Genomic DNA, 260,786 nt, shown 5'->3' with positions numbered 1-260,786 from the left:
ATTTGACTCACTGTTCTTGAGTACGCAGATGTAGCTGTACTGGACTCGGTGAATTTGCTGCTGCTGCTTCCGGTGGCAATATGGTGCTGCTGCTACGCCCTTGGCTGTGAGGCTGGCATATTTTTTCTTGGTTTTGAGTTCCACTCTGAGTCCCTGCAGCGTGTACTGAGCTCAGCCACTGGGAGCTTTAGATGCTCCCTGCACCGAAAGATCCCACCTGGCTGTTCCGCAGCGGCTCACCTTGGCTTGCTGTAGCTGGCCGGTGAATTCGTCTCTGCCGCCAGCAGTATGGCACTGCTGCCGCGTCCTCGGGCGTGAGGCCGGTGTATCTCCTCTGTGGCTCTGAGCTCTGTTCTCAGTCCGCTTTCTCTCTGGAGCCTGGTGATTTTTTTGTTTCTCTAGTGATGGTGTTTTCTTGCTTTGAAAGGCGCTGATTTTGTGGTAATGGAGATTGGTTGTTAGCGGGGCTCTTAAGCCCCGCTTTTCTCGGTCACCATCTTCCCGGAAGTTCGCCCTATTTTATATTTTTGAAACAGGATCCCTTACGCCAGCGTGGCTGGCTTAGAACCTGTGCGATCTTCCTATCTCTGCCTCTCAAGCGTGGGGATTACAAGCGTGCGCCACCATGCCCGGCCAATAGTTTTTTATTTTATTGTTTTTCTTCCCTCATTAATTTTTGCACTTACTGTGCACACACACACACGTGTGTATATGCATGTGTGTGTATGCGTGTATGTGTGTGTGTGAGAGAGAGAGACAGAGAGACAGAGAGACAGAGAGAGAGAGAGAGAGAGAGAGAGAGAGAGAGAGAAAGGGCTGACTGGGGATTGAACACACAGGCATTCTATCTTCAAGCTACATCCCCAGCCCTTTTCATTTTTTGTTTTGAAACAGGGTCTCACCAGATTGCTGAAGACTATCAATCGTTTCTAGGACTGGTCTTGAACCTGCAAATTCTCCTGTCTCAGCATCTTGAGTACTGGGATAGCAGGTGTATGCCACCATGCATACTCCTGTACTTTCTTTCTTTCTTTCTTTCTTTCTTTCTTTCTTTCTTTCTTTCTTTCTATTCTGGGGATGGAACCCAGGGCATTCTACCTCTGAGCTACACCCCCCAGTCTGATTTTATTTTTTTTTTAATTTAAAATAGGGTCTCACTAGGTTGATGAGAGTCTCACTACTTCCTGAGGCTGTCCTTGAACCTTCAATTGTCCTATCTCAGACTCTCAAGTGCTGAGATGATGCCTGCACCACCACACCCCTCCCCCGCACCTGGCTTTGGCTTTACACTTATCTTTATTATCAATTTTCCTTCTGCTTGCTTTGGGTTTAAATTTCTGTTTTTTTCTTAGCTTGCTTTCTTGCTTTCTTCTTTCTTTCTTTCTTTCTTTCCTTCTTTCTTTCTTTTTGTAGTACTTAAGGTAGAAACATGAACCATGGGTTTGAGAACTTATTTTTTTGTTGTTTAATATAAGCATTTGATATAATTCATTTCCCTGCTTTAGGTCCATTGCCAAAATGTTGTGTTTTAATGTTTATTGAATTCAAAATATGTTCTAACTTATTTCCTCACTTCTAATTTATCCTATAAGTTAATCAGGTGTATACTATTTACTGCTTAATTTCTAGGACCTGGGAAAATTTTCAGGACCTTTTTGTTATTGATTTCTAATTTAATTTTCTTATAATCTACAAGATTGTGTGTGTGTGTATGTGTGTGTGTGTGTGTGTGTGTGTTACCAAGGATGGAACTCAGGGGCCTTCTCCCTCTGGGCATCCCCCACCAGACATATTTTACTTTTTATTTGGAAACAGAGTCTCACAAAGTTAATGAACCTCAGCTATTTAGTTGTCAGTAAACCTGTGATCCTCCTGTGTCTGCCTCCTATCTACTGGAATTGTACGTATGCACCACCATGTGTGGTTTAGATTTATTATTTCAATTATTTAAATCTGTTAAGATTTGATTGATGGCCAAGGTTCTTTTGGTGAATATTCCATGTGAACTCAAAAAGAATGTGTGTCACACACCTGTAATCCAAGTACTTTGAAGACTGAGACAGGAGGAACACAGGTTCAAGACCAGCCTCAACAATTTAGCAAGACATAAAAATAAAGTAGAAATGGGGTTTAGGTCAGAAGTAGAATGTTCCAGCTTTGATCCAAGAAAGGGAAGAAGGGAGGGAGGAAGGCAGGTAAGAAGGAAGAAAAAAAGGAAGGAAGGAAGGAAGGAGTGTCCTACTGCTGTTGGGTAGTTTGGATTGTTCTCCAAGCGGTTAAGTGGTTGATAATCTTGTTTGGGTCTTCCATGTTCTGACTGATTTCCTCTCATTTGTTCTGTTGATTTCTGAGAGGAGAGTTGAAAGTTTTCAACTATAGTTATGTATTTGTTTTATGCAGTTTTATCAATTTCACTTCATGTTTTGAAACTCTTTTTTTTTACTGCACATATATTTAGAATGATTATGGTCTCCCTGGTGAATTTCGCCTCCTTGTTATCATACAGTTTTTCTTTTATCCTTTGCCTTTGCCTGATATTAATATAGCTATATTAACTTTCATTAGATCAGTGTTTGCATACTGTGTCTTCCATCCATTTACTTTTTACTAACATATATTGATTGTACATATTCACGGTGTTCAGTGCCACATTTTAATACACACAGCATGCAATGATCACAACCTTCCCCAACCTCAAGTAATCACTATTCTATATTCAGCTTAGGTGTGTGTGTGTGTGTGTGTGTGTGTGTGTGTGTGTGTGTGTGTGTGAGAGACTGGGGATTGAAACCAGAGGCATTCTACCTCTAAGTTATACCCCCAGTCCGGATGAACATGATTGTATTATAAAGGTTGCCCAGGAGTGGGCTGACTAGGCTCATTTAACCAACCCAGCAGTCCCTACAGGAGCAGCTACAGTTCCTGCTGAGGATCCCCACTGGAATTATCATCCAACCCCTAATGGTAAGGGTGAAGGAAGAAAAATGAGAGACCATATGATACTATGCCTTCTTGATGGCATGCAGGCTGCTTCCCATACATAAAGCGGTTCATTATGATAAACTTAAAGAAATCACCCAAGGTCCAGATGAAAACTCAGCTGTTTTTCTTAATCAGCCGCAGGAGGCTTTTACCCTCTATACCTGCTTAGATACATCTACTGTGGCAGGATCTGTGGTGTTGGCAAACCATTTCATTTGGACAGTCAGCCCCTAATATTCAGAAAATATTAAAAAAGGCTGAGGACAGTTCTCAAACCCCTATCTGAGATGTGGTGAACATGGCATTTAAAGTTTTAATTCCAGAGAGGAACCGGCAGAGGTGGAACATACACTCCAACTTCACCAAAAGGCAGATTTGCAAGCTCGAGCCCTGGTAGCTGCCCTGTGGCCTGCAGTGGAGGCTCAGCCCTCAAGATGACAAGCAACACCTAGGGGTGGAGGACAGCAGTGATAAGTACCTCTTCCGGGAGCCCATTTTAAATGCGGGCACTAAAGTCACTGGGCCAAGAATTGCCCTCAGCCACATCCATCAACCAGACTGTGCCTGGCGTGTGGCCAGGGGGGACACTGGAAAAGTGAGTGCCCTTGGAAAATTGGTGAGCCTCAGGTGTCTCAACACAGGGGACCACCCTTCCAGAACAGGCCCCACCGCTGGCCCTGCTTGGCCTGACCGAAGACTGACGGCTCCTGGAATCCTCGATTTCGATCCTCCTTGTTGAGCCCAGGGTAACTCTCAAGGTAGTGGGTCAACCAGTCTCCTTTTTGGTTATCTACTTGGTCCTTCCATCCTTTTCACGCCCAAGTTTTCTTCTGGTTTCTTCAGGTTTCAGGCCAGTCTCAGCAACTTACAGAGAATGGTGTGAGCTGCTCTGCTCACTCGCAGAACTGTGGTTCTGTTGTTGGTACAACCAACTCAGAGGTTAACCAGGTTTGGTGGCACACATCTGAAATCCCAGTACTTGGGAAGCTGAGACATCAGAATTGATGGTTCATAGCCAGACTCAGCAACTCAGTGAAGATCTCATCAACTTACTGAGACCCTTAGATTTCTACTGGAATTTTTGTAGTCATCTTTAATGTTCTGCTCTTCCTGGTCTTGGCCTATGCAGGCCAAGTTCCTGAAGGTTTCCTGTATCACAACTCAGTAGAGCTCTTTTTCAGTTGGATCCAGCAAAGCCCATTCCTCCAGAGTGAAGGTCACAGCTACATCCTCAAAAGCCATCAAGTCCACATTTCTGATGTGAGGCTGTAACTGTTTGGTAGTTTTACATCAGTACAGTAATATCCACAGTGTTTCTATGTTAACCCCACTTTTCTATGAGCCCCTTTGAATTGCTGTATGGTTGCCCTTTTTTTTTGCTTAATCATTCTCTCCCTGTGGACCCCCCCTCCCTTGTCTTCCTATCTCCCTTATTTGTCTTTTCTCAGGCACTGGGGAACATGCTGACCAATATCTTCCCCAACCTGGGACTGAAGAAGCAGCTTCATGCCCTGCAGTCAAGGCCCTTAAGCCAGGGGATCAAGTCCTCCTCATGTTGCTCCAACCAAAACATCTCCAACCACAGTGGACAGGGCCTTTCACAGTGATACTCACCACACCTACTGCAGCCAAACTGCTGAGGGACCCCAACTAACATCATCTTACTCAGTTAAAAAGCGCTCCATTACAGCAACCTCATGACAAATTCTCCTGTACAGGGTTGGAGACCACTAAGCTCTGTTTTTCTTGGCACAATTCTCCTTAATGCTTTTATTTCAGCAGGTCCACTTGTTTACATAGTACAGTGATCTCCCTCTCTGGATGCCAGACAGTTGTAAGTATTAAACTCTCTAAAATCCGTTACTGATGCTCTTGACCCAATAGCGTGTTTTCCATCTGACCAGACTGACTCATACTCACTGCTGAAAAGGGTGATGTGTGTCTTTCTCAGGGAAAATGCTGCTATGACATTAATGAATCTGGTCTAATGGAGAAAAATGCTGCTATTGATAAACCTAGTCTAATGAAGAAAAATATCTAAACTCTGACCAGGTTAAATGAGAATCTAAAAACACCACATTGACAATCTACCTCTTACCTGGAAGGGCTCCAAGGGCCAGTAGCTGCTGGGCTCCTTCTCCTTCTGGTAAGGCCAATAGCTGATGAGCTCCTTCCTTTCCCAGGACCCATTCTCACGATTTAACAGCTCTTCATCTGTTAAAGTTTATTCTGACACACGTTACTGAGATGTCCAGGGTAACCTCCAATCAACTGCTGCTTCAGCCATACTCCCTCCTGCCCACTTCCAAAGAACCCGACCTCTCTTAGCCAAGGGGTCCCCTATGACAGCTCCTGTCAGCAGGAAGTCTTTATGGACTCAGTCGTTGCCCAATATCACCAAAAGGCCAAGATGATAGGTCGGGTCACTCCCTTCACCCACGGGACCCTACAGCGAGAACAGGAGGCACAACCCCAGAAGCCAGAGCGGAGATGTCATGAGACTCCCGACATCATGAGACAGACCCCAGATTCTACGACACTCCAGATGTCGAGAGAATCGACATTTCCGTGCTCCTACCCCCACCCAAGACCCCGCTATAAATATATACATACTTTCTCTCTGCCCTGTGACTCTGCTGACCACGTGGCTCTGCTGCTAGGTCATCGGTCCCTTCCCCCACGATCAGCAGACCTTGCCTGAAGGTGCCAGTTTTGATTAAAGAGGCCATTAATAACTGATTTGGTGTTTGCCTCCTCTGCGACCCCCCCAACTCAGTTTCAACGTTACATGCACCATATGTGATCCATTTTAATTTGATTTAGCAGATATTTCCTTTTTTTTTTTGGTAGATATCCAATTGTCCCCAGGTCATTTTTGAAGACTATTCTTTCTCCACTTAATAGTCTGGGCACTCCCTGAAAATCATTAACCTTAAGGGTTATTTTTCATATAATGGACTCACATTACATCCCATTCACCTGTATGTCTATCCCTATGCCAATACCATACTGTCTTAATTAATATAGCTATGTAGTAAGTTTGAAATCAGGAAGTATGTAGCTCATTTACTTTTTTTTTTTTTTTTTTGTCAGTATTGGGGATGGAACCCAGGGGCATTGTACCTCCAGGCTGCACCACCAGTCCTAATTTTTAGTCTTTTTATTTTTGAAACAGGGTCTCATGGAGTTGCGAAGGACCTCGCTAAGTAGCTGAGGCTGTCTGTGAACTTCCAGTCTCATCCTCCCAAATGCTGGGATTACAGGTGTGCACTACCATGCCTGGCATTTACTTTCAATGTAATAATTGGTATGAAAGGGCAGAAATCTTCTGTTATGGTGGAACAGCAAAACTGTAGCAGTGTGAGATATAGCCACGCGTTCTTGTTCTTAGCTATCTGTAAAAAGAATAGCCAGAACCCTTCTGCTGTAACCTAAGCAATTTTTATTATTATAAAGGCAGAAAGAAAGGGAAACAGGAAGCACTGTTTCTGAGGTCCAGTGGATTGACTTGAAAATAAGTCACTGAAGTTTTGAATATTAGAACAGTTTTTATAGGGATTCATAATCTCCTTTCTCCCATCCTGCTTGGCCAATAGTCTTTTTACCTCCCCTGACCTAATGCAGAGACAGGCCCACCAATTATCTCCATGGTGTTAGCCTTTCTTGTTAGATTTATGATCAAGATGTGTTACTTGGTTAACAAGGTCAGGGGTTACATGGTTGGTGCCCACTTCAGAGGAAGCCTGTACCACCCCCCCACCCCCCCCCCACCCCCGTGATGGGAAGTTTTCAGCCTTTTTCTATATCTATCTGCTAGAAATTATTTATTATGTTAAAAACATGTCTTTAATGAGTGGACGCTTTGGGCTATATATAGCTCTTTTGTATACTTTGTAATTAGTATAGGTTCTCTTAACCTTAATTTAAACTACTGTGAGAATTTAGTGTTCGTTTTCACACTCCATGTTTAAGTGGACTAACAGCTAACTTTTAGCTGACCGAGGTCAGTATTGGCTGCAGCTCTTGGCTGACAGCTTAAAGGCAGAGAAAAGGATTTTATTGTTTTGCTTAAGTATGAAAGCTTATTCTCATTAGCAATTAATACAGCTCTTATTAACAATCAATATAGGCTCAGTCCCCATCATCTTCCATACAGTTATGTGTGTAGTAAATATAGCTTCTTAAATTATTGAGTACCTTGAACTAATATTGCATCAATTCATGTATAATATGAGAGTCTTACAACTTTCTTTTTTGTCATACATTTTACTTCTACAATTTAAATACAGAAAACATTATTAATGCCTTTCCTTTAAATGAGAAATTATCTTTTAGAGTTATGAAATGAGAAGACATGTTTTTATTTATCTGTGTATTCACCATTTTCCCCATTCTTTGTCCCTTCATGTAGATCTAAATTTCCATCTGGTATTATTTCCTTCAGTCTGCAGAACTTCCTTTAGCATTTATTTTAGAACACATCTGCTCATGACAAATTCTCCTAACTTTTTTAAACTCTGAAAATATCTTTATCTCACTTTCATTTATAAAAATTGTTTTTACTAGATACAGAATTCTAGGTTACAGATTTTTTTTCAGTCTGCGCTTTAATGACATGTCATTGAATTCTGGTTTGTGCTGTTTTTGACTAGAAGTCATGTGTAATCCTTATTGTTGCCCAGTCGTTAATTTGCCTTTTGTCCTCTTTTGTGATTATTTAAAAAATTTTCTCACCGGGCACGGTATTGCGCACCTGTGATCCCACTACTTAAGAGGCTGAGACAGAAGGACTGCATGGTGGAGGCCAGCCCTAGAAACTTAGCAACACTCTCAGCAACTTATCCAGAATCTGTTTCAAAATAAAAAGGGCTAGGGGTATAGCTTGGAGGTAGAATGTCCCTGTTACATCCCCAGTTACACACACACACACACACACACACACACACACACACACACACACACACACAATTTTTTCTATATCTTTGATATTTAACAATTTTATTATTATATGTCAGGGATTGGTTCTGTGTGGTTCGTTCAGCTTTTTGGATCCGCATATGGGTGGCTTATATTAGCATATTTGTCATCAAATTTGAAACATTTCAGCCATTATTAGAGCAAATACTTTTTCTGCTTCAATATTGCCGTTTGTTTTTTTTTCTGGAACCCCAATTATACACACTTCGGATTGCTTGATTATTTTTAATATGGGACACTGAGGTTTTACATTTCTTTTTTATCGGTTTTTTTCTTCTCTATGGTTTATATGATCTCTCTTCAAATCCACAGGTCCTTTATTTCTTAGTGTTTATTCTATTATCATCTAGTGAATTTCTTATTAATATCAGAAACATCAAGCTTTCCGATATTGTCTTTTTCCTTTCTAAAAATTTCACTTGGCTTTACTTTTTAATTTTACATTTTATTTTTTGATGGTGGTCCTGGAAGCCCTTCTACCTCCGGGCTATACTCCCAGACCTATTTTTACATTTTCATTTGGAAACAGCATGCGGCTGGCTTCGGACCTGCACGATCCTCCTGTCTCTGCCTCCCAAGTGCGGGGATTACAAGCATGCGCCACCATGCCCAGCTATATTTTTGTTTTGAAACAGGGTCTCTTAAGCCAGTGCGGCTGACTTCGAACCTGCGTGATCCTCCTGTCTCAGCCTCCCAAGTGCGGGGATTACAAGTGTGCGCCACCACGCCTGGCTTTTTTTTTTTAATTTTATGTCTGTGTGTGTCACATTGGAGATTAAACCCAAAGGCATTCTACCTCTGAACTAAATTCCCCCCCTTCCTATTTTATTTTTATTTTGAAACAGGGTATCACTAAGTTGTGGAGGGCCTCACTAAGTAGGTAAGGGCTGGTAGAAAAACTGCGATCCTCCTGTCTCAGCCTCCCAAGTAGTGGGATACAGGAGTATGCCACCACACCTGGCTTGACGTTTTTCTGTAATAGAATATGTCTCTTGTGAGAGGTCCTGTCCGTTCACACAATATTTCTTTTAAATCTTTGAATACATTTATGAAATTTTGCTGATTCCAATGTCTGTGTTCTCTTTGGACCTTTTTTTATTGACTGTTTTTCTCATGAGGATGAGAATTATCTAATAAAAGTTTTATTTTATTATGATATGCATAATGGTATACCACTTAGTATGCAGGACTCATTATTATTATTAATATTATTATTATTAATTTTGTGTGTGATACTGGGGATGAAACTCAAGGGTGTTCTCCCAGAGAGAAGGAGCCCTATGCAGGACATTATGAATGCTATGTTTGAGAGATAAAGTTTTATTGATTTTCTTTTCAATAAATTTAGTTTTCCCACATCTATTAGTTAATTAATTGGCAACCTAATTTGATCCCATTGAGGCATTGTTTTTGTTTTGTACTGAGGATTGAATCCAGAGGCATCTACCTCCCATCCTTATTTGGAAACAGGGTCTCATTAGATTGCTGAGAACCTCCCTAATTGCTGAGGCTGGTGTGTGTGTGTGTGTGTGTGTGTGTGTGTGTGTGTGTGTGTGTGTGGTACTGGGGGTGGAACCCAGAGGCTTTCTACCTCCGGGCTATACTCCCAGACCTTTTTCATATTTTATTTGGAAACAGGGTCTCACTAAGTTGCCGAAAGCCTCACTAAGTAGCTGAGGCTGGCTTCGAACCCATGCAATCCTCCTGTCTCAGCCTCCCAAGCGCGGGGGTTACAAGCATGCGCCACCACGCCCGGCTTGAGGATGGTTTTGAACCTGCTAGCCTCCTGTCTCAGCCTCCCGAGTACTGGGATTACAAGCACGTGCCACCATGCCCAGCTGGCATTGTTTAGATCCATCTACAGTAGCCTGCATTCTAGGGCTAATGGATCCTTTTTCCTAAGCCATGTCTCTTTTGGGATCTCAGTGCAACCCTTTTAACTATGGTGTTTAATTTGGGACTATCTTAATGCTTAGAGTGTTTACCAAAATTTCTCTGATTTCAGCTGGGCATGGTGGCCCACGCTTGTAATCCCCCCAGCATTCTGGAGGCTGAGACAGGAGGATCGCGGTTTGGTTCACAGACAGCCTCAGCTACTTAGGCCCTCTGCAACTTAGTGAGACCCTATTTCAAAATATAGAAAAAAATTGGGCTTGGCGGGGGTAGCTTAGAGGTAGAATGTCCCTGGGATCCATCTCCAGTGACACACACACACACACACACACACAAATCTCTGTTTTCTGGTTGGAGCCCTACTGTGTCTAGCAATGTGTAACCTCTGGGTTCTTCATCCAGTTCACGGCCCTTGTAGAGCTGTTTTCTGCCAGACTTCTGCAGAGCCTCACCTAATGCTTACTCACTCAGCTCAGTAAGCAAGAGGATCCCTGTGCAGGTTTCTGGAGTTCCTACTCTGACCAGCTCCCTCGTCATTGCTGTTCACCTCATTATCTCTGAACTTCAGGCAGTCTTTCTTGCATCCAGGGAGACCGCTGTTCTGCCTGAGTTCCACAACTTTGTGTTGTATTTTGAAAAGGATCTCGGGCAGAAATCCAGAGACAGTGTGAAACTCATTTTGTTTCTTTTATCTCAAGGTCACGGTGCCACACTGTCCACACCTAAAAACAGTTGCTTTATATATTTATCTAGATTAACAGTTGTGTACTGTGGGAAGGTAGGTGTAATTCTCACTTCTCTATCTTGGACTATTTATTTATTTATTTATTTATTTATTTATTTATTTATTTATCTGGGCAGATCATGCACACTTGTAATCCCAGGACTTAAGGGGCTGAGACAAAAGTATGGCAGGTTCACAGCCAGCCTCAGCTACTTCAAGAGGCCCACGACAACTTAGTGAGACCCTGTTTCAAAATAAAGAATAAAAGAGAAGGTTGTGGGTGTCGCTTGGAGGTAGAATGCCCTTGGGTTCAGTCCCTAGTATGCAAAAGAAAATTAAAAATAAATAAATAAATTCTTAAATTTTTTTGTGGTACTGGGGATTGAACCCAAGGGCATTTTACCCCTGAGCTACACTCCAGCCCAATTTAATTTTTTTATTATTTTGCAGTACTGGGGATGGAACCCAGAGACATTCTACATCTGAGCTATACCCCCAGCCCTATTTTTTATTCTTTAATTTGAAACAGGGCCTCAGAAAGTTGCAAAGGGCCTCACTAAGAAGTAGCTGAGGCTCTCTGGGAACCGCAATCCTCCTGTCTCAGCCTCCCAAAAGCTGGGATTAAAAGTGTGTGACACCATGCCTACCTTTATTCTTTATTTTGAAACAGAGTCTCGCTGAGTTGCAAAAAGCCTCACTAAGTATCTGAGGCTGTCCATGAACCGCGATCCTCCTGTCTCCTGTCTTAGCCTCTCAAATGCTGGGATTACAAGCATGTGTCACCACACTTGGCTCCAATTATATTTTTTTTTACTTTGAAATAGGGTCTCATTAAGTTGCTGAGGTTGGCTTCAAATATGAGATCCTCCTGTCTAAGCCTCTCAAATACTAGGACTACGGACCTATACCACCATACCTGGCTGAATTATAAAATCATTCTTCACTTAAAAAATCATTTATTATCTAATAGCACTTTTTATTCTATTTCCAACCATCAATATCTGAAGTCTTTGGGACACCATCCTATCAGTTTTTATGTCTGATGATTCTTATTCATTGAGACTTTTTGCTACGAGTTTGCTAATCTTTGAATATGAGTTTCTATTTATTTGTTGTATCTTCAGAGATGAAGATCTTAGGGGTTGAAAGAGTACACACCATGCTTTTATCCAGAAAGGATTTGTACTTGCTACTGAAGGAAGCCAGGGGGCGCTACCAAACGGTCCACTTCGGTGGACTGAGCATTTTGAGTTCACATTGTGGTAATAGTTTGTAGTCTTCTCATCTTAGGTGTGCCAAATAGCGCCACGCTTCCAGTTTCTATTTGCTCACTATTCCTCACTCCGATTTCTGTGTCCTGGTGTTTCTTCCAGTCCTGGAGACTGAACCCAGGGCTTTTGGCTTGCTAAGCAAGTGCTCTACCATTGAGCTATCTCCACACTCCTATCCTGTTCTTTTGAGTTTCTGGTGAAGTGTGGGAGAGTTTGTCACCCCTCCCCCCAAATTAAACTATTGATTATTTAATTTATACAGATTAAGACTGGAACTGTAATTTGGACAATAGGTTAGACTGGCATGTTGTCTTGGGGGAAGATTGTGCGTTCAGCTCAGAAGAGTTCCCAATACTCTGACAGAAATTCTTTCCACTTTGGCATGTGGTTATATACTTTGTCCAGTTAAGTGTATTTAAGGGGTGTATTATAAACTATCCCTCACAAAAGTGAGGCTTGTGGCTTAAAAAGAATCTTACAAAGAAACTGTGTACATAACACAGATAATGAAAGTGTAAACACAGGTTTTAAAATATGACAGCTGTGATGCTTGTTCTTTTGATTTTAGCACTCTTTCATTACAAGAAAAAAAGCAATGAGAATGTATTCAGATGCCATGTCAACCACATTTTTTAAAAATTGAAATTACTAGCATTATGTGAAATATGAATTTATGCACACTATCTTTCAGTACTACTTAGCTCTAAGTATGCGTTGTTCCTTTGGGTGTTAGCTAATGATAGTATAAAGGCTATCAGATTAGCAAAATACTGTAAAAATAATTTTCTGTACATTTTTTAGTGATGTCAGAAATAATGCAATGCCGAAGTCATTACTTTAACAAAAGGTGAGATTTCTTTTTAGTAATTATCAGAAAGGCACATTTCAGTGGGGAAAAGAATGGTATTTTCTGCTATGGTAAAAAAATTGGCAAAAATAATATAAAAGCACAAAGCTAAAAATGCAGACCTATTGGTAAACTAAGGTAGAAAAAGAAAGGAAAGAAAAGAAAAGCTGAAGATGTAAATAAGAAAGTATTTGTACACATAAACTTGTGGACGTTTTTTGCATTGTAGTTGGAGGCAAGCAAAGACGTTTCCCAATTTCTCTAGCTTATGGTGCTTGCTAAATTCTGTTCAGTACTGAAATGCACCCAGTATTTTTCCCAACTAAAATAGTACCAAAGAACATTATTCTTATTAGTTAACAACTTCTTTAATAATAGCAATGCTTTATGAAAATCAATGAAAGTTTGTATAAATTAAACTTAAAAAGGAATTCATTCAGAAGTAATTATTGTACATGTGCTAATTTTATATAAACAAGACGTTTAAAATACAGTTTAATTTTCACACACTTTAAAATAAGGGGAGTGATTACAAAAATTATTTTTAACTATGCATATGTTTGATATTTATTCAGTGACACACTTTTCCTCCCAGTAGCTTGTTACTTATCAGATTTAAAAAATAAACTAGTATTTTCTTTCATATATGATAACAGTAACTAAAACATTATTATTTACAAAATAAACTTTTGTTAGGAAAAGTGCCTTTCAAAAACAAACAGTTCGGAGTGTTTCTCAGTTTTATGATTATTTATCTAAAACAATTAAAAATATAAATATTTAATATATACAGATTTTAACAGTTGCACACTTAAAGTCATTAAAAGAGTTTCTAACCTGCTTAAATATCTTTCATATGAATGGTTTTGAAACTAACTCTGCTAAAATTATCTAATTGTTATGCCTTCTAGATTGCTGGTTGGCATTAAGGAAGATGGACATTTGTTAGCTAAATTACATTTTAAACAACCTTTGTATAAGTGCTGTATAGATTTGAAAAAATGAGTGTGATAGTTTTAACACTGCAGCCAATAGAATAAGCCTCTGCTTTTAGCTGTAAGTTTTGTGAAATTTAAGCTCTTAAATCCCAATACCCATATAAACTTTTTTAAAACTAGACTTTTGAAATTCCATATTACGAAGTGTTTAGCAAGAAATATAATAAAGTGTATTCATCCCCACTGTTTTCATTTGTGGCACTAGAATAGTAATACCTTTTAATGATTTTTATTCTATTTTTATGTTTTTTGTTAATTAAAAATAAATATATTTGTATTGGAGCCCACGTGAGTATGTTCTTTTTTTAATGAAATGATGCCCAAACAATTTGGATAGGTCCACTGCTAGCAAGTTGTTATAACCAAATGTTTATAATTGAGGTTTAAACTACCAAAACATTTCTCCATATTTTTCTTAAAAGAATTATACAAGTAAAAAAAAAATTAGCACAAGTAAAATGAGAAAAAGACAAATTTCTATTACCCAGGTATGATAATTGTTGAAATTTTAGTGCATGCCCTTTTAGATTTTATGGCTGTTTGTCTTTCTTTCTCATATTATACATATATTCTTTTTTCCATTCTTTACTTAAAACTTTTTTATAGAGGGTCTTTTTATTACTGAATTATTTAAAATGAAATTTAAATGAGATTCGAGGACAGATTAAAATTGAAAGAAATGATACCAAGAGACTATGATCTGCTGCTGAGCAAGGATGGAGTTTCATAATGAAATCTGGGTTAACTAACATTTATTTCATTTAGACCATTGCTTGCCATTTTAATGGCCTTTGTCTAGATAGCGAGTGTGTGGTTTAACTATAAAGCGAAGTCAACAAGAAATAGTCTGATCAAATATTGTGTTTTTCAGCTTGTTTTATCTTTATATGGTCCATGTCACAAAAGAGATGAAAGGAAACTAAGATTCTGGCTAGGCTCTTGTTTCTGCTCAGCACTACAACTGGGTCCATAACTGATAAAAATATTGTTTATAAACTAGAATTGTTAACTGCATGCAGCTTACAGTAACTATCAGTGGAGCTGTTGTTTCTTCAAAATCAAGCAGTTATCATTATCATTTAGAGGTGTGGTCTTGGACTTAACTTCATACAACTTTTTTTAAAATCAATGACTAGTACTATCAGAAAGGACATTCATTGACACAACAATTGAAGCCTAGCTGGGAAATGAAAACTAAGAAGAGGAAGTCACTTTCTCAATGACCAGATCAGAATAAAAATAAAATTAGAGAAGTAAGAAGTAAACAAAATGAGTATGTCATTTGGGTGGGCAAATAAGCCAGGGGGAGGGGGGACAATGAGTTTCAAAAGGACAAGTGGTTAGCTATTAGCAAGTTATCAAAGAAGATAACTTAGGAATTTTAACAAGCAAAGAGCTGACCAACATCAATAATGTGCTGCTATTGTTTGAAAAGCAAACACAACATTGTGAAATGTATTCCTTGTTATAACTTAACCTAAACTTCTGCTTCCTAGTTGACTGTCATTTGTAAACATCAAGAACTTGTTCTTTTTACCAGAAATGCCATTCACTTTCAGAGCAAATATGAGGAACCTAGCCACTCAAAATACCAAAATAGTTATAGAGGGAAAACTAGTTTCATTGCAAGATTGAAGGATGATGTGTTTTTCCTTCTGGAAGAGATGGGAGTAACTGGATAATAGTCATTAAATATGAGTGTACATAATGGAGATAACAAAGACTACTGAATTCAGGTTCTTAAGTGCCTGAAGTAAAAGTGGATCATTTATACTTAACCTTCAGAAAAAGAGTGAACTAAATATGAACTAAACCGTATTAGGAAGTAGTTAATTCAGAATAGGTGAAAAATAAAAAGTTAGGATAAAAAGGATTAGTGGAAAAATTAGAAAAACTGTCAGAATCTGGAAGAGTTTCCATGGAGAGATTTCTACTTTTCCACAATGAAATATGGATACCTGGAGGGATGAAATAGAACATTTTTAATGTCCTGGCCAGACCTCAAGTTTTGTGGGTTTTGTCTTAGGCAGAAACTACATTAAATAATTTGCACCAAGACAAAGAGGAAGCAACTTTGTTGTTATTAAACCAGTACTGATAACATTAGGAGACATATCTTTAAAATACTGTAATTGTGTTATAACCTTAACTCTAAGCGCAATATCAGCATCAGTTATCTGAATGCACATTTGGTAAGAGAAGGACCTAGAATATATAGACAGTGAGTAGTAGCCTAAAGAAGCAGTGATTCTGCTTTTTCTTATGATGTTCGTCTTAAAACTTTTATTTCACAAGTGACACGTATTAACTACAGGTACAGAGGAGCAAACAAGAACAAAAAATGCTTAATGTAATCTCAAGTGAGGGGGGAAAGATCAGTTAATATTTTGATATATCTTAGATTTCTACCTATGTATACATATATTTTGTAATGTATATTTTAAATTTTATATGGATTTTAAATTTTATATAAACAGGGAACAATCTCTTGCTTGACTTAATATCATGAACTTAGTAGTAACTAGATCCACATCATATTCAATGGCTGCCATAATTTGCATTAATTCCTACCTTTGGTCATTTAAGTGTTTTCAATTATTTAATACGTGTCCTCAATATTACTTTTCTTTCTGCCTTTAGCACGAGGAGCATTACAACAGAGAAGATAATTCAGGGCTTTTACTCTCCAACTGATATTTATTGAATACTTATTTGGGCCAGACATCGCTTTAACCGGGAGCTGGGGAGAAGTGGCTAACTCAAGATCTCTTCTTTCACTTAACTTTCAGTTTCCTGGGAACAGAAAGACTTGGAGAATAGGAGGCGACGAATCTAGTTTAAGTGAAAGTTGCTGGATTAGGGGCTAGATGTACCTCGATTAAAGAGGCTCTCGGCTTTAGGTCTCTACAGTTAATAACTGTTAGGTTTGCGCATAAAAATATTCATCCGCACCATCTGCATCAGCTACTGTTGCGGGAGCTACAGACCGCAGCCCGTTCGCAGCCGGGGCAGCCGCCCTGTGGCAGCCCGGAGCGAACCTCGGCGGGGCCTCGGGCTGCAGGGAGCCTCCGGGCGGGCCCGCGCTTCGCCCCCCGCCCCCTCCGCGCCTCCCGCGCCCGGCGGTCGGAAACAAAACCTCCTCCCGACCACTTCCACTTGGAGGAGCTTCCTGGCCGAGGGTGGCCGGGCAGAGCTGGTGCCGCGCTGCAGAGCACAATGGCCAGAGCGTGGGTGGAAAGCAAAACTTTGTTCCGTGTTCTCTGGGTCGGAGCAAAGCGATCCGGGAAGGGAATTTAAGCGAGACTAAAACTGTGCGCAGTTTTGTTCAGTTGTTGTTGTCTTTTCCTCCCAACAAACATCGTTCCCACTGATGAGCGAGGGCGCGGGGCCGCTGGGAAGCGAGGCAGGCGGGTCTCAGCAGGTGGCTGCAGGCGGCACCCCAGCATCCCCAGGGCTCCCTCGCGGGGATGCCCGCTTCCGCGGCGCCCCGCCCACCCCGCCGCGCCCCGCCCACTCCCCCGCCGCGCCCCGCCCACTCTCCCGTCGCGCGGCGCCGCCGAGGGGCGGGGGAGCGGCGGGGAGGGGAAGGGGTTCTCGCGCGATTGGGCGAGGTTTCCGGTGTTGTGACTGAGACCCGTCAATATGGCGGCGATCGGCCGCGGCCGCTCGCTCAAGAACCTCCGAATACGAGGTAAGCGCGCCGCGGTCCTCCCTCCCCACCGCCCGCGGCCCGCCGCCCTGGGCACTCGCCTTCCCCGGGCCCGGGGCGGGGGAGGCGAGCCGGGGCGCTGGCCGGAGCCAGGGCAGCCGCCGCCGGCCTGCGAGCGAATCCTAACTCGGGCTGTGTGTCTGTTTCGCGCAGGGCGGAATGACAGCGGCGAGGAGAACGTCCCGCTGGATCTGACCCGAGGTAACGCGGGGCGCGTGGCCGGGGAGGGGCCGGGGCCGCGCCGCGCCGCCGCGGGATGGGGGGCAGAGCCCGAGCCCCGCCTGCCGGCCCACCCCCTGCCCGGCGCCCACTCCCCTCGCCCCTGCCCGGGCTCGGCCGCGGCCGCGTGGGAGCGCCGCGCGACTCCGCCAGCCGCGACCCACCCATCCCGACTCCCGCACCCGAATCCTGGGGGCGGCCCGGGGGGGGGGGACGTTGTTATTTAGGTTGCTGGAGGATGTTTGAGGGAAGGGCGACCACATCCTGCCCTCCCCGTCCCCCGGAGCAGATGCCGGACTCGCTGGGTTCTTGTTGACTGCGTGACTTCTTTTCTCTTTGCCCACCGTCCCGAGGGGACCCGCAGCTTTGGCAGCTCGGTAGTGAAAACTGGAGCCGCTGGGTACTGCCAAGTGTCTGGTTTCTGCTGGATTTCCCTGCTACTTCCCCTTCCCGGGCCTTTGGGTCTGTAGTTGGCAAGACCGCCCCCTTCACCCTTGTCGCAGGTTCATTGTTTACCTTCTGCAGTGGTGGCGGGTTTGTTTACACCTTCCGAGTAGGGTAAACCCGGATTATATTTTTAACGACTAAATCCGACTACTGACCAGAGTTTCTTCTGTCAGTCGAGTAAACTCTATTCGACAGTATTTTGCTGAAGAATTAGGAAGGAGCTATATACAAGATTGTTCTCTCTCCCACGATAAGCAGGATTTGGTCTACTGATTGGAATGGTCGGTCGTATTTCACACCGGCTGCAGCTGGGAGTGTAACCTAGTTCAGCTGTACAGAATGCAGAATTTCTTTTTGAGATCTGTAAAACGCCTTGAGAAGTTAAAAGTCGCAAACATTCTATATGAGGTCAAATTTTACCCTAACAGTGTAGGACTATTATCTACAGTATTTGTTAGATGTGGGCTCATTGTGGATGCTTATATTTATATTGAAAGCATAGTACATCCTCTTATTTTTAATTTTGCCCGTAAGAACATTTGTCTATAAATTGAAAGGCCAGTTTTCATTTAGCTACAGGAGTAAGTTTTTGTAATAGTATTTTATTCTTAAAGTTCAGGAACTTAGTTTTGGGTGAACTAGCTCATTTTACAGGCAAAAGGGTTTTTAAGATACAATATAGTAGCGCATAAGAACTGAAAATGACAAATAAGGAGATCATCAGTGCACTAATTTGGAACTTTTTTTTTTTTTTTTTCGGGTCTGGGGATGGAACCCAGGGGCATTCAACCTCTGAGCTATACCCCCTGGCCTATTTTTTTATTCTTTATTTTGAAACCGGTTCTTACTGAGTTGCAGAGGGCCTCAATAGGTAGCCGAGGCTGTCTGCGAACCGCGATCCTCTGGTCTCAGCCTCCCAAATTCTGGGATTACAAGCGTGTGCCACCACGCCTGGCTTGGAACATTTTTTTGGCAGATGGCTTTTGAGAGTTGTAGAAAGATGTAAAACTTCAATTGTGTGTGTGTGTGTGTGTGTGTGTGTGTGTGTGTGTGTGTGTGTGTAACAGTTCGGAACTTTATATGACACGTAAATGGAAAGTTCACATAAAATGAATTTTGTAGTAAACTTCCTTATAAAATAGGATAATTCTTACAAACCTGAAATTAATTATTTCATTTTTCTAACAGATAATAAGCTTATTAGTGGTTTAATTTACATACAAGCACATGTGTTTTAGATGGAAGTAAGAAGAACACTTATTAGGTAAACTTAAGGCTAGTTTCTACATTAAAAACCTGGTTTTGGGTTTTGCTGCTGGAAATAAACTACAGTTATATTCTAAGTTGAGTTCGCAGAATTTCAATATGTAGTGGTTTCCCTGGTTAGTGTAAAAATTTGGGATTTTAGAAGAGCTTTGGTTTGCTTCCGTTTTACTCAGGAACACAAAACTATGTGTTAGCCATTTAAAATGCTACATCTCTTGAGAATTTATTAAACACCTATGTCCATAGGTGTTTTCAGCTTTATATAAAAAGTACATAAAATGCAGTTACTGCATACCCTGACAAATTGTACTTCTTTTGTAATAAAATATATGCAGCCAATTGAAACTGATTGCAAAAGCAGTGTAAAATTGAGAGATTATATGAGAACTGTATTCTTAGATAATAAAGAAGTTTAGAATAAAAGTAATTTGAGTTACATTTATTATATAGTGTCACTATTGTTTGGAGAAACTATTATTCGGATAGCATTTTATTGTTCAAAGAATCTCGTGGATCTAACAAGAAAGTTTATGAGAATTAAACTTTAGTAATAATATGAGAACTCTGAGGCAGTCTGGGTTGCAGCTGAAGGGCAGCTGCCTGTGGATCGGATTACAATATGTAAAAAGATAAAAGTTTGGGTGACTGAAATGTTTGTTGAATGCTAAGGTAGTGCTTGTTCTCATTCTAACTGTTTTTCTGTAATTTTTGAGAAATTATCTAGATATAGAATAAAGTTAATTATAAATAGATTATGGTTATTGTAATCCCTAAAGGAGCCATGAATATGTAGTTAAAAGAGAGCTGACTATAAAGTTGAATAATTCTGGGTTGTAATCTCAGCTGTGATATGTAATAGTTGGGTGATCTGGGGCAAGTTATTTGACCTTGCCTAACCTCTGGTTTCTTCCTTTCAAAAATCGAAGAGATAACTTCAAAGAGGAAGAATGTTAGAGATAATTGAGATAGTTGTTATCATAGGTCTTTATACTTTGTGAGTGATATTCAGTGGTTCACTGTGTTTACACTGTGAAATAAGAGTTCTTTAAATCGCATTAAAATATTTCAAATGATTGATTTGAATATTATAGATTTGTTAACAAGGAATTCAAGCTTTTTTTGGACACAGTTAATTGTATTAATTTGGTATATCTGAAATAGTTATTGAATACCACAGAAAACAAAATATTTTACTATAAAAAGATGACTAGTAAATTAAGTGTAAGAGAAATACACCTTATCATATGTATGTAAGATAAATTATGACATTTTATTTTACAGAACTTCAGAATTTTTCTTTTAGTAATAATGACTTAACTAGTCTTGGAAACTTCTTGAGCAAGAGAGTTCTCAGGTTCTTTGGTTTTGGTACTGGTGGTATTGCTGTGGTTGGTCCAGAGTTCCTCATTGAAAAATGGATTAATTTTGACCAAATACAGGAACTCATTGTAGTAGCTCATTGTAGTAGATTTTATAGTTAAGTAACTGGTAATTGTTGCTTTCAGTTTTGTTTAGACACTTCACTAATTTGTTAAAGTCCCTAATATTTGCTGTTGATTTCATTAAATACTCTAATATTTTATGCCAAAATGTATTTTGAAACTCAAATGTTTCCCTTAGACGCTTCAACCACAAGAATTTTCTTTCTTTCCTTTTTTGTTTTATTTCTCCCTTGGGTGGGACTGGGGATTGAACCCAAGGGCATTCTACCTTTGAGTGACATCCCCAGCCTGATTTTACTTATTATTTGGAAGTAGGGTCTCACTAAGTTGCGGAGGACCTCACTGAGTTGCCTAGGCTGGCTTCCAACCTGTGATCCTTTAGTTTCAGCCTCCCAAGTACTGGTATTACAAGTGTAGGCCGCCACACTGGGTTTAGAATTTTCTTTTTCAAAATGGGTTTCTGGTACTGAACCTAACTTGAAAAGGTAGCATTAATACTGAGTAAACCCCTCCCATTATAGTGTTCAAAGGAATTCCCAGAACCGGGAGAACTCTGTATTCAAATATATTTATTAGAATAAAACTTATTAAAAGTATAGCTGAGTTTTACAGTTTTTGGTTGTTGAACCCTTTTGCCTTTTCATTAGTAAGAATAAAAATGCTTACTGTCTTGCCTGTTTAATACCTAGAAAAGAAGAAGGATTATCTGAAATGATGTAAATTTGAACACTACTTGTTTTCTGATTTCCTCTAGTTGGGAGGTTACTCCTTTGTTTAATTGCTCACTTCAGTTAGACAGAATAAACATTGACTGAAATGCCTGTTATATACCAGATGCCGAATTTAGTGCCGGAGGAATAAAAATGAGGAAGGTTTTACCCCCTTTTAAAGAGTATACAGGAGCAGACAAAGAAGTGATTGGGACATGGAACAACTAATTAAGTAATCAAACTATACAAAGAAGAAGCCCAGTAGTAGCCAGAAAGAATGATTGAGAGTCTGGTGTGTTTAGTGTTATAGAAGTCTCATGGGAAGGGTTGACTTCCCATAAGAATCCTGTGGAGGGAAAGCTGGGCTCTCCAGGGAATTTACCACACCTTTGGAAAGGGAAGGTCAGTACATTAGAGGAGCTGCCTAGAAGGTTACTCATATACTCTGAGAGATGATGGAGTGCTGGACCAGGGTGTTGGCTGCAGAAGAGAAGTGGAATATATGATGGGGTGGAGGAACAACCATTTGCTTTCTTTAGATTCCAAACTGATTTTGTAATCCCTCTATTGTGTACAGAAAACCCACCCTTCCTTCCTTGTACTGGGGATTCAATCCAGGGGCACTCCACCACTCAGCTACTCCCCAGCCCTTTTTATTTTTCACTGTGAGAGAAGGCCTGGAGTAAATAGTAAGTTTCCCAGGCTGGCCATGAACTTGCCATATTCTTGTTTCACTCATCCTTCCTAGGAGCTGGGATTCCAGGCATGTGCTGCTACACCCAGCTATTTTTGATTAAGAAGGTAAAGGCTGTCCAGTGTAAATTCCCTAATGATCACCCATGCCTGCCTTTTCTTCCTCTGAGTCAAGGAAGTGTTCCTTTCCAGGGTAATTTTATGCTCCTGATACTCTTAAGATTCTTTGTAGAACTAAGATTTTCTTTTACTTTATTTCTTGATTCTTCTTCATTCATTTTATCAAGCATTTGTTTTATCTTTCATATGAATGGAGTACTGTGGTAGGCCTGGGCTGAAGGTGGGAGATACAAAGTAATAAAGACAAAGATTGAAAAATAGTTATTTTTTTTCTGGACTCTAGATAGTTTATCTTCACTCTACAATTATATTTCTTAATTACAAATGGATTTATCAGCACAGCTCTCTTCCTATTTTGAAAATACTTTTTATTTAATAAGTATGTTTATTTTTGTTTTGCTGGTGATTGAACCTAGGGGCATTCTACGTCTGAGCTATACCCCCCAGCCCTTTTATTCATTTATTTTTATTTTGATAAGGGTCCCACTAAGTTGCTGACAGTCTCACTACTTTGCTGAGGCTATCCTCAAATCTGTGATGCTTCGTGCAGACTCCCAAGTACTGAATAGGCATGTGCTGCCATGCCCAGCTTGAAAATACTTTCTAAGGGATGCTGTTTTGACCTCTTGTAAAATCCATCGGCATTTTAAGTTTCATATTCTAATAGGAGTACTATTATCGTATTAATCGTTTTGTGACAGGCCCTAGAATGTATTATCTCAATATTAAACACTGAGATTCTCTTATCCCTATTTTACAGTTGAGAATATAACCGTTGACATTTTAAAGTGTTGAACATAGGTGAAATTCAGCCAGGGTCCCAGAGGTAGTGAGAGGCTGTTATGTGTCTGGTAAGCATTTCAAAATCATGATGTGTAATACTTTACGCCCCAAAGTGACCCACTTTTCATTTCCTAGGTACCATCAACATCTAGTTTCAAGCTGAAGACTGTTTCATCCTGTTAGTTCTGTTGCTAAATGTCTCCAGTTTGCCTTTGCAATATTCATTGAATTAATGTCTTCTTTTATTCCCATTGTCATTGGTCTAGTTTACATCTTCATTTGGGTGACAGTAAAATCTTCTGTTTTCACCTTTTTCACCCCTTCTGCTAATTATCCAGATTTGATCTTGTTATTTATTTCTGTAAATTAAAAGCAAAACAACAAAACTGCCCTCTCACACATAGTACAGGCTCATTTTATGCTCACTGAATAAAGTCCAAATTCCCCAGCATGGCACTTAAGGCCATTTATGACTTGTTCTACTTTAACCATACCAATCACAATATATTTGCCACTCTGCGTTGTTCCTGTGTATAACATCCTCCCTCCCTTCTTTATACATAGTGCTTCGCAAAGGGGATTGGGAAGATTTTTCTAGTCTAAAGCACCAGTCCTTCATTCCTTTCTTTTCCCTTGGAAACTCTGCCCCTAGAGAATAATTGATTTAGTCAAAGACTGCTACTTCTTAAACTTAACATGTAGTTTCATATTTGCTTAACTTTGCATAGCTGTTTTCTTTTCCTAGAAATTCATTTCCAGTACTCTTTATAGAAATTACAGTTCTTTAAGGTCAAGGTCATTGCCACTTCTTGGAATCCCAGGGGGATTTATTGTATGCACAATTCATGTTCTCTCTCCCTCCCTCCCTCCCTACCTCTCTCTCTCTCCCTCCCTCTCTCCCTCTCTCTCCACTTTTCCACGTCCCTTTGTTCCTTTCTAAGTAGCACTTAAGAATTACCTCTTTTTAGTTTTTCTGTCCAATTATTTTTCCATCACTAGGTTTTAAGCTTCTTGAGGGCAGGAGTCTTCTTTACTTATTTGTAAGATTACTTCCCCCTCCTTTTGTCTAATATTTATAGTAATTGAAGTGTTTTTCCCCCCTAGTGCTGGAGATCAAACTCAGGGTCATGTACATGTTAGGCACATGCTCTATCACTGAGTAACATCCCCAGTCCCTGAAATATTTTTTTGGATTAAAAACTGGAGAAAAATGAGAAAAGAAATAATACAGTATTAAAGAGAATAGAGTATTCTCTTTAATTGGTGGTACTATAAAATGGAAAGTCATTTTGGGAGGACTAATAGTTCAATTTTGCACTTTAAATTTTAGTTGATCGATACTGCCAAAGGTGTAGCAAGTAGTGGAATGGAGATTGAGTAATAGTTTTTTGAATTTGTGATCTCAGTATAGTCTGCATATAGGGTGTTGGGAGAAGAAAGAATGTAAATAGAGACCTTTTTTTTTTTTTGGTGGTACTGGGGTGGAACCCAGAGGCTTTCTACCTCCGGGCTATACTCCCAGACCTTTTTTATATTTTATTTGGAAACAGGGTCTCACTAAGTTGCTAAGAGCTTCACTAAGTGGCTGAGGCTGGCTTCGAACCTGTGCGATCCTCCTGTCTCCGCCTCCCAAGTGCAGGGATTACAAGCGTGCGCCACCACGCCCGGCAAATAGAGACCTTTTGGTGCTGGGCATTGGATACAGGCTCTCCACATGCCAACCGAGTGCTCTACAAATGAGCTGCATCCTCCTGCATGGAGAAAGAGGTAAAGATTTGAGTGTTCTAGGATAAGATGACCAGGCTGTATGTCATAGGTGGGAATAAATAAGGAGGAGGCTAACAGAAGAAAATAATGAAGATTATAATCTCTGAAGATAGGTTGAAGAGGCTAAGAATGTAGCATTGAAGTTGGGGTCTAGAGAACTCAGTTCCAGTCTTCCTTAATCTGAGGGTGATTTGGGTATGCTATTTAATTTCTCCGGGCTTGTTTCTTCAGTTCTAAACTGCATAATACTTTATACTTACAGCACATTTATTTTCATCTTTGTGATCCTCAGGTCAGCATGGGATAATGAAAGGTTAGAAAGCATTTATAGTATTAGCCATGGTTGGTGGCTCATGCTTGTAATCCCAGTACTTGGGAGGCTGAGACAGAAGGATTACGCAGGTTCGAAGCCAACCTCAGCTACTTAGGCTCTCAGCAACTTAGTGAGACCCTGTTTCCAAATAAAATATAAAAAATAGATCTGGGAGTGTAGCCCAGAGGTAGAAAACCCCTGGGTTCCATCCCCAGTACCACACGCACACACAAAGAAAGAAAAAAAAAGCATTTATAGTGTTAAGTCACTGTCAGCAGTATTCCCATAAACAATAATGAGTACATGTAGGAGTGGTGATATTTCTTAGTACTTTAAGTGTAAATTACACTCAACTCTCAATTTCCTTTTAAGTGAGCCTTCTGCTGTGACTTGCTGCCTCTTCCCCCTCATAGGTCTCAGGCTACTGAAAATAAGCACAGTGGGGGTGAGTGAAAGGTTTGCTTGCCTGCCTATCTATACCTCTTGCTATCACTCATCCAACTGCAATCCACTCTCAGTTGCCTGCCCTTAAAAAAGGTGACAATGGTATAAGAGTGCTAAATGTATAATCGTAGTATTTTTTATATGTTACTTTGGAAAGATTTTATGTTTTTTTACTACTGTAGATTGTTATATCTTTTATATTTTTTTCAAACTATTAGCATCATTTTTAAATTTTCTATGTACATATTATTAAAGTAGTAGAAGAAAGTAAACAGATTAAAATATTTATTAGAGCTGGGCATGGTGAGTCTCACTTGTAATCCCAGTATTTGGGAGCTGAGATAAGAGGATTGCAGGTTCATGGCTAGCCTCAGCTACTTAGTGAGAACCTCTGCAACTTAGTGAGACCGTGTTTCAATAAAATAAAGAGTAAAAATAGGGCCAGTGCTATAGAATGCCCCTGGGTTCAGTCTTTAGTGTTGGAAAAATATACATACATACATACATACATACATACACACACACATGTATATATTGTAATCCACCTATGAATAATTGAGAGTTGGCTGTTTATGCTTTTTAGATCATCCATTGTTTTGGATTGTGCTTTTTTGTTAGTATGGCCAGGTTAAAGTTGAATGGCTCTTAAAAATTATATCTCAGCCAGGCATGCTGATGCACACTTGTAATCCCAGTACTTGGGAGGCTGAAACGGGAGGATTGCAGGTTCAGGCCAGCCTCAGTGACTTAGTGAGACTCTATTTCAAAATAAAGAATAAAATGGTGGGGGGTATGTAACTCAAAGGTAGAATGCCACTGAGTTCAATCCCCAGTAAACACACACACACACACACACACACACACACACACACACACACTATATCTCTACATGTAATGTAATTTTAAAATATGCAGATGCCAAAGTAAATTGAAAATAACTATATAAACTAGCTAAATACAGCATTAATATATCCAAAATGAAAAAGAATTCAAATATAAGTATGTTCATCATATTTCCTCTTACAAAGTCTTCTATCCATACACATTGCTGGAATTGAACAATGTGCTTGATAATAATTTTATATAAAATATGCTTTCTTAAACACATCTCCTTAACGTAGTCAATTGAATTTAATAAAGAATTTAAAAAGAAATTTTTATTCTAAATTTACCTAGATTTTAAAGAACTTGGTTCCTTTGATTACATTTCCATTTTTTAACCTCTGTATGTTGAAGCATTTGGATTTATAGTGATTTTCCTGAGGTCAGCCATTCACACAATGGTGTGTGTGTGTGTGTGTGTGTGTGTGTGTGTGTGTGTGTGTGTGAACTTTATACATGCTAGAGGTGCTCTGCCACTGAGCTATACCACCAGCCCAGAGGTAGAAAACCTCTGGGTAGAAAAATTTAAAAAGAAAATTTTTAAATTTTCTTTTGAGATAGGATCTCCATAAATTGCCCAGGCTGGACTGTAACTTGCAATCTTCCTTCCTCAGTTTCCCAAGTAGCTGAGGCACATGTATACTTCTGTGTTAACTAACCAGTACTTTTAGCCCAGGGGCATCCTACCTTTGCGCTCTATCCCTAGTCTTATTTTGTCTTTTTAATTTTGAAAGTGTCTCACTAAGTTGTAGAGGGCATTGCTAAGTTGTTGAGGTTGGTTGCAACCTGCACTCCTCTTGTCACAGCCTCCCAAGTGTTGGGATTACAGGTGTGCATTTGCACGCCCAGTACATTTTTGATGAGTATGTTCTCATACTGGTTAGTGTTGTTGTGACTGGGGAAGGCATACATTTTTTATTAAGGGTTTATATTATAGTTGGGGTATAGCTGTATTAATGTGTAGTGTAAGTATTCATTTGAAATATCTGTTGATAACCTGTATAAAGAAGTTGAAGAGATAGAGGAATTCAGGGGTTAAAAATAGGAGCAAGGTAAGGAATGGACCCTGGATGGAAGACCTCATAGAAATGAAGAAGTGGTGACACCTTTAGACTTTTTAGCAAAAGGGTAGCATTTAACTAGGCAGAGCTCTGTACCAGGGTTTCATAAATTGCAATTTTGAAAACAAACATATCCCTGACACAGTTTTCAATATTTGAAGGTAATATTGAGAAAAAGTTGGTAGTAAGCTTTTTCCCTTTATATAAATCTTTTAACCTTTGAAGACTGATGATATTTTAAACTTGGGTTCTTCTGATCTTTGAAGATAGTCCTGGACTACATTGAGAGGTTTGAGGCATATAATGAAATAATTGCCTACTTGTGACTATGAGTATGTAATTGCTTACATTCCAAACCAAAGCATAGATGATTTTTCCTAACATTATTTTGTGCGTGTCTTTCCTCTTCATTAACATGAAATTTTGTGGGGGGTGTCTGGGGATGGAATCCAGGGGCATCCGACTTCTGAGCTACACTCCTGCCCTATTTTTTATTCTTTATTTTGAAACAGGGTCTCACTAAGCTGCGGAGGGCCTCACTTAGTTGAGACTGTCCACGAAATATGATCCTCCAGTCTCAGCCTCCTGAATGCTGAGATTACAAGCATGCACCACCGTGCCCAGCTCATGAAATTGTTAATGGAGGATTTGTCTATGTTTTTGAGGCTCTGTTAATTTTATCACACTTCTAAATGTATGCAGTTTTTAAGTAAAGACTGTGATGGAATGGATAGTGTTTTCTTATTTTCTACACTAAAATGACTCTATTTTCTGATTGCAAAATTTAAACATATTGCCAGATGAGATAGATAATTCTTGAAAAAATGAACAATTTTTCATTACTAAACTCAGACACACTAGCATTCTAGTGATTTGGGTAAATGATGAATAATATTTGGCGGAGATTATTGTTCTATTTGGGCAGCAAAATAAAATTTGAATTGCCCCTTGCAGAAATTTTAGTACTTTTGCTTTGAATCCAACGTAATTTCATGAGTTTCTCATAATGAACAAAATGTGAGGAGACATTGGAACTGTAAACAACGAAGATTGCCAAGTAATTTAGTTACTAAGAAGGAACAGCTTGCCAGATAAAAGTGTATTTAACTGTTTTAGATGTGTGTACATACATTTTTATCAGTAGTTTTATACTTTTAGAAATCACATCTTAAAATATTATTTCCATGTTTGGTTTATCCTTCATATACTAAAACTTTTAATTGACTTTTCACTCATAATTCTATAATGTACTCTCCAAAATTCTCCACACTACCATCACCACCACCTCCCTTCCTCCAGGCAGGGTGTGAGTGGAGGGGACTATGAGGATAGAGTTGTAGGCAGAGAGACTCCTACAGTGGTTGGAAACATATTTTTAGGTGTGAGTACTCTTAACTTGGGATATATGGTAATTTCTGTGTGTGAGAGACCAAGTGACAAGTAGAGTATTGTGGAACTTTTTATTCAGTATATGTATGAAAGATAAGAAATTTTAATCATATCCATTTTATCATATTGATTATTGGTACAGATATAAAATAATGGGCTGGGATGTTTGAATACTAATAGTTATTTTCTACCTTGTTTATTGAGAAGACTTGGTTTTATTAGGCTAAACTTTTGGTTATTTTTTAATAACTTGCTACAAAGCAAGTCATGTTAATTTTTATGTCATACAAAGTTTCATATGTCACATTAGAATAATTATATAAAAATCTTAATGGATTAAACTTTAAAGTTAGAATAGCTTTAAAGTGTTTAAATCATTATATATATTAATAAAAACCTTATAGTTATGTTTCTCATGGAAGAATTCAGTGTTCTAGGTGCATGTGTAAATGCTGTGTTGAATACACAAATTCTGCTGTTTTCACTAGGAAAGTAGAAAAAGTTATTTGAAAAATTGCTGGTAATTTTTCAAAAGAAAATTAAAGGAGATGATTACGTGATTGGGGTCTTATTTTTAAAAAATAGACATGATTTTTAGTCCTAGAAGGAATTTCTCACACATATTAATAATTGTTTCTATATTATAAAAGTACAATAGAGAAAAAAGAGTGATTATTATTATTATTTATTTTTGTGGTACTGGGGATGGAACCCAGGAGCATTGTATCTCCAGGCTACACCCTCAGCCATATTTTTTTAGTTTTTTTATTTTTGAAACAGGGTGTCACTGAGTTGCAGAGGGCCTCGCTAAGTAGCTGAGGCTGTCTGTGAACCACAATCCTCTGGTCTCAGCCTTCCAAATGCTGGGATTACAAGTGTGTGCCACCACTTCTGGCCTAAGAGTGATTTTTTCTAAACAAATAAATGCATTGCTGTTAAATGGCACAGGGGAGGTGCTGGGATATGCATGGATTTAGGAATGTAATTATACATACAAATGTAATGTTTATTTTAAGCATATTTGGAAGTTATTTATTTTTTGCAGTACTGGGGATGGAACCCAGGGTCATTCTACCTCCGAGCTATACCCCCATCCCTATTTTTTATTCTTTATTTTTCTTTGAAGATTTAAAGAAGTTTATTAAAAGATAGAAATACAGAAGATAGAAATACAGAAAATAGTTACAACCCCATGCCAAAATGGCATGAGGGGGGAGGGTGGCCCAGGCCAACTCACCACTCCCCCTTATTCTTTATTTTGAAACAGGGTCTCACTGAGTTGCAAAGGGCCTCACTAAGTAGCTGAGGCTGTCTGCAAACCTTGATTCTCTTGTCTTAGTCTCCCAAATACTGGGATTACAAGCCTGTCTTTATTTAAAAAAAAAAAAAAAAATTTTTTTTTTTTTTTTTTTTTTGCAGTACTAGGGATTGAACCCAGGGGCATTCTACCTTTAAGCTACACCCCCAGTCATGTTTTTTATTCTTTATTTTTGAAACAAGTTCTCACTAAGTTGCAGAGGGCTTCACTAAGTAGCTGAGGCTGGCCATGAACCTGCGATCCTCTTGTCTCAGCTTCCCAAGTACTGGGATCACAAGTGTGTGCTACCAAGTTTATTAGCCCTCACACTCAAAGTAGCTATCATCATCATTCAAACCTTCCATTGATAAGTAGGCTATTCTTAGGGGTTTTGTTTCTTTATTGAGTATCTAGTTGTTAATGAAACTTTTACATCAAATTAGCCAAAAATTTAATAAAAGTAACTGGGTTCTAGTTTTTTTTCTATAAAACACTCTTTTTATTCTCTTATAAGTATTTACAAATAAAAATGGTAGGTAAAATCAGTTTGGACATTGCTACATGCAGTTACAGAGAGATTCTTATTCTTTTGCTCTTGTCAAATAATCCAGTCACTGAATGTTTCAGAATACTGGTAATATGCCTAGCTTTGTTCTAGTTCTTCAGTGTTTAAGATAGGGCTTTTGATTATTATAAAAAGCAGCAGCAACCATGTTATATGGTGGGGGACTCTGTTAAGAAATTAATTACCTGATTTAGTCTTGGTGCAAACCTAGAAAATATACATTAGCATATCTAAGTAACTGATGAGGAAAATGGAACAATGCCTAACTTCCCCAAATAGCCATATAGGTATTAAGCTAGAAGTGAGATTCAGACCCCTTTAATTGTTGGTAAAAACCATGCACTTAACCCTTACAATCTTTACAAAAACAACTTTAAGTGTAATAGAGGATAAATCACACCACTGGTTGAATACTAATTTGGAATTCTCAGGAAACAAGGTATTTACTGAGCTCAGAAATGTGCATTTTAACTATTTTGGGTAAAATTTCTACAATGTAACCTTTTTTCTTGCTAGGGTCATTATGACTGAATTTTTGTATTGGGTTAGGGGAGGCAATTCATTACTATCTTGTGTAATATCCAACTACTCCTCTGATGCTTATGTCTGTTTCATTGTTCTCATAGGTCACTCTACATTGCAGTTATTGTTCCTGTATTTAGACAAATTAACAGGAGAAAAAGCATACTTTTTTTTTAGTACTGGGGATTGAACCTGGAGCATTCTACCTCTGCTCTATACCCCCAGTCATATTTGTTTTTTTGTTTGAAACAAGGTATCACTAGGTTGATGAGAGAGTCTTACTACCTGCCGAGGCTGTCCTTGAACTTGCAACCCTACTGTCTCAGCCTCTCAAGAACAGGGATTACAGGTGCACACTGTTATGCCCCGTTTGATTCTGTTGTAAGCACTTTACTGAATACTGGAATGTTGTGTGCAAGACAATTTTATTTTAAACACACTACCACTATATGTTATAACTACCTTTATAATCTAGCCCCTAGCTATCTTTACAGCCATTTTAATTTCCTATTTTTTTTTACTTATTCATTATTACTTCTTTCCTGGTCATTCCTAAGCATATTTTCTTTGCTGAGCCTTTGTACTTATATTCTCTCTGGTTTGTTCTTCCTCCAATATCTGTATGATTTTCTTTCTCATTTCATTTCATTTTGTTCATATGTCACCTTATCAGTGAAGCTTTCTCTGGTCACTCTCTCCAGTGGAGCCTCCATCTCCCATCACTTTCCATTCTTTTTCTTTTTGCAGTGCTGAGGATTGAACCGAGGTCCTTGCACATGTAGGCAAGGCCTCTACCACTGGGCAATTATATCCCCAGCCCTTATTTGCACTCTATAGCTCTTGCCATTACTAGTTTACAGTATGTATTTTCTGTATCCCTCCTGCAATATAAGTTTTCTGAGCCTAAGTACTTTTTTTTGTTTATCATTGTATTGTTGCTTAGAGTAACCCTGACACACTATGCATACTGATTAAGTGTCTGTTGATTTAAAAAATGACCATCAAATTTGTGTTTAGCTTCAATCGAGTTCTTTACTGCTTATTCAACATTTTAACCATGTAGGCAAGTATATCATACTTAATGTTTTCAACTTTCTAATTATCTTATTCCAGTTTTTTCCCTTTATTTCCCAACTGGGTTAAGAACAGTACTTTAATTGGGCCAAATCAAACACCCAGGAGATGTCTTGACCTTATTCTTTGTCTTTCCTTATTCTCCACACCAGATTTGCACCTAGATGGTAGTGATTTATCTCTGAAATACTTGTAAACTCTGTTTTATTTGTTGTTTCTCTTTCCGTATCTTTATTCATTAGGAGAGGCCTTCCCCTAATGATTGCATGGGCTTTACAACTACTTTCCCTATTCTGGTTCTGTTCTTTCACAATTTACTCTGTCATCTGTAGACAACAAGTTTCCTCAAAAGTCAATCTTACCTTGACCAGCAGGGCTGGGCATCTTTTTCCTTTGGAATTTTGTAGTATATTATGTTACTTTTTTTCCTCTTTCTTTTTGTTGGGATCAGAGGCAGCCCTATTTTTTATTCTTTATTTTGAAACGGGGTCTTACTAAGTTGTGGAGGGTCTCACTAAGTAGCTGAGGCTGGTGGTGAACCTGCGATCCTCCTGTCTCAGCCTCCCAAGTACTGTGATTATAAGCGTGCACCACCCCTCCCGTTTATTATATAACTTTGTATAAATATGCTCTAGTTTGTTCACAAGTCTGCCTCTCTTAATTATAGTTGGCAAATATTTGTTGACCTTTGCTTTGGACTGGGTGTTGATCTTTTACTGGTGATTCACTGGTGAAAAAGATTGAGCCCCTGCCCTTCAGAAGCTTCTGTTCTAGTAGATAGAACATAGACTGAAAACCAATGAACATAGAATTTTAGGTATGGATAAGTGTTCTTAATATTAAATTGGGTATATGAAAAAGAGTTGACTGATGGTTGAGGGGATTTTTCAGAGAAAACTTCTTCTGAGGCTGTAATATTTAGTTGATCAACTAGATGAATGAGGAGGTGTCATGTGAAGATAAGTAGGAAAAAGTCTTCCAAGAAGGAACAGCTAGTACAAATGCCTGAAGATAGGAAAGAGCCAGTATGGCTGGTACATGATAAATGAGAGGGAGAGTGGAGTATGAGATTAGAACAAAGAGGTAGACAAGTAATAAATTGGAAGAAAAATGGTATAGTTGCAGAGAGAAGTCATAGATCTGATTTAGAAAAATCTTTGTGGAGAATACACTGTAGCCCTGGGAGCAAGCCCTATATGGCACAGATCACTAAATCAATATTAATTGACTGGATAAGTGAATGAGTTAATCTTTTCATTTTGCTCATGAAACAGGCAAGATTATTCAGTTTACATCTTTCAAGACTTAAGTATTGCCTTTCAAGAGGAGAAAGTGACAAAAATCAACATTGTAGAAATGATAATTGTACTAATATATCATTTCTTATAAGCTATTTATATTTAACTCTTACTACTTTTAATGTTTTTTGAATTACAAAGTAATGCCTGGACTATCATTAATGTGTGTGTGTGTGTGTGTGTGTGTGTGTGTGTATGCGCGCATGTGCGCAGTTTTGGGGATTGAACTCAGAGGTTTTCTTCCTCTGAACTATAGTCCCAGCCCCTTGTATTTCTTATTTTCAAACAGAGTCTCACTAAGTTACAGCAGGCTGGCCTGGAACTAGTTAACGCTGCTTTCTTGGTCTCCCAAATACTGGTATTACAGACAGGTACCACTACACCTGGCTGAACTTTCATTAATTTTAGTGAAAATTCTTCTTCACTATGAATGGGAATGCTATGTTCATTTGTTCATTCATTCAGTTAGTTGAGTGTGTGCCATACACAGAGTATTCTTCCAGGTCTTCTGAAATTTCAAGGTTAGAGTTACAAAATAAATCAGACTTTGCTCTTAAAGAAGCTCCAGTTAGTAACATGTCGTTTAAAAATGTATTATAAATGGTTAAGCTAGACTGACATTTAAAAATGCATTATAAATGGTTAAGAGGCTCAGAGAGAATTGTTCACTTTGTATAATCTATGTTAAAAGTTATCTGTTCCATTTGTTCTGCTTTGCTGCTGCTGCTAGGTGTTTTCATGTAGATGTTGGAACTATCCTTGGGAGTATGGTGAAATAGGGAAAATAGAAGAACGGGTAGAGTTAGTACTGTTACCTTTATCCTTATTTTTAAATTAAAAAAAAATTATTCTGAATAAAAACCTAGGATAAAATTTTCCCTTCCTCTTAATTAGAATCTTCTCATTCAACTGTAATCTCTCACTGTCCTCCTACCTATACAGCACCAAGATATGTGCACTGTGAGTAATTTGAACACAGTCTTTTTTTCTTGGAACTTAAGCACAATGGCTTTGAGGCAGATTTTGGGGAAAGTCTTATCTTTCATTTTACAACTTGAATTTGCATACTTTTTGTACTTCTTCATTTCCTCCCCAGTGGTACGAGGGATGGAACCCAGAGCCCCAGCACATACCCTGCAAGTGTCCTACCAATGAACTACTATGCCCCAAGCCCCTTAACTTCATTTTCTTAGTGATTGATATTTTTTCTCAGTTTTTAAAGCTTGAGATCTTTTTATTTTTTACTTATTCTTGCTTTCTAATTCTGTGGAAATATTCATTTAATAAGTATTTATTTTATGTGTCAGGTAATGTGCTAGATCACAAAGTAAAACCAAGGGTTCGAGCTGCCTGATGTGGCAGAAATTTTTCAGCAGTCAGTATACTCTTTCCTCTTAGTGACATTTAAGGTTCATAATTCTTAGTTTACTGTTCCCAGCAGCACCAAGACTGACACTTAGAATTGAAACTCGTTTTTCTGTAACAAGTATAAATGAATAATATCTACACTTGGCTTCTTGATTGAGGGGAGGACTTAAGTACTCCTTAAATTGTACTGCTGTTTATTATTAGCATTTCTCTGTGTGTGTGTGTGTATGAGTGTGTGTTGTGTATTATGTATTACAGGAATTGAGCCCAGGGGCATTATATGTATTAGTTACAACACTAGCTCTTTTTTTTATTTTGAAACCAAGTCCTGCTAAATTACCTTGCTTGCTGGCCTGAAATCTGTGATTCTCCTGTTTCAGCCTCCAAAATACTGAAATTATAGGCATGTGTGCTTCACACTTATTCTTAGCATTTCTAAAAGAAAGTGTTATTGGTTAAGCCCATCATGGTGGCTCACAACTGTAATGCCAGTACTTGGGGAGGCTGAAGATAAACAGTTGCAGGTCCAGGAATAGCCAGCCTCATCAAGTAGTAAGGCTCTCATCAACCTAGTGAGAGCCCATTTCAAAATAAAAATCAAGCCAGGCATGATGGCGCATGCTTGTAATCCCTGCTCTTGGGAGGTGGAGACAGGAAGATCGCGCAGGTTCGATCGAAGCCAGCCTTGCTGGCTTAAGAGACCCTGTTTCCATATAAAATACAAAAAATAGGTCTGGGAGTGTAACCCGGAGCTAGAAGGGTTCCATCCCCAGTACCACCAAAAATAAATAAATAAATAAATAAAATAAAAATAAATATATATATAAAATAAAAATAAATATATATAAAATAAAAATAAAAAATATAAATATATAAAAATGTATAATAAAATATATAAAATTAAATATAAATAAAATAAAAATAAATAAAAGTAAATAAATAAAAAATAAAATAAAAAGACTAAAAAATAGGGCTGGGGGCTGTAAAAATATATATATTTTATATATATATATTTTTTTTGGTGGTACTGGGGTTCCTGGAAACCCTTCTACCTCTGGGCTACACTCCCAGACCTATTTTTATATTTTTATGTGGGAACAGGGTCTCTTAAGCCAGTGTGACTGGCTTCGAACCTGCGCGATCCTCCTGTCTCTGCCTCCCAAGCACGGGGATTACAAGCGTGCGCTATCATGCCCGGCCCTCATGGATTTAAAGGAAGTCTCAGGTATTTATTATTTCATTGCAAATATATCAGTATCTATCTCTAGTGGGTAAGGACTTTAAAAATACATAATAATACCATTAACACAGCTAAGTAAATTAACAGTAAATTATTTGTTATTTAATATTCAGTTAGTTTTCAAATTTTCTGATTTTCTTACAGATATTTTGAATCATGATTCGTACAAGGTCAGCACGCTTAATTTTTTTAATATTTAAAAAAGTTATCCATTCATTTGCTTTTCAGTCTAAATTAACAATTTTTTTTTCTCTAGTTTTAATCATTTTGGATAAAATGTGTTTAGGTAGTTGTATTGCTTTAGGATTCATTGGGCATCTTGATTTTAAATATTTCAGATCTTTTAATAATTCCAGAAAAGTCTCAAGGCTTCTCTTTTTGAGTATTTCATCTCTTTCATTTTCTCTTTTTATCTCCTTTAGGAATTTCTGTTAAATACATATTAGAAATTCTCATAATCTTTCTTGCTTTTTAAACTGTTTCATGTGTTTATCCCCCCCCCCCAGGCTAAGTTCTGCATGATGTCCTTAGTTTTATCTGTCAGTCTATCAGTTCTTCCTTTAGCTTTGTTTATTTTGTCTACCCCTCCCATTGAATTATTTTAGTTATTGGATTTTTATTTTGAGAAGTTATCCTTGGGTCTTTTAAAAGTCTTTTTTTTTTAATGCTCTCACTTTTTTTTTTTTCCTTCAGTACTGAAGATGGAACCCAGGGGCATTCTACCTTCGAGCAACACCCCCAACCCTATATTTATTCTTTATTTTGAAACAGGGTCTCACTGGGTTGCAAAGAGCCTCACTAAGTAGCTGAGGCTGGCTGCGAACCTGGATCCTCCTGTCTCAGCCTCCCGAATGCTGCACTACAAGCGTGCGCCACCATACTCGGTTTAAGTGCTCTCTTGAACCTTTTTTCTTTCTTTTGAAACAGAGGTTTGCAAGTTACTGGTTGCAAATCCACGTTGTTGCTGTGTTTGTAAATAATGTACTGAGATGTGGTTATGCTTATTTGTGTAAGTATTGTCTATGGTTGCTTTAGTGCTACTGCACTTGTGGAGTTAGATAATTGAAACAGATTGTTTGGCTTCCAGAACTTAAACACTTACTTTATGGTCTTTTTTTTTTTTTTTTTTTTTTTTTTTTTGCGGTACTGGGGATAGAACCCAGGAGCATTCTACTTCTGTACCCTAGAGCTATGCCCCTAGCCCTATTTTTTATTTGTAAACTGGGTCTCACTAAGTTGCAGAGGGCCTCACTAAGTAGCTGAGGCTGGCCACAAAACTGCAGTCCTCTTGTCTTGGCCTCCCAAATGTTGGGATTACAAGTGTGGGTCACCATACCTGACTTCAGGGCTCTTTAACAGAGCAAATTTGTCAACTCTCTTGCTTCATGTATATAAAATCTAATTATTCCTTCACTGGTTGTATTATGATGATCCTAATATTTAAAGTCTTTAGATCTTTTTGTTATTGTTTCTGTTTACAATGGTTTATTTTACTGTTTCCTTGTGGGGTGTGTGTGTGTGTGTGTGTGTGTGTGTGTGTGTGTGTTGGTACTGGAGGTGGAACCCAGCATATTTGTACCCCTGGGCTATACTCTCAGACCTATTTTATATTTTATTTGGAAACAGGGTCTCACTCAGCTGAGGCTGGCTTCAAACCTGTGCGATTCTCCTGTCTCAGCCTCCCAAGCTCTGGGATTACAAGTGTGCGCCACAATTCCCAGCTTGTGTGTTTTTAAGGTTACTAGAACTAAAGGTGTGTTACTTGGTTGTATTGGGTAAAAGGGATAGTTGTTGGTTGAAAATTCTTGCTTTGGTTTTTTTTTTTTTTATTTTACTACAAAATAGTACATTTGTGTTTCAAAAGTAAATGCCCTGACTTTAAAGTTTCAAGATAGGTTCTTTTTTGTGTTTTGTATTGCTTACAAGTTACTTTACTGTCTTCTAATTCATCCTTTTTCTTAGGATGTCGTCTTTCCTAAGATCTTGACTCTATATATACTGGATTCCTTGTTTATGATGTTCCAAATTAACTTAGTTCAGTGCTTCTGTCCTGTTCTTAAACTCAGAAAATGGGATTCTGTGGCTTTATAGAACGAAGCTTCTGAAACTAATATTGTATTGGAGGTCCTCAAGACCACCCCAGGTTATTCACTAGGAGGACTCATTATAGCAAAAAGATACAGAGCAAAGTCAGCTAACACAGGACATGTTTGTTAATTCCTCCATCAACGCGAGTTGTAACAATAGGTGAAATGTTTTCCACCAGAGAATCTGAGAGAATTTAAATGTCAGGGTTTTTATTAAGGACTTGCCAAGTAGGTAGCTTCTGTCTGGTAAGTAGGAAAATTCTAAACTCACAGAAGGAAAGCAACTGTTCAATAAAGCATATTGTTCCTATAAAACAGTTTAGACCTGGGGAGCCACTCCTAGGAAATTGTCCCCTAACTTGAGTTCCCTAAGGCAGCAAAGGGACTGTGTCTGTCTGTGTGTGTGTGTGTGTCTGTCTGTCTGTCTGTCTGTCTCTCTCTCTCTCTCTCTCTCTCTCTCTCTCTCTCTCACTCACTCACTCACTCACTGGGGATTGAACCCATCGAGGGCATTCTGTCTCTAACTTACACCCTCAGCCCTATTTCATTATTTTGAAACAGGACCTCACTAAGTTGCTGTGGCTGGCTGCAAATCTGCAATCCTCCTGTCTCAGCCTCCCAAGTACTGGGATTACAGAAGTGTGCCACCATACCCCAGCTCTAGGCAGGTGTTTTTAAGGATAAGCAGTTGGGCCTCTTGATCAATTTTTTCTGTGTGAATGTTTAAAAGAACCACATGAATCTTGTTATAATAAAGAGTATCAAGTTTAATGGTGTTTCGGAAGGACCCAAGATTCAGCATTTCTAGAATGATTCTAGGTGGTATATGTGTTCATTTTCTACAGGCATTCTTTTGTAGCCAGGAAGGGCCAAAGCCCTTCTTCCCATTAGAATTTTAATTCTAAACTGACGAATCTTTAGATTTTGAGTTGGTAGAGAAAAACTTTACTAAGGTTTAGTTCTTTGTGCTGACAGACAGTAGTTATTTCTGGAATGATATATTTTTTTTGGTCAGATTTTCCCACCTTAAATAAGGAGATCTAACTTTTATTTACTTCAATATTGCTATATATTTTGTACTTTTGAGAGAATGGAAAAAATAACAGTTTAAATGATGGTGCTATAGGAAAAAATGAAAGATCTGCCGTTTGGTAATTTTAATTGTATAAGTCCATAATCTATTTACAACTTTAGAAACCCCAAAACTCTGAAAATGAAGCATTTTTCTATAAATAACTTGAGCTAATAAAATCTGACCTAACATTCTCAGTTGGCTTACTTAGGTTTTGTGTACTCAGGATTGAACTCGGGGGCAGTCTATTCTCCAAGATACAGCCCTAGCTCTATTTTTTTTTTTAATTTTTATTTTGAAACAGTCTCACTATGTTGGTGAGAGTCTCACCACTTGCTGAGGCTGTTCTCAAACCAGCGATCCTTCTGCCTCAGCCTCCCCAATACTGGGATTACAGGTGTGCACCTCCATCCCAGGCGAGGAGTTTGTATTATTATTGCTCTCCCTTAATGTCTCTAGTCATGTGTTTTACCTAAAACAAATTATAGTTTGTGAATAGGCAATGCTGCTTCTAATCTTGGTTGAGGATGCTAAATCTATGGCATATTACATTTATTTTTATTTATTTATTATTATTATTTGGTGGTACTGAGGGTGGAACCCAAAGGCTTTCTACCTCTGGGCTATACTCCCAGACTTTTTTATATTTTATTTGAAAGCAGGGTCTCACCAGGTTGCTGAGAGCCTCACTAAGCAGCTGAGGCTGGCTTCGAACCCATGCGATCCTCCTGTCTCAGCCTCCCAAGCGCGGATTACAAGTGTGTGCCACCACGCCCAGCTCCAGGCATATTACATTTGAAGAAAAAACTCCTAAGCCTATTTAGCACCAAATTTTCTGATGGACTATAAATGGTCCTGTAATGGAAGTATGGAGAACAAATGTGTCTCAGAAGCACTATATGATAATGTATACATAAACATACAATTTGGATATCTATTCTAACCTCATGTTTTTGCAAGATTTACTTAAAGAAATGTGTTATATTGAATTTATTTATTTATTATTTATTTATTTTGCAGTACTGGAGGTGGAACTCAGAGGCATTCTACCTCCAAGCTACACCCCTAGCCCTATTTTTTATTCTTTATTTTGAAACTGGGTCTCAGTGAGTTGCAAAGGGCCTAAGTAGCTGAGGCTTTCGGCGAACTGAGATCTTCCTGTCTCAGCTTCCCAAATGCTGGGATTACAAGTATGCGCTACCACGCCTGGCTTGATTTTATTTATAATAATTGAAAACTTTTAAGGTTAAATTTGAAGAGCATTTAGAAATTTTAAATTTTGAGTATTAGTGGTATGCAATTATTATAAATGTTCAAGTGAAATGTAAGGAAGATAAACAAGTAGTAAATTTGTAATTAGCCTGTTTACACTCATACCACACAATTTAAGTTTGTATTATGGTATTTTTGCTTGACTAACATCACTATTGATCAAGGTTCATGAAAAGTGTTTCTGTAACATCCTTCCTTTCATGCATGGATTTGAGGCAAACATGTTTTTGTTCTGATAGTTTTGGTGTGCTATATCTTCTTTGATGTACATTAATGGCTGTACTTGCCATAAAAACATAAGTGGGTATAAAATATTGTAATACCTATGAAGCATTGATTAAAAAAAATAGTAATATATAGCTGTGCGTGGTGGCACACGCTTTTTATCCCAGCATTTTGGAGGCTGAGACAGGAGGATTGCGATTCAGAGACAGGCTCCGCTACTTAGTGAGGCCCTTTGCAACTCAGTGAGACCCTGTTTCAAAATAAAGAATAAAAAATAGGGCTGGGGGTATAGCTCGGAGGTAGAATGCCCCTGGGTTCCATCCCTAGTAACACACACACACACACACACACACACACACACACACACACACACAAATTAGTAATATGTAAAACAGGATATTGTTGTGATGATATAGTTAAGAAGTTATTAAGATTCTTAGTGATACCTGGTGACTACTTGAAACTGTGTAGATTCTATAGAGCCATAATTTCCTTTACTGATTGTCCACAGAGGAATTTTGGAAAGTTTGTGTGTTTGTTTTAGGATGAAGTAATTTGATGTTATATCAAATGTTATATTTGAGATAGGCCACGTTTTTAGACTGAGCTGTGTTGGCCAGGCACATTGTTGTGTACATACACCTGTAATCAGTATTTGAAAGGCTGAGACCAGGAGGATTGCAAGTTTGGGCTATCCTGGACAATTTAGTGAGACTTTTTTTTTTTACATAAATAAATAACTAGTGTTGGGGAGTATAGCTCAGTGGTAGAGAGTCCCTGGGTTCAATCCCCAGAATCACACATAGAATCAGATATGTTGCTTTAATTAAGGATACAGTTTAAAATTGAAGCTGTAAGGCATTGTTCATCTAAAGATTAGACCAGATTTGTTAGAGTTGATGGGACTAGAAACCTGAGAGCAAAGGACAGAACTTGAGGTAGTGTTTAAGGATATGGAACAGGAGGAGGGAATACAGACCTATAAAAGAGAACCGATGGAGTAGTGGGAGATAGCGTGGAAAGGGCTGAGACTTTGTTGTAGATGCTAGAGGAGAGAAGGTGATTTGACTAGTGCTGGCCCATACTAGAAGTTTTAAAAAATGAGGTGGGAAAAATCCTTTAAATTGGGTAAACGGTCAACTTGAGGAGGACAGGTTCAGTGAACTGATACCTAGACACTTAAGTTGATGGGGTTTAGGACATGATGAGGTAAGAATAATTATAATTGAGTCTCAGAGAAATTTGGTGAAAGCAAAAATGATGCTTCAAAAATAGGAAACTGAGGGGTTTTTTTTAAAAGGTAGATTAAGAAAGAGAGTAAAGGATGGAAGATATAGGAGAAATAGTGAAAAATTAATGAGGGAAGTATTGGAATGAGATCACAAGATGTGGAGTCAAGAATACAAATGGAAACCAAGCACATGCTTGTTAACCTCAGTAGCTGATACAGGAGGATTGCAGGTTCAAGGCCAGCCTCAGCAACTTAGTAAGGCCTTATAAGAAATAAGGGTGTAGCTCAGATGTAGAATGCCCAGGGGTTCAGTCCCCAGTAAACACACACACAAACAGAAATTGAGTGTGGTGGAGCATACTTGTAACTTAACCTAATTGGGAGACCGAGGCAGAAGGATCATGAGTTTGAGGCCAGCCTGGGCAATTTGGCAAGACCCTGTCAGTAAGCAAATAATAAACGATGACTATGGCTGGGATGTAGCTCCATGGTAGAGCACTCCTGGGTTCTGTCTTTTGCATCCGAGTGCTGGGGTGAGGTGTGGGTACAAATGAAAACATTAGAAAAGAGCATGGCAGGAGCGCTGAGCGCATTGTTTGGTTTTGAGCCCATTGCCCTGTATACTACTGCCAGGTTTATTTGTTTGTGCTTTTGCTCCCGTCTAAGTGGGAAGCTCTTAGCTACGTTATTGGAAACCACTTCTTGGACGAGTGGTTTGGATTGTGGTTGTGTTTCAGAGAGAACAATGAAAATATGAAAGTAGGTGTACATGCACAGTGTACAACTAACTTGCAAGTAATTTTAATAGACTGGGTGCATATAACAATGAATTGTCTCAGCTTTTGGGCACAGCTGTTCTGTTCTTTCACAAGGTTTATTTAAGTAGTGAATTGTTTCAAAGACAATTTTTTTCTTTTCTAATGAAGGATACTAATTAGGGGACTGTAGAAGCCTAATGATTTTACAAGTATCTTTGTAAAATAGAATAGATCAACATAGCAATTGTAGCAGAACATGCAGTAATTGTAATCTTTAAGTAAAAATTGCTTTTATAGTTTTATTCTCAGAAAAGTTTGTTTTAATTGCAGATTGCATTTTTCATATTTTTTCCTGATAAAAAATTACATAAAACAAGTGGGTTACAGACATTTCTTGGAGTGACAACCATCTCTACAGCCTGGAGAATGGCCTTTGTGAATACTTTGCCCATTTTTGTTTACAGAGTAAAAATGCTTGGTGGTTTGGTTCAGTTTTCTACTACAGTTTGTCTTTTAACAGGCATTGGAAACTCAAGTGCTATACTTAATACTAGTTTTATTTTGAAGAAAGGAAAGAACTTAGAAGAAAGCACTTGAATTTTTTTTTTCCATCCAGCAACTCTTATCCATTTTCTTGGATAATGGATCTGTATCTGTGCCAAAGTGTCTTTATAAATTCCCTAGTTACTATCTAAAAGTAGACGAGGTTGAGATAATTAGAGGATTACTTTAACCAATTTGTGCAACCTAGGAACGTAATTTACATAATTTTGGCCAGAGTTTAGAAAAAAGCAAGATGGTCTTTTTATTTGCTTCTCTTTGTTTGTCTGTTAGTACAGCTATCATTTTGTATGTAGTTATAAGAATATTATTTCCATTGTAAATTCTTAATATTCAATTTTGACCTGGCGACTTCTTTTGTTTTAGATGCCAGATTGTAAAAAGTGAATTTAAAGAAGCACATTCCTGTTTACTATAATATTTGACAGTATTACATAAAATGTTTTTTTCTTGTTAACTATCAACTTATACCTGGAGAGAGGCAATTAATTAACTAGTGTATTTATTTATTTTTGTGGTGCTGGGTATTGAACCCATGACCTTGTACAAGCCCTCTATCAAATAGCTACATCCCCAACCCTTGAGAGAGGTCATTTTACCATAAATATTTCTGCTCAGTGACTCTTCATGCATTAACACACTTGTGAAACAGATGAGATCAATAAATAGAGCTTGATGTATTTTATAATTTTTATGTATTTATGAATAGTAAATTCATTTATTCAACAAATATTTTTGAGCTGGGCGTGGTGGCGCACACTTGTAATCCCAGCATTCAGGAGGCTGAGACCGTAGGATCCCGGTTCACGGACAGCCTCAGCTACTTAGTGAGGCCCTTTGCAACTCAGTGAGACCTGTTTAAAAATAAAGAATAAAAAAATAGTGCAGGGGGTGCAGCTTGGAGGTCGAATGCCCCTGGGTTCCATCCCCAGACCTTGGGGTGGGGGGGGAACCAAATAGTTTTTGAGTAGTATGTGCCAACTATCTTTTTAGGCATTTGTTTTTGAGATGAGGTCTTACATGTTACCAGGTTTTTCTTCAACTCTTGGTTTCAAGTGATTCTTATGTCTTAGCCTCAGTATTAGCTGGATTGATATAAAGACCTGAGCCATACCCTGCTGTTTTAAGTGTTAGGATGACGTCACAATGGTGAACTAAAGCAGGAGATAATGTCAAACAGTCAAGTAAATAAATGTGTAATTATAGACTGTATGACCACTGAAGGTATATTCTCCTGTGAAAGGCAGTATAGAAGTAGTCTGTAGTAACCTATAAATTGAGGAATAAAAGGTAGATTTTGAGTCATGCTGCTCAGGTTTAAATCTCATTGCCACATCTGGAATTTATGTGATTTCAGGCAGTAAACTAATATCTCTAAACCTTATTTATTAACATGGGGACAGTAATAATTTGGTCCTACATTGACAGTTGGTGTAGAGTTTAAAAGAGGTTATTTATATTAAACAATTAGCACAATATTTTAGGCTGTCTGTATATTAATAATTATAGTTTTTGTGTCAGTGTGTTTTGTTTCACATCGTTAACATATTAAAGATTATACCAAAAATACTGCATAGAATAGGTTTTCATCAGCTGGGCGTTATGACACATGCTTGTAGTCCTAGTACTTGGGAGGCTGAGACAGTAGGATCGCATTGTGGCCATCCTCAGAAACTTGTGAGGCCCTCCACAACTTAGACCATGTTTCAAAATAAAAAAATAAGATAGCGCTGAGGGTGTACTTTGGAAATAGAATGCCCCTGGGTTCAATTCCCAGTATCCCCCCACCCCCACACACAGAATAGGTTTTCATCTCCTTGAGTTTAGAATATATAAATATAGTGGTGCTGGGAATTGAACCCAGGGGCAGTCATTCTACTTCTGAGTTATACCCCAAGACCGGTTTTTATTTTTTATTTGGAAACAGATAAGATATTTCTCTAAGTCACTGAGAGCCTATGTTGCTAAAGCTGGCTTTGAACCTGAGATCCTCCTTTTTCAGCCTCCCAAGTACTAGGCTTATGGGCTTGTGCTACCATACCCAGCAGGTGTTTTAAGTATACATTTAAGTATGCGTTAGATGGTTACAGTACACCATGTAACCACTACCCTACATGAGATAAAGGATATTTTAATTCCCTTTGAAAATTTTCTACCTGTCTCTAATTAGCTACTTCATTTCCCAGCAACCCACTATCTGATTTTTATCATCATAGGTTAATTTTGCCTATATTTGAATTACATGTAAGTTGATTTTTTCCTGGCTACTTCATAAAACATATTTGAGATTGAACTGTTTTATGAGTATTATTACTGGTTAGTATTTCCATGTGTATGTACTACAATTTGTTTATCCAATACTTCTTTTGATGGATATTTGAGTTGTTTCCTTTTGGGATCGTTATTAACAATGCTGCTATTTGTGGGTTTATATTTCTATTGATAGAATTTTTGAATCATAATTTTGATAGCTGTACTTTGTCAACAATTCTCTAAAGTGATTGTAACATCTTATACTCCTTCAAGAGTGTGTGAATTTCACTTGCTTTATATCCTCTGGAACATTTGGTGTTAGCATTTTTTGGTGATAACTATTCTTATAGGTATGTAATGGTACCTCTGTGTTTTTAATTTTACAATTCCCTGTTGATTAATGATGTTAGACATCTTTCTCTTCACACTTACTGTCCACACACCTGTCTTCTTTTGTATTTAAATACGTTCTATTCAAATCTTTACCCCTTCCCTACTTTGTGGTACTGGGGATGGAACCAAGGACCTTCTTTCTCCAGGCTACACTCCCAGATCTATTTTATGTTTTATTTGGAAACAGGGTCTAAGTTGCTGAGAGCTTCACTAAGTTGCTGAGGCTGGCTTCAAACCCGATTGATCTTCCTGTCTCAGCCACCCAAGTACTGGGATTACAAGTGTGCACCACCACGCCTGACTCTTTACCCATTTTTAACTGGGTATCATTGTATTGTTGGTTCACAGATGATTTTTACATACAAAAATGTTAATTCTAGGTGGTTGAAGTATTAAGATTTTTTAGAGAAACAGAACCAATAGGATATATGTGAAAAGGGGATTTATTAGGGGAACTGGCTTACATTATTATGAAGTCTCAGAAGTACCATGACAAGCTCTTTGCAAGCTGGAGATGCAGCTCTAGATGGAGGTAGGGATGAGATGGGTGTTGGCACCCGTATAAGTTTCTGGAGTTCAAGCGTGAAGAGTCTGATGTTCTAATTCCTAGAGAAGAAGAGTGTGTCCAAACATGGGGGGAGAGATCTATCAGTTCACCCGTTCTCTCTGTTTTTTGTACTACCCCTGTGCCCAGATATTGCATGGTGCTAATCACACTGAAGGGCAGATCTCCCCACTTACTCTGCTCAGACTCATGCCAATCCCCTGTGGAAACATTCTCACATCTGTACCCCAAAATAATTATTTTCCAGTCTCTAGGTTATTCCTTAATCCAGTCATGTTGACACCTAAAGTTAACTATCACAGCAATTTTAATACTTTATTCAGCTTTTCTTTTCCAGGTTTTTTTCTATCAAAAGTTACTTTTGTATTCATAAGTATTCTAGAAAGTAAAATTTCAAAATATGTGTAATTTATGGTGGTATTAATACCTGATACTCTGGAAAAACTTTATATATGGCATGCAGAATATAATTCATGTGTAACACATATCATTTATACATGTATAATGTATGTATATATATGTATATACATATATTTGTTATGTTTAATTATTTTAAGCTTCTTCTCCCTCCCCCCTTGCGGTACTGGGGATTGAACTCAGAGACATTCTACCTTGTAGCTATACCCCCAGCCTGATCTTATTTCTTATTTGGAAACAGAGTCTTGCTAGATTGAGGAGAGTCTACTTGTTGAGGCTGTCCTTGAACCTGTGATATTCCTGTCTCAGCCTCTTAAGTACTGAGATTATAGATGTGTACCACCATGCCCAGCTCCTTTTTACTTATGATGGCAGTATGGATATGCAATCGTTACAATCTAGTTGTGGTATGAATTATTTTTCAAAGTCATTAATTTGGAAAATTTTTCTTAGAGAAGTTGGAAAATAAAGTCCATCTAGTGAGTGGAAGTAAATCAATTTTTTACCACCTAGAGTTAACTTCTTTGAAACTATTTTTGTTTATTTTCTTTTTTCCCCAAGAATTTGTGAATTGCCATATGTTATCTACACAGAGGATTAACTCTATCACTATTCAGCATTGATTATGGTTTGAACTGTACTTACTTCTAAAAGCAGATGACAACATAATGACAAGAAAATAAGGGACCATCTAGGTCAACAGACGAATGGATTACAATGGGATTTTACTTATGCATAAAGAAGAATAAAATTATATAGTTTGCAGGAAAATGAATGGAACTAAAGAATATTATGCTAAATGAGATTAGCCAGTCACCAGAAGTGAAGGGTCATATGTTTTCTCTTAGGTGCAAGCTAGAGAGAAATTGAGAAACAAAAGAAACTTTAGTTAAAGGAGAGTTAACAGTAGAATAATGGAAGGGGATTCGAGGAGAAAAAGGAGATTTGATGAAGGAAACAGTTCAAATAATGCTATGTTTCTATATTAAGTCATCAGTAACAATCTTAATGTGTATGGGAAGGGGAGGGAGCAAGGTGGGATCCAGAGGGAAGTAGCCGAGTGCTGTGGGCATGTGCTTCTGTCACTCTGAACCTCATGTATATTACAATGTACCAATAAAAGTATGTTTAAAAGATAAAGTGGTAGCTGGTGTGGTGGCGCATGCTTGTAATCCCAGCATTTGGTAGGCTGAGACTGGAGGATCACAGTTCGTGGACAGCCTCAGCTACTTAGGCCCTCCGTAACTTAGTGAGACCCTGTTTCAAAATAAAGAATAAAAAATAGAGCAGGGGTTGCAGCTCGGAAGTTGTATGCCCCTGGGTTCTATCCCCAGACCCACAAAGAAAAAAACAAAGTGTTTACTGCAAGGAAAAAAAAAAACTCTTTTTTTTTCTTTTTTGAGGTGCAGGCTGGGAATGGAACCCAGTGGCTTTCTACCTTTGGGTTACGCTCCCAGACCTATTTTCTATTTTATTTGGAAACAGGGTCTCACTTAGTCGGTGAGAGCCTCACTAAGGAGCTGAGGCTGGCTTTGAACCTGTACAGTTCTCCTGTTTCAACCTCCTAACTACTGGGGTTACAAGTGTGCGCCACCACGCCTGGCTATAAAAATAAATTCTTGACATTTTTATTTCTCTTCAAAACCTGTATTGTGTTTTCCTAAATCATATTTAGTAATTAGTATGTGAGAATAATAATAATTTTTTTTTTTTTTTTGGTTGTACTGGGTTTGGAACCCACGGGCATTCTACCTCCTAGCGACACCCCAGCCCTATTTTTTATTCTTTGTTTTGAAACAGGGTCTCACTGAGTTGCAAAGGGCATCACTAAATAGTAGCTGTGTCTTTGAACTGCTATCCTCCTGTCTCAGCCTCCCAAAATGCTGGGATTACAAGCATGTGCCACCACACCCAACTCTTGACATTGTATTTTTAACTGCTTTATTAAAACAAATGTACAGTGTCATAATCAGAGAGGGCAGCATCTGGATGGAAAAGCTGGAATGACATCAAAGAGGGTTCAAATCAGTTATATTCAGCTCCATCTGATAAATTGTCCATGGAGATTCAGAGTTGACTGCAGTTAACTTCAGGGAGATTCATCAGGAACACCTGCAGGATTTATAAGCTACACCTTAGGAGGGAAAGAACCACAATAATTCTCTTAGTTCTTTTGTACTTTGCTTGCTTGCATTTAGTAGTTGACCATCTTAAGCAAGCAATCCACAAAAACCACAAAAATCTCCCATTTTTCTTTCATATAGTCATGTAACTCAAAACCTTCAAAGAATGTCATACTAGTAGGTCATTTTACATGCTTTGCACACAGCACAGTTTGCAGTAGATATTTTTTATAGAAGCTAATTTTAAAGCATAAATGCAAGTAGGGAGAAATAAAGACTGGTAAATCTCTTTAATTTCTTTGTGCTACTCTCCTATCTATTCTCCCTATTTTTCATAAAATATTTGCTAATCTTAAATTGCTCGCCACTTACTGATATTAAACTACAGCCATTGAGCTAAGTCTTGTAGACACAATGCAATGGACAATATGTTTGTGCTCCACAAAATTCATATGTTGGAAACCTAACCGCATGTGTTGATATTAGGAGGTTGAGCCTTTGGGAGGTAATCAGGTCATGAGAGTAGTACCCTTGTGGATGGAAGTAGTGTCTCTAAAAAGGGACTCTACAGAGTTCTTTACCTTGTGAGGTCAAAGTGAGCAGTTGAAAAATTGACAGTCTGCAATCTGGAAGAGGTCTCTTACCAGAACTTGACCAGGCTGATTCCATAATTTTAGATCTGCAGCTTCCAGAACTATAAGAAATAAGTTTTGGTTATTTATAAGACAGCCATTCTATATAGTACTTTTTTTTATAGCAGCCCAAACTAATAGCTATATTCATTCATTTGTGTTTTCTACACTGGCTTTCTTGGTAGATGTTAGGATCCACGGAGACTAAAATGCTTTTTATCTTGCCCTTTACTGAAAACACTTGTTGTTTCTTGATCTAGCAAATAAAGAATAAACTTGGCATTTCTCATTTCATTGCCAAATTAAAGTTCCCCTTAGCAATGCTGTAGAACCTGAGTTTAGATAGTATTTCAATGTCTTTAAGTGTCCCTAATGCCATTTTAAATTGGTCTGGGAAGTAACATAATGTGTAGAAGAAACATGTTATATCTTATAGCAACTACATTATGAATAAACCTTGAAATCCTTTCGTAAGTTGGGGTTCTTGGTAATTAATTATATGTAGGAAAAGGGGGAGTGAGGAGAGGAAGGAAAAAGAAAGGGTGGGTCTTTGGGATTTCTGTTAAGAAGATAATATCTTCAGTAGGCAAACATTTACCCGATGTTGGATTATTAACACCTGTCAGTTTTAAATTGTGTACATAGGTTCTTTGTTGTCAGTTTTTTCCTTTTTATGTGAAGTACATTAAAAAGGGATCTGTCTTACTAATTGCTTTATTCCCAGCACCTAAAATAGTACCTGATCACAAAAGGCATTCAACTAATAATCAGTGAATATGAATGAACTCATATATAAAATTTTATTTTTGTAACAAAATTATAATTTTTATAAACAAATTCCGCAGTTAAGTTTGTGTCTAGAAAATAGGTAGTAATTAGAAGTGTGCAAACCTCAGTGAGAAACATAACTTAGTTCTGTGAAAGCATTAGGCAGTAGTAATCATATTGTCACTGTAGTAAAACTTTGGTGCCTGACAATCTTATGGTAAATTGATATAAAGATGTATAGGTTATTTATTTTTACTAGATGAGTTGCACACTGTCTTTAATCATCTTTAGGCTCACCTGTGCAAACTGCCATAGGTCTTAAATTATCTTAAAGGTTGTTATAAAATTTTCATAAACTTCTGTCAAATATAGTTAAATCATTTAACTTAATTGGCTTACTTATAATTTTTCTCCCACAATCTCCAAATTCAATTTCTTTAATAATAAAAGGGATTGCAAAATACTAACAGTGACCTATTTATGGCTCTTTATGATTCTTTTTAGTGGGATCGGATCTCACTCAGTAATAGGCTTTCATTCTACTTCCTGATTATTAACATACCTAGTAATTTTCAGTTGGATACTGAACATTGTAAATTTTGCTTTGTTAGATGCTTCATATTTTTTTTTTCTGTTCTTAAAGATCTTCTTGAGCTTTGTACTGAAACAGTTTAGTTTTTTTGGAAACAATTTGATTCTTTGAAGTCTTTTAAGATTTGTTAGGTGGGATAAAAAAATATTTAGTCTATATCCAGTTCTTCCCCACTACTGAGTCAAGACTTTTGGGGGTGGTTATTTAATGCCCCGTGAAGTTTTGAAATTTGGTTTTAAGGAATAGTTACTAGGTCTTTTCTTTTTTCCTTTTTCTTTTTGTTGACAATGAGGGTTGAACCAAAGGGTGTTCTGTTACTAGGCTGCACAATTACCACTCTTTATTTTGAAACACGTTCTCTACAGGGTTACTGTACACTGACCTTGAACTTGGAATTCTCCTGTCTCAGCCTCCCAAGTACTGAGATTACATACATGTACCACCTGCCAGGCTCAGAGTTACTATTTCTTGGCCTGTGTGATTGTACAATATTCTTTCCTCTAATTCTTTTGAATTATTCTTTTCTTGGCCTTGAGTAATTTCCTCACACACATGCAATGATCGTTACTCTACTGAATATCTGAGGGACCTCTTGCCAGGTCTTCAGTACTCTTCTCTAGTAATTCTTGGTCCTAGTTTCTTCCCTCTGTCTCTTCAACTCAGAGAGTTTGACTAGGGTTTTCATCTTAGCCTCAGGGCCTAGAAACTCTTAACGAGTTAGCCAATGCAATCATAGGGCATACATGTATTTCTTATTTTTCAGCAATATTCTTTAACATGATGCCAGTGTCTTGAAGGCTATATTTTAATATTTTATCTAGTTTTTTTGGTAGATTCAAACAGAACAGTATATTTGGTCTCTGTTACTACATATTAGCACTTTTACATAGTAGCAAGAAGTACTCTGTTGAGATTTATGATTTTGTAGCTATATAATTTCAGGTGATATATGAGTAGAAATGTAAAGGTAATTGATGTCATTCATATGGTCTTTGATATCAACCAAATGAATGAAATTATAGGCAACATTGTAAAGTTTTAATACTCTATGTTTTGTATATTTCTTAGGGAAATATTCTATTTCTTAGGGAAATATTCTTAAAATTAAGTTAAATTGTCTTATCTTTTCTTCTAGAACCTTCTGATAACTTAAGAGAGATTCTTCAAAATGTGGCCAAATTACAAGGAGTCTCAAATATGAGAAAGTTAGGCCATCTGAATAATTTTACTAAGGTAGGTAACTTGAATCTTTATTACTATCTAATATTCTATGTTCCTTACCATACTTACTAGAAGTTCTCAATCATTGTTGAAAAGTTCTTACGTACTCACTCAGTATTAGTGCTTTCTCTTTTTCTTCTCCGTGTGCTTTTTTGGTTTTTGGTTTTGATTTTGCTTTTTTGAAACCGGGTCTTGCTGTGTTGCCCAGGCTGGTCTCGAGCTCCTGGACTTAAGTACCTCAGGCTTCTGAGTAGCTGGGACTATAGGTGCACCTCACCATGCCTGGGGTCATGTACTTTTAAATTTGAAGTTATAATTGGATAATAAAAATATATGCTTGTTGTAGAAAGTAGGGTCGGTTCAGAAAAGAATAAAGTAAACTACTAAGTCCACAGTGTATTCTTTTTTTCCCTCTTGGTACTGAGGATTGAGGTTCAAAGGGTATTTTACTACCTAGCTACATTCTCGTTTAATTTTTCTTTTGATACATGATCTTGCTAAATTGTTTAGGCAGGCCTATCCTCCTGAATAGCTAGGATTACACCTGGCCTCTTTTTTGTGTCCTCTCTCCTGCTTTCTCCTCCCTTCCCCTGCACTTCCTCTTTCCTCTTTTCTCTTTTGATACCGAAAATTGAATTCAGGGGTGTTCTACCTCTTATCTAGACCCCCAGGCATTTTTATTTTTACTTTGAAACAAGGTCTCCCTAAATTCCTGAGATTGGCTTCAAACCTGCAATTCTCCTGTCTTTGCCTGGGATTATAGGCTTATGTCATCATGGCCCTTCCTCTTTCCCCTTTATTAACCCTTCCCCTTGCTCTGTTCTCTGATTCTTTCTTCCTTTCTCAGTTTCCTCTCTCTTTCCGTTCTTTTTTGTACTACTCTGCTTATGGCTCTGGAGATTGAACCCGGGACCTTGCACATGCTAGGCAAGCACTCTACCATGCTACATCTCCAACCCCTGTACCACTGTAAAGTGTGTAGTTATTTTTACAGTGAAGGACCTAGAGTTTTGTGCATGTTATATGATTTATTTTTTTACTATATATTTTTTGTGTGTGTTTGGTACTGGGGATGGAACTCAGGGACATTCTACCTTCAAGCTATGCTCCCAGCCCTATTTTGAAACATAGTCTCACTAAGTTGAAGAGAGCCTCACAAATTGCTGAGGCTGGCCACAAACTTGATATCCTCCTGTGTCAGCTTCTCAAAAATGCTGGGATTACAAGCATGTACCACCACATCTGGCTCTTACTATATCTTTTAAAAAACATTTTTGTATTTTCCTTTGTTCTTGATGAACAGCCTTATTTGATATCTTAAATCACCAGTGGGTTTAAAAACCAGATGGCCAAACTTATTAGAACTTATCTGCCCTAAGAGAGACTAAACCTTGATTTGAGGTCAGAGGGGGCTATCACATTAATAAAATCCATGAACTTAGACTTGATTAAATTTGTCCACTTGATGGTGTAATGGGAAAGTATGAGCATTAAATCAAATAATTTGAGACTTACAGCTCAACTCTGAGTGACTAGTAAGGCAAACCTTGGGAAGATTTATTTACTTGGAGGTAATATTATAGCCTTTAGAATCAAGTCCTCTTTAGTGCCTGGCACATAAGAGCTACCCCACAATAGATAGTGCATTTCAACCTCCTTTGTTTTGTACTTTTTGCAACTTTCTTGGGTTTTTTTTTTTTTTTTTAAGCTGACTAAAAAGATAAATCTGCTTAATAGTTTCAGTTGCAGATTGATAAATTATTAGTCACTAAACAACCACTACTGTAAATAAATGTCTATAGATTTTTGTTATAAAATTGATTCACATACCTAGCACAAAATAAACACTGAATTTAATTTTAATATAATATAGCTCTTAGTATTTGTTGTAGGTTGCCATTTCTTTAAACTTGGTTCTCAAACACAGAAAATATGTCATACTTTTCTATTCTCCAATTCTTTTCTATTCCAGAGCCTAATATAATTGTATTATATTAGATAGAGAAGATTTTGCATTTTAAATATGAGCTTCTGTTTTCACTAGCCTTTGTTTTGTTATTAAGTATAAGCCTAGCTGTTTGAATTGTTACCTCAGTAAACCAATGGTGTTAAAATGTCATGTAGAGGGAACTTCATCTCCTAAACCTCCTTTTAAGGTATGAAGAGAGGGGGCCAGTGATGTGAATCTTTAACCATGTGAATGTCACACACCATGCTTGCCTTCTGACATCATCGCACTAGATAAGGGGGTGTGTACAGCAGACTGCTGATGAATACAATCTTAGTATTCTATTTTTAAAACTGACAGCACGCTCATAATCCATAACGACTGAATTATTTCATTTCTTTATGTTATAAACAGTTCTCTTTTTATGTATTTATAGGAAAAGCTCTGAAGGAGTCTTTAATTTGCTCAGATTTTAAATTTTAAGTAGGAAGTATAAGCTAAATGTAAAAAAGTGGTACAAAAGATTTATAGTCAATAGTAAAATCCTTCCTCACACCCCTTCCCACTCTCCTCCCCACTCCCCAAATACTGTTTTCTAGAGGTAACTACTAGAAAGTATTAACCTTTTTCTAATAAATAATATAAATAGGGATATGTGTGTATATTTCATTGAACTGTCAAAACTGAATGAACTAAACAAAATGAAGTGTTTGATGTAGTGCTCAATTTATTTACTGTTTTACTATTATGTATACACCAAGGGATTTTTTAAAGATGAGAGCATGCTATATATGTATATAAATGTGTATGTGTATGTATATGTATATTGATTTGTACTTTGCGTTTTTCTACATTCCAATATACTGTTTAGAATGCTTTCCTCTTCTCTGTACTTGTCAGTCTACTTTTTATAGCTGCTTTTGTGTGTGTGTCTAAATTGCCTTCTAAAAAACATGCCTTGGAATTCTAATATGAGTGTGACATCTTTGGGTTAATCTCTGTTGTTTGTGTAGGGAAACTTTATTTCACTTTCAAAGCATTGTGAATAAAATGGGAATACCATTAGCTACTACCCAGTTCTAACTTATTATGCTTTTTTTTTTTTTTTTTTGTGGTACTGGGGATGGAACCCAGGGGCATTCTACCTCTGAGCTATACCCCAAACCCTATTTTTCATTCTTTATTTTGAAACAAGGTCTCACCAAGTTGCAGAAGGTCTCACTGAGTTGCAGAAGGCCTCACTAGTAGCTGAGGCTAGCTAGCCACAAACCTTGATCCTCCTGTCTCAGCCTCCCAAGTATTGGGATTACAAGTGTGTGCCACCACGCCCGGTTCTTATTATGCTTTTTAAAAGTTGGTCATTTTCCACCCTCCTCCTAGACAAGGGAGGCCGTGCCGCGATGTCCAGAGGCCACCAGACGGGCTGAGTGATGCGGGCTGGGGCACCCGTGCTGTGGACAGTCCGACGCCAGGTCACGCCCGGCTCTGCGCATGTGGCGTTCTGCACTTAGTCAGCAGGATGTATATTCAGGCTTCCGTGTCCCTGGCAGCGACACCCCGAGGTCGTCCTCTTGCCGTGACTGACCTCCACGGTTCTCGTGTCTTTGTACTGTGCCTGCCTTGATCTCCCTGTACTCCTTCAGATGCCTCAGTGCTAGCGCGGAGCAGGTCTGGTCCCAGGGCAGGACTGTCATTGAGACCCAGTGGCTTGAAATCTCCTACCAGTTGTTGCAAATACAACGCTCCCCCCAGATGTGCGATGTAACTTGTTTCGGTCAAACAAAAACAGGTTTATGTTTCTGCCTTTATCAGGGTCATTCCAGCATCCAAAAGAATGGTCAAGGGCGCTGGCGCGGCACTGGCCCTGGCGCGGCACTGGCACTGGCTTGGCCCTGCTCGGCGCGGCGCTGGGTGCGCCTCCTGCCCTGCCCTGCTTTGCTCCCGTTCGCTGTCTCTGCCGCCTTTCGAGCAGACTTCTTTACTACACTGCACTGGATTGCTATATGTTTAACCAGAAATAAACTAAAGATTAGAAAAAAATAAAATAAAGTTGGTCATTTTAATAGGCATCACAGAACAAATGTTTATTATCTAAAAATGATTTATAATTGTGTTTTAACTTTTTCAGACTATAATATTGATAGCTTGTTTGTAATCTTTTATTATGTGTGTAAGATCATCATGTAGATTAATTATAACAAATATTCACCGATGTTGATTCACTGATGATGAGCATGGCTTTTTATAGGCTAAATGAACTAGTGACATGTTAATAAGACTCATTTCATTTTTTTTCTTATTATTGTTTGTAGTGCTGGAGATCAAACCTAGAGCCTTGCACATGTAGGCAGGACAGAATCCTACCATGGAATACTGGCTCCCTGGCAGTACTTGACTCACTGGAGTCTTTGGCTTTTTACCCCATTTTAAAATGAGCTTTGCACAGTTTTTCTTAACTTTTTCTTTCTGATGTATATAAATTTGTTTACCCTTACAAAATTTAGTTTCTGCTTGGGATAGTTCTAATTTAAAGAGTTTTTAAGACCTTTTTTTGTATAATCTTGGGAATAACTTGAAGGCATTTAATTGCCTTTGAAAGCGTGGCCCTGCTATCTTTTACAATCCTTGGAAAAGAGTTAGATTCTGACAAATGTACTATGTTTCTGCCGTAAGTTATCTTTTTGGTTGTTACTTAATGATTTTTCAGTTCTTATCTAGTTGAATATTTTTCTCTAAAACTTTTCTCACAATTGAAGTACATTAACATTAGATTAAAAATGATATCCTTCTGAAATTTTCCAAATTGTGTATGTTCATTAGGGATCACAATAACTTTGAACAATATTTTAACCCTTTCATCACAACTGCTAACTCTAGTAAATATTAACTGGTGAGCAGTCATGTTTTTGTAGTCTGAGAAGGCGGATAGTTTGAAAATCACATTTTTCTGAAGGTATAGTGTTCTACAAGAGAGCAAGTATAAAAAAGATAATGTAAGAAATGAGAGCTGGGATGTAGCTGAGTGTTGCAAAGTGCCTGCTTTGCAAGTGTGGCACTTAGGTTCCAAAAAGACAAAAAAAGTAACCCTTTTAAAGAAATGAGAACCAAATACCTGCATAGAGAAGAAACCAGCCTTGGATACGATAAGACTTTGGATTCTTTATTTCTAGAATTTCAAAGCATTTTATTAATACCTGATATTAACTGCAGCAGAAGAACAGATATATTGATTTTTTTGGAAATTGATTTGATAAACATAAATTATAGTTTGTTTGGTTGCTTATTTATTTATTTGTTTGTTTATTTATTTTGGTGGTACTGGGGTTTCTGGAAGCCCTTCTACCTCCGGGCTACACTCCCAGACCTATTTTTACATTTTTATTTGGAAACAGGGTCTCCTAAGCCAGCGCGCGGCTGGCTTCGAACCTGCACGATCCTCCTCTTTCTGCCTCTCAAGCACGGGGGATTACAAGTGTGCGCCACCATGCCCAGCTAAATTATAGTTTTAGAAATGTGGTTTTTTTTTTTTTTTTTTTTTTTTGCGATACTGGGGTAGAACCCAGGGGCATTCTATCTCCAAGCTACACCCCCATCTCTATTTTTAATTCTTTATTTTGAAACAGGGTCTCACTGAGTTGCAAAGGATCTCACTCAGTAACTGAGGCTATTTGTGAACTGTGATCCTCCTGTCTCAGCCTGCTAAATGCTGGATTACAAGCATGCACCACCATGCTTGGCTAAATGGGATGTTTTTGTTTTTTTCATTGCAAAAGTACAAGATTTTATTTTGATATAACCAAATATTAAGTAACTTTTTAAATTAAGATTATGTGTTACATTGAGAAACTGAGACAGGATCACATGTTTGCAGCTAATCTCAGAATTTAGCAAGGCCCTGTTTCAAAATAAAGAATAAGTAGGGGTGGGGATGTAGCTCAGAGGTAGAAAGCCCTTGGGCTCAATCCCTAGTACCACACACACATACACAAAAGGATATGTGTTCGGATATGTACAGATGAGGTGATACAGATGAGCTATTTGGGAGTCTGAAGTAGGAGGATAGGCACTTTTGAGGCTAGCCCCAGCAACTTAGCAAGACACTATCTCCAGACAAAATAAACAGGGTTGAGGATGTAGTTCAGTAGTAGAGCACCTCTGTGTTCAATCCCTAGTACTGAAATGAAAGGAATATATATAAGGTCTAAGTAATTATTACACTATGATAGAGATCTTATTTTTAATTAATTAATTTATTATTTATTGCAGTACTGGGGATGGAACCCAGGGGCATTCTACCTCTAAGCTACACACCCAGCCCTATTTTTTATTCTTTATTTTGAAACAAGATCTCACTGAGATGCAGAGGGCCTCACTAAGTAGCTGAGGCTGCCTGCAAATCAGGATCCTCCTGTCTCCGCCTCCTGGATGCTGGATTACAAGCATGCGCCACCATGCCTGGCTGAGATCTTGGTTTTTAAAAGATTCTTTTTTTTTTTTTTTTTTTTTTGGTGGTACTGGAGTTTGAATCCCGGGGCATTCTGTTTCCAAACTACACTCCCTGCCCTATTTTTTTATTCTTTATTTTAAAACAGGGTCTCACTAATTGTGAGGGCATTACTAAATAGCTGAGGCTGGTGACGAACCTGCAATCTTCCTGTCTCAGTCTCCGAAGTACTGGGATTACAAGCATGTACCACCACATCTGGCTTTAAAATATTCTTATTTGGTACTGTACAGTGATAATAGAATACCAATAATCTGAAATGCCTGGAGAACCGCAAATAAATACTGATTTTTTTTTTTAGTACTTAAATACAGTTCTTTTGGCATGTTTTAATTCTTCGAAGTGGTAATTTTTATGTGATTTTAAATTAGTTATACTGAAGAAAATAATGGCTTAATTTCACTTGTTTTATTTATGTATAACCAGAGAGCATTTTTCTAGACTCTTGATTCATTCCACTTTGGAAATAAAATAGTAATGTTCAATTATTTTTGTTTACTTATGCTTTCCCCGTTCCCTGTACAAAGAATTTTAATACAAAATTATAGTAATATTTTTCACGGTGGATTCTGGGCTCAGACTGGTTTGGTTTAATTCCTGATGATACCTGATTCTACTACCTAATTAGCTTTATGGCATTGGGAAGTTATATTAATGTCTCCAAGCCTCATTGTCTTCATTACAAAAAGACTACCTTCTTTCTATGGTTGAGAAGATTAATGATCAATCAGTGCTACTTCTCTTTTTATTATATATACTATTTATATATAGTTTTCCCCTAGATTATATAGTAAAACATGCCCATTGTGAACATTCAAGAAAGTTACAGAGAGGAAATAAACTGCCAGTTGTTGTTAGTCAGCTTTACCTCACCATAACAAAATGCCTGAGATAATTTATTTCCTTCCTTCCTTCCTTCCTTCCTTCCTTCCTTCCTTCCTTCCTTCCTTCCTTCCTTCCATGGTACTGGGGATTGGAACCCAGGAGCTTTCTACCTCCAGTCTATACTCCCAGACCTATTTTTATATTTTATTTGGAAACAGGGTCTCGCTAAGTTGCCGAGAGCCTCACTAAGTAGCTGAGGCAGGCTTCGAACCTGTGTGATCCTCCTGTTCCAGCCTCCCAAGTGCTGGGATTAAAAGCGTGTGCCACCATGCCCTGCCCCTGAGATAATTTCTTATGAAGAGGAAAGGTTTATCTTGGCTTACAGTTTTGGAGCTATAGGTCAGGTTAATTGGCCCCATTTTGACCAGTGGCAAGTCTACATATCATGGTAGGAGCATGTGATAGACAGATTACTCAAATTATGAGCCAGGAAGCCAAAGAGAATGAGGAAGAAATAAAGGATCCCACGGTGTCTTTGGAGGACACAACTTTGAGGACCTTTCAGTAGGTCCTACCTTGTAAAGGTTCCACTACCTCCCAGTAGGGCCATGCTGGGGACCAAACCTTTTCGGCCTTTGGGCAACATTCAGGGTCCAAGTTAATAGCATCTATGGTTTCACTTTGCTTTTCATTATTAAATTTTTTGATAAAATTTTGATGGGTAGACTTTTTTTTTTTTTTTTTTGCAGTGCTGGAGGTCAAACCCAAGGGCATTCTGCCTCTAAACTATACTCCCAGCCCTATTTTTTATTCTTTATTTTGAAATAGGGTTTCACTGAGTTGCAAAGGGCCTCACTAAGTAGCCGAGGCTGTCTGTTAACCTGCGATCCTCCTATCTCAGCCTCTCAAATGCAGGGATAACAAGCATGTAGCACCACACCTGGCTTATAGGTAGACTTTTTTTTAAAGCCTTCAAAATGTATTTTTTAAAAAACATTTTTTCCACTCAGCAGTGCATTATACATGTTTGTCCTTATGAGTATAAATTATACAATATTAATAGCTGTTTATACTTCTTTATGAACATTAATTTCCAGTTATTTATTTCTAAATAAAGGTATAAGCATATTGTACTTGAACTATTTCTGCATTTTAGATTATTTCTGTAATCCAAATATATATTCTGATACTGATGCAGTTTTCCAATTTATTTCACAACGTACTTTTTGGTTTATAGACTCATCGGCAATTTATCTTGTTCAATCTTTTAGCCAATAACAGTGGCATGTGCCTGTAATCCCAGTACTTGGCAGGCTGAGACAGGAGGATTGTAAGTTCAAGTCCAGTCTCATCAGTTTAGTGAAACCCTTTTTCAAAATAAGAAATAAATAGGGCTGGGAGCATGGCTCAGTTGTAGGGTGCCCTGAGTTCAATCCCCAAAAACCCACACAAAGGGGCATTGGTGGCACACACATGTAATTCCATACTTGGAAGGGTGAAACAGAAGGATTTGCAGGTTTATGGATTAGCAAGGCACTCAGCAAATTAGTGAAACCCTGTTTCAAAATAAAAATTGAATTGTGGTGGAGTGGCGCACACTTGTAATCCCAGCATTTGGGACGCTGAGACATGTATCACGGTTCTCAGCCTCAACTCCTAGTGAGGCCCTTCGCAACTCAGCAAGACCCTGTTTCAAAATAAAGGATCAAAATAGAGCTGGGGGGTAGAATGCCCCTGGGTTCCATCCTCAGTATCACAAAAAATTTGGAAAAGAGTTGGGGGTACACTCACAGTAGAAGGCCCCTGGGTTGAATCCTTAATATACTTCGCCCCAATTTTTTGCTATTGTATTAAGTTTTGTTCTAAGTTCCTTTTGGTTCAGGTTTTAGGAAAGATAAATGTATGATATATTTATTTGTTCATTTTATTTCTTCAGTAAATTTCTTGTATCTTTACCTATTTTGGGGGGTATTCAGAAGTCTTTCCCCAATCTCTCTCAACCTTTTCCATTATAAGCATCTATGTTAATTTGCCAAGTGAGAATGGAGTACTGTCGATTGAATTGTGTCTTTCTAAAATACTTGAAGTCCTAACTCCTGTTACTTCAGAATATGCAACTATATTTGGAGATTGGGTCCTTAAAAAATAATTAAGGAAAGATGAGGAAATAAGGGTGGGCCTAATATGTCCAGATGACTGGTTTGTTCTTAAAAGAAGATTATACCAGGAGATTAGAACACTAACACAGAGGAAATAACCATGTAAAGAACAAAAAGTAGCCATCTGCAAACCAGAGAGAGAATCCTTCAAAAGAAAATATCCTGACAATAGCTGGAACTTCTGACTTCTGGCCCTCAGAGTCATGGGAAAGTAAATTTCTGTTGATTAAGCTACCCAGTCTGTAGTATTTATTATGGAGTCCGTAGCAAACTACATGTAGGACCTATTTGACTATTGGGTTTGTTGCATGATTATCAGATTAACTTCTGAGGCTTAGAGGTATAGAACTTTTTCTTCTGTCTTAAAATTAAGAAAATCTTAGTAAGTCTATACATATGCATAAATTAAAAATTCTCATCTTTTTCAGATTTTAAGTATTTGTAATATTACACATTAAAACAGCAGAAATAAGAGAAAAAATTTCATACCCTCTTGAAAGTCTGAGGTTATTTTGTTCATCATATTTTTCACTTGCACTATCTGCAATATAGCCGTACCTGAAAGCAGTTACCCTGTTTCTATCCTCTCCCTATTCTATTCGGAACATCTTTTATTCCCCCTTTTGGTTTTCTGTTTTTTCTTTTTTTTGGGGGGGGCCTTTTGTCTCTAATGAAGTTGGTAAATGTTCCAATTTTTTCTCAATAACATAGTGAACCATATACATAGGTAGATAGATACATATATACATATTTGTGCGTGTTGAGGGGTACTGGGGACTGAGCCTTGGGGCATTTACCCCCAAGCTACACCCCTAGCCCCATTTTTATTCTTTATTTTGAAACAGGGTCTCAGTATATTGTAGAGGCCTCACTAAGTTGCTGAGGCTAGCTTCGAACCTGAAATCCTCTGTCTCAGCCTCCCAAGTATTGGGAACATAATCCTGTGCCACCACACATGTATTATTATAATTTGTATTATTACATCGGTATCCTTGACTCATTTTTCTGTATGGTTATGATACAACTTCATACTGAGGAAAAAATAATAATAGCATGTTGGAGATCCTTCCATATCTACAATATTAACTAAATGATTTGCCTACACTTTAATGCATTCATTTGGCTCCACTATATAACCTTAGGTAGTTTGATGTAGCTTTTAAGGTCACATTTTTTTCCCCCAATCCCCAGGCACTGGACATGGAACCCAGGGGCATTCTACCTCCAAGCTATACCCCCAGCCCTATTTTTTATTCTTTATTTTGAAACGGTCTCACTGAGTTGCAAAGGGTCTCACTAAGTAGCTGAGGCCGTCCAGGAGCCCAGATCCTCCTGTCTCAGCCGCTTGAATTACAAGCATATGCCACCACACCCGGCCTAAAGTCAGTTTTGAAAACAAATCTTACCTGCCTGTAGTTCCCATGCAATAAATACGTTCAAATTAATAGCTTATGAATTGATTTACCCAGTGATAAAGTTAGAGCCCTGACTTATTTCACCTCTGAACATTTCTGGGGAATATTTCATGTCCAAACCACAAGAGGGGGCAAGGAAAAACTGGAAGTAAACTAAAAGAGAAGGTTGGCTCCTGGCTACTGAAAGATAACATTGTCAGAAATTTCATTTCTCAACAAAAATAGTAGCTTAAAACTGTTGGAAGAAAACAGCAAATAATCTAAAGTTCTGTATATCCAGCAAAATATCCTTCAGTTAAAAACAAATCATTTCTAGACAAACAAAAACCAAAAGAATTGTAACTAGCAACCTGGGCTAAAATGAAAACATTTGCAAAATATGTCAGTTGAAATAGCAAACAGTTTTTGTTTTGTTTTGTTTTGTTTTGGTTTGTTTTGTTTTGGTTTGGTTAGAAGGTAGCCTGTCACAGTAAGGAAGCTCCAAAATAAAGAAAGGAATAAGGAATATGAAAGGATAAATATGTGAATAAATATAATTGATACTAATACTGACTAAAATATAACTATTTAATGGAAGTTATGGAGAAAAAAATTAACAAGTAGAATGTGAGAAGAGTAAAAGAAATTAAAATACTGTAAGATTTATTTCTGTTAAACTATTAACAGTGGTTCCCTTAGATTTCATGATGACCACTAAAACTAGTTTTTAAAATAGTAAAATTATCGAGGGGAAAATGAAGTAGTAGAAAGTTATTAATAAAAAGTAGGAAAAGAGGGTAAAATAAAGGAAAAGATGATAAAATAAAGCTGTATACTTTAGTAAAATCATACATTTTTACTAGTTTTATTAAGGAAAAATGCTTTTTCAGCCTAAAAACTACAACACATAAATATATAAGTATACTACTCATGTCTATTTTTTTAACAGCTTCTTTGTGATATTGGCCACAGTGAAGAAAAATTGGGCTTTAACTATGAAGATATCATAATTTGGTAAGTGCAATATTTTTCCTCCCCTTATCATTTCCAGATTTCTTTAATTTCAATCTTAGTAAATTAACATTAGAAATAGGATAGTATATCTCATATTTGACTTTGTAGAAAGTTGCTTGAACATTTGAAAACTTTAGATCTTTAGTAATTTGTTATCTTATAAGTCTTATTTCGTATATTGTAATTACCAGATACGAAGAACCAAAGCTAATGGTCAAAAGTACTTGGACTTCTATCCTTTAAACTTCTAAGTTAAATATGAAATTTCCACACTGAATTTTTCTCACTCCTCAGGAATAAAATGAACCTTGTAACTCCAGGTCTTAAAAGAACATATACTTTGGCAAACTTGACTCATCCGAGGACCCTAATAGAAGCTCTCATAGCTGTCTTTTTGGGATCCTTAGGAATTAAATTGATACGAATGATTTCTGCTTGCCGTTGTTATAAAATATTTTTATTATTGATTTGAACAAACGATCGTTTAGGAGGGTTGGATTCAGGCAGGTGAAGGGGGAATAGATTGTAGTGGTATATTTGATATCACTTGAAAAAGATGTTAATTTCTCATTGTTTATATAGACTACAGAAGATAGAATAAAAGTTAGTAATGTTTGCTTGATTGATAAGAATGTACTAAGGAAACAGATTTAAAACAATATAACCACTAAGTGAAATTCCATGATTTGTAGTGAATGGTTCTTACATATTTAAAATGCGATTAGATAGAATTAATCATGCAGCTGAGTAAGAATTTGATATAGATTGGTCATTCCCAGTCCAAAAATCTGAAATTTGATATGCTCCTAAATTTAAAACTTTCTTAGTGTTGTGACTCACAAAGCTTTGGACTTGGGATTTCCAGATTAAGGATGTTCACTGGAATTGTCTCTGCAAATATTCCAAAATCTGGAAAACTGTGAAATTTGAAATACTCTTCATCAGAAACATTTTGGATAAGGGATACTTCTTAGCCTGTAATACAATTTTATGTGTATTTGAAACTCATGCAACAAAACTTATTTGTTTCCTACAGTTTGCGCTTAGCTTTATTAAATGAAGCAAAAGAAGTGCGAGCAGCAGGACTACGGGCACTTCGGTATCTTATCCAAGACTCCAGTATTCTGCAGAAGGTGCTAAAATTGAAAGTGGACTATTTAATAGCTAGGTAATTTCTCTTGAGTTGCTTATATTTTGTATGTTTTTAAAAATTTACTATAAACTGGCCGGGCCTGGTGGCGCACGCTTGTAATCCCCGCGCTTGGGAGGCTGGAACAGGAGGATCACACAGGTTCAAAGCCAGCCTCAGCTACTTAGTGAGGCTCTCAGCAACTTAGTGAGACCCTGTTTCCAGATAAAGTATACAAACTAGGTCTGGGAGTGTAGCCCGGAGGTAGAAAGCCTCTGGGTTCCACCTCCAGTACCACCAAAAAAAAAAAGAATTACTATAAACTGTACAATTTTTAGTATAAAGCTTGATAGTTTTTATGTACATACTCAAGAAGTAAGAAGACAGAACATTTTCAGCACACCAGTAAATTCCATTATATCTCAATAGTAATAAACTGACTTTTGTAATTTTTAAAATTATTTATTTATTTTTACTGGGGGTTGAACTTTGGGGCATTCCCCCTCCAAGCTACACTCCTATCCTACTTTTAAATTTTTATTTTGAAACAGGGTCTCAATATGTACCTGAGAGTCTCATGACTTGCTGAAACTGTCCTTGAACCTGCAATCCTCCTGTCTCAGCCTCCCAAGTACTAGGATTGCAGGTGTGCACCAACACGGTTGGTTACTTTTCTCATTATAGTCTAGTTTTCCCATTTTGTGACTGCCATTTTAGGAGTGTACAGTAATTGCTCTTTTTTATTATCATTTATGAGATCCATCCATATTGACTTTTTTTGTTTTTCTTTTTTATTACTGGGTAGTATTTCATCTTATGGTCAGATCACACTTTATTTTGATTTCATGGATTATTCTGAGTTTGGGGCTATTTGAATGAAGTTGCCTTGAACATTTTTGTACACATCTATGGTGGACATTACGTATTCATTTCTCATAGATATAAATAGAACTGAAATTTCTGAGGCAGGCTTGTTTAGCCTTCATAGATATTGCTGAATAGTTTTCCAAGTACTCGGATCTACACTACTTCCAGTAATATCTGAGTGTATCTCTCCATTTATTGTTTTCAGTCTTAAATTATGGCTTTTCTGGTATGGTTGTAAGATATTGTGGATTCTTATTTTGGTTTTAATTTACTTTTTCTTTGCTTGTTTTCAATTTGATTGTCCTGTCTTTTCATTTGAATATTGGGTTGTCTGTCCTTCTTATTATGTACTAATTCTTGATGTCTTCTGCATGAGTTTTTTCAAGAACATGTATTAAGAATACTTCGTTTGCCTCACTCTTTTAATAGGTCTTTGATGGAGAAAAGTTCATATTTAATGGAATCCAAAGTGCTTTTGGTCCCTTTGGAAGAGATTTGTGTTGTCTTCTAAAGGTTTTAGTTTGTTTTGATTTGAAATACCTGATTTGATTTTATCATATTTGATTGTTATGTAGGGTATGAGGTGGGCATCAAGTCAATTCATTTTTCTTTAGGGATATCCATTTGTTGAAAAGATTTTTATTTTGTGTCTAGATTAGTATTGCCTTTGCTGTAAAGCAGCTAAGTATGGATCTATTTTTTCTGTTTTTTGTTCTCTTTAGTTGGTCTGTTTGTTTATTCACACTATTTTTTACTCTTCTAATTACTGTAACTTTATAATATGTCTTGAAATCTGTTAATGTGAGTCCTCAAACTTTTCTTCTTGGAGATTATCTTGACTATCCTGGGTTCTGCATTTGCATATAAATTTTAGAATAATTTATTTTCACATACTTGCTGAGATTTTTAGTAAAGATTGCATTGAAGCTCTAATTTAATTTGGGGTAAGTTGACATTTTGATTGACTATCCCAAACATTAATTTATTGGGAACTTTTATCCCCAGCAAAATTTGTAAGGTTTTTTTTTTTTTTTTGCCGAGATCTTGAACTAGTTATAAAGATTTACATATGTTTGTTAGGCTTTTAAAAGTAACAGTGTTAATATAATCTATAATTTTGGCTTTAGTGTTTTTAGCTACAAATATATAGAAAAAATGGGGTAAGGTGTTAGCCTTTTATCTAGCAACCTTGTTAAATTCAGTTTATAATTATATTTGTTCATAGATTATTTGGATTTTCTATTTACACGGCATTAATTACAAATAATGACTGCTTTCTTTGCAGTCTTTTTATCTTGTTTTTCTTGATTTCTACACTTAGTAGACCATGCCACTGAGTAGAAATAATGAGTATTTTGCTCATGAACTCAGGTGGAAAGTATTCAGTATTTCACCATGATTTATACTTTCTGTAGGTGTTCAGTAAATTTTTTATATTTCTAGTGTGTGTTCTTGAAATAAATAATACTTGTTTGTAATGTATTATCCTTTTTTATAACTGAATTTAGTTTGCTAGTATTTTGCATTTATGTTCATGAGAGGTATTGACTTTTATTTTTTCATTTCATTAATAATATTACCTGAGCCGGGCGTGGTGGCGCACGCTTGTAATCCCAGCGCTCGGGAAGCTGAGACAGGAGGATCGCACAGGTTTAAAGCCAGCCTCAGCTACTTAGTGAGGCTCTCAGCAACTTAGTGAGACACTGTTTCCAAATAAAGTATAAAATAGGTCTGGGAGTATAGCCCAGAGGTTGAAAAACCCCTGGGTTCCACCCTTATTACCACACACACACACACACACACACACACACTAATATCACCTGGTTTTGGTACCAGGAGTATGCCTTATAAAACTCTTTTCATTTTTTTTTGTAGAATTTATGCAATATGTGTATTGATTTTATTTATCCCTAATGATTAGTAGAATTCATCAGTGATTATCATTAGGCTGAGTATTTTGTTTTGTTGTAGAAAGTCTTAAAATTATGAATTCTTTAATAAATGTACTATTCAGACTTTTTTGTTAGTTTTTTACTTATGTACTTTAGAACTTGTTATATTCAGCCAGGCATGGTGGTGCATGCTTTTAATCCCAGCACTTGGGAGGCTGAGACAGGAGGATTGCGCAGGATTGAAGCCAGCCTCAGCTACTTAGTGAGGCTTTCATCAACTTAGTGAGATCCTGTTTCCAAATAAAATAGAAAATAGGTCTGGGAGTGTAGATCGAAGATAGAAAGTCCCAGGGTTCCACCCCCAGTACCATCCCCCCACCAAAAAAAAAAACTTGTTATATTTATATGTAGAATTAAAACATTATATTGGGCTAATCATTTCTAATTATGAAATGTCCCCCTATTTCTAATACTTCTTACATGACTATTCATAGTTTCTAATAAAAAGTAATCACTGCCTTTCTTTTGCTTAGTGTTTGCTTGATACCTCTTTTTCTAACATTTTACTTCCTTTTTGGTTCTTATATTTAAGTTTCTCCCATGTAAACATCAAGTTTTTCTTTTTTAATATCTAATTTGATCACCTCTATCTCCTAAATGAAGAATTTAGATTATTATATGCATGATGTATGGACTATGTCTAATGTAGTTACTTATATGTATTTATGAGTTTGTCATCTGTTTTTTAATATACTTGTTTGTTAGTTTGTTGTTAGTGCTTATTTGTGATGTCTGTTCTTATATTTTGTGTTTTTGTTGTTTTTGAATAATTAAGAATTTTCTTCATTTTCATTAGTATCTTGCTTACAGTCTTTGTCTTCTAGTAATAGAGATTATGTCTTGAATCCTTGATATATTTTCTACCAATTTTATTACTAGCAGAACAATGCAAGAAACCTCTTAGAACTTATGTCTTCTTTTTTTTCTGCTTTTCATCTATTGTTATGATTTACCTCTTTCATTTATTTTAACCCCATTTATCACTTATTGTTTTAAATCGCAACTCTATGTGTATTACATACCCATTCTAATATTCCTTTCTTGCATTTTCATGGTTTTATTGTGGATTGCTTTCCATTTTTTAATTTTAATTTTTAAAATTTATTTTGTTGGTGCACTATAATCTCACATCATAAGTGGATCATGATGACAATGGCATATATTCACACAGTACTTGGTCTCCCCCCCACTTCCCCTTTTCCTTCCCTCAATACTGAGTGTCCATGTTAACACTGTTATATTCACGTGTATTCATACACAAAAGCTATATTCGAATGTTGCTTTTTTATTGACTAAACTTAGCCTTCTTCCTCCCCTACCCTTCTTTTCTGGCTTTGCTGAGGTTTCCCCCCATTATATGGAGTCCCTCTGGTATCCCTAATACTTCCTAGCTTGAGCATATTAGAGAAAACAAATGTCTCTTCTCTTTCTGTGCTTGGCTAATCTCACCATAATGTTTTCCAGGTCTTTCCATTTTCTTGTGAATGACATGATTTTGTTCTTCTTTATAGCTGAGTAGAATTCCATTGTGTGTATTTTCCATAATTTAGCAATCCATTCATCTATTGATGGAGACCTAGGTTGGTTCCATATTATTGCCAATTGTGCTGCTATGAACATGGGTATGCATTTGTTACTGTAGTTTTCTGATTTCAACCTCTTTGGAAAAGCTGGATCATAATGGTGGATCCATTCCCAATTTTCTGAGGAATCTCCACACTGATCTACATAGTGGCTGAACTAGTTTGGACTCCTACCAACAACAGCGTGAAAGAGTTCCTTTTTCCCTACATCCTCACCAGCATGTGTTGTTATCGATTTCTTTATGCTTGCCATTCTGATTGGGGTTAGTGGAATCTCAGTATAGTTTTGATTTGCATCTCCCTAATGGCTAATGATATTGAACGTTTTTTAATATGTCTGTTGGCCATTTGTATCTCTTCTTTTGTGAAGTGTCTGTTTAATTCAGTTGCCCATTTCTTAGTTGGGGGCTTTCTTTCTATTTGATGTTTTTCTTTTAGCATTTTTTGTAATGAGGATCTACCAGAGGTGAGGTTTCTTATCTTTTGTCTATAGATATCTTTTTTATTTTTTGTACTGGGGATTGAACCTAGGGGCATTCTATCTCCAAGTCACTCCCCCATCCCTTTCTTAAAATTATTTTGAGAGTGGATGTGGTAAATTTGCTAGTATATCCCTTAGTTGTTTGAGGCTGGCTTCAAACCTGGATCTTCCTGTCTCAGCCTTCTAAGTACTAGGATTATGGGTATATGACCCATGTCTGATTGAATAACTCTATTTTATCTTAATATTTAAAGCTAGTTTGCCACCAGTTATTATTATTTGGGGGAGGGGCTGGGGATGGAACCCAGGGGTATTCAAACTCCAAGCTACACCCCCTGCCCTATTTTGTATTCTTTATTTTGAAGCAGGGTCTCACTAAGTTGCAGAGGGCCTCACTAAGTAGCTGAGGCTGGCCATGAACCCGGGTCCTCCTGTCTCAGCCTCCCAAATGCTGGGATTACAAGTGTACGCCACCATACCCGGCTCAGTTACTATTTTTGAATGTTTTTAAGTTATCTTCTGGCTTTTTCTTTACTTTTTCCCTATTGGACAATAAATGGTTTCTCTTCTTGTTAATGCTATTTCGTTTTCCCTTGGACTCTTTAAATGCTTTATTTATTACAGTCTATCTTCTGGTACTATCTATACACATGTTGGATTTTTTTCCCCCCAATACCCCATGTCTGTGATTCTCTTACTATGATGCTCTTACTTTTGTGGTGCTTTTTAATCTTTTTTACTTGAAAGTGTTTATTTTCTCTTTGCCTATTATATTACAGCCTAGGTGGTTAGTAAATCAGTCTCTTGATTTCTTAATTTTTAATTATTGTCTTAAGATTTTATTCTTTAAATTGTTCAGTGTCCATTTCTCCATCTTGCCTTTTATTTTCTTGAGCTGAGGTTCCTTTAGGTGTGAATCACCTGTGGGTTTTTTTTTTTTTTTTTTTTTTTTTTTGTGTGTGTGTGTGTGTGTGTGTGGTAGTAGAGATAGAACCCAGAGGCATTCTACTTCCAGGCTACATCTCAGTCCTATTTTAGTTTTTGGCTGGAAACAGGGTTGATGAAAGTCTCATACTTGCAGGAGCTGTCTTTGAACCTGTGGTCCTCTTGTCTCAGCCTCCCAAGTACTGGGATTACAGGCGTGTGTGCAACCATGCCCAGTTTACCTGTGGTCTACTTCTGGTGTATTTTTTTTTTTTTTTTTTTGGCTTTTGGTTCTCTGTCCCTTTATTTTTCTACTTACCATGCCTCTTGCCAATTAAATGAATGTGAACCTTTGTATTTAAAAATTTTGACCCTGGATCATGGTATTATTGTTCCTTTAGTAAAGTGAAGTTTTATTCTGGAATATTAGCAGACTTTGCTTTTACTCCTAGAAGTGACAGTTTAGGATTTTTTTTTTTTTTTTTTTTCAGTATTGGGTATAGAATCCAGGGGCATTTTACCTCCGAGTGACACCCCCAGCCCTATTTTTTATTTTATTTTATGTTGTTGTTTTTGGTGGTACTGGGGTTCCTGGAAGCCCCTCTACCTCAGGGCTACTCTCCCAGACCTATTTTATATATTTCATTTGGAAACAGGGTCTTTTAAGCCAAGGCGGCTGACTTTGAACCTGCACGATCCTCCTGTCTCCGCCTCCCAAGCGTGGGGATTACAAGCGTGCGCCACCACGCTTGGCTTTATTCTTTATTTATTTATTTATTTTTTTTTGGTGGTACTGGGGTTCCTGGAAGCCCTTCTACCTCCGGGCTACACTCCCAGACCTATTTTTGCATTTTTATTTGGAAACAGGGTCTCCTAAGCCAGCGCGCGGGGCTAGCTTCGAACCTGCGCGATCCTCCTGTCTCTGCCTCCCAAGCGCGGGGATTACAAGCGTGCGCCACCATGCCCGGCTTTATTCTTTATTTTGAAACAGGGTCTCACTGAGTTGCAAAAGGCCTCAATAATTAGCTGAGGCTGGCTTTGAACCTGAGCAATCCTCCTGTCTCATCCTCCAAAATGCTGGGATTACAAGCATGCAACACCACGCCCAGCAGCTTTTGGGATATTAAATTGAAATGTCAATGCTTAGCAGAACTTCTTCACTTTGACCAGCCTTGAATCCGAACTTTTAAAATATTATGTATCTGCTGTCCTCCCTGTTTCTTTGCTTTCAATATAACTTTTGGCCTGGTTTCTTGGATTGTAATCCTGATTTTGCACAACATAGAAACTGGCAAGTGTCTTGAGAGAACATTACATACAGATTTTAGTTCACTTTTCTATGCTTTCTTCTCTTTGGGATTTTGCTCCTCAACTCCCACACACTTCAGCTGATCTGAAGTTAAACCTCTGTCTTTCCAGTCCTGCCACACGTTGCTTCTGGCTCTGACTTGGTATCCCTAAATCTAGGGATTGGCCGATGACCCCAAGGGAAAAAGAGTTTTATGTTTAGTTCCCATATGCTTCTCTTTTCAGGAACTCTTATCCATTGCCCTTTAACAATTGTTATACAAAGTGGTTTTTTTCAACCTTTATAGTTGTTTTTGGCAGGAAGTCTGGTCTGATATAAGTCTCTCTTGTGATGGCCTGAAATGGGATTTTGTGTGTTTTATTGTTTTTGTTTTGGGGATTCTGGGTTCTTACGTACTTTGTATTAGAATTGCCTCAGATGAATTTGAACAGAAAAAAAATGATATTGAATAATAAGATACCTACATATAAAGTATTAGAATATCAAACTGTTTAAACTTAAAAAATTAATGATGCTACCACATGAAAAAGACTACTAGTTAATTTAATAAATTCTACAAGGAAAATTCAGTGATATTAGATCAAATACCAGCTTTTGAGGAGAAATTAGAATTCAGTGTTATATTTTGCTAAAATCAAATTTTTATAGATAATGCATAAAACAATCACAGTATATAAAATTTAAGCCTTGGTTAAAATCACAATTGAACTAAAGATTAAAATATTTTTTCTTTATAATTTTTATAAAATGTCTGAAGACTTTAATCAGACAGGTGAATATTTTTTGGTAGATGTCTGATGATTTGCTCTATGTGTATGTTTATGAGTCTTTATAGATAGACATGGTCCTCTAAGTTACTTACTCTTGTTTTTTCCTGAAGTTTGAAATAGTTGGGTTTTTAAATAAAAAATATATTTAAAAAAGTATTTCCTGGTACTGGAAAACCATGTTTTAAGGCTTTATTATTAATATAAAGATAATCCGATCAAATGATATTATAACACAAAGTTTTTAAAAGGTTTTTACCACTGATTAATCTTTTGTATGTTATTTAGGTGCATTGACATACAGCAGAGCAACGAGGTAGAGAGGACACAAGCACTTCGATTAGTCAGAAAGGTATGCTCAATGTGTGAGAGTAAGGCAAGTTCATGGTTTTCATGTTAACTCTTTGTATTTTTAGATTAGATTGTTGTAAAATTAAAATGTAAAGGCTAAAATTGTATTAAGCGATTTTATTTTGTTAAGTAGTATGAATTAAATAGAGCTATTAGTCTTTGAGGTAAGCATTAATATTTTGTGTAATTCTTATATGTGATTGATGACAGGATAATCTTATAAACTGCTCATTGTGAAGAGAATTTCTTCCTTCATTTAATGTGTAAACATAATTACTACTTTGATAAGCTGTTAAAAAAGAGGATTACTTGCTTTGGATCCTGATTTTCTCTAAAATATGTGCTAGTAGTTAATACTATTAAGTAGCTGTCACAAATTGTTATAAGCTTGTTTAAAAGATGAATTTAGATACAATCCATGGGTAGTTTCAATAAACAATTCAGGCCATTTTATATAGAATAAAAAGGTCACAATTTAAGCTCCTTGTGCAAGGGTATTAAATCTTAAATGCTTCACGAGAGGCCTTCAAAGGATTCTTCTTAGTTATTGTTTAATGGGATGCCCTAACAGCCAACTGTATAGTGAACTGAAGGTAAAGTCACTATAGGCACAGCCGAAGACACTTATGGCTTTTCCTCCTAAAAGTTGATGAGATTCAGGTAGTGTATGTTTGTTGATGTAAAAATGTCTAAAATTATTTAACAGTTGCAAATTTTAGCTATATTTGGTTTTCCCTGCCTTTGAATTTCAAGCGTGCTCCAGACTGTTGAGTTAAAATGTACACTGGGTCCTCATGTTTTCTTTTTTCTGCTAGTTGTCTACCTTGTGGTTAGTAATAGTACCCACAGTTGGCAGGAAATGGACAAGTATGTCTTAAAAGATTGAAATTCAAGTATAAATGATATTGGAATAGATTTGGAAACATTTGTATAGGTAAACATTGTATCAGGACCGTATTTTGGCTTTTCCTATTTAAATCTAAAATGATTTATAACTTTTGTTTATTCATATAATTTTTCTTTGATATTATGATATTCAAAACAATAAAACAAATTTTTGTTTTTTGTGTGTGATACTAGGAATTGAACCCAGGGATGTTCTACCTCCAAGCTATACATCCATCTTTATTTTATTATTTTTGAAATAGGGTATAAGTTGCTGAGGCTGGTCTTAAACCTGTGATTCTCCTCAGACTCCCAAGTTACTGGGATTACAGGCATGCACCACCATAACTGGTTATTAACACAAAAGTTCTGAAGAACACACCACAATGTTTTGGAGTTATATATTTTAATATTTATCATATTAGAACTAAAACATAAATATATTAAAGTAACAATAAACTCATTACATATAAATACAAGTAACATATTTTATGAAAATAACTATATTTTCCAAAAAAGGAAAATTGGTGGGAAGAGTTCCATTGTTTTAGATTTTTACAAATCTTTTTAATGTGTCCAGATAAAAGACAGCTAGCTAGGTTGTTATATTTGCTTCTGAAGGCTATTGTGCTAACACATATAGTGGAATATCTATAAAACATCAGTGGATATTTATGAAGGAATAAATAAAAAGACAAATAATTAGTTTTTGTGTTGCTGTGGAAATAGATTTAATTTTACAGCATCTCTAAAAATGTCCTAGGTGTCCACAGAATTTTCTGGCCCAGACTTTTGAGAATTGCTGCTTCAGAAATTGCTTTCCAATGAAAAGACAACTTTGAATTGATCCAAACAATTAAATTCAGCTTCTTTGGGTTATTTATTATTTTATTTCAGTTTTGTGAACTATTTTGTACAAGTTAAAATTGATTGATAAAATAGCTCAATAAAAGTAAACAAATTTTTAAAGACAATAGCACCATGACAAGAACATCAGTTTATTTTGATATGTATTTTGAGTCAGCTTCATTTGTGAATCCGACAGCTAGAAAATTGCTTTTACTTGGTGGGATATAGGCTCAGAGGAAGAGTGGTGGCAAGGGGTTTCTCCTTGGTTTAGCTAAAAGAGTTAAAGGTAAAGCACAGTTGATGATGGCTTTATTAGTAAAAGAAATTACAATTTAATTAGTACCTTTAGCATCTGAAATACACTTTTCTTGTGTCAAATAGTACCTTGGCAACTGAAGTAGTAGAAATCACCTTTTAATATTATAACTGTAGGTCATTCTGAGGTATTTTATATGCATTCAAAAATATTTAAATTTTTCTTATAACTATTAATGTATTTTAAAATGAAAGCTAAAACTTTTTTTTTACTTTAGGATATTTATTCTATGAATAAGTAATACTTATGTTACTTTTTCTTCTCTTTCACTTATACCATTCATTTGGAGGGTTATGTATTTTTTTTAGTGTGTCTCTGATTTTTTTCTAATCCCTTACTACTACTCCATCCAGGCAGGTTTTTGTGATTTTCGTCTCACTCATTTGCAATATAATTTCTCTGTGGTGAAATTTCTCTGTGGTGAACTGTTGCTACCCTTTTCTTTTACCTATTTTTTTTACTGTACAACTACTATAAGCCATCATTTTCTTTATAATTTTTATTTATGCCATATCTATTTAGTGTATTATTATGTTTAATATCTTAATTTGTTTATAGTTGTAAGGATTTGGTTTTGAAGAATCACAGGCCCTTGATACACAGCAAAATAGTGGCAAAGCAAGAACAAGAGCCCAGTATTCAAATTTGCAAATATATATTGGCTAATGAGTTAAGTTCAGCATGCCTCTGTTGGCATTCAGAGCTCACTCTGGCTCAACCATTTCTCTCACCTTTCTTGTTATGCCACCAGGTTTGTAGACACTGCTATTCCTTTCATTCTCACCTCTTTCTACAGTCTATTCATCTTCTAGACTCATCTCAAATTTCAGATCATCCCGTTAGAGAACTACTGTTTCTGACTTCCTTTGTATTCCACAAATTTATTACCTAGTCCTGATCTTTATCACATATATGTCTGTCCTGTTATGCCAAAAAACTTATTAAAATTAATAGTGACCACATTCTTATTTTTTCTTTATTGAATATTCATTGATTTATGAACAAAACATTCTCTGATTTACACAAAATGTAATAGTTTTTTTTAACATATATTTCCCTGGCAAATAAGTAGAAAGATTTCACTTGTAAAATTTTAAGTGTTATGTATTTCTTCATAGAAAAACCTATTGAATTAAGTATATGTCTAGTAGACACATGTGATTCATAGAATAGAATTTTATGCTGTACTTGAGATTATGGAAACTTAACTCATCATACATATCTTTCATTTTTCAAATGAGGAAATTGAGGTCCAAAGAAGGTAATTGATTTGGCGAAGGTTAACATAGTTCATTTACAGTATATCTAGCTCTTAAAGCCAAATTGTCTGGGTTTTTAGCCAGCTTTCTGGAGACTATAATACATGCATTTTGCTCTTTGGGCAGATTGTCTTGGAAGCTCCTTGTGAGCATAATAATAGACTGGTAAGCATTAAAATATAATATGAGGGATTAGTTTTTTTCACCCAAGGTGATCAGTTTTCTTTACTCTTCCATTTTTTCTTCCCTTTCTTTCTTGTTTTGATTGATGAAAAATACTTATTTAGAAATTTGAAAGATTTGAAAGCTTTTGTAGTAGATTTAAAAAAATAACTGAGGGTTGAACCTAGGAGCATTCTACTTCCAAGCTATACCTCCATCCCTATTTTTTATTCTTTATTTTGAAACAGGGTCTCACTAAGTTGCAGAGGGCCTCACTGCATATCTGAGGCTGGCTGAGAATCTTCAATCCTGCTGTCTCAGCCTTTCAAGTACTGGAATTACCAGGCGTCTGCCATCATGCCTGGCTTTTTTTTTTTTTTTTTTTTTTTTAGTAAACTTGACAGTAATCAGAAATATATTTTATGATTGTGAAACTGTATTTGTAATTCCAGTTTAACTTAATCCTACTTAAACAACATAAACCATCTACAACAACTCTAACCAACATAGATCTTTTCTTTGATCCTGTATAGACTTTAACTCTTTTTCATTTACTTAGATTTCATCCTCTAATTGTTTCTTAGCACAAGTTTTTATTTTTCCAACAGGCTTCTAATTTCAGTAGCAATCAGGCCAGATTAATTTTCTCCCTACCAAATAAAACATTTTCATTCTGGGGGCCTGCTGTTTTGATATACTTTGCCTATCAAATAATCTTTGTTAAGTAACAGTTAGCCCCTTGATTTGTTTTCTTTCTTTCTTTCTTTCTTTCTTTCTTTCTTTCTTTCTTTCTTTCTTTCTTTCTTTCTTTCTTTTTTAAGTTGAAGATGTTATGTCACCTGTCTTGAGAATACCACATCTGATTGCCAGTTGGATATTTCATTCCGTGTGAGAGTCGTATCATCACATATGGACTGTTTACATCAGGATTTTTACCCAAAAAGATTATTATTATTGATTATTCCTCTGGTTTAGCAATAAGATTTTTATGGTGCTGTGTGGCTAGAGATGAGGGAAAGCACTAGGTGTCTGCTACATCTAAGTGAGAGAGGATAAGAACCCAAATCATTTAATGTGATGGAGAGAGAGGGAAGGGATTAAGATGGTCCTCAGGTAAGTTGGTAGGACTTGGTGATGACTGTATATGAGGAAGGAATCAGGGATGTGATGGTAGTGTGTTGCCTGCTGTTTTTACTACACTTACTTGTCTTAGGACTGAAAAATGGTTTAAGATGTAGGTCCTATTCTAGAGTGACTTAGAATCTCAGAAACATTAAATCTTGTTGGTTAACTAATTCACAGTCTGGATGATTAGGAAAAAAACTTTTTTCTTTAGTAATGATTATGTTTGTTATATAAATTATTAGTTCTAGTGATCCTTCAAGGTATTTATATGAAACAGAAAGTTAACATTGGTGCCTGGATTTGTGAATATGTGTTGGTCTTAATTATCTCAATTTGAACAAAGTAATTTTAAAAAATGTATGATGAAATAACTTTTTTTATTCCTCTGTTACAGATGATTACTGTGAATGCTTCCTTGTTTCCTAGTTCTGTGGCCAACTCATTAATTGCAGTTGGAAATGATGGACTTCAAGAAAGGGACAGAATGGTCAGAGCATGCATTGCCATTATCTGTGAACTAGGTCAGAATTATCTTCAAGTAATGAAAGTATAGTATTTCATAAAGATTATATAGCATTTCCTAATGCCTCTAGTACTTAAATACTTTATAGGACAAAAAAGTATGAAAAATATTTTATTGATAGAAAAATAGAGGCCTTGTTATTTGAAAAATAATTTAAACATGACATTAAGTTATATAAATCTTTTTATTCATCATTAGGTGTAGTGTAGGAATTATCCAAATTCTAGTAATTATAATAAAATGTGTAGTCTGGTGACCTAACATGAATCACTACATTTTGATGTGGGTTAAAGTAATGAACAACCCAGTGCACACAAAAATGAATTCTAAATTCAAAAGGATCTAAGAGTTAAATGAGGAAAAAACTGAGAGTGAAACATTGATGACTACGTGATCGCTGGAAGAAAAAATTATAAAAAAATTGAAAGCCCGGTGTGGTGGCACACACTTGTAATCCCAGTACTTGGGAGGCCGAGACGGGAAGATTTGGGTTCGTGGCCAGCCTCAGCTACTTTGTGAGATCCTCTACAACTAGACCCTATTTCAAAGTAAAGAATAAAAAATTGGACCGGAGGTGTTGCTTGGAGGTAGAATGCCCCTGGGTTCAATCCTCAGCACCACACACACATACACACACACGCGCGCGCACACACACACACACACACACACACACACACACAATTTGTATAGGTGTTTCAGTAGCTATACATTTTAGTATAAAGAGTCAAGAAAACAAGTGTTGCTACAACTAACAAAGCACTAAGTGTAACAAAGTGAGTAATTGTATTCAAGTCAATAGAGAAAGCAAATAATCCTCAAAGAAATACATATCTGATTGACATATTCTAAAAAGTCAGGTGGAGCTAGGCACACCAGTAATCCCATAATCCCAGTACTTGAGAGGCTGAGACAAGAGGATAGCAGGTTCAAAGCCAGCCTCAGCAATTTAGTGAGTCTCTCAGCAGCTTGGTTATACCTTGTTTTCAAGTAAAATACAAAATAGCCCTGGGTGTGTGACTTGGAGTAGAATGCTCCTGGGTTCAATCCTAGCACCATATAAATATTAAAAAATATAAACAAATAAGTAAATGTTCAGCCGGGTGTGTGGTATATGCCTGTAATTCCAGTACTTGGAGGTTGAGACAGATTATAGATTTGGGGCCAGTGCACCACAACTTGGTGAGATCAGGTTTCAAAATATAAATAAAAGCGGCCAGGGATATAACTCAGAGATAGAGTGCCCTTACACACACAGAGACACACAGACACACAGACACTTTATATCCAAACCTCACTTTTTATCAAAGAAATATAATTTTAAATGACAATAAAAGTGAGATTTTTTTGTTACCACCTAAAGTAGGAATGGTATAAGGCACATTACTCCCTTGAAGTAATAAATTAATAAAAAATTGTAAGCTAAAGAAAAAAATGAAGAACCGAACACTATTATAGAGGGTTTAAGAATACTATCCACAATACCTGTTGGCTTAGAGACAAATTCAGAAATGTGATTAAGGAAACTTAGGACAATAAAATGTTTACTACATGCCAATGTATGGGATCCCTGGAAAGCTATACTCATGGTTAATTTATCATGTTAAATGTTTTATAATTAAGTAAAAACTAAGTAGGAGAGTCATTGTAGGGCAAGGGATAGCTGGGTATGGTGGTGCATACCTGTAATCCCAGTACTTGGAAGGCTGAAACAGTAAGATTGCTGGTTCAAGGCTAGTCTCAGCAGCTTTGTGAGACCCTGTTACAAAATAAAAACTAAAATCTAAGAACTCAGAGATGGACTGCCCCTGGGTTCAATCCCCAGTAAAAATATATATAGAGAGATAGATATGAAATAGAAAACGACGAAAAATAATGCCATGGTAAGCAGGAGGAAAGCAACAATAAAATTAAAAGCCCTAATTAGGGAACAAGATAAAAAAGAGTATTTAACCTAAGCTTTGTTAGTTGGAAAAAGAAAAAAATTAAATATATATTTAAGTGTTTAGAAAACTCAAAGTTCAGAAAAACCAAAGATTAATAAAGAAATGAGGAAGAGAATATTTTAAGAGTATTATAATCATGAGATTTTTAAGCCGGGTGTGGTGGTGCACGCTTGAAATCCCAGCATTTGGGAGGCTGAGACAGAGGAAGATCACGGTTCGCAGACAGCCTCAGCTACTACTTAGTGAGGCCCTTTGCAACTCAGTAAAACCCTGTTGCAAAATAAAGAATAAAAAATAGGGCTAGGGGTGTAGCTTGGAGGTGTAGCCCCTGAGTTCAATCCCCAGTACCACAAAAAAAAAAATTAAAAATAATTTCTTATTCTTTTTTTTTTTTTTTTTTGCAGCTGGGGATTACTCAGGGGCATTCTACCTCAAAGCTACACTCCCAAGCCCTATTTTTTATTCTTTATTTTGAAACAGTGTCTCACTAAGTCAGTGAGGCTTGCCGCAAACCTGTGATCTTCCTGTCTCAGCCTTCCAAATACTGGGATTACAAGTGTGTGCCACCATGCCCAGCTTAAGGAATTTTTTATATACATACATATACCTGTATCCATACATATACTGAAGTAAAATAATTAGAAGCGAATGACTTGATTCTGTCCTTCTTTATTGATGAGTAGAATTCCATTTTATGTATTTCCCATAATTTTGCAATCCATTATCTGTTGATGGAGACCTAGGTTGGTTCCATATTTTGGCTATTGGGAAAATTGTGCTGCTATGAACGTGGGTATGCATATGTTAATGTAGTTCTCTGATATCAACCCCTTTGGAAAGATACCCAGAAGTGGTATAGCCGGATCATATGGTGAATCTATTCACAGTTTTCTAAGGAATCTCCATACTGATCTCCATAGCAGCTGAACTAGTTTGCACTCCCACCAACCATGTAAAAGAGTACCTATTTCCCCACATCCTCACCAGCACTTGTTATTGGATTTCTTTATGTTTGCCACTCTGATTGGGTTTAGATGGAATCTCAGTGTAGTTTTGATTTGCATCTCCCTGATGGCTAATGATATTGAACATTTTTTTCATGTATCTGCCATTTGTATCTGTTCTTTTGTGAAGTGTCTATTTAATTTGGTTGCCCACTTAATTGTGTTGTTTGTTTTGCTAGTGTAGTCTTTTGAGCTCTTTGTATATTCTGGATATTAGCCCTCTATCAGAGTGGTAGCTGGTAAAGATCTTCTCCCATTGTGTAGGCTTTGTCTACTCAGCAATAAAGAACAACAAAATAATTTCATTCACAAGAAGATGGAAAGACCTGTTAAGTGAGTTATGTTAAGTGAGATTAGCCAGCACAGAAAGAGAAGGGATGTAAATTTTCTCTAATATGCCCAAGCTAGGGAGTATTAGGGATACCAGAGGGACTGCAAATAATGGAGGGAAAACCTCAGCAAAGCCAGAAAGGAGGGGTATGGGAAGAAGAAGACTGGGGTTAATTAATAGAAAAGCTATATTTGAATATGTATATGCATCTGAATATAACAGTGTTAACACAGACACTCAGTATTGGGGAGGGAAGGGCACCAAGTACTGTGTGAATATATGCCATTGTCAACATGATCCACATTATGATGTAAGACTATAGTGCACCAATAAAAAAATAAAAAACAGGCATTATGCTACACTGCAAAAAAATAATTAGAAGCCTACTTTGTTAACATTCTAGAATATCTCAAATCAAGACTTGAGTTCCTAGATTTCTACAAATACTAACTGTATGAGTTATGTGTATGTTTAGGCAATTTTTTGAGTTTGTCAAATTGATTCTTAACATTCCACAACTAATCTATAAGTATAGAAATGAAAGCAGTGATTATCTGTACAGTAGAGAGGGACTCATTGGAAAATGGTTCAAGGGAACTATGTAGAATGAAGAAAGTTCTGGACCTTGAGTCCAGTATTGGTTACAATAGTAATCTTGGTCAGTGGTTATTGAGCTGTATCATTAAAATCTTTGTATTTTAGTTGCATATAATTATATTTCTTTTAAAAATATAGAAGTATAATTGCACAATTTTGTTGTAAGAATAAACAGGAAGACAGGCATCATGGCACACGCTAATAATCCAAGTACTTAAGACACTGAGGCCCAAAGGATCATAAGTTCCAGTTCAACTTCAGCATCTTTGGTAGAGTCTATTTCAAGATAAAAAATAAAATAGGGCTGGGGATGGTCCCTAGTACCCCACCACCTGTGGTGTGTGTGGTGTGTGTGTGTGGTGTGTGTGTGTGTGTGTGTGTGTGTGTGTGTGTGTGTGTGTGTGTGATGTGTATAGACAAAAAATATGAAAAGACAATTCTAAGACATTTAAAAGTCAGATGTTGGTGAAATATAGTCAGTGACTTCTTATTAAGTATCTTTTATATAATTATTCTTTAAAATGTGGTAAATAAGAAAGTGTTTCAAGTCCAAATGGAAATTAAGTTTTAAAGTAAAGGCCCAAATTTCAGATTATTTTGTTACCCTCAATATAATATGGTAAATTTTTCTTATTTATTTTAGCACTTCAGAATCCAGAGGTGGTGGCTCTTCGAGGTGGACTAAACACCATCTTGAAAAATGTGATTGATTGCCAATTAAGTCGAATAAACGAGGCCCTCATAACTACAATTCTACACCTCCTTAATCATCCAAAGACTCGACAGTATGTGCGAGCTGATGTAGAATTAGAGGTAGGAACTTTACTATTTTAAACACATGCTTTAACTTTGAAGTTTTTAGTATTTTAAATGCATACTTTTAGTGTTGGAAATTTGAAGCTAATAGATTCAGCAGAACATTAATCATCCAATCTGTATTAACCAAAACTGGTTTAATTGTTTATTTATTTTGAGATGTACTAAAAATGTTATTCTTAAGACTATTTCATGAACATGCTTAATAAAGTTTACTTTTCTATTATCCATAAAAAGACTTCTGAGCAAATTAGAGAATTATCAGGGTTCTATTAAGACATTTGCCTATTCAAGAACACCATTTGTTTTTAAAAATTTTAATATGTTAGTAGTGTGAGTCTACTAAGTCTATACTATTTATTTATTAAAATTTCATGTTAAAATGGCTTTGTTAATTAACTTAATTTTTTCAAAATACATTTTTATATTACCTTGTCATCTGTATCTAGTGAATTTATACTATTACTCAACATATTTTTTTCTTGAGCCACTTACTATTTAGAATATAGTTGGACACTGTAAATCCAGGTAGCCCTTTGCTAGAATTCAAAAAACTAGAAAAGCTTTTGACCATTCTGTGGTGTTGACAAAACTGGATATCCATAGCTAATTTTTTGTTTTGACATTTATCAGAATCTTAAAGCTGCCTTAATGGATGATAACTCAAGATCTCAGTTCTAAAATTATGAAATACGCTTAAAAAATTTCCAGTCTCACTGCTAAGGAGGAAAACAACTGACAAGCTCTATTGAAAGCACTGTAGGGTCATAATTAGAAACACAGGGAAACTGGAGGTCTATCTTACCAAAATTGCAGTGTAGCTTCAACTTAACTCTTTTGGTCATTAGGATAAAGTGATCAGCTGCATCAGTCTGTCCATCTAGCAGAAAAGGATAAACCATTTTTGGTGCATAGTAACATCAGTTGGATCTTTATATAAAATATGAAGTGTGAGATAGCAAAAATGTATAGTCAGCTAGGTGTGGTGGTGCACACTTGTAATCCCAGAACTTGGGAGGCTGAGACAGAAGGATCCAGGTTCACAGCTTACCTTAGCTACTTTTGATGCCCCCAGCATCCTTATGAGACTCTGTTTTAAAATAAAGAATAAAACTTAGGGCTGGGAGTGTAGCTCAGAGGTAGAATACCCCTGGGTTCAATTCCTAGCACCACACACACAAACACACAAAATGCAACAGCAACAAACATGTAGTCATACAAAAAGACATGATGATATGACTGTAAATTCAATAGAAAAAAAAATTCCATGGAAACATGATCACATGTAATCCAGGTAGAAGAAAAAGAATTTAAAATAAGTATGATTGATTCGTTCAGGAAGAGGAAAAATAGGCAAAATAATGAATTTCACCATGTAATTGGATATACAATAAGTTGTAGAAATGATAGAATACTGAGAATTCAGAATTCAGTGAAATTAAAAATTTATTGTGGACAAGGCAATGTGGATAGCAAACTGAAAGGTGAATAAAAATATTCAGAATAATGTATAGAAAGGAAATGAACAGAACAGAAGGAATAAAATAAAATTGTAGTCAGTGGAAAGGAGAGAGAGAAAATTGATAGAAGCATATACCCAAAGAGATAATGGCTGAAAGTTTGTTTCTGAAACTGAAGTTTCATGTTTATAAAGTTAAAAGAAACTCCAAATAAGCTAGGTGTGGTGGTGCATGCTTGTAATCCCAGAATTTGGGAGGCTGAGACAGCCTCAGCACTTAGTGAGGCCCTCTGCAACTCAGTGAAACCCTGTTTCAAAACTAAAGAATGAAAAATAGGGCAGGAGGTAGAATACCCCTGGCTTTTATCCCCAGTACCGCTAAATAAATAAATAAATAAATAAATAAATAAATAAATACTCCAAATAATACAAAAAGAAAGCGAGATGTAGATACAGCATGGTAAGACTGTTGAAGGCCAAAACAATTAAAATCTTAAGAGCTGCTTGAGAAAGAAAGAAAAAAAAAAGAACTGTTATTTTCAAAGGAGCAAATCTAGCTCCTTAGTTCGCAGCCAGCCTCAGCTACTTAGTGAGGCCCTCTGCAACTCAGTGAAACCCTGTTTCAAAACTAAAGAATGAAAAATAGGGCAGGAGGTAGAATACCCCTGGCTTTTATCCCCAGTACCGCAAAATAAATAAATAAATAAATAAATAAATACTCCAAATAATACAAAAAGAAAGCGAGATGTAGATACAGCATGGTAAGACTGTTGAAGGCCAAAACAATTAAAATCTTAAGAGCTGCTTGAGAAAGAAAGAAAAAAAAAAAGAACTGTTATTTTCAAAGGAGCAAATCTAGCAGCTGATTACTTAATAAAAAATGGAAATTAGTGTAGTTGAATGGCAATTTAAAGAACTGCCAACTCAACTTAAGAGAAAACACTACTTTTGTTATAGTTTGGGATTTACCATAGGTCATTTTTTTAGCTTGGTATAGAAATACAGAGCCAGAAAACCTGTTTGTGCTGCTAAAGTAGGATTTATTGTAAAACGAAAGAAAAAGCACCACACTGGAGAGAAGTAAGGTGGAGTGCTCTAAGAGAGACACTGCCCCCCCTGGACCCCCGTGTCTTTTATTTAGATCTTGCTTCCTTATCTTCACAAAGACAGGCTGGTCTAGTCTGACTTCATAGAACAGGATATCATAAATCAGGTTATAGCTTCACTCAGTAACTGGGTGAGGGGATACATGGTGTTTCTCGATCCTCTTTTAAGTCTCAGTGTCTATAACTTGTTAGATCCCAGTGTCTCCATTTCTCTCATTTTTGTTGCTATGCCAACAGCCTGCCTGACATAGCAGTGCATGAATCATTTGATGGTGACTGGGTCATTTTCATTCCTTATTCTGTGTTGTTTTGGTTATCTTTTACATGTCAGTACTCAAAAATTCAATTCGTACTTTAAAAAGTAGTCCAACATATTTCTTGATGAGTTTGAAGAAAGAAATCTTTGAAACAATATGCCCAATTAAAGATAAAGAAGAATGGAATTAATTTTGATTTGGCATAGGTTGAATGTTTTTTTATAATATTCTTCATGTTTTCCTGTTTCTTTTTTAATTAGCGGATTTTAGCACCCTATACAGATTTTCACTACAGACATAGTCCAGATACAGCTGAAGGACAGCTCAAGTAAGTACCATTAGTTCCTAATAATGTATTGAGTGCTATATGTGTTGATAGTAAAGCTTTTACATTTGCCTCGCTTCATGTAAATCCAGAGAAATGTGAATTTACTTTTTCATAGGATTTTGTGATACTTCTCTTATAATTAACTATTGTTTAAAAAAATTAAAGCTGTGGGAAATTTAGCTTATTATTTTTTTTAAGGGGTTCTTTTTTTTTTTTTTTTTTTTTTTCCCCCTTTTTGGAACCAGGGATCGAACCCAGAACGCCATACCTGCAAAGCAGGCGCTTTGCCACTGAGCTACATCCCGGCCCCAAAGCTGTGGGAAATTTAAAGATTTGTTTCTTCTTTCAAAAAAAGATTGCAATTTAGACCCAGATCTTTGTTTTCCTATTGTATTTATTTTAAGCATAATTATATTGAAACAGAGAGTGAAATACTAGAAGGGATGAGACTGAAGAGTTGTCTTGTTTCAGCAACTAATGTAATATGTAGAATTTTGAGAGTAAGGTTAATAGGGAAATATTAGGGATATAGTAAATAATAGGGATATAGTAAGGAATATTCTTTAGAAAATGAGACAGTATTATTTTCAGAGTCATTTGAAGAGAAAAAGTACTTGTTCACTAGGTATTCAGAGATACTTTATAATTCAAATTATTTAGGGATCAAATAAAACCTATTTTGGGAAGATTTTGCAGGTGACACAATTCTAATAAATACACTGAGTATTTTTCTAGTAAGATTATTGTACTCATTTATTTTGGAAGATGAACATATATTTTCAGGTTCCTCATCAAGTTTTGGGACTTTGTTGAACAGAGGGATATTTTTGGTGTTTTTAATTTTTCTCCTGAATTAAAAAGTTTTTTAATTATCTTCACATACATTCATCACTGTGAATTCATTATCATACTCTAAGCTAAAAAATCGAAATAAACATCCTGTGTTTAAACCTTCTTAAACTCACTCCTGCTAACATTAATGAATTGGAATTCTTAGCATTTTTTCTTGACTTCTTAGAAGATTTAGATCTTCTCTTTATTGTTCAAGAGTGTATTTCTAGAGCCAGGCATGGTGGTGCACACTTGTAATCCCAGCATTCAGGAGGCTGAGACCGGAGGATCGCAAGTTCGCAGACAGCCTCAGCTACTTAGTGAGGCCCTTCGCAACTTAGTGAGACCCTGTTTCAAAATAAAGAATAAAAAATTGGGCAGGGTGTATAGCTTGGAAGTCAAATGCCTCTGAGTTCCATCCCCAAACCCGCCCCCCAAAAAAAAAATAATGTGTATTTCTGTTGCTTTGCAACAATGTACTAGAAACTTAACAATGTCCATTTATTAGTTTACCTTTTGATGGATAAAAAGTCTGGATTGGCTCTTGTTTGAAGGCTCTGGATAGACTCTCCTTCCAAGTTCATTCAGCTTTTAATTCATTTCCTTGCTGTTGAATAACTCAGATTCCTGCTTCCTCACTGGTTGTCACTTGGGCACTCACCTTCTAGAAGCCACCAATTCCTTGGCACTCAATGCCCTTCATATCTTCAACGGGAACAGTAATGTTTGAAATGCTTCTAGTGTTTTGATTCTCAGTGAATTCTTTTGCCACTAACTAAAGAAGACACTCCATTTAGGTCAAGGCTTCAAGGTGATCAACCATGTTATGCTCTTATATGTACAAAACAAAAGCATAACCACAATCATGACAATGATATTTTATATTTACAGGATCCAGAGATTTTTTTTTTTTTTTTTGCAGGTTTGGGGATGTAACCCAGAGGCATTTGACCTCCGAGCTACATCCCCTGCCCTATTTTTTATTCTTTATTTTGAAACAGGGTCTCACTAAGTTGCAGAGAGACTCACTAAGTAGCTGACGCTGTCCGCGAACCGTGATCCTCCAGTCTCAGCCTCCCAAATGCTGGGATTACAAGTGTGCACCACCACGATTGGCTCAAGATCCAGAGATTGATGAGTTTGGAGAAAGAAATCTCTCAAGTAGCAAACCCATGGCATGGAATCTTGGGTGGAGCTATTTTTAGAATTCTGCATACTGTGATGAAAAAGAGATGAACCTAGACGTATTATGGGGATGGTGGCATTCCACCAAATCCTTCCTTTTGTATTTGACTTTGTACTTACATTGTTTTTGAAGCATAAACAGATAAATGGCGGGCCAAGTAAGGGTATGTTATGATCAGGGAACAGGGAAATAAGTAATTTAAAAATGTTGCATGTTCATCTAATCAATTGGAGATGGATTACCATGGAATCAACATAAGTACTTCACCAACATTTATAAGAGGAATACTAGAAGTTTAATTATACAACCTCTCCATTCATTTTAGTAGCCTTATATTCTCATTTTGTATAGAGATATACAGATTAGTCTGATTTTTGCCTTTTCTTTGAGATTTTCAGTCTTCTTTAATAGACTGATCACTACTGATTTTATTTTGTGTCATCAGTCTTTACTCCTGCATTTTTTTCCCTCCAAATTCTTTGACTTTTATGTTCACAATCATTAAGAATTTAATCGGGGAAGAAGAAAGATGACACATGAGAAAATGGATAGTCAACAGGATATAGAGAGTGGTTGAAGAGGCATAAAGAATTACCAGATTGCTATAAATCATTGGAACTGTCCATGAATCAACCATGAAAGATATTCCAAAATATGCCATTTTTGCTAAATATGAATAGTTTCATTGTTCACTTATAACTGTTGTATGACAGTTGGTTACATAATTGTCAAGGGAGAAAGTAGTTGGTAATGTTAATAATCCCTAGTTATGTAATAACATTTCAATGACTGTAGATTACTGAGCTTGTTGGAAATGCTCAAATAAGTTTGGGGCAAAGATTTTGGAGTAAGTAGAATGAAGGGGGTAAAGGGGATAATGTGATTTTTCTTTGTTAAGGGGCATCCTTGTGACATAGATGCTTATTAAGACTGTTGTTCTCTCTAATGCATAATTAATGCTCATCTAAAAATAGTTTTCAGAAAAATGGAATATTCAACTGAATAGAAAAGCAGAATATATAACCTACTTAAAACTATTTTGTGAACTTTAAATGTAAGGCAAGTTTATAGCTAGGTAATTGGCTGTGGAATAGATACCTTTTTATTAACACCTAGTTTTTCATGAGTAAAAACTTAAACATAAGTGATCACTGTTATTCTGGTAAAGTGACAGCAAAACTCATGTTATTTTATGTCTTTGAATCCCTCTTTTCATCCCCCAACAGAGAAGACAGAGAAGCACGGTTTCTAGCCAGTAAAATGGGAATCATAGCAACATTCCGGTCATGGGCAGGTATGTTAGTCCAGGTTGTTTTATGACATTCAAGAAGAAAACTTGTTTTGTTTTTGGTACTGGAGATTGAACCCAGAGACATCCTACCTCCAGGTTACACCCCAGCCCGGGTTTTTTTTTTTTTTTTTAATTTCTTATTTGGAAATAAGGTCTCACTAAGTTGCTAAGTCTGACTTTGAACCTGCAATCCTTCTGTCATTAGCGTCCAAGTACTGGGATTACAAGAGTGTGCTACCATGCTGAGCTGAAAACTTGATTTTTAAAATGTTAAATATTGTACCATCTAACTTAAATGATAATCTAGTGTTAATATTATCAGAACCAAAGGAATTCATACATAATTATTAAAACACAGTGAAACAAATTCTAATAGAAAATATAAATAGGAAATAGAAGCTAATATTGTATTCAATATGAATATATTTATTAACTATTTGGAAGTTATTGTGCAAATAATTAGCAAGGCAGTTCATGAAAAATTAAGCATCATATATATATTCCCCCAAATCCCCAAAATTAAAAAAGCAAAACCTGCATATTAGCTATATATCTAAAGTTTGTTATTTAAAAATAACATAATGTCATAAATACCAAATAAATAAGGCAATTATTACTCCCAAACTTCTTGAAAAATAGGAGTTATGAAATAGGAGTTATCTTTCTATAGAATAAAAGGTGAATTTTTTTTGTATTGTGGTACTGGGGCTTGAACCCAGGGACATTCTACCTTTGAGCTACCCACCCCCCATCCTTTCTTTTTTTTTTTTCTTTTTCTTTTTCTTTAACCAAGGTCTTGTTAGATTCCAAACTTGTGATTCTCTTGTCTCAGCCTCCCAAGTACTGGGATTACACAGTCAAAACACAGGTATACTAAAAATACCATGTAAGTTTATCTTCATTCTACATGTCGATGTATATGAAATGTAAATGAATTTCATGTTTAGACTTGGGTCTCATCTCCAAGATATGTTAAATATATGCAAATATTCTGAAGTCCAGAAAATATCCAAAATTTGAAATACTTCTGGTTCTAAGTATTTCAGATATAGGATACTCAACCTATATATGCTTAGATAGAAATTGTAGGGAACTTCAAAGTCCTATAGAATTTTTTAAACAGCTTTTTTCTAACATTATTACAGAAATTATTGAAACTAAGGATTACACAATTATGGCATATGTACTCCTATCAACTGGGTTGTGCTGAATTTGTTTTATTACATATCTCCCAATCCCTTTATCCCTTCGTGCCCTCATTAGTCCATTTGAGTTTTTCTAACATCTCCTAGGAAGTAGCAGATATCAGTACTCTTCACTCCTCAACACTTTAGCATGCACATTATTATCTATTTTGTGTAAAAATACTGTTTTATACTCCATCATCGTGTGAGTTCTGGCTGCTCTGCATCCTCCAAAACATTTGATGTCTTTAAATTTAGCCATTTTAATAAATATGTAGTGGTATTTCATTAAAGAATTTGCATTTTCTTTTTTTTTTTTTTTGTGGGAATGGAACCCAGGTGCATTCTTTCTCTGAGCTATACCCTCAGCCCTATTTTTTATTCTTTATTTTGAAACAGGATCTCACTGTGTAGCAAAGGGCCTCACTAAGTGAGCCAGCTGGGGCTAGCTGTGAAACATGATCCTCCTGTCTCAGTTTCCCAAATACTGGGATTACAAACATGCACCACCACTTCCGTCTGCATTTTCTTGATGACTAATACTATTGAGCACTTTGTATATGTTCATTAGCTGTTTACATATCTTTTTTGTGATAATATGATTTTATTATATTCAAAATTGACTGACTCAGATCTGTAACTTATTCTAATACAAGTTTACACTTTTCTGTGTATTCACAGAAGAAATTTAGAATAAACTTTAGAATTAAATTTTAGAATTAAACTTTTAAAAGGCAAAATAGCCATGCAGTTTTGCACATTAGACTGAAGCACATTAAATGAGAAACAGAATGGTGTCTGACTTTTTTTCAGTGTACTTAACTCCCAGAGAAACATTCATCAGCCAACAGGGCTTTTATTAATTTGTGATTTGTGGGTATGAAACAAATTCAAGAAAGATTATTTTTTAATTTTTTTATTGGTGCATTATATTCATACTACATAATGGGGTAAAAAACTTGTGTGGACATACAGGTACACATCACCCATTTAGCCCCTACCCAATTCCCACCCCATTCCCTCCCATCCCTCCTTCCCATGCTTGGCTTAGTGGTTGACTTCAATGTGTTTAAGTACATTGTGTGCTTCAGAGAATTTCCTTCTTCCCCACTCCCATCGCCTCATTTAGGCTGTTTTCTTGGCTCCTCTGTAGGATTTTTTTTTTCATCTAGAGTTCTTGCTATGACCCATTTCTCCCTCTCACATATTAGGGAAAGCATCCAATTTCTGATTTTTTGTGACTGACTAATCTCGCTTAGCATAAGGTCCTCCAGTTCCATTCATTTCCCTGAAAATGATGTAATTGTGTGTGTGTGTGTGTGTGTGTGTGTGTGTGTATGACTAAAATTCCATTGTGTACTTATCCCTCAGTTTTGTAATTCATTCATCTGTTGATGGACATCTTGGCTGGTTCCATAGTTTGGCTATGGTGAATTGTGCAGCTATGAACATAGATACACATGCGTTAGTTTGGTAGTTTGGTTTCCTTTCTTTTGGGTAGATACCCAACAGTGGTATTGCTGGATCAAATGGTAGATTTGTTCCCAATCTTCTGAGGATTCTTCATACTGTTTTCAAAAGTGGTTGCACTAATTTGCAATCCCACCAACAATGTTTTAGAGTTCCCACTTCTCCACATCCTCACCAGCATTTGTTGTTGTTTGTGTTTTTAATGATTGCCATTCTAGATGGAGTTAATCTCAGTAGTTTTGATTTGCATCACTCTGATTGCCAGTGATGTTGAGCATATTTTCATGCATTTATTGGCCATTTGAATTTCATCTTTCGTGAAGTATCTAGTTCACTTGCCCATTTTTTGATTGGATTATTTGTTTTTTTAGTGTTGAGTTTCTTGAGTTCTCTGTATATTCTAGATAATAGTCCTCTATCGGAGGAATAGGTGGTAAAAATCTCCCATTCTGTTAGCTCTCGATTGAGTTTCTTGACAGATTCCTTTGCTGAACAGAAGCTCTTCAGTTTCATGTAATCCCACATAGTGATTTGCTTTTTAGTTTCTTGTGCCTCTGGGGTCTTATTGAAAAAGTATTTATCTGTGCCTCTGTGTTGCAGTGTTGGACCTATGACCTTTTCAAGGAGCCTCAAGGTCTCTGGTCTAATTTCCAAGTCTTTGATCCATCTTGAGTTGACTCTTGTGCAGGGTGAGAAAGTGGGATTAATTTCCAATTTTCTGCATATGGTTAACCAGTTTTGACAACACCATTTGTTGAAGAAGCTATCTTTTTTCCAGTGTATGTTTTTGGCCCCTTTGTCAAAAATCAATTGGCTGAAAGTGTGTGGACTTGTTTCTGGGTCTTCTATTCTGCTCCATTGGTCTATGCATCTGGCTTTTTTTGCCAGTACCATGCTGTTTTTATTACAATGGCTTTGTAGTATAGTTTAAAGTCAGGTACTGAGAACTACTTTGGCTATTCTGGGTTTTTTGTTGTTCCAGATGAATTTAAGGACTGATTTTTCTGTCTATGAGGAATAATATTGATAATTTAATGGGCATTGCATTAAACCTATAGATCACTTTTGGAAGTATAGCCATTTTAATGATATTTCTGCCTATCCATAAACATGGAAGATCTTTCCATCTTCTAAGATCATCTTTGATTTCTTTTTTCAATGTTTTATAATTTTCTTTGTAGAGATCTTTTACCTCCTTGGTTAAGTTTATTCCTAAGTATTTTTTGTGGGAAATCCTGAGTGGAATTTTTTTCTGAATTTCTTTTTCAGTGGATTTATGGTTGATGTACAGAAAAGCCTCTGATTTTTTAAGATAGATTTTGTATCCAGACACTGCTATATTTGTTGATCAGTTCTATAAACCTTTTGGCTGAGTTTGTTGGGTTTTCTAAATATAGTATCATGTCATCTGCAAATAGTGAAAGTTTGAGTTCTTTTTTTCCTATTTGTACTCCTTTGATTTTCTTTTCTTGCCTTATTGCTCTGGCTAGAGTTTCTAGTACTACATTGAAGAGAAGTGGTGATAATGGACATCCTTCTCTTGTTCCTGTTTTTAGGGGGAATTCTCAGTTTTTCCCCATTTAATAATATGTTGGCTGTGGGCTTAGTGTAGTTTGCCTTTATGATGTTGAGACATGTTCCTTCTGTTCCAATTCTCTGCAGTGCTTGTATCATAAATGGATGTTGGATTTTATCAAATGCTTTTTCTGCATCTATTGAAATGATCATGTGATTTTGTCTTTGGTTTTGTTTATATTATGAATTACATGGATTGATTTTCGTATGTTGAACCAGCCTTGCATCACTGGGATGAACCCTACCTGGTCATGGTGTATGATTTTCTTGATGTGGTTTTGAATGCATGTTGTTTGTATTTTGTTCAGTAGTTTTGCATCCAAGTTCATCAGAGATATAGGCCTGTAGTTTTCCTTTTCTGAACTCTCTTTATTTGGTTTTGGTATTAGTGTGATGTTGGCTTCATAGAATGTATTGAGTCCCGGTTTTTTCTATTTCACGAAATATTTTGAGGAGTATTGCGATTAGCTCCTATATAAAGGTTTTATAGAATGCACCTGGAAAACCATCTGGCCCTGGGCTTTTCTTTGATGGTAAACTCTTTATTGCTGTTTCTGTCTCTTTGATTACTATTTGTTGGCTTAAATTTTCTGTATCTTCTTGACTCAGTTTAGGAAGGTTGTGTTTATCTAAAAAGTTGCCAATTTCCTCTAGATTTTCCATTTTGTTGTAGTATAGTTTTTCAAAGTAGTTTCTGATAATCCTGTGGATTTCTACACTATCAGTAGTAATGTCTCCCTTTTCATCTCTTATCTTCATAATTTGGGTTGATTCTCTCTTTTTTTTTAATAGGTTGGCTAGTGGTTTATCTATCTTGTTAATTTTTTCGAGAAACCAGCTTTTTGTTTTGGTGATTTTCTATATTGTTTTTATTCTCTACTTTGTTAATTTCTGCTCTGATTTTTTTGTTGTTGTTGTTGCTTTTTGTTTTGTTTTTAGGGTCTAGCTCAATTGCTGAATGTCTCTGCTGGCCTTGATCCTCCTGTGTCAGTCTTCCAAGCGGTAGGATGACAGGCATGCACCATCACGCCAGGCTTTTGCTCCGGGTTTAATAATTTCCTGTCTTCTATTAGCTTTGGGGTTAGATTGTTCCTGTTTTTCAAGGGCTTTGAGGTGTATTGTTAGGTTATCAGGAAAGATTATTAATTATAAAAGTATTGATACTTGCTAAGCAGTAGGGAAATACAGAGAATGCTTGTAGTGTGCTTCACTTACATGATGTCCGTTAATGATAACGAAGTAGTATTACATTTTTATTTTATGATATATTACTATAGAATTTTTAAAATTGAAATAGATTTTTTTATTCTTTTTATTTTCTATAGGTATTATTAATTTATGTAAACCTGGAAATTCTGGGATCCAGTCTCTCATTGGAGTACTTTGTATACCAAATATGGAAATAAGGGTAGGTAAAAGTTACTGTGTTTCATTTTTGAATCTTTAATGGAGGGAATTAGTTGTTAAAAAAAATTATTTCAGGTGATTTTTTTTTCTACATTAGTTGTTAATTTGTATCACAGGGCATTTTTACAACAAAATAACAGTATTTCCTATAACTATCAGAAAATATCACATTGTGAGTCTAAGGAAATGGTTTGGAGCCTTCTGCATTTATCAGCTGCCTTTTCTTTTTTTCTTACATTTTTATAATTCTGGATCAAAATTGTATGGCCCATTTTGGCAAAAGACTAGAGGATGTAAGGCCACGTTCCACAGCCACAGCTGCAAACTATAAAATCAGTTTTATTATAGAACTTTTTTTTGTGTGTGTGTGTGTGTGTAGTACTGGGGGTGGAACCTAGGGCCATTCTACCTCCAGGCAACACCCCCGAACCCTATTTTTTATTCTTTATTTTGAAGCAGGGTCTCACTGAATTGCAAAGGGCCTCACTAAGTAGCTGAGGCTGGCTGTGAACCGCTACCTCCTGTCTCAACCTCCCGAATGCTGGGATTACAAGCCTACACCACCTCGCCCAGCAGAACATTTTAAAAAATCATGAATAATAAGATCTTAGATAAACCCTAATTATCATGAGAGTCACTTAGATACTGCTAAAACAGTAATATTAAAATTTTAATTGATAGTATGAATTTAATTATGATATATTTACTAAAACAATGCAAATAGAATGCCATTCTTATTGTAAAAGATCAAACGCTACAGAAATACATTTAGCAAAAGTAGTACTATTTATATACTTCTGTTTTCTCATTTATATCATATAAGAAGTTATCTTTTTATTTTGCAGATGGTGATTTTGATTAAAATTATTTTTATTGATTTATTAGATATATCACTAAATTAATGATACGTAGGGAATTTTTACTAAATAGCTAGAAGCAAATTGAATTTGGAGGGGAAAAAAGAACTCTTCAAGTGATTCTTTTCTTTTCCGTAAATGTTTTTATTTTAATTTTGTTCTTTGGCCATTGTTCATTCTTTAATTCTTTATATGAACTGAACCTGGATTTGGAAAATATTATTAGACAATATTCGCCAGGTGTGCTTTGTTTAAAATACAAAATAAAAAGCATTTAGATTGTCAGCCTCAGTGACACAGGCCTGTAATCCCAGTACTTGGGAGACTGAGACAAGAGTTTCTAGGATAGGTTCCAGGCAACCTGTGGTAACTAAGCAAGACCCTATTTCAAAATTAAAAAATAATAGAGCTGGGGGTGTAGCTCAGTAGTAGAATACCACTGGGTTCATTCCTCAGTGCCATACACCACCACCACCACCACCACCAGACACAAGAAGCATACAGTTCATGGAAATGAAAGGGTCTGATAATAAATGGAGAAATCTCTGGTAGAGAAAAGAAGGTTAAGAGTGTGTGTGTGTGTGTGTGTGTGTGTGTGTGTGTGTGAGAGAGAGAGAGAGAGAGAGAGAGAGAGAGAGAGAGAGAAGAGGGAGGGAGGGAGGGAGGGAAGCAGAGGCTGAAGATTATATCCAGGGCCTTGTGCATGGCAGGCCACACCTCCATCCCATAATTGACTTCTTACTTTGCAAATGAGCAATAGCATGGCATCTGTTTCATCGTGTGCATAATTGGGATAATGAAAGATTTTTTGAAAATATTAAATGATATATGTAGTAAGCATTTAATTATTTTTTCTTTAATACAGGTTCAGTATAGTAATTTTCCAAATACAGTAGTCCTATTTTATCATTTATTTATTTCTGAGTAGGGTATTTCAAAAGTCTTTGAATAAAAACCAGTGAATCGTATTTGTTTGCTTTTGTAGCGCGGTCTGCTTGAAGTGCTTTATGATATATTTCGTCTTCCTCTACCTGTTGTAACAGAGGAATTCATAGAAGCACTGCTTAGTGTAGGTAAGTATTGAAGTACATTTGTACTATGATTTATGATAATTTTTAAGCTGACTTACCTAAAGGAGACAAAATACCTGAAGTGGTAATATCAAGCATCATTTTATTATTTTACTTCATCATTGAAGATTTAAAATTAACATTAAAGTGAAGCCTCAGATAAATTCTTGGAAGAAATTTTAATTTCTTCTTTGTTATCCTAGCAGTGAAATTAATTTAAAGAAATGGACCAAGAGAGTAAGAGGGGAGATAATTAGAAACTTCTGTAATTCTTGAATTATCTAATTACTTTATTTTAGCTAAATGACTCCCACATTCCAAAATGAAAGAAGTTAGATCTGTGTACACTTATATAATTTTTTAAATATCTTGCGTGTATTGTTTCTTAACCAAAGAATTTATTGAAATTCTTTACAGCCTGGCTAGCTGATGGTTCCCCACATATCTGAAATGTTTTCCTTGTTATCAAATCTCAACTATGTGATTTTAATCATTTTAGATCCGGGAAGGTTCCAAGACAGTTGGAGACTTTCAGATGGCTTTGTAGCAGCTGAGGCAAAAACTATTCTTCCTCATCGTGCCAGATCCAGGTAGAATTTTAAATATAAAAATGGTTTCAGTTTATTACTGTTACTCTTTGTACATGCATATTTATAGTATGTGAAACATTATTTAAATTGTTTCTGTGCCATATATTTTTTTCCAGGCCAGATCTTATGGATAACTATTTGGCACTGATACTCTCTGCATTTATTCGTAATGGACTTTTAGAAGTAAGACTTATAAACCTTATTTTATTTTTACTGTTCTTTCAGAATAAAAAAAAACATACTTATGCATAACTGTTATATATATATATATATATATATATATATTATTTTACAACAGTGATGTTTGTGTTGTCATAGGGCTTGGTTGAAGTGATAACCAACAGTGATGACCATATCTCAGTTAGAGCTACCATCCTTTTAGGAGAGCTTTTACATATGGTAAGTATGTCATGCTTTCAATGTTTTAATTTATAACCCAGGTTATTTTAGCGGTTTTATAATATCTCAAAGTAATCTTGCATTTTTTGTGAATGCTTATCTTTTCATTATATATCTTTATATATACAGTATATGTGGACTATAATGTAATATGTATAATATATATCAATCAGTAAACACATAGGAAAGACAACATCTTGATTTTCACTTTTTTTTTTTTTTTTTTTTTAGTGGTACTGGAGGTGGAACCCAGAGGCTTTCTACCTCCGGGCTACACTCCCAGACCTTTTTTTAATATTTTATTTGGGTCTCACTAAGTTGCTGAGGCTGGCTTCGAACTCATGTGATCCTCCTGTCTCAGCCTCCCAAGCGCGGGGATTACAAGCATGCGCCACCATGCCCGGCTTGATTTTCACTTTTATGTGATCATTTTCTGTATACGTATATTAGTCTTATAAATCTTGATTGTTCTCAGACTTTCTACTTAAAAACAAGAAATTGAAGATTTAAAAACTATAGCTAAGAATATAATCAATATAGTTAATGCCTGATTTTTAGAAAGCTTTATACCAAAATCCTAGATGTAATTTTCTTGTTTGACCATCATTTTTTTTTTTGTAGCCTTGTAATTTGAGGTTCAGAGAGTGAGATTTCTCTTTATTTGGGGATGTGGTATTGTGATCTTATGACATAAGTAATACTATTATTATTTAGAAACTGGGAACTAGAAAAATGACCTAATAATTCTCTCCTCTTAGCAAATTAAGCAAGGAGGGAACTCTGCTAGTGTGCATGGTATGCATGATAGAAATTTGTATTTCTAGGTCACCTACTAGTTGGTAAAGTAGTAAATAAACTGGTTAGTGAACTTATTAAAGAATATGTGACCCTATGGCATAATAAACCAAGATATGGCTTGGTTTGTTTGGCGGAGCATTTTTTGGTTTTACTATTTCTCCACCCTCTTTCCTCTCTCTTTCTCATCACCTGTTTCCACCATAGCAGTTGGGCCCTGTGTATGAGTGAGGTGAAGATATTTGAACAGAGCTTATGTTAACAATTCTTTTCCTAATTAGTGAATTATTCAGCTACTTGTTCTGTTCTCCTTCAATCTACCTATGAAAGGACTAAGTAATATTACAGGCTCTAGGGTCTGATTATCTGTTTATTTCTTAAGGTATCATTTTTTGTAAGTAGTCAATATCCAGAATTACTTGTTTTCTTATCAAGGAATATTTTTCTAAATTTAATCTCTTCCTCTTGCCCTTAAACTAAAATTCTATAATTCTTTTGAAATGTAAGCTGGTCAATTTTTAGTAAAGTAGTACTAGTTCACTGCTTATTGTGCTTATGTCTTGTCTTCTACATCTAATTTCCTTATCCCCATTGCTAGAAAGTAGGTTGGGTGGTGAGATTTTGTTTGTAAAGTAAGTTAGTAAGTTTCTTATTTTAAAAGATTGTTGGTATGTGAGACAAACCTATTCAAAGGAAGTGGTTTATCTAAAAATCCACTTTCTCAAAACGTTGACTTATGTCAACTCAAGTTTTGAATTCTCATTTAACATTATATTTACTTATTTATTTAGTGATACTGGGGATTGAACCCAAGAACGCTCTACCTTTGAGATACACCCTCAGCCCTATTGAATTCTTTTATTTTGAAGCTGAGTCTCACTTATTTACCATGTTCTGACTTCAAACTTGGGTTTCTCCTGTCTCAGCCTCCCAAGTACTGGGACTACAGGTGTGTGCCACTGTGCCCAGCTTTCATTTAGCATTTGAAATACTACTGTTAACCAGATGTTATGGGCCATGACCCTGATCCCAGCACTTGGGAGAGTTAGAAAGGAAGATTGCAGGTTCAAGGCCAGCCTCAACAACTTAGACTCTGTTTCAAGGACGAGAGGCTATAGTTGGAAGTACAATGCCCTAAGTTCAGGATTCATTATCACAAGCAAACAAACAATAAATAAATGCTATATTAATCCTTTCAGTTTGCTTAAGAATCAAGTTTAATTGACTACCACCGAAAAGTCACAATATTATAAAGGGCCAGTAAGAACTACTGGTTTTATTAATTTGTTTTTATATCTTTATACTTGTTACATTTTATCCTTACTGAAAGTTACAAGATAAAAATTGGAGGTAAGTATCAGGGAAAATAAATTTGTTTAATGAAAACCTCAGAACTTTTAATGGTCTTGAATATAGTTTTATACCTGCAAGTATCTGTAACAAAAGCAAAAGCCGCACAAACTGTTGTTTTATTTCAGGCAAACACAATTCTTCCTCATTCACATAGCCATCACTTGCACTGCTTGCCGACCCTTATGAACATGGCTGCATCCTTTGATATCCCCAAGGAAAAGAGACTGTAAGTATCAGCTTTAGCAAAGCTTAGGCTTGCTTCTTCTTTTTATTTAAAAATAAAAAAGTGACATAGATAGGTTATGCTAAGAAATTCTTTTAGGGAAGCCTTGGAGATAAGAGTAAAAATTAATTCTCAAAATATTTAATAATTTGTATTTTAGACAACAAAGTATTAGTGGTATAGTAAAAGCCTCTGTTTTTAGTGTGTTTCTGGATAAGAACTTAGACTTTTTGCCACATTATTAAAAAAAATGTTGGTTGAGAGTTTTTTAAGTTATTTTATGTTTTGAGCCCTTTCAGGCCCTTATTTTAACCTTTGAATTATTTCAGGTCTTCAAAGTGCAAAACTGCCATTGTGTTCTTTTACTTTTGTGGTAAAACATGCTGAAATTTAGTAACCTATACTGTATACATAGCAAGAAATTGAATTCTTTACTGATAGAGATATTGCAACATAGAATTTATAAGCAAAAATGGTAATATTACTCTAGTTCTGGAATTTCAATGCTTGAAAATAAAATATAATATTTAAAATGTAAAGGAGCTAAATAGGATGTGCTGATAGAATTTTCGGGTTTTGGTACAGTGGTTTGAACCCAGGGTTATTCTCCCTCTAAGTTACACCCCACCTACCCCCAGCTCTTTTTAAATTTTTTATTTTGAAACATGGTCTAGCTAAGTTGCTTAGGGTCGTGGTCCTGTTTAAGTTGCCAAGGCTGGTCTCAAATTGCCATCCTGTCTCAGCCTCCCAAGTACTCGCATTATGGATTATAATAGGATTTCTACAAATTGTTTTTGGTGAGGATTATGACTGCTGGGGATGCCTTTTCTTTTCTCTCTTTTTATTTTTTTGCTATTATCTATTTATGTGGACTTTATTTTTTCTTGATAATGTTAGTGAAATATAGTTCATAGCTATGGATTTTAATTAATGGTTTTAATTTTTAATTAAAATTAAAATTAAAATTTATTAATTTTTAATTAATACAGTCAAAAGTTTAATTTTTAGTATAAAAGTATACATGAGCCTTACTATAAATAAATGATAATCTAGTAGTCATGTTTCTTTAAGTGAAGAGGCAATTATATATTTAATAGTTTGAGGTTGTATTATAAACTAAGGACATTAAAGATCATCTCAGTTCTGACTTTAGGCTAAAATCAGGTTCAGTGACAGCTTCAGCAATACAGTGAGACTCTTAGCAACCTAGGGAGACTGTTTCAAAAGAAAAGAATTTACAAAGGGCTAGGAGTATAGCTGGGAGATAGACTGCCCCTGGGTTTGATCTCCAGTACCAATGGACAAATACATATTTTACCTTTTTAGTAATAATCTCTATCATCAAATTTAGTTACTGTTTTAGTCAGCTTTTTGTCATGAGAGATACTTGAGAAAAGCAACCTTGAGGAGAAAGTTTATTTTGGCTCATGGTTACAGAGGTTTCAGTCCCTAGTCAGCTGGCTCCAGTGCTTTGGGCCTGATATGAGGCCCAGTATACTGGCAGAGAGGGGGGGTGGGTGGAGAAAGAGGGAGTGGAAGGGGTCAGGCACAAGAAATACCCTTCTAGGTTCCAGGTCATGGCCTGCTTCCTCCAACTAGGTCTTTCCTCCTATAGTTTTCACCACCTCACAGCAGTTGTTTGTAATTATTAGTCTATCAAATGGATTAATCTACTGATTAATCCACTATACCTAGCTACAGTTTTGTAATTCTTAAATACTGGGTTTTAGAATTATGTGTACTGTTCAGTTGTTTTGTTTTATTCATGCATATGGATTTTCAGGTGGCTTCCTAGTTTTATAATAACTAGTCAATTTACAGCTGAGTTTTTATACTTTTTAAAATAAAAATATTTGATCTATCCTTAAAAGAAAAAAACCTTTCTTTTCATTTTTAAATTTGGAACTTAGTTTTCTGATGTGAGAAAAGCAGAAGCCACCATGATCCAATCATTTCCTAAAAGCCCCACATGTTAACATTGGTGCATTGAGAACTAAGCCTTCTTCAGTATTTGTAGGCTCCTTTATACCCAAACAATAATAGTTACCAAATGATTGCTTTAAACTTACAGTAATCTTGCTGTAGTTTGAATTGACTTCTTTTCTTATTAGGAGAGCTAGTGCAGCACTGAATTGTTTAAAACGCTTCCATGAAATGAAGAAACGCGGACCTAAGCCTTATAGCCTTCATTTAGATCACATTGTTCAGAAAGCAATTGCAACGCACCAGAAACGGGATCAATATCTTCGAGTTCAGAAAGATATATTTGTTCTTAAGGTACTGATATGAAATCATAGTTTATTTTGTTTTTTGGATTTTGTGTGTGTATGTGTGGGGGTGGTAATGGGGTTGCTGGAAACCCTTCTACCTCCAGGCTACACCCCCAGACCTATTTTTATATTTTTATTTGGAAACAGGGTCTCTTAAGCCAGCGAGGCTGGCTTCGAACCTGCACGATCCTCCTGTCTCCGCCTCCCAAGCGCAGGGATATCAAGCATGAACCACCATGCCCGGCTGAAATAGTTTTTAATTGACTCACAGCTTCGTAAATTGTGTGTGTTTGTGTGTGTGTTAGTTACTGGGGATGGAACCCAGGGGCATTCTAACTCCGAGCTACACCTCCAGCACTATTTTTTATTCTTTATTTCGAAACAGGGTCTCACTGGGTTGCAAAGGGTCTAGGTGTAAGTAGCTGAGGCAGTCTGCGAACCTGTGATCCTCCTGTCTCAGCCTCCCAAATGCTGGAATTACAAGCATGTGTCACTACACCCAGCTACAGTTTTGTATTTCTTAACCACTGGATATTAGAATTATGTATACTTGTTCAGTTGTTTTGTTGTTGTTTTATTCATGCATATGGATTTTTACATGGCTTCCTAGTTTTATAATGACTAGTCAATTTAGAGCTGAGTTTTTATAACTTTTTAAATAAAAAATATTTGATCCATTCTTAAGTGAAAAACCTTCTCAATTTTTAAATTTGGAACTTAAGTTTTCTGATGTGTGAAAAGTTTGCCTACATTGTTCTTATTACTTTGTGGTGATTTTAGGATACAGAAGAAGCTCTTTTAATGAACCTTAGGGACAGCCAAGTTCTTCAACATAAAGAGAACCTTGAATGGAATTGGAATCTCATAGGGACCATCCTTAAGGTATAACAAGATACTTTATGGTGATGGCTTGTTTGTATTATAGTATTAATGATAATTTATTATAGTTATATGCTTGAGAGTTGAAAATACATATATAATATAACATGTTATGTTTTTCTAGTGGCCAAATGTAAATTTAAGAAACTATAAAGATGAACAGTTGCACAGGTATGTAAAAACTATTGTGCATTTAAATTTAAAGAACTTAGATCTGGGATATATTATGCCTAGTGCCTGCTACAAGTAATAATTGGTGTCTTATAAGATACGTACATAGGTATACATACATATTTTTTATGTATAGTGTTATTGTATAAACAAAAAACATCAGCTAATTCTTTTTCTGGTTATTTATGTTCTGCATTTAGTTTTATATCAGAGGGAGTTGTTGAGATAAAAGATGCTAAAATTGGGGTAATGCCAGCCCTGTATAGGCCTTAACCCTATTATATGAGGAGGGCATAATAAGGAGGGTGTGTGTGTGTGTGTACACATATGTGTGTGTGTGTGTGTGTGTGTGTGTGTGTGTGTGTATAGTTTTTATTTATTTAACTTTTGTGATACTGGAGGTTGAATCCAGGGGCATTCTGCCTCTGAGCTACACCCCTATCTCTTTTTTATTTTGAAACAGGGTCTTACTAGCTTTTGGAGGACCTTGCTAACTTTTTGAGGCTGACTGTGAAACTGTGATCCCTCTGCCTCAGCCTCCCAAGTACTTGGTTTACAGGTGTCCATCACCTTACCGGGCTTAAGGATATATATTTTTAATATACAGCTTCTACCTCTGTTTAGTCTGACATTGGAGAGCTCTTTTTCTTCTTCCTCTTAACACTCTCCTTAATTACACTTCTCTAAACATGCTAATGTTCATAGCATATATAGAACAGTTTAAGCTATTGAGTTGTTCTCTTAATATACCCATATGTTTTTTACTAGTGAGTTTTTGCTTTTCTGTTTGCAGAACTGAGGATTGAACCCAGGGGCATTCTAACTCCAAGCTATAACCCCAGCCCTATTTTTTATTTTTTATTTTTTTTTGAAACAGGGCTCTATAAGTTTTGGAGGGCTTCACTACACTAAGTAGCTGAGGCTAGCTTTGAACCTTTGATCCTCTTGTCTCAACCTCCCAAGTACTGGGATTATATGCATGTGCCACCATGGCCAGCTTACTCCTGAGTTTTGATTAACCAACTGACCGAGTACTAAACTCACTGGAGAAGAGGACCTTATTTTATGTTTCAGAAGTTCATATCAAGCTAGGCATGGTAGTGCACGCTTGTAATCCCAGTACTTGGGAGGCTGAGACAGGAAGATTGCACAGGTTTGAAGCCAGCCTCAGCTATATAGTGAGGCTCTTGGCAACTTAGTGAGACCCTGTTTCCAAATAAAATATAAAATAGGTCTGGGAGTATAGGTCAGAGGTAGAAAAGCCCCTGGGTTCCACCCCCAGTATCACACAAAAAGAGAAAAGTTCATATCATTAACATTTTGTTTATTGTATTCACCTCATGATATATAACAGTATATATCAAGGTTTTGAGACTATAAAAAAGAACATAGAAATTAACACTTAGTAAAGAAAAATAATACTAACTTTTCATATTCCTTGAGAATAGAGGATGACTTCAAATAATCAGTAAAATGTTATAAATTATGTTCATAATTCAGTTGGCTAAATTTTTCTAGGTGGCTTTTGTGTATATCTGCAGGTTTCCAAGTAGCATCTTTCTTCTCCACTGTGTATGTATGTGTTTCTTACTGGGGATTTGACCTAGGAGGATTCTGCCTTTGAGCTACATCCCCAACCCCCCCCCCTTTTGTTTTTATTTTATGTTGAGATAGAGTCTTGCTAAGTTGCCCAGGCTGGCCTTGAACTTGATCTTAGCTTAAAAAAATAAAGAAGCCATGTTCAAGCCATGGCCTTGAACTTTGATCTTGCTTCAGCCTCCTGAGTAGCTGGGGTTACAGGCCTTCTCAGATATATTTTTTAAGCATCTCACTGTAAAATTCTTTTGCCATAAAAATAGTTTTTACACTGAAGGTATTTTGTTGCTGCTTTATTTTGTGAAATGTACCAAATGAAATTTGTGTTTCTTGTCATTTACCTCAGTGGTTCAGATCCAAAACATAGTCAGCATAACCTTTGGCAAAGATATAAAATAATTGTTTGGTTTTTCACTATATTGCTAATTTTATTTTCATTGTAGGTTTGTACGGAGGCTTCTTTATTTTTATAAGCCCAGCAGTAAATTATATGCCAACCTGGATCTGGATTTTGCAAAGTCTAAGCAACTCACAGTTGTTGGTTGCCAGTTTACAGAATTTCTTCTTGAGTCTGAAGAAGTAAGCACTCTAAATATTCTCAGAGCAAATGCTTTTTGTTGAATTTGTCCCTGTTCTTTCTGTGGTTTTATTTTTGAGTAGGCATAAGCTATATTTAGAAACATAATAAATGATCCCAGACGTAGATTTGAATCCTGACTTAGTAACCACATGATTTTGGGCAAGTTATCTTCCTGGTCTACTCTTCTGGAAAATGGAGAATAAGTCTGTCTCCAAGTAGCATTGCGAATGGGCTTAATTAAAGTGATTGATATCCCCAGGCGTGGTGGCACACACCTGTAATCCCCGCGCTTGGGAGGCCGACACAGGAGGATCATGCAGGTTCGAAGCCAGCCAGCACTGGGTTAAGAGACCCTTTTTCCAAATAAAAAATATAAAATAGGTCTGGCAGTGTAGCCTGGAGGTAGAAGGGCTTCCAGGAACCCCAGTACCACCAAAAAAAAAAAAAAAAAAACCCCAAAAAACAGTGATTGATATCTGTTATTATTAACTCATCATTATTATTACCTTTATCTCCCCCCCTTCATGGTTTGGGGATTGAACTCAGGGGCTATCTCTCAGCTATACCCAGCCATATATATATATGTATATATGTTTTCTTTTAAATAGGCTAAGCTGTCAAGGCTGACCTCAAACCTGTTATTCCCCCTGTCTCAGCCTTCCAACTATTATTGCATTTCTAGTACCTGACTAAAGTTGATTTTTTAAAAATTATTATTATAGGATGGGCAAGGATACTTAGAAGATCTAGTAAAAGATATTGTTCAGTGGCTCAGTGCATCATCTGGAATGAAACCAGAAAGAAGTCTTCAAAATAATGGTTTACTGACTACCCTTAGTCAACACTACTTTTTATTTATTGGAACACTTTCTTGCCATCCTCATGGAGTCAAAATGCTGGAAAAATGTAGTGTATTTCAATGGTGAGTATCCCTAGATACTATTGTAGTATATGCCTAAAATTTATTTTTTATGTGATCAGATGTATGTTTTGGCTTTTTAGACTGTGTTCATGTGTTTGGTAAATTTTATTTTAAAAATAATGTTAGGGTTGTCATGTTATGATATTTTTATGTGATATTTGTCACTGAATGCTTTTTTGGAAATGCTTATTTATATTTGGAATTTAAAATTATTTGTCTAATTGTCTTTATACCTGTCCACTTACACACAAAATAATTAATTTTTAATGATAATCCTTTTAAAGGTATATATATAGAGATCATTAATTACATTTATATACCTTGAATAAATGTAGTTTTGTTTCTCAAGTGTGTCTCAATAAAGCCAAAGAATACTTGTTGAATTAATGAATCATAGTTGTTTCTAATAACCTTTATTATTTTTTCTTATTTCCTTTCAGTCTCCTTAATCTTTGTTCCTTGAAAAATCAAGATCACTTGCTAAAGTTGACAGTTTCCAGCTTAGACTATAGCAGAGATGGGTTGGCTAGAGTCATTCTTTCAAAAATTCTAACAGCAGCTACTGATGTGAGTATAATATAGGCAATAAAATTGTATTTTACAATGAATTAATTTCATATTTTGTAAATTTTTAGGATAAGTTAAATTACAGATTCTAAGAACAATTAATAGGAATTCAGTATACTTTAAAAATTTTAGCTTCTCTAGCCAGGCATACCTATTATTCCAGTACTTGAGCGGCTGAGACAGGAGGAGTACAAGTTTGAAGCCAGCTTCAGCAATTTAGTGAGATTCAGTTTCAAAATAAAAAATTTTAAAAGGGATGGGGGTGTAGCTTGGGGATAGAATGCCCCTTGGTTCAATCCCCTAGTGCCACAAAAAATGAATGAATGAATGATTGAATGAAATTTTATTTTCTCTGAGGAACTCCATATAGTACCCATATTTTGTATCAAAAGGGCCAAGCTAGCTGGGCATGGTGGCAAATACTTGTAATCATATGGGAAGCTGAGACAGGAGGATCATGGTTTGAGGACAGCCTTTGCAACTCAGTGAGATGCTGTTTCAAAATAAAGAATTAAAAAAAAAAATAGGGCTGGGGGTGTAGCTCAGAGGTTCCCAGTATCACTCACACACACACACACACACACACACACACACACACACACACACACAGAGAGAGAAGCTGTTAGATAGGAAAGGAAATGTTTTATTTTACTAGTACTAAATAAATGTTTATATTATGAGCCAGACCTTTGATTCTAGTCCTTTTATCCTTTTCAGATAAGAGAACTTTCCTCAAACAAAATCAAGTAGATTACACATGGTGAAGTTGCTTTTTTTGTATTTTTTTAAAGTGTATTTGTCTTTATAGGCCTGCAGGCTGTATGCAACAAAACATTTAAGGGTATTATTGAGAGCCAATGTTGAATTCTTCAATAATTGGGGAATTGAGTTACTTGTGACTCAACTACATGATAAAAACAAAACAGTCTCTTCGGAAGCTCTGGATATCCTTGATGAAGCTTGTGAAGACAAGGTAAAGGTTCATTTTTTTAATAATGAGAAATTAATTTTGATTAAAATTTTAAATTTTAGTTGAAATTATATGAAAGTGCAGTGTATATAAGATAGGAATTTCAGAATGTAGAATGTGCTGTCTTTGTATAGTTGTTGATTTGTCTGATAATCATCTCTTTTAGGCCAATCTTCATGCTCTTATTCAGATGAAGCCAGCTTTATCTCACCTTGGAGATAAGGGTTTGCTTCTCCTCCTAAGGTAAATTTTAAGTCAATTTCTTATATTTCTGTTATTTTCTCACTGGTAGTATATGTTAAAGCCGGATTCAAATCTGAATAGAAAGAGTACTCAGAAGGAGTTACCTTTTGCTGGGCATGGTGGTACACTCTTGTAATCCCACTACTTGAGAGGCTGAGACAGGAGGACCACAGGATTATAGCTAGCCTCAGCTACTTCCTGAGGCCCTGTTTCAAAACAAAGGATAAAAGAGTGTAGCTCAGAGGTAGAATGCCCCTTGGTTCAATCCTTAGTACTACAAAAAAAAAAAAAGAAAGAAAAGAAAAGAAAAATGAAAGAATTTATCTTTTGACTTCTGAAATAGGCCCATTTTAGAATCAGGCACATTCTTTTAATACTGAAGCTTCCTTCAGTACTTTCCTTAATTAATATTTTGTTGTTCCTGTCCTTTTTTTTTTTGTCTCATACTTTTCATGAGATTTTTTTTCTTGTGATTTGGTTTATGGGTTTTTTTTAAGAAAGGTAAAAATGAACTTGTAATTAGAATCTTAATAAATTACAGTTGATTTTTTCACTCTAGTGGGAGCTATTACTGAAGACTTTAAGCTCTTTTATCATATTTTTGTTTGAGTTATTTTAGCTCTTTAAATATTTTTTTATCAGACTCCATAGTAAACTATGTCTTTTTTTAATTTACAGATTTCTTTCCATTCCAAAAGGATTTTCCTACCTGAATGAAAGGGGTTATGTAGCAAAACAGTTGGAAAAGTGGCACAAGGTAATTCCTTATTTAGTAAGGCTGAATTTATATATTTTTATCATGGGTAAAAGACTTGTGGATTTAGAGGGCACTTTTTTTTGTTTTGTTTTGTTTTTTAATATCATCAGTGTTTTAAAACTAATGAAACTAAGCCAGGCATGGTGGCACATGCTTATAGTCCCAGTATTTGGGAGGCCGAGACAGGAGGATCCGGGTTTGTGGTCAGCCCCAGGTATTTGGTGAAGCCCTCCACAACTTAGTGAGACCCTATTTCAAAATAAAGAATAAAAAATCAGGTTGGGGGTGTAGCTCAGAAGTAGAATAGCCCTGAGTTCAATCCCCAGCACCACACACACACAAAATAAATAAATAAAATGAAACTAAATATTTAAACATTCATATGAAGGCAAATTCTAGATTTTGTTTAAATACCTACCTACTACTATTTATTCATTTTTAAACTATAGATATTTTTTTTTTTCTTTTTGCGGTATGGTGATGGAACCCAGGGACATTCTACCTCCAAGCTACACCCCCAGCCATACTTTTTATTCTTTATTTTGAAACAGGGTCTCACTGAGTTCCAAAGGCCTCACTGAGTAGTAGCTAAGGCTGTCATCAAACCACGATCCTCCTGTCTTAGCCTCTCAAATGCTGGGATTACAAGTGTGTGCCACCACGCCCAGCTAAACTATAGATATTTTTATACTGAACCAACTATTGACTTGGTGTGTGTTCTTTTGAAAATTAACTTAATTGACTTTATATACTACTAGTATAATTTGTCAACCCAAACTACCACCATTTCTTTTATTCTTGGGTTTCTTATACAGAGTACAATTTTGTATAAGCCCTTTTATGCTAAAACTTAAATAACTTTTTTAAAGGAAGATTGAAACTAGTTCTATGTAAGCAGATTTTTAGGATGCTACTTCACATCAGCAAACTTCTTGCTGTCCTAAGTACTAGGGAAACTTAGTAAGAAGGGAGTTGTGCGAGGATATTAGACAACTTCTTAGCTTTTCTTTAGCTAGTTATCACTGTTCCTCCATTATTTGGTTCGAAGAATTAAAATTGTCAAGGCATCTTGGAAACCCATGTTGAAAATGATTTTTAAGATTTCTCTATCATTTCTTCCTCTCTTTCATTTAAATTGTTACAGTTTATTTGTATTATCTTTGTTGAACCATGATTCATAAGAGATCTTTATTAAGAGTACTAAGATTTTAAAGCATACAGTTTCAGGCATGAAGTCTTTTATTTTTATTTTTTATTTCGTTTTGTGATACTGGGAATTTAGTCCAGGGTATTTTACCTCCCTCTGTGCTACACCCCCAACCCTATTTTTATTTTTTAATTTTGAAACAGGGCTGCACTGAGTTGCTGGATCTGGCCATGAACCTGAAATCCTTCTCTCTCTGCCTCCTAAGTACTGGAATTATAAGCATGTGCTACCCAGGCTACACCTCCAGCCCTATTTTTTATTTTTTCCTATTTACTTACTTACTTACTTATTTATTTATTTATTTATTTATTTATTTATTTATTTATTTATTTATTGGTGGTACTGGAGTTCCTGGAAACCCTTCAACCTCTGGGTTACACTCCCAGACCTATTTTTATATTTTTTATTTGGAAACAGGGTCTCTTAAGCCAGCAAGGCTGGCTTCGAACCAGCATGATCCTCCTGTCTCTGCGTCCCAAGCACAGGGATTACAAGTGTGCGCCACCACAACTGGCGCTTTTATTCTTTATTTTGAAACAGGGTCTCACTGAGTTGCGAAGGGCTTCACTATGTAGCTGAGGCTGTCCTCGAACCATGATCCTCCTGTGTCAGCCACCCAAATGCTGGGATTACAAGCGTGCACCACCATGTCTTTAAATGCTGGGATTACAAGAATGTGTCACTGCACCTGGCTTCTATTTTTATTTCTTATTTGAAAACAGGGTCTTGCTAAGTTGCTGAAAGCCTCATTAAATTGTTGAGGCTGGCTTCGAACCTGTGATCATCCTTCTTTCTCAGCCTCCCAAGTACTGGGATTACCAGTGTGTTTCACTAAGTAGCTAACGCTGGTCACAAATGTGTGATCCACCTATATCAGCCTTCCAACTACTAGCATTACAGCTATGTGCCACCATGCCTGGCAACACTAGTTTATAAGCAAGAATGGATGAGCTTGTGAACTTCAGTGATAATGAGGTTGGATAGGCAGAGACATATTTTCTGGGCATTTAAAAAAATAAGATGGCCGGGTGTGGTGGCGCACACTTGTAATCCCCGCACTTGGGAGGCTTAGACAGGAGTATCGTGCAGGTTCGAAGCCAGCCGTGCTGGCTTAGGAAACCCTGTTTCCAAATAAAAATAATATAAAAAAAATAGGTCTGGGAATGTAGCCCTGAAGTAGAAGGGCTTCCAGGAACCCTAGTACCACCAAAAAAATAAGATGGGCAAAATTTGTGAGTTGATTGTATTCAGTGAATGAGGGATCCAAGTTGACATACAAGGTTTCTAATTCAGTGACCAAGTATATAATGAATCATTATGAGATGATCACAAAAAAGTTCTTTGCAGAATGAAGGTAATGAACTTTGAAAATGTGGAAATTTCATATTGCCTGTGGGATGTCTAAGTGGTGATATCCAGGAAATATTTGGAACTGTAGGTCTGGAGTTCAGATTTGCCTTTTTTTGTGATCTGCTAAGTTTAGTTTTTATTTTTAAAGGATTTTTGAAAATGAATAGTATTTTGTGACAAGGAAAAATTATGTGAAATTTATACTTTAATGTTCATAAATTTAGTTTTGTTGAAACACAGACTTACTCCTTTGGTTTTTTTTGTTTGTTTCAACATCACTGTTTTAATAATATGAAATACAAGTACAAAACATTGTATTAGTATACTTTTTACTACATGAAGATGGAATAATACATTTGTGTTTTTACCAGCATCTGTATCACCCAGTACTTGCCACTGGACCAGTGGCTTCCCATAGAATTTTTTTAAACTATCCCTATGCAGTTTATCATGAATAAAAAAAACACTGTAGATTTATACTTTTCTTAATGTTCCTGTTCGAGATGTTTTGGAGAACTGCAATGAAATACAAACTCACCGTAGCTAAGAGTTTTAATGGATAATATTTTTTTCATATTGGCCAAGAACTTCCTTAAAATGGCATTGTAGACACTGCACTTATCTGAGGCTTGAAGTGTTATCTTAATTGCCCTTTATCTGTACAGAAAGGTAAATTATCATTTTCTGAAAAATCTAGAATATCATGATAGTCATTGTTTAAGCAATAACTCATGAAACTTCATTTATAGACGACAACAACAACAAAATAAAGTCCTACATGTATAAGGAAAAGGTCCCATAAAGGCAAAAAAAATTAAAATTCTACAAGTATTAAAGAAAAATAAGTTTATAAATACGGAAACTCTTTCCTACCTCTAAAATGGTTTAATTACCATCAAGTAAAAGTAACATTTGACAATAAAGAAAAAATAAACTGTGCTAGTGCCAAAAACAGCCTCCATTAGCATACGTCACAGTTTTCGGCCGATTTTAATTAAGAGTTGTCATATGACAGACAAAATAATGAAAACAGCATTAATCTTGCTGGGAAATGTGAACAAAATACTGTTAATTTCATAAAATATTTGAAACTAATTTTATTTTTATAAATAAAATGGCGATTATCTTTTTTAAAGTTTTAATCATTCTTGCTGTTAAAAAAACATTCAAAGTCATGTCAATCTTTAGGGATACTGGGTTATTTAAAATAACATGTTTGTAAAACTGAATCACATTTTTAATTGTCACCATTATGCCCGGCTATTTTATGATTATTTTAAAATAAAGGCTGACTAAGTTGCTGAGGCTGGTAGTGAACCTGCAATCCTGTCTCAATTCTCAAGTAGGGGATTTAGGTATGCATCACTGCAACTAACAAAGAAATTACCTTTTTTTTTTTTCATGGAAAAGAGGACTCAAATAAGATGAAAACAAATATTTACTCACTTATTTGGACTCAAATATTAATTGAGAAGGGAGAACTAGAAGCAGAAAGGTTTGGGATGTGATATAACAGTTGTAGTCATAATACTCTTTCTATACTCTTTTCAAATATTTCTTTACTTCTAAACATTTTCTTTTCGTTTTTTTCATATTTATGCTTCTTTGATTTGTTAAGTACCTGAAAAAATTTTAGTGAATGTCATTGTGATACCATATATAATTAAAACAATATTATCTTCTAGGAATATAATTCAAAATATGTTGACTTGATTGAGGAACAACTTAATGAAGCACTTACTACTTACCGGAAGCCTATTGATGGTGATAACTATGTTCGTCGGAGTAACCAAAGGTATAGTCTAGTCAGTAAAACAAATTTACTCTTAGTCCTCAAATAACAAAACCAGCTTGTAATAAATCATTACTTTTCTAAGTACTCGTATGTTTTGTCTCATATACTGATAGAGGAAAAATCTTGGCACAATTGTACAGTGTTGATGGCTTAGACATCCCTTTAGCATGCATAGCATGTTGAGCACACTTCCTCACATAATATTCACAAATACTTTGTGCTCTCATCCTAGTCACTGTCTCAACCATCTTTATTGTACTAGATTACAGCGTCCTCATGTCTACTTGCCTGTACACCTTTACGGACAGCTGGTCCACCACAAGACAGGCTGCCATTTATTGGAAGTACAGGTAAAAATGCAATTCACTTATTTTAAGTTATTGTGATAGTTTAAAAATATCTTGGTATTGCTAAAATATTATATTTGCAAAAACTTCTCAAAAGCCAGTGACAGAGTTGCTTTAAAGTCATCTATCTTGTAATTAACTTAGGCATTCTATACTTTAAACTCTAGAAATATTACTGGCTTACATGCATTTCTCTGACTTGTGTGTGACCTTTTAAGTAGCTAATTGTTATGTAAATAGCTCAGTAAAACTCTGAATTTTTTCCTTTGTAATTTGTTAGAGAAATTAAAATCTTAAAGAAAAAAATATATATATATTTCTATTTTTTGCAATACTGGGGATGGAACCCAGGGGAATTCTACCTTCAAGTTACACTGCAAGTCTTATTTTTTTATTTTTTATTTTGAAATAAGGTCTCACTAGGTTGCAGAAGGCCTCACTAAGTAGTTGAGGCTGTCAGCAAACTATGATCCTCCTGTCTTAGCCTCCCAAATATTGGGATTACAACTGTGTGCCACTATGCGTGGTTTAAAGACGTACTGAAAATCTAAGTTTCTTCTTCTCTTTGAGATTTTAAACTGAACATGATACTGGTTCAGTTATCGTCATTGAGGGAACAAATTGAAAATTGATACTTGTGAGACCCTCCCTCTTCTCATATAATTCATGCAATGTAATGGGTGTGGGTAAGCAATTGGTTTTTGAGTATAGTATGCATATTCACTGCACTTTTGGTTGCCACTATGTCTTGCAACTTGGTATTTTCAATAAATACAATCTTTTTCTTATTCAAGAAATAAATATAAGGCTGGGCATGGTGGCGCATGCTTGTAATCCCCACACTTGGGAGGCGGAGACAGGAGGATCGCGCAGGTTCGAAGCCGGCCTCTCTGACTTAAGAGACCCTGTTTTCAAAAAAATATATATAGAGAAATATATGTGTGGAAAATAGTAATCTAACAAATTAGTTCCATTTTCTATCAATGTTTATCTCAGAAGCCCAAAGTTTTGCATAAATATGTTTTATAATTTTATGTGTTTTTATAGTATGTCAAGACTGTTCAAAAGATAGATCTCTTTATATTAATATTTGAAAATAAATTCACCATAGTTTTAAATGTTTAGTGTCATTACCTAGATAGTATGGTAAAATCTTAAGCACTGATTTATTTTCTGTTTAAAAGAAGTAATGATAATTATGAAATTTATAATTCTAGTTGCAGAGTACTTTGTGAAGCACTTTATACATACTAATTTATTAAATCATGAAAGCTTATGAGACACATATTATTATCATTATCCCTTTTAGAGATTAGGAAATGAAGGGTGGGACTGGAGTTATGTTCATGACTATATAACAAATAAGTTATAATCCTAGAATAGATATTCAAAATTTATGCACTTATTTCTCTTAAGAAACTTACATAAAATTATTTTAGAATTTTAAATGTATAAAAATGACCTAAAGCAAATAATAGATACATCAAAACATAATATATTGTTATACTCTTTATTTTTCCAGAATATTATTACTGAACTCTGTCACAACGTGCGTACACCAGATTTGGATAAATGGGAAGAAATTAAAAAATTGAAAGCATCTCTTTGGGCCTTGGTTTGTAATAAACACTTCTGTAAGATCTTCGTAGTTATTAGTTTTTTTTAAAAAAAATTCTATTAATACTAAATAAATTAAAGTTTTTTTTTGGAACTTGCTCTTAGATTAATATTCTAAGACCCAGATTTTTCCTGCCAATTTAAGTACTACTTTTATGCTGAAGAGATAGATGGTTAAACTATTGGTTATTATGGCTTTTATTTTCTTGGTAGGATAAATAGAACATTTACTTATTCTAACATTTATTTGATTTTTTTTTTTAGTTTTTTTCTCAGAGGTTACATTTTTTGCTTGATAGCTTTCAAAATTTCTTATAGGAATTATTACTATTGTAAGTATATTAGCTATACTGTTTTGTTTCCTTTCAGGGAAACATTGGCTCATCAAATTGGGGTCTCAATTTGCTACAGGAAGAAAATGTGATTCCAGATATACTAAAACTTGCAAAACAGTGTGAGGTTCTTTCCATCAGAGGGTATGTCATTTAACCCAGGAATCTTTTCAATGCATATTATTATTTACAGATAGATGCAAGGCAAAAATAACTTGTAATTCATAACTGTTAATTCACTGTAAATTGTAATGATGTAAGAGTTTTAATTGCATTAAGTTAAACATTTTAACGAACTCTTTATGTTTAATATTATTCCATTTTTATTATAATATTAAAGTTTATCTTTTAAGTAAATAGGAAAAACATACTCTGTGTTCAAGTAATCCAGTATTCATTCCCTAATATTCCAGATTATACTAGAAAAGCATTATAGTCTTTATTTTGTTGTAATTGATACTATTATTAGGAATATTTATATGATTTTTATGGCTGCTAATTTATTCCTAATTGGTTTTAATACATTGCTTTCAACAAACTAAAATATTTTTAATGGCTTTTAAAGAAAATTCAAATGTACATATAGCAATTTAATTATCCTATTGTTGCTTTAAGAAATCTCAGTTTGGAATTATAAACTGTCATTACTATATTTTTTATATGTAGGACCTGCGTGTATGTACTTGGACTCATAGCTAAAACCAAACAAGGCTGTGATATTCTAAAATGTCACAACTGGGATGCTGTGAGGCATAGTCGCAAATATCTGTGGCCAGTGGTTCCAGATGATGTGGAGCAACTCTGTAATGAGCTCTCATCTATCCCAAGCACCTTGAGTTTGAATTCAGAGTCAACCAGCTCTAGACATAATAGTGAAAGTGAATCTGCACCATCGAGTGAGTATTATGATATATTAACATTCATATTTTATCATTTTAAACTTAAATGTATTTTACATTCTTTTTTTCAAAGTAATTATTTGGTAGTAATTCTTCTTGTAGAATACACATCTTTTTACAACACAGAGTATAACCGCTGGCCTACACTGCTCTCTCCCTTTGTTCTCTAAATAGTTTCTGGGAAATCTGGCCTTGAGAGGTAATAAGCATAATAAGCTTGTGCCAGAAGAACCAGTTCCCTCTTTTGTCATCAAAAGAGAGCCGGTATGGTGGCTCACGCTTGTAATCCCAGCATTCCAGAGGCTGAGACAAGAGGATCATGGTTCGCGGACAGCCTCAGCTACTCAGGCTCTTTGCAACTCAGTGAGACCCTGTTTCAAAATAAAGTATAAAAATAGAGCTGGGGGTATAGCTCAGAGGTAGAATGCCCCTGGGTTCTATCCCCAGTATAGCAAAATTAAATAAATAAATAAATAAATAAATAAATAAATAAATAAATAAATAAATAAGGGAGGGGGAGGGAAAGAGAGAGAAAGAAAGAGATCCAAGTACTTACTGTTCACTTTCTTTATTTAATCTTTTTACTCATTTTTCAGATTCAGAGGTTATTGAACCAGAATATATTTGCTAAGGGTTACTATATTCCTGTCTTTATTTCTGAGCAAAGCATTGTTTTAACATAGTTGAATTAGAGAGGTACCTCATGGTATCAGAAATAAATTATATATAAAACAGTTTGTAATTTTAAGCCCTATGCTATGAGATCCTTTTGAAAATATAATATTTATGGAACCATATTTCACCAAGTCAAAATGCCTTCTATAATAGATGCACTGATTTTGTGTGTGTGTGTGTGTGTGTGTGTGTGTGTGTGTGTGTGTGTGTGTGTGGTACTGAGGGTGGAACTCAGGGGCTTTTCTACCTCCGGGCTATACTCCCAGACCTATTTTTTTATACTTTATTTGGAAACAGGGTCTCACTAAGTTGCTGAGAGCCTCACTATGTAGCTGAAGCTGCCTTTGAACCTATGCGATCCTCCTGTTTCACCCTTCCAGGTGCTGGGATTACAAGCATGTGCCACCACCCCTGGCTAGATGCACTGATATTTAATCTACCACTGAGAAAGAAGAAAAAAGTGCTACTGCTTATTTAACTGATATATGGTACTTACTGATTGCATAAAGAAGCCTAATTTTAGAGAGATTAAATGTGAAAAGATACATCTTAGATTGACAAAATTATGGAAATACAAGGCAGTATGCAAATATATTTAAGATTTTACTTTGCCTTCTTTCTAAATATATTTGAAGTAATTTATAAATTTTCAACAGAAAATATGAAAATAGAATAAAGTCCTGTAGATATCATTTGACACTTGGATTGAGTTCTTTATTAGAGTTGGGCACTACAGTTAGGTGAATTTTCTGGTATCTAAGGCAAAATGGAGTATAGATATAATGAATTCATACGTGTGACTTGGTACTCTCTAGGCCTAGTCATCCCGCTCTTCCCATGGGGGACCTAGTACCACCCCTCCCAGTCTATGAATGTTCAGGTTCCATATATAATAACAGTTTTTGCATATAACCTATGCATATCCTCCTGCTTTATATCATCTTTATATTACTTTTAATGTCTAATAAATGGAAGTAAGTGTTATACTTTAAGGAGTAACGAAACGATCAGATAAAAAGTATGTACATGTTTAATATAGGCACTTTTTATTTTTGATTCTTGATTGGCTGAATACATAGAATGCAGCGGTACAGACGGCTTAGTTTTTCATGTGCATGTGTGTCTGTTTATTTTGTGTGTGGGGTACTAGAGATTGAACCAGGGGCATTCTGCCTCTATTTTTTTTTTTTTTTCTTTTTTTGTGGTACTGGCGATGGAACCCAGGGGCATTCTGTCTCTGAGCTTCACCCGCAGCCCTATTTTTTCTTCTTCTTTTTTTTTTTTTTTTTTTTGTGTGTGTGTGTGTGTGTCTGGGGATGGAACCCAGGGGCATTCGACCTCCGAGCTACACCCCCTGCCCTATTTTTTATTCCTTATTTTGAAACAGTCTCACTGAGTTGCAAAGGGCCTTACTTAATAGCTGAGGCTGTCCGCGAACCATGATCCTCTTGTGTCATCCTCCCAAATGCTGGAATTACAAGCATGTGTCACCACGCTGGCCCCACAGATCTATTTTAATTATTTATTTTGAAATGGGGTCTCACTGAATTGCTGAGGGCCACTTTAAGTTGCTGAGTCTGGCCTCAAACCTGCATTCCTCCTGTCTCAACTTCCCAAATATTGATATTACAGTCATTTGCCACATTGCCCAACTGACTATATATTTTAATACTGAGAATTCATTTTTATGATTTCTCCTGTTCCTGTGCTATGAAGTATTAAACCACCAGGAATCAATACCAACTGAGTGAACATCCATGCTTGAGTCTCCTACTTTCCATTCATTTATTTTTCAGTATTTGGAAAATTAAAGAAACTTTATGTAAGCTCTGCCACAGTGGATCTTACAGCTTTTCTTTGGAAATAAGAGGATACCAGTAATAACATAATTTTACATTTTATTTAAGTCCAAACTCTGAGTTTCAAAGACATGCTGTGTGTGTGTGGGGGGGGGGGTACTGGGGTTTCTGGAAACCCTTCTACTTCCAGGCTACACTCCCAGACCTATTTTTATCCTTTTTTTTTTTTTTTTTTTTTTTTTTGGAAACAGGGTCTCTTAAGCCAGCGAGGCTGGCTTTGAACCTGTTCAATCCTCCTGTCTCCACCTCCCAAGTGCGGGGATTACAAGTGTGCGCCACCATGCCTGGCAAAGACATGCTTTTTTATGTAGCTCAGTGGCTTAAGGGTTTATGTCTAATTTTTCCCCTGAGATGGCAATTTAAAAAAAAATTCTGAAATATCACTAAGAGTAAAGTGAATTTTTTATTTTTATATGCTCTAATTAATTGACTTTTAATCCTAGGTATGTTCATAATGGAGGATGACCGGTTTGGCAGCAGCTCTACTAGTACATTTTTTCTTGACATCAATGAAGATACAGAGCCAGCATTTTATGACCGACCTGGACCTATAAAGGATAAAAATTCATTCCCTTTCTTTGGTTCTAGTAAACTTGTGAAGAATCGCATCTTAAATTCGCTTACTTTGCCTAATAAAAAACATCGTAGTAGCAGTGATCCAAAAGGAGGAAAACTGTCATCAGAAAATAAGACAAGCAACAGGCGAATCAGAACCTTCACGGAGCCCAGTGTTGACTTTAATAATAGTGTTGACTTCACATCTATATCTACAGTACAGAAAACATTACAATTAGAAACTTCATTTGTTGGGAATAAGCACATTGATGATACTGGTAGTACTCCAAGTATTGGAGAGAACGATTTAAAGTTCACCAAGAGTTTTGGTACAGAGAATCACAGAGAAAACACCAGCCGAGAAAGATTAGTTGTAGAAGGTTCAACAAGCTCACATATGAAGATGCGTAGCCAAAGTTTTAATACAGACACTACAACAAGTGGCATAAGTTCAATGAGCTCAAGTCCTTCACGGGAGACTGTAGGTGTAGATGCTACAACTATGGACACAGACTGTGGAAGTATGAGTACTGTGGTAAGTACTAAAACTGTTAAGACAAGCCACTATTTGACACCACAGTCTAACCATCTGTCTCTCTCCAAATCAAACTCAGTGTCCCTGGTGCCTCCTGGTTCTTCACATACACTTCCTCGAAGAGCACAGTCTCTTAAAGCACCCTCCATTGCTACAATTAAAAGTCTAGCGGATTGTAACTTTAGTTATACAAGTTCTAGAGATGCATTTGGCTACGCTACACTGAAAAGATTACAGCAGCAAAGAATGCATCCATCCTTATCTCACTCTGAAGCTTTGGCATCTCCAGCAAAAGATGTACTATTTACTGATACCATCACTATGAAGGCCAACAGTTTTGAATCCAGATTAACACCAAGCAGGTGAGCAAATGTGTATTTCAAAATGAACAAGATGGTTGCATTTTAACAGATGGAAATGGAAAACATTACTTTAGGCCAACACCTCATAAGCCTCAGAACAGACCTATTAAAATAGTTTATGGTAGGCTATAAGCTCCTTGTTACCCGATATGATTTGAAATGGATTCTTGCAGCTGCAAGGGGGGTAAACAAAACTCCATTAGGCCCTGAAAATAAACTTACATGCTTTGCAAGAACATACAAGTCACAAGCTTTTTTTTATTTATTTCTCGCTTCTGCAAGGATCGATTTTAAAAAGAAGCATGTCGGGGGAATCAGGAGCTTAAGACCTACAATAACAAACAACCTTTTCAGGTAGGTCAATTTAAGGCTCCAAGAGTTGACCTTTTCTCTTTTTTTTTCAACTAACTGAAAATCTCAGTTAAACTATTTTCAGTTTAAATACATGTAATTATTAAGTAGGAACCTAATAAACATTTAAATGAATTATTTGGTCTTCAGGACACAACAGGGATTTCTGTACTATATTTAGATTACATCAAACTATTCACAGTGAACATCATACCTTAAATGTAGTACTAAATTTGATTTTTAAAAAATCATATCTTTTTTTTGTTGTACCAAAGGCTTTTAAACAATTTCCTCAAGTTTTAAATTATTTATTTCCATTGGTTTAATGGATTATTATCTACAAGTATTTAGAATAGTCTGACACATAGTAAGCACTCTTTAAACATTAGCTAGCACCATTGTTTTCATCATTGATAGTTACTTTAGGAAATCTATCTTATTAAAAGTAAACAGTCTTATTTCACTAATGACACATTTAATAGTGGGTGGGTTTCTGATAGCACATAATGAATTTTATTCCCTCTTGTAAAATATAATAAATTATGCAATAATATCTGATCTACCTGGAATTCACTGACTTTGGCCCTGTCATCAATCCAGAACAAAGCCAGGTATACCTTTAAGTGTAATTACAGATCTGTGCAGCATCTTTCATGAATTTGGAATTTCTGGACATCTCTACCTCTTCAAGTAGAAATTGGACTATATTAGTGATTTTAAGATTTTATAATGTTGCTTTTTAACCTGGGAAACCTTTTTTTCCCCCTCTGTAGATAAAAGTCTCTGCGGAAACCTAAAACATATAGAAAAATGAAACTATATTGGGTATAGGAAATGGAAAGAGAATAATCTTGTAATTTCTCCCCCTACCTATTACAGTCGTCTTTGAAAGATTTTCATGGAGTCAGGGAGGTGTAACAGTACAATTTCAAAACCACTGACCCCTTTTATGAAATGATAAATTTAAAAGTGGCTTTTAGGTAGAAACCAGAAATACCTTTTGCTATGATAATCTTAATAGCTACTGTTGATGAAGCATTTATTTTGTGTGTTTTGTAAAATAACTGATTTTCTATCAGGCTACATGAGTATATTTTAAAGACTTGGGTTTTCCAAACAGCAATATATATGCAGAACTTATAGTAGATACCAAATAAATATTCCAACATGTCTATTGCATGAATAAGTACCTGCAAAGATATATCTTAAGGAAATGTCAGTATACCATATTTGTTATAGAATTACTAGTATAGTAATAGTAAATAAAGTGATTGTAGAAAAGTGCATTGTAGAAATATCAGGGCTTCATATAAGATGATCCTTTGTATAATTTATAAGTGATACCATTTTACTGTGTGGTGTTTATATATATTTATGTATATCCTTAGCTGTCCAGCAATCTCAAGTGATTACAAAGATAGTCTTTGAACTATACCTATGTCTCTTGGTCAGTTTTTTTACTTTTAGATATTGAAGTTTTTCTAATTATCCACCTTTTTACCTTTACCTGAAAAGCATATTTGTTTTTCATAATGTGAACATTACTAGTGATCTTTTATATATCAGCCTATAATAGCTAATATTTTAAAGTATTTACGTGTTTCCAGCAAACAGGATGGTGCTGTTGGTATTTGACTAATTACTTTTATAAAGGTAGGCATATTTTTCACGTGATCGGTATTTGAATAAAGAAACTAATATAAGTTTTTTATGATATTATAGGTTCATGAAAGCGTTAAGTTATGCATCATTAGATAAAGAAGATTTATTAAGTCCCATTAATCAAAATACCCTGCACCGATCCTCCTCAGTTAGGTCCATGGTGTCCAGTGCTACGTATGGTGGCTCAGATGACTACATTGGTCTTGCTCTTCCAGTAGATATTAATGACATATTCCAGGTATCATCATAATTTTTATTATTTTCCAGTGAGTTTGCTTTCTGTTTTTTCTTACTCTGCATAAATAGTTGTTTAGTAAGAATTTAAACTTAGAGAATACAGTAATTATGGCAGGATTATTTTTGAAGCACTTTTGTCTAAAGAAATTTTAGATGAGAATTTGCCTCTCTCAACCATTCTGTACTCTTTTATTTGTACTTCCAAGTTTCCAAAACAGCATCCTCTTCCCATATTAAATTGGCATCCTGTTTAATTTATTTATCAATATATTCTCTGTAGAAATTTAGTAAATTCTTAGCTTTGATTTTTATGCTCATTTGCTTTATTCCTTATTTTTTCATTTTTGATCCTGTTTTTTTCTCTAACACAGCCTCATGTAGTACCAGTCATATAAAGTGGGCCTGATCTTAAGAGATACCCACAGATATTTAGGTAATATATAGTGGGTTCAAGAATGCACATTTGATCAGAAATCTGAAGATAATAGGTAAATGATAAAATAATTTTTTGAATATCTAGCTCACCAAGAATATGATGAAAGACTTTCAGAGTTGGTCTTTTGCCAAGCTTTAATAATTTAACTGGATTTAGTAAAATTTTCATTGCAATTCATACCATAATGTAATTCCCAGTTTACTGTATTTCACTTAATTTTTTAAATACTTAAGTGGACTTTTTTAATAACAGGATTTACTATGCTTTGTATTTATTTTTAGGTAAAGGATATTCCTTATTTTCAGACAAGAAACACACCTCCACCTGATGATCAAAGTCCAAGAGTCTTTGCCCATGATACAGGAGGTAATTCATGCTGTTTATTCTCAAGAAACTCTTCCTCGTATTAAAAATAAAATCGTTCTTTTTAGTGGGATAACATAGTTCTGGTATACGTACTTTTGAGTCAGTGTAAATATTAACAATAAAATAATTGAGACTACTTAAAATTAAGCCACATTTTTTTTGAAGGGCATAAAGTGTTTTTCTAATAAATACCCAGCCTCTCATGAAGATAAAAATCAGATTAGTTGTTTATGGTTTTTTTTTTTTTTTTTTTTAAATAGTACAGCATTAATCTTTGAAGGTCTGAGAATTCTTTAGGGTGAGGAGAGGTATAAAAATATTCTTATAAATTACATAATTGGCTGTATTTTAACAGGTAATGCTCATATAAACTATAGGTTTTATAGCATAATAATCTAATTATTTTAGTAAGTACCTCTTTATACTTAGAATTATTAATTTTCTTTGGCCAGATTTTGATATTGATCAAAATGATACATTAATTATATTCTCAGTTTTTCACTTTATATTTAGAAAGTACTACATGTTCTGACATATATTACTGAGTTTGGTTTTCATTCCAAGATTTTCTTCTTTAAAATTTCACATGAAGCCGGGCCTGGTGGCATGTATTTGTAATCCCAATATTTGGGAGGCTGAGATAGGAGGATTGTGGTTCACAAACAGCCTCAACTACTTGGTGAGGCCCTCAGCAACTTACTAAGACTGTTTAAAAATAAAGAATAAAAGTAGGACTGGGGTTGTAGCTCAGAGGTAGAATGCCACTGGATTTCATCCCTAGTACCGCAAAAAGAAAAGAAAAAAAAAAAGATTCCACGTGAAGTTGGATGTGGTGGTACTCGCCTGTACCAGTACTTGGGAAGGCTGAGACAGGAAGATTGCAGTTTCGTTGCCAGGGTCTTGGCAGGTTTAACGTCAGATCCCCAGTTTAATGAGATCCCATTTCAAAATAAAAAATAAAACAGAACTGAGGGTATAATTTGGAAGTAGAATGTTCTGTTTAATCCCTGGAACCAAAAAAATATATGTATTTTTTTGCATGGTTTGAGGCACCTTGAAAAGTTGTTGTTTTCCCCAGAACTGGGGATTGAACCAAGCAGCATTCTCCCTCCAAGCTACATCTCTCACCCTATTTTTTTTATTCTTTATTTGGAAACAAGTTCTCACTAAGTTGTGGAGGGCCTAAGTAGCTGAGGATGGCTGTGAACCTACGATCCTCCTGTCTCATCTTCCCATGTACCAGGATTACAAGCATGCACCATCACACCTGGCAAAAAGATATTTTTGATGATATCTTCATCAGATTTTGTTTTATATTTACTTACACACAGGTCTTCCATCTGGAACTGGAGGTCTTGTAAAAAACTCTTTTCACTTGCTACGACAGCAGATGAGCCTTACGGAAATAATGAATTCAATCCATTCAGATGCGTCTCTGTTTTTAGAAAGTACAGAAGACACTGGGCTACAGGAACATACAGATGATAACTGCCTTTATTGTGTCTGTATTGAAATTCTGGGTTTTCAGCCCAGTAACCAACTAAGTGCAATATGTAGTCATTCAGGTGAGTGATTATGTTCTTTGAGATAAATCCACCTGAATTTAAATCTGCTCCAATCACAAATCATCTGCCAACATTGTTGATCTCCTTTTATTCCATTCTTGCTACTCTTGACTTAGTTCAAGCACTCAGCATCTCTCTGTTGGAAGATTAGTATTTCAACCTCTTAATTTTGGTTTCTTCCAATGCATCACTCATACTATTGCCTAGGATTAATCTGTTCATAATTCTTTCTTGATATTCATGCCCAACACACAAGACTTTGCTTTCTGCCTAATGCCCCCCCTTCGTCTCCTTCATTCTTTTCTCTTACTGACTTGAAGTTTTGAACAGCTTCTCGTCATGAAAAACGTGTTTTCTCTGTTGCTCTCTCCTCGTCCCTTCTCCTCCCCACACAGATGCAAGGTGACACACAGCATATGTGGTCTGCAGGTCCACATCACCCTGTGTGTCTGCAGCGTCATGTCTGCAAAATATTCCCTGAGTCTCGTGTGTCAGGTGTTGATAACGCCTTCAATTTTGCTCTCACTGCCTTGTGTATACAGATCTTTTATGGTAATTACTACTATTATCACCTGGTAATTTTTTCTCTTCCACTCAGTAATTTCTTTTAGGATATGGTATGTTGTCTTTTCATTTTTATTTTTCTAACACCTACCTGTGTGCTGCTTTTACGTCGTAGGTTCTCAATATGTATTTGAGGAGTAAGTAAATAAAATGGACCCAGATTGCACTTTATTAATGTGAATTAACAAGTGACATCTATAAGCAATTGCAAATTCGTGTATATGTGGCTAAAGTGTTACTCATATATATGTATCTTTTCTAAATGATGATCACTTAACCACCCTCAGAAAAATCTAGTGTTGACCACAATTCTCTGGCTCATTTTTCCAAATTTCTCCTTGCTAATTGAGAGCTTCCCAACTAATGGATTGTGGCACACTAATCTACCACAAATAAAATAAGGTTGTGTACCTCCTCATACTTACAGAATTATATATCTGTATTTTTCACAAGATATTTTACACAGTACAATTTGAAAAGTACTACATTAGACCATGTTAAAGATTTTGTGTGTTAGACAAAAGACATTATCTATGACAGATAACTAAGAAATATTTTCTATTTTATATAAAAGTTGTTATTTTAAAGGAATGTCAGGTGCTAAACACTGAGGTTTCTAATCTGGTGGAGTAGTGGGTTGAAAAGTGTTAAATCTCAGACCTATACAGAGTGATCAGGCAATAGAAAGAAATAAAGGGACCCAAACTGGAAAGTAAGAAGTCAGATTGTCACTGTTTGAAGATGACTTGTAAAAAGGCCCAAAAGCTATTGGAACTAACAAATGAGTTCAGCAAAGTTGCAGTATACAAAACCAACTTACAAAAATCAGTAGTTTTTGCATCTGCCAATAGTGAATTATCTGAAAAATTAAGAAAACATTCCCATATTTAGGAACTATAAAACAAACAAACAACAACAAAAAAAAACAAGCAAAACATCTAGAAATAAATTAAACCAGATCTGAAAAATCTCTTCAATGAGACCTATGAAACAGGGATTAAATAGAAAAAAACTTCCTAAAATTGACATGGAACCATAAAAACATCCTAAAGAGGAAATTCATCTTGAGTAAAAAGAACAAGACAGGAAGAATAACATTACGTGTCTTTAAAATAATCTTACAAGTGTAGTCTGAATCAGTTTTCTTTTACAAGAGGAAAGCTTCTAAAAAACTTAAAATTTCTTATAACACTTTGGTTTTATGTTTTTTTATTGGTTACCCAGTGATACTTCTTGAAAGAATAAACAAAGATTTTCTAATTTCTATTTGCTCTGATCTTTTAGTGTAAGTACCCAAGAAGTTTTTAAATCAAATGAACATTTGAATTAAGATGCTTGATTGACTTTCAAATCCCATCTACGGGTAACTTCACAATGCATGAACAGTAACCGTAATTGTACAGTAAAAGTTGACCACAGTGTAAAATACAGTAGCTGTACAGTAAAAGTTGACCGTAATAACTGTAATTATAAGGAAAGCAATGAACTATACATAAGGCAGAAAAGTGATTCTGGTATTATTGATGGCTTAAATGTGGAGGTTGCTAGTCATAGGTAATAAATATAATCCTATGATATGATAATCCAAGAGCAAGAAGAGAAAATTAAAATAGCAAGAGAAATGAAATTTTATATATATATGTCAAAACTTTTAATGACATTTACCATGGAAAAGGATAAGAAGGATGGAAGAATGGGGAACTTATAATACTGTATCTTCTGTATACATCTTCATTTAAATTTTAAAATAATTACATATTTTTATATTTTGGGAAAATCAAATCTTATTTGTAAGTGTCTGTAGATAGTAATAGGTATCTATCTGAGCAATCACTATTTGAGCAGTATAGACTTACTTTGAAAATCTTCATGGAGTAGAATAATTGTCGATTACTAAAAATAAATGATCAGGAATTGTCTTTTTTAGAATAAACAGTATAAACACAGGATTTAAGTCACTGTTATATCATTTTTATTGGAATTCTTTTTCTTCTTCAGATCTTCAAGATATTCCATATTCTGATTGGTGTGAGCAAACTATCCACAATCCCTTAGAAGTAGTCCCCTCTAAGTTTTCAGGAATTTCTGGGTGCAGTGATGGAGCATCTCAAGAGGGCTCAGCCAGTAGCACCAAAAGCACAGAATTGTTACTAGGTGAGCTTTCAGACTCAGGTTCAAAAATTATTAGTTAGATTGTATCTAGTTGGTTTTGTTTTTCTTAAGTACTGTAAAATTATCTTAAAACTGGCAAATCGGTTTTAGTGAAGCAATTTAGCAGTCTTAAATCTTGCACCTGTATCTGCCACTCACGTATACCTTCTTACTATCTGCAGATCATGTGCAACTGATCATTGTTTTAGATTTCCAAGTTAAAAACAGACTCCACAAATTATAATTATTTTACATTGTATAAGATAAAATAAGTTCACAGTGAAATTTTCTTTTCAGGTGTTAAAACAATTCCAGATGACACACCAATGTGCCGCATACTCCTTCGCAAAGAAGTTCTAAGATTAGTCATTAATTTGAGTAGTTCAGTTTCAACTAAGTGTCATGAAACTGGACTTTTAACGTGAGTAAATTACATTTACAAATGATATTGTGCTTTTTGAGGTGAAAAAAGTATTTTAAGTACTTCAAAATTTAGACAGACGGGTGTCAGTTTTTCTAAACTACATTGCCTTATCATTGTGAGTCTGGATTTTCTTATATGTACTTCTACATATATGTTTTAATCAAAACAGTATATGGTAGCAGATTAAATGCAAAAGCAAGTATGAGAATCCAGCTCTTCTATTACCATAATTTAAAAGAATTTTGGAAAAATTCAGGTTTTTTAAAGGAATGAATAAATACTTTGAAATTTTCTCAATTGCAGTTTCTGTGGTGGTAGTTATTTTTTTAAGAAGATGATAAATTGTTTTTCTAAATTATAGGAACATGATAAAATAATATTTAGATTGACTCTTCATCTGTATTTAAAGTATTTTAAGTAGTGGTTCTCAAAAGAAATATACTTCAAGGTCTTCCACAAAGCATTTCAGGTGATACCGGTGTCAGGGTACTACTGCAGACCTCTGGGCTGAGATCTCTAGGAGTGAGACCTTAGCCTGTTCCACAGCCCCCATCCACAGCTAATTCCGAGATGATGTCCCAGCCAAAAGCCAGTTTAAATTGTTGAAAAATAGATTGCCCAAAGTTATTAATAACTTCAGTCTGTCTTTGAAAATGTATTTCTATTTTAAAACTAGGTTTTGAAAATATTTAAGTCATCTGAAACTAATAAGTAATATTGTAATTTCTCAAAGAAACATTAGGATTTGTACTTTGGAGCCTGGGGCAGTAGTTTTGTAAGATTCAGGCTAGCTTGAGCAACATAGCAAAACCCTATTTCAAAATAAAACATATGTATATAGTTATATTTTTTTAACCCCTCAAAAACAAACAGGAAAAAAAGAAACCAAAAACTGATATTATTTCATTGAAATGTGAGTTAAGCATATTTAATACCTTAATCTATTATTCCAAGTATGCCATCTAATCAGTACCTGAAGAAAAAAATATTTTAAGTGATATTGGAGGGAAAAAGATACGTTACTGTTTTTATTTATTTATTTTGTGTGTGTGGTACTGTGGGTGGAACCCAGGGGCTTTTCTACCTCCGGGCTATACTCCCAGACCTATTTTGTACTTTATTTGGAAACAGAGTCTCACTAAGTCGCCAGGAGCCTCACTAAGTAGCTGAGGCTGGCTTCAAACCTGTGCGATCCTCCTGTCTCAGCCTCCCACGCGCTGGGATTACAAGCGTGCGCCACCACGCCTGGCTATAAGTTATTACTTTTATCACATTATCATGTTTTCTTTTACTTTAGAATTAAGGAGAAATATCCTCAAACATTTGATGATATATGCCTATACTCTGAGGTTTCTCATTTGCTGTCACACTGCACATTTAGACTTCCATGTCGGAGGTTCATACAAGAATTATTTCAAGATGTACAGTTTTTACAAGTAAGTAGGAGTTATATTTCTGAAATTTGTTTTCTAATTCTTTGTTTGAATTAAGTTAAAAGAATGATTATATCTGTATTGTATACCATTTTTGTAAAAGTCATTAATGATTTACATTTCTCCTAGATGCATGAAGAAGCAGAGGCTGTGTTGGCAATACCACCAAAGCAACCTATAGTTGATACATCTGCTGAATCCTGACCTCATATTTATGATGTATATAGATGTATACTATATATATTCATATTTGTGGATTTTCTACAAGCCTCGGAAAATACTGACTGGCAGCAAAGACAGGAGTATCTTCTGCACACTGTTCCAGCAATTACTGGTACATAGACAGTTGGAACTGCTGACTTCCCTAACCAAATCAACTTCATTCTCTCCCTGTTGAGCCCTTTAAAGGGTTCATGATTCATTACACAATTTAAAGAGTTTCATTTACCATCATATGCAAGAGCCAAGCACTGAATACCTACGTAGGTTTTCTATTTTTTCACTTTAAACGCAGAATGGCAGTGAAACAATAATAGGATATGCAGAAACACCCTTCACATATTATTTCTGAATTCTTTTTTTGTTTTTTAGAATAAATAAAAAGATGCCTTGTTTGTTAATTAATTCATGGAAACCAGGAATCAGTGTCTGTAAAGCTGCATCCTGTTACCACAATGGGGTGTGATGTAACTGCTGGTATTAGAGGGGGAACTTTGGCCCTTCCACATTTTCTTAATGTTTGTAACACTACTTCAGAGGTTTGTAACCTCAAAGCGAAAGAAGAGCCTCATCAACCCAGGACTTATAAGTTATTTTTATGTTATTAGACTGCATAAAGATTCTTATTTGTTTTCCATCTCTTCTGTTTTGTTGCCATGTGTTATTATAGGCTATTTGAACCAGTTAAGGTTTTTCACTACAGTTTCTGATCAAAAAGATTTCATAGTTCAGTTGAAAATATTTCCCACTTATAGACTGCATGCATTTCCAGTGGACTTCCACTTTCATCAACTTTCTATACCGTCATTTTAAGCAAGAATGTAAGCACTATTACTTTAGACCCAGAGCAAAGGAAGCATTAAACAATACTTTGGATCTCCAGAGGAACTGGTAAGTTTGCCTATAATTTACACATTCCATGGGGAAAGAAGAGCCATTTTTAAAAATAATTAATGAAACTCATTATTAAGATTAAAACTTGTAGTGAAAAGCCTTAAATACTAAATTTTAAAGCACCATAATTTAATTTTTATATCAGTGTTCTTGTTTTGCACAAACTAAATAAATTGCAGTGATAGGTGAGTGTAAGAGTACAGTAATTGCCTTTATCACATTTGTGAAGTTGTTATATTGATGAGGGCAAGGTTTTGTTTTGTTTGTCTAATTTGTATATGTATAAATATATTTGGAAATATTTACAGGAATTAAACATATATGCAAATTTGTACATAAAAGTAGCATGGCCATCATCTTTAGAATGCTTGTAAATGAAAGGATTATCTTTTGAAATCTATATATAAATGGAAATAGAAAAATCCAGCTGGACTGATTAGGACCCTTTTTTAATTCATTTGTGTAGGCCATTTTTACAGTTATACATCAGCTTTGACACAGTCACAGAACATTGGTTAATATTTTCCCATGTTGCAGATCCATTTTGTAATATGTTAATTCTTTGTGATCTCTGTAAAGAACCCTGTGAACTAGAAACCATAACTCGAAGAGATACTTTTTTTTTTTTTTTAATTTTCTGGCACTGAAAGTTCCTGTTGGGATGAAACCTTTCATCTCACTTCCTAACACCTCTTTGACTGCACTTCAGTGAATTGTTCTTGCGTGCACTGTGTAGCAACTTACATCGTAACAAAGCAGATAAGGGCTGTAAGCTGCTGCTTATGTTAAACAGATATTCTCTCATAAAATTCAATGAAGGTAAAACAATTTTTTTTTACTTTATCACTGAACCCAAGTGTTTTAAATGTCAATAGTACTTCTAATAACGATGCCTGTCACCTTGGTCTTTGGTCTTGGATAATTAAACTGCCTTTCCAGAGAACCAAATGTCAGAGATACTAGACCAAATAGTAGTTAAAAACTCCAAAGGAATTAATGTAATAATCATATTCATAATGGGGTTAATGTAATTTAGACACTCATTTTGAATACTACCTCAGTTAATATAGACTATAAAATCTGTGGTTTAATTACTCAAACATTAATAGTAAATTTTTTTTTTTTTTGTCATGCATGCACAGAAAACCACCCCCATCCCTGTACCCTACTTAAGTCATTCATCCCAAAATTAAGGCTGTTACTCTTAGCCTGGGCAGGTGTTTTTGACTGTTACTTTGAATGACATGTTTGTGTATATGATCATATCTGCCTATAGCACTTACTGTGGGAAGACGCTCAAAGCTTTGTGATTAACAGTATACTAAGAAAAAAAAGTCTGTACTTAAGTTTATAGGGCTATTTGGTTTATCCACGGTTTCACTGACAGGTCTATCTAGTATGTTTTCTTTGAGTACTTGTTTGTATAAAAGTAGATTTTATGATGATAAATACATGCAGTGCCAAGTGATTAACTTAGAAGTTTAAGATTAAATTATAGCAGAAAAGGTTAGAAAGGTGTCAGTGGTAATAGAAATGAGAAAATAAATAATAAATATTACCAGGCTATAGAATACCAAAATAATGTCAATGCTGTAGTTTTAAAAACTTTAGAATTAATCTTAGTCCATATAAATTTGTACTCATAGTAAATATTGAATTATTTGAAAGACTTTGAACACTTATGCTGGTTGTATACTGTGAATTTTTAATGTAAAGTGAACTGTCATTTCTAATTGAATTTTTCACATACTAAGTAAATACTGACAAATAAGAAAATTAGAAATTTAGTATTCATAATGAAATGTCCTCTAAATTTTTTTATACTTTTATTTCTGTTTGCGCTGAGGCATATTTGAGGGGCAAAAAAAGTGTTCTCCCTGATTAAAATTTTCTAATAAAAATTAGTAGCATACAGACATCTATAAGACAGTGGCATTAAAAGAGGCTTTTGGAAAATATTTACATCATTATAATAACGTGTACAAGTCCTCTAGAAATGGTGGCTTTAGTAGTTTTTAGCTCTTTTGTCTAGAGCTTGAGATAAGTAAGCTGAGTTCTTCAGGGCCTGTCACGATGGCAGAGTGTTCAACAGTGAGATGTCAGTGCTTATTTATAATAAATATTTCATTCCATTGAGAAGGATGCCTTTTATCCCCATCTTAAAGCACAGCTCATTAAGCAATAAAAACCAAGCTGTCTGTCATTCAAATTATAACTGCAATTACTTTTGCATGGTTAGGTTAGAGTGAGGTGCTAATTTTGTGTGAGAAGGATTTGTGAACTACTTTGGGAAATGTTCTTTGGAAGTACGGGTTTTTAACTTTGGTCTTCTGCTTCCAGTTTTGTCTCAGTTTCACAATCTATTAAAAACATGGGGAAAAGATAAGGTAGGATTAATTGACTGATTTTTTAAGAACTGTTTAGAATGAAGGAACACTTAAGATTTTCCAGTATAAGTTGAGAAAGGTCTCCATTGTTTCTGCATTTATGAAATTTATTGTTATAATCTTAATTTCAAGAGTGTCACAACAAAGAGTTTCATTAAAAAGCATACCAGTGAAATTAATAGCAGTGCTTATCAAAGAATATTAAAATCTAGGAACATTCTTTCTCCCCCTCTCCCTCCTTTTAGTTCCAGGTTCCCAGGGTAGTTTTCATTCATGGTAGGTTTATATGACACAGAATCTGGAATTCCTCCCCTACTTTTGGAATATTTTTGTAATGTAAGTGGGTAGCTATGCCACAGCATGCATAAATTGCACATTTTGTTTGACTTTCTTTATGAAATAATTTGAAAAGTATAATTTATGCCAAAAAAGCATATCTTAGAATTTTGTCACATAAGTAGGTTGATTTAGCACAAAATGCAAAGTCTTGGGGTGGAGAGGGAAGTTGAAAATCTTTATAGATTGTTGAAAAATGTTCCATTACTGACTCGTCAGAAACCCTAACGATGCATTGTAAAACAAATGATGTAAATTAGTTGTGAAAAGTGGTAAGGGATTGTGAAAAAAAAAATCTCGGACTCGTGCTCTCTAACCACAATTTTATTCTTTTTTATTTTAGTAATACGCTGCTACATATTTGGAGGTTCTGGTGTTTGTAGGTCACTGAACAGACATTGAAATCTGATTTATATTGTATAACTGTAACATAGAAAGAAAAAGTATTTATATATTTTCCGTAAGAATATTTCATTGAGTTGTGTATAATTTAAACAAGATTTGTCCTCAAATGGTTTTTGCTCACCTTGATTTTTTGTTGTTGTTGTTGTGGTTTTCTTGGTTTTGTATAATGTGTACAGTTTATGTCAAGGGCATTACAAGCCTCCAGAAGCATAATGTTATCAAAGGGATACATTGTTAATAAATGTACTTAAAATTCTTAAACTTGTGGTGGTATTGTTTTATTTGAAAACTTTAAAACAACAGTGGTCATATGGCCTTTGTTTGAATCATATAATACTAATGCTGACATATGTAATTCCCAGTAAAAATGACCTTGAAGTGCCACAGGCAGGAAGCTTGTTCAATTACAAGTACAGTGTCTGTTCCAAATATTTTAAAAATAAATATTTACACTTTAACGTTCCTCTTAATTTAATCAAATATCCTTACAGTGTTTAAAATCTCAGGGTCTTTTAAAGGATTTTAAAAAATGGAATTATCTTTACAATCACTCTGAATTTTTTAGGAATTAATATAGAAGTGATGGTCATAAGAGGGAGGTGACTTTCTGTGGACAGGTATTCAATTCTTTATGTATAAACTGGCCTGATCAAGCATGTGCCACCACATCTGGCATAGAGAGCATTTTAACTGCTAATTTTGAAGATATTCTTTCATTTTGTTTCTTCTAGTGTTTTAAAAGTTCTACTTGCAAGGCATTTAATAACATATTTCTAAATTTTGGAGATGAAGCCATCTTGTCCTTCAACTGAGTTCTTAGAAACAGTGATAACTGCATTGAATTTAACTTGATTTCTGTATAAATACAGGTTCTGGTCGATAATGAGATTAACTGTAATGACTGTGGACTAGGTGTTAGAATGCTGGTGAGCATTTTCAGTAGGTCAGTGACTGCTGTGTGAGTAGGTCCCTCCTCCCAGCCTGAGTCACCGTGGTTCCCTCTGCAGGCATGAGTACCAGTCCAATCCATATCAACATATTCCAGTAATTTCTAGAAATTACTGCTAATTTGTTTGTAGATGGAATTTTTTTTAAGCTATTATGGCTGTGGAAAAGTGGAGCTCATTTAGAAAAACTAGATACTATCAGATGAAATAACATGATTTCCTTCAAAATAAGAAGAGGAAATAGTTGTGTTGATGGAGTTGGAGCAGCGCTGGATAGTGATGGTTGGGGGTAGTGATAGCATGTAAAGGTGGATTAAACTCTTCTACTTTTGTGTGTATTAAATTCTCCATAGTATATGTATGTGTATAATCCTGTTACCTCTGTTAACACATAAATATTAACTTGAAAGTTTCTGTATAGCACATCTTAAAGCATTGCTAAATGGCACATAGTATTGAAAACTAAGGTATTAAAAACTAATATATTGGTTTTAAAAACTAATATATTTGGTTAAGAACATTGGGGAGGAATGTTTACAGCAAATTGGGTCACAGTAGTATTATAAAGAAACTCAGGTATCTAAGCATTTTCTCTTGGTATGTTGCCATGTTTCAGAATGTATTTGATTTAGGCCATTGGGTCTCAAAGTTTATTGTGAATCTCAATGCCTGGGAAATTATGAGAATTTTGGATTTCAAGCTTTGTGCCACAGAGAGACTGAGGAGGTTTGAAGTGGTAACCAAAAGTTTATATTTTCAGTAAGTTCCTGGAGTAGTTTATTGGTCATACTGAGAAACTGTTAAGACATCCATTTCATTAAGGTCAGTAAAGCACAAAAAATGTGATGGTAAAATGTTTTAATTAAAACACTACAACAGTAAAAAAACAACTTCAAGGTTTTCCGAGTATTTTTTTTGAAGTATCTAAATGAAAGCAAACACATATCAATGTCATTGACATCTGTATAACAGGTTTCCAATGAAAAATATAATTAAAAAAGGAACATAAATAGGGTAAATGATAACAATACTGGCCCCAAACTCTTCTCATAGCTCTTTTTTGCTTTCATCCATATTAGGATATAACTAGTTTTCCCAGCAAAAGGCTTGTTTATATCTACAGAAAAAGGTCAAAAAGCTTCAACAGTTCTGGACTGTGATGGTATATTTTGAAGCTACATGAGATGTGGATACTTCCTGTTGCCATTGGGTAGCAGAGCCAAGCACATAGGCAGTTATTTCCAGCATACTGACAGCCGTTGGCAATACTACAGGGACCTCTGTATGCTTCTTTAGAAATGTGACCCAACATGAGGGCTCGGTTGATGAGAAAGGAAAGGAACTACCATGCATCAAGCATGTAGGTACCAGGTGCTTTGCACAATAGTTACCCCTTGTGTCCATGAGAGGAGAATTGGTTTTAGCATTCCTGTGGATAACAAAAATAGTGGATGACAAGTCCCTTATATATTTATTGTATTTGTATGTAACTTAAACATGTCCTCCCATAAACTTTGTCATCTAATACCTCATACAGTATAAATGTCTGTAAGTAATGTTTACACTGTATTGTTTAAGGAATAATAAGAAAGGTCTGCACATGTTCAGTACAGGTCCATTATTTTTTTTCTGAGCATATTCTATCCATGGTGGGTTGAAGCTTTGTACACAGACCCTATGGGAATGGAAGGCTGTATTGATTCAAAGAAGACAAAGTTTCTCCAGAGCCAACATGGAATCTCCTATTCCACAGAACTGCTTACAGTTAAATTATATCCAACAATGAAGTTTCTTTTTGTTTACTGTTATTTTTATTTACTGTTTAACCAGAATAGGATTATAAATGAGGCAGAATTCTTGTCACTGAGACACCCAAAAGATGCTAAGTGGAGATGGGTCATTTGCATACAGCTCATGAAAGTAAGAGGAATCATAAAACGTGAATGCAATTGCTTGATATATTTTTCTTTTCTGAGGTAGTCAAAAATTAAGAAAAATGATGTCTACTGAACAGAAGCACTCAACCTTGAGCGTCTGGAGTTCTTTTTCAATTCTGTTCCTTCACTGTAGTAAGTAATCTAGACAGAGGAAGAAGTATGACAACCTGATTCATTTACATATCTTACCTATTAGGGTAAATCTGTACCTTCAAAAGAGTTAATTTTACTGTCAATGAACTGCAAATTCTTAAGTCTAAGACCTGATTTAGTCTCCAACATCTGTAACTTTTTTATTAAACATAGTAAATGTGCATTGACAATTCATGATTTAGTTGTAAATCTGCGGCCTTTATTAAAGCCCTCAATCAAATTGCTTTGTCCTTAAGATATCAAACACGGGAGTAAATTCTCATGGAATTATTTTCTGAGGCCTGAATTCCTAGGCCCTCCGCCACCGGCACAGCATTGAGTGACTGGGGTCTGCCAAGTGCATGGTTAAAGCCTAGCACTATGTCAAGTTCAGGTCTGTGATAAGAAAGCTGATCCTGGAACAAGCAACACGGGTCCTGCCATTTCTAGAGTAAGCCTGTAGGAGGCGAGTTAAGGTCCATAGCTTCCAGCTTGGCCAGACTATAGTGTTCTTACATAAATCAGATCTCTGAGTAGTGATACCTCACTGGGACAGAGGGCCGGGGTGGGTGGTGAGGGCAGGGTATCTTCACTGGTCCGCTTTAGCATCTGTGTAAACTGAGCCTCTGCTGCTTAGTGGTAGTATTCACCTTGACCTGAAAGGGTCACTGAGGAGAGGCTGCTGCTCTCCCTGGGGGGAGGGGAGGCAAGGCATGAGGGCATGGCCATTTGCATCTTGTACTCGGAACAGTGTGCTGGCTCAGGTGGATTTGTGGGAAGACTGTCCTTGTCCCCAGACACAAGTGAAGCCAACTGGGACACGTAATTCAAGCTAGTTTCTCCAGCTGGGATTTCCCCCAGGGAGTTCGTGTAGTTTATTTCTATCATCTTCTGTAAATTGTCAGGTGAGGTTGATAGTCCCAGCCGACATGGCAGGTCTTGGGGTCCTGGGACACGGCCAGGACCAGAGTTGGAAGCTGACTGATTATAGGTAAGGTTCTCAAAACAGATGCAGGGTCCAGGGCCAGAGTAATCCTTTTCTGTTGGCAAGAGGTAAAGGTAAGCAGGCTTAGTTAATTCACTTTCTGTGAGTGGCTTCCCAGTGCCTGGGAACTGTGTCCTGGTCACTTCTGTAACTTCAAGAGCATCGGGAATGCAGTCCTTGACATTCATTATTGTTAAGTGAAGGTTCTCCTAGGAAGGAAACAAGAGATACATAAATGTAAATGTGTGTTTGGGGTATATCAAAGCATATTAAGTATGTGAAAGAGACAAAGCTCCCATTCTATTTATGTTCCTTCCTGGTCACAAGTTAAAGTTACATTGGAGACAATAATAACTAAACGATTTTCAATAGAAGAAATCAAAACTCTAATCACACCTCTCTTTTTCATTGTGGTGTCTCGGATTAAATTCCAAGTTCTCACATGTGCTAGGCAAGCACTCCATGACTGACTACACCCCCGGCTCCTCCAACCACCAACTTCATGGCTGTAGGAGCACTGGGGATTCTAAATTGTTTTATTTTCCTGAAGAGGTTTAGGAATACATGATTAATGTAGCCGAAATTCTGAATAAGTCCTTGCAATTTCCCCACATTTACCTTGGAATTTATTAATGACAGGATGCTGCTCTTGTAAGGGTCTGGAATGTCAGGTAAACACTTCTCCTTCACCCTGGAAAAACAATGACCACGAGATTGAATTTCGCGATGTAACAGAATCATTGAGAGCAAGGACTCGAGTCGGAGTCCTGGGTTCTGTTCCTTGCTCTGTCCCTTATTAAGCCAGTTACTCGACTCTTCCAAGCTTTCATATCCATGGTTAGTGGAGATATGTGCAGTACGCACAGTGCTGTGAGGATTTAGCGGGTCATTCTATATAAAGCACGTTGAGCACCACCGAGCGCGTAGGTATGAGCACTAGCTGTGGCTACTGAAAACATTTGCAATCTCTTCAGTTGTCATTGTTTTCTTCATGTAGTAGCTTAGAAAACAAAACTGTCAAATAATTCACATCTTCTCACATCTGCCTCCTTTGCTCTCAGTAGTTCTGTTCATGTTGTTCCAGGTCATTTCCATCTCACTGGACCTCGTTAGGGTTTTCTCTGGCTGGATAAACTTCCCCCCACACTCACCACTGACTTTTCCAGCAGCACATCACCACGATGATCAGGACACAGAGAGTCATGGGCACGATGATACGGACCAGCATGTGGGCTGGAGAGAGAAAAAGAAGGGAATCTTTTTAATGAGTAGTTCTACTTCAAAGGGGTAAACTTAGGAGTCAGAATCATTTTACATGTTCACCACTCCTCAAATATCTATGCAAAATCCAATGTGAGTTCTGACTGACTAGGAAAATAAAATGTCCACCCCCAAGCCAGGTGTGGTGGCATACACTTATAATCGCAGCATCTGGGAGGCTGAGACTGGAGGATCGCAGTTCATGGCCAGCTTCAGCTACTTAGTAAGGCCCTTCTCAGTGAAACTCAGTGAGACCCTGTTTCAAAACTAAAACGACTAAAGTTGCCGGGCGTGGTGGCGCACGCTTGTAATCACCGCGCTTGGGAGGCAGAGACAGGAGGATCAAGCAGGTTCAAAGCCAGCCGTGCGCGCTGGCTTAGGAGACCCTGTTTCCAAATAAAAATGTAAAAATAGGTCTGGGAGTGTAGCCCGGAGGTAGAAGGGCTTCCAGGAACCCCAGTACCACCAAAGAAAAAAAAACAAAAACAAAAAATAAAACGACGAAACCTGGGCATGCTTGTAATCCCAGCATTCAGGAGGCTGAGACCGGAGGATCGTGGTTCGTGGACAGCCTCAGCTACTTAGTGAGGCCCTCTGCAACTCAGTGAGACCCAGTTTCAAGATTAAAAAAAAAAAAGGCAAGGGTATAACTCAAAGGTCCAATGCCCCTGGATTCCATCCCCAGACCCACAAAAAATTAAAAAAATAATAAAAAATAAAAAGACTAAAAACAAAAAATAGGGCTGGGGTATAGCTCGGAGGTACAATGCCCTTAAGTTCCATCCCCAGTACCGCAAAAAAAAAAAAAAAAAAGAAAAAAAAATGCCCATCCCACCAACAGAGGGGGCCCTTTGCCACCAGTCCACACATGGTGACCCAACTTAGGGAGTGGACCACGACTCCCAGTTCCTCACTTGCTCCCAGTACTAGAATTGTACTTCCCAGCCTCACCAAGTTTCCTGGTAGGTGGAGAGACCCTTCCCCTTGAGTCTGAGCTGGGCCTTTGCCTTGGTTTGGCCAGGGGAATGTTGGCAATGGAGAGTATGGAACTGCTTTTCTCCTGTAATTAACTGGGAGAAGAGTCGCCCAGTAACTGCTGCCCCTCGGCCGAGCTCCAAAGTGAACTCATAAAGAGTGAATCTGGACCAGCCTGATCTGGCCTGGACCCAGCCTAGACCATCCAGGCCACAAATGCCCTGAGACCCCCTCAGCAGAAAAGAAATTGTTGTTTGTAGCCACTGAAGTCTTGCCATTGTTTGTTACATGTGTACCAAAAACTGACTAGGTAACTTCAGGTAAAATTACCTGAATGTGTCTTAACATGGGGTAATAATTTTATTTCTCAAATACGTCACCTGTGCTTTTTTTGGTATTGGGGCTCTGATCCAGAGCCTCATCTACGTTAGGCAGGCATTCTACCACTGAACTACATCCCCAGTCCTTTTTTTTATTTTAAGACAAGGTCTCACTAAATTGTCCAGACTGGCCTCAGCCTTCTGTGTAAGTAACTAAGACTATAGGTGTACCCTACCACACCTACCTACTTATTCTTTTTTTAAATGTCCACTTTCCTATTCTTGCTTCTTGCAATTAGACCAATTCATTCATCTTGGTTGATAAACACTCTTACGGTGCAGAACATTCAGTGAGAGAGAAGAGAGAGAGAGAGAGAGAGAGAGAGAGAGAGAGAGAGAGAGAGAGAGAGAGAGAGAGAGCGCTAATGCTGACTCACTTGTACAGATGATTCCATTCAACCCATCTTATCTATCTTATCTATCTTATCTGTCTCCCCTTTCCTCCCCTCTTCACACACTTGGCTGTCCTGGAAAAAAATGGAGCTTGGTCTGCAGACTCGGGTGTGGTGGGCAATGTTACCACTTTTTAATGGACCTGGGGAGATAACCAAGCCAGTGCAATGAGGCAACATGGTTTTCTGGAGATGAGATCCAGAAAGGTAAGAGGCTTCTGGAGCAATCACCTCAGCACCTGAGTCCTTTTCCCCAGAACCCTCTCTTCCTATCTCTTTGACTAAGAACAGCTAGATTTCGAGGCTGGCCATTTTGTCTACTCCAATTGATTTTGATATTTGGTTAAATTATGGTTTTATACATGTAGTTAGGAACTAGCCTGAGGACCTAACAGTTTCCAAATTTTTAACCAGTTTTGCTAAATCTTTTAGTGAAGCATAGTATAGTTCAGATTAACCTTATTTGAAACACTTAGAACCAGAAAATTTTTTATTTCAGATTTTTTTAGATCTTTGAATATTTGCATCCTTATAAGGAGGTAGCTTGGAATGGGACACAAATCTAAACAGGAAATTCACTTATGCTTCACATCTACCTTAGAGCCTAAAGATAATTTTATGTAATATTTTTAATGTGCCCATGAGTTTTGTTTTGGCTTTTTGTTGTTTTGTTTACTTGCGTGTGTGTGTGTGTGTGTGTGTGTGTGTGTGTGTGTGAGTGAGTGGAGATTGAACCCAGGGGCATTCTGCCTCTGAGCTAAATCTCCAGACCTTTTGTTTTTTACTTTGAAACAAGGTCTCGTTAAGTTACTGAGAGACTCACTAAATTGCAGAGGCTGGCCTCAAACCTGCAAGCCTGTTGTCTCAGACTCCCAAGCATTAGGATTACAGATCCTAATAGTGCCACTGTACCAGGCTATACACCTGTGTTTTGAGGCAAGATCCTTTCACTGAGATGAGGCTGTAGGGATGATGTCACAGCAGGCAGGACTGCAGACCGGAGTACCTTGTATGGTGACAAGGACACGGCTGCCTGCCTTGGTAGGTGGTACACTCCCCACTACTTCAGGGATAGTTCAAAACATGGCCTTGGGTCTCAAGCCCAAGCCCAAAACTCAAATGAGACTAAGATTTGAGTCAGCCACTCAGATTATTTAAACTTGTTCCAGGTTATTTCATTTCCAGTGAAGCTGTGTGTGTGCGCCCTTCAGTGTAGCAACCTAGTGTCAAGGAAAGCTGGGGACACAGGCAAGACTTTGCCCTGCTTGTTTTTCAAAGAGGAATGTCTGCACAAGGCCCCAAGGAAGATGTTCTTTCTCGCTGTCCCCTGTTGGAGTCTATATATCTTGCTACCTTTCTAATCATCAGATGTCAAGGTTTGCCATGGGAATATGTTTATCCAGTGATCAGTTCTTTCCATTCTTCCTCTTCTCTTCAAGGCAAATGCATTTGAAAAGATCCAGGACTTCACCACATCCCTTCCTCTCCAAATACACAAGCATGGAGCCACTGTCTGGCACCACCCCACCCGTCACTAACCATCCCAGGAGGCCCTGGCAAGCAGGAAGCCATGAAGACCAGGCACCGAAGGCCACTCCACTGACACCCAGCCCTGGCTCCAGACAGAGCCAATGGCAGGTACTCTGCGACTCTCAGACCATGAGAGACTGAGCTCCAGAGGAGGACCTCAGGGGCCGCTGAGGGGGCAAGAGTAAGGTCAGGATCAGTCAGGAGTACCACTCTTACCTGGGTTCTGGAGTGGGATTCTGTATAACAATTTTTGTGTGTGTGTGAAACAAAGAGAACGAGATAGAGTCAGGGATTGGATCAAAAGAAAACCTTGAGAACGCCCAAGTTTAGGCAGAGCCGAAGGCAACGTGTCTGCAATTTGTGAGTTTCCTAGAAACTCCTAGGGAGAGAGTTTTGATTTGGAAAACTCACAGTGCTCATCCGTCGTCCTGACCTTCTTGAAAGTTCCGTTGGGGCCCTCGCCAGCACTTGTGTATGACTTGACAAAAAATTCAAAGGATGATTCCGGCTGCAGGTTTCCCACAATGAATGTTTTTTGTTCTGGATCGCTGATGTTGTGTTTGCAATAAACCAGACTGTCTGTGATCGAAAAAGAAAGGATTTTGTTAATGAATGTGGCAGAGGTCTTGTTAGACACTGGTTCTCCTGCCGCCTCTACACTGCCAAAACTCTTTAACTAAAAAACAAATTACAGTTGTCTCTCCCTGGGCACCCTGGAAAATCTTCAAGAGATGCCACAGAGAACAAAAAGATCCATTAAACAAAGGGTGCTGCTGATTCAGGAAGAGCATACCAATTCGAGAGAGACAGTGAGACCTTGCTAGAAACTTAAATGTAAGCCAGGTGTGGTGCTATAGGCCTATAATCCTCATACTTGGGAGGCTGAAACAAGAGGATCACAGGTTGGAAGACAGCCTCAGCAATTAGTGAGACTCTCAGCAACCTAGCAAGACCCTGTCTCCAAAACAAAAAAATAAAAAGGACTGGGGGTACAGCTCAGAGACAGAATGCACCTGAGTTAAATCCTCAGTACTACACACACACACACACACACACATACACACACACACACATACACACACGGCCTTTGATCAGAGAATTGTGAGAGGGGCATTCAGTTTAGCCACAATCAGACACATGGGATTTAAAATATTTTGAATAATGAGATGTTGAAAGTGTAAATGAATAAATAAAAATAAATATCACCTGAAAGAACAGCCTTTTCAAATCCTGGGTGGCACTGCCCGGCCTTGGCTTTCAGATAGACATGATACCCTTGGATAAAACCGGGTTGGGACTCAGTGGAATAATTCTCCCAACTCAGATTGAAGGAGCGCGACGTCAAGTTAGTCACCTGCACTTGAGGGTTGTCTGAAGGAGCTGGGAAAGGAAGTCAGGGTAAGAAAAGAGTCATGATTTGCAAACAGTCTCAGAACATTTATGTCAGTTGAACATAGAACTGCAGTGAGGTCTGGAGGCTGTAAAAGCTTTTGCCATGTTGATGAGCTTTACCTGTTTCCCAGAGGACTTAAACCTCGACAGGGTTCATGAGAACTAAAGAGCTGAGGAATCTTTTTGTTTAAGCCTTCCCTTTCACAAAAAGAGATGACCAGAGAGACTTAGTAATTTGCACAAGATCACCCAGCAAAAGAAGAAAAGAAAAGACTAAAAGATTTTCTTAGCCTTGACTCTGTTTTTGAAATCTACACCGTATTCAAGAGAAGACCCAGCTGGAGAACTGGCCAAAGGGAATGGCGAGGGGAGGAAGAGGCAGGGTTATGTTCAAAGAGGCAAGGAGGATCTGAAGCGCTCCGGTTCCCAGACTGAGGAATGTGAAGTAATCCGAATGACACTGGAGAAATTGCAGACCCTATATTTTCATGGGATAAATGCACGCCTTTATTCTGAAGCCTCTCTGGTCTGTTTCTGCACACAATGGCCACGTGTATGAACAAACACCAACAGCACACAGCTCCTGCCTGTCTTAGAGCCAGCTGCAAACAGAAGCTCAAGCAAAGAAGCCCAGAGTTGGTGTGATGACGTGTGAGGCCACCCAGGGCCCAGCTGTAGCGCTTGAGGCCCAGGTTGAAGATGCACCCGGGAAGGGAGGGGCCGTGGGAAAAGTTTGAAGGGGTGATTTCAGAACATGTCTGAGGTCTTAAAAGTCACTAGAGAAACAAAAAAGAAATGTTTAAGAAAAATTCAAACTCTTTGATGCAAGTATTCCACTTAATAAAAATCCTATTATCAGGATATGAACAAAGACTTAGCTAAAATGATGATTCAGATAGACACAAGGGATTGGGCCAAGGAAGAGAGAGAGAGAGAGCGTGGGGGGGGGGAGAATGAGAATTGATTGATTTAGCATTAACACTACAGGATACTTGAAGATAAATCCTATAGTTTATCATGAAAATTGCTGTAATCATTCTAAACTATCCAGCCATAGGTGACTCGGCATATGCATACATACACAGGGCACTTTTCAGTCATGAAGATGACACAGTTAAATAATATGGAGTGATAGGATCAAAAACATAGTTTAATAACTGCAAAGAGAAAGGATCCATTTATACTGAAAAACATGTGTCTGTCCAGGGAAAGGAATACCAGGATATATGTAAAGTACTCACATTGCATTTTTGCCTCTGGGTATTAAAACTAGCAATGACTTCATCCTCTTTGTTTACATAATATTTTATAAATCACTTTTAGTGAAAGTGTCTCATGTTTGTATGATTAAAAAGTAACTTTAAAAGCCCGATTCCCAGAACACATGGGAGCGTGGAAAGCAGGTGAGGGTATGAACAATTCCTAACCTTCAGCCTCTGGATGGTTCTGAATGTGTCTTTCCAGGAGACAGAGTCTTCAAACTTACCCAGTTCCTGAGAATATCCTGTTCTTTTCTCTAGTAAATAAGCAATCCTTTCTGTGGTGATTCCATAAATTGCGAAGTCATATCGGACACCAGGTCTAAAAGTATCTAGAGAAGAAGACCCAACAGGTTTTCAATGAAACCGAGTGACATTCTCATTCATTCTGAGAAGGAAACGGTTGAAAATTAATTTGTGGTCCCCACCCAACCCCCTTGCCAGGATTTATGCATTTCCACCATCTCCCTCCTGATCAGTCCTGGAGTTCTCCGGGTGGCAAGCACCTGACTCTTCAGCCTGCGGGGCTTGTCCCCTGCTGTCCTCTCCAGGGAGAACTCTCAAACATGCCCTTAGCCGTGAGAAGAGCCAGGTGCGGTCAGATCAGACACATAGAAGCCGCCAGACCCTCCGCTGACTCCTCCTCTCTCCCATGATGGCTCAGGGCTGTCACAGCTTTGCTTCTACTTCCCAGGACCCTCACGCCTGCCCCCTGCCATCTGCCCTCAGAAGCCTGCAAGCTCCTGAAGCTGGCAGGGGCCTCCAGACCTGGACAGTTCCTGCATCCTCCCCTTAGCCCAGTAGATGGCACCAACCGCTGCTCCTGCTTATTCCACAAACAGGCTCCTTTCACTTGGCTAAACTAGCCATCTTCCCGATACAAATGCAGCCTGAGGAGTGAGTTCAAGTTCCACAGATTCACTGAAAATTGAACACTGATGATTGACTATGTCCTAAACATCTCACTTTTCTGCTTTTGTGAAAGCTGTCTGGACAACTGTTAGAATGTCCTTCTCCTGGCTCATTTGAGACCACTGGTAGCTCGCCCGTAATCGCAGTACTTGGGAGGCTGAGACAGGAGGATCGCAGCCAGCCTCAGTAGCTTAGCAAGACCCTCAGTAACTTAGTGAGAAGTTATTTTCAAATAAAATAAAAGCCGGGTGTGGTGGCACACGCTTGTAATCCTAGCATTCAGGAGGCTGAGACAGGAGGGTCGCAATTTGTGGCCAGCCTCAGCTACTTAATGAGGCCCTTTGCAATTCAGAGAGACCCTGTTTCAAAATAAAGAATAAAAAATAGGGTTGGGTATAGCTCGAAGGTGGAATACCCCTGGGTTTCATCCCCAATACCAAAAAATAAATAAATAAAAATAAAAAGGTCTACGGGTGTAACTCAAAGTTAGAATGCCGCTGGGTTAACTCTCCAGAACCAAAAGACAAAAAAGAAACAAACAAAAAAACCCTCACTCATTTAGAGGAATAAGTTTCAAAATAATAAATGGTCCGGACTTTAGATCCTTGTGAAAGTAGATTTCAAATGTTATGAGCTACATTTTATGAATACATTCTTGTAAAATTTAAACTCCCGGATCCGTGCTGGGTTTGTCACTTCACAAGGAATTTGCTTAGCATGGTCCTCACTGAAATCGCTGCCAAGTGGGCACCACGGGGAGAGGTTCTCACCGGTGCTGATGACTGTCCTCGTGTAGTTGGGACCCAGGGTCTCCCACTGCAAATCACAGAGCTGGAGCTGGCGGCGCTGGCACCACTCCACCACGTAGCCGGTGATGCCTCTGGGCTGTGGTTTCCAAGACAGAATGAATCCATCTGCTGTGCCTCTGATTCTTTCTTCATCAGCCTCTTCTGTACAGAAACAAACAGAGCCATGCTTCTGATTTACTAATTATAGCTCTTTAAGTGTTTCTAGAGAAGAAAATAAGCACATGTGTGCAAAGTATCTGCTATAGTCTGGAGCTGAAATGTCCCCCAGGGGCCTATGTGCTAAAGCCTTGGTCCCCAGAGCACGGTGCTATTGGGAGGTGGCGGAGCCTTTAAGAGGAGAGTGCTGGTTGGAGGAACTTAGGTCGTGGGAAGAGGTTCCCTAAAAGGGGATGTTGGGGCCCCAGCCCCTTCCTCTCTGTTCCTCTCTCCCTTCTTCCTTGGCCACCACTTTGCTCCAACCTGTGCTGCCCACCAGGATGCACTGCCTCGCCACAGGCCCCAAGAAAACAGGCCAACCAACCATTGACAAAACCTCTGCCAATGAAAACCAACCTTTCCTCCCTATAAGTTGACTGTGGCCGGTATTTTGTCACAGTGACGGGAAGCTGACTACCATAGTATCTAACTGGTAAGAGCCTAACTCATCAGTGGCTACAGGGTCTTGAGTGGGGGAGGTATTCTCTAGATGCCTCCCTGCCTCTCACTTCCCAGCAGATATTCCCAGCTGGCCTTCCCACGCACCTCGTCTTGACTTCCGGAGACCCAACCGGACTTGGGCGCTTAGAACAGGGGCTGGCAAACGGTGATGAGGAGACAATTCCAGCCTCTGAGGCTCATTTTTATCTGACCCTTGGGCTAAGAAGAGTTTTGTAAAAAAACAAATAAGCCAACAAAGAAGAACATAGAATATGTAACGAAGGCTGTATGACCCAACAAGCCCAAAGTATTTACTATCTTCCCCTTTACCAGAAAGGTTGCTGAGGGCTGGGATGTAGCTCAGTGGTAAAGCACTTGCCTAGTATGTGCAAGTCCCTGAGCACCAACCTCAGAACTGCAGAAACAAAGAGGCAAACAAGCAAACGGCATGGTAATCCCAGTGCTTGATGGCCTGAGACAGGAGGATCGCAGGTTTGAAACCAGCCTCAACAATTTAGTAAGACTCTCAGCGACTTAGTGAGACCTCGTTTCAAAATAAAAAAATTAAAGAGGAATGTGGGTTTAGCTGAGAGGTAGAATGCCCCTTGGTTCAATCCCCAGCACCATAAAATAGTGGATAAATAAGTACATAAATAAAATCAGCTGCTGATCCTTGACCTAGGACAATGGCTACTACTAAATCTGTTTAATTTCTATTTTTATTTTTGTGCTGCTGGGGATGGAACCCAGAGACGATTCTACCTTTGAGCTATACCCCCGACCCTATTTTATTTGTTTGTTTGTTTGTTTGTTTGTTTATTTATTTATTTATGGTACTGGAGGTGGAACCCAGGGGCATTTTACCTCCTAGCTACACCCCAGCCCTATTTTTTTATACTTTATTTGAACAGGGTCTCACTGAGTTGCAGGGGGCCTCACTAAGTAGCTGAGGCTGTCCGCAAACTGCGATCCTCCTGTCTCAGCCTCCCAATCGCTGGGATCAGAAGCATGCACCAGCATGCCTGGGTATTCTTTTATTTTGAAACAGAGTCTCACTAAGTTGCCAAGGGCCTCACTAAGTTGCTGAGGCTGGCTGTGAACCTGTGATCCTCCTGTCTCGGCTTCCCAAGAACTGGGATTACAGGTGTGTGCCACCACGCCCGGCACAATCTGTTTTTTAGAAACTACCTGTTCAGTGAAAAGCGAAAGCAGCTTAATCCCTCCAAAGCAGCAGCTACCTCTCTGAATCAGCCACAGTTTCTATATATTAGGGTGGGAATCGAGGAGATGACAACGAAAGAAAAGACATCAGGCCTGCACTAAATTGGACATGCAAGGATACACACGCGGTGTCCGACGGCAACCGTCTCAACGCACATCGAATGAGGCTATTTTCCTACTGTTTTTTACTGGTGACCAGTTCCGCTGATTTCCAGCAGGGCCTCACCTGGACCTTGAGGCAAGAGAATTTCACCTCTTCCCACTGACTTGCTCTAAGAATTTGTTTATGTGCAATTCAAATCCCGCTAGGTATCCTGTTTTCTACCTGGCACTCCTCACTACCACTGCACCCACATTGGAGTGAACGTGCGGTGCTGCTAGTTGTTCTGGTAAATGGTTGGGCGTACACTAAGAGATGTGCAGCCCTAGGTACAGGGTAAAAGCCGCTGAGGGCTGTGTATCCCACCCATATGGCTTCCCAACCTTCTCCACTAGAGAAACAACTCTACTTCACATGGAGGCTGACATTTTTAGCTTTGCTTACTTTATGGCTTAAAAATTAACACCAAATGTAGGGTTAAAACTCTTAGCAAGCTGCTCCTAGGATGTTTGGGGGAAGGAGGTAGAGAGGAGCAATGGGGCCTTTGGCAGCCACTCCATCCCAGTGTGAACTTGATGAATCTCACTGCTTTTCTCACAGCACTGGCTGACTATGCACACTAGTGACCTGAGAACATGGACCCACTAAGGAAGGCTAGAGAGAGCCTGGCGTGCGAAGGGCTAAGTGTCTGCAGGCAGGGATGACATAGGAGTGGAAGCCATGGTAACACCCACAGACATAGAACACCCCAAAACTGGCCACGTCACTCAACAGTGCCACTTTGGATGGCCCGCGTGCGAAGCAGCCTTTCTCTATCAGCTCCCACCAGCTGCATGAAATGCCCACTTTCTTGTTCTGTTCCTCATAAAGTCACAATACAGCTGACCACCTCCTTCTCCATCACAGCCCTGCCAAACCATTCCTAGAGTTTCTATTCTGTGGAGCAATACTAATTTCTTTTTCTGTATTTGACATGCAGTAGATAGTTCTTTTTATTTTTTTTCTGCATGGTACTGGGGATTGAACCCAGAGGCATTCTACCTTCGAACTAAAACCCTAGCCCTATTTTTTTTTTTTTTTTAGTTTTTCCTAGCCCCATTTTTTAATTATTTATTTTTAAACAGTTGCAGAGAGACTCACTAAGTAGCTGAGGCTGTCCACAAACCATGATCCTCCTGTATCAGCTCCCAAATACTGGGATTACAAGTGTGCACCACCACACCCTGCTGGATAGTTCTTTTAAAAAATAAAACAATAGCACCTTGTAATCTGGCTCACTTAACCCAAATTTAAGCTGAAGTTGAATAATTGCCACAACACAACATGCTGTAGGTTCAGAAGCAGGGTCTGAAAAAACATCATAGCCATAATTGAAGGGTGACCTTGCAAGGGTCATGGATGACCTTGGAATGTCCACTACTGACTGCCCTATGCCCAAGTTTGCATCGTTCCATAGCACACAACCATGGGCATTTACTCTATCCAAACTTTTTATGGCTTTCCCAAGAAGGAAATTAATATCACTATTGATTTTGCATTTGAAGTCGTTTCCAGCATCTTTGCTCTTTCACAGGCTAGGAGATTAGCCAGTTATCATCTTTCATTCCACAAAGTTGGCAAAGCGCCTCCAGAAAGATGAGGTCGGCTCTCCTTGTGACCCCTGGAAATGTTCATGGGCTCTTCACAGGTGATGAAGACTGACATCTTTGAAAACACGGTAAACGTGACCCCTATTTCACAAGCCACAAAAGAATGAAACACTAACCCTACTTCTCAGCAAACACTGTGTGTGGACTGCATGGACTTGGATAAATGTGATATAATTTCCCAAGCATGCTGAAGAACCTGGAGACAGAAATGTCCTGAGTCATGGCTGAGATCCCTTCTTACCATGAGGGAGGACTGTCCCACTGAAACAAGTTGGCACAAATGGTCCGGAAGGCAATGACTGACAGTGTTTGGCTGCTAGACATTTGTGACCCCAGCCATTGTCTCCTCAGTGTCTCCACTGTGGCTTACTGGTATCAGCCTTGTCCCAGAAAACGAAGATGACACCAATCAAACACCAACCCACCGTTTCCAGAGTCTCTGGTGACGACCATCACGGAAGCTGGGGACGCGCCCACATTGTTGTTGGCGGTGACGCGGATTTGGTGAGAACACTGCTCAAAGGCGAGCTCTGTGCGGTTGGCTGATGCGGCGATGGTGTACAGCTGTAGCTCAAATGGCTTATCCAGGTTTTCTGTTGTCACGTTATAGAACCGAATCTTGCCATTGGCATGAAATTTTGAGAGTGGCTGGGGGGAAAATGACAAACCATTTAAAATTGGGCTTTGCTTTGAAAGGACTCTGTGTAATTACTTTTTCATCTCTTCTGGTCCCTCAACTGCCTGGCACACACTCGTAAGAAACACACACACACACACACACACACACACACACACACACACACACACACCAGCCAATTCAAATAGTTTAATAGAGAAAATAATTCTATCAAGCTTGAAATCAGACATTCTAACCTAACCAAAGTCAGGAAACCTATCATCTAGAGATGTTGTCAAGATTTGCCCAGAGAGGAGGGGCCAGGTCAGGAAACAAGGGGACGGAAGCCTCTTTAACTTAGAGGGACAAAAAAGACCTAAGGAACAGCAAAGGGAAGACCCATGAACAGGAACTGCAGCACCCTAAGACAGGTGTGGTGGTCTGTAATCGCCGTGCTTGGAAGGCTGAGACAGAAGGGTCACAGGTTCCAGGTCAGCCTCAGCAATTTATCAAGACTCTTAGCAACTTAGTAAGATCCTGTTTCAAACGAAAAAATAAAATAGGGCTCGGCATGTAACTCAGAAATAGAATATTCCTGGGTTTAATTCCCAGTGGGAAAGAAAGAAGGAAGGAGAAGGAAGGAAGGAAGGAAGGAAGGAAGGAAGGAAGGAAGGAAGGAAAGAAGGAAAGAAGAAGGAAGGTTGCTACCTTGAGGCCTTTGAGAGAGCACCTGGGTCCTGGCCCCACACCTCGCCCAGCTGTACCCTCTCCTGTCTGGAGCCCACATTCCCTCTTCTAGAAGATCCTCAGGTTACAGAGAATCTCCTGCCCACACCCCAAAGCCCATATACAGGGGCTATTCTTGGCCCTACGCTCCCTAGGACAGGCTCTGCCTGGTGGACACACCCCTATACCTGGGCCTGGGAAGCAGCTGTCTGCTCTGGGTGAGGACAGACCTGGACCTGAGCCGGGCAGGTCCACCTGGTGTACACAGAGGTCCCTGCGGAAGCTGCCAAAAAAGTGAGATGGGGACTGAGGACCAATGCTCCCAGAAGCATTAGGTTTTGATATAAAATACTTTCTCAGGGGGCCTTCCAGGTTATCAGACCTGGAACATTAGACCAGGGAGAAGAATAAAAGTTATTTTACGTTATAGTTTGATTGCTTGGCTTGTACCTTGTAAGTATAAATGATATAAATAGCTAAATATTAGTATTTTTACAATTTGGTATGTTCTTCTCCACATACACCCTTGCCTTGGGCCCTGCAAAATTAGGGGTGAGCCTGGGCAGAACTTACAGAAAAGGCTCTAGCAACTGGATGTGGCCGTCAGTGGCCCGGGCAGTTAGGGAAGTAGTTGAAATGTGGGGATGCAAGTAGAATGGCATTCCCCCATACGTGCTTCCACTGGGCTGATGGTGAGAACGTTCCTTGATGGTAGGTGACACCAATATGTGACACCAATATGCCTGGTTTTACCATCAAAGACATAATAGAAGCCACTTGGGTTTTGTTGTTGCTGTTGTTGTTTATTTGTTTTTTGCAGTACTAGGGATGGAACCTAGGGGCATTCTACCTCCAAGCTACACCCCAAGCCCTATTTTTTATTCTTTATTTTGGAACAGGGTCTCACAGAGTTGCAAAGGGCCTCACTAAGTAGTAGCTGAGGCTGTTTGCGAACTGCGATCCTCTTGCTCAGCCACCTGAATGCTGGGATTACAAGCGTGAGCCACCACGCCCGGCTCACTTGACTTTTTGAGGCTGCGTATCGCATCTTACCTTCCAGAATAAGGTCACATTACAACTTCCGTTCTCTGACTTTACTTTTCTCCAGACGTCAGGGGCCACCGAGGGAGCTGAAATGAACCACAGAAAAGTTCTCGGGTCATCCTAAGTGTGCAGCAGGACGCATACTGTGGCCTCAGCTGTTTTCCAAGGCCAGGAGGCGGCCGCCTCCCCACGGCTTGCTGGTCACCTCTCCAGTCTCTGTGACTTCTATGCGCTTGTCCACAGCTGCGCCATGCCCTGCGGTCAGGGCATGTAGAAGGTGCTTAAAGAAAAAACATCAGCCGCCCCTGAATGCAACGCGAAACTAGAAGCCTTTATAAATGCCAGGCCTTAGAGCTTCTGGAAGCCACTAAGGAATTCTGGAATCATCTGCCAGTTGGATCAGTCCCAGGAAGTGAGTTAGGTAGTTGTCCCACTTTTATATTTTCCAGGCTCAGGTCATTGCTATTTCTATGTGCCAAACATAAGAAGAGAGGGCCCCTAGGGGCAGGAAGCACAGGGCTCTCCCTGGCTTTCCTGATTCCCCAGGGTGGTCCCTCGCTGGACTCACAGCCCGGAAATGCCTCCTGTGCCCCTCTGCTGTGGAGCTCGGGCGGCTGCCTACTGCGCCCCACGAGGCACCCGCCACCCATTCCCCCATCACCGCTCTCTGCACACGATGAATTCTGTGTTTCCTTGTCTCTCTGCTAATAAACTGCAAGGTCCCTGGGGTCAGGGTCTTAGCTCTTTTGAGTTTTAAAACCTGAGCATCTGGCTCAGGCCTGGCACTTGGTGACAGCAATAAACACACTGCTGGAATGAAGAAAAAGTAAACTAAGAAGGAACCCAGAAACAATCTGGTAAATGTTCCAATCTTTTCTTGTCTTCAGTCCTCTGTGTGTGTGTGTGTTAATGGGAATTGAACCCCAGGGGTAATTTTGCTTCTGAGCTATCTCCCTAGCCCCTGTTTCATTTTTATTTCAAAACGGGGTTTCTCTCAGTTGGGAGGGCGTTGTTAAGTTGCTGAGTCTGGCCTCGAACCTGCTATCCTCCTGTCTCAGCCTCTCACGTACTAGAACTGCAGGCATGTGCCACCACGTTCAGGTACCAAATCAGTTTTTTAATCCAAGTCAACTCTGGGTGCCTTTGTATTAAACCAGGAGGGGGATTGAAATCTCATTTACACAAAACAGCAGCTAATATTTTTAGAAGGGCTACTACATATCAGGCCAGTGTCAACTGTCTTATGTATGTTGACTCGTCTAATTCTCTTCACAACTCTATGAAGCAGATATCGGGTTTTTGTTGTTGTTTTTGTTGTGTGTTTTGGGGGGTAATACGGACTGAACTCAGGGATGTCTCTATCCTTAGCCCTTATTTTATTTTATTATTATTTTTTTTTTGGAAACAGGGTCTTGCTAAGTTGCTGAGGCTGGCCTCAAATCTGCAATCCTCTTGCTTCAGGCTCCGAAGTACTAGAATTATAGGCATGCTCCACCATGTCCAGTTGAAGCAGATATTCTTAATTACCTCATGTTCCAGCTAAAGAAACTATAGCCCAAAGAGATTAAGCTAATTGCTCAAAGTCAACTAAATGTAAAAGCGAAGATTTGAACCTAAGGTGGTAAGTCTTGGCTGTTAAATTTTTCACGCTTAGAAAATGGATGATAATAGGTCATAGAATGAACTCTAGATGAAGAAGGAGATACTATAGATGAGCAAATAAGACAACCTAACCGAGGGGATAAGAAGGGGGAGAGGGAAATACTCTCAATGCGCATGATGTTCTTTAACAAACATATCAATGTCCATCACTAAGCCAAGCATGAGAAAAAGGGAGAGGGAGGGGATAGGGTGGAAATGGGTGAGGTGAGGGCTAATTGGGTGATGTGTGCATGTATATCTCCCCCATCTTGTAATCCATTAAGATGTATGACTACAATGCACCAACAAAAATTATAAAAAAAGAAAGTGAGTGATAAACTGGACCCTCGGTTTGCATGGTAAGTTCAACAAAATCCTCATAAAAATGATAGAAAAATAATAATAAAATCTGTATAACTTATTCTAAACTCTTCATGAAACACATATTTTAATCACTGATTTTTTAAAAAAACATTGTGAAAGTCCTACTGAGATGGATATGTAGTTTTTAATCTGTAAATTATTTGGTTTGATATTATTGTGATACTTGTTTTATAAGGAATCAATTTTCTACTATCAAATTTTTGTCACAGTCAGACTTTGACAAAAATAAGGCAATAGAAAATAGTCAAAACAGAATTTTTAACATTTCTAAGCCACAAGAACTATCAGACTTTAACCTCTAAAGACATAGATAACACTCTTTTAGCAGGTCCACAGAGACAAATAAGGAAAGGAGTACCAAGGATTGACCTTCTTCTGCAACGGGGCGCTCACAGTGCAACTGACATCCAAATCCGGCCTTAAAGCGTCTCTCCACCCAACTACAGTTTTTGTTTGTTTGTTTTTTAAGGTTTTTTTTGTGTGTGTGTGGTACTGGGAGTGGAACCCAGGGGCTTTCTACCTCCGGGCTATACTCCCAGACATATTTTATATTTTATTTGGAAACAGGGTCTCACTAAGTTGCTGAGAGCCTCACTCAGTAGCTGAGGCTGGCTTCGAGCCTGCGCGATCCTCCTGTCTCAGCCTCCCAAGCCCTGGGATTACAAGCGTGCGCCACCACGCCCAGCTTCAACTACATTTTTTGAATGTGCTGAAATTCTGTCTCAGCTTTCTGGATCTGAAAATAAAAATATATCATCTCTCATATGACGTGTGTGTGTGTGTGTGTGTGTGTGTGTGTGTGTGTGTGTGTGTGTAGCTAGCACTGGGGATTTAACTTTAGGGAACTTTTCTACTGAACTCCAACTCCAGCTTATTTTATTTTTTTATTTTGAAGTAAAATCTCTCTAAGTTACCACACTGGCCTAGAACCTGTCATCCTTTCATCTCATCCTCCCAAGTACTAAGATTACATGCATGGGTCATTGCACCCAGCCAGAGACTTCTAATATGAATTCTCCATCCTGAAATGCTTTTAAAATGTTGGTTATTAAATGCAAAAGTTTTAAACAACAACTATCATTAAATTAATAAAATGTCAGCTTGGCATGTTGGCACACACTTGTAATCCCAGTATTTGGGAAGCTGAGTCAGAAGGATCGCAATTCAGGACAAGCCTCAGCTACTTAGTGGGGCCCTCTGCAACTCAGTGAGACCCTGTTTCAAAGTAAAGACTGAAAAATAGGGCTAGGGGTGTAACTCAGAGGTAGAATACCCCGGAGTTCAACCCCCAATACTCCAAAAAAATAATAAAGTGTCGTATCTTTTTCTGTCATTTTTTAAAAAATATTTATTTATTTTTGCAGTGCTGGGGATCAAACCCAGGACACTGTGCACGCTAGGCAAATGCTCTACCACTGAGCCGCATTTCTACCCCAATGTTCTTTTGTGTTTTGTTTGTGAGAGGACAAGTGATTTTTTATTTAAATCAAAACTATCTGTATGTAAGAAAATTATATTAAAACATAACATAAAGATTTTTTTCTGTTATTCAAATATAGTCTACCATATCTAACAATGAATATTTAAGTAAATTATTTTTTCTTTTACTGACACTATACTCAACCTAAAGATGAGGATATTGTTTTTAATTTATAGAAGCAGATCTCAGTTTGCTAAACAAGACATTACGGAAGCCAGTGTTCAATTCAAACTTTACTGAAGTCTTCGGCACAATACTACACTCCAAGCTTAATGCCGTATCTTCATCTGGTTTGCAAATTACTGCTCAAAACAAAAGAGTGCTGTGATATAGTGGATAGCATTTATATACATGATTTCCACTCTGTGTGAGATCATTATGATTTTCCTTATGACCACAGTCCACTTGAAACACTGAGTTTTCCAGCATTGAGCAAAGTGCCATCAGAGGTATCTGCTGATTCAGTATCAGGAGATTCGTCTCATTTTCTGGTCCTCATCAAAAGTGAAGTATTTTCAGGTTTATATATCATAATCTAAGGATATCCTACCCTTTTCTATATTCTTTTTGCATAGAATTATGGTTACAATATTGTAATATGTCTGTAACAAAGAACAAAAACCCAAATCAAAACAGCATTATTAAAGAAAAAGTTCCTTAATAAAATACAGCTGAGGAATATACCGCCTTCCCACGAGGAGCAAGGCTTTCCAGAGCAGAGATTCTGGGGAGTTTGCACCCCTAGGAAAAATGACTGGAGTTTCCATGAGCATGAAGGGGAAGGAGGGCAGGAACCATTCTGACTAGCTGACCCCAACATCTGCAAATTAGAGCCCCTGTTTTAAAATGGTCCTCCTATTCTCAGATGCTCCTCAGATAGAGAATATTTAGAATATGCAAAGAACTAAAAACACTTAACAATAAAGCAACCGAATAACCCCATCAAAAAATGAACAACTGAAGTGAATAGGCACTTTTCAAAAATGTTCTATATGAAAAAATGTTCTACATCACTAGTAACTAGGGAAATGTAAGTCCAAACTACCCTGAGATTTCATTTAACTCCAGTTTGAATGACAACCATAAAGAACACAAACAATAATCAATACTGGTGAGGATGTGGGGGTATCAACTCTTTTTTAGTGTGTGTGGTGCTGGGGATGGAATCCAGGGGCACTCTACCTCCAAGCTACACCCCCAGCCCTATTTTGTATTCTTTATTTTGAAACAGGGTCTCACTGAGTTGCAAAGGGCCTCAGTAAGTAGCTGAGGCTGTCCGCGAACCAAGATTCTTCCTGTCTCAGCCTCCCAAATGCTAGGATTACAAGTGTGCGCCACCACGCCCGGCTGAAAGTCAACTCTTATCACTGTTGGTGTGAATGCAAATTAATATAACTGCTATGAAGGTCAGTGTGGAGATCCCTCAAAAGACTGAAGGTAGAATCACCATGTGACTCAGCTATGCCACTCCTGGGTATCTTTCCAAAAAGAATAAAAGTCAGAACACTATAGCAAAACACACACATCTGTGTTTATGGCAGCACAAGTCACAATAGTCAAATTATGGGATCAACCTAGGTGTCTGTCAACAGGTGAATGAATAAAGAAAAACTGTAGTATCTACACACAATGGCGTTTTACTCCTTCATAAAGGAGAATAAAATTATGTCATTTACAGGGAAATGGATGGAATGAGAGAATATGATGGTAAGTTGGATCAGCCCATCTCAGAAAGCCAAGGGTTGTGTATTTTCCCTCAAATGTGGAAGCTTGGGAGGAAACAGGAAACAAAAGAAACTTCAGGTAAATGAGAAGGGAGACCTTGGAGCGTTGCGGAAGGGGTCTGGAAGAGGAAGGGGGAGGGGAAAAGGAAACCTGATGAAGCAAACGGTTCGCACAATTCTGTGTCCATACATGAAAGTATCACCACCAATCTCACTAACGAGAAGAAATGGGGTGGGATGGGGAGGGAACCGCACGAGTGCCGTGTGCATGTGTGTTTGTATATGTCGAACCTCACTATGATATATGATTACACTGTGCCAACAAAAGTATATTAAACATAATAAATAAATATTAAATAAATAAATATAGGTAGATAGATAAATATGTCTTCTTAGGCCAACTAGAAAAAAATTTTAAATGATCCTCCTGTATGCCACAGAGGAGCTCGGCCAGCCCCTGCATAAGCAACCAGGTGGAGTAAAACACGTACATACAATACTTCCCTTGGCAGTAAAATAGCCAGGACTTGAATTAACATGATCCCAAAGTTGGAATAACAGCCCAAGAGCAAGACACAGGGAGCGGTTTCTGGATGGGGTGGGGCTCCGGAGCCAGGCTGCCTGGGTATGAGTCACAGCTCAGCCACTTACTGCTGGGCCAAGAAACCACCTTACCTACACAATGCAGATAATAATGATACCCACACATGGAATAGGGCTCAACAGAGGAAAGCAGAGTGAGCATGTACAGGGGGACTGGCTCACAGTATATGTAAACTGAGATTGTGATTATCATCTCTGCCTCTCATTAACATTGCAACCTAGGCAAGTCTACAGTCAGTGGGCAAAAGTTGCCTCATCTGGGAAATGGGCAATGGTAATGCTTTATTCTCTCGAATTAAAAAGAATTGAAAGGAAGCCTAGGCCACTTCATCTCCTGAGGTCCATCTGAGCTCTAGGACATAGTTATTTTGGAGAAATGTTTGAGGTTGAGGTCTTCCCACTGTTAGGCATGTCATCTACTTCCTTTTTTGGTACTGGGGATGGGACCCAAGGTCGTTGGACCTCTGTGCTACATCCCAGACCTATTTTTTAGTCTATTTATGTATGTATGTATGTATGTGTGTATGTATGTATGTACGTACATACTGGGGATAGAACCCAGAGTCATTCTACGTCCCCAGCCCTATTTTTCAGTCTTTTATTTTGAAACAGGGTCTCACTGAGTTGCAAAGGGCCTCACTAAGTAGCTGAGGCTGTTCGTGAACCTCGATCCTCTTGTCTCAGCCTCCCAAATGCTGGTATTAAAAGCATGTGCCACCACGCCTGGCTAGTCTTTTTATTTTTGAAACAGGATCTCACTGAGTTGGGAAGGGCCTAAGTAGCTGAGGCTGTCCATGAACCGCGATCCTTCAGTCTCTGCTTCCCGAATACTGGGATTATAAGTGTGTGCCACCACGCCCGGCCTATAATCCACTTTTTAAAGATGGTAACCTGTTTTCATGCTTTCCTCTTAAAGTCTGATACAACTAACATTGCTCAGGGAAGCTGACCCATCTCCTGAGGCTTAGATCCTTGGGTTAAATGCCAGGAAGCTGAACGTACCAGCTTCAACAGTAGTGAAGTTTCGAACAGTCCATTCACTCCATTTCCAGAAGTGGTCGGCATTAGCACAGCGCATGCGGGCCACATACTCTGTGGCAGGCGTCAGATCCCTGAAGCTTTCCTTGCCATCCACCTTGATGGAAACATTGTGCTGCTTGGTCAAAAGAGAGAAGGAAGAAAAAAGGAAAAATGAAGAAGACAGAATTATTTACTGATGAGCACCGCTCATGGCAAAGCCAAGGCAGAACACCACAAATCCTGATTTAGAGTAACACCGGGTCTTTTTTTTGGGGGGGGGGATCCTTAAGCTCTTTTCTTCCAATTCTGAAAGTCTATGATTAATTCCATGGCCATTTTAAAGCAGAAGACCCACACTGATCTGACCCATGAATAAGAGTTTAAAGTGATTTTATTGATCAGTCTTTGTGTTCAGGATATAAAAGGATTTTGGGAAAGAAAAAATTAAGCAGTGCTCTTACTTGTATTACTTTGCCTTCACCTTCAAGTTGAACGTGACACAAATGTGTGAAGAGGTTCCCAAGGTTGTGTACCTTCCAGATCATCCTCGCCTCTGTGGCTCTTATATATTCAAAGTGGACATCATCGGGAGCCTTTGGATGAACTGCCAAATAAAATAAATTAAAGCATTCAAGCACAGACCTAAGAGGACTCATCTAATTTATTTATTCACCAAAAATATTTCATTTATGCTTAAGAAAATGGCAAATAAAACCAGATTTACTAACAAGAAATAATATGCCAACTACAGTTTTTCCTCTTTCACTGATTATATTAGACATCCTGAAGAACTGCAAAAAGAAACCACTAAGGGTTGTTAAAATGAAACATAAACAGGCAGACTGGGGAAGGGTTTCAAAACTTAGAGAAGGGAGCTCATGTAAGAAGATTATAACAGAACTCTTGAGTCCAGTAAAAATAAAATTAACAATGTCCATGATATAACCCCAAATATTTGATGTATAAAAGTATTTCAGAAAAAATGTCACTGATTTCCAAGGGAAGAGACAGTCAAGAGATGATGACCTCCAGATGACGTAGACAGATGCACCGAAAGACCTCAAAGCACCTCCATGAGGTAAAAGTGAGTAGATCTAAAATAAAGAGAAGGTAAACAATTTACAGAAGAGAAATGCTGAGAGAGAGAGAGAGAGAGAGAGAGAGAGAGAGAGAGAGAGAGAGAGAGAGAGAGAGAGAGAGAGAACACACCAAATGGGAAGTTTAGAAAAATACAATATCTGAAATAAAAAAGTAGCTAGGACCCAGTTCTGGAAAGCATGAGGTGGGCGCCTTCCATCCTGTCGATTCTACTAGATGCAGTGGGAATGACTGGTGCCAGCTGAGGACTCTGAAGGCGACACAACAGCGGAGAGGACGGAGACCGGAACTGGAAGGGCTGCTGAACCGGCAGGGAATCCACCTATATTTTCTTCTTTCTCTTCCCCCCAAGACCCATCAATCCTCTTACCAGCTGGCCTTGGATGGGGACACAGTAGTGGAAATGGGTGCCAGAGTGAGGTGATTAAAATCCCAGATTTCTGGCTGGAGAATCAAACAGGATAGCTACGGGAGCCAAAGAGTACAAGGAGATCACGGAGAGGAAGGTGCTGAAGGAAGTGGCCCCAGGAAGTTGTTGATGAACTCCTGTGCTCGTCTCCCAGTCGTGCAGGCCTGGGTCTGATTTTACTCAGCTTATCAAAGACTTTTGAGGACTGAACTGACACACTACCCTCCAGCTCCAGAGGCCAGGTCCCACACTGCTCCCAGACACACACATGGAACAGATTTAAGAAGCACGGCAAAGGCTTTGAAAGTGAACTGACATTGGAACCACGGCCCACAAAAAGCAGGTTGAAATACAACCCAAACCTAACCAGGTCAATTTCAACTAAAACAAAAGTGTCAATATTCCCCAAAGGATCTAAACACTCAAAGTCTCACAACTAAAAAATGTGCAGGATAAAAAATCCAAAGTAATTCAGCATACGAAAAGCTAGGAAGGTTTCGGCTCATATGGGAAAATACAGTTGACAAATGCCAGTAAAAATGTGACCCAAAGGTTTGAATTTTCCATCAAGTACTTTAAAACAACTACTACAAATGCTATTTCAACGAACAACACAAATATTCTCAAGACAAATGAAAAAATTAGAAAGTCTCAGTAAAGAAAAAATGATAAAATATAAATTCTAGAACTGAAAAATACGACAGAAATTTAAAATTCACTTCGGAAGATCAATAACAGAACACGGATGACAGATGAGAAAGTCAGTGGATCTGAGGTTAGATCAATAGAAACAATCTACTGAACAACTGGGAAAAAGAGGTGTTAAGAAGTGACTCTGGAAAGCAGCATCAGCAGAATGGGAATGAACCTACCACATGACCCAGCAATACCACTTCTGGGTATCTACCCAGAAAAATAAAAATCAAACTACCAAACGAATGCACGCGCATTCATGTTCATAGATGCACAACTCACAATCAACGAGCCATGGAACCAGCCAAGATGTCCATCCGCGGATGAATGGATTACAAAACTACGAGATATGTACACATGGAATTTTACTCAGCCATCAAGAAGAACAAAATTATCATTTGTGGGGAAATGAATAGAACTGGATAACATTATGCTAAGTGGGATTAGTCAGTTACAAAAATCAAAAAATTGAATGCTCTTCCTAATATGTGGAAGCTAGGGGGGAAATGGGTCGGAGTAGGAACTCTAGACGAAGAAGGAGAAGCCATAGATGAGCAGTAAGGAGTCCTAACTGAGGGGAATGGAAGGGGGAAGAAAAAATTCCCTAATGTACATGACTTTTATTCATTAAGATATCAAAGTCAATCACTAAGCCAAACATGAGAAGGAGGGAGGAAGGAGGGAATGGGGTGGGAACTGAGGAAGAATGATTCGAGTGATTGTATATTTCACATGGCAAACTCTGGAGGCCAGAGGTGGTGGAACATCTTTAAAGTGATGAAACAAAAGAAATCTCAACCCAGAATTTGATATCTGGAAGAAATCAGCTGCACAAAAGAAGGCCAATAGACATTATCAGATGAGGCAAAACTGAGAGTTTTCTTTCTAGTAGAACTTCTCTAAAACAAATGATAAATGAAGTCCTTCACATGGAGGTGAAATAATATGAGAGAGAAACTTGTACCTTTGGACATGAAGGAAGAGTAAAAGAAACAGCAAGTATCTGGGTAATTATAACACAAAGCTTATTCTCTTCGTAAGTTCTTGAAGGGATGTATGAATGTTGAAAATAAAAAGCATAACATGATTGGGTGGGGTTCCCACTTTTTTTAGGTGTGTAACACATGATAAAGGATACCTCTCCTCACTGGGAGAGCATAGAGAAGTACGTACAGTTACCCAGCATATACATCTTACTCTGAAGCTGTGGAATATTCACTTGAGGATGCATGACAGTGCTCTGATAGCCGTGGGCTGACCCAGTTACCCGCTTTCTTGTCTGTGGTTAGCAAGAGTAACTAGAATGTTCTGGAAGTACAACATCCCAAGATAAGGAAGATGGCACTCGCTGGTACAGTCCAGGCTCTCTTCCACTCCCTCTAAAGACAGGATGTCCTGCGTCAGTGAATTATGAGTCCCAGGGTAGAGAACCCAGAGTAGGCTGCTTTCTGAGGTCCTTCAGCTGCAGTGCAAATCAAGAACTCAAAGAAAAGATTTCATCTGCTCTGGGCTGCTGTCCTGAGCCTTGGACAGCAAGAAATTCTAGGCTTTCAGTATCCTTTGGTGCCTATCTGTAACAAATCCTCTTCACCTAAGTTCTTGTGTATGATTATGTTCTGTCTCTAGACTCCAGCAAATTGATAACCAGAGCAGTAAGCAGGATCCAGACTAACAGAGCCATAGTTTACTGGGTAAGTGGAGGGAGAATACCACCTTTCTCACCTGGATCAGGTGGTAATGTCAGCAGCCCGGGGGGGTGGGACAGACACACACACACACACACACACACACACACACACACACACACCTGAAGATATGAATGATCTGGCTTCACGGACTGAGGCAGAAAAAAATGTGAAAACATGGTAGCTCATTGCATGGTCTCTTTGTTTTGGCCATTTATGTGATCACTCATTCCTAGAAAGCTAGAAAGTGAGTACTCAGATGGAGCCTGAGACATCTGAGAAGGAATGAAAAAGAAGTCCTCAGCCAGGCACAGTGGTGCACGCTTATAATCTTAGCATCAGGAAGCTGAGGCAGAAGGAACATGTGTTCAAGGCCAGCCTGGGTAACTAAACAAAACTGTCTCAAAATAAAAAAAGCTGAGAGTGTAGCTCAGTGGGCGAGTGTCCCTGAGTTCAATCACCAGTACAAAAAGAAAGTTAAAAAAAAAAAAAAAAGGCAGGTAGGCAGGCAGGCAGAAAGGATTGATCCGCTAATGATCCTTGTCGCATCTGAGAGGGAACCGACATGTGCATTGCAGCCCTGCAAAAAAGGGAGAACTCCCGGTCTAAAGGACAGACATTGACAAAATCTAAGGAAATCTCATGTGGCCTAGCTGATGTGCCTGTTTAATTAAAGCTCACTGAAGATCCAAATGCCTCAGGCTGAATAGTATAGTTGGGGATGAAAAGTTTCCCAACCCTCATGGGAGGCCAATGGCCCTTTACCCCTGTGAAGATCAAAGGAAAAGATAAAAAATTCCAACTTTCCTGGGATTCTTGGATATTGGGGCCCATGTGACAATATTTCATGGTCCCATTGTAAGAAAAATGAAACTGATGATATTGGGAGGTTTGGGGACATACCATGACCCCTGGTGTTTATCTCCTTGGGGCTAAACCTGCAAAATCCCAATCTTGGTGTTTCCACATCCGGCTCACCTATACACATTTTAAGGCGATAATAACTGGCAGAAGGAGAAAGGCGGGGAGGCTGTGGGTTAGAAAGTTAAGTAAGTCTCAGAGCCTCAGTTCTGAAGCTGGTTGGTGCTCAAGACATTATCCAAACAAACACATCACATTGATGTGATTTGTAAATGTGGCATGGCTGATAGGGTGTAACTTTTACGTAGGCTGAAAATTAGGCAAAAATCGACTGTACATTTACTTAACCGCACAGTGTGCAGATGAAGTTGCATTCATGGCCACAGTGGGCCCCCTAACGCTAGTCTCACCTCGATGAGTCAGGTTAAAAACAATGTTGACACTTCTCTTCCTTATGGAGTTTGCAGCTGTGAGTGTGAAGTTATATGTTTCTTGCGGATGCTGGTGTATTGGCCAATTACACGAGTTGTTATGTTCACAATGCTCCTTTTCCCTAGAAAATCTGAGAAAAAAAAAAGAGCAAAACAATAATTACAGGGTATACGTTTTTGTCAAAGCAGATGTAGCCCCACTCCTTGCAGAAGACTCACTAACATTCAAATAATATGCCATATAATAGCACTGATCTATCACCAAAAGATACCATTAATGAAAATATTGTTTAATTCTTTTGCTCTGTATGATTAAATGTGTTAACAATAAATTGTTGACTCTCCCTCATAGGTGGTGAGGAATCAATCAATTAACTTTCTTTTGTGGTGCTGAGGATTGAACCCAGGGCTGTTCTTCTACTTAGGTACATCCCTAGCCCTTTTAGTATATATAATATTTATATTGTTTGTTTGTTTGCTTGTTTGTTTGTTTGTTTGTTTGGTGGTACTGGGGATGAAACCCTTCTAGCTCTGGGCTACACTCCCGGACCTATTATATATATATATATATATATATATATATATATATATATATATATATATGTTTTGTTTTTTAAAAAAAACATGGTCTCTTAAGCTAGCACGGCTGGCTTCAAACTTGCACGATTCTCCTGTCTCCGCCTCCCAAGTGCAGGGATTACAAGTGTGCGCCACCAAGCAAGGCTTGTTTGGTTTGGTTTTGAGACAGAGTCTCACTAAATTGCTCAGGCTGGCTTTGAACTTGTTGCAATCCTTCTACCTCCCAAGTACCTGGGATTACAGGCATGTAACAGCCAGCCCATCTCAATTAGTTAACTTTGAATGTTCTCAAAAAGTCAGAAAGTTAGGTAGCACCAGATTATTACCTGGAACTACTTTCATATAAAGATATACCAATAACTGTCTTTCTTATTTTTATGGTACGTGTGTGTGTGTGTGTGTGTGTGTGTGTGTGTGTGTGTGTGTGTTAGTTACTGAAGATTGAACCTGGGGGCATTCTACCTCTGAGCTATACCTCCATCCTTATTTTTTATTTTAATTTTGATTTTGAAATAGGGTCTCACTAAATTGATGAGAGTCTCACTACTTGCTGAGGCTGTCCTTAAATTTATAATCCTCCAGGCTCAGCCTCTCTAGTACTGGGATTACAGACATGTGCCACCACACCTGGTTTATGGTACATATTCTTAAAATAGAAGCAAAAAAAAAAAAAAAAGAAAAAAAGAAAAGAAAAGAAAAAGAAAACCTGAGGTAGAAAGTGTTATACATTTGTGATCACTTAAGAGTTCCCAAACCCAGTGATTTGGGAATATTTGCACAAATCTTCTGCAACATTTAAACAGAGCATTTGTTATGTTACCACAGGCATCCTAAACAAGAAAAAAAATCTGTCAGTAACAACCAGCGTTAACTTACGATTCAAATAAAGTATAGTTTTGGAAAAGTTGCTTGATCCAACTCAAGCGAGTGTCCACCCCGGGATCCCAAGTACATTTCAAAGTCTGGAAGTCCCGGGTTTCACAAGAAAAGTCCTTGGGTTCCTCAAGTATTTCTGTCCATACAAAGAAAAAAAGAAAAAGGTAAAAGACCTAATTATACCCCTTTATTGAAAGACAAATCCAATGGACTTGAAGCCACAGGATTGCCCAAAGCAGTGAGAACACAGGGGAGGAAGGTGATTATAACAGGCTCCTCCTCCCCTCAAGCCCCTTCTTCGGGAGTCCTGCTGGTTTTCGGGGACACCATGGGGGTGGCTGCCCAGTGCTGTGCAAGTATCCAGAGCTGAGTCGTTTGATGGAGGATGTGTCCCTAGTGCTTGCTGGTGCTTCATCTTGGGAGCTGAGGCTTACCAAAAGCCAGGGAATGCTCCAAAGTCAGTCAGACTGTGTGAACTGGCTCAATGCAATGGCTCAGAGTTAAGAGTTCCAAGCAATGGCAAAGTGTCCCCAGCACGTGTGTCCAGGATACCCAACGGAAGCAGGGAGAGATAGTGTTCCACTTCTAGGAGATGGGGAAACAAAGCTCACTGAGTGAGCATATAGAAGCATACAGAAAAATCACATCCCTACGTGTCTGATACAGCCTATATAACTCACTGTCCACACGGTTAAGAACCACAATGGCCACCTTTTGTCAAACTTCTACATACAGCTAGTGCATGGGGGCCAGGGGTTGTCCATGTTCATTGATCCTCACACCAACCACCATCATCCCCATTTCTCAGAGCTGGAGCTTCCTAGAGAAGCTAGGAAACTTGGCTAAGAAGACAGGCCCAGACAGGGGAAGATTTGAACCCAAGTCTTCCCGACCACCTTCGCTACCCTTCTGTAGGCTATGGACCTGCAGCCCCCTCTCCTCCCTCTTCCATGATCTGGAAATCATTCTAGCCTGGCTAAGCTAAAGCAGAATATTTTCCCAGTGGTGCAGGTCATGACCTGAACTTTCTCCTTGAATATGATCGGTTTCTAGGAATAAAATTGACTGGACGGGCAAGAGAACAATAGGAAATCTTGCTTCAGGAAGTAATTTTCAGAGTCTTTTCTAGAAGATTTGGGAAATAACAAAACCAAGACTATGTGTGGAAATGTTTTCTTGTCCTCTGGGGGGTAAAGGAAATTCAAGGCATTCCTTGGGAAATGAGAAGAGAGGGAGACAAGGTCACATACTTACTTGAGACAAGGAGGACGGTTCCATTTTGCAAATCTCCGTTTTCCACACCACAAAAGAAATTTGTTCCTGTAGCTGAAGTGAAAGGAACATTATTCAACTTGAATGCTGATGCATTTGGACTGAGTTTCTCTCCAGGAACCAGGTTATTATGAAAATAACAGGAGATGTTCTTTTTGTTGACCCCAGAAACGTAACAAATGGTGATATTGGCACCTTCTTCCACCAGCTTATCCACAGGGAATATTAACAGAGAGTTGGGGCCGGGGGGATCTAGTACTGCCAAGACAAAAAAAAATTAAATGAAATAAGAGAAAATAAAGCTTGGTTAGATTCTCCCTCGGAATTCAAGACAAACCCCTCCCACCTCACGCCCAGAAGATAATTTCTGCTTTTTCTACCTCCTGGAAAAAAGAACAATCTAAATTCCCACACCAAACCTGTACTCTTTGGTTCACGTAACACAATCCCTTCCACCACTGGTGCCTGTTGTCACAAGAATACCACTGCTACTGCCATCACTACTAAAGATAGCCACAGTACTATTACTATTACCTCTGCAGATTACTATATTATTGCGCTGTTTGGGTGGTTATAACTGCGGGAGCTAGCTGCTTTCTATACAGTTCCAGCCGTGAGGAAGCACTGAGTGCTTCTGCCCATCATCTCATGTCATCCTTACGACCGCAAAACAACAAGACAGGTAGATGCTCTAAGCCTAAGTTTGCTCAGCCAGCCAGTGGCCAAGCCACGTCGACACCTGCTAGGTCTACTCAGCCCCCCAGCTACATGTCCCTCGTCATCTCTCCATTACACTGGAGATCACATCGTCCCCCACCGTCTCTGAAATGCCAATCACTCAAGTATTCTGTCCTTTTGCTTCAGTCTCTCTTGTACAGCCCCCTGGTTTATCTGTGTCCCCCAGCCTACCTCCTGCCACCTTCCCCAGCCTCTCCTCCCTGCTGGCCACACTTGCTCGGAATTCACCGCCCTGTCAATCCTCAGCCTGCTGCAGTCTGGCTGCCCACCACTGGGCCAATAGGAATCGCCATCATTGACCCGCCTGACTGGGCTTGGGCGTAGTTTGGGTCTTTCCCTTTAAGGTTCCAGGTGATTCTACTGTGAAATCATGGTTGAGAATCGGTGCTCTGAGAGTTAGGAATAATCGGGTTTTCCATTTATTCCTGTGTTTTTTGAAGTTATGGTTTTGAGAAATCTAGTCTATTTCACCAAAGCTGTTTAAAACATGGCTATGTCTTTCTCTCTTACTATAACTTTAATATTTTTCTGCACCTCTTATCTTTCTTTCAGCAGGAACATGGCCCCTGGAGCCAGGATTTCTGGGTTGGAATCCTGACTGAGTTCTAGTGGCTCTGTGACCTTGCATGAGCCCTTTAACCTCCCCAGGCCTCAGTTTCCTCACCTGTGAAGTGGGGATAAGAATAAAGCATATTTCATATGTGAAGACTAAATTATTTTCTAAAACTGTAGAATGCAGATTTATTATTATTAATATAAGCATGGGGCTAGTCATAGGTTAATGGGCTACCAGTTTGAGTTAATAAATACACATAAATGCTCAACAAAGGAATGATTCTATTGGAAGAATTTCATATAATCTTCAGGGTATATATAGAGCGAGTGAGAGTCAAATGTCATTGCTCTAGAACTGGGCGACAGCTTAACTCATAGCATGAAAAGCTATGAAAAAACTCACTCTAAATTTTAATTCTAGTAAAACTAAATCATAAAAAGAGATATTTAAAACATAATTGTCGCCGGGCGTGGTGGCACACGCTTGTAATCCCCGCGCTTGGGAGGCTGAGACAGGAGGATCGCACAGGTTCAAAGCCAGCCTCAGCTACTTAGTGAGGCTCTCAGCAACTCAGTGAGACCCTGTTTCCAAATAAAATATAAAAACTAGGTCTGGAAGTGTAGCCTGGAGGTAGAAAGACTCTGGGTTCCACCCCCAGTGCCACCAAAAAAAAAATAAATAAATAAAAATTAAAAAAAACATATTTGTCCTTCATCTCATCTCTCCATTGAAGATCTGTTTTCATTTTTCCATATTTTCCTCTTTTTCTCTGGATTGGGGACTGGAAAATTATGGCCCAGAGACCAATTTAAGCACACCCTCTGCTTTTATAGATGAGGTTTTGTTGGAACCACCACCATGATTTTTTCAATATCATCTATCCCTCCTTTCCAAAGCCAGAGGTGAGTTCTGTAGTCACAGAGACTATTTTGTCCTTTTCAAAAAAAATTCCCAACCTTTCCTCTAGATGTGTTCACATTTTGTGTTGTTTTAATGAAAAGGTATATTCAGTTTATGGCCTACTTTGTTCACATAGCATTCTTTAAGAGGAACACTTTCTACCGCCGGAAAAAGAACACCATATTGTCTGACTTGCATGATTACCTCAATGAGTGAATTCAGAGGTAAAATCTAAGACATCTATTTCTCTGTGGCAAGTTTCACAAATTTTCTTTCAGTTGCAATTTGAGCTCCAGAAAAATAATGTTATCGTCTAACCAGGACCCTCAAAGGGAACTTTTGTTCTTGACTACTGATCCCTGAGGAGTCCTAAATATTAGACCTGTTAACTCCTGTAATCACTTCAGTTCTTACCATGGACTTTCTCCCATGAACTCCAGCTGCTCCAGAAACTCAACCCAGGGAATGTGGCATCGTCCACCACACTCCTTATTCTTACGAAGTGTGTTGCACATTCCAAAGGCAACTCGGATTCCCAGCTCCAGCGCTGAACTTGGTCCCACTTCACGGTGGTACTGTAATTCCCCTAAAAGCAAAGGAATACTTGGAAACACACAGACAACTTGTCCTGGAAAATAGCTAAACCGGGATTATCCCAAAGCCAAAACTTAAACCCCACTTCACCTCTACCATGGACACAAGTGAAGTCCCTTCCTACTGGGCCCATCCCCCTCTCTAGTTTCTCAGCGGTGGGGCGGCTATGGCCTCCTGACTTTGAAAGATCAGATCCCAATCCCTATGGTCTTCCAATTACAGGGACTCCTGTGGAACATGGGTAGAGAAAACAGAAGCCACTCAAGTCTTGAGGAAAAGATCAGCCACAAAAGATGCTAATGTTGCTGGTCAGAGAACCTGAGAAAATTCCTGAAAATGAGAGACTTGAGTCATCCTTTAAAAAATAAGCAAGAGTAGCTCGTTTGTCTCGGCTTCCAACATGCCATTCAGACTGAAGAAAACGTGGAAACCTCGGGACCACATGAGCCATGGCCACAGGTGCATCAGCAGTCAACGGAAGCACCTCGGAGGCTGGGGTAATGCTGGTGGTAGACATCACCACAGGATCAACTTTGACAAATGTCACCCGGGTTACTTTGGGAAAGCTGGTTTGAGGCATTACCACTTAAAGAGGAACCAGAGCTTTTGCCCAACTGTCAACCTTGACAAATTGTGGACACTGGTCAGTGAGCAGACATGAGTAACTGATGCAAAAAACAAGACTGGAGCCGTTCCTATCATTGATGTAGCGCGATTGGGTTACTACAGAGTTTTGGGAACAGAAAAGCTCTGAACGAACGCAGCCTGTCATTGTCAAGGCCAAATTCTTTAGCAGAAGAGCTGAGAGGAAGATTAAGGGCATTACGAGTGCCTGTGTCTGGTGGCTTGAAAGCCACACAGTTACAGAGGTTCATTAAATGTTAAAAAAATCTCTTCAAAAAAAACAAGCAAGAGTAATAGTTGTTTTTAAGTATTCATTTTTAAGCCAGGCGTGGTGGTGCATGTTTTTTATCACAGCATTTGGGAGGCTGAGACCATAGGATCAAGGTTCGCGGACAGCCTCAGCTACTTAATGAGGCCCTCCGCAACTTAGTGAGACCCTGTTTCAAAATAAAGAATAAAAAAAAAAAAAATAGGGCAGGAGGTGTAGCTCAGAGGTCGAATGCCCCTGGGTTCCATCTCCAGGCTCACAATAAAGTAAATAAATAAGTAAATAAATATTTATTTTTAGCCAGGGTAGGATCAGGTTGGCCAAGTCTAGTAGAGAAAAATTCTTCATGGCACTGTCTCTAGAAGTCAAGAGATGGATCTCCACATCAACCCCGGTGGCCACTTGGACCACACCTCCTCCACTGAGCTTCATCCATCAGAATCTTAGGTCCTAGAGACGTCAATCATAGACCATCTTACACTCCTCTTGGGAACGTGTGCAGGTTGTACTGTAATTTGGTCTTTTGTTGGAGCCTTTGGTAGTAATCCTTCTAAGACGCGGGTATTTCCATTACATCTTACCCTTCCATGCAAGGCCCTCTATAGTCTGGCTTCCATGCATCTCTCTTGTGGAAATCCTTTCTCTGGACCCACTAGTCTACCTGACACACCTTGGGTGTGCCCTGTACACTTATACCTCAGTGTTTGCTCATGCACTGTGCCTGGTTTGGTTTTCCCCATTTTCCTCTGCACCAGGAATTAGTTCCATCCTTAAATCCCATATCGTATCCCACCTACTTTATGAAACTTTTCTTTTGTTTCTCACTCACTAGCTTGCTTTTCCTCTCTTCCTTTCCTTTTTCCTTCCCTTCCTCCTCTCCTCTCCTTTCCCTTACTTTCTGTGTAGTGCTGAAAATGGAACCCAGGGCCTTGTGCATGCTAAGCAAGCACTCTACCACTGAGCTACATCTCCAGCTCCCATGAGGCCTTTCTTCATCTTCTTCTGAATTCCTTCCATCTCCACCTCCCTTGAAGCTCTCCTGTGCACTGTGTTTAGTTGTTGGTATGACCAATGTCTCTGGCATGGCCCCAGCAATACAGGAACCATGCTTCCTTCCTTGCATCCTCATAGCTCCAGGTACCCTTTCTTCTCAGCTGTGCCTCCTTCAAAGCTCCTCCTTTCTGCCCCCACAGCTGGGGATGGAGACCATAAACACTGTGAACTTCCTAGGCCTGGGAACTGGGCCTCTGTTGCATCCATTCACCTAAGGGGATGCGAAGTCCTCAGTGAAAGGGATGGTTAACCCGTGTGTTACACACCACCTGGAGGTAGCCCCATGAGGCTGTTTCCCTCTGAGACCTGTGCTCTTTCCAGGTAGCTAACCCTAAGTCGTATCCAGAGCAGAACAACACAGCCCTGGTCCACTGGAGTGGACCTTAAATGCGCACCCCCTTTCACTCTATGCAGAACTGAGATTTTAAGATACTTATAGGTAATCTCAGCTAATTTCATTTCTTTGTTCTTTGATGACAAAACATATTCTTATCTAAAATCAAACATCTAAAAAACAAAAGAAAAAGAAAGAACTCTATCCATGATGGTAGGTTCCCTATAATGTCAACAAGCCACAGACTGAATTTTATCTCCTGTATCTCCCTCAGATTTAGCCCCTTGTGTCTCCCCTCTCGGCGCTGACCCTATGGCCCTTCCTGAGGCAGCCTCCTTTCTTCCTCAGCTCTCCCTCCCTCTCTGGTGGGCAGCCAAGTGGGTTAGAAAAAACTCTAAATCAGAGCTTGCCACTACCCTTCTTCTTACTGCCCTTGAGAAAAAACAAGACCTGAGCCTGCTTCACGGCCCTCTGCATGTGGCCCCGTGCCCGGCTGAACTGGCGCGTCCCCACACGCCCAGAGTCCCCACACAGCACCACCCTTTCAGGGCCTGTGATCACGCCCATCAGTTCTTCCTAGTTCTTCTCAACCTTTGCTGCTAGAATCTGCAATCTTCCTGTCTCTGCCTCCCAAGGACTGGGATTACAGCTGTGCACTCAAACAGCCCTCCATTCAAATGGCAAGAGGTCAGACCTGCACACACATCCTGCATTAAGATGCCCTATCCATGTGTGTTGATCCCCTTGCACTTTGCACACCACCTGGCCTGGCCCTGTGGTCTAATACTTTGTGCCGAATGATTTAGTCATGTCAGTAATATGCATTGGGTTGGGTTTCTCCCAGACACTCTTTGTGTGGATTCTGTCTAACCTCAACGAGTACTTTGTGGTCTCTATAGCCTTGTAAATAAAGAAGAGAGGAAACATTTCTTGAATACAGCAATTCAGCGATTTTTAAAAATATGATGAATCATCTTTGGGATGTTTTCATTCATTAAAATGGCAAGTTTAATTTGGCCCATGCAGACACTGGCGGTTGGCACACACACACTGACACAGACGGCTAACTGAGGTCACTGATTCACTGCTGAGGCGTGAGCTGTGTCCCTGAGCTGACTCACACTCTGGGCCTCCTTCCAAGTTGGGCTGTCATTCTGCCTTTACCCCCTACCCCAGCCATTGATAAAACCACATGGCAGTGGCTGGAAGGGAAGGGCAGATGCTGGGCCGAGGGCAGGACTGTGTGGTGTGGCCACCAACAGGGCTCCCAGGGGCCAGCACCAGGCAGGAGGCGGCCCCATCCAGCTGCCTGGGTTGAGATACTTTCCTCTGGCTTGCTTGGGAACATGGTGACCTGAGACACTGAGTCTGGAAGACACCTTCACTTGATCAGGGCGCCCCGTGGCACTGCAGGGAACTCCCCTAGGAAAGGAGATTCTTGTCTAGACGGAAGCAGCCTCTCTTTCTGGGGAGGACCCTGTGTTTTGCCTCGACTTCAGGCACCTGAGAGTGAGGCAAGGGCTTCTAATGGCCGTATGAATTCTGTGTAGTATGGACGGCCGTTATGTGTGGGGAGAGGCTGCGTGTGGCTGTCTTCCCTGTTGGTCACGGGGGTACGGAATGATGAAATGATGATGCCACTCTGCCACACTGAGCCACACAACAGACCTCTCTGTGCTGTGGCTTCCTCCTTGGCTGTGGTCAGGCTGGGAGGGATGTTGTTTAATGAAGAAGGCAAGTCTCTACTCTTAAGGATCTGAGCCCTGGTGAGTTACAGTCAGTTCTGAGAGCTGCCGTACCTTGCAAAGAGACTGCTGCATGAATCTGATGTGGAAACAGATACGAACAGCTGCTCCTTAGGAAATAAAGAAGAGGGGTCACTTGGCCTGGGGCTAATGCTATAGCTAACGTGATAACAGATATGAACAGTATTTTAGAAAAATACAGAGTAAGATCTACTTGGTTTATGGTTAATGTTATTTTTTGTTAAGGATCGTATGTGCTAGTTTTCTAAAATTCCTCCAGTACTTCCTCCCAATTTCTTCCTCTTAGATAATTCTTAGTCTCAAGAAGACCTTTGCTCAATATTTTCCTGGACTTGAGTCACCAACCAGTCTATCCATCAGAAACACACACACACACACTTCTTATTATGAGGTGGGATGGTGAGAAGCAGACAGCAATATAGAAGCATCTCTATTGCTCAAAATCAACACACTAGCCTGGCATGGGTGCACACACCTGAAATCCAGTCCTTGGGAGAATGGCAGGGGGTACAGGAGGATGGCAGGTTCAAGGTCAACCTCAGCAACTCAGTGAAAACTTGTTTCAAAATAAAAAATTAAGAGGACTGGGGATGTTGCTCAGAAGTAGACTGCCTCCAAGTCCAATCCCCAGTACTAAAAAGTAAAAGAAAATCAGACTACTAAACAGCTCTCATAGTGGTAAACTGTCCTTTGAGTGGTCAGTTATAAACTTTGTATAAATTCTAAGTGGTTGGAGTGAGTACTTTATTGACCTTAGGGAACATGCTCAGATTTCAAATGCAATACTAGATAAGGAAAGTATCTGAAGGCTTCAACTTTGCGACTTTTAGGCTTTTCTAAAGGAGCTAACATTCTGGATGCCTAGACCTAATGTGTAAGAGAAGGTAGACCTCCACCAGGCTAAGAGAAGTCCTCCCACAGTGCTGTGCCCCCTTACCTCCAGGGGAATTCTCAAGTCCCTTCAATGAGAAAACACTCCACTGGCCTCAACCATCCCATGATAATAGATCCTTATGTGCATATAGATTATGAAGGTTCACTAGACCCAAAATGGTAATGGAAAGAAACCAACCATGTGTCCCAAGGTACTAGAGAAGAAAATGGCAGGCAAAATACATGACCATTATTTGATTTGAGATAAAACATATCTCCAAATAATTTAAAGAGAAAAAGAAGGAAGTTTAAGATTTTTGTAGGAAACCCACATGTACAGAGACAAAGGACATTCAGTTTCATTCCAACGTGACCCATGGAGAACCTCCTTGCTGGTTGTAACATAAAATGCTACTGCTTACTCTTTTTTTCATCTCAGTGTAAGTACAAAAAGCCTAACTGGTAAGGAAAACATTGTTGTATTATAAAATCTTACTTAGGAAAAACCTTGGTGGACAGAGAAGAAAGAGAGAAGAGAAACGAGCTGGTTGATATTCAGAGATCGTGGGAATCTACTACTCATGGATGGATCACAAATGGATCCAGTAGCCATTTTAAGAGAAATAGTCTATAGAGAAATAGTCTATTTTCCTAATGCATCACCTCAAACTGAAGTAGCCATATGACTTTGTCCTGTGTATTTGCTTAACCAAAACACAGAAATGCAGTTATTTTAGAACTGTTTTGAGCTGGCTATGTGTTTGCCTAATGGGATGTCTTGGATGCTATAAAAGATAAAATATGACATCAGAAAAAGATTTTTAAAACATAGAGCTTCTCTCTAAACAATACTTACCACCCAGATGACATTGGATGTATTCATTCTACTGATCTCTATTTGAAATACCATTTTCAGTTCCTGATGACGAGGAAGGTTGTGGACAGTCCATTGTAGATGCAAACGCTGAAGTTCAGAATTGATGGAAATGTTAAGTGATTCAGGGGTCAATGGCAAATGTCCAGCCAAAACTGAAAGACCAACAAGAGGTATGAAATAGCACTTAATAGGAACAGATAATTAAACTGTTCAGTGACATCATGGCTTGGCTTTGGAAAATACTGCTCATAAGGGCATCCTAAAACTAGAAACCTTGAAAAGCTGAAAGGGGATTAGAAATCACTTAGAGAAAGAAATTAATACCTAGGTTAATGAAATAGCTTGCCGGGTAATACATAGCTAGTTAATAAACTGGTAAACAGTTAAAATATAAGAAACTTTATTGGATAGTCTAACTGGTTTGAAGTTCATAACAGGGCTGAATAAATAAAGAGGATTTTTGCTATACATCCCATATTTCTATAATTCTACATATTTTGTAAAAGGCTACAAATTGGGTACATATTCTACTCAAGACATAATTCATTGTATGTCAGTGCACTAAACTTAAAACCCTTCTACTGAGAGTTTTCTGAATCATTTACATGAGAGAAACAACATACTAGGGACTGAATGTGAAGCAAACACTTGTGACAAGGTCCCCGGCTCAAAGAAGAAAATAATTGGAGTGACAAGACAAACCCACATGAAGTTAAGAATGGCAAGTTGTGTGATAGAGTTTGTAAAATAATAGAAATTCAGAGCTAGGAATATAGCTTGGTAGAGCACATGCCTAGTACATGTGAGGCATGTACTAGATTTGATACCAGGAGAGAGAGAGAGAGAGAGAGAGAGAGAGAGAGAGAGAGAGAGAGAGAGAGAGAGAGAGAGAGAGGAGAGAATGAGAATGAATTCAAGCATGAACATATTTGTGGAGGTGATTTGAGAAGTGGTCCAATACCTCTCAGGCTGACCATTTTTAAATCATCAATGGCACCACAGCCAACAACCACACACAGAGGTACATGCTGTCTACTCTGCCACTAGAGAGAGTATGTGCCCTGAGTGAGTTAAGTCACTGCCAATTCTTAGAGAACAAAATATGGTTTCCCACATAAGAGAAAACACCATATGGATTTGAAAGGAATTGTGTGTTGCTGATTAAGCCGTTCCAATTATTGGATTGAAAGGGTCTGAAGGGTAGAAAGGTACTGAAAAATAAAGACTTGATAAAATTGGCTGGTGTGTGATGACCCTTGGTATAACAGATAACTTCTGCCAGGCATTCATTGTCCTAACTTTTTAGGGATTTCCTCTGGTGACCTGGAACCCCTGAGCATGTTGTTTAAAAGGCAAGTGAAGGGCTGAGGAGGGTGTAGGTCAGTGGTAGACCATGTACGTAGCATAAGGGAGGTCTTTAATCTCCAGTATCTCCTACCTTTAAGAGCGCGTGTTCTAACAATAGTGGAAGCCATTCCAATATGGAAGGAAAAAGCCCCTAAATTACCAATCTACACATGCTATTTTTCTCAGAGGGAAGTAAAAATAGCAACACTGTTGAACATGAGCAAGTATTTTTGCCAGTGTGAGGCTTTATCTATGTTGTCTAATTAAACTGTAAGACAGTAATTGTTTATAAATAAGGAAATTGCAAAAAGCTTAATTGGGACTTAATTAGAAAGGACTCTATGGAATTTAAATAGTAATGTCTAACACCAAACCCTATGCACCCCTTTGCTGTACTGCTCCCCAGCAGTTAAGGCAGAAGCAATCGTCCTATTCACATGGAATAGAATGTTTGAGAGGTGTCCTTTCTGGCTGTAACAATGTCCAAGATATTCATCACAGGATGGGGCTTTAGGGATGAAGCCAGATAAACTGAGGATTTGAGACAAGCATGAAGCTCTTCCTATGATTGACCCACATGGTAGAAGTCTTCAGATCCAGAAAAAGCATCAGCTTCAAAATATGGAAGAAAACTTTGGACAATAGATTCTAGGAAAATGATATCAGTAACAGCACCCATAAAATAAAAGACTTTAGTCATCACCAGCTATCTTCACAGAATGTCTCCCATCCCAAAGTAAATGTCATTATATCTGGATGGTGAAGTTGATTTTAATTTTCTTTTTTATACTTTTCTATATTTGATAAAGGTTCCTTGGAAACATGTATTAGTTTAAGAATCATATAATATGTTATATTCGGAAGTAAATATTGCCTTAAGATATCTGGTTCACTCCACTACCATGGTCCTTCAGAACACTATTCTCCCATGACATTTCTTACCCTTTGTTTGGGACACTGCTCCCAGCATGCCATTCTGGGCTGTTTCTGTGTTTGTTTCCCTGTGCTGTGACGTAAGTAAGGGTTTGACTAAGTCTTAGCTCAGGGAAACCAAGATTAATAACATACTAGTCGCACTCTAGACATTCCATGACTGGCTGCTGAATAAATGAGTCAACTACTAGTACAAACTGTATTCCAGAAGCTCTAGAAAGTTCCAGTATATTGCTTTTGACAAAAGGAAAGAAGCTCTTTACATTAACATATACTATCAGCAAGTCTTGACTGACCCATGTCCTTGAGTAACATCGGTCAGAAATAATTTGATCAAAAACAATGAAACACCAAGGGATAGCCAGAGAGATAAAAGGCCTATAAATATTGCTAAATCTAATCCCATTATTTTTCAGATGAAAGAGATTGAGGTTAAAAGTGGGAAGTGGCCCTGCCAAGGCCATACACCAGACCAGACCCCGGCTTCTGGTTCCCAGGCCAACTCTCATTCCATCTCTCGGCAGTGTGGCCCGGAAGGCCTGGTGACTTGTGATCCAGGCCTGGACTTCATTATAGACTCCCCTCCCACTCTCCGCACCCTGCTTCCTGGTCAGCCCAGTACTGCTTGAGGAAATAAACAGTAGTCCATGCACAAGACAGGATGCCATGCAGGGCTTAAATAGAACGTTAGTTCTAAAAGAGCATTTAATATTAAAGGGAAACTCTCATCTTATGTTGTATTAATTGTTTAGCAGCCAAAATATCAGCTAGGTATGGTGGCACATGCCTGTAATCCCAGTACTTGGGAGGCTGAGATCGAAGGATTGCAGGTTCGAGGCCAGCTGCAGTAATTTAGCAAGACCCTATTTCAAAATTAAAGATGAAATAGGGCTAGGGGTATGATTTGGAAAGAGAATGATCATGGGTTCAAACCTCAGTGCCCAAAACATAAATTAATAAATAAAATGAAAAGAGATGGGGGGGTATAGCTCAGAGCTAGAAAGGCCCTTGGTTAATAAAAAAGTAACCAAAAAATCCCCATGATAGTAGAATGATAGATGGATAGATAATATAACTTAATTTTTGTTTAAAAAAAAAAACCACATACTTAGATCTCCCTGTCTCCATCCAAGTACACAGACACAAAGTGGAAGGAAAATACCTCAAAATGCTATAGTCGTGATTTCTGGCTGACGGAAGTGCCTGCCCAGGGTTGACTGAAGAGGGTCTTTGCTCTCCCATCGGTGGGAGAAGTTAGGCCAGGTTATTGGAAATAGATTCTCAGACCTGCGCCTGGCTGTTTGGTTGAGTGGCAAGTCAGTAAGTAGAGGTTGGGCAGATGCTTCAGAAATTGGAACAAGGAATGCAAACAGTGCAGGTGATCAGAGAGGGAATTACTCACCAAAGAAGCCCTGCTTAGCAGAGAGAGCAGGAAATGGAAAAAAGACTGGTTGACAGAAGAATAGCAAAATGGCAAGTCTGACCTAAACAAGAGAAGCCAAAAGAGTGAGCGGTGGGGCCAGCTGTGAGCACAGAGGGCCTTGGTTGGAAGGCTCATCACCAGTAGGCCCTGAGGTAGATAATGAGACTTCACTAGAAAAAGGAGTTGAGCCAGAGGCAGCCCGGAAGCAAGACCCTGGACCACCTGGAGAGCTTGGACTTGGGGTGGTGGGCCTGCCTCACACTCAGGAGCTCTGGCTGGCCTGAAATATTCTTATTTTGCAGGCTACACACTCAGCTCAGGTGTAGCAAACTTAAGATTTCAGCAGACAAGACAGATTAAGTGAGGGGTAGACAAACGAGAAATCTTAGTTCTGACCTTCCAGCCTCAGGTTATGAAAGAAATCAGTAAACTGCAATTATTAAGAAGCCATAAGATGTATTTCCCCATGTGCCTTGGGCCAAACATAATTAACCCAGATCTAAAGCATCTCAGAGAACTGAGCTATTGAGAACAAAATTGCCTTCTTTTTCCAAGCACCTTTTCATGGAGTTTTAAGAAAGAATGAGAAAATCCATGCACATTCCTTGCAAACATCATTTTCCTGAATCCATGGGCAAGAATTGGGTGAAGAATTCCTTAGAGCAGACAGCTATATTTTCTGTTACAAAACAAGGAGAGCAAAGAATAAACACAGAGGAGAAAAATGTAAAGCTTTGCAAAGTACAGATAAATACAGTGAAAATTATGAACCAATGGGAACTCTCTCAAGTCTAAGAATCTACTTTAAAAACAAGTTCTGAATGGGGTGGTGCACGCTCGTAATCCCAGTACTTGGGAGGCTAAGACAAGAAGATCACAGATTCAAGGACAACCCCAGCAATTAGTGAGACTTTCATCAACCTAGCAACATTTTGTTTCAAAATAAAAATAGAATAGGACTGGGGGTGTAGCTCAGGGGTAGAATGCCCCTGGGTTTAATCTCTAGTACCCTCCAAAAAATACAGGTTCAAACTAATAATCAAAATAACCCATAAACATTTGAGAGGTATTGATTTCTTATTGACCTTATTTATAAATTTGATTTTTCTCAAAATACTTATGTTGGTCTGGGCATAGTGGCACCCGCCTGTCATCTCACTACTTGGGAGGCTGAGACAGGAGGATTGTAGGTTTGAAGTTAGCCTCAGTCATTCAGTGAAGTCCCTTTAGCTACTTAGTGAGATCTTGCCTCAAAATTAAAAAAAAAAAATTAAAATCAGGCTGGGCTGGGGTGTAGCTCAGAGATAGAATGCCTCTGAGTTCAATCTCCAGTTGTCCCCCAGTACACTATGTCGAGAAGTAGCTAAGTGACAAATATTATTTAAGTATAATGACAGCTAAAATGCTCCTAGGATCGTATCATGCAAAAACTTCAGAGTGTCTGTTGGTTCACAAACTTTCATTGCTTTAGCATGGTGTTTTACGAAGCTAATAGCTTCTTAATAAATGTGGTTGCGGGACATTCCAGCTTGGTCTAACCTAGCAGCCAGGACTGGTTTGGTATAAATATATTCCACATCTTTACCCAGCAAGGTGCAGAAGGAACAACTTCAGCAATGGCTTTGGTAAAATACATGGATCATGAGCTTCATCTGGATGAGCTCATGTGCTAATGACCGACACAAAGAGCAGAAGTCAAGGTTCAGGCGCTGTCAAGAGCCACCAGGTGAGGGAGGTCAACACCCAGGCATCCATTGCTTTAAGAGACTGACACATCTCTTCCTGTGAGCTATTCATCATCTCCAAGTGATTCCCAAGGGCCGGGTGGGAGAAGAGCGCTGCTCTTTTCTCCAAAGCACCAGCCACCTCACCTTCCCTCTTCTCGGCTCTTTTCTTTACTGTTCTTTCTACTTACCTTCACTCTGGTACGTTCTCGAGGACAGCCACACTAAGAGGAAAGTTGTCTGAAAGACTGCAAAGAGAGCCATAGGTTCTGGTTTCCTGAAAAAGATAAATTACAAGGATGGGACGTTTTATGTATTTTGACACTGGGGATTGAACACAGGGGCATTCTACTTCCAAGCTACACCCCTAGCTCTTTCTTTCTTTCTTTTTTTTTTTTCATTCTGAAACAGGGTCTTGCTAGGTTGCTGAAGTTGGCCTCAAACTTGAGATCTTCCTATCTCAGCCTCCCAAGTACTGGAATTATAAATGTACAACACTATGCCTGGTTTAAGAAGGGAGCTTATATGCACTTTTAACATCCAGCGGATTCCCTGGAGCCAATTATGGAGTTGATGGCATTAAAGGCTACCACTCCTCTTCCCACTCTGGATTCACATCTCTTCTCATGGGACTTTGGAAGCCTCTTGCTGGCCCAGTGAATGTTCTTTTGCCCATGAACGAGGCATAGATGATGGTGTGCCAGGTAGAGGTCTGGGCCTCTAGAGACCCCATGTGCTTTGGCTTGCTCTTCTGTGTCTCCACCTTTACACAGACAGCCTTTCTACACACTCAACTGGGACCAGTAGGGGATTGAGTGATGTCTATATTGGAGCAGAGCCACCTCAGGCTCCAGCTGAGCCCAGCAACGTCAGCCGGCAACTGGCCAGCCCTGCCAAGAGCAGTGACCCCTGGAGCCAGAGACCCGAAGACTTACTGCCGTGTACCTCTGCCCTTGGTGGTAACAGATAACTGGTCACCCAAGTACCAATCATTCAAACCAAGCACAGGTTGGAAAAGCAGAGAAATGAGAGCTAAACAAAAACAAAAACAAAACCCAGACTCTGATTAGAGTGAGAATAGTCTCAAAGAGCTAAATATAAATTTACCATAGCTGTTTACCATTCTCAAAAAAGCTGAATCTAAATCTAAGTAAATTAATTACTTGGGGTGGGAGGGAGCATCTTCGTTCTTCCCCATCTTCCTCATTAAGACGCAACCCAGGAAAAGCTAGCATATTCTGCCAAGAGGCAGTTTCTCACTGTTTGACATGATTTCTGGTTTTCTTGGCCTTGGAGGAGGGTTGTAAATTACAGGCCACAGAGTGTCACTGATTCATCAGGTGCTTTGATCACAGGACTATCGGAGGCCACAGAGAATGACCCTGGATGACCTGGAAATGGCGAACCTGTTCTTAATTTTATAACATGTGTTAGTCAGGGGAAGCACTGAATTTCACTTTTCTACTGCAAACTCTGACTCACTAGAGCACAACAATGAAATAATCACGGAAATCCAATTTTTGCCTCGGTCCGGCCACTGGCAGCTCATCGGAAGCTAGAAATTCAATGAGCCAGATAATCAATGTTCACTACCTATACCCTCAATTTATTTATTTTCAGTAGCATTTTACAAGTAAGTACAAGAGGCAAAGGCAGGAATAAGGTAAGCTGCACCATTAAAGTCTCTAAGGTGGTCAGACCTGCCTCCAGCGAGGGCAGCATTTTTTGTGTTCCTTGAAGTACCACTTTCTGCTACTTTCAGTGTTTCACCAACACATCATTCACACCTCTCTGAAACTTCCACTTAAATTTCAAATAGGTTCCTAGTATGACTGCGTGTCTAAACCAGGGGAAAGCCAAGTAAAGAGGACATTGCTTCTGCTCAAAGCACAGGGGAGGGCACAGGAAAATCCCCCGGAAAACCTGCCTGGCCCCGAACATGCTCCACGCTATGGGTCAGGTGCCACGTTATCCGCCTGGAGGTCCCACCATCCAGGAACACCAGGGGCTGCCTTGGGAAGGAGAGCTCCGCTCCGCTCCTCTCCTCCCCTCCCCTCCCCTCTCCTCTCCTCTCCTCTCCTCTCCCCTCCTCTCCTCTCCTCTCCTCTCCCCTCCCCTCCCCTCCTCTCCCCTCCCCTCCCCTCCCCTTCTCTCCTCTCTTCTCCCCTCCCCTCCCCTCCCCTCCTCTCCCATCCTCTCCCCTCCTCTCCCCTCCCCTCCCCTCCCCTTCTCTCCTCTCCTCTCCCTTCCCCTCCCCTCCCCTCTCCCCTCCCCTCCCCTCCCCTCTCCTCTCCCCTCCCCTCTCCTCTCCCCTTCTCTCCTCTCCTCTCCCCTCCCCTCCCCTCCTCTCCTCTCCCCTTCCCTCTCCTCTCCCCTCCTCTCCTCTCCCCTCCCCTCCCCTCCCCTCCTCTCCTCTGTCCTCCCCTCTCCTCTCCTCTCCTCTCCTCTCCTCTCCTCTCCACTCCTCTCCCTCTCCTCTCCTCTCCTCACCTCTGTCCTCTTCCTTTCCTCCCCCCTCCCTTTCCCTTCTCTTTCTTTTCTTTTTGGAGTGGAGGCACTGGAGATTAATCTCAGAGACATTCTACCTCACAGCTATAACCCCCAGCCCTTTTTATTTTATTTTAAAACAGGATTACAGGCATCTACCACCACATCTGGCTCATCTCACGCTTTTAATAACAGAAGATGTGGAGGGTGATTGCATATTGCCAAATGTTCTCTTTATGAAAGGATTTTAAATGTTTACCCAAACTTAGATTTTTCCCATTGAATCAAATATTGTACATGCCACAAAAATTAAACAAGTCATAGGAACAGAAATATTCAAACCTTAAACTCAAGCTGGGCGTGGCGGCGCATGCCTGTAATCCCAGAGAAAGTTGAAGGATCTGTTCAAGGCCAGCCTCAGCAACTTAGCAAGGCTTTCAGCAACCTAGTGAGATCCTATTTCAAAGTTAAAAAGAAATCATTAATGGAAGTACTACCACCAATTCTTGGTGCATATGTGAAAATGCCAATGTCAATCTCAGTATTCTGTTTTGGCAAGGGGGGAGATGGAGAGGCGGGGGGGGTACCAAGTGCTGTGTGCATGCATGTTACTGTCAACATGATTTAAATTATGATGTAAAACTATAATGTACCAATAAAGCATATAATAAATAAAAAATAAAAAGGGCCGGGACTAAAGGTAGAATGTGCCTGGGTTCAATCCCCAGTACCACCAAAACAAACAAATAAGCTAACTAACAAAAATCAAAAGCTACCTACCAGGTAAGGGCAAACAGAAATATTAAAGAATAAAAATTCTCATGTAACACAACCAAAACACAGGAGTATTTACCAAAGGCTATGATTTGGATCTCACAGGAGAGCCTTGAGGAATCATTAGTGTAGACTTGTCCAGAATCCCCACCTACCTGTCATCTCCCTTATCCGGGGGGCTGTGAGGACTACGTTAGCTTCAGCAACCATTCAGATTTCCAGTTCTTTCTATCCTCTGTTCTGACATGCCCACTGCATACACACTGGTCAGGCAACAACTGTGACACAGTGGTCACGGCACAGGAGCCAAAAGGGGCCACCGAAGCCCCTTGTGCCGGGTCTCACTCTCCTCAGTGTTGGCCACCTGGGGTCAACTGCTGATGATATGAAAGGGAAAGTTCCCCAAAGAAATAATCTGCAAGTTTTAAATAACTTCAATTGCAGTTTATTGTTAAAATGGTTCGGTTCATTATTATTGTTGTTACTATCTTACTGTGCCTAATTTATAAATTTAAACTTTATCAGAGGTATGTATGTGTTGTATGGGGAAACAGTGATGGGGTGCTGCCCCATCACTGGTTTGGGGTAGATAAGGGGAACAGCAGCATTATTTCCACTGTTTTGGACAGCTGCCAGTCTCAATGACTGAATCCCCAGGCCACCTAAGGACCATGGGCAGCAGGAATACCCAGATGATATCTGAAAACCTAGCAAGATCAAGCTCCTCAAAACTGACAGGAGGGGACTTGGAAGCTGGAAGAAAATCTCAGAGACACCGCAGAGCCTTGGGTTGGAAACATCACAGGAAGAATGTCCATGGCCCAGGGGATGAACTACTTGGAAAACACAGACATGGATGACTCAGCTGCCCCAAGCCTTGGAGGACGGCACCGCCCACCACGGAATCACTCTGAGGTGCTCTGTTCCCAGTGTGCCCCTGCGTCCTGATGGGACCCTCACTAAGACAGAGGAAACCTGAGGGATGGAGGAACTGCACAGGGACCCTGAGGTGGGAGAGTGCTGGGCAGAGTCAGGGCGCAGCGGGAGCTGAGTGTGACTGAAGGGGACGAGCCAGCAGGTGAGTCTAGTCGAGATCAGAGCAGACACCCACACAGCTCAGGCCTCCACTCCGAGAGAGGTGGGAGCCAATAGGAGTTACCAGCAGAGGCTCAACCCGGCTGACTTCCAGGGGAGCAGAGCCCTGCAATGAGGAGGGGCGGGCGGAAGAGAGGACGAGGCTGTGGTGTCAAAGCGATAGCCCAGGTGAAGGGGCTTCGGCCTCGTGGGAGCTCGTGGAGGTGTCAAGCAATGCTGGAATTCAGGAGAGATTAGAGAGACACAGTGGACAAAATGAGGGTGGTGGCCACGCGAGGCACCATGGATGGCTCCAAGGGGTTCAGCCTGAGTCCCCTGAAGAATGTTTCCGTTGACGGAGAAACGGAGGACCAAGGGAGGAACCGACCGCATGGTCTGTATCCAGAGCCCAGCTTGTGAAATCAGCTTGAGATGTTCACTTGAACTCCAAGAGAAGACAGGTAGAGGCTAGCTGGATAAACAATCTCGAACATTGCTGGTGGGGGTCTACATCCAGGCATCCTTGGTGCTTATGGATAGTATTTAAAGCCACAGGACCGGATGATCACCAAGACAGGAGATAAAGATAGAAAAGTGACCCAGCGCTCTGGGTCCCTCCACAACCCTGGCTCCCTCACCTCTTTCCGCACACATGGAGATCAATAGGGAAGTTCAGGAACAAGCCAGGCTCAGGATGAGGGCCGTGTCGTGTGTTCAGACAGGCAGGTTGGCAAGTACCAACCTGCGGAGCTGGGAGCGGCAGCCGCTGTTGGACACGTTCTCAGGCGCTCACTGTTGTTCAGGGTGCACCAAGCTCGGGCGAGTTTCCCTCTGCAGACCAGGTGCTGGCACAGAAAAGCCGGGCCAGCTCTCACATCCATCCAGTAAGCCTTCTCTCTCCCCAGCGATCAGTGGGGAGCAAGAGTACGGTCAACTTCCAGTAAGAAAAGACAGTCGTGGGCGCGTGAGGCAGAAACAAAGGAGAGCTAGTCCCTCTTCATCTGCACCGCCTCGTCCTCTCCCCAAGGCCGCTCTGCGCCTCTCTCTGTTTCACAGATCACCACCATTCCTGAATAGACTGTGAGTCACTGGAGAACAGGTCGGACCTCTCACCCCACCATCGCTATCACAGCCCACGGCACAGCTGCCACCCAGGAAATGCCCGGGAAATGAATGGAAATTGGTATCAATTTTCTCACATCCTCTCTTCTTTGCTTTCAGTCATCTCTTAGTGAAAACAGATTCCTTTTCAGGCCTCCTCTTTTCACATTGCCAACTATCGTCTAATTTCCCAGACATCCCTTCTCCGGATAAGGGGTGGCGAGGGGAAAAAAGAGAGAAAGGAAAGGAAGTTTGTATAACTTCTCATTCCAATCTTGTCTCTTCACCAAATCATATTCTCAGTGAAGATGACTCTGAATATCCCTCAGTAAAAACAGTACGCATGTAATCAAGCACGGCTTTCAGACAGAGGACAGGCCTGCTCTTCCCCGCCAGCCCTTCTTGTCCTGTCAAGACTAAAATAATATTTATGCCTGGGAAGTTCCCATATCACAAAGAGTCCCCACGAGAGGCAGCACAGTCAACAGTCATTTGCTTCCCAAGAGCTTGGGTGTGTTGCCAAAGTCTTCAACGCTGGCCGGGCGACCTGGTGACATCGCACGAAAATGTTGTTTTAAAGAAAGAAGCTGTTGTTGAGACCAGAGGCCAGCCTCGGCAACTTAACGAGGCCCTCAGAACTCAGTGAGACCCTGCTACCGAGTAAAAAATAAAAATGGGGCTGGGGATGGAGCTCAGAGGTAGAATGCTCCTGGGTTCAGTCCTCAGTAAGGAAGGGAGGGAGCAAGGGAAGGAGGGAGGGAGGGAAGGCAAGCCCTTCATGGAAGGAATGTGCCCGGAAGTGTGCATTTATGAGAGAGTTCTATCCTCAGCCGCACACTGAGCATTCTCCAAGATAGATCACAGGATAGTCACAAAGAAAGTCCCAACAAATTTTTAAAAACTGAAATTGAATGGAGAATTTTTTTTTTTTTGTACTGGGGTTCCTGGAAGCCCTTCTACCTCTGGGCTACACTCCCAGGCCTATTTTATAATTTTTATTTGGAAACAGGGTCTCTTAAGCCAGGGTGGCTGGCTTCGAACCTGCGCCATGCTCGTGTCTCCGCCTCCCAAGCGCGGGGATTACAAGCGTGCGCCACCACGCCCGGCTGTATGGAGAATTTTTTCAAACACAGTGTAATAAAACTAAAAATCAATGACAAGAGTCCTGTGCTGTGGCACAGAGTTGCACAGCAGCTTTTGGAGGTTGCTCAGGCTTTTCGGGTTCAGTTGCCTTTATTTGTTTTCTAAGGAGCACTGCCATTTGCATTTGGGAGCCCTCTGGAAGGGGCCTCTGTCCTTAAAGCAAAGGACTGGTTACCCTGGAAGTCTCACTCCAGATCCCTTCCTCCTCAAGGCTCCGCCATCAAGAGCGATCCGACCGAAAGGCTCAAATGCTTTTCCCCTTCTCCTGAGCCCATCCAGGGAAAGGGCTGCTTTTGCTAGCATTGTAAACTGTGATTTATGGAATCAAATTATCTTGTGCACAACTGATACATTTTCAAGCAATGTTCAGTTCAAGATCTCTGGAATTTGTGACATCAGCTAGGATTAATGCTGAATCTCCTAAGAGGTTAGCAAAGCCAACGAAAGAAATGGAAACCTGCACCCAAGGAATACCCACAATGAAAACACTTACGTAGGAACATAGGACATGCTAAAGGTGATGTTTCAAGTCATTTGAGAAAAGATGCGTTATTCGCCCAAATAGTGCTGGATTAAGAACCTGGACACGAGTGCAGAAATGAAGCCATAGCAGTTAGGTACACAGGCTCTGATGAGAGACTCATTGGGGTCAAATCCCTACTCTGGCACTTAATAAATGAATGACTGGGGCCAGGTTATTTAACCCCACTAGGGCTAAATTTCCTTTTGTATAAATAAGAATAAAAGAACCTGCCTTAGAGCACAGACAAGAGGATCAGATGGGGATGAGACCTTCCGCCTAGTAACTATAATTACTATTAATTTTATCATTATTGCTACTGCCTCACTCCCTTCCCAGCAAAATAAATTCCAGATAAGCAAAGATATACAGGCGAGAACTAAAACCATTAAAAGTACTAAATAAAACATGCGTGAATATTTTTATAATCTGGCTAGATGACATGAAATCCATAAGCAATAAAGACTGCTGTACTGATTACATAAACATTCAAAAATCTTAGTGCTACAGCCAGAAATGATAGCTTCAATGTATACAGCAAAGAGCAGCTGCTCCTAGTATACAGAGAGGCTTTATTTATTTACTTATTACGGTACTGGGGATTGAAACCAGGGTCAATCTACTGATGAGCTTCACCCCAGCCCTATTTTTTATTCTTTATTTTGAAACAGGGTTTCACTAAGTTGTAGAAGGCCTCACTAAGTAGCTGAGGCTGGCTGCGAACCTGCGAACCTCCTGTCTGTCTCATCTCCCAAGCGCTGGGATTACAAGTGTGCACTACCACACCAGGCTAAAAATAGCTTTTAAAAATAAGTTAAGGAGCTTCCGGGAAGATGGCGACCGAGAAAAGCAGGGCTTAAGAGCCCCGCTAACAATCAATCTCCATTACCACAAAATCAGCACCTTTCATAGCCAGAAAACACCATCACCAGAGAAACAAAAAAATCACCAGGCTCCAGAGAGAAAGCGGACTGAGAACAGAGCTCAGAGACACAGAGGAGATACACCGGCCTCATGCCCGAGGACGCGGCAGCAGCGCCATACTGCCGGCGGCAGCGGAGAATTCACCAGACGGCTACCGCAAGCCGAGGTGAGCCGCTGCGGAACACCCAGGTGGGATTTTTCAGCGCAGGGAACATCTAAAGCTCCCAGTGGCTGAGCTCAGCACACGCTGCAGGGATTCAGAGTTGAAATCAAAACCAAGAAGAAATACGCCAACCTCACAGCCGAGGGCGTAGCAGCGGCGCCATATTGCCACCGGGGGCAGCAGCAGCGAATTCACCGAGTCCACTACAGCTACATCTGCGAACTCAAGAACAGTGAGTCAAATTGCGGGCCACAGAGGAGAAATCCCAGTACTGTACTCCCTGGGACTTGACCCAGTGGGGGAGGGGCGGTGGCAGAGATATCACACCATAGGAGAATGTGCAACCTGGCACCCCCCACAGTCTAAAGCAGCCTCTATCGACTCTCTGGGTTGGAGACTCTGTGATACAACTCAGTAAAGGAGTAGTGGGGTCTGAGATACTACAGACTCGAGATCCAGAACACCTTAAGTGAAGTCATAGTGACCCAAGGGAAGAACCCAGAGAAGGCACAAACTTCCGAAATCATGGGAAAGAGGAATAATACTGGAGCAATGAATGCCCACAACCCCACAACATCAGAACCCGATAAAACAGAAAATCAGAGATTTCTAGAAGATCAAATCAGGAAAATAACTGTATAAATAATAGAGGTGCTTCGAAAAGAACTCAGAGAGAGCCAAAAAGAGATAAAGGATGCAATTAATGAAGTAAAGGCCTCAATTCAAAGCACAAACAACCGATTAGACCACATGGAGAACAGAATCTCGCTCTTAGAAGATGATAATTCCAAAAATGAACGCATAGTTTCTAATCTAGGAAAAAATATCCGACAGCAGGAATCTGATATTGAAGAAATATGGACCCATTTTAAGAAACTTATAGAACTCCCTTTAGACAGGATCGGAGAAGAGGATCCCCATGCCATATAATTGTCAAAATGACCACTGTGGAAGTCAAGCAGAGAATCTTAAAGGCAACAAAAACAAAGGGCCAAGTGACATTCAGAGGTAAACCGATTAGAATCACTCCAGACTTCCCAAACCAAGTCATGAGAGCCAGAAGGGCTTGGAGTAACATATTCCAAACTCTGAAAGAAAACAACTTCCAGCCAAAAATTTCCTACCCAGCAAAACTTTCTATCAAATTAGATGGAGAAATAAGAAGCTTCCATGACAAACAGAAACTGAAGGAATTTATGTCTTCAAAACCAGCGCTAGAGAAAATACTCAAAGAGATTAACTACAAAGAAGAAATAGGTAACACACACCACAACCAGAGAAACAAGATTTTACATCCAACAGACAACTAAGATTGGTTATCTGTGGAGATTCATTATTTATGTTAGTCTTTTACCTATCTCTAAATTGTATTGTTTGCCTTTATTGTTGTTAATTTTTAGGATTTCTAGTTGGAATATTAATATATCTTCAGATATAGCATTTGGAAATATTTTATCCCATTCTATTAGTAACTGTTAACTCTGTTTACATTGTCTTTGGATATACAATTTTTTTTATTTTTTAGGGAGTTTGTATACTCTTCTGTTGCCTGTGCCATTGAAATCATATCCAAGAAATCACTGCCAATTTCAATGTTGTGAGGTTTTATGACCCAGATTTTCTCCTAAAAGTTTATAGTCTTAAGATTTATATCTAGGTCTTTTATCTATTTTGAGTTAATATTTGTATATGGGATTAGGTAAGGGTCCAATTTTATTCTTTTCCATGTAATTATTATTTTTCAACAATATTTAGTTAAAAGATTATTATTCCCACCACCAAATGTTCGTGGAAACCTTGTCAAAAATAACTTGATAATATAGGGAAGAATTTAGCTCTAGGCTTGTATTTAACTCCAATGGTTTATATATCTGCCTTTAGAACAGTACTACACTATTTCAATTATTGTAGCTTTAAATGGTTTGAAATCAGAAAATATATATATTCTAGCTTTGTTCTTTTTCGAGATCGTTTTGGGTATCTAGAGTCCAGATTCCATATTAGGATAGATTTTTTTCTGAAAAATAAATATATAAATATATGATAGTTTCACCTAAAAAAATAGAAAAAAAAATATTCTCTGGTAAGAAAGAAAGCAAAAAGAAATATTGAAATGTTATCTTTAAGTCATCAAAAGCTTGGTATCAGACAAATGAAACTGTTATGTGAGATTATCATTTTTAATTTTGGATAAATTGCTATAATACTAGATGTCAACCACTAATCCAAGCATTGAAAGGAGGGATGGGGAGGGAATGGGGTGGGGATTGGGTAGGGGCTAATTGGGCGATGTGTGCATGTATGTCTACAAAAGTTTGTATTCCACTATGATGTATGAATACAGTGCACCAATAAAATAAATAAATAAATTAATTAATTAATTAAAAAAATAAGTTAAAAAGGCAAACACCTCTTTACAAAACATGAGTATGTATCATGAAAAGAAGAAATTGTACATTCTCAAATAATAAAAAAAGGCAAAATCACTGAGAATTAAAGAAATCAAAGTTAAAGAGTGTGTGTGTGTGTGTGTGTGTGTGTGTGTGTGTGTGTGAATGTCTATGTAGTATCCAACTGGCAAAGCCAAGAGTGATCTTAATACCTCCCATTGGTAAGAGTTTGTAACAATAAGCATTGATATTTAATAATGACCAGAGAGGACAACTTTACAGAGATCAATTTGGTCATATCTATTAAAATTTTAGTGTGAGCATCCTTTGATTGAGAAACAATTCTATAATTATATTGATGGAATTTTTTCTACAGAGTTTATATGTCTGTTAGAACAAACACACACACATACATATACATTCACATACACACATACATGCACATACACACACACATAGACACACACAGACACACAGACATGGTTTGGGTTGGGCATGTTCCCCCCTCAGGTGTAGAAAGTATGGTTTTCAATGCAGGAAGACTGGGGTGTGCATGTTTGGAGGAGGTGGGTGACAGGGGTGTGGCCTTGGGGACTGATATGTCCCTGGCCCCTCCTTTCACTGTCTCTGCCTCCTGATGCCATGATGGAGGGGGATGTTTTTCCACCCCAGGCCCTGCTGCCCTGGTTTCTGACCTGGAGTCTGCCGGCCGTGGACCGAACCTTTAAAACTGACCCAAAAACCTTTCCTCCTTTAAGTTGTGTCTGTCAGATATTTTGGTCATGGCAATGGAAAAGTTCACATGCACGCATACACATACACGCACACACATGCACACACACACATGATATATTATACCAGTTGTATGGGGTGTATTGAGACTTACTGAGAGAAAAAAGGAAAAATGATACAAAAGCCCATCAAAAGGAATTGGAAAATGTAATCGGGGTGAATTTCTACAAAGGAAAAAATCTGTGGGTTTTTTTTTTGTTGTTGTTGTTGTTTTTGGTGTTACTGGGGTTCCTGGAAACCCTTATACCACCAGGCTACACTCCCAGACCTATTTTTATACTATTTTATTTGGAAACAGGATCTGTTAAGCCAGCGCGCGGCTGGCTTCGAACCTGCACCATCCTCCTGTCTCTGCCTCCCAAGTGCGGGGATTACAAGCGTGCGCCACCACGCCTGACTGCGATTTTTAAAAGAACAAACTAGATCTTTATGGGCATGGAAGAATGTTCTAAAATGCTAAATTAAAAGACAAGTTTCAGATTACTGTGTGCACAAGGACATCGCTGAAAGACAAGTGTAGCAACCAGGCGCTCAGAGATCCCTCCACAAGAATTTACTTTTTAAAAATTATTGATTGATTGATACTGGTGACGTTTTTTGTTACCGGGGATTGAACCCAGGGGCATTATACCTCTGAGCTATACCCTCAGCCCTATTTTTATTTTTTATTTTAAAACAGAGTCTCACTAAGTTGCAGAGAACCTCACTAAGTTTCTAAGCTGGCCATTAACCTGCGATCCTCTTGTCTCATCCTCCCAAACACTGGGAGTACAAGCGTGCACCACCATGCTTGGCCTGTTATGATGATTGAACCTAGGGCATTCTAACTGGGGTTATACCCTCAGCCCTTTTATTTTTCATTTTGAAACTGGTTCTCACTACGTTGCTGTGGCTGGCCTCGAACCTTCAATTTTCTTGTCTAAGTACTAGGGTTATAGGTGTGCACCACTTCACCTGGCACAAAGAACCCATTGACTGGAATCTGTGCTCACAAGAGTTGAGTGACAGCCTCCAGAACATTCCTGTCTCCTACACTGCTCCCAGCCAGTGACCAAGCCAAGCCTTTCACCCAGCATGGACTCTTCTGATGGGCACCCTTGTTCAGCTCTTTCCCTGGCCTAGCTACAACCTTCTCAGAACCATGCTGCAGCTGGAAGCAACTCCTGTCCACCTTCCGTCTTTGCTGTCCACCTTCACAAGTATCTGACCCACAATGATTGAATGTCTCCCTCTGCCATGCCTGCACCTTCCCTGTCCTGACTCACAAGTGCTCCCCTCAGTAAATGGCTTGTGCGCCTATTACTATTTTGATGTCTTCTACCTAAAGGATCAAAACTGACCCCCAAAGACATACCCTTCTACTCAGGGTGCAGAATGTCTTGGAGGTAGAACGCCTCTGGGTTCAATCCCCAGTGCCACAATAAATGTAGAGAAGAGACGAAAGGAGGGAGGTGGGCAGGATGAGGGAAATTACACACTACTCTTTCAAGTTGTGATTCTGCAACATAAAGCACTCTGTAAAACATGTTTTGTGTGTGTGTGTGTGTGTATATGTATGTAAGTATGTTTTAATTATACTGGATTCAGTCTTGGAAATCAGTGACAATTTCATTATTTTCACACTTCAACCGTATACTCCAATAGTATTTTTTTTTTTTTTTTTTTTGGTGGTGGTACTGGGGTTGGAACCCAGAGGCTTTCTATCTTCGGGCTATACTCCCAGACCTATTTTATACTTTATTTGGAAACAGGGTCTCACTAAGTTGCTGAGAGCCTCACTAAGTAGCTGAGGCTGGCTTTGAACCTGTGCGATCCTCCTGTCTCAGCCTCCCAAGCGCTGGGATTACAAGTGTGCGCCACCACGCCCGGCCTTACTCCAATAGTATTAAACTCATTGACAGTTGTTGCAATTCATATTTAACCCATGGCTATTGAACAGACTCGAAAAAGGTTAGGATATTTTAGGTACCAGATAAATCCAGGAAGTTGTCCTGAGTTCCATACAAAATATGTGACCTCTTATGCCTTGAGTGCAGTTACATTAATCATGCATTTCCAAGTATAAAAAGTAACCAATGAGCCGGGCATAGTAGCGCACGCTTGTAATCCCCACGCTTGGGAGGCTGAGACAGGAGGATCGCGCAGGTTCGAAGCCAGCCTCAGCTACTTAGTGAGGCTCTCAGCAACTTAGTGAGACCCTGTTTCCAAATAAAAATGTAAAAATGGGTCTGGGAGTGTAGCCTGGAGGTAGAAGGGCTTCCGGGAACCCCAGTACCACCAAAAAAAAAAAAAAAAAAAAAGTAACCAATGTCCTATGTAAACAAATATACTACCACCACCCTCTTCTGATAGATAGGCACATTGAATTATATCTGTGAAATTAATTTCCTCAAAATATCCCAGTAGGAAGACGGGAAGTAGAGGCAGAGAGATGACCAAGATATAAAACAACATATGAAAAATTGAATCACAAGGAAACAGTGCCTGTTGGTTTATATCTTCTCAAAAGTTGTCATACACGCCGGGCGTGGTGGCACACGCCTGTAATCCTCGCGATTGGGAGGCGGAGACAGGAGATTAGCGCAGGTTCGAAGCCAGCCGTGCTGGCGTAAGAGACCCTGTTTCCAAAAATAAAAATAGGTCTGGGAGTGTAGCCTGGAGGAAGAAGGGCTTCCAGGAACCCCAGTACCACCAAAAAAAAAAAAAAAAAAAAAAAAGTTGTCATACACACATAGATGCGACTTCATTCTGTTTCCTGAGAACTCTTTTTTTTGTTTTACGGTTTTCTAAGTGTTCTTCATGTCTTACATTTTTCTCTTTGCAAAGCCACTTGCAGCTGTGACTATTCTCTTCATAGACTTCAGATTTTATGCTCAGATTGGATATAATTTATATGACTGGCTTTGTTTTAAGCTGACAGTCTTAAATAGTCCAAATAGTCAACTGCCTCAGTTATTTCAGAGCACTATAATTTAGTGCTCTTGTTAAGCTTCTTTCTTAATGAAAAAGAGAATAAAGGAAAAGAGGGAGAAAGAAAAGGAAGAAAAGGAAACAACTGTATTTTAGTTAGCATGAAATAGTAAAAGAAAGCAATTTATAGTCCTATTACTGACATTTTTACTAGCAGAATAATTTTAAATAACATTAGAAATGCAAACTTCCCAAGTGCGGGGATTACAAGCATGCGCCACCATGCCCGGCTCTAGAAATGCAAACTTCCAGGCTAACTTGTTACATTTCAGACTTCTTGAATGTAAAAATATGCATTTAAACAAAGTCTCCAGGTAATTTGCATACACAGTGAATTTTGAGAAGCACTATTACATTAAATATTTGTTGCATATTTTTGCCTCCGAGGAGAGTATCAAAAAACAAAAGAAAGCCGGGCATGGTGGCACACGCTTGTAATCCCCGCGCTTGGGAGGCAGAGACAGGAGGATCGCGCAGGTTCGAAGCCAGCTGCGTGCGCTGGCTTAGGAGACCCTGTTTCCAAATAAAAATGTAAAAATAGGTCTGGGAGTGTAGCCCGAAGGTAGAAGGGCTTCCAGGAACCCTACTTCCTACTATTGATAAGATTCTGAAAGTCCTGGAGTAGGGTAGACAGGCAAATATAAAATTGATGACAGCTATCATGTACCGGATGCTCATTTTCTACCCGGTGCTTTGCTAGGTGAGTTCCACACATTAATTAGTTGAATAGTCACAAGAGGCTTATGAAAGAGATTCTGTTATTCCCAAACACAGGTGAGGAAACAAAGGGTAAAACAGGTTGAGTAACTTGTTCGTGTTGACACAACTTGAAACCAGGTGAGTCACTTGCCAAAGCCCAACCTTTTACTATATGACACTGCTTCCACCGGGGCTTGGTGGTCACAGCAAAATGAACAGTAAGGAAGAAAAAGACTGCTAACTATTATAAAGTTAATCAAATTCGAAGAAAAAATCCCAATAGAATTTTTAATTTTTTAAATTTTTTTGCAGTGCTGGGGATGAAACCCAAGGGCATTCTACCTCTGAACTACACCCCCAGCTCTATTTTTTATTCTTTATTTTGAAACAGGGTCTCACTGAGTTGCAAAGGGACTCACTAAGTAGCTGAGGCTGTTAGTGAACCGCGATCCTCCTGTCTCAGCCTCCCAAATGCTGGCCTTACAAGTTGGCTTTAATAGGATTTTATCAACCTTGACAAGGTAGTTTCAAAGTTTACATAAAAAATAAAGTGTGTGAGAACCACTTTTAAAATTTTTAAAGTAAAATTATATATTATCACATATCTCATATAAAATCATATTACTAAAGCTCTAGTATTTAGTAGGATGGTACTGGCATTAATAGAGAGAAAATATATCAATGAAAAGAAATAGGGCCCTGAAACAGAGCTTCTATAAATAGAAATTTATTTAATGATAAAAAGCAAACTTCAAGTTATTTTAAAAAATTAATATATTAAATAAATGGTGTTGGAGTCGTATGTAGTGGTGCATGCCTGTAATGCCAGTATTAGGGAGGCTAAGACAGAAGGATCACAGGTTCAGAGTCATCCTCAGCAACTTAGAAAAACTCTGTTTTAAAATAACAAAAAATGCCGGGTGTGGTGGCGCACACTTGTAATCCCCGCGCTTGGGAGGCAGAGACAGGAGGATCGCGCAGGTTCGAAGCCAGCCGCGCGCGCTGGCTTAGGAGACCCTGTTTCCAAATAAAAATGTAAAAATAGGTCTGGGAGTGTAGCCCGGAGATAGAAGGGCTTCCAGGAACCCCAGTACCACTAAAATAAATAAATAAATAAATAAAATAAAATAAAATAACAAAAAATGGAAGCTAAGCGTGGTGGCGCATGCTTGTAATCCTAGCATTTGGGAGGCTGACGGGAGGAACAAGAAGGTTCACAGACATTTCAGCTTAGTGAAGTTCTTTGCAACTCAGTGAGACCCTGTTTCAAAATAAAGACTAAAAAATAGGGCAGGGGGTGTAGCTTGGAGGTAGAATACTCCTGGGTTCCATCCCTACTGCCAAAAAAAATGAATGAATGAATGAATGAATAAATAAGAAAGATGGTCTGAGGGTATAGCTAATAGTAGAACATCCCAGAGTTCACTCCTTACTTTTAGTTTTATTAAAAAATCTGATGCTAAAAGGCCTAATATAAAATTTAAAATAATATAAAATTGAATAATTTAAATTTTAGGTAAGAAGACATTTTTAACTTAGACAAAGCAAAGAAATCATAAGATTGCTGTGTTGATTCCATACATATTTAAATTTTCTATGCAATAAAAGATAACTAAAGACAAACACAGTATGAACTAATAAACAAAACATGAAATATACATATAGTGAGCTATTATTATTCAGTCTTAAAAATGAAAGATATTCTTGTATTTTTTGCAATATGGATGAACTTTGAGGACTCTATACTAAGTAAAAAAGTCACAAAAAGACAAAAACCATATGATTCCACTTATACAAGGTACCTTGATTAAATTTTTTTTAAAAAAAGTAGAGTGGTGGTTTCCAGGAGTTGGGGAAGAGGAAAATGGAGTTATTACATAGAGGGTAAAGAACCAGGTGTGGTGGTACACACTTGTAATCCTAGAGGATCCAAGTTTGTGATCAGCCTCAGCTACTTAGGTCCTCCACAACTTAGTGAGACCTTGTTTCAAAATAAAGAAGAAAAAACAGGGCTGAGGGTGTAGCTCTGGGGTAGAATGCCCCTGGGTTCCATCCCCAGTACCGCAACAACAACAACAACAACAACAACAACAACAAAAAAGTAGGCAAAGAGTTTTAGTTTGGGAAGTTGAAAACAATTCTAGAGATGGATGGTGGTGGTGGTTCTACAATAGGTAAATATGCTTAACAGTGCCAAATTGTACATTTAAACATTAGATAGAAAGGCAGGCATGGTGGTGCATGCCTGCAATCCTAGTACTGAGGAAGATGAGACAGAAGGATTGTAGGTTTGAGGCTATGTCCAGCAACTTAGTGAGACCCTGTTTCAAAATAAAACCAATTTTAAAAGGGCTGGGGGTGTAGCTCAGAGGTAGAAAGTTCCTGGGTTCAGTCTCCAGTACAAAATAAAAATTAAGATTGTAAATATTATATGTATTTTACCACATAAAAATTGGGAAAGACTATCATGTTAGAAGAAAAAATTAGAAAAAATATCATGTTAGAATAAATATTTGTATCACCTATAGCAGGATTAAGATCCAGATAGTACAGAGCTTCTACAATAAATAGGAATAAAAAAATCTCAATCGAGAAATGAGCAAAGGACATGAACAAATAATTCACAGTGGAGCACAAGTTACCCTTAAATATAGCGATATTAAAGCACAGTAGTATTTAGCAAAATACAAACTAAAATGCCATGTTGAATTTTACTCATTTACCAGATCTGAAATGTAAAAAAAACAAATAACAGCTGGTATTATGAGGAACGAGAGGTAGCAGATAATCATACACTCAGTTTAGATTAGTACAGTGGGTAGGGGGCAATTCAAAGGGCTGCATCTGCCAAGTAGAAATAATGGACGTCAGGTGTGGTGGTGCACGCTTGTAATCCCCGCACTTGGGAGGCGGAGACAGGAGGATGGCGCAGGTTCCAAGCCAGCCGCGCTGGCTTAAGAGACCCTGTTTCCAAATAAAATAGGTCTGGGAGGGTAGCCCGCAGGTAGAAGGGTTGCCAGGAACCCAGTACCACCAAAAAAAAAAAAAAAAAAAAAAAAAAAAAAGAAAAGAAAGAAAGAAAGAAAGAAAGGAAGAAAGAAAAGAGAAATAATGATAAAGCTTTTGCACCAGGAGTGGCTCCCCTGGGTTTCCAGTCCATAGAAATACTCACACCTGAGCCCAAAGACAAATACACACTCTTCCCTGAAGCACAGATGCTAATGCTGAATAATTTCAAAGAACCTGAATGTCTGTTGATACGGGAAAGGATGGACAAGTTATATTTGACTTCCACTTTAGAGTAAGATGGCCCCATTAACATAAGCGGTGATGTGCAGATTTGGAAAGCTTTCTAAGACTCAGAAAGTGAAAAAGCAAGCTGTGGTGAAGTAGAGTAAATTTGCATATTTAAATATACTTAAGCACTCTATGTGTGTGTGTGTGTACATATATAAATTCTGGAAGCTGTACCTACCCTAAGCAGAGTAAATTTGCATATTTAAATATAGTTAAACACTCCTATATATACAGATTCTGCAAAGCTTTAGGAAAAAAAAAAGCAATCTTAGAGATGTTTAACAAACTCAGCCTTCGCTCCTGGAGCCAGGCGATGAGAGCACGCCTACCTTTTATTGCGTATATTTCTATATTGTTTGCTGAGAACATATTCATTCATCCCATGTGCTATTTGGAAAACACAGAAGGCAAATATAAACTGGAGTAGATGCGGAGGCGCCAGCAGGACTAAAATGAGGAAGGACGGAGGCCGGGAAGCCAAGGATACAGCCACTGGAAAGGAAACTCTCCTTATTTAGCCTCAAAGAGGCTCATTTGAAGGGAGGGGCTTTCTCTAGCAAGACCCTGATATCTTGTTTGTTTTGGTTCTCCACTTCACGCATTATTTTAAAACGAAGAAAGACTTCCTCTCCCTGGCAAAGGAGGCCAAGGCTCCCTGTTCCTGTAAGTGAGCGAAACTACACTCACTGAGATTTCTTTCCATTGCAGCCAACAAATGGTCCAGCCCAATTCCCGCAAGGAAAACACACTCCTTCCTCTGGTCAGATACAATCTCGCTGATTCCTCGTTGAAAATCATAATGGTTTCCCTGGATGGGGTCCTTCTTCCTCCTTCAGGACAAGGTTTACAAAAATATCAGAGATCTGGACACCTGAGTGCCCTCAGTTCCTGGTTCATCAGGTGAAGGAACAGGGGAGGGAAGCCAGCCAGAGCACAGGGTTCTCACCTGGCTCAACAGCCTGATGAATTCCCGGGGCCAGCCCTATCCTCTCAAAGCTGCCTTAAATACAAAAAATCTTGGCCAGTGGGGAAGCAGAGAATGAGCTCTGTCCAGCAAAAATGAGTTAGGTGGTGAGCTTCCTGCCCTGGGAGCTATCCTAGCAATACTGAAATGCCTCCAGAGAAGATGTTAAATTGAGCATGCTCTGAAGATTCTGAATAGCTAGCTGTGGTCGAAAAATTCCAAGAGTGATTCTCAGACACTGCTTAGTTGGGGGCGCCCTCGATACTCTATCTGGATCCTTCAGCCTTGAGGGTCTCAGAATACAGTTTAAAGTAGCCCAGGACAGAGACAGCGCAGGACACTGTAGTAAAAGACCAGCCACAGGCCCACTCCACAAAGCCCCAGAGCTTGAGGCAGAGTAGAGTGGTTTTGAGAAGACTCCGAGACCAAATCCTGACTCTTCCACCTGCTAGCTGTGTAAATACAATCCAGTTACCCACTTCTCTAGTTATAACTTTCCTCACTGATAAAATGCAGATGACAAGCCAGGCGTGGTGGCGCACGCTTGTAATACCAGCATTTGGGAGGCTGAGACCAGAGGATCACAGTTCACGGACAACCTCGGCTACTTAGGCCCTCTGCAACTTAGTGAGACCCTGTTTCAAACTAAAGAATAAAAAATAGGGGAGGGTGTATAGCTAGGAGGTTGCATGCCCCTGGGCTCCATCCCTAGACCCCCCCCAAAAAATGACAACACTATAGTGCCTTATTTAATCACTAGTGAAGTTTGTGTGTTTATTTATTCATGTATTTTTGTGGTACTGGGGGTGGAACCAGAGGCGTTATACCTCTGAGCTATACCCCCAGCCCCATTTTATTCTTTTTATTTTAAAACAGGGTCTCACTAAGTTGCGGAGGCCATGGAACCTGTGACAGGGGGACCTGTCTCCACCCCCCAAGTACTGAGATTACAAGTGTGTGCCATCAAGCCAAGCTACTGGTAAAGTTTAAATAAGTGAGCATATCTCAAGTGCATAGAATAGCAAGTGCCTGTCTGTCAACAGTAAGCATAAACCATTATTAATTTGCAAACAAAGAAACTGAGCCTAAGAGGTAAAAGTTACTGGACCCAAAACCCAAAGGCAGTTAAGACGTGAGACTAAGGCGCACAGCTTCTTTCTCCACCACCAAAGTCCCTCCTAGCTCAATTAGGTATAAAATTCAAATCTGTCTTCTCCCCTGTCTACACCCACCTTCACGGTTAGTCCTCTTGAGTTGGGGATAAGCTTATTCTCCAAGTGTTTTCATAGAATTCAAGGCAGGTCGGGTACCAAGCGGCAGCTCTAGGAAGCACATAGCAGTCTGCCTCCTCTTGTATGGCAGACGGGATGGATGGATGGATGGAGGGATGGAGGCAGATGAGTGGCAGGCCAAGAACTAACAAGAAGAGAATCCAGGTGTTGGTAGAATGCCCTGGCCCGGAAGACCTGGATCCTAATTTCAGCTCTATGGTTTTGGGGGAGTGACTGGTTCTCCAGCCTAGCTTCCTAGTCTATAGAGAGGTGCTTTGCTCCTTTCTCGGCTGGAGAAGAGCCAAGTGTCTCCTGCCCCTCCCGCGGTTCTCAGGATTTCCTCTCCACCTGTGCCTTAGCACGGGCCTCCCAGATTTCTCCATCTAAACCCGGACCGGGTGGAGAAAGCTCCACAGGTCCCCAAAGAAATGTCTGTCTGATGCGAGATAAGAGGTGGGCCGAGCTCCCGCACCACGGGGAGTTTAACTTTCTCCCACCCCTTGAGAAAGATGCCCTGGGCTGGTGAACTTCAAGGCGGCGAGGCCAAGTGGCGGCCGGCCTAGAGCGGTCTGTAAGGACGTAGTTTTTGGTATCACCCACCGGGTAGCCGAGGAGCCAGAGGCGCGGACCCGGAGGAGCGCAGTCTCCCCGAAGACCCGAGCGGGAGCCGGAGGCCCGCGGGGCTGCGGGTTGTGGGGGCTCGCGGGGCCCGGGTCCGGGGTGCCGGGGTACTCACCCGCGGGCCGGCGGGTCCTGGGCGCGGGGCGGCGGGGCTCCGGGCTATGAATCAGCTGCGGGGCGCGCGAGGGCGGGAGTTACGGGAAGGGCGCGGGGGAGGCCGAGGGGCGAGGACTTTTGCAATTTCCCGTCTCGCTCGCACTCTTGGCACTCCGGGGACCCGCAGGAATTCGCCCGCCTTGGTCCCGGGGGGCGGGCGGACGGGGCCCGGCGGGCGGGAGGGGGCCCCGGGCTGGGCGGGAACGGCGGCCCCCACTCACCCCAGGGCCCCGGGCGCCGCGAGGTGGCCAGCCCGGCCGGGAGCGCAGCCGGGCCCGCAGCAGATCCGCGCTCCAGCCAAACTTGCGATCGGTTTCCTTTTGGCGTTGAGGGCAGAGCGGACGTGGGGAACAAACTTCCAGGATTCACTTCCTCCTGACTCGCGTCCTAGGGAGAAACCCTGACAGCAGCGATGGTCCCGGAGCCTTCGTTTCACAAAGCGCCTACTTTTACTGTCATCTATTTATAATTTATTTATCTACTAAGGATTGCATCCAGAGCCATTCTACGTCTGTGCTGCACCCTCAACTCTCTATTTTTAATTTTGAAACTGGGTCTTGCCAAGTGGCCGAGGGCCTCGCTAAACCGCTGAGGCTGGCTGCGAACCTGCGATCAGCACTGCGATAGCAAGTGCCTGTCTGTCAACAGTAAGCATAAACCATTATTAATGTGCAAACAAAGAAACTGAGCCTAAGAGGTAAAAGTAACTCGACCCAAGACCCAAAGGCAGTTAAGACGTGGACTAAGACACACAGCTTCTTTCTCCACCACCACACACAGCTTCTTTCTGGGGTCGCAGAACTGTGCCACCGAGCCCAGCCTTACTTTTCCTCCTAAAACATGCCGTCTGATCTTTCACTGTCTGGGTCTCCGGAAGACATATGTGACCTCTTTTTATAGTTACTTGGGAAAACAGTAGGAAGCTGAGGCGACTTTGGGAACGGGTCTGAAAAGCATCCTAACATTGTCCTTCCCCCAGCAGCCTGGGACCCTGGAGGAGAGGGGCCTAGTGGCGCGCTCCTGGGCAGGAGACTCAGCCTCCGGGTGCCCTGTGGTCCTGCGGGCTTGCTCATGGGGCCACGCTCCTGGTCAGCCAGGATTGGTTCTGTTCAGGATTAGACATCTTGGAAAGTGTCACAAACGGAGGAGAATGGGACAGAAGAAAACAAGAAGGATCGGCCATGAATTGTGTCTTAGAATCATATCTCGAAATTTACAGGCGTGGTGGTGTACACCTGTAATCCCAGTGCATGGAAGGCCCAGAGAGAAGGATCTCAGGTTCAAGGCCAGCCTCAGCAACTTAGTGAGACTATGTTTCAAATAAAAAAATAAAATAGAGCTGGAGGGTGTAGCTCAGAGGTAGAAGGCCCCAGGGTTCCATCCCCAGGACAACAACACTAAGATACGGACAGAATGGCTCACAGTCCAGCGAGGATCCTTATTGCAAAACGTTGCTTTTATGTTTGTGCATATATTTGCCCTCTAATGTCCTCTGGGGGAAAGAACTTTTTTAGACTGTTATGCTTAGTACCTAATGGTACCACGAACACAACGGTGCACAGTAAATATTTGATGATAATGAAGAAAAGGTACATTTTGTAGTTAAATGCCTGGTCTTTTGCCACGCCTCATTATGAAGAGTTTTTAAAAGTCCATTATTTTAGCCACCTGCAAGGCTGTGGAAACTGTCCACCCAGGTCATTGCGAGTCAGAAAGGCTTTCTGATTTGATTTCACTGAGGGGGGGGGGGAGAGAAACAAAGTGTGTGTGTGTGTGTGTGTGTGTGTGTGTGTGTGTGTGTGTGCTGGGGATTGAACTCAGGGGCTTTCTACCTCCAAGCTATACCCCCAGATCTCTTTTTTAAAAAATTTTATTGGTGTATTGTAGTCATACATCATAATGGGATTAAAGATGGTGGAGGCATACATGCACACCTCACTCAATTAGCCCTTACCCAATTGCCACCCCATTCCCTCCCCCTCCCTCCTTCCCATGCTTGGTATAGCGATTGACTTAGATATGTTTGTTAAAGTACATCAGGTGCTCTAGAGAATTTCTCTCTCCCCCCTCCCATCCCCTCAGTTAGGTCACCCTATTTGCTCATCTATAGAATCATCTTCATCTAGAGTTCCTCCTGTTGCCCCCAGCTCTTTCTATTAATTTTTTTTTTTACTTTGAAACAGGGTCTCCCTTGGTTACTAATTCTCCCTTGGTTACTAAGGCTGTTCTCAAACCCGGGATCCTCCTGTTTCAGCCTCCCAAATACTGGGATTATAAGCATGCTACACCACACTCAGTTTATCAACTTCTCCTCTTTTTTTCTTTTCTTTTCTTTTCTTTTTTTTTCTTTCTTTCTTTCTTTTTTTTTTTTTGTGGTACCCAGGGGCTTTTCTACTACCAGGCTATACTCCCAGACCTATTTTATACTTTATTTGGAAACAGGGTCTCACTGAGTTGCTGAGAGCCTCACTAAGTAGCCGAGGCGATCCTCCTGTCGCAGCCTCCCAAGTGCAGGGAATACAAGCTTGCGCCACCACGCCCGGCTCTCCTCCTCCTCTTTGTACTGGGGAGTGAACTTCAGCATGTTCTACACTCAAGCCTTTTTTTTTTTTTTATCTTGAAGCAGAGTTTCAGTAAGTTGTCTAGGGCCTTGCTAAGTTGCCGAGGCTGGCTTCACACCTATGATTCTCCTGTCATAGCCTCCCAAGTACTGAGATTACAGGTGTGTGCTACCACACGTAGCTTATTCTTTATTTTGAAACAGGGTCTTGCTAGGTTGCAGAGGGCCTCACTAAGTTTCTGAGGCTGTGCTGGAAACTGCAGTTCTCCAGTCTCAGCCTCCCAAGTCCTGGGATTATAACAGACATGGACTGCCACACCGAGGTTAACTTCTTCATAGAAATAGATGAGAGGGGTAACTTCTAGCCAATAAGATGTTAAAAAATATTCTGTATGAAGTATTTTCAAATGACTCAACTTAAATTTGGGTTTTATTACAATTTAAAGAGACTGAAGAGTAGAAGGTGGTATCCCCATAAATTTCCTCTATCTTTGCACCATTCTGATTTCTTAAATGACTATCCCTTTGTTACAGAGTCTGGTTGCTAGAGCACCTGTACATGTGTGATAGCACCCCCAGGGTGCATATATGGAGTTGAAAAGATCCTCCTCCAAATTCATATGTACCTGAAGCCTCAGAACATGACTGTAATTGATTAATTTGCAGATGTTAGATTAAGATGAGGCCACATTGGATTGGTCCACTTTCTGCTGTGTTAATAAGAAAACTTTGGACACAGACACCAGGAAGCACACAAGGTGCTCTGGAGATAAAGACTCCAGTTGTCCACCTGAGGCAGAAGACCAGCAAGGATGGTCAGCAGCCACCAAAGGCTGAGAGAGGGGTGCGGCAGATTCTTCTTCTGAGCCCCTAAGAAGGAGCCAGCCCCAAACACTGCGATTTCAAGCATCTGGCCTCCAGAACTGTGAGTAAATATCTGTTTTAAGCCACCAACTTTGTAGCAATTTGTTATAGCAGCTGTAGGTAACTGATACACAGGCTATATTCCAAAGGTAAGTTTTTAAATTTTGGCTGGAAATAGCTGAAGTGAAAAATGAAAAAAAAATGCCAGTACTTTGTTAAGCTAAGAGTTGCAATATTCATCTGTGCTTGGCATTAGTAAGATTGAGTTACAAAAACACAAATTTATTCCGGATCATTTAACCCTCCTCCTGAATATTCTCTCTCCCTCTTGACTTCAGTAGCAAGACTCTCTCCACTCTTTCTTTCCCTTTGTCCCAGACTTTCCTCCCCATCATCTTCTTGGGCTTCTTGTTCTCAGTTTCCTCTAAGATGATGGTATGTCCTGGAGCCCAGGCTTGACATTCTTCTTCTAATTTATAGTCTCCTGAATGATCTCATCCACAATTTCAATGACCACTTGGCCCTCCAGTCTTCCTATTGTAATTATTTTATCTAAATTCTGCACGAATTTATTTGTGCCTCAAATTCAATATGTCCAAGTGCAAACCATCTTTCAGTTTTCCTTGGTTCACTTCTGTTAGGTGAATGATCCAACCTTTAAGTCCTGTCTTAATTTAGTGTTCTCTGGACAATGAAGCCAAAAACTTAGGAATTGCCCAAATCCCAAAGCATAAGAATAATCATTCATCCTTCCTCATTCTTCCACTTTCTACCAAAAGTCTCATTTATGTAGCTATTGTAGGGTAGGCATGGGTGAGCTATCATCCAACTTCTTGGAGAAAAAATAGTTCTATAACTGTCAAAAATGTCATTTGTATTATATAGCTCTTTATATATAATATATCTCTAGTATATAATCTCATAAATCTTTTAAATACATAATATGAAATCATCCATATAAGTTGTGAAATACAACTCTGATTTTACTTGTTCAACTTCTTTAAATATCTATAAAATACATATTGATCAGAACTTGATTACCAAACTGATGAAGTCTGAAGGAATTGGGAATTTGGAGAAGAATGTGGCTTCATCAGATAACTAGTGCATTATGGTTTATAATTACCATGATCTATAAAAATTCTATCTTTTACCAGGCACAGTGGCATATGCCTGTAATCCCAATACTTGGGAGGCTGAGACAAGAGGATCACACATTTGAGGCCAGCCTGGGTAAATTAGGGAGACCATGTCTCAAAATAAAATAAAAAGGGCTGAAGATGTGGTAGTCCCTGCCCCCCCATTAATCTGTAGTCATGTGAGCGCGCACACACACACACACATTCTATATTTTGTTGGAGTATTGTATTCCATTTCACATTATAATGATTCACTGTTAGGTGTTAAATCGTGCTTCTGTGATTGTGATTGGTGATGATCTTGACATTATTTCTAATAATACTTAATGGAAATTAAAATGTTATTTTATAAATGTATCCTTCTGTGGTAACAAACTAAATAGGCTTTCCCCAAATTCCCTAATCTGAAATATATCATAAATCTTACTTAAGAGACATCTATCACTTCTTTGTGTGTGTGTGTGTGTGTGTGTGTGTGTGTGTGTGTGTGTGTGTTACTGGGGATGGAATCCACGATCATTTTACCTCTGAGCCACACACCCCCAGCTCTATTTTTTATTCTTTTTATTCACTGAGTTGCAGAAGGCCTCACTAAGTAGCTGAGGCTGTTCAGGAACCGCGATCCTCCTGTCTCAGCCTCCCAAATGCTGGGATTACAAGCGTGCGCCACCACGCCCGGCCATCTATCACTTCTAAATATCCAACACAAGAATTTAACAATGATAAGCCAAGATGTTGAGTGTTAGAAGGCCACATAGAGGAACTTTCTTGTTTTTTCTTTAAAAAATCTGGAAAGTGGGCCTGGTGTGATAGCACACACTTGTCATCTAAGTACTTGGGAGGCAGAGACAGGAGAATCACAGGTTCAAGGACAGCCTCAGCTACTTAGTGAGGCCCTCCGCAGAGTGAGACCCTGTTTCAAAATAAAGAATAAAAATAGGGCTGAGAGTGTAGCTCGAAGGTAGAATTCCCCTGAGTACCATACCCAGTACTGCAAAAAAAAAAAAAAAATTGGAAAGTGAATTTAAGTGAAGTATACCCTCATTTAATTCTGAAGAAGTTCCTTGTATTGAATAGTAATTATTTTAAAAATTGGCTCCTTGAATTTGTATGTTCCTCCCCTTTCTAATGTCTAATTGTGCTCACACCTTGTTCCAGGAAATATCAGAAACCAGGCAATAGGGAAAACTTCTTGGATCTTTTTTCCCAATGGGAATTAGGAAAAGCGTCGATTATTTGTTTGTTTAGATAGATGCTTTTATTCTGTTGGCTTATGGTTATAGACTTAATAAATCCGAGCGCAGTCATTGATGCTAAAGGATAGAACATCAATACAATGGAGGGGGAAGCACTTTGAAAAGAATTAGATGGGAACCTTGGGGACTTTTGAAAACTATTTGTACAAGGTTGATCCAAAAGGTGTCTTAATTGTATTCATTGTATTTAAAATACATCACTTATAGCATATAGTTGGAACTTAAAAAATACTCTGATACTGTCTGTAACTGAATTCAATAAGGAGTTGTCCCAGTTGGCATTCTCACCACTATGACCCAAAATGCCCGACAACCACATCTGAGAGGAAGGTAGACTTACTTGCTCGCAGTGCTGAAGATTTCAGTCACGTCTGCGGAGCTCAGGGTACGGTGGTAGGAACTGTCAGAGGAGAAGGGTTGCTTCCTCAATTCAGGAACAGTGATGTCCTTGATTAGGTGACAGAAAAGTATTTAGGCATACACCAAAGACACAGAGATTTATTTAGGAAAGCAAGAAATACACGTTCAGAGGAGAATGCGGGCCCTCTCTAGAGTAAGAGACACTTTTTGGAGTTCATGCCTTTTCGGAAACGTGGTGAAGGGTAAGTATGGGAAGGTGTGTGGGAATGACCTCAGTCTGGTGGTCAAAGGCAGTTTCTGGTGGTCTGGCCATTCTCAGGATCCTCGGGCTGATCATGGTGTCCGTTCTCTAATCAGTGGATAAGCTATGAAGTCTCCTAAACTTCAGATTTTTCAAGATATTGTATCTGTCTTGTTAAAATACACAGGAAAATTAGAGGGTTTTTTGTTATTTGTTTTTTGGTGTTTTGGTTTTGGTTAATTTTAAGATTTGTAAATTTCCTAGGAATTTGGAAAAGACATGCCTTGAAAAGAGAACTGATTTGGGGAGTAAAAGCATGAGGAACTTTAGCACCAAATTCTTATATTAAAGTGATATTTTACTTCTCTTTTCTGTCTCCTTTCTACCTATTTCTTTTATTTCCTCTATTATACATCAGAATCAGGGAGGGAGGAAGAAAGAGAGGGAGATAGAAGGGGGGGGGGAGTCTGCTCCAGCATCATGAAGGCTGGTAGCACAGAGAGCCCTCGCACCTGGGGAAGGGCGGCATGTGTTGTCCCCCAGGCCAGACCCCCTGGGTCCCCTCCTCAGCAGCCAAGCCCTGCCTGCCTCCAATAGGCTGTCTTGTCTATGACAAGAAGCCTGGGAGATGCCAGGAGTGTTTAGTACAATACATTTAAGACAATTATTGATACACTTGTGTTTGAACTACCATTGATTGTACTTTATATTTTTTCTTGTTCTCTCTGGTTTTATTTTTCTAGTCTTCGTTTCTTGCATTATTCAAATATTTTTTAGAATTCCATTATAATTTGATTTTGTTGTTGTTATTAATCTTTGCATGATGTTTTAATGTTTTCTCTATGGATTAAAATATACATTTTTTTTTTCTTTTTTTGGTGGTACTGGGGTTCTTGGAAGCCCTTCTACCTCTGGGCTACACTCCTAGAACTATTTTTTATGTATTTTTTTTTATTTAGAAACAGGGTCTCTTAAGCCAGTGCGGCTGGCTTCGAATCTGCACTATCCTCCTGTCTCTGCCTCCCAAGTGCAGGGATTACAAGCGTGCGCTACCATGCCCGGCTAAAATATACATTTTTAATTTTCACTGTCTACTTGAGATAATGTACTATCTCACATAATGGATTCATTTAACCACATACTCCATTCTTTACACTATAGTCATAAAGTATATAGTTTTATCTATAAGTAAGATAATGTCTACATATGATATATTTTTTTAAGATATTAAGAGAAAAGGTCATTTTTTCTACAGTTACCTACACATTTACCTTTCTCGGTGTTTTTAAATCCTTCTCAAAGATGCAGCTTTCAATCTGGGATCATTTTTCAAAGCCTGCAGAACTAACTGTGGCATGTGTTTAGTGCAGGTCTTTTGGAGACACACACTCTTAGTTTCCTTTTATCTGAAAATGTGTTCATTTCATCTCATGCTTGAAGAATAATTTTGGTGGCTATGGAATTCTAAGTCGATAGCTTTGCCCTCCACCAATTTAAAGAGGTTGTTTTCTGACCTCCACTGATTCCGATAATAATTCAGCCATGATCTGAATCTTCTTCCCTCTCTATATGTCATTCTTTGTCGCTTTGAATATTTTCTCTTTATCTTTTGCTGTCAATAGTTTCTAAAGTCTATGCTTAGAAGTTTTTAAATCATTGCTGTTGCTCATCCCTTTGGTATTTGCTGAGCTTTGTAAATTTGTAAATTTATGCCTTTTTACCAAATTGACAGCCAGTATATCTTCAAACATTGTTTGCTCCATTTTCTTTCTCATATCTTTCTGATTATATTATTTCTCCCTATAAGTTGGTTATCTCTAGTTTGTATTATAATAACAACTGACTAACACATGTCCAAGAGAATGTTTTATTGGACAGGAATCTAGTGAGACAGAGGAAAGAGTTTGTGCTATTTCCTCCTGATTACCTAGTTCCACAGCAGATCTAATTACAAATGTAGATTATATTATTCTAGCTATAAAATCATTAGGCCCTTTGATTTAGTCCCAAAGCCCATCTTTGTTTTCCCTGTGCTCTTCCAGTTGGGTAATTTCATGGGACTATCTTTCAGTTTATTGATTCTTCTCTCATCATCTTCATTCTTCTATTTAAAATGTCCAGTGAATTTTGTGACACAGACATTGTATATTTCATTTGCAGAGTTTTGTTTCTTTTCAAATATATTTTTAGCTGGGCATGGTGGCATACACTTGTAATCCCCGGGCTTGGGAGGCGGAGACAGGAGGATGGCACAGATTCGAAGCCAGCCGCACTGGCTTAAGAGATCCTGTTTCCAAATAAAAATATAAAAAAAATGTCTGGGAATGTATCCCGGAGGTAGAAGGTTTCCAGGAACCACAGTACCACACACACACAAAAATGTATATATATATATATATATATATATATATATATATATATATATATATATATCTGATAGTTACTCATTCTTTCTATCATTATGGGCATATTTTCCTTTAACCCCCTGAATGTAGTTACTAGAATTCCCACGGTTGAAGAATTGCTTTGCTATTCCAACACTTTAGATCATCATCTCAGGTTCAGTTTCCATTGGTTGTCTTTCTAATGAGAATGGATCACATTTTTTGTTTACTTATTTATTCTTGGATAATCCAATCATTTTGGAGTACAACCTAGATATAAATATTATATAAAGAAGACTGTGAATTGTGTTCTCTTTTGCAAGGACTTTAATTCTCTTTTTCTATGGGCAATTAATATGGTTAGAGTCAAACTTCCTGCTTAACAGTAAGGAATAGCTCAAATTTGAGTCAGGTTTTTAGCCTCAGCAGAGCTCCTTGGAGCTGGCCTAGCACACGCATGATTCAGACATCACCCAGTAATTGGTAGAGACTGGAAACCCAGAATTCAGGCTTCTTCATTAGCTCTCTTCTTCCTGTGATTAGCCCCTCACATTTCAAAGTCTATGGTTGTCCCAAACTCTGACGTCTGCTTTTCCAAACCAGAAATGTTATGTGTTTTCTCACAGTTTTAACTACCTCGTATTGTACAGACTTGGCTGGTCTCAGGCAAAGGGCAGCAAAAAGTAGGAATCTCACTCCTTGCCTTTCCCTGGGCTGAGTGCAGATGCCCCCAGCCTGTCTGCCTGCTGCTGATTGTTTCTCACTGCCTGTAAGTGTTCTCGTCTTTTTCAAATATTTTTCCTAGTGTTTTTATGTTGCTATATGGAGGAGAGTGCTTTTATTTTATTTTATTTTTATTTTATTTTATTTTATTTTATTTTATTTTTGTGATACTGGGGGTGGAACTCAGGGGCTTTCTACCTTTGGGCTATATTCCCAGACCTATTTTATACTTTATTAGGAAGCAGGGTCAGCCGGGCGTGGTAGCATATGCTTGTAATCCCAGCATTTGCGAGGCTGAGACTGGAGGATTACAGTTCGTGGACAGCCTCAGCTACTTAGTGACACCCTTTGCAACTCAGTGAGACCTGGTTTCAAAATAAAAAATAAAAAATAAGGCTGGGGGTGTAGCTCAGATGTAGAATGCCTCTGGGTTCTAACCCCAGTACCGCAAAACAAACAAACAAACAAACAAACAAACAAACAAACAGGGTCTCACTAACTTGCTGAAAGCCTCACTAAATAGCTGAGGCTGGCTTTGAACCTGCATAATACTCCTGTCTCAACCTCCCAAGTACGGGGATTACCAGTGTGCGCCACCATGCCCAGCAGAGAGAGATTTTAACAGAACTCGGCAATGACTGGATGTAACATTCTCCACATTTGTAATTAGATCTGCTGTGGAACTAGGTAATCAGGAGGAAATAGTACAAACTCTTTCCTCTGCCTCACTAGATTCCTGTCCAATAAAACATTCTCTTGGATATGTGTTAGTCAGTTGTTATTATAATACAAACTAGAGATAACCAACTTATAGGGAGAAAATATTTTTGCTTAGTTTTGTAGGGTATGGTCCATAATTGGATGGCCCCACTGCTCTTGGGCTCATAGTGAAACCATGTTATGATAGGAGGGAGGGAGGAGGGAGGGAAAGAGAGAGAGTGAGGGAGAGAGGGGGGGAGAGAGAGAGAGAGAGACAGAGACAGAGACAGAGAGAGGGGGGGGAGGGAAAGAGATCCCATTACTTTTTCAAGGGCACACCCCAGTGACCCAAAGACTTCCCACCAGGCCCCACTCCTTAAAGGTTTATCCACCTCCTGCTGGGGTCACCCTGGGAATTAAGCTTCCAATAACCCTTTCGGGTACTAAGATCCAAGCTATAGTAGAATACAATGTACTTCTTAACAAGAATGAAATATTTTTGCCTTATACTTTAATGTGAAAATTGATAAAACAGAAAATAAAACAAAAGCCTGCTGAAATCATGTAAGCCATAATAGATTATGACTAAACATCATTTTGGAATAAAGACTTCTAAGTGTTAATAACACTATACTACAGGGAATAAATTTAAAACAAAAAATGAGGGTGGTTAAACTTCTTCTTGAATTTCCTCTGAACTTTGTTCCAGTGCTAAACAATATTTATTTGGAGGAGTTACAGTGAGCTACACCTTTATCTTGGTGATTCCATTTGTGCTTTGATTAATTCCATTTAAGTTGAAATAAAACCTTCCTAAAGTTACTCCCTTCTATATTCAGTCTTACCAGCTTCTAAGTGCAGCCTCTTCTAGCCAATACTAGCACAGAGGCAAATATTTTGTCCATTATAAAATATCATCCTATGATGCTCAGTCACTTAGAAATAATCTCAGGTAATTTCCATACTCCCAAGAGAAGTGTGATGGAGCCAGGGAGAAGTGTTCATTCAAATTCAATGTGATGCAACCAAGCTAAGGGTTGGAACACCTTAGCTTAAGATGGAACACCCAAGAAAGGAGGGAGTGTTATGAGATCAGTTTTCATAGCTTTTGTAACCAAAATAACAATAAATAAAATAATCATTAGAACTTGTCTTCTTAAAATGCTGGAACATAATACCTAAAGATGAAGATGTAAATGTTGAAAAACTTGAAAAAGAAGTGATAGGCATTTTCTTCTGAAACTCTCCCTTTTTCTTAAAAAGAAAAACAAGGTAAGGAATATTCTGCTTGCCTGGAAATTTAGTCTTAAATATTCATACTGCTGAGCGAGGTAATGGAGGCCTGTAATCCTCAAACTAAGGAGACAGAGACAGGAGGATCACAGGTTTGATGCCAGCCTGGGCAACATAGCAAGACCCTGTTTCAAAATAAAGCATGGCTGGAGGTGGAGTTCAGAAATAGAAACCTCTGGGTTCATTCCTCACATGACAAAAAATATTCATACTTGAAAATTTTAGCATCCATGCACACCAGACACAGATGTACATTAGAAGAACATTGTAAGCCGGGCATGGTGGCACACCCTTATAACCCCATTACTTGGGAGGCTGAGACAGGAAAATCACAGGTTCACAACCAGCCTCAGCTACTTAGTGAGGCCCTCTGCAACTTAGTGAGATTCTGTTTAAAAATTAAGAATAAAAAATAGGCTAGGGGTGTATTTCAGAGGTAGAATGTCCCTGGGTTCAACCCCTAGTTCCACAAAAAAAGAACGTTGTAATAGCCAAAAGCACATATAATCTAAAGATCTACCAATTGAAAGTTGAAAACTATGATCCATCTTTTCATAAGAAGGAAGATTATATATACACATGCCTCTATAGAATTATATCCAAGATGTACAATTTAGTGAAAAAAAAATCAAACGTCAGAACTGCATATAGTATATTCTTTCTGTTTTTCTGTTATTTAACTTTTTAGTATTTATGGGATACATAAACAATAACATTCTGGGTAAGATGATGAGAAATTGGTAACTGGGTTGTTCTTGTTTAATGGGTCTAAGAATAAGGGGTGAGAGACTTGTACTTTTCATTTAATGCCTTTCTGTGAAGATTGGCTTTATATCATGGGTATTTAAACTTCTTAAAAACAACAATTTTAAGCCGGGCATGGTGGCCCACGTTCGTAATCCCAGCATTTGGGAGGCTGAGACAGGAGGATCGCCATTTGTGGCCAGCCTCAGCTACTTAGGCCCTTTGCAACTCAGTGAGATGCTGTTTCAAAATAAAGAATAAAATATAGGGCTGGGGGGGGGGTGTGTAGCTTGGAGGTAGAATGCCCCTGGGTTCCATCCCCAGTACCGCAAAGAAAAAAAAAAAAAAAACCAACTGTAGAAATCAAAAATGCCCTGCTAGAAAAAGAGACTCATTTGTTATTTATTTTCAGTACTATATTATCATTAATAAATATTTATAAGACACTATATACAAGGCTTCATGGTAGGTCCCTTGGGAAATTCAGGGAACAATTTCAGCCTTAGTTCCCATCCTGAAGGAATTTACTGAGCATCTGTAGACTGTGACAATAAAAGACATCTCTGTTAAGCACACAGGCAGTAAGCTTCATAGAGGTTCAGAGGAATGGTGGCTTCTGGCTTTAGGGGATGTGGTTAGGAACTATGAGGGAAAATAGTAAGAACCTGGTAGATGTGATGGTGACAGCTATGAATTACATAAACTCAGCGAGGATCCTAAAGGATCTTTGCCCCTGTGGCACAGTGAGAGGGGGCTGATTTTTTCAAGGGAACAGCAATACCATTTGTTAGGATACTTTGTTGGGAAAAAATGATTTCAACGATTAACAGAGAGAAGGAGCCCTTTTGCAAGTCAGCCCATTACCAGAGACTTCAGGGGCCAGTCAGCAGACATTTCTCTTCTCTTTCTCCACCATGTTGTTTTTAATTTTTAATTTTTAATTTTTTATTGGTGCATTATATTCATACATCATATTGGGGTAAAAAACTTGTGTGTACATACATGTACACATCACTGATTTAAACCCTACCCAATTCCCACCCCATTCCCTCCCTGTCCCTCCTTCCCTTGCTTGGCTTAGTGGTTGACTTTGATATGTTTAAGTACATTGTGTGTTTTAGAGAATTTCCTTCTCCCCCCTCCCTTTCTCCTCCTTTAGGTTGTCTTGTTTGCTCCTCTATAGGATTTCCTTTTTCATCTAGAGTTCCTCCTATGACCCATTTCTCCTTAGCTTTCACATATTAGGGAAAGCATCTGATTTCTTATTTTTTGTGACTGACTGATCTCACTTAGCATAATGTCCTCCAGTTCCATCCATTTCCCTGAAAATGATGTAATTGAGTTTTTTTAATGGCTGAGTAAAATTCCGTTGCGTACATATCCCACAGTTTTGTAATCCATTCATCTGTTGATGACATCTTGGCTGGTTCCATAGTTTGGCAATGGTGAATTGTGCAGCTATGAACATAGATACACATGCATTAGTTTGGTGGTTTGGTTTACTTTCTTTTGGGTAGATGCCCAGAAGTGGTATTGCTGAATCAAATGGTAGATTTGGTCCCATTCTTCTGAGTATTCTCTATACTGTTTTCCAATTAAATTTTTCTTATTAAAGAATTGCTCTCTTTTGAAAACTACAGTTTTACCATAAAAAACTGTTACTATCTCTTGTGTTTATATAAAATAAGAAAAGATTATCCAAGCACTTTTTATTTATTATAGCCACATTACTAGAAATGATCAAAATGTTATTATTTACCTACACAATATAAAGTTGGCAAAAAAATTTTCATGAGGTGCATTTGATTATGGCATCACTGGTCTAGGATGGAGGTCTGCTTCTCACTGGGGTCATAACCTGATTCTAATCAGATGATGTTTTCTCTGCCAAGTGGTAACTTGGGGATCTAGACTTCTTTTGTACTTTAGCCATATCATCTGGAACAGGTGGCCTCCAAAGACACCACAGAAGAGGGAAGAGAGGGCTAGAGAAATGTACCAGTTGTTTTTCAGGCCTGGACCAGTCACTAGTACACATATTCCATTGGCTGGAACCCAGTCACATGATCCAACTAAGCTGCAAAGCAGGCTGGGAAATGTGAGCTTCTTAAGTACCCAAGAAGAGGAAACACTAGGTAGAATGAGTTAACACACAGAAGGAACTATGCTGGTAATTTATTGTTATGGTTTGGATTTAAAATGTCCTCCAGACTCATGTGGTAGACAAAGCATCCATGTTGGAGGTGGGGATTGGTTGCTGGGGAAGGTCTCTGGGGGCATGCCTAGGTACAGTGCCTGTGTCCCCAACTCACCCATCTGCGGTGGTCTCTCTGATCCTTTTCCTCTCTGCTCCCTGCCATTACGCCCTGAGGACCTGTAGCCCTGGCTCCTGCTTAGAAAGAAGCACCCAAATGGATTACGACCTTTGAAATCTCCAGATCCATGAGCAAATAAACCTTTCTTCTTCTAAGTTTTGCATGGGTCGTGATGGTATGTTCACTGAGACAATTATGATTTATTTTTATAATGGAATAGCATTTATACACTAAAAATTAGGTTTTTGGAGAGTATTTAATGGCAGAAAAATGCCAATGATAAGTGAAAAGAGCAAGATATAGACTCTATGATTTTAATTTTGGAAAATAATTTTTTCATGTGTGCTTGTAAATATAGACTAGAAGCAACATAAAATATATATACTATCTAGCGTTATCTCTAAATGGTAGGTTTTAAAACAATTTTTATTTATATTTTGTACTTACTAAGAAACTGTTAAATTTTCATTAAGGATAGCATCGTTCTTTGATTTATGTTTAATCTGAAAACCAAGATTCCCTGCCCAGAAATCCTCAGCTCATCTGAAGCCAGAGCTGACACTTGAATTCTTTGAGTGCGAGGTCAAAGCTGCTACAGACTGAATTTGAAGTTATGTTAGCGAGCTTTTTTTAATCAGCACAGGGCAAGCTTTGGACTTTATTGCTTATTTTCCTGCATACTGTAACTGTTAGCCAGACTCCCTGTTTTACACACCAGATGTGGTCAGAATCACATATTAAATTTATTTCTTGGTAAGGAGAAGCCAAGGCTGAACTATATCTTTGTTAGTGGCCAGATTTATTGAATTGTGTATGTTTTGCTGAACAAGGCAAATAAGCAAACCAGATCTGCCCCTTCAGGAGTTCTTAATTGAAAGCAGATAGAACTAACACATCTACAGGTTCAGCCACAGGGCTATGAAAACACTGACCAGTCACAAAACAGATCAGCACTCTGCCCAAGGAGACAACCACATTTTGTTTGGAAGAGAGTTGAGGGCCTTGCCAAGGTGGCTGGATATTCAGGTAGGCAAGACTACACAGAAACCATGTTAATGTTGAAGAAAGAGACTTTAAACATTTAAAAATATCATTTAAAATGCCCATTTAATAGCCAAGGATTATTGACAGAATGTGGACAGATGAAACACAGTCGGCTAATTGAAAACAAGAAAGTCTGTTTAATGTGCATTTTTAGTCCATCGTGCTGGAAAAATTTACAAAACTGATCATGGTCAGTGTCACTGAGGGTGTGGGTCAAAAATTAATTCTCAAATATGGTTGGTGGGAATACAAATTACTAAGCATTTATACCACCCAAAATTTCAAGGTGTATCTCCTTTGATGGAAAAATTGTGCATCTTTTGCCCCCAAAGCAACTCAGTAGAGATAATGTCAGCAGAAGAGAGGCCTCTGTTGTCCCGCTGTGGATTTAATGCACAGGACCCTTCTTCAGTCATCCAAAAATGACTCAGCAAACCTTTGGGTTCACAGCAGGACAAGCTGGGTATGGGAGAGAAAGGGAGAGGGAGAGGGAGAGTGTGTGTGTGTGTGGGGGGGGGGGTGTGTGGGAGGGACCCTAAAGAGCCCTCTAGTGGCTGCTTTTTAGAAAATTGGCCCCTGAAGAAATTTGCTTTGGGCTTTGGGCTTGGCGACTCACCCCTGCCTCCAGGATCTGAGACTGGCCAGGCACAGTCTCTGGCTTGACTTGCCCAAGATGTGCACTCCCTGGACAGTGCAACTCCAAATTCCTCCCCATGAATTGTTTAAAACAGTTATTCACAGTCATTTGCTAAAGTGTGGTAAAGACTTTATACAGGACCGTAGACGTAGGTATAAGGACCAGGGCAATGGAATTTTGCAATGGAGGGAAGAGACTGAGCTCAACTCCAAATACAGACAGCATAGGCAAGTGGAAATTTATAGCCAAGATGCAGGGTCGGTGTCAGTAGATGGAAAGATCACAAAGAGGAAACATCAAGGGTAATGGCTAAAGGGACCGATCAGGGTTCTTGTTGAATACAATACTGGGTGATCAGGCCACCTGGTATGGTGGTGGGTAAAGAATACGATCAGATATCTAAGGTGATCAGCTCTCAAGGGTGAGTTTTTTGTTTGTTTGTTTGTTTGTTTGTTGGCTAAACCAACTTAGCAAGGTTCTTGGCTAAAATTGAATTTTACAAGGAGGAACACAGCTATATCTAGGAGAAAATTCAGAAGCCTGACTGGTGTGGGCCAAGCAAAGTATCTCTGTCACAATGCACCAATGCAGATAGCCAAGGAACCTGGCAAAATCCTCACAGGTGGTGTCTTACGTGGACCAACCACACTTCTGCTTCTCGTTACACAGTTAAAGTCAAGTAAGGCAATTCAATGGTTCCACTTGCTTCCTTGAAACTATGCAGATTAACTTTTTAAATGATCTTGAGTTATACGGGATAGAGCCAGTCAGGAAAATGTTACACAGGAAGAAAAGAATGAGGGATCCAAAAAGGATCATTTACATTTTCAAAGTGCTAACTGTGTGCCAGGTTCAGGGCTGCTGTATGCACGAGACCCACACAACACCTCTGGAGCCTCTGTGCACATTAGCCAAAAGTGGGTGCAGCGTTTGGCGGAGAGACAGACTTTGTGGGAAGCCCTGCTCTTGTGTATGTGTGGCTGCGTGCTGAGACACACACCACATGGCATGAAATGAGCTTTTGAGTCCGGCTCCCACTCACCTCTACTCTGTTGGCTGGACACCTTGTTGGAATGCAAAGGACACACAGTTGTGGACGTAGCCCCTGGATTTGGATGCCTAAGACCCCCAGCAAGGAGGAAGCACAGGATGGAGGTCCAGCCCTTGCTCCTCTGGTCTAATTCTGAGCCCCGTGTCAAGGACCATGGAAAGGCCATCTTTGTGTGTGTGATGAGCACGAAGGTGCCTTTAGTACTTGTGATCCTGGGTACTTGTTGCATTGCCTTCTAATGACTGTGCGTTTGGCAGGGGTAAATTGACTGGGAGGCCAATGACATTGATTTTTCCAGGGGGAGGCCCACAGATTGGTTCACATGGTTGTTTTGTTCTAAAAGTTGCAAAAGTTCGCCAACTTAAACTAGGTCCTTTTAATAATGTTAAGCTTCAAACTGTCATCATAGCAACTTTCAGAGACAAATACAGTTATTATCCTTATAACTGAGATACAGAAAAGGTGAACAGCATGCCTGTTAAATGACAGAGCTCGTTGTTGTTGTAAACTACGCCACGTTATGGAGACTATGTGTGTTGTTTCTGAGGGGACAGAGTTTCCAGGAGCACCCCGCTAAGTGCTATTCATTCTTACCTAAGTCTCCAAATGTCACGAGATACAGATGAGAAATAGAATTAGATGTGTGTTAGAGGAGATTGATAACAGACAGAGAGAAAAACTGTGGGGTCATATCAGAAGGGCGGGCACAGTGGTCTTGTGAAGCCAGCCCTGGATGCTCTGTGGCAGCTCACTCACCCCGCCATTGTCACCAAACAGAGTGGTGTGCCTGTGGCCACTGAATTTTTTTTCCTTTTGAAACAGGGTCTTACCGAGTTGCAAAGGGCCTAAGTAGTAGCTGAGGCTGGCCTCAAACCACAATCCTTCTGTCTCAGTCTCCCAAATGCTGGGATTACAAGCATGTGCCACCATGCCTGGCTACACTTAATTATTTAATGTATAGTCTATTAAGGAGGAAAAATTTCTCCTTCTTAGGTTTAGCATTCGAGGACTGTGAGGTAAACAAACAAAATACAGATGGACAGAAGAAAAGGCATGCAATTATTTTTTTTTTAGGAGGGGCATGGTACTAAAGATTAAACCCAGGGATTTAACTTGTGAGCTATACCCCCAGCCCTTTTTATTTTTTATTTTGAAACAAGGTCTCGCTAAATTGCTGAGGCTCACCTGTAATCGTCCTGTCTCAGCTTTCTGAGTACTGGGATTATAGTCATGAGGTACTGTACCCAGCTGAATTTTTAAATTAATATTTGCATATGTAAGAATTTGAAGGAAAAAAAATGAAACTGAAAAGAAATAGACTCAGAGGTTTATGTATTGTTTATAAAAAGTAAAGCTTGGGCTCTGAGGGATAATACAACATGGATAACTGACTAGGGAATGTATGGGAGAAACTAAGGGAAGCTAAGAGCTATTATAAAGTTTGTTTATGTAGATTAATATCAATGCTAGTTCTCCACATCTGGTGATAAGAGTGACTCTCCTCTTCCTGGTACAAGAGAGGGGAAACTTTCACAAAGAGCAATTTCTGCCTTGCTTTTAAGCAGATAAAAGGAAGGGCAGATAATTCTTCCTGCATCTGCTGATTTTCAGTTGCCTTCAGCTCAAAGCAACCCTTTTGCCTGGCATGGGCAAGGCCTGGGTTCTGCCCCATCACCACAATCCTTTTATCAAAGTAGTGTATTCAGAGGAGACATATTCCCATCCCCTTCAACTCTAAGACAAAGTTCTATGACTCATATAATATCTAAATTTATCTCCCTCCTGTTTTAACAGTGTAGGGGTGACTTGTCTAGGTGGGCAGAGCAGCCCCAACACACCCAACATATGGCTTCAGGTGTGCGCTGGCGGCCATCAGTCCCCAGCCAGAGACAGGGTGGGGAGTGAGACTTTTTGCTTCAGATCTAATCTGCTCTGGCTGCAGGGGAAGCTGCTGTGGTTTGAGTGTGTCCACCAAAGGCTTCTGGGCTGGAAATACGGCCCTAGGCAGCACTGGGAGCTGGTGGAACCTTTAAGGGGCAGGGCCATGTCATGCTAAGCAATTGGTCGTGAGGAGCGTGCCGCCCTCTAAAGGTGGTAGTTCTTTCCAGATTTTGGGTGGTTCTTGAGAGACTGAGTTGGTACAAAAAAAATCAAATTTGGCCTCAGAATCTCTTTTGTTTCTTATCTTTCCATGTGAAGATAAGAAGCTCTTTTTTTTTTTTTTTTTTTTTTTTGGTATGTCCTCACACCACCATGCCATCTGTTATGTTGTGATGCAGACAGAGGGTCCTCACCAGAGACTAGACAGACGGGGGCTGCCCAAGCTTGGACTTTCAGCCTCCAATACTATGAGTAAAATACACCTCTTTTTTCTGTAGATTATCTAGCCTCAGGTATCTTGTCATAGACACAGACCTCTTTTCTCTGTAGATGACCCAGCCTTGGGAATCTTGTCATAGACACAGAAAATGGACCAATACAGATGCCAAGCTATTAGTATCTAGGTGAGCTCAGGTAAAGGTTGAAGTTTTTTTTTTTTTAACTAAACGATAGAAGCAAGGATGGATATCAGGAGCTTACCAATAGTATCTACAAAAGTCATAAAGCCAAGAATGGTTTGACTTAGAAAACTGTGAAGCCTGATAACTGTTAGTACAGTGTGAAAATTAAAGGTAAGCAAGAAAGACAGACCTAGCTATGGGTCATGCGATACAGGTGGGGTGTGGTATAGAGATGGCAGTGTCAGGGAACTCAGCAGGCTGTGGGCTGTGATAATCCAACAGCATGAAAATGCAGAGAGAATCTGAGAGTTATTTCCATTGATGCACAGAAAGATTTAGGAGACCCAAGATGAAAACTGCTTGGTTCAGGAGATCAGGAGAAGACCATGAAAAGAAATGTCAATGAAGAGAGAGATTGGGCAAGATGTGATGACGCAAATGTGTAATCCCAATACTTGGGAGGCTGATACAGGATGATTGCAGGTTTGATGCCAACCTCAGCAATTTAGCAAGGCTTTCACTAACTTAGACTGTTTCAAAATATATTAATTTATATTAGTATATTTTGAAACAGTCTATATTAATTTAGCAAGGCTCACCAACTTTCAAAATATATATGAATGGCTGGGGGTGTAACTTGGAGGTAGAATGCCCTTTGAGTTCAATCCCTAATACATGGAAAGAGGAGAAGGAGAAAGGGAAGAAAAAAAGAAAGAAAGAGAAAGAATGATTAAAAAAAGAAAGAAAGAGAGCTCTCAGATTTGTTCTAGTCAGTCTTGGACAGCCAGAGTTTACCAACCCTTCACAAGAAGTGACTCACCATTACAGAAGGGAACAGAGATGTAACCACATCCTCCTCTTCCTTTCCCAAACCAAGGTTCTGGAAAGAGTATCCTGGGCTCACTGTCTCCACCTTCACATCCCTCCTGTGCTCCACTGAAGCAGCTCCTCTCCTGATCAGCAGGAACATATATAGTTAGTGCCCAGTTAAGCAGATCCTTTGCATTCCCACACAGTGCACCTCTGTGTCATTTAACTTAAATAATTAAGCATTTGCTTCTTCCTCATATTCTTTCCAGTCCCTTTGTCTATGATATTATTTTTTCCTAATTCTCTCCAGCTTCATCTTCTCATTTTCCTTCCTAAATTTCTCTTCTTCCACTCAGGCAGTGCTGTATCAGAAAGATTCGATTGCCCCACTCAAGTGATTATAACCTGCTCTTAGGTTTCAGAGATTGGAAAGCTTAATAGCTACCTATGCCAAACTCCCCTACATCTCAGGTTCCAGATGTGTTTCAGATTCTACAAATTGGGTGGTTCACATGAGACCTGGGGAAGGAATGGGGGAATGAAAGAAAGCCATTGTGGAGAAGAATCTTATCAAGGCATTAATCGGATTTTTAAGAAAGTCTCTATCTTGGTCTATTTGGGCTTCTTTAACAAAAATGCCATAGGCGGACTGGCTTAAATAGTAAATACATAGTTCTGGAGGCTGGGTGTCCAAGGTCAAGGCACAGGCTGATTTGGCATCTGGTGAGGGCCAGCTTCCTGGCTCAGGGATGGCTGTTCTCTTACTGTGAACATCCACGGTGGGACAAAGTGGAGAACTCTCTCCCTAATAAGGACTCCCATCCGTGATGCATCTACTTTTATGACCTAATCACTTCCAAAGGGCAACAAAGCTAAAGACCAGCATCTCGGAAGTTAGGGTTTGCAAATATGAATTTTGAGTGTATACAAACATTCGGTCTATCACAGACCATAACCTCAAAAAAGTTTGAGTCATTCATTGCCTTATACATTTCCTAGAAAATGCAGATGCTCTCAGGGTTTAATTTCCTTGTGCATGCAGATGATTTCTATGATAGCTATGAATGCAATAAGAATGTATAACCAGCATAGTAGAGTGTTTTGTGCAGCTGTGACAGAATAGTTGAGCCTGGGTAATTTACAAAGAACAGAAATTCATTCCTCCAGTTCTGGAGCCCAGGAGGTCTAAAATCAAGGCACTGGTAGGTTAGGTCTCTGTTTCCAGGATGGAGCCTTATTGCTTTGTCCACCAAAGAGGAATGTCATGTCCTCACATGGCAGAGGAGTGGAAGAAAGAGTGCGCCCACTCACACAGATGGTTTTTATAGGCACATCAATCTGAAGCAATTCCCAAAAGACCCCACCTCCTAACTATTCTCAACTGTTGCATTGAGAATTAAGTTTCCAACATATGGATTGGGGAGAGTATAAAAATATTTTAAAAATTACACTACTGTAAAGTCAGTAGCTTGCAACAACAAGCTTTTGTATTTTTGTCCTCACATGTCTAAGTGCCATGGAGGAAGCCCTGCTTTAGGCTGCAGGTCACCAGGGCTTGCTGCAGGCTTCAGATTGGGTTGAGGTCTGTCTGCCCCATGTGTCTTCTCCTGATTTGACAGGTACTTGAGACATGGCTCTTCCTATGGCAGATCAGAGAAGCCCAGGAGAAAAGTCAAACCACATAAACATCCAAAGCCTCTGCTCTGCTCTGGCCTGCTTGCATTTTGTTGACCAAAGTGAGCTGTCTGGCCAAGCCCACTCAGTAGGATAGGGAAGTACACTTGTCCTCCAGGGGAATTCAGTTTCTAAGAATTAACAAAATCAATTCCAACTTCTTATATGAACCTCAAGGATGTTCATATACTTGGTGTTTGTTTCTCTTGGGCTTCAGATCCTGCCTGTGGGGCATGTTCCCTGTCCCACTTAGAGGCTGATGCTGCTTCTTAGATTTACACAAGGATAGCTCAAGACCTACCTACAATTTAAATAGAAAATGTTAAAATGATTGAGTTGCCCATTGTTTGTTTGTTTGTTTGTTTGTTTATTTTATTTTTTGCAGTACCGGGGATGGAACCCAGGGGCATTCGACCTCTGAGCTACACCCCCAGCCCTATTTTTTATTCTTAATTTTGAAACAGGGTCTCACTGAGTTGCAGAGGGCCTCGCTAAGTAGCTGAGGCTGTCTGCAAACCTGGATCCTCCTATCTCAGCCTCCCAAATGCTGGGATTACAAGTGTGCGCCACCACATTATTTTTATTTATTTATTTATTTTTTTGGTGGTACTGGGGTTCCTGGAAACCCTTCTACCTCTGGGCTACACTCCCAGACCTATTTTTATACTTTTTTATTTGGAAACAGGGTCTCTTAAACCAGTACAGCTGGCTTCGAACCTGCAGGATCCTCCTGTCTCCGCCTCCCAAGCGCGGGGATTACAAGCATGCACCACCACGTCCGGCATTATTATTATTTTTTTTAATATAATGTCAAGGTTTTTAAGTTATCTGTATGTTCTAGATACTAATCCTCTATCAGAGGAGTACCTGTCAAAGATTTTCTCCCATTCTCTTGGCTTTCTTCAGATTCTTTATTCTTTGCTGAACACAATCAAGGAAATGTAAAGCAAAACTACACCGAGATTCCATCTCATACCACTTAGAATAACAATCATCAGGAATACAAACAATAACAAATACAGGTGAGGATGTGGGGAAATAGGAACCCTTGTACACTGTTGATGGGATTGCCAATTAGTACCCCAGCGATGAAGAGGATCCGTGTGGAAGGTTCTCTGAAGATTGAAACCACCCTATGATCCAGCTATACCACTCATGAGTGTTTTCTTCAAAGGAAATGAAGTCAGGAAATTATAGTGATGCATGCATATTATAGCAGCAAAATTCGCAAAAAACAGCCAAATTGTGTAGCCAGACTATGCATCCATCAATAGATGAATGGATTACAGAAGTGTGGTATAAAGACACACAGTGAAAGTTGACTCAGCTGTAAAGAAGAACAAAATTTCCTCATTTGCAGAAAAATGTGTGGAACTAGAGAATACTATGCTAAGTGAGATTACCAGTCCGAGAAAGGGAAGGGCTAATATGTTTTCTCTCATATCTGGAAGCTAGAGAAAACTTGGGAAACTAAAAGAACTTAAGACAAATGAGGAGAGGGACCTGGAGAAAAGTGGAAAGAGATTTGGAGAGGGAGATGGTGAGAGAAAAAAGGAGACTTGATTGAAAAAAATTCAAATAATGCTATGTACACATACAAAGGTGTCAATGCCAACCTCAATATGTACAGGGAGGGGGAGGTGGTGGGGGAGAATCCAGAGGGAAACACACCAAATGCTGTGGCATGCATGCTTCTATCACTAAACCTCACTGTGATATATATTTATAGTGTGCTAATAATAGTATATTAACAGAATATTGAATTGGCTTCTGCAAAGATGACCTACCACAAGGGGACTGGGTGTTCACATCTGGGGTGATTAAAGATTCTTCTAAATGGAAATGGAAATGTACCATGTAAAGCCATTGGTCTAACCCTATTTAATTTTCCATTTTTTTCATATTTCTGCCCTCTGCCCCTTCCAAACTTCTACACACTACCAAAACTGTAACAAATATAACCAAACTTCGCTAGAAAACAATAACAAAAAAATGAAAGTAGAGCTCTGAACACTGACATCACAGCAGGGAAAATATATATTAAGTACATTTGCCATTTAAAGAGATAAAATTAACACTCATTCTGAAATTACCTTTGTTAGGTTACTAGGCTTTCAAATTGATGCCCCCGGTTAAATGGTAAAGTACCATGATTTGGACACATTTTCCAGCAGGAAAGATATCTTCTTTTGATCATTAAAAAAAAAAGGATAAACGAATTTTAGAAGCCTTCCACCAACCTTCAACTGAGACTTCTGCTCAAGTATATACTTGCTTCAGACAAATTTCTTGGAATAAGCTCCTTTTTGAATAATCTATTAAAGCACTCGATGGATCCGTTCTGTACACAGTTGACCTCTCTTGGGTTGGTCTTTCCTTTTCAGCTGAAGTGAGAGCCTCCACTGGCACTTGCCAGCCCGAGTCACCGAGGAGCCGAGCCTAGACCCACTGGAAGCAGAGTGTAAGAACATGCAGCTGGAGGGCCTTTTACTCTTTCCCCACATTGATTCCAGAACCTTTTCATAGTATGTACTCTGCCACTCCCTAGAAAAATGCATATTATTCAATTCTCTCAAAACTCCAGCAATCAAACCAGAGACTTCCCCCAACTCCTAATCTCAGGGGCCTAATCTTATTTTTAAAAACCTTTTTATTATGAAAAATTTAAACCTATAGAGAAGCAATGCAAACCAGTATATGAAACCCTTGGAAGCCGGGCGTAGTGGCGCATGCTTGTAATCCCTGTGCTTGGGAGGCTGAGACAGGAGGATCGCACAGGTTTGAAGCCAGCCTCAGCTTCTTAGTGAGGCTCTCAACAACTTAGTGAGACCCTGTTTCCAAATAAAGTATAAATAGGTCTGGGAGTATAGCCCGGAGGTAGAAAAGCTCCTGGGTTCCACCCCCAGAACCACACACCCACACACAAAAAAACCTCTTGCACGTATTAGCTTAAATAATTATTTATTCCTAGCCAATCTGATACTCTCCTAAATTTCTATACATTTTCCTTTGTTCTTCAGCACAATCTGGAACTATGTGTAAATCATTTTATCATTTCACCGGGCGTGGTGGCACACGCTTGTCATCCCCGCGCTTGGGAGGCGGAGATAGGAGGATCGCGCAGGTTCGAAGCTAGCCGCGCTGGCTTAAGAGATCCTGTTTCCAAATAAAAAAAGCATAAAAATAGGTCTGGGAGTGTATCCCGAAGGTAGAAGGACTTCCAGGAACCCCAGTACCACCAAAAAAAAAAAAAAATTTATCATTTCATTTGTAAAAATTTCAGCATATATTTCTACAAGATAAAGATTTCTTAAAAGCATCCAATATAATTACCAGGATCAATATGACACATTAAATAAGTGTAGTGTATAAAATGCTATTAAAAAGAAAATTTTAGTTGTATTTTGGTTAGACAGAATCTGCGACCTTTTCAAATCATCACAGCAAACCACCTTCTATAGATATCAAGATGTGTAAACAGAAACAATGATTTATAAGACTTGGTATTGAACATACCTCTTCAAAGGCTCATTTTAATGGGAAGTGTTTGGTTCTACATCTTTTAAATAAATTTAAAACACAAGGTTTCTACATCCTTCTGAGCTGTTGATTTGATAAATTATTCCTATTATGACTTGAATAATTTTTACAAAATTAATTTTTACCAATCTCTTACTTCAAACATCCTATGAACCTTAACTTTTGCATTTTCCCAAAAATCAACTTTCTTTCCATCTGTATAGGAAGGTACATTTTCAGTCTGACTAGCCAGTTGCCAAACTTCAAGGACTGTAGCACTTTGTCAACACCTCTCCACCAAGTTCAAATGCTTGAGTTCCAACACATTTTTGTGTGTTTGTGTGGTGCTGGGGATTGAACCCTGGGGCAATCTACCTGATGGATTCTACCTCAGGCATTCCTGAGCTTCACCCCAGACCAATTTTTTATTCTTTATTTTGAAACAGGGCCTCACTTAGTTGCAGAGGGCCTCCCTAAGTAGCTGAGGCTGGCCTCAAACCTGAATCCTCCTGTCTCAGCTTCCCAAGTACTGGGATTACAAGTGTGTGCCACCACACCCAGCTTTCAACACATTTAATACTGTCATCATGAGCATTTTTTAAGTAGCTTACTGAAAACAAGGTAGTGATAGTGGTGGTGGTATGTGTGACTGGTGGTAGAAGTTCTGGGGTGATCAATATCACACCATTTTAACCCTAAGCATTGATGGCTTGCCTACTATTTAAAAAAAATAGAATCATGGGACCCTGAGTCAGGAGGATTACAGGTTTGAGGCCAGACTATGGCAACTTAGAGTATGTTTTACAGTAAAAAGGACTGAGCGTGTAGCTCAGTGATAGAATGTCCCTGGGTTCAATTTCTCTGCCATGTGATACATCTTTCTTGATTTTCTCTAAAACTATTCGAACTTTTTTGTTATTTATTAATTGTTCAATATTTATCATAAATTGAGGTACACATGACACATAAATATTACATATTTAAGGTAGATAGTGTGATATTTTCATATGCCTATACATTCTGAAATTATTGCCCAAATAAACTAACTTATTCATTACTTCACATATTTACTTTTTTAGTGATCTACTCTCTTAACAAATTTCAAGTATATGATACCTACATCTTTACTTCCTATAGTAATCATGGCTATACATTACATTTCCAGATCTAATGTATTTTAAAACTACAAGTTTGCACCCTCTGACTGACATCTCCCTATTTTCTTTTACCTCCCCACTCGTGCCCCTGACAACCATCATTCTTCCCTTAGTTTCTACTAGGCAGAGCTTTTTGGATTCTACACATCAGTAAGGTCATGAAGTATTTGTTTTGTTGTGTCTGGTTTATTTCACTCAGCATAATGCCTTCCAGGGTCACTGATGGTTTTGCAAATGGCAGGATCTTCCTTTTAAAAGGTGACTAATATTCCATCTGGAAACATCACACATATCTTTCATAAATCTGGAGTGCAGATATCTCTTTGAATACTAATTTCATTTCTTTTATACACATACCCAGAAATGAGGTTGCTGTATCAACTGATAGCTCAATTTGGGGGTGTTTTATCAGTACTGGGGCTTGAACCGCCAAGGGGCACTCTACCACTGAGCGACATCTCCAGTCACCCCACTCTTGTTTTTTCTTATGTGTGTATGGTACTATTGATTGAACCCAGGAGCATTCTCATCTTGTAAGGTGATCGGTGCGACCCAAGAGACTAGAGACCCGGAGGCTGGTCTAGGGAAAATTTACTACAGACAAGGTTAAGCTGCCAGGCTGTCTCACAAAGGAGAGCAGCAGTGCTAGGGGAAGCAGTAAAGTTTTTATATCAGGGGAGCAAGGGAGCGGGGTAGTGCCTGGTTGGAAGAGCCAGGGAGGGGGCGGTGCCTGGTTTCAAGAACAGACAGACTTGGTTGCTCACGGGAGTGGAGGCTGGCCTTGGTGCTCAGAGTTGGAATGTTCCCCCTTTGACTGTTTTCTTGTTTTTGGTAAGTGCTCCTTAGACTGGGTCAGACTGCCCTGTGTTATTATGGCATGGCTACGTTTGTAAGACTCAACGTAGCTATGGTTGTGAAACCCACCAGGTCCCATGCACCCTCTGACCTAGCCTCTGAGTTACACCCTCAGACTACTTAATTTTATTTTTTATTTTGAGACAGGTTCTCACTAAGTTACTGAGGCTGGCCTTGAATCTGTGATTCTCCCGTCTCAGCCCTTCAGTCTATCTGGAGGATTACAGGTATTTCGCACTGTGTCAGGTTTTAGTTTTTTGAGAACTTTCCATAAAATATGTTACAGGATATAGTCTCACAGCATACAAGTCTTTATCTACATCTTGCCAGCACATTAGTTTCATTAGTTTTGGACTGTGTGTGTGTGTGTGTGTGTGTGTGTGTGTGTGTTACTGGGGATGGAACCCAGGGCATTCTACCTCCGAGTTACATTCCCAACCTATTTATTTGTTTGTTTGTTTGTTTGTTTGTTTGTTTGTTTTTATTGGTGCATTATAGTCTCACATCATAATGTAGATCTTGTTATCAATGATATATTCACATACCACTTGGTGTCCCCCCCACCTCCCCATTTCCCTTCCTCCCCGTACAGAGGGTCCAGGTTAACAATGTTACATTCACATATATACACATAGTCCCAGTTAGCATTTCCATTAATGAACCTTGTTCTTCTTTCTCTCCTACCATTCCTTCCTGGCTCCACTGAGAATCTCCTTCATTATCTGGAGTCCCTCTGATATCCCAAATACTCCCTAGCTCAAGCATATTAGAGAAAACATATGTTCCTTCTCTTCCTGTGCTTAGCTAATCTCACTTAATATAATGTTCTCTAGGTCTTTCTATCTTTTTATGAATGACATACTTTTGTTCTACTTTATTGCTGAGTAGAATTCCACTGTGTGTGTTTCCCATAATTTTGCAATCCATTCGTCTCTTGATGAATGCCTAGTTTGATTCTATAGTTTGGCTATTGTGAATTGTGCCAGCCCTATTTTTATCCTTTATTTTGAGACAGGGTCTTACTAAATATCTGAGGCTAGCTGCGAATCTGTGATCCTCCTGTCTCAGCCTCCCAAGTACTGGGATACAAGTGTGTGTCACCATGCCTGGCTATTTTTAGACTTTTTGGTAAAAGCCATCTAACAGGTATGATAAAATATCTGACTGTGGTTTTGTTTTGCATTTCTTGAATGAGTAGTAACGTGGAGCATCTTTTCATAGTCCTTTTGGCCTCTTGCACGTCTTCTTTGGAATGATATCTATTCAGGTTCTTTTTTCTGTTTTTTTAATCAGGTTACTTGATTGTTTGTTTTGGGTTCTGTTTGTTTTGCTATTGAGTTGTACCAGTTCCTTATATATTTTGGATGTCAGCATCTGATCAAGCATATGGTTTGCAAGTAATTTCTTCCATTCTGTCAGTTTCCTTTTCATTCTGTTATTTCCCTTGCTGTGCAGGAACTTTATTGTGCTGCGTGGGTATCTCTGCCTTTGATACCAGTGCTTTTGATGCCATAAATAAAAAATAATTGCCAAGATCCATGTCATTGAAGTTTCTTCACATTTTTTTCCTCTAGGATTTCTATAGTGTCAGGTCTTATCAAGAAGTCCTTAAACATTTTGAGCTGATTTTTTATATAAAGGTCAAAATTAATTCTATTACATGTTACTATCCAGCTTTTACAACACCATTTGTTGAAAAGGCTGTTTCCTATTGTGTATGCTTGGTACCTTAATTGAAAATCAATTTCCTGTAAATGTGTGGGTTTATTTCTGACTTTCTATTCTTTTCCATTGATTTATGTGTCTATTTTCATAGCAGTATAAGATATATAAAAGACCTAATAATGAATTGGTTATTAGGTCTTTGAAATATAATTTGAACTAAGGTAGAATGATAGGTCTACAGATTTGTCCTTCTTTACCAAAGTTGCTTTGGCTTCTTAGAGTTTGTTGAGGTTTCAAACAAATTTTAAGATTGTTTTTTCTATTCTTGTGAAAAATGCCATTAGAATTATTGTGAGAAATGCCATTGCATTGAATGCCTATAAATTATTTGGAATAGTATGAAGATAGGATATCTTTCCACTTATTTGTGTTTATTTCAGTTTCTTTCACCAATGTTTTATAGTTTTTAGTATACAGATATTTCATCTTCTTGGTAAAATGTATTCTTAAGTATTTTATTCTTTTTAATGCTATAGCAAATGCTATTGTTTTCTTATTTTTTGAATAGTTTGTTGTTAGTTCATCTGTGCAACTATTTTTTATCCTGAAAATTTACTGTATTTATTAATTCTAATAATTATTTGTGGAGTCTCAGGGTTTGTTTTTGAATGTACAAGTCATGACATCTGCAAATAGGATAATTTTATTTCTTCCTTTCTGATTTGTATGCCTTTTATTTTTTCTCTTATCTATTTGCCCTGATAGGTCTTCTAGTACAATGATAAATGCAAATGACAAGGGTGGACGGCCTTGTCTTGTTCGTGACTGTAGAGAAAATTTCAAATTTTTACCATGGAGTATGACTTTTTGATACTGGATGTTCTAACAGGTATGGGGTAATATCTCATTGTGTTTTTTTTGTTGTTGTTTTGGTGGTACTAGGGTTCCTGGAAACCCTTCTACCTCTGGGCTATGCTCCCAGACCTATTTTTATACTTTTTAAAATTTGGAAACAGGGTCTCTTAAGCCAGCATGGCTGGCTTCGAACCTGCGCGATCCTCCGGTCTCCACCTCCCAAGCGAGGGGATTACAAGTGTGCACCACCATGCCTGGCCTTCATTGTGGTTTTCATTGCACTCCCTTAATGACTAGTCATGTTGGGATTCTTTTCATATACCTGTTGGCCTTATTTGGAAAAATGTGAGCTTGTCATATGTGGCTTTTATTGTGTTGAGGTAAATTCCTTATATACCTAATTTGTTGAGAGCTTTAATTTTTTTCATCATGACACATGTTAAATTTTATTGAATGATTTTTCAGTATTTATTGAGATGATCATATAATTTTTATCATTCATTCTGTTAATGTATATAATAATTATTCATTTACATACAGTGAATCAATCTTGTTATTCTAGAGATAATTCACAATCACTGCATATAATCATTTTAATGTGTTGTTGAATTCAATTTGCTTGTATATTAGTGAGGATTTTTACATCAATGTTCATCAGAAATATTGGTCTGTAATTTTCATGTAGTTTTGTTGTCTGATTTGCTATCAGGATAATACTGACTTTTTAATGTAGTTTGGAAGTGTTCCCTCATTTTCAGTTTTGGGGAACAGTTTGAGAAGATTTGGTATTAATTCTTTAAATGTTTGGTAGAATTCAACAGTGAAGCCTTCTGGTTCTTATTGAGAAGTTGTTAATGGCTGATTCAATCTTCTTAATCACTACTGATCTGTTCAGATCATTTTGTAGTTCTTCATGATTCAATCTGGGTAGGGTAATATTTCTGGGAATTTCTCCATTTCTCTTAGGCTACTCAGCTTGACACATTCTTGTTCATAATAGTCTCTTGTGATACTTTGTATTTCTGTGGTGTCTGTTGTAGTATCTCTTTCTTCATTTTTAATTCTGTGTGTATCTTTTCTTCTTTTTTTTCCTAGCTAAAGCTATGTCATTGCTTTTATTTTCAAAAACCAACCAGTACTTTTGTTGACCTTTTCTAGTTTTATTTATTTCTGCTGTAATCTTTATTTCCTTCATTCTTCTAAATTTATTTTTCTTCTTATTTCTTGAGTTGTGAAGTCAGATCGTTTGTGATCTTTCCTGTTTCATAATGTAGTCATAGATTATTCTCACCTTTCCTCTTGGCGCTGCTTTTTTCTGGATCTCATAAGTTATGGTATGTGGTGTTTCCATTTTTCTTTGGGTCAAGATATTTTTAATGAATATTTTGAATTTGTCTTTCTTTTAATGTCTTCCTTGAGCCTTTGGTTGTTCAGAAGTATGTGGTTTAATTTTTGTGTTATCCTCCTATTACTGATTTCTAGTTCTTACCAAAATTTGTTCTTATGTTTGTTGAATCTTATTTTATGGCTGAATTAGTAAACTTTCTTTTTGTTACTGTAATAAAAATACCTACCAGGTATGGTGGTACATTCCTGTAATAACAGTACTTGGGAGACGAAGACAAGAGAATCACAGATTTGAGACCAACCTCAGCATCTTAGCAAGGTCCGGTTTCAAAATAAAAAATAAAAAGGGCTGAGAGTATAGAATGGCCCTGGATCCAATCCCCAGTACCAAATTTAATTAATTAGGTAATTAATTAAATACCAGATATAGGCTACTTATAAAATAAAATGCAGTTTATTTTGGCTCGGGGTCCTGGAGGTCCAAATCCAAGACTGAATAGCCGCAGTGGTTTGGGCCTCTGGGGAGGGTAGCAAATCATGGCCAGACTGTACGGAAAGCAAAAACAGAGGATCAGTGGTTTCCCACGGTTTCCTTTGGGACATGTCCCATTCATGACTTCAGAATCTCCCAGAAGTCTTCTGAGCATGGTGGGGCATGCTTGTAATCCCAGTTTTGGGGAGACTGAGATAGAAAGATCTCAAGTTTGAGGCCAGCCTCAGCAACTTAGCGAGACCTTATTTCAAAATAAAAAATAAAATAAGGTTGAGACCTACCTTCTCCAGCCACACTGCATCAGCCTAGGTTACCACCCAGTGAATCCATTACAATGGATTTAGCTACTGATGAGACCACAACCCTCACAACTCAATTCCATCAACTCTGAACATCCCTACATGAACTCTTCAGGGAACGTTCTCTATTTAACCATCACAGGATCTTAGAAGATAATCCTGGAACATCTGTTATGCCAAACCCAAAACAAAGAATGATTCAGATTGACAACTTACTCTCACATTGCTCAGTAAAAAGGGGGAAAAATTTTCTTCTGTCTGTACTTAAACTTTCCTGTAAGTTTGTGTTTGTTTCAAAAACATATTTCAAGTTAAGAACATTAATCCTCATCTCACCTGGAAACCATATTGTATAGTTCTGGGTTCTGTCTCCTGTATATTTTGGGGAGGAAACAAGGTGTGGAACACTCTCCCAGGGCTTTCTAGAGACCACAGTACAGAGGTGAACTATAACCTTTACAGTTCTATTAGGACAATAGACAGCAGGGCAGGTTTTGCTTGAAAGGGCTGCTTAAGAAGGCAAGGGGAGCTCTTGACCCAGGCCAGCCTCACTACCTCATGCTCAAAAGAGTACGCCTCTCTTTCTGCACCAGAGAGGCTGAGAGGAACATATTTGGTGACAAAAAAGGAGTGTTGATGCAGTGGCAGGTGCCTGCAGGGTTCACAACTGACCCTCTCTGAGTTTGGTTTGACTGGCATTGACTGGTTTAACTTTGACATCATTGAAGTACTTTCCCAAAGACATGGATCCCAAGTTTCCCAAGAAGGTCATGGATCCATATCTGCCTTATCAGCTGCTGCACCAGGCTAGGCAGCCTTCAGTATGGAGTTGGCCAAGGACTACCATTAGGACACTCATTTTGGGCAACAGTAGGTTCCTCCAGCTACTTCATACACCTCATGATCAGATTCATTACCCTAAGGGATCTTCCATGCCTGTGCCTCTGTAGTAGAAACTGTGCTGTGCTGAAAGCCAGCTGTGCTGCTAAGCATGTCTCAACATTTCCAGCTCCCAGTTTTGTCATCTAAAATTACACCATTTTTAAACCATTGGAATTTGCTTTTTGTTAAATTGTTTTGTTTGAGAAGACCTAAATAAATTTTAGAAGGAACTCCAATAAAAGCTGCCATTTCTAGTCTAGAGAAAAATGATGGCAGAGGAAGAAGTGATTATGACATGGACTGGGCAGAATGGAGACCATGGTGTCGGGAGAACAGACTATCAGAGCTAAAAAAAATCTCAAGTTGTTTTCACTCATAAGACAAGGGGATAAATGCTAATGAGATATTCTCTGAGCAGTTCTTTGGAGTAAAGTCCTCCTTTAAAAGATAGCGAGAGGGTGGGGGCTCAGGCTGATGATGCTAATTAAATATGGAAAGCCGAGGCGACCTCCTCTCTACCTGGAAGGACCCTGTGGTCCGGGCCTCTGGCCCCGACCCTGGGCGGGTGGGCAGGCGCTGGCGGGGCACCCCTAGGCGACCCCCTTTCTACCCGGAAGGACCCTATGGTCCGGGCCTCTGGCCCCAACCCTGGGCGGGTGGGCAGGTGCTGGCGGGGCACCCCTAGGCGACCCCCTTTCTACCCAGAAGGACCCTGTAAAAAAGGAAAAGAAAAAGAAAAAAGGAAAATATTAGAGAGGGGTCAAGGAGGCCGTGGCGGATGCCAGGGTACTGGAGATGCAGACAAAACTTATCCAAATGAACTGGAATTATTGGAAAAATTCCCCACTGAGGAGGACTGCTTCTTCTCTACATTGTTAAGAATCTTGGACAACACCTGTAAGGAGAGATACTTTAGCAGGGACCAAGGAGAAAGGCGGTGTTGAAAGCGGTCTCCGCGTTGGCAGTGGAGACTTGTATTCAGGAGAAGCAGAAATCGGAGCCTACCAACCTTATTTTTTTTCTTGGAGAAATTACACCAAAGGTCGAATGCTACCATCACGCATGCTTAGGAACACTGGACAACATTCAGAATGGAAAAAGAGCTTGGGAAAGATTTGAAATGGTAGAGGCAGTGGCAATGGCAGTGGCCAGTACTCAGGGGAGGCAGAGATCTGATGCATTACACCTGGAATGACCCCAGAGGCAGAATGCTACCACCACGCACCCTCGAGAACATGGGACAAATGGTTGGGCGAAGAGGGTGCTCGGATTAGAGCCTGCCGAGGGGTTTGGCCGGTGCCGGGGCCAATGGCCGGCATCGGAGCCTTCCGTGAGGCAAGCCTGCTGAGGGGTCAGGCCGGTGCCAGGGCCAGCGTGGCTGGGATTGGAGCCTGCCGCTAGGCAAGTCCGGTGCCGGGGCCTCCGAGGCCTGGATTGGAATCTGCCAAGGGGTCAGGCCAGTGCCGGGACCAGCGGCCGGCATCAGAGCCTTCCGTGAGGCAAGGCCATTATTGAGGCCTTCGAGGCCGGGATTGGAGCCTGCTGAGGGGTTAGGCTGGTGCTGGGGCCAGCAAGGCCAGGATCGGAGCCTGCCGCGAGGCAAGGTTGGTGCCGGGGTCTCAGAGGCCTGGATCGGAGCCTGCCGAGGGGTTAGGCCGATGCCAGGGCCATCGGCTAGCATTGGAGCCTGCCGTGAGGAAGGCCAGTGCTGGGGCCTCCGAGGCCGGGATCGGAGCCAGCTGAGAGGTTAGGCCAGTGTTGGGGCCAGCGAGACCAGAATCGGGGCCTCCCATGAGGCAAGGCCATTGCTTGAGCCAGCGAGGTCTGGATCAGTCCACCAGGTAGCCAGGCTACAACTGGGGCTGTCAAGAGTGGGATCGGTATTTGCAATGCGGCATGCACAGAGAAATATCGCAGAAAATTAAAACCAGATGCTTACCCTAATCAGCAATAACTAGGAGGAAAGGGACAACAGGAAGTGGTTGAGCTATAGAAAGGGTCCTATAGTGAAGCAATTAAGGTGACCAATCAGAGGGTATGGAATAGGGGAGGATGGAGCCTCTTTAAAAAGCAGGAGGTACATAAACATATGTATCAAAGTTAATCACCAAACAAGCATGGGATCGAGGGAGGGGGAGAGAATGGGATGGGGACTGGATGAGGGCTAATTGGATGATGTGTGCTTGTATATCCTCTCAAGTCTTGTATTCCAATGTGATATATGATTACAATGCATAAATAAATAAATAAATAAATAAATAAATAAATATGGAAAGCCAAGTCACCTGTGGTGGTGCTTGCCTGTAATCCCAGTAACTAAGGAGGCTGAGACAGGAGAATCATAGGTTCCAGGAAAGCATGAGGTAACTTAGTGAGGCCCTATTTAAAAATGAAATATAAAAGCTGAGTGTGGTGGCTCATGTCTATAATCCTTGTACTTGGAAGTCTGAGACAGGAAGATCATGGCTCATGGTCAGCCTCAGCAACTTAGTGAGACCCTTCACAACTTAGTGAGACCCTGCTTCAGAATAAAAATAAAATAGGACCGGGGTGGAGCTTAGAGGCAGAATGTCCCTGGGTTCAATCCCCAGAAACCAGAAACCAGAATATCTCTCTCTCTCTCTCTCTTTCTCTCTCTCTCTCTCTCTCTCTCCTCTCCAGCCCTGGGTTTCAGATAGGAGTTCATAGGTCCACATAGAGTTGATTAAAGCAGTTCCTGCTGTTCATTGGTCAGAGGTATCTATCTACCATCAGGCCCAGTTAAGCTGACAGTGAAGTCTCAGCTTCAGCTGGTTAGAGCTCGTCATGTTCAAACACAATCATCAGTTTTGATTCTCTCAGGCAAGTGCTGCTGCAAGTGGAAAAAGTTCCTATGTAATGGGAACCTCCCTCCCCCTTGGCGCCTGGGATGTGGGCAGAGGAGGGTTCATGAGGGAGGCAACCGGGGCCTGCGACTTACAGTGCTCTGCAGGCATTGCTCATTACCTCCACCCTGACATGAAACGGTGAGCAGGATTCCCTGCCTCACAGACTGGTTGTAGGAAAGCCTGGGCTAGTCAAGGATTTGGCTTTTCCATTATTACAAAGAGAACGGGCAGTCAACCAACAACCTAATCTCGACAACATTTTAAATCCCTGAGAGAAAGAGCTAGGGAGCAAACAAGGGTTGACACAGATGGGGCCACGGGTTACATTTTTATTTTATATGACTTTACACAAAAAAGAATATACAATGCAATATTCCTTGTATATTCCATGTGAAAAACCTAGAAAAATATTTAATACTCAATATCCGTGAATATTTCTGTGCCTAATTTTTCTCTTAAGGTGATGTTCATTTATCTCCTTCTTATAAGCAAATTCACTCATTTTTTTTTCATTCTTTTGGATATCAAGTACCCATAGTGTGAACAATTAGTAAGTGCTTGCTGCATGTCAGATATTATGCTAAGCACTTTGCATGCAAAAATTCACTCAAAATCCAGTGAGATTCAAACTTACTTCCATACCATTTTGCAGATAAGTATTGCAAAATCTTTTGTATAAAATTATTGATGCAATAAGTTCATGTTTATACTTCTGAAAATGTAACAATCAGAGAAATCAACATTTTAGCTATCTGATGGATAAAGATCCTCCAAAAATTCACTATTATATATATTTTTTACTGGCTAGGATGTGGGGACATAGGCCACATTGTTTTGTTAATTGGTGAAACAGTATGGTGAGCAATTTGACATAATGCTCATAGTTATTTCTTTAGTAATTATATTTGGGGGGAATTTATCAACCCTGTACAGATGCAAATAAAGTTTTCAATCCAGTGTCATCTGTAATTGCAAAAGAACTGAGAAAACTTAGTGAATCTATTTTAAAAAACATCATTCAACCCACAAAACAGAAAAAAAGAATGCAGAAACAACATGCTAAAGTAAAAATATCTCTAAGATATAAAACGTGAATAAATCAAGGTATAAAATGTTGTAATATGTGTTGTGTGTTACTATTTCTGCATAAAAAGAGAAGGAGTAATAGATCAAAAGGACTGGTTATCCTTTGTTCACTGAGATTCCTTTCTCACCATTCTCTACGGACTGCATGTTGCAGATGAATTCCTTCCTTCCTTCCTTCCTTCCTTCCTTCCTTCCTTCCTTCCTTCCTTCCTTCCTTCCATACTGCAGGATTGAACCCAGAGGTATTCTACCTCAGAGCTACAGCCCCTGTTTTTTTTTGTTGTTGTTGTTGTTTTGAAACAGGGTCTCACTAGGTTGCTGAGAGTCTAAGTGGCTGAGGCTATTCTTGAACAGAGCCTCCTGTCTCAGCCTCCCAAGTAAATATTGGAATGTTGGGTGTGCATCACCATGCCTAATTAACAGAAGCATTCCGTGTAATGTGTGTGATGGCTAATTTTACCTGCCAACCAGGGTAAGTCAGACACCCAGTCTATATGTTGCTGTGAAGATATTTTTGGACATGATTAACTTTTTTCTCTTTTTAATGATACTGTGGATTGAACCAAGGGTGTCACATATGCTAGGTAAGTGCTATACCACTGAGCTACATCCTCAGCCCTTTTTAGAAATATCTATTTATTTTATGTGGGTCATATTGAAAATGGCATACGTTTAGACAGTGCTTGGTGGCCTCTCATCCCCCCGCTTCCCCCTTCCCCCCATCCCAACAATGAGTGTCCGGGCTCTAGTCTGAATGCTACATTCAGACTTTTACACATATTTGAATATAGCTCCTCCATTAAACACTCCTTTTCTATATATTCCTTGAGACTCTTGCCACAGCAATGAGACAAGAGAAGGATATCAAAGGAATTCAAAGAGGAAGAGAGGAATTAAAATTATCCTTGTTTGCAGATGACATGATCCTTTATCTAGAAGACCTAAATATTTATTTTGAAACAAGGCCTTGCTAAATTGTTCAGGCTGGTCTCAAACTTGCCATCTGTCTGTTTCAGTCTCCCATGTAGCTGGGATTACTAATCAGTAGACTTTCAGTGAAGAAGATTATCCTCAAACAACGTGCCAAGGTAGGCTGGGGAAAGAGTGAAGGCAGTGGGAAGAAAGCCCTGAAAAGGAAAAGCCTCTCTGCCCCAGGAGGCTGCAGCTATGGGGGATGGGGCTGGGGAAAACGGGGTCCAGCCCTGGAAAGCGGCTGCTTCCCCCTAGGCTTCAACATCTCAGATTAAGAACGAGCAGGGGCGACACTTGGTGTTCACAAGGTGGAAGCAGCAGCAGCAGCAACAGAAGGAAAAATTGGTAGCTAAAAAAAAAATTGAAAAAAATTGAAAAAAAAAGACAAGCTCTTGGCGATAAGGCTCCACCAAGCCTATACCCAAGACCATGGACAACCAACGAGTCTATGCTGAAACCACGGGGGATCCTAACGAGGAAGAGCTTGCTTAGGATGAAGCTACAGATGGATCTGCTTCTTACTTCAACAGGCAAGCATCTCCCAAGATTCTCATCACAGCATCAGAAAGACCTCGAGAGAACAGGACGACTCTCTGAACAGCTCTCCACAGAACACGTGTTTATTACAGAAGAGGATTGGCTCTGAAAAAAAAAAAAAATCACCCCTCAGTGCATCTCAAGAGATTTCACAGACTCGATCATTACTAAATGAAAATCGTAAAACTCCGAATGGGCTTATTTTGAGTTGCTTGCCAAATGGTCCAACTGCTCACTTAAAATTGAGCAGTGTTCATCTTCATAAAGAAATATAAAGAAGAGACAAGGACCCCATAGAACATATACCTGAAATAACTCTAAATCATTTTACAACGTGGCTGGGTTATTCAATTAGACAAATGTTTGCTTCTCTCCTCCCTCATAATCCTCACTTTATTGGAATGCGGGCTGCCACATTCCACAATCAGTGGGATTATATCTTCTTCAGGTTTCATAGCTAGATATTTAAGAGTGAAAAGAAAGTGGGAATTCAGGAACTGGGACCACGTTTTACCTTAAATTAAGATCTCTTCAGAAAGGAACGTTGGATTCTAAATATGGAGAGTACGAATGGATACGCAAGCCTCCGGAAAAGGATACAAGTAGAAGAAAATTCCATTTATAAAGTACTGAGGAAATAGTATTAGATTTTGCTGAAAACGCCTATTTTGAACTTGGTGTATTTATGACAGAATGCCCTTTTCAAAATGACATTTGTTGATTTCATAAACCTTTCATGTCTGAACAAATGACCAAGTGCCATGAATTGCCCCTTTATTTATGTAGTAAATACTAAAATAATTTTGGTGAGAGTTTAGAAGTTGTCATTTAGGTTTCCTAGAATAATTTAAGTTGGAATCAGGATTCAGACTAACTTTTCCATTTGCATTCTCAAAAAATATGTGGGCTAGAGGAAATAGAATGGTTAATGAATACCACATAACCCCTGATTCAATACCAAAGTATTTTGGCTCACCAGTGTCTGATTGCACATAGCTTTAAATATTTTATATTTCTTTAATCCTTTCATAAGGGTAAAGAGTTTCAAGCAACTTCCAAGGTCTTGAAGCAGTGTTGAAAATTGCTGAGGCTAATCTTTGGTTCTGTTATTTTATTCCTCTCTGTCTCATTACATGGTACTGTAGTATTTCATTTGGGCCTGTCTCAAATTCTGAAGTCTTTCTTCCATCTTCTTATTTTCAGTCTTTTCTCTCTGCTACCATTAGAGCTTTCTGTGACAAAGTAATTAACTACCAGGCATATCCGATAATGTGTTTACATAGAAATGTCTTTAAAATATATTATTAAAACGATGTTATTAACCCTGAAAATAACTCAAAGATAGAAACTGAAACTTAGCTCCTCCCATCATGAAAAGACTAAAGATTTTCAACTTACCTTGAATTCCTTAGCAGTCTTAAAATATAAGTCAGAAAGTTATATTAGAAGAGCTGGTGGAAGACACACTAAAAGTTTTGCCTAAACCCCTTTAGATGTCCAGAAAACAGATTATTTCATACCAATAATAAAGCAAAGAACTTTTATTTATTTATTATTTATTTATTGTTTATTTATTTATTTATTTATTTATTTATTTATTGGTGGTACTGGGGTTCCTGGAAGCCGTTCTACCTCCGGGCTACACTCCCAGACCTATTTTTACATTTTTTTAAAAATTTGGAAACAGGGTTTCCTAAACCAGCAGTTAATGAGCTGCAGTCCTTAATCCCAAAGAAGGAATTCTTTCTCCATACTTTAGCACAGAATTCGATGTAAGTTTCCAGCCTTTGGACCCAAGACTGACATATCAACTCTGACTTGACTCTTCAGTTGGCTGACTTGCCCTGTAGATCTGAGTCACCAGACCCCACAACCATGTAAGTCAACTTCTTAAAATCTCTCTCTTTACACATACGTGTGCGTGCACGTGCACACACACACTCACGGATATATCTGTTTGTCTTTCTAGTTCTTTTTCTTGGGAGAGCTCTGCCCATTTCTTTGTTTCCACTTGGGTTTGGCCAGTGGGTGACCCTCAGAAATTAGGTTAGGGATATTTAATCCCCTGACTGTCTTCCTCCTGGCCCTGAGTTAGAGTGTCTTTAACTCTACCAAGGGCCACTGCTCATGCTGGGCAGCCCTCATCAGCCAACAGGTTCTAGATCTTTCTCTCCATTCCCTTGTCTGTTTGAGCCTGGTAAAAATTATCTGGTGCTGTTAACTCCTACATGCTCTGCCATTCCATGTCACTGTGTTTTGCCCTGCCCAGACATTTTTGAAAATTTTATTTCTTAAATTCCCTTCAAATTACCAATGTATACCCTAATAATTAGTTGTGTGTGCATTAAATATCTCTAAAACAACCAGGTGTGATGGTACAAGCCTGTAATCTCAGTACCTGGGGACTGAGATAGAAGGATGGCACATTTGAGTCCAGCCTCAGCAATTTAGGAGGCTCTCAGCAACTTGGCAAGACCCAGTTTCAAAGTAAAAAATAAAACTGGGCTGTAAGTGTGGTTTAGAAGTAGAATGCTCCTGGGATCAGTCCCCAGTAACTAACAACTCTCTCTCTCACGTGCGCTTTCGCTCTCTTTTACCCTCTCTCAAATCATAAAAAAAACAAGTGATGGTTTTCTATAGCTTGGGAAACTGGGTGAGAGGAAAAAAACTTTCCATTAGAACAAATAGCAACTTCTGGAAAAGTTTATGAGGGAAACAAGCAACTTTTTTTGTGAGATATCCTGAGTGGAAGTGTTTTCTGGATTTCTCTTTCAGTGTATTTATAGTTGGTATACAGAAAAGCTTCTGATTTTAAGATTGATTTTGCATTGAGACACTTTGCTGAATATGTTGGTCAGTTTCTTAGCCTTTTGGTTGAGTTTGTCGGATCTTTTAAGTATAGTATCATGTCATCTGCAAAGAGTGAAAGTTTTAGTTCTTTTCCTATTTGTACTGCTTGATTTCCTTTTCTTGCCTATTGCTCTGGCTAGAGTCTCAAGTACTATAATGAAAAGAAGTGATGATAATGGGCATCCTTGTTCCTGTTTTTAGGGGGAATTCTTGCAGTTTTTCCCCATTTGATATGATGTTGGCTGTGGGCCTATTGTAGACTGCATTTATGATGCTGAGGTATGTTCCTTATATTCCAATTCTCTGCAGTGTTTTTTTTTTTTTTAGCATAAATGGATGTTGGATTTTGTCAAATGTTTTTTTAGCACCTATTGAAATGATTATGGGATTTTTGTCTTTGGTTCTGTTTATGTGATGAATTACATGGACTGGTTTTCATATGTTTAACCAGCCTTAAATCCCTGGGATAAACCCTACTTGGTCATGATGTATGATTTTCTTAATGTAGTTTTGAATGCGTGTTGCTAGTATTTTGTTTAGCAGTTTTGCATCCATGTTCATCAATGATAGAGACCTGTAGTTTTCTTTCGTTGAGCTGTATTTATTTGGTTTGGGTATTAATGTAATCTTAACTTCATAGAATGTATTTGAGAGACTCCTGTTTCTTTCTTTTTCACAAAAGAGATTGAAGAATATTTGGGATTAGCTCTTTTATAAAGGTTTTTATAGGAACTTGGGAAACCATCTGGTGCTGGGCTTTTCTTTGATGGTAGACTCTTTATTGCTGCTTCAAACTTTTTGATTGCTATTGGTTGGTTTAATTTTTCTATATCTTCCTGACTCAGTTTAGGAAGGTTGTATTTATCTAGAAAATCTTCCAGATTTTCCGTTTTGTTGGAGTACAGTTTTTCAAAATAATTTCTGATAATCCTCTGGATTTTTACACTGTGAGTAGTAATATCTCCTTTTTCATCTCTTATTGTCATTATTTGGGTTGATTCTTTTTTTTTTTAGTTAAGTTGGCTAGTGGTTTATCTATATTATTAATGTTTTTGAGAAACCAGCTTTTGGTTTTGTTGATTTTCTGTATTTTTTTTTATTCTCTAATTTGTTGAATCCTGCTCTGATTTTAATAATTTCCTGCCTTCTACTGGCTTTTGGGTTAGACTGTTCCTGTTTTTCAAGGGCTTTGAGGTATGTCATTAGGTTATTTATTTGGTGATTTTCTGTTCTTAAGTGGGCACTCAGTGCTATGAATATTACTCTTAATAGCCTTCAGAGTATCCCAGAGATTTTGATATGTTGCATCTCTATTTTCATTTGTTTCTAGGAATTTCTTGATTCTAGTCCTTACTTCTTCTATGACCCATCCTTCATTCAGCAGTGGTGTTCCGTTTTCACATGTTTATGTGATTTCTGTTGCTCTTCTTATAGTTGACTTCTAGTTTCATTCCATTATGGTCTGAAAAGACACAGGGAAGTATGTCACATTTTTTGAATTTGCAAGTGCTCACTTTGTGGCCCTGGATGTGATATATTTTGGAGAAGGCTCCATGAGCAGTTGAGCAAAATCTGAACTCTGCTGTAGTTGGGTGGAATATTCTATATGTGTCTAATAAGCTCATTTGGTTGATGGTGTTCTTTAGGTATGAGGCATTTTTACTGACCTTTTGTCTAGAATATCAGCCTAGCAATGTGAGAGGGGTGTTGAAATCTCCCAGTATTATGGTATTGGAACTGATGTATGACTTAATATCTCAAAGTTTGTTTTATGAAAGTAGCTATACCTATGTTTGGTGCATAAATGTTGATTATCGTTATTTCCTCTTGCTGGATTATTCCTTTTACCAGTGGATTAACTTGTTCCAGCCCTTTACCTTTAGTTTGTGACTATCTTTACTTGTAAGGTGTGTTTCTTACAGGTAGCAGATAGATGAGTTCTGGTTTTTAATTCATTTTGCCATCTTATGGTTTTTTATTGGGAAATTGAGGCCATTTATGTTCAGTGTGATTAGAGATGATTTTTAATTCCTTTTTTTCATTCTTTATTTTGTTTTTTTAATTTTTTTGTATTTGTGCATTGTATTTATACATCATATTGGAGTATAAAACTTGTATGGACATATATGTACACATCGCCCATTTAGTCCCTACCCAGTTCACACCCAATCCCTCCCCATCCCTCATTCCCATGCTTGGCTTCATGGTTGACTTCAATACCATTCTTTATTTTGAAACAGGGTCTCACTGAGTTGCAAAGGGTTTCACTAAGTAGTCGAGGCTGTCTTCGAACCGTGATCCTCCTGTCTCAGGCTCCCAAATACTAGTATTACAAGCATGCACCACCACGCCTGGCTTGGTTCTATTTTTGTTTGTTTGTTTTTAAACAGGGTCTCTTAAGCCAGCATGGCTGGATTTGAACCTGTGTGATCCTCCTGTCTCTGCCTCCCAAGCATGGGGATTACAAGCATGCGCCACCACGCCCAGCTTTAGTTCTATTTTTTTTAAATTTTTTATTGGTGTACTCTATTCATACATAATAGTGGGATACAAACTTTTGTAGACATACATGCACACATCGCCCAGTCAGCCCCCACCTGATCCCCATCCCATTCCCTCCCCATCCCTCCTTCCCATGCTTGGCTTAGTGGTTGACATCTAGTATTATAGCAATTTATCCAAAATTAAAAATGATAATCTCACATAACAGTTTCATTTGTCTGATACCAAGCTTTTGATAACTTAAAGATAACATTTTAATATTTCTTTTTGCTTTCTTTCTTACCAGAGAATATTTTTTTCTTTTCTTTTTTTTAGGTGAAACTATCATATATTTATATATTTATTTTTCAGAAAAAAAATCTATCCTAATATAGAATATGGACTCTAGATACCCAAAACAATCTCGAAAAAGAACGAAGCTAGAAGATATATATTTTCTGATTTCAAACCATATAAAGCTACAATAATTGAAACAGTGTAGTACAGGCAGATATAAACCATTGGAGTTAAATAAAAGCCTAGAGCTAAATTCTTCCCTATATTGTCAAGTTATTTTTGACAAGGTTTCCATGAACATTTGGTGGTGGAAATAATAATCTTTTAACTAAATATTGTTGAAAAATAATAATTACATGAAAAAGAATAAAATTGGACCCTTACCTAACACCATATACAAATATTAACTCAAAATAGATAAAACACCTAAATATAAATCTTAAGACTATAAACTTATAGAAGAAAATCTGGGTCATAAAACCTCACAACATTGAAATTGGCAGTGATTTCTTGGATATGATTTCAATGGCACAGGCAACAGAAGAGTATACAAACTCCCTAAAAAATAAAAAAAAATATTGTATATCCAAAGACAATGTAAACAGAGTTAAAAGTTACTGATTGAATGGGATAAAATATTTCTAAATGCTATATCTGAAGGTATATTAATATTCCAACTAGAAATCTTAAAAATTAACAACAATAAAAGCAAACAATACAATTTAGAAATAGGTAAAAGACTAACATAAGTAATGAATCTTCACAGATAACTAATCTTAGTTGTCTGTGGATGGAAAATCTTGTTTCTCTGGTTCTGGTGTGTGTTTACCTATTTCTTCTTTGTAGTTAATCTCTTTGAGTATTTTCTCTAGTGCTGGTTTTGAAGACATAAATTCCTTCAGTTTCTGTTTGTCATGGAAGCTTCTTATTTCTCCATCTAATTTGATAGAAAGTTTTGCTGGGTAGGAAATTTTTGGCTGGAAGTTGTTTTCTTTCAAAATTGGGAATATGTTACTCCAAGCCCTTCTGGCCCTCATAACTTGTTTTGGGAAGTCTGGAGTGATTCTAATTGGTTTGCCTCTGAATGTCACTTGGCCCTTTGCTTTTGTTGCCTTTAAGATTCTCTGCTTGGCTTCCACATTGGTCATTTTGATAATTATGTGGCGTTGGGATCCTCTTCTCTGATCCTGTCTAAAGGGAGTTCTATAAGTTTCCTGGACCTGTGTATCAACCTCTTGCTCTATGTTTGGAAAATTTTCTGCTATTACTTCCTTGAAGAGATTGTTGATCCCTTTGGTTTCACCTTCTTTTCCCTCCTCTATTCCAATTATTCTTAGCTTAGCTCTCTTAAAATGGGCCCATATTTCTTCAATGTCAGATTCCTGCTGTTGGATATTTTCTTCTAAATTAGAAACTATGCATTCATTTTTGGATTGCTCATCTTCTAAGAGCAAGATTCTATTCTCCATGTGGTCTAATCGGTTGTTTGTACTTTGAATTGAGGCCTTTACTTCATTAATTGCATCCTTTATCTCTTTTTGGCTCTCTCTGAATTCTTTTTGAAACACTTCTATTATTTCTACAGTTATTTTCCTGATTTGATATTCTAGAAATCTCTGAATTTCTATTTTATCTGGTTCTGATGTTGTGGGGTTGTAGGCATTCATTGCTCCATTGTTATTTCACTTTTCCATGATTTTGGAAGTTTGTGCCTTCTCTGGGTTCTTCCCTTGGGTCACTATGACTTCACTTAAGGTGCTCTGGATCTCAAGTCTGTGGTATCTCAGACCCCACTACTCCTTTACTGGGTTGTATCACAGAGTCTCAGACCCAGGGAGTTAATAGAGGCTGCTTTAGACTATGGGGGGGGGTGCCCGGTTGGGCATTCTCCTATGGTGTGATATCTCTGCCACCGCCACTCCCCCACTGGGTCAAGTCCCTGGGAGTGCAGTACTGGGATTTCTCCTCTGGGGCCCGCAATTTGACTCACTGTTGTTGAGTACGCAGATCAAGCTGTAGTGGACTCGGTGAATTTGCTGCTGCTGCCGCCGGTGGCAATATGGCGCTGCTGCCACACCCTCGGCCGTGAGGCTGGCGTATTTGTCCTCTGGTTTTGAGCTCCGCTCTGAGTCCCTGCAGTGTGTGCTGAGCTCAGCCACTGGGAGCTTTAGATGTTCCCTGTGCCGAAAAATCCCGCCCAGCTGTTCCACAGTGGCTCACCTCGGCTTGCTGTAGCCGTCGGTGAAATTGCCGCTGCTGCCGGCAGTAAGGCGCTGCTGCCGCGTCCTCAGGCGTGAGGCCGGTATATCTCCTCTGTGGCTCTGAGCTTTGTTCTGAGTCCACTTCCTCTCTGGAGCCTGGTGATTTTTTTTGTTTCTCTGGTGATGGTGTTTCTGGCTATGAAAGGCGCTGATTTTGTGGTAATGGAGATTAGTTGTTAGAGGGGGCTCTTAAGCCCCGCTTTTCTTGGTCGCCATCTTCCCGGAAGTCCGATTTTTAATTCCTAACATTTTGAGTTTTAATTCTGTTTGAAGTAGTGTTTGTCCTTTTTTGCTTAGTTGTTTGCTTCACGAAAATTCTTGTTTCTCTGGTTCTGGCATGTATTACTTATTTCTTCTTTGAATTAATCTTTTGGGGTATTTTCTCTAGTGCTGGCTTGGAAGATACAAATTCTTTAAGCTCTGTTTGTTGTAAAAGATTTTTATTTCCTCATCTAATTTGAGAGAGTTTTTCTGGGTAGGAATTTTTTGGCTACAAATTGTTTTCTTTCAAAGTTTGGAATATGTTACTCCAGGCCCTTCTGGCTTTTGTGACTTGGTTCAGGAAGTCTGGAGTGATTCAAATTGGTTTGCTTCTGAATGTCACTTTTTTGTTGTTGTTGTTGCCTTTAAGATTCTCTCTTTGGCTTCTACATTTAACTATTATGTGTACACCTCTAATCCCAGTACTTAGAAACCCGAGGCAGGAGGATTACAGGTTTGAGGAAAGCCTCAGCAACTTATTGAGATCCTCTTTCAAAAACTAAAAAATATGTAGGGCTAGGAGTATAGCTCAGAGGTAGCTGGGTTCAATCCCTGGTACCACAAAATAAAAACAAAATAAAGCAATCAAATATTACATACTGCTATGTGTGGTGGTGCCACGATTGTAATCCCAGCATTTGGGAGACTGAGACAGGAGGATAGTGGTTTGTGGACAGCCTCAGCTACTTAGTGAGGCCCTTTGCAACTCTGTGAGAACCTGTTTAAAAATAAAGAATAGCCGGGCGTGGTGGCGCACGCTTGTAATCCCCGCGCTTGGGAGGCGGAGACAGGAGGATCGCACAGGTTCAAAGCTAGCCACGCTGGTGTAAGAGACCCTGTTTCAAAATATAAAATAGGTCTGGGAGTGTAGCCCGGAGGTAGAAGGGCTTCCAGGAACCCCAGTACCACCAAAAAATAAAAAATAAAGAAAGAAAGAATAAAAAATAGAGCTGGGGTGTAACTTGGAGGTAGAATGCCCCTGGGTTCCAACCCTAGTACTACAAAAAAAAAAAAAAAAAAGAAAAGAAAAGAAAACAGGACACACTATTATTGCAGCTATACTGTGATCCAGTGGTTGTTCTGCTCTTCAGATGTCTGCCCATAGAAACTTTTTTCCAGAAGAAGGTATGCAGGTCACACAGAACAGACATAATCACTCTTCCAGCAGCAGGATTTAGGAATCCACTCTGTTAAATTCGTTGTCACTCTGATGTGTTTGTTCAGAGACCCTTTTTGAAGCCACACAATAGTACCTTGAGTAAAACACTTTGAAAAACTCAATTAATGGTGGTTGGACTTTCTTCAGTAATGTGAGTGCTAATTTTGGCACTGTTCTTAGAAGGAAGCATGATTCTCTTTATGAAGAAGATTCCAAGAACTGATTGATTGTGGCCCAAACAGGGTCTGCCCATACATGCCTCTCTGGCCACTGTGTGTTGGAAACAAAACAAAACAAAGCTTAACATGCCTCAGCCAGAAAGAGGAGATTCAGGAAAAAATGGAAGGGAGAGAGAGGCTGAGGCTGCCTGAGGCAGGTTTGAGAGATACAGTCAACATCGCAGGGAATTGTAAGGACTCCTAGGGAAACAGTTTTGTTTGCATTATTTAGTATTTTTACCATTAGTATTATTGCTATTATTTGTACTGAAGGTTGATTCAGAGGAATTCTACCTCTGACTTATACCCCCTAGCCCTATTTTATTTTTTATTTTGAAACAGGGTCTTGCTAAGTTTCCTGAGGTACCTCACTAAGTAGCGAAAGGCTGGCCTTGAACCTGAGATCCTCCTGTCTAACCCCTCAAGTACCGGGGGGACAGGCATGTGCCATCAGGCCCAGCTTGTTTTGTAATAAAAAGAAGGCTTAGGTAGGGAAAGGCTCTATTCCCTGAGGCTGGATAGAAGAAAAGGAGCTCATTAGAGAGAAGTAGGGGTGGATTCCAGATGAGACAGGCAAGAAAACTGGGATTCAGGTTGATGAGATCATTCCATTTCAAGTTAAACTGGCTGTGTCTAAAGCAGCCAGACCCCAGCAGGGTCAGGGGCACTGTACAAACAGTGGCCACCAAGTTTAGGTGAGGACAGGGTGAAAAGCCGGAAGGCTGATCTATGTGTGAAGCTGTTAGTCTATACCTTGTGACTCTTGTCTGTTTGTTATTTTTCACCCGAATTTAATTTGTTTGGTGAGATTTCTGTGTGCTGAGCTAAGTCCACCCTAATACGTGGCTACCCCATTGCACAGGCTGGGGGTAAAATGTGGTGGTGGTGCTGCTGCGGGAAAGGTTAGGGAAGACAGAGTGGCCTTATTAAGCCTAAGATGACTCTCCAGAGAGGAAAAAACAACATGAAAGATGCATATATGTCTTTTCTTGGTCTCTTAGAAGAGTGGCAGGAGGTAGGCTGGGTGAGGATGAGGTGCCCTGCAATCCTGTGATCCTGCAGAGATTTTAGGGCAAGGGCAATGGTAAAGTGGGCAGCATCTTTTCAGATATGAAGCATCTTTCCTTTCTGAAACCAAGTTGTTTAAAATATACATTCAATAGCTGCTAAAGAACAATTGACAATATGTATGGGGTAACAAAAGCATGGTGATACAAACTGACATGTGTTTTCCAGGGGTCAGGGTTGAGGGGAGGGCATGACTCTTAGCAATAGGGATGCCTGTCGTTTGTGTCTTAGTGATGGAGCTCGTCTGTGGTGGCAGCTATACAAATTGCTATACGACAAAGCATCATAGACTACATGCATGCAAATAGCACAGACATACCAGTTGCATCAGAATCAGGTCTTCAGTTCAGTTTCCTGATTTTCATAATTGACCTGTCCTGTGGAAGATGACATCACTGGGGGAAGGTGGATGAAGGGCACAGTGAAACTTGTGAGTGTGTGTGTGTGTGTGTGTGTGTGTGTGTGTGTGTAATTTTTATGTGAATATAAAATTATTTCAAAAGAAAGAGCTTAAAATATCTCTGATTGCCAGTGATGTTGAGCATTTTCCATGCATTTATTGGCCATTTGAATTTCTTCTTTTGTGAAGTGTCTATTTAGTTCACTTGCCCATTTTGTTATTGGATGATTTGTTTTTTTAGTGTTGAGTTTTTTGAGTTCTCTGTATATTCTAGATTAGTCTCTATCGGAGGGGTAGGTGGCAAAAATCTTCTCCCATTCTGTTGGCTCTCGATTGAGGTTCTTGACATTTTCCTTTGCTGAACAGAAGCTCTTCAGTTTCATGCAATCCCATGTATTGATTCGCCTATTAATTTGTTGTGCCTTTAGGGTCTTGTTGAGAAAGTGTTTATCTGTGCCTATATGTTGCAGTGTTGGACCTATGCCCTCTTCAAGGAGCTTCAAGGTCTCTGGTTTGATTTCCAAGTCTTTGATCCATCTTGAGTTGACTCTTGTGCAGGGTGAGAAAGTGGGATTAATTTCCAATTTTCTGCATATGGTTAACCAGTTTTGCCAACACCATTTGTTGAAGAGGCTATCTTTTTTCCAGTATATGTTTTTGGCCCCTTTGTCAAAAACCAATTGGCTGAAAGTTTGTGGACTTGTTTCTGGGTCTTCTATTCTGCTCCATTGGTCTATGTATCTGTTTTTTTGCCAGTACCATGCTGTTTTTATTACAATGGCTTTGTAGTATAGTTTAAAGCCAGGTATTGTGATTCTTCCTGCATGGTTTTTGTTGCTGAGAACTACCTTGGCTATTCTGGGCTTTTTGTTATTCCAGATAAATTTAAGGACTGATTTTTCTATGTCTGTGAGGAATGATCTTGGTAGTTTAATGGGCATTGCATTAAATCTGTAGATCACTTTTGGAAGGATGGCCATTTTAATGATATTTATTCTGCCAATCCATGAACATGGAAAATCCTTCCATCTTCTAAGATCTTTGATTTTTTTTTTCCAGATGCTTTCCCTAATATGTGAGAGTTAGGAAGAAATGGGTCATAGGAGGAACTCTAGATGAAAAAGGAAATCCTATAGAGGAGCAAACAAGGCAACCTAAAGGAGGAGAAAGGAGGGGGGAAGTGGAAAATCTCTAAAACACACAAGGTACTTAAACATATCGAAGTCAACCACTAAGCCAAGCAAGGGAGGGAGGGATGGGGTGAGAATTGGGTAGGGGTTAAATCAGTGATGTGTATATGTCTGTACACACAAGTTTTTTTACCCCAATATGATGTATGAATATAATGCACCAATAAAAAATTTAAAAAAATAAAGAGCTTAAAACATCTTGATAAATTTAAGCCATAAGACACAGCAGGCATCGATTACCAACCACCCACTCTCCAAGAGCATTGCCCTTATTTTGAAAAGCTTCTAAGCCCTTCCCAGATCCTTTCCCAACAAGAAAACTACTAGGATTCATTCTTATAAAACAATGTCAGGATTTTTGTAAAAGAAAAACAGCTCCTCTCTTTGCGTTTCCCTAGAGTTTTTCCCTATATATTTATATCCGCAAAGAATATACTGTTTAACTTTGGGTGACCTGGAATGTTATGGGGTCATTCTACATAGACTTTCCAGCTGTTGGCTTTTTCTCTCAACACTTCCTTTCTGGATTCCATGCATGTTCTGTGCAGCTTTGTGATTTATTCATTGATGTGTTTATTGTGAATACAACACAACTTAAGGTCCATTCTATTGTTTATCAACATTTAGTCTGTTTTCAGTTCCATTATTTTTAATTATAAATAGTGCTGCTATAACCATGTTTTACATGTCTCCTACTCCACAGTGTAAGAGTGTCTGTAAGGGATATACCTAATGTCAGAAAGTTCAGCTTCTTTTTTAATTTACTAGATGACATCAAGTTATTTTCCAAAGTGGTGTAACTGTTGCTGTGCATTCTCAATAATAACAGGGATTATAAGGACTCTGACATCTGTGTGTATGGTGAATGTAACATTGGGCTTATAATGTGGTTTTCCCTTCATTTTAAACAAGATCGAATATTTTTATATATTTGTTGGCCATTGCTTTCTCTACCTCTGTGAAATATACATGTTTTGTTCACATATCAGATGGATTTTGTTTTCTTATCCACTGGTTGAAGTTTCTGGTGTATTTTGATGATTACTTCTTTATGTTGTATTTTCTCCTAGTTTCTGGCTTCTTTTTTCACCTTCATCATGTCTTTTAAGGAACGTAAACTCTTAATTTTAATAGGTTGATGCAATTTTAAATATATCGTATTTATAGCATATATTTTTTCAGTCTTTATAAATCAGAAATACATAAAATGATTACCCTATATTAATAAATTGGATAATTCTTTTTTACATTTATATCTTGGGGGGGTACTGGAGGTGGAACCCAGAGGCTTTCTACCACCAGGCTATAATCCTAGACCTATTTTATATTTTATTTGAAAGCAGGGTCTCACTAAGTTGCTGAGAGCCTCACTAAGTAGCTGAGGCTGGCTTCGAACCTGTGCGATCCTCCTGTCTCAGCCTTCCAAGCACTGGGATTACAAGCATAAGCCTCCATGTCTGGCCTACACTTAAATCTTTAACATACCAGAAATTGGCTGTTTTTTTTTTTTTGTAGTGTGAGAGATTCAATTTTATTTTTTAAATTAATGGGTAATCCATTTTTCCCATGCCCATATATTGAAAAACATATATTTCTCTCAATATCTGAAGTGCCACTCTAGAAAATGTAGGCAGATTTCCACGCATGTGTATCTTTGTGAATGTCTGTTTCTGAGCTCTATATTGTATTGCACTGGTCCATCTGTATATTTTTCCCACCAACATTACATTGCCTTAATTGCTATAACCTTAGAAGAATTTTAATATCTGGAAGAAAGTTCTCCCATATGGTTCTTCTTTTTGAGTAGAGTCTATTCTTGGTCCTTTGTTTTTTCATAAGCATTTTAGGATTTGCCAAGTTTCCCCGAAAGACCACAAGAATTTTGATTGGAATTATGTTGAATACAAAAAGTTATATTTCTTTCTTCTTCTTCTTCTTTTTCTTCTTCCTCCTCCTCCTCCTCCTCCTCCTTCTCCTTTCCTTCTTCTTCTTCTTCTTCTTCTTCTTCTTCTTCTTCTTCTTCTTCTTCTTCTTCTTCTTCTTCTTCTTCTTCTTCTTCCTAGAGATTGAACCTAGGGGCATTATAGCTCTGGGCTACACCCCCAGTCCTTTTTATTTTTTTACATTGAAACAGGGTCTTGCTAAGTTGCTGAGGCTGACCTTGAACCTGTGATCCTTCTCTCTCAGCTTCCCATGTACTGGAATTATAAGTGTGCACCACACACCTGGTAAAGTGTGGCTTCAAGTGTGTGTGCTTATCAATTTGATCATATTTGGCAGACACACAGACATTATACTTCATTTGGTTTTTGAAAGACAGGAAGTTGGTTTGGTATAGAAATAAAGGAAGCTAATGGTTCTCTCCCAGCTCCAAAACATCACTGTCTCATAACAGTATGAAAGATTCTGTGCTCCAATATGGCATTAACAAATTTTCACTTACAAAGAGTTATTGCTAGAGTCAAAAGATCTTAGTAAGTGCTATGGTTAGGTGTATGAGTACATCAATATCAACTCATGAAGATTGTATTTCAGTGTATGCCTGGTGCTAAACATTGGAGCCAGACCTGAAAGCAAACACTATATAATAGTTTTTTAAAAGCCTTTGTATTTAGTATATCTATGCATGTCTTATCTGATTTTGTGTCAATATATAACAACAAGGACTCAATTCATTTCTGCTGAGGATGTGTGATTATACAAATACGGATGCGGGATGAATTTTAAAATGAAACTATATGGACTACTCTGCTGTTTGATCAAATTAATATTCATAATAGTTTTGGAGATTTATTAGGTCTAAATAAAAATGCCATGTGAAAGCCTGGAGATGCTAGACATGTGAACGCCGGCCAGCCCGTTCCACGGTTAACACCTGAGCAAAAGGTTATTATCTTGGCCAAGGGTGCTCAAGGAGGCATTGAAGCTGGGCTTAGCTTTGACAGTCTTGCACACTGATATGTAGTTTGTGTTTTCCATATGGGAGAATCAAGTGTGCCTTCACAGGCATTATTCACTGAGACAGAGTCTTTCTGGTAAGTTCTTCAGGCATTTGCCTTATGGGAAAAAGCATGATTTTGCCACTTCCTAAGAAACGGGTTGTTCCTAATGTGCTGTCATTAGGTTCTCATGACGTATTGGTATGTGGTCTATTATTGTCTGACAATTAGATCCGTGTCAACGCAGTCAGGCTGACCCTATGGAGATGCTCCAGAAGCTTCTGGTTTCCACTTGACTGCAGGGTCAATTCCTGTGTGTATTTGTTGCATTGTTTTGTTTGTGGAGATGGGGGTCTCACTATGTTGCCCTGGCTGGCCTTGAATTCATGATCCTTCTGCCCTAGCTTCCCTAGTAGTTGCAAGTAGATGCGTGCCACAATGCCTCGCTTTACTATAGTGTCAACTCAACCAACTAATATACAACTCTTGATTGCATTAGTATGATTCAGGAAAGATACCACTTTTCTAGATGTTGATGCAAAGTTACACAACAGCTTCTAATTGTTTGGGGATGTGGAGTGACAGGACCTTTGCACTCAAAAAATTTAAAATCTGATACATGAAAAAATTTTAAAAATGCCTTATTACCATGGGCCATTTCAGGAAAAAATGGGATGGTGCTGGAGTTTCAAGAGTGATCATAATGGAGCAGTTATAGTGGCACAAGGCAGGTTCAAGTCCAGCACAGGCTAACTTGATGAGATCTTGTTTCAAAATAAAAAAATAAAATAGGGCCCGGGGGGGGGGGGTAGCTCAGAGGTAGAATGCTCCTGGGTTCAAACCTCAGTCTCGTTTTGTCACACACACACACACACACACACACACACACACACACACACACTCATAATGGCAAGTGGAAAGAAATATCCCTGATTGCTAATTGGCTGGCCTGCCCGCCTGATTATCCAGCAATGTAGCTTCATTAATTGAGCATCCAGAGCAGTGGTCTTCACATTTTTTCATACCCTTTATCTTAAAAGATTAAAAAAATATCTGTATACCTGTTCCTGTGTTCCTGTCTTTGCCACCAATGTGGGAGTATCCACAAGAAATTTCCATTGAGGTTCACTACACAATTTGTTCTACTAACTAAAATGGCATCAGTGGGATCAACCACCATGGTTTATTTAGGATGCAAGAAACTTTTTTAATTCTAGGGTAATTGAATAGTAGTTAACATTTATTACATGCCTACCAGGCACTAGGCCTTATTCTAAAGTCGTTACATGATTAACCTCAATTTATCTTTACAAAACTGCTATTAAGAAGGTGCTAGAATGAACCTCACTGTACATAGAACTGACGTTGCTGGGGCTCGAGTGAAGCCAAGCAGCAAACTGGGCATTGGGGTCCAGCAGCCATGTCTGGACCCTTGGTCCACAACCTTTTACTTCTATGTAATGACTCTTCCCATGCTGGCCATCAGAATACAGCTTGCCTGAAAGCTTGGAGGTATCCTCGTATCTTTGTATATTTGTATCTTTGTTTTCCACAGAGACCTCTATACTCTCTGTGTGAAGGGCTGACCCAGGTTTCTGGGTGGATTGTGACACAGGGGGGCAAGCCCACTGAGCAGCTGGGTTCATGGGGCAGCGGAAGCTGCACATCACCAAGGGGCCAAGCCACATGATGGAATGTCAGGATGCTCCTTGACTCAGCCATCTACGTGTGACACTAGAATTGTGTCCTTCGTGAGCCTCCATTCCCTTTGGGACTTGAAGGCATCACCCAGAGGTAAACAGGATCTGGGGAAGATGAAAGGAAGGAGGAAAGGAGGAAAGGAAGGGAGGGAGGGAGGGAGGGAGGGAGGGAGGGAGGAAATGGTAGCTCTTTGTAAATTTCAAAATCTTCAACTTAAAACAAAATCCATTCCTTGAAGCAAAAACTGCATGGTCACAGCTGTTACTAGGGAGAAAAGGCAAGTTTAGAGAACCAAATGCATGTCCTTGTGAGTTTAGATTACTCTTGTCTTTGGGCCATATTCTCTCATTGGGTTCAAATAAATGCTTTATATCATGAACAAGAAAGGTTTTTATATAAATTCCATTTCCCAGAACTCTGTGAATGAAATGGAAACTCCCTTTTCTGGTGTGGAAATCAAACCCCCAAACCTGCTGCCTCTTGATTTCCTAAATACCCTCTGGCTTTGCTAGGTGGCGCCACAGGCTCATGCATAGGGCCCTCGCTGCCGTTTGTTGTCCCTGGGAAGAAGGCAGTGAAGAGAAGGAAGACTTGCTGGCTTCTGGGGTTCTCTGAGTTAGGATCATCAGATCAATGGGCAGGAGACCCCTTTGCCCGGCCTTTGGCCTCTTTCATTTCAGGAATTGCATCTCCTTTCCTGGTTGAGCACAACTAGAAGTGACAGGGCTTTGGTTATTTTTCAGGGAAATTCTGCCGGACCTTAAAAGTGATCCTAAATGTGTTTCTGAGTCTCCTATAAGTTGTTCAAAAATTGGGGGAGAGAAGGCCCAAGAATGAAAATAAGAAACAATAATCAAAGGTTGGAATAATCTCCCGAGAAAGGTCAGTGTGCGGAGCGCTCAATGTTCCCAGTCCGGTGGGGACTGGGACAGCCTTTCTTGCTTCCTGCAGTGCCTAAAGGCAGCATGATGTGGAGGAATAAAAGGCTTGAGAGTAGGGAGAGGGTGACACGGGTCCCACCTTGCGTTGTCTGAAGGACAGAGAGGGGCCCAATGACTTAAAAGAACCCTGTTCTGGCCCTCCCAGAGGCCAGAGCTCTTGGAGTACTGACTTCTCCGCCTTCAGCGTTCAAGGCTCCTTAAAATACAAATATGATGGGAAAGTTTTAACTGGAAAAGCTGGAGGATGAATCTATCTCAGGAGCATCTCTCTGACAGAGCCCCGGGAGGAGCCAGTCCCGAGCAGGGAGGGCTGGTGCCTGAGCAGAGCCGAGCTCTAGAATGGAGGCTAGACCTGGTGTCTGGGTGGGAGCACTTCGGCTCACACCCGCC

General features: G+C 38.9%; 2 protein-coding genes and 2 pseudogenes across 5 annotated transcripts; 3 read left to right on the top strand and 1 right to left on the bottom strand.

Moving 5' to 3' along the window:
* Positions 1-17,334: 17,334 nt before the first annotated feature.
* RICTOR (RPTOR independent companion of MTOR complex 2) lies at positions 17,335-130,750 on the top strand (the record flags this gene model as incomplete). 2 transcript variants are annotated; one of them, XM_080698908.1, is made up of 39 exons in its annotated part: positions 17,335-17,383; positions 17,555-17,602; positions 52,386-52,483; positions 64,251-64,315; positions 65,352-65,483; positions 73,616-73,679; positions 78,669-78,795; positions 83,316-83,485; positions 86,571-86,638; positions 89,882-89,949; positions 95,501-95,583; positions 97,425-97,512; positions 98,009-98,099; positions 98,216-98,282; positions 98,418-98,498; positions 100,772-100,872; positions 102,981-103,146; positions 103,920-104,021; positions 104,143-104,189; positions 106,229-106,364; positions 107,088-107,287; positions 107,728-107,854; positions 108,663-108,827; positions 108,991-109,067; positions 109,746-109,824; positions 114,067-114,176; positions 114,439-114,526; positions 116,046-116,138; positions 116,510-116,616; positions 117,139-117,368; positions 120,349-121,357; positions 121,640-121,711; positions 123,431-123,608; positions 124,325-124,409; positions 125,741-125,974; positions 128,537-128,692; positions 128,987-129,110; positions 130,411-130,549; positions 130,676-130,750. In XM_080698908.1, 39 exons carry the CDS (start codon positions 17,335-17,337, stop codon positions 130,748-130,750), a joined length of 5,199 nt encoding a protein of 1,732 aa, XP_080555034.1. The 2 variants fall into 2 exon arrangements, with proteins under 2 accessions (XP_080555034.1, XP_080555035.1); XM_080698909.1 differs by lacking the exon at positions 121,640-121,711.
* A 7,686-nt stretch (positions 130,751-138,436) lies between these two features.
* On the bottom strand, positions 138,437-182,725 carry OSMR (oncostatin M receptor; the record flags this gene model as incomplete). Its single annotated transcript, XM_080701083.1, is given in 21 exon segments — positions 138,437-138,997; positions 139,407-139,479; positions 139,940-140,021; positions 143,737-143,904; positions 144,532-144,705; positions 146,204-146,308; positions 147,659-147,838; positions 148,439-148,552; positions 151,280-151,384; positions 151,729-151,951; positions 153,699-153,775; positions 160,524-160,674; positions 161,003-161,145; positions 165,330-165,404; positions 165,636-165,683; positions 165,686-165,849; positions 167,174-167,309; positions 168,428-168,703; positions 171,054-171,225; positions 177,008-177,180; positions 182,647-182,725. Coding segments are annotated over 21 exon segments (3,273 nt in total). The 5' UTR covers positions 182,720-182,725.
* LOC308270446 (large ribosomal subunit protein uL15-like) lies at positions 171,634-172,111 on the top strand (annotated as a pseudogene). Its single transcript has one exon. The product of its transcript is annotated as a large ribosomal subunit protein uL15-like (transcript).
* Positions 182,726-237,029: 54,304 nt separating the features above from the next.
* Positions 237,030-243,255, top strand: LOC308266624 (ribosome production factor 1-like; annotated as a pseudogene). Its single transcript has 2 exons — positions 237,030-237,107; positions 242,150-243,255. The product of its transcript is annotated as a ribosome production factor 1-like (transcript).
* The last annotated feature ends 17,531 nt before the right edge of the window (positions 243,256-260,786 follow it).

Source organism: Muscardinus avellanarius (assembly GCF_963383645.1).
Source record: "Muscardinus avellanarius genome assembly, chromosome: 1".
NCBI lineage: Eukaryota > Metazoa > Chordata > Mammalia > Rodentia > Gliridae > Muscardinus > Muscardinus avellanarius.
This window is presented reverse-complemented; position numbering and strand designations above follow the sequence as displayed.